At 37.7% G+C, this 247,172-nt stretch overlaps 1 pseudogene; it reads right to left on the bottom strand.

Annotated features, from left to right (window-relative positions):
• Positions 1–36,721: 36,721 nt before the first annotated feature.
• LOC113898899 lies at positions 36,722–186,170 on the bottom strand (annotated as a pseudogene).
• Positions 186,171–247,172: the final 61,002 nt, after the last annotated feature.

The raw sequence follows: 247,172 nt of genomic DNA, 5'->3' as shown, positions 1-247,172 counted from the left end.
GCAGAGACATTACTTGACCAACAAAGGTCCATCTAGTCAAACCTATGGTTTTTCCAGTGGTCATGTATGGATGTGAGGGTTAGACTATAAAGAAAGCTGAGTGCTGAAGAATCGGTCCTTTTGAACTGTGGTGTTGGAGAAGACTCTTGAGAGTCCCTTGGACTGCAAGGAAATCCAACCAGTCCATCCTAAAGGAAATTCCTGAATATTCACTGGAAGGACTGATCTGAAGCTGAAACTCCAATACTTAGGCCACCTGGTGAGAAGAACCAACTCATTTGAAAAGATCCTTATGCTGTGAAAGATTGAAAGCAGGAGGAAAAGGGATGACAGAGGATGAGATGGTTGGATGGTATCACCAATGCGATTGACATGAATTTGAGTAGGCTCTGGGAGTTGGTGATGGACAGGAAATCTTGTTGTGCTGAAGTCCATGGGGTCGCAAAGAGTCAGACATGACTGAGCGACAGAACTGAACTGAGGAACATTTTTTAATTTTTATTTTTTTTACTAAAATAGTCTTCCTAACATGGTAGCATTGGCAGAGTTGTTTTTTTTTTTTTTTTTTTTTTAACTCCCTACAACCACAATCCTTAGCTATAAACCCTTGCTTTATCTTATATGCCAAATTAGTTCAGTTCTACACTGAGGTCTCTTCCTCTACAGTAATGTTCCTGAATCAAATCGACTTTTGTCACCTTATCTATCATTAATCTCTGGTTTTTCTTTGACACTCACCTGTCGTGATATTGTATTCTAGTCACAATGAAAGATTTTCCACTTCTCAAAGTAGTTGCTGCTTCTGCACACTTCCCTGCTTCTACACTGCGTAGGAAAGTCCTTTCACATCTCTGCCTTGTGGACTCCTAGTTAGTCTAGCAAATAGTATTACAGTATTTTCCTCAACAACAGCATCACACACACAGACACACACACCTATATACACATACTATATATAAATGTAGTATCCATTTGTTACCAAAAAGATTTTATACAGGAAAAAAAAAGTGTTTTTAATAACTGCTTTCACTTTTAATTCAAACTGAAAAAAGTAATATAGGTGAGTGCAACAAGGAATGGAACTAATAAACATGTTTTCCAATATTGTGATACTAACATGGCTTTATTCAGAGAAAATAGAAGCTAGTCAACAATATGATTTGGAACTTTAATTAAATATGAAATAGTAAATACTAGCAGTATAATCAGACTGTGGTCACCAAGGATACACGTTGCCTTGTACAATACAGACAAATGGCAGCAAGCACAGAGTTTACTACCTCTGAGTGTACAGCACAAGCTGTCAAGGGAAAAATACTTGCATGAGCTTTCAAAATAAGGAATAGACTTTAAAATATTTATGTATGACCTCAATGTCAAGAAAAATAGTTTATAAAATTTTAAGTTACTTTTTTCTAAGTAATATGTCAGGATCTCAAAAAGTATGAAAGAAAATTATGATTTTTGAAGTTGAGAATAGAAAAAGAGTATCTTTAAAGACCCAATTATAGTGCAAATTGCTGAGACATCAAGTTTTCTCCCCTATATTTGGTGATATTTTCACTGTCAGAGACATTAATGAATGATATACTACTCTTCAGAATATTCAACACCACATACAAGTGATACACTAGAAAGAAATGTTTACACAGCTAAATGAATCGAGACCTCACTGACTCGTCTCACCTAAGTCAAATATGAAAACTTACAGTTTTTACCTTTGAGATTCTTATCCACTTAGTTTCCACAGGTTTTCCACGTTAAAAATCTCTTCTTGGTTTCTGAGTTTATTGTCAATCTCAATACATAGAACTATCTGACAGACCTATGAAACACCCATCATCATTAGTATCAGCTAGTGATTATGTGCCATAAGTTTCTAATTTTCTTATTTTAGAAAAATAACCTTGACTGGACAGGACATGTGAGCTACATTTCAAGCTGGATATCATTAAACTTAGTACAGATAACTTTACTGTAAGGTTCTAAATAATATCTCACCTCTGTGTGTGTGTGTGTGTGTGTGTTGAGTCACTTCACTCATGTCTGACTCTTTGAGACCCTATGGACTGTGGCCCACCAGACTCCTCTGTCCATGGGATTCTCTAGGGATGAATACTAGAGTGGGTTTCCATTTCTGTCTCCAGGGGATCTTCCCAACCCAGGGATCAAACCAGGGTCTCTTACACCTCCTGCATTGACAGGCAGGTTCTTTACCACTAGAGCCACCAGGGAAGTTTCTCAGTACTCTGATTGATATTAAATAATCATTACTCTTACTATCATTTAACTTTAAGTATGTTTCTAATGTTCAAGATTATAAGGATTTTTATTTACCAAAGAAGTTTGAGAAATTCTAATTTAAATGGGAAAATATAGGCATAAAATAATAAAATGTAAAATAGGACATGCCAAAATGTTACAAATGAGAATGTGCAAAAAGTTTTACATCTAATTGTCAGAGTCCCCCAAGCTAATGAGATAATCCGAGTTACAGAAAAACAGAATAAACATTTCAATCTTAAATTGTTTATATATATACATATGTGTGTGTGTGTGTGTGTGTGTGTGTGTGTGTATGTATCAATCATTGAGTAAAAGAAAAGCATCAGGGATCTATCAGATGGAAAATTAATTTGCCTCATTAAAATCTATTTCTACAGAGTGATCATGGGAAATCTTCCGTGTTCTTCTATACTCAGACTTGATTTTCCCCCTGTTAAGTCTATAGTCAGTGCAGTGTCTTGAAAACAGTTAAAATAACTGTCAGCTCTGCTTCAATCAAACCAAATTTGTTCCTGCTTTCTAGAACTGTTTTTTTCCCTCAGATATCTTGGAATGTTATCACTTCAAGTCCTGATTTCTTGAAATACAGCAATTGCTAGTCTTGTAGAAGCCCCTTCAGAAGTAAAATTCTAGCCTCCATCATCAATTTAAACATTATGTCACATCCAGTTTCTTTCTATTTTCCTAAGACCTTGTAAGTTTCAGAGGCACTTTTCTGTTTCTGTATTTTCCATTGAGGTTGCTCCTGTATATGGAAATCTGACTTTTACCCTTTAATCCGTAGTTCAGTTCAGTTCAGTTGTTCAGTCATATCCGACTCTTTGCAACCCCATGAATCACAGCATGCCAGGCCTCCCTGTCCATCACCAACTCCCAGAGTTCACCCAAACTCATGTCCATCGAGTCTGTGATGCCATCCAGCCATCTCATCCTGTGTCGTCCCCTTCTCCTCCTGCCCCCAATCCCTCCCAGCATCAGGGTCTTTTCCAATGAGTCAACTCTTCGCATGAGGTGGCCAAAGTATTGGAGTTTCAGCTTCAGCCTCAGTCCTTCCAATGAACACCCAGGACTGATCTCCTTCAGGATGGACAGGTTGGATCTCCTTGCAGTCCAAGGGACTCTCAAGAGTCTTCTCCAACACCACAGTTCAAAAGCATCAATTCTTCGGCGCTCAGCCTTCTTCACAGTCCAACTCTCACATCCATACATGACCACTGAAAAAACCATAGCCTTGACTAGACGGACCTTTGTAGGCAATGTAATGTCTCTGCTTTTCAATATGCTATCTAGGTTGGTCATAAGTTTTCTTCCAAGGAGTAAGTGTCTTTTAATTTCATGGCTGCAGTCACCATCTGCAGTGATTTTGGAGCCCCCAAAAATAAAGTCTGAAGTAGAATATTGTAGAATATTATTATTTTCATAAAATTATATTGAACATAATTGAGTTTCATTGATTAAATTTTGGTGCCTTAGCACGTGCATTCAAATCTCAAACATATTGTGGGTTTTTTTCCATTCCATATTTTCTTGATATATTTCTTTCAATTTAATGAGAACAAGAAAATAAAACTTAAAGTTATTGTCATAGATTATGAGAAATTAGGAAGTCTTTTAAAAATAACTTGGAGGGATATAAATTCTAATCGGTCAAAGAAAAAAAGTAAGAGTGGGAGAAATAAACATTTCAGGTTGATGAAGAACAATACAAAAGATTATTGAGTAATATGGGAAAGTAATTATATAGGGATGAAGACTGGCCTGTTGTGATCAGGGCCTCTTTTGTCATTCAGCTGCAAAAAAAAGTATGATCTATATCTAAGTCTTTGATTTAACCTTGTCAGGCTGAGTTCTTAAGGCTTATCTTGATATGGCAACTTTGAAATAGATGTTCAATATATGGAAACTATGTTGTGGCACCAACATATGAAACTAAAATGTGAGAAGAAATGATCCAAAATGAGTACTATCACAAGAAAAAGAATGAAGATTTTACTTTTTTTTTTGTCTATATTCATGAGAGAGATTAGTCTGCAGTTATCCTTTCTCGTTAATGTCTTTATCTGATTCTTTATCTGGTTTTGGTATTAGGGTAATGCTGGCTTCTTGGAATGTCCTAGAAGTGTTTCCTATCTTATTTCCTGGGGCAGTTTGTATAGAATTAGTATTATTTCTTCCCTTGCAAATTGATAGATTACACCAGTTAAACCATCTGGTAATGATGCTTTCTTACTGGAATGTTATTAATTATTGGTGAAATTTCTTTAACAGATATAGGCTTGTTTAGATTAACTGTTTCTCCCTGTGTGAGTTTGGGTATATTGTATCAGTCAAGGAATTAGTCAACTTCATCTATTATTTTTATTACAGTGTATTTTGTTATTTATATGCCTATTTATACATTTATGTTTTTCTTCTTTTGTTCAGTGTTATATGAGGAGGGTTTTAATATTTTGTTATTATTTATTTTTACCTATAAAAGGTCTGTGACTGGCCACTAATAAATCATTGAATGACAGAGGATGTTCTGTTCATATTGATAACATGATTTTGCCTCATCAAGAAATACACATGAATATTTGCAAAATGATTATTTACTTTGTGGAACTTGGTGTTAGAAGTAGAACAGTGAAGAAAAAAGTAGTTTTCTAAAATTTAGCATCAGGCACACAATTTCTTCTAGAAAAGGACTTTTCTGTGTACTTGCTGATATTTTTTCTGATGCTTCAAATTAATTTAGTATTTACAAATCTATCATTTGCCAAAAGATATTTCTTTCTTACAGATCAGTGTGAACTTATCCATGTAGAAAAATGAAATGTATTAATATTAGACTGACAGTGGAACAAAACTGAGTGACCATGTGTCACAACACAGTACAGGAATCTAGCCTTATTTACTATCACTATCCTACTTTTACAGTGCAATATGTGCCCATCCTTTTCTCTTTAATGTCATCAGATATAGAATCATGTATTCATTTGCTATCATAGTTTTTAAATTATGCATAAATGCATTAATCTGAATTAATAGAGGTATCATCACCTCCAGATATGAGACAGTTGACTAATGCCATTAACATCACTAAGTAACCAGAAATATGTGCTATTCTATGTTTCTAAAATGTTTTTTTATACTTCCTTTTTACTCAAAGTATAAATGATAGATTTTCTAATTAATACTTCCTACTTTTTACTTCATTTCTGTTGCCAACATCATCACATACTATGTTACTTACATTCAATATCAAAGTCAGAATTGAACTTTTATATCTTGACTGCTCTCAATTATTAACTTAATTTTTAAATTTTGTATACAATTTTCAAAGGTTACATTAAGTTATTACAAAATATTGGTTATATTCTTTGTACTGTACAATACATCTTTGAGCCAAATTTTTTTTATTGGAGGATAATTGCTCTATAATGTTGTGGTGGTCTCAGCCGTACATCAATATGAACCAGTCATAATTATATATATCAGTCATCATTATGCTTCCCTGGTGGTTTAGACAGTAAAGAATTTGCCTGCAATGTGGAAAACCTGGGTTTGATTCCCGGGTTGGGAAGATCCCCTGGAGAAGGGAATGGAAACTTACTACAATATTTTTGTCTGGAAAATCCCATGGTCAGAGGAGCCTGGCAGGCTGCAGTCCATGGAGTTACAAAGAGACAGACAGGACTGAGCAACTAACACTTTCACTTTCTGTCGATGCTCACAGTATTCTATTCTCTACTACTGTGGATCAATTATATATATATGTATGTATGTATAATTATGGGGATATATATATATATATATATGTATATGTATATGTGTGTGTGTGTGTGTGTGTGTGTGTGTGTGTGTATCTTCCATCCATCTAGAGCCTCCCTGTTCCACCCCTGATCCTACTTCTCTAGGTCATTAAAGAGTAACAGGCTGGGCTCCCTGTATTATATAGCAGCTTCCCACTAGTTATCTACTTTACACATGATAGCGTATATATGTCAATGTTCCTTTCCCTTGAGCCTTATACACAACATTTTGTGCATTCCACCCACCCAACCCCTATATTTCCTCACCTTCCCTCATTCCACTAGTAACCACTAGTTTGCTCTCTATTTCTATGAGTCTTCTGTTTTTTGTTATGTTCTCTCAGTTCAGTTCAGTTCAGTCACTCAGTTGTATACAACTCTTTGCAACCCCACGGACTGCAGCACACCAGGCCTCCCTGTCCATCGCCAACTCCCAGAGCTTGCTCGATTACGTCCATCGAGTCACGTCCATCCAACCATCTCATCCTCTGTCGTCCCCTTCTCCTCCCGCCTTCAATCTTTCCCAGTAGCAGGGTCTTTTCAAATGAGGCCGTTCTTCACATCAGGTGGCCAAAGTATTGGAGTCTCAGCTTTAGCATCAGTCCTTCCAATGAACACTCAGGATTGATCTCCTTTAGGATGGACTGGTTGGATCTCCTTGCAGTCCAAGGGACTCTCAAGAGTCTTCTCCAACACCACAGTTCAAAAGCATCAATTCTTTGACACTCAACTTTCTTTATAGTCCAACTCTCACATCCATACATGACCACTGGAAAAACCATAGGTTTGACTAGATGGACCTTTGTTGGCAAAGTAATGTCTCTGCTTTTTAATATGCTGTTTAGGTTGGTCATAACCTTTCTTCCAAGGGGCAAGTGTCTTTTAATTTCATGGCTGCAATCACCATCTGCAGTGATTTTGGAGCCCAAGAAAATTAAGTCTGCCACTGTTTCCACTGTTTCCCCATCTATTTCCCATGAAGTGATGAGACCAAATGCCATGATCTTCGTTTTCTGAATGTTGAGCTTTTTTTTTTTTTTTTTAAGAAATATTTATTTATTTATTTATTTTATTCCTTTATTTCTCATGTGTTCCCCATCCTGAACCCTCCTCCCTCCTCCCTCCCCATACCATCCCTCTGGGTCGTCCCAGTGCACCAAGCCAACTTTTTCACTCTCCTCTTTCACTTTCATCAGGAGGCTCTTTAGTTCCTCTTCACTTTCTGCCATAAGGGTGGTGTCATCTACATACCTGAGGTTCTTGATATTTCTCCCAGCAATCTTGATTCCAGCTTGTGCTTCATCCAGTCCAGCATTTCACATGATGTACTCTGCATATATATTAAATAAGCAGGTTGACAATATACATCCTTGACCTACCCCTTTCCCTGTTTGGAACCAGTCTGTTGTTCCATGTCCACTTCTAACTGTTGCTTCCTGACCTGCATACAGACTTCTCAAGAGGCAGGTCAGGGTCTGGTATTCCCATCTCTGTAAGAGTTTGTTGTGGTCCACACACCGGTTATGTTCACTAGTTTGTTGCATTCTTCAGATTCTAATTATAAGTTGTACCATACAGTATTTGTCTTTATCTGACTTATTCCACTTAGCATAATGTCCTCCAAGTTTATCCATGTTGCTGCAAATAACAAAATTTCATTCATTTTATGACTGTTATTCCATCGTGTGTGTGTGCACTATAATTTATATATCACATCTTCTTTACACATTCATCTGTCAGTGTACACTTACATTGTTTCTATTTCTTGGCAATTGTAAATAATGCTGCTAGGAACGTTGGAATGCTTGTATATTTTAAATTAGTCTGTCTTTTTTTCAGATCTATACCAGGAATGGAATTGCAAGGTCATATGGTTGTTCCATTTTTAGTTCTTTGAAAATTCCCCATACTGTTTTCTGCAGTGGAAAATGCACCAATTTGCATTCCTATCAACAGTGTAGAGGATTCCCTTTCCTCCACATCCTCTCCAACATGTCATTAATATTTGTGTTATTTTTGACGATGCCCATTCTGACAGGTGTGAGGCTCATTGTGGCCTAATTTGCATTTTCCTGATGATTAGCAATGTTGAGCATTTTTTCAAGTGCCTCAAGTCTTTTTATAACAAAATTCTTCCCATTTTTGATTCACAGTATGGATGTAATTTACTTATTTTTATATTTTACACTCCAATTTATGGTGCCACTACCCTAATAAAGATCTTTATTTATGTCTGTACTACAGTTACTGCTACAACTTTGATAACCTGTAGTCTTTCCCAATTAAATCATCCTTCACATTATTTTGTTAGTGTCCTTAAAACAGCTTTTAGTGCCATTTCACTATTTTGATTAACAATGACTCCAAGAAAAGTCACTTGTCTTAGTTTAGGTGAAAACTAACTTTTTTAGATGATTTCACACTGCTGCTGCTGCTGCTAATTCGCTTCAGTCATGTCCAACTCTGTACAACCCCATAGACTGCAGCCCACCAGGCTCCCCCGTCCCTGGGATTCTCCAGGCAAGAACACTGGACTGGGTTGCCATTTCCTCCTCCAATGCATGAAAGTGAAAAGTGAAAGGGAAGTTGCTCAGTCGTGTCCAACTCTTAGCGACCCCATGGACTACAGCCCACCAGGCTCCTCCATCCATGGGATCTTCCAGGCAAGAGTACTGGAGTGGGGTGCCATTGCCTTCTCTGGATTTCACACTAACTTATTTCAAATCTCCTTTCCATCAATTCCTGTCAGCATTACTCTCTGTTTTCTGAGTTACTGAGCAAAAAGACACAGAATGGCTTCACCAGTGAAGTTGCTCAGTCGTGTCCAACTCTTTGCCATCCCATGGACTATAGCCTACCAGGCTCCTCCATCCATGGAATTTTCCAGGCAAGAGTACTGGAGTAGGTTGCCATTTCCTTCTCCAGGGGATCTTCCCCACCCAGAGATCAAACCCAGGTCTCCCGTATGCAGGCAGACACTTTACCATCTGAGCTACCAGGGAAGCCTACAGAATGGCTTAGCATATAGGTATTTCTATGTTGAACACTCCAAATTTGCCAAAGATCTATTCCTGGGCAGTTTTTTTTGTAAACAAGTTTTTCTCTTGAAAATTGGCTATTGGTTGAATTTTGAAAGATGTATTTGTACTTACAAATACATAATATTTGTATTTATGTATTTGCAATAGCTGCAAACATTTTAACATATGTGACAGAAAGACCAGCAAAAATATTTCACACGTACCCACCATGGAGTGTTAATAAAATGGATTACCATTGTTATCTGTGACCCTCCCTCCTCAATCTAACTCCTTAATTTGCCACCCTTGAAAGTAATATAAGGAATACTGTGTTAATCATATTCTGCTTTTCTTTATAGATTCAATTCTTACGTGTGTATTTCTTGTATTTACATTGTTTGAAATGTAGGTTTTGGAACTTATAAAAATGAAATTGTACTCAGAGTACAATTTTACTATCATTTGCTTTTTTTTGTTCAATATTATTTTTCTTCTTATTCATCCTGACTGATGCCATATTTCCCTAATTTTATCTCAAATTGACTTCAATAGTTTTGCAAAACATATAGATGGCATCACTCAATAAAAACAGAATTTTCTCATTCAAATGATCCTCAGAGGCTGTCTAATCAAGCACCTTCATTTCACACACGAGCAGCTAGACATCCAAAAGCATGAACTAACTTGCCCACTTCCAAAGTTATTGCTCAAACCACTTTTCCTAGCTTTCATATTACTGCTTTTTTCTCTGTACCACTGGTCATTTGATTGAAAGCCTGAGAAAGCTGCTTTGAAAGTCAGGGCAATAAATCTAGCTCATCTCTACACATTTGAAGGTCAACTTTTAATTTATTGCCAAATTCATGAGCTTAGTTTTTCCCAATGTAAGATATAGATTAGTATGGATCTGCTATCCTAGGATATCTGAACAATTATATTGGATTAAAACCTTGAGCAGATTTGAAATTATTCTAAAAATATAACATTGACTCCATGCATTTTTGTGCTAAAAATTTCTTGGCATAAAATACATTTCATTCTAGCAACAGTTAATGTAGAAAGAGATACTGAAAAATTGTGGGCTAGTAAAAGCTTTATAGATAATTGAATTTTTAAAAATTGATCCATAACACTGACTTGAAGCTATAGAACTATTTGAGATTTATGTGGCATTTTAAAAATTCTTCCTGATCACATTTAAATTTTTTAGCACACAAGATTGCACTGTTCTCCCCTGTTTCAGGAAGCCTCCTCATTCCAAACACTTCTAGAGATTTATTAATCTGATGCCTTGTTTTCAGACATAATGAAAATTAAACACACACACACACACACTGCAAAGCTCAGGCTACCGTTATTGATCTCAGGCTTTGGGAGATAACAACCAAAGCTCAGAAGTAGATAATATTGCAGACAATTCTCTCCATGACAGCAAACCAAAATTCAGACCAGAGTTTTCATCAGTAAGGAATGCTGACCTGGGAAGTATATGGAGGGAGACATGGAACGTTTAAAATATCAAGGGTCCACTTACCCTTTATTCTAGCAGTGGCTGAACTAATAAAAGCCAAGGGTTATTGAAAATATATCTTTCCATCACTAGTATTTTTCTGTTGCAGTTATCACCACTGGGCCTATGGGCTTTGACAAAGGAGCTTTTTAACATGAAAGTAGCAAGAAGCAAGCCCCAGAACTGAGCTGGTTGGAGGCCCAAATGGTGCTTTTTAAAAATAAGCTTGGAGAGCATTAAACATCTCTGGGCAGGCACCTCCTTCCCCTCAGGATCAGAAATACCACTTTTACAATTTTTCCTCCTTATTAAGGCCTGTAGGAAATAGAACCAAGTAAGATGGCTCAGCAAACAGCCATTATGTATCCCTCAGATCACCAGTTCCTAGTGGGTATGGCTCCCAGAAGAAATGAGGGGGAGAAGTAAATAGACTCATAAGAGGAAATGAATACTATAATAATCAGTAAAGTTGCAGTAGTAAATGAAAAATGGAGATTAAATTTGCCATTTAAAATCTCACTATTGTCAATGTATTTCTCACACATTTTATTTGCAGCTATGAATGAAGAACAATCAAGTTATCAATATTTTCGTTTGTTTTTACATTTCCTCATGACATAGACTGCAAATCAGTGGGGTCAAAATAGTACAAAGAACAATAGGCCTGGCCAGTAAGTAATCAAAGTCAGAAAAAAACCTTGTGTTTTGAATGAGTTTGTGGCATTCTCACACAGTGATGGCTTCTGCATTTTCATTTTTAATTAATAGATCAAAGTTTCATGAGAAAGGTTCTCACGCTTTGCACTTATCTTGTGAGCAGGTAATTGATTCATGGACCACTTCAGCCCTCATAGAATGCTAAAGTCATAATAATTTATTTTCTATTTCATCATCTTTAGCTATTCGATATTGTTCTGAACAATTTTTATTAAATGTTTATCAACTGCCAGGATTAGATTCAGATGTCCTGAAATCTGGAACTCACAGAAAAGGAACAATAATTGTATGTAACATTTAGGAGGGCAGGTTTACTTATCACATAAATCTTTGGCACTAAATAGAATCAACTTTAGTTTTTCATGAAATTACCTTTTCTAAAAACAAATACTATCTATTCCATAATCTATTTAAACACCCCACATGTTAATGAGTATAAGCAGTTCGTAGTGCTGAATTAAAGCATCTCAACAGGAGGGACATATGGAATTCCCTTTCTGAGAGAACCCATTGGTTAGTTGCTAGAAAGGAATTTCTATTATTGCCTCCCTATGCATTATAGCCACATCAACCTCCCACTGTTATCAATGCAGAATTAGAGATAAAGATGCTTAGAAGTAGAGATAAAGATGCTTCTAATTTCAGAGACAAATCTTTGATTGTTTAAATAACACCAGAGGCTGCTATTAAGCATTTAACAAAACAGAATTATTACATAAAATCAAAGAGTAACAAATATCTAACATACAAACAATTTCATCCACATGTTTCTGTGAAAGAGTAGCATATGGAAAAGCCTTGAGCTCTCACTTCCATGCATTATATATCATATATACTTAGATGGGGATTCTCAGGTAGTGCTAGTAGTAGAGAACCTGCCTGCCAGTGTAAGAGATATAACAGACATGGGTTCAATTCCTGGATTGGAAAGATCCCCTGGAGCAGGAAACGGCACCCACTCCAGTGTTCTTCCCGGGAGAATCCCATGAACTGAGGAGCCTGGCAGGTTGCAGTCCATGGGGTCAAAAGAGCTGGAAACGACTGAACGTCTGAGCACACACACATACACATACTTAGTATATATATTTGAAGCCAGAGTTAATATGTATTGATTATATATTATTTGCTAGGCCTTGTGTGAATACATACATTATCTCATTTAATCCTAGCATTTACTCAGCAAAGCTGATATTATTATCTTTATTTGTGGATGAAGGTAATTAAAACCTGGAAAATACGTATAACTTGCCCAAGTTCACAAAGATAGTAAGGCCTGAAGCAGTTTTGAAGCCTAGGACTGTCCCAGTAAAAAGCCTCATGATCTTTTCTTCATATCATGCTGTTAGGGGAAGCACACTGACTGAACCGCCCACCCTGGACAGGCACCATAGCAACTATTTGCATGAGTAGTTTTATGACAGGAGGTCCTGGTAAGGAACACGGAACTAATAAGCCACCACCAACTGGAAGAGTTCGGGAAAGGTCAAAAGGAGACACCACATGTCCAACCACCTCCCAGAATCCTTCTTGCTGGCATCCATCTTGGCTGAACAAGGCATGCGCCACCAGGAAGGACTCTGAGTCAGAAAATTGGCTAAAGACAATCCAGAATCTAATGCCATCACCATAAAACCCGAGACTGCGTTCCCTTACCCTACTGCCCTCCACCCGGGTGCCCTTTCCCAATAAAATCTTTTGCTTTGTCAGCACATGTGTCTCCTCAGAGAATTCATTTCTGAGTGTTAGACAAGAGCCCAGTTTTGGGCCCTGGAAGGGGTTCCCCTTCCTTCAACAATGCCAATGATACTATTTCTTAATCTCAGATTAACACAGGATGTGATATAATGGTTAAATCTAATTATTCCTAGTTTTTATAAATATGAACTCTTTTGTTTGTATAAAATAAATACATATTTGATATGCAAGAATCAGTGACAGTTTATCTCTGAATATTTTCAGTGTTTTTCAATAAATATTTTCTACACGCAATTATCAGATTTTAAATGACATATTTTATTCCAATTATTGTATATTTAAGTGTTAATTATTTGCTTTAGTAATTTTCAAATGAAACTTTAGAATATCTGAGAATCAAACAATCGTTACATGGAACTATTTATCAGCATGTGAGTAGTTTTAGTAAATATATTTCATACGGTAATGCATTTTTCTTACACACATTATTATTAGCTGCACCTTCATATGTACAAGTGAGGAAATAAAAATTCATTTGTGAACAATAGATAAATTCCACAATGATTATTAACTTTATAAATTACTTGTTTAATAAATCAAATATTATTCACTTAAAATTTATAGTTAAAGTATTTCCTGGATTTCCTTTGTTTATAAGCTTAACTAATGTATTTAAATATTCATTTATATTAAAGATTTCCAAATTTATTATTTCCAAAAAGTTTTCCCTACACAGACAAGGTGAGTATAACTTCTAGAGAGGGTGTTTTGTGTAGACCTCAATAAGAAATGGAGAAGGCAATGGCACCCCACTCCAGTACTCTTGCCTGGAAAATCCCATGGATGGAGGAGCCTGGTAGGCTGCAGTCCATGGGGTCGCTAAGAGTCGGACACAACTGAGCGACTTCCCTTTCACTTTTCACTTTCATGCATTGGAGAAGGAAATGGCAACCCACTCCAGTGTTCTTGCCTGGAGAATCCCAGGGATGGGGGAGCCTGGTGGGCTGCCGTCTGTGGGGTTGCACAGAGTCGGACACGACTGAAGTGACTTAGCAGCAGCAGCAGCAGTAAGAAATAATATTTTGGGGGAAACTTCAAGGCAAGCACACTAACTTCAAGGGACTCAAGCTGAAGTTGGGCAGTGAATGGGTTATCATGCTTATTTAGATAGAAAAAAATTATTGTGAATATTAATGGAAAATAATCTCAACAGATTCTGGGTTGCTATATGAATTCTTTTTGTATGTCTGTAATGCAAAGCTGTTAATTCTGGATCCTCAGTGGAACTAGAAAAAAAATGCATATGTTTATATGTAGGAACTATGATTTGATACATTTTCATATTTTTTACATTGCTCCCTCTGGGCCATGAATTGGAGAAGCTTGTAGAAAACATAGAGGAAGAAGGCAATGGCAACCCACTCCAGTACTCTTGCCTGGAAAATCCCATGGACAGAGGGGCCTGGTGGGCTGCAGTCCATGGGGTCGCACAGAGTCGGACACGACTGAAGTGATGCAGTAGCAGCAGCAGCAGCAGCAGTAGAAAACATAGAGAGTTCAGAGAACTCACTTTAAAGATTTGAGAACAACATTCTTATTGAGATGTTCAAGGAATTGCAAATCATTTGTAATACTTATGTGTGTCTGTGTGTATGTGTGCATGTGTGTGTGTGCTCAGTCCTGTCTGACTCTTTGTGACCCCATGGAATTTTCCATGCAAGAATACTGGAGCAAGTTGCCATTTCCTACTCCAGGGGATCATTCTGACCTAGGGATTGAACCCATGTCTCTTGTGTCTCCTGCACTGGCAGGCAGATTCTTTACCACTGTACCACCTGCATACAATACATATGTATAGACCATTCATATACAGACAGTTATTCATGCATCTACACATTACTGAATGTTTTAATTCCATTTGCCAAGTAATTTCTTGGCCATATACAAGAAATAATCACATTACAGTTGACTGAGTTGACTCATTGGAAAAAACTCTGATGCTGGGAGGGATTGGGGGCAGGAGGAGAAGGGGACAACAGAGGATGAGATGGCTGGATGGCATCACGGACTTGATGGACGTGAGTCTGAGTGAACTCTGGGAGCTGGTGATGGACAGGGAGGCCTGGAGTGCTGCGATTCATGGGGTCGCAAAGAGTTGGACACGAATGAGCGACTGATCTGATCTGATCTGATCTGATGTCTATAGTTAACTTAAATTTCCACCTATTATTTTTGGACTCAAACTACATCACTATCAATTCTCTGATGAAAAACTAATTGCAGTAGCCTGGTTCACTCTATGGATATTCCAGCGAAATGTCTTAAGAGTTCCATGAACCATTTATTCCTCCAGATTCACTAGCTCTGTATTAAGTTAAAACCACACACCGACCTATGAAAACCCCAGGCAAATGCTTTCCTAGAAATATTACCTAAGAATCTACCCTTGGCATAAGTATCTTTGTATATTGAAAGAGTAGTGAAATAACTTTACAGTTTTGCAATCACAAATGAATTCCAACTCATCAGTAATGCAAATACTAGTTCATGAACTTGAGTTGCTGAACATCTTCCTTTATTAGTAAAGAGTCAGAAAATATGAAGTGAAGGGGTAAAAATAGAAGTACAACACTCGGACCATGCTTTCCCTCATTCATATAAATTCAGGTAGTAGCTATTTCAATGCAGGTGTCAGGGCCAGCCCCAAATTAGATTTACATCCATCTAACTCAGATAAGGGAGAAGGCAATAGCACCCCACTCCAGTACTCTTGCCTGGAAAACCCCATGGACAGAGGAGCCTGGAAGGCTGCAGTCCATGGGGTCGCTAGGTTGGACACGACTGAGCAATTTCACTTTCACTTTTCACTTTCATGCATTGGAGAAGGAAATGGCAACCCACTCCAGTGTTCTTGCCTGGAGAATCCCAGGGATGGGGGAGCCTGGTGGGCTGCAGTCCATGCACAGAGTTGGACACGACTGAAGCAACTTAGCAGCAGCAGCAGCAACTCAGATAAGAGATCAACCAAGCGGATTCAATAAAATTCTATTTATTTTGTATTGCACTCTGTTGATGAATGCCTACTCTCAGGGACTAAACACTAGGGTTCACAACACCTAACATGTTGGTTAATATTGCCAAAATACTGGAAATTCAAGCAAAATTATATTTTGACTGTAAACTATGGACACCATTGTACCTCTTTGAGTAATTCTGTTACACTTGTTTTTCCTTTCAAATCTATTCCTGTGGATAAACTAGAAACAGTAGTGTGAAGGGGAAAGAACCATGGAACTGAGGCTCTGTCCTTGGCTCTTCATTGTTCAACTGGGAGAAAACAGCTACCAGAGAGGTCTGCAACCTTACTCTGCCATATCGCTCTGAATGTCAGCCATAGATCACCTGTGACAAGTATTTAATTCTTTGTCTCACCAGGGACAATGTACAACCTTCTGCTGGAAGTGAGGTGTTTCATTTCATTTTAAAGCTGCCAACAATAGTTGTCTTTTTGGCCTTGCAGTAAGCTTTCTTTCGATTTAGTATTCCCAACTTCTTCCACTAAAAGCTGTAAAAATAATTCCCTTTCTACACATTTCCATGCTAAACCCTTTCAAAATCTCTAGCATACACGATTCTTCCCTCCATAACAGTGCCTTTTCTCGTTTTCCTGCAGAAAGCCACATAGAGCATTTTTGTCTTTGTTTTTGCCAGCTGAATGGAATAAAATATTAGGATGCAATGATTACAGGGGCAGATCAAATGTGCTTTAGTTACTGGACTTCCGCTCAGAAGGAAATATAGATTAGAGCAAATGTAGGTAAGAAAAATTTTTATAGGTGATTGATATACTGAAAACACAAATTATACCCTAGTAATAGCTGATACGTACAGTAATTAGAAGATTCTTTCTACCACTAAACAAAGAATATTTGCAGACTCAAATATTGCCTCATGCCATTCTCCAGATCATTGACAACTCTATGCCTCTGTACCTGGGCCATGACATAGTCATACAGCAGTATGGATTAAACCTCCAGTCCCTCTGAATGGTATCTATCTTGATTGAATTTGAAACACATAATAATTTTATTAAAAACTAGAAATATCTAAAGTATTCTCAGCTCTATTTCATTTTTTTCTTGAATTAAAAGTGAAGTATATGGTACATACTCTCTTATTCAAATGGATTACAAGCATTATTTTTTTAAGTATGAATATACAATATTCAATATCTACATATTTTATGTTATGAATTTTACCTATTGAGACTTAGAAAAAATGTGTTATTCCATTTCTCTCCTAAACAGGTCCTTACTGTTGCAGACTCAGTGAATAGTGAAAAAACTAAAAAAATGTTATTTTTAAATAGAAAATAAGGTACATATGTAGGAATAAGATAAATTAAAAAATAATTTGATCTTAAAAATTGTAAAATCTGTGTGGACAATAAAAAGTGGACTAGGGAAAGATTTTTTTTAATGCTATGAATGTAAATAAACTATCTACAAAGGAACAAATAACAATGCATATAAAACAATAAATAGTTTTCATGTGATTGCAGCAATTCATATTTAGATATTTTCCAAGATGGACGAGGTCAAATTTATTCAAACTTGTTTAAACATTTAAGTTAAGTTACTGCCATCAGTTTAAGGCAGCTTTACTCAGATATAAACTCATTTGTATATGAATGTATATACATGATGCAATATGATTTTAAAAATTATAGATTTTAGAAAATACATTTAGAAAATAAATATGGAAAACAGTGGGGTTTTTACTTTAATTTTTATACTTACAGGTTCAGGAGTATTGTTTCTATAAATTAAAGTGCACTTTATTTCTCCATGTATCCTGTTTATTCCTTACATACTGACTTGCCTGCAGGCATATGGAAAGCTTCAGTAAACTGCATATAACGAGTTAGCTTGAAATCTGCCATAATTCCAGGACAGTCATTTTTGAATTTGCTTTCTCTGTTAAAAATTCTGCAAGAAGTGTGAAGAGACATTATTTTCTATCTGTTAGGCTCTGACTGCATCCCTGACCCAACCATGCCAGGAAGATATATGCCGGAAAACATTATGGCATTTGTAATAATGTTTTCAAGTGGAACATATCCCTATGGGACATATTTTATGTGTGCTGTAGATACTGGGAAGAAAAGCATTCAGGGGGCATATTACTCAAAGTGAAGCTGTTGCCAGGTAATAGAGTACTACAGTACCTGAGTGAAATGACACAGATAGACTTTATTTCATTTTCCAGTGGAACCTTTTAAACTGGCTTGCTCTTAAGTGAAGGTAAATTGTCTAAGCAGGGAAAAAAAGCGGAAAGTCTGATAAAATCATAAATAGCTTTTCCACTATTGCTGAAACTCTAATTTTCTTGCTTATTGCTTGAGTTGATAAAACAAATAAAAGAAGGAATCTCGGAGAGAGATTTCTTTAATATGCAAAATGAATTTCAATGTACTCTCCTGCTGGTATTTTTATGGAAACCCTGACTACATGGTACACATGGAATGTAGAAATCTGCATTTAGATAGAAATATTATAAAATGCATGGCATGGTACAAAGTCAGTCTTTTAATGGAGATGGCAAAATGTTGCATTATCCGGTTGAGTGGAAAGACAGCATGCATACAGGTTTTCATGTCTTTGGTAACCAAGTGCCTGGTTTGCACAAGAGAGTACTACATTATTTTGAATTTCTGACAAATATTGATGAGGAAAAAAAAATACACCAGATGGGTAGGCCCTTCTCCAACTGAAAATTCCTGTGATATCTATAAAATATGCTTGCAATGTAAGATTTTTCTTAACTTTTCTTCAAATATTTCTGGGGAACAGTGAAGATTGATTTTTGTAGGAAGGTATTTCATTATACTTAGGTGAATTTGACTAGGAAGAACTGAGTAACGTTTCATGGCTGCATAAAAACAATTGAAGTCAAAAATTCTTGATTCTCTTATCACAGCTAATTTTTTTAGGGTGATCTCAGGAATTTCCCAGTCTCTAAGTGACTCAGCCATTCTATCTGTAAATGTAAAGATAAGATTGCTTCTTGGCAACTAACCACAGGGCTAGAGGAAAGGACTAATGAGTTGACATTTGTATAGACATTTGAAAACATCAAACAAGCATTTCTTTGTGCTGTTAGTAGAATTCAGTGTTATTACTGAGCTCATGTAAGAACAGTTATTAAATGAATGAGAAATGAACTAGTGGTATAGAGATGTATAAATTGTTAAAATAAAGATGACTGATTAAAAACCAAAAGGCAGAAGAGATCATAAGTATTTATATAAAGTCATTTTTGTAATATTACCACATTTGAATTAAGCACATGTAATGAGTTCATAAAAGACAGGAAAAAAAATCAGTGAGACAAACATGGAAGGATGAAAACTCATGCACCTGTTCTCTTTCAAAAACCTCACACGCATAAAGAAAAGGATAAAAGATCGTATAATTCCACACGAACAAGTATAACAGTATGAGCTGACTGGCAAAATTTGAGAAGCTGGAAAGCACATCTACAAGTGATAGCTGATTAAGCAAACTGAAGAAAGCTGAAACTTAGGTGCGTAGAGGCTGAATCAGACAGTCAAGCTGACTGCCACCAGAAAACCCCAGAAGGCTCAAGAATTACTCCACTGCAGTCAAACTAGTCAATCCTAAAGGAAATCAACCCTGAATATTCACTGGGAAGACTGATGCTGAAGCTTCAATACTGACCACTTGAAGCCAAGAGCCGACTCATTGGAAAAGACCCTGGTGCTAGGAAAGATTGATGGCAGAAGGGGATGACAGAGGATTATATGGTTAGATGGCATCATCGACTCAATAGACATGAGTTTGAGCAAACTCCAGGAGATAGTGAAGGACAGGGAGGCCTGGCGTGCTGTGTTCATGGGTTCGCAGAGTCAAACATGACTTAGTGATTGAATAGCAGCAACAACAGTGATGGTCCAGGTGGCACTAGAAGTAAGACTGGCTGGAAAGCTGTGTATTAAGCATTTAGATGCTCAGAGCCCCCTCCTCACAAGACAGTTGTGAGTGGGTGGTCTCTGTAGAGGTGGGAGGCGAGGAGCTGAAACACAAAGTTTGCTGGACATGGGATGGTTTACTGAAAACTCATTGAGTAAGCTCAGGCCTACAAATGTTAGGATCTTCAAAGAACTACATTTTTCATAGTAAAAACCTAATAACTCTGATACTGAAAAATTAAAAAACCTATTATAAGCTTGTTATTTGGAAATACAGAGATGACTACCAGAAAAAAAAAGAAATAAAAACCAAAACGGCTAAAGACGTAAGAGCCTATCGTGTATAGGACTTGTAGGGAGGAAGAAATTGGTCTATTCCCTATTTAAGCTCATAGAATTATTTGGTTTTTAAAACGATCTGCATCCTAATTTTAAAAAGTAATAATTAAGTTAAAATGAAGAGCTGATGGCAAGATCATAAAAAGCAAAGCACACACACTAAGCCAAGTATGAATAAAAAGAATGTCATGTTGATATATTCATCAATGAGCTTTTTTTTTTTAATAATAGAATCTAAATGACGTGGCAAAATATTTTAATAATCAAAGCATAAATGAATCTCTTCATGGTTAGAAAGTATATTTTTCCTGCTCACCATTCTTTTCTCTCACTTTTCTCTTAAGAGTTTATTCATTTATTTTTTAAATGCTTCTTTCTAGTCTATTTTTATTTATAATGGGGTATACGCTGAGTGATTTGACTTAACACTGAGTTTTCCCTTTTACTCAGCTTCGAAACAAAAGAGACCATAACAAGAAAGGCAATTTTAGGGCAAGTACAACACATGATTAGGTTCACGGTTCTCATACAAATAAAAACATTCCTTTAACAACACAGTTCCCTGAAGTTAAACACTGAGAAGCAAAAAGTAACAAAAGATTACAGAATTAAATTTAAGGAATAGAGTTTGATTGTACTGTTTCAATAAAGCTTAAAATAAATACAATAAGGTAATAAGGTATCTTAAACACATTCATTTACAAACTTACAGTCTCTTTGGAAATATAGAGTTGTTTGGATCAATCATTTTGATCAAAGAGGGAAGTATTACAGACTTACCCCAGTCTTTTCACAATCAAATATCATAGATATGTTTTGCACAAGTAGACAAATGCAGTTTTTTTATCATCTCTTTTTGGTACACTCTAATTCATATTAACTCTCATAAGTCTTGAATACTATTCCAAATGTGTCTCCCTACAAAAACCACCAGAAGTACTTTAACACATATTCATATTCACCATGATACAGAATCTGACCATTGAAAGTAAAATGGAGACGTTGTGAGAGGCACATTCTGGGCTTGCCACAGAGCCCTGATTCTCTAGAAGTTAATGGATGGCTATACTCTAGTTAAATTATCAAATATAATCTCCTACCATATGTGCCATAGACTAAGAAGGCTCATCTAGGCATTAGAGGCTAATGGCCATTACTTTACTCTGCTTTCAACTTTGAATATTACTTCCAAGTATAGCTTGCTTTATTGATGTTGACTATTATTGACTTTAGTAACAGCATTTTTTCCTGCTGCTTTCATTCCCTATCAGGAAAACAAAGTGGAGTCCTTTTCTCTTTTATGAAAATGCTCTCATTGTTAAAATCACAGCAATTAAATTGTGTGTGTCTAAAACAATCTGATTTTGTAAAAGGAAATTTGAAAGAGTTAATAATATTAAAGACAATATAAAAAACTATCTTCATTAGCTGGTTAATTTTTTAGTTAATAATCTAATGTGTTAAAAATATAAAATGTCTGCATGAATTTCATAGTTATTTAAACCAAAATAGGATAAAGATTGTTAAAGACTTATGAAGCATATTATAAAATTAAATGATGAAGCATTTTCATGAATCTTCGACAGCACAACTTCCATAGGCATATTTCAGAGAGTAAGCATGCCATCATTTCTATATTTACCCACAGAAATGGAAAGGATAAAAATAACAGATGGACCAGGTTTAATATTATAGGCATTTGCCACTGAACAGCCTGGCTTCCTGTTTAAACTACTCAAGCTTCAACTCTCAGAGTCCATTATTTCATCCTGCTCTTCAACTAAACCACTGATCATGTTAATGCCAAACACTATCTCAGTCTATTATGAGAATTTTGTTCCCCATAATTGTCATTGGGTCTTACTTGATTAAGGGAAGCAGAAAGATCACCCATTCCTCCACTGTTCATATTTAACAACATAAAAACCTTTGAACTTCCTATATCACCTTAAGTATGAACAAATATTAGAATAACGAGACTTCTGCTTTACGGGACTGAGTAGGTCTTAGAACATTTGACTTCTACAACAAAACTTCTTTCATAACTTGCTACAGGATTCTTTTTAAATGTCTAGGTTCATTAGTATCAGGATGCATCTTGAGATTTAATATAATAAGATGGTTTCTTTAAACCAAAGCTCTTTAACCTATTTCATTAAATTTCCTTTCCTGTTAATGCAGAAGTTCAGTAATAATTAGGACTATGATGACTATGATGATTGATAATTTTTCAAGTTAATATTGGCAAGCTGCAGTCAGAGATGTGCACTGCTGCTATTCATCCCCATTCTCTGGCGTATTGAACATAAGCAAACTTGCTTTCCTTCCCTCTGTTTAATGGGCTGGAAGGTATTGACCTGGACCTGCAGCCTGCACATTTCAGTGATTGATGTATTTCCACTTAAATTGTGTGGATTCCTTTTGTAGTTTGTGTTGCTGTTGAGAATAGATTTGAAGGAGACCTGACATATTGATATCAGTAATCCTTCGGCTCATATTTTAGATTATGTGAACATAGCAAAAATCGCTATAATGGAAGGAAATCACATTTGTTTAATCAGTACAACTCTACACTCAAGATGAATTCTAAATCGGCTAAGATATTTTTAAAAATAAATATGTAGTATTTTACTTTAAAAATAAAAGTCAGTTAACATGTTTCAGGTATCTATGAGTAATCCATGAAAATTCAGGATTTTAAAAATAAATCCTTTCTTAAAAACCAATTTTTTTTTTTAATGTCCATTTTTTCACAGTTGGGATTTTGTCTTGTAAGCAAGAAGAAACCATAAATATTTTGTTTTTGTTTTAAGCATGGCAGGTATACTATTAAATCTATTTTTTTAAATTATGATGCTGCTTGCTCTGTGTATGATGGATTGGAATATAAGAGACTCTAAAGGCAGAAAGGCTAGAAGGCCATTACCGTGTTCCAGGTGAGAGATGGAGAGTGGTGTTGAAAAATGGTGAGATGTTGAACTACAATGGCAGCTATGGAGAAGCAGAGAAGGAATTGGATGAAAGGGAGTTTGAAGTCATAGAAATAGTACTTAGAAACCCAGTGATTATTCACCCATTAATTTATGTCAATGGATCAGGAACAAGGGTTGGTAGAAACATAAGGAGGGAAAGCAAGGTGTTAAGGGTGGCTCTGATCAAACTATTAATAAAACACAATGGCAATCACACCAAATGTGAACAATGTCTACCTGTTCTTTTAAGAAAAGAGACACTTGAGTTTTCTTGTTTGTGTGTTTTCTACATGGAAACACAAGTACATAAACTAAACCAACATTTATAGATCACAACTCTGTGCCAGAAATTGTGCAGAATTGGTAATACAAAGCTATTTACAGCACATTTTATTCCCTAAAAAAAGATAGGTTCTACAATCAAGGACATAGATACCTTAATGTGAAAAGTGAAATTGAAAGTCGCTCCGTCGTGTCCAACTCTTTGCGACCCCATGGACTCATCCATGGAATTCTCCAGGCCAGAATACTGGAGTGAGTAGCCTTTCCCTTCTCCAGGGGATCTTCCAAACCCAGAGATCAAACCCAGATCTCCTGCATTGCAGGCAGATTCTTTACTAGCTGAGCCACAAGGGAAGCCACAGATACCTTAATAAGATCATTTAGAAATAACTGCATATATATATATGTTTGTATATATAGATAGATAGATACACTAAGTTTTTAGATACAAATAGAAAAAGAAGGCCACTTAACCTAAATGTACATCAGAAAAATTGGAAGATACAAAGTAAAAGTGTCTCCACATTTTTTCTCTCCACTCCTCACTACTATCATTAATATTTGGCTTACATATTTCCAGGACTTTCCTTGCCTAAGTTGATTCTTAAAAAGATAAGATAAATCTTGAGCTAAGCAGTAATGTGACACCCAGAAATTTTCTTAACTCAATCAACCACAATTCCACCTAAATTTTAAAGCAGTCATTTTGTTTGGGATGTTTGCATAGGACTATGTTGCTGACCTCTAATAGTGAGTATAAAACCTAAATTTTATTTCCTAAAATTACTGAACTAGAATAATCTCTATGCTCTCTAACCATGTTTTAGGCACTAGACATATATTACATTTTATTACAGGTACATTCTGCTCAACCAAAACCCAAGTGTAAGCACTGATCAAACGTGTGTGCTCAGTCACACCCAACTCTTTGCGAGCCCATGGGCTGTTGTAGCCCATCAGATTCCTCTGTCCATGGAATTCCCCAGGCAAGAACATTAGTTGGGTTTTCATTTCTTACTCCAGGGGATCTTCCCAACCTAGAGATCAAACCCATGTCTCTTTCATCTCCTTCACTGGCAGGCGGATTCTCTACCACTGCACCAACCTGGAAGGTCATGAGCACTGAAGCATTTAGGATATCTGTTTGTGGACTTCTATCCTGTTGATTGGCTTCCCTGGTAGTTCAGTTGGTAAACATTCTGCCTGAAATTCAGGAGACCAGGGTCCAATCAGGAAAGACCGCTGGAGAAGGAAATGGAAACACACTCCAGTATTCTTGCTTGGAAAATCTCATGGACAGAGGAGCCTGGTGGGCTACAGTCCATGGGGTTGCAAGGGTGGGACACGACTTAGTGACTAAACCCACATCATGCTGATTAATGCGTCAGTGTATTGTAATAGTAGGTAGCACCAAATCTTACACCTTCAGCAATATAAAATTTTTGTGTGCAATTTATTCTTTAGGAATGCTTGCCCTCCCCAGGAGGAATGTTTGCACTTTTTAGCGGGAAAACACCACCTGTTTGTAGCTGAACAAGTTTCAGTAATTTGAAACAACTGAAACAGTGCATATGAGTTTCACAAAAAAGTTAATAATATGTTTTAACTTGAAGAAAAAAGGATGCCTTGGATTCTAATATTTTATGTATTTTACAGAAACTTTTAATTTTATGTAAGTGCAAACATCATCAAAAGTGACTCACAAAACAGATTCTAGTTTTGTGGAAGCTTCTAAGTACTTATATGGACAGTATAGGCATAAGGTTAACCTTTTTAAAGACTGATTTCCAAACACTGCTAGTTATTTGCAATCTTCAATTCTAATACTTAATTTCCAGAAATCCATGAGCTCTGAAGCAGAAATATCAGGCTTATTGATCTGCATTTGTCCTTCTGTATTGCCAGTGCCCTGTTAACAATTTGGAAAATAACTGTTTCCAATAAGAGTTCTGACTCTTTGCGACCCCATGGACTGTAGCCTACCAGGCTCCTTTGTCCATGGGATTTTCCAGGCAATAGTACTGGAGTGGATTGCCATTTCCTTCTCCAGGGGATCTTCCCAACCCAGGGATTGAACCCAGGTCTCCTGCATTGTAGACAGACGCCTTACCGTCTGAACCACCAGGGAAGTCCACGAAAGAAAAATAGGAGTTTCCAAATAAAGTTTGAGACAAATATCGTAAATAACTATAAACAGAAAGATTCTAAATTATTACAACTTATTAAATATCTTACCCACTAAAAAGTATTAAATAATATTCATATATAAACTATTCTATTCTTTTGTGTAATGTCTTAACTTCATTAAGCTTTATTTCTTTATCTCTTAGCTAAGAGTATTAATGAGGAGGAAAAATATTTTACCTTGTTAGAACCTTTATATCTAACTACACACCTGAAATAAATGCCATAAGAAGACAGATGACTAATGATATAAAATCTCTAAGTTTTGATGAGAAGGGACTTTAGACAGAATGCATTTTACAGTCTTAACAGTCTAATATTCTGATAGGTTTTGTTGTTCTACTATATTTTTTTAAGCATTTTGTGTATTAGGTTCAGCCTTTATGTATTTTTACAACCTAGCAGAATTAGAGTATGGAAATTATTTTTTAAAGTAAAAAGAAAGAAAAATAGATTGCATTTATCTCTAATTCAGTAGCTTTTTAAAAAATTTCAATAATATTTTCAACATTATCTCATGATTACAGCTAATTGTACTACTCTTTTCTCTTATTCATTAAGTCTGCCACCTTAATAATGTGCTATTGATGTTTTTATTAAAAGAAACTGTTTTTCTCTTGTTTCTAGCACACTTTCTTTCACTTTTCTTTCTGACATTTCTATAATTGTACTAGCTTTTCTTTCAGAAATATTCTGGTTTAATAATTTTATTAGGCAAAAAGATACATTTTTTACTGATGAGAAGAGCTTTACTAAGAGACCTATGCAAGCAGCTATTAAAGAAAATAATAGTTTAAAAAACTATGTTATAGAAGAGCAGACATGGATGTAAGATTTTAAACCTAAGCAGAAGCATGCTTTCCTCTAAGCTAAAAGAGTCACTGCTCCATATAAAGCCTCCAGAAACATAGTTTGTATTCGTCAGCCCAATAGTCACCATGTGTCTCCTGATGTGTCAAGAATTAAGGGACTTCTGGCCAATCAAAACCTCTATCACTCATAATGACTCTTCTAAATGCAAAAATCTACATATAAAAATGCATGTATATTTGAAATACAGCTCTATCATTTTGAAAACTGTGTATTTCATGTAACCTATATCTCTATCAAGACATAGACTATTTCCATCATACCAGCAAGACCCCTCAGGATAGCTTTAAACAGCATTAACTAAAATATATGTAAAAATTGTCAAAGTTGGCTTATAGAAGAGGCGGCCTTATGCTACATGCAAAGGATGGTTCTATGTGATCTAAAAGTATGAAATAAGCAAATTGGCAAAGATGTATCAGCTTAATAAAACAAAACAAAGCAGGACATCCAATATTAACCTTAGTCAAATTTAAATATCAGGTACTGACAACTAGAGGGTAGAAACCAGAGATGCTTCTAAACATCCTACATTGCTGTGGACAGTTTCTACTGTCCCCAGTAAACAATTATCTGGCCCAAAACATCAATAGTACCAAAGCTGAGAAGACAGTATACATCAAACTCAATACCAATAATAGGAAAAGAATACTGTATTGCAGAAACAAGTATAATTGATATTTAGAAAATATAAATATTGTTAGTAGTATCCTAATAAACAAAGAAAATTTCAATGACATTCTAAACTTTAGGATATATACCATATTCTCTAAACAAACAGCAATTTCAAACCCTCTAAAAATTTCACATCTTTCCTTTAAACAATTATTCTGCTATGAAGAATCAAGACGGAAACTGTAGAACAATTAGAAAACAATATTTTAAGAAAACACAATATATCCGCAGAAGAAATCAATACTCCAACATTCAGATGATAATGAACAAAAAATAGCTAATTAAGTGCCAAATAAGAAACTCAAAAAGAAAACAAAACTAATATACCTAAGACATTTGGAATTCACTAAAAGTAGAAATTAATGATTTTTAAAAAACAGGAAAAAAAAAACCCTAAACCCACAAACCCAAGAACAGATTCTTCAAAAAGGAAAACCAAATAAAAGTTAGTACTATTATCTGATATAGCTTTTTAAAAAATAAGAAATGCATAAACACACAAAATTAGAATAATGCATTTGCAGATTATCCTAGTCAGTTTGGAGCACCATAACAAAATGCCTTAAACAGAGTGGATTAAAATCAACAGAAATTTATTTACACAGTTCTGAAGGCTGGAAGCATGGTCAGGTTCTGGTAAGAGCCCTCTTCCAGGTTGCAGACTGTTGAATTTTCATTGTATCCTCACCTGGCAGAGAGGAGGGAGAAAGCAAGTTCTTTTGTGATACTTAGAAGAGCATCTGTTCCATTCATGAGGGCTCCAAAATCATGACCTCATCTAATTCTAATTAACCTCCCAATGGTCTCACCTCCTAACAACATCACGTTAAGGAATATGGTTTCAGTGTATGAATTTGGAAGGGACACAATCAGTCCATAACAGAAAAAAATACAGAGTCCAAGGAAAGACTGTGTGTGTCCTCAGTCACTCAGTCAAGAGCAACATGAGAATCATTTTCTTATCTCTATGTAAATAGATGTGGAAATTACATGAATTGATTTGTTCCATATGTATATAAGCAAACTCAACATTTATTCTTGATTTTTTAAAATGTATTTGTAAAACGGCACTATCATTAATTAAAAAAACAGATAACATTCCCATTAAAATCATGAAAAAGACAAGGATGTTCATGCTATATGACATAAAAGTTCTGGGAAAAAGTCTTATGATTTTTAGAATTTGCAGATGATAACAAATACTTGGAAATGCTTTAAAAAATGCTATTAAATATAATCAGATAATTCAGTAAAATGTGACAGTACTAAAATATTAACATTTCTATATTTAAATATAATTATAGAAATTTATCTGCATATTAGAAATTGTTCAGATGTATACAGATGATAAACAATAAATGAAAAAAGGAAAAAACTATGTTCTAAGGGCCAATGTTGTAAAGATGTCATTTTTCCCAAATATAATCTATAAATTAAACTTGATTACTGTAAAACTACAGTGAAAAGTTTCATTTGCAATGTGAAAAGCTGATTTAGATACATGTTGAAAAATCAATATGCAAAAATAGCCCATAAAATTTTCAGAAAGAGGAATAATCTGAGGGTAATGACCTGACAGATATTACAACATAGTGAAAGGCTAGAGTAATTAAAACAATTTGGTAAAACCATATGAATAGAAAGACAAATCAATACAATTGAATATAGTCACAAGCATCTTTATCATTTGGTAAATGACAAAAGGGACATTTAAAACAGTGTGGAAATGAAGAATTATTTAATACATGTTATTAGGGTAATGGACTAGTCAAGGGTATAAAAAGGAAAAAAATTAATGCCATGCCTCATTGTACACAAAAGTAATTGCTAAACTGACAAGCATTTAAATACAAAAAAACAGATGGTTATTATATGAGAGAGATAATACTCAGAACCAAAGAAGGAAATATTTTAAAAATATTTGTATTGGGGGGAAATCACCTAAATTCAAATTATAAAAGCCAAGGAATTTTTAAAGACAAACAGAAGACAAAGGGCTGATTTCCTAATACTCAAAGAAAAATCAGTAAATAAACAACCCACAAGTACAAAAGCAAATGGCAAATCTATTAAAGTAGTTTGAGGAGGAGAGATACCAATAACACAAGGAAATAATGCATAAGTTTGGGTAGAAGATTAAACTTGGGACCTGAACAGACCTAGAACTGCCTGGAAGGGTGACCTGATCTGCCTCCACACCATATCATTACTTTTGAATCTTCTGATTTAAGATAAATGTGGACTGTGAAGTCGTAGGAAACAGATTTTATTAGAAAGCCCCTGTTTGAATCATAGCTGAGAAAGCTATGATTCCTATGGAAGTCTTGGGACTGTGGGATTATAACATAAAGACCTGGTGGAAACAAAGGTAACAGCTTCTCTGGGGCAAGAGGAAGTACCTTGATCTTATCCTCCATGAGACGAGTGTTCTATGTGTGGATGAGGAGTCAGGGGAGGGGGACAGGAAGCTCCATACAGGGGCTATGCTATGGCAGCTTCACTATGGAGGCAGTGTATGAAAGCCGCAGTGAAATTAAGACACAGCAGAGTTCAGTTGAGTTGCTCAGTCCTGTCGGACTATTGCAACACCATGGACTGCAGCACACAAGGTTCCCCTGTCCATCACCAGCTCACAGAGCTTGCTCAAACTCACGTCATTGAGTCGGTGGTTCCATCCAACCATCTTATGCTCTGCCCTCGCCTTCTCTGCCTGCCTTCAATCTTTCCCAGCATCAGGGTCTTTTCCAATAAATTAGTTCTTCTCATCATGTGACCAAAGTATTGGAGCTTCAACTTTAGCATCAGTCCTTCCAATGAATATTCACGACTGATTTCCTTTAGGATGGACTGGTTGGATCTCCTTGCAGTCCAAGACACTCTCAAAAGTCTTCTCCAAAACCACAGTTCAAAAGCATCAAGTCTTCAGCACTCAGCCTTCTTCACAGTCCAACTCTCACATCCATACATGACCATAGGAAAAACCACAGCCTTGACTAGACACACCTTTCTTGGCAAAGTAATGTCTCTGCCTTTTTTTTTTTTTTTTTTTAGTGTGACACTTTTATTTTTTTTTTTTTTTTGACTTCACTTTCACTTTTCTTTTTTTTTTTCCCCATCCTGAACCCTCCTCCCTCCTCCCTCCCCATACCATCCCTCTGGGTCATCCCAGTGCACCAGCCCCAAGCATCCAGTATCGTGCATTGAACCTGGACTGGCATCTGCTATCTAGATTGGTCATAACTTTCCTTCCAAGGAGTAAGCATCTTTTAATTTCATGGCTGCAGTCACCATCTGCAGTGATTTTGGAGCCCCAAAAATAAAGTCTGACACTGTTTCCACTGTTTCCCCATTTACTTCCCATGAAGTGATGGGACCAGATGCCATGACCTTAGTTTTCTGAATGTTGAGATTTAAGCCAACTTTTTTTTTCAATTTCATCAAGAGGCTTTTTAGTTCCTCTTCACTTTCTGTCGTAAGGGTGGTATCATCTGCGTATCTGAGGTTATTGATATTTCTCCTGGCAATCTTGATTCCAACTTATGCTTCTTCCAGCCCAGCATTTCCCATGATGTACTCTGCATATAAGTTAAATAAGCAGGGTGACAATATATCAAAGTCTCACAAAATGCAAATGAAGAGTGTAGAAACTTTGCATATTTATCAGTAGTTCAACATGACATACACACAGAATAACTGAGAGTGGGAAAGAGGATAATTTTAAAAAAGAGATGAAAGAGAAGAATTAATATCAACTAGCTGGATGTAACAGAAGGAAAGTTATGACCAACCTAGATAGCATATTCAAAAGCAGAGATATTACTTTGCCCACAAATGTCCATCTAGTCAAGACTATGGTTTTTCTAGTGGTCATGTATGGATGTGAGAGTTGGACTGTGAAGAAAGCTGAGTGCCAAAGAATTGATGCTTTTGAACTGTGGTGTTGGAGAAGACTCTTGAGAGTCCCTTGGACTGCAAGGAGATCCAACCAGTCCATTCTAAAGGAGATCAGTCCTGGGTGTTCTTTGGAAGGACTGATGCTAAAGCTGAAACTTCAGTACTTTGGCCACCTCATGCGAAGAGTTGACTCACTGGAAAAGACCCTGATGGTGGGAGGGATTGGGGGCAGGAGGAAAGGGGACAACAGAGGATAAGATGGGTGGATGTCATCACCGACTTGATGGACATGAGTTTGGGTGAACTCCGGAAATTGGTGATGGACAGGGAGGCCTGGTATGCTGCAATTCATGGGGTCTCAAAGAGTTGGACACGACTGAGCAACTGAACTGAACTGAAATGAACTGGATGTAACACTAGAAAATAAGCACACAGTGTAATTTAGTAAATATTTTCTCTTGACTAAGTATTATGAACAAGATACATTAATTATCCATTTGATCAAGGCAATGGCACTCCACTCCAGTACTCTTGCCTGGAAAATCCCATGGGCGGAGGAGCCTGGTAGGCTGCGGTCCATGGGGTCGCTAAGAGTTGGACACGACTGAACGACTTCACTTTCACTTTTCACTTTCATGCATTGGAGAAGGAAATGGCAACCCGTTCCAGTGTTCTTGCCTGGAGAATCCCAGGGATGGGGGAGCCTGGTAGGCTGCTGTCTATGGAGTCTCATAGAGTCAGACACGACTGAAGCGACTTAGCAGCAGCAGCAGCAGCAGAGACTGTCTAAGAGAAAAATATATACATATGCTGCATGTGGACAAATCCATAATAACATTTACATCTGAAATATTCTCTGGGTTTTCTCAAATTTAAATGTAATTCCTGTTTGTTAAAAAAAAATCAGTGAATCTGTAAAATGGCAAAGTGAACATTTCCTCCCCAAATGAATACATCTTTCTCTTAATTCACACAAATATACACAAGATTGAAGGCACAAATATGGGGTTATATAATAATTATTTGACTTGATTTTTTTCTTTCATATATCAGCACATATAGATCTATTTTGGTCCTTTATGCTTATAAAATATGTTCTATGATTTTAATGAAGAATTTTTATTCCCTTTTTCTTTATCTCATAACTCCAATTCCTACTCTTTACCCATACTCTCATCCCTGAAATTCAAATAATATTGTGATTTGTGTGTTTGTGCATGTGTGAATGAATAGTTTCATCTAAGGGGTTGAATTATATAAGCAGATGAATGAATTTTTATTTTTTAATATTATTTCCTTGTAAAGAGGTATAATATTAGTGTTTATATATGTTTCATTTTTCTAGCAACTGTCAAATAGAATATTCAAAATGAATTTATATGTCAATTTTACTTTATCAACCTTAAAGTGTACATATATTTCCTGGATATATACACAGTATACATATGTACATAGTATATAAGTACATACATATATATATATATATATATATATATGCTTTATAAAGTTGACATTCATTGTAAGTATTACATTTGAAAATTGTTGGACAAATAAAATATTTGAAACACTCAGATCAGATCAGATCAGATCAGTCACTCAGTCGTGTCCGACTCTTTGAGACCCCATGAATCGCAGCACTCCAGGCCTCCCTGTCCATCCCCAACTTCCGGAGTTCACTCAAACTCATGTCCATCGAGTCAGTGATGCCATCCAGCCATCTCATCCTCTGTCATCCCCTTCTTCTCCTGCCCCCAATCCCTCCCAGCATCATAGGCTTTTCCAATGAGTCAACTCTTCGCATGAGGTGGCCAAAGTACTGGAGTTTCAGCTTTAGCATCATTCCTTCCAAAGAACACCCAGGACTGATCTCCTTCAGAATGGACTGGTTGGATCTCCTTGCAGTCCAAGGGACTCTCAAGAGTCTTATCCAACATCACAGTTCAAAAGCATCAATTCTTCGGCGCTCAGCCTTCTTCACAGTCCAACTCTCACATCCATACATGACCACAGGAAAAACCATAGCCTTGACTAGACAAAACTTTGTTGGCAAAGTAACGTCTTTGCTTTTGCATACGCTATCTAGGTTGGTCATAACTTTTCTTCCAAGGAGTAAGCGTCTTTTAATTTCATGGCTGCAGTCACCATCTGCAGTGATTTTGGAGCCCAGAAAAATAAAGTCTGATACTGTTTCCACTGTTTCCCCATCTATTTCCCATGAAGTGATGGGACCGGATGCCATGATCTTTGTTTTCTGAATGTTGAGCTTTAAGCCAACTTTTTCACTCTCCTCTTTCACTTTCATCAAGAGGCTTTTTAGTTCCTCTTCACTTTCTGCCATAAGAGTGGTGTTATCTGCATATCTGAGGTTATTGATATTTCTCCCGGCAATCTTGATTCCAGCTTGTACTTCATCCAGCCCAGTGGTTCTCATGATGTACTCTGCATTGAAGTTAAATAAACAGGATGACAATATACAGCCTTGACGAACTCCTTTTCCTATTTGGAACCAGTCTGTTGTTCCATGTCCAGTTCTAACTGTTGCTTTCTGACCTGCATACAAATTTCTCAAGAGGCAGATCAGGGGGTCTGGTATTCCCATCTCTTTCAGAATTTTCCACAGTTTATTGGGATCCACACAGTCAAAGGCTTTGACATAGTCAATAAAGCAGAAAGAGATGTTTTTCTGGAACTCTCTTGCTTTTTCCACGATCTAGCGGATGTTGGCAATTTGATCTCTGGTTCCTCTGCCTTTTCTAAAACCAGCTTGAACATCAGAAAGTTCACGGTTCACGTATTGCTGAAGCCTGGCTTGGAGAATTTTGAGCATTATTTTACTAGCGTGTGAGATGAGTGCAATTGTGTGGTAGTTTGAGCATTCTTTGGCATTGCCTTTCTTTGGGATTGGAATGAAAACTGATTTTTTCCAGTCCTGTGGCCACTGCTGAGTTTTCCAAATTTGCTGGCTTATTGAGTGCAGCACTTTCATAGCATCATCTTTCAGGATTTGGAATAGCTCAACTGGAATTCCATCACCTCCGCTAGCTTTGTTCGTAGTGATGCTTTCTAAGGCCCACTTGACTTCACATTCCAGGATGTCTGGCTCTAAGTCAGTGATCACACAATTGTGATTATCTGGGTCATGAAGATCTTTTTTGTACAGTTCTGTGTATTCTTGCCATCTCTTCTTAATATCTCCACTAATGTGACATAATTTTACATATATAATTATACTCATTTTTAATTTTATAAATAAATAATAGAAAAAATAATATAAATAATAGTGTCTACTCTCAGATGACTAAGCTATATTAATGCATATTTGTATACGCATTTACCTTAGCATCATTTTCTTGGGTATACTGATTTTCTTAAGACTCACATGCTGTGGTAGAGTTTTAGTATTTACCTCACAGCTCTTAATCCCCTGATGAAAGTTTTCTGAAGAATTAATCAATTCTAAAAGCAGGCATAATACACTTGCTGTGTATTCACATTAACATCTCCTTCACCCTTTGACTTTTGGGCTAATTACACTCATGATCCTTCTCTCTATGGACACCTTGAACTCAATGATTTTGAGTGAGTATGTTTGCTTCACTTTTCTTTTTTGAATTTTTCTGTTTAAATTTTTCTTTTTCCATTTTTCTGACAATTTTAAAAAGCGTATCTATAAATTGTTAATATCACCTTTCTTTTAAAGCATTTATTGTTATTGAGGATACTATATAAGAAGCTTAAAAATCATGGGGTTTAATTAAATTCAAATGTATTTCTATATCTGGTGTAGAAACTGACTCATTTTTAAGGGCAATGTTACATTCATTGGCACTGTTATTTTTAACTAAGAATTTATTCTTTTTTTCCATTTGTCCTCTTCATCTAATATTTATACTTCCATTTTCCAAATTTAGGAAGTTTTTAAAAAGCTTCAGTGATTAAGAAAAATTTCCACTGCAAAGGAAATATATTATCATTATAAACCTTGTAACATTAATATCTGTAATAAAATAACAACACCAACAAATATTTGCATAACTTTCTGTATCATGCAAAGTACCAATGTATTATGTCAGCAGATCAAAATAATAACCTAGTAATATGTAAATCAAGGACATTTGCAGATATTAAAATCAGGAGCCACAGACATTAAAGTCCTCCAAATAACTATTTGACAAGAGAAAAAATTTTACAAAATAATATCCAATACCCCAAAAATGGTTCCAGATAATTTCAAAATTCTCCAAACTCTTTGCCTATCATAGCTTTCTCTGAGGAAAACTTACATTTCCCTAATGAAACTCTTAACTTTACTACCAATCAACGGTCCGTCTAGTCAAAGCTATGGTTTTTCCAGTGGTCATGTATGGACTGTGAAGAAGGCTGAGCACCGAAGAACTGATGCTTTTGAATTGTGGTGTTGGAGAAGACTCTTGAGAGTCCCTTGGACTGCAAGGAGATCCAACCAGTCCATTCTAAAGGATATCAGCCCTGGGTGTTCTTTGGAAGGAATGATGCTAAAGCTGAAACTCCAGTACTTTGGCCACCTCATGCGAAGAGTTGACTTATTGGAAAAGACTCTGATGATGAGAGGGATTGGGGGCAGGAGGAGAAGGGGATGACAGAGGATGAGATGGCTAGATGGCATCACTGACTCCATGGATGTGAATTTGAGTGAACTCTGGGAGTTGGTGATGGACAGGGAGGCCTGGCGCGCTGCGATTCATGGGGTCACAAAGAGTTGGACACGACTGAGCAACTGAACTGAACTGATGAAATCACAATACCTATATATAGGACCAATCAATGTACACTTAAGATGTACAAAGTACACATACACACTCATATATATATATATATATATATACACACATATATATACACACTGAGCAACTGAACTGAAATGATGAAATCACAATACCTATATATAGGACCAATGTACACTTAAGACGTACAAAGTACACATACACACTCATATATACATATATGTGTACATATATACACACACACACACACACACATACAGCACTTACTGTGTGGCAGGCATGATTCAGCCAGAGAAGTTTATAAAAATCCAGTTCTTATACTTAGGGGTTCTGTGGTAGCTCAGCTGACAAAGAATCCGCCCGCAATGCAGGAGACCCAGGTTCAATTCCTGGGTGGGGAAGATTCCCTGGAGAACTGGGAATGGTTACCCACTCCAGTATTCTGGCCTCTCTTCTTTAACTAAAGAACATTTATTTGTTTTTCACAAAGGCTTTATCTTGAGGATATAACTAAACTGTGCCACTGCCCCCCATCCCAATCTGAAGAAGGATTAGTTCAGTGGATGTTATCAAGCAGGAATGAACAGTTTGAGGGACTGGAACCAACATTAACTGACAAAAACCAACTTCCATCTAAATCATCATAAAAATGTATAAGTGAAAAATGGAGGCGGGGTGGTCAAAGGGGGTTTCAGATTGAACAAGATCATCACACTTTATCTAATACATTCATTTCTGGCTAGGGTATACCAAAATGGAAACAGGATAACTATAATACAAAACTTGCGCAACAGCACACTGTACACACCTGTGTTCCAAGCTCACTCCCGTTCCTCTAATGCTTCCAAATGTGCCAGCCTGTTGGGCCTGTCGATTAAACAGCACACAGATTTTCTGTTTTATCCAGTCTTTGTCATAAGGCTGGTATGTCTGGGTATCAGCTCAGTAAACAAGGCAGATGCCAGGTCATCAATAAAATCAAACAACTGATTGATATCATATGTGATAGGCTTTTGGGATTCATTCTCTTTAGATGTTCTTCATAATTTTATAAACACCTTCCATACACTCATTCACAGATTCATAGTCAGCCTAAGTTCTGCCTTCTGGCCTATCGGTAGGCTGTACCAGCAAGATGGTGTGAGACTTCGCGCCAAAGTCTCCCCCTGCAGCCAATGCCGACTCTGCCGCCCCAACGAGCTTATCCGCAAGGCCACCGACAGCCAATACTCCGGTATTCTGGCCTCGAGAATTCCATGGACTGTATAGTTCAGGGGTCGCAAAGAGTCAGACAGGACTGAGCAACTTTCACTTTCAAGTGTCAATGTACTGAAGAAGGTGGAACCATAGGAAAATAATTTTATATATGTTATCATAATGTAGGAGTCTGATAGAGGAACATGGACTTTTTGAAGTGCAAGTGAATTCAAAAGGAAGATCTTCCCAAGGGATAAAAGACAGAAAAAAAATCTTTCTTTTAGTTTGGCAATCTATCATAGCCAACGTGATTATATACCTTGTCAGTTACTAATTAGTATCTAGAAAAACAGGCATAAACTGGGACTTTCCTGTGTAAACCCAAGCTTGTGGGGCCCTAACTTCCTCCAGAAAAAAAGACTGTAGTATAAACAAGACTTACAAACAGCAATACCATTCTATTTATTCTCAGAAGTCACTCTGACATCGCTATCCCATGTATCATGTAGTGCTATCACACTGCTCATTTATTCACGACAAAATCTCAGGATCATTCTAGACCTTCCCTATCTGCTCCATAGATCCTATTATAATATAAAGCATGTAAAACATATCTGTTCTTTTGTTCCATCACAATTGTCATGACTCTGAATGGGATCTTGTCATCTTATCCCTAGACTTTTTCAGTACTCGCTAATAAGTCTCCTTTCCTTCTGCCTGTTACTCTCCATGAGGACCCAGATTAAATTACTTACAATCTGTATGTAATCATGGCATTCACTGGGACTCTGGGTTCAGTACATATACATTGACTGGTACATAGGCTTCTCCTGATTTGCCCCACCCATCAGTTTGCTTTCTAACTTGCTGCTTCTTTCTCACTCTTTATATTTCAGACTTAATATATCCCCAAATATAGATAATTTTCTTCTACCTCTGATTTTTCTATATGCTGCTTCCTCTGCATATGCATTAAACATAAAAGTTCTCATTTATAATAGTAATCCAAGATGACACAGAGATGGATGACAAAGGGGATAATGCAGAGAGGAGGAAGTATTTTAAAATCAGTTAGGCAAACTTACATCAGATTTAGTTCAAAATTAGAATCAGGTGGACAATTAATCTGTTACATATTTATTATTTGTTTAGGATAGAAGAAAATCCTACATTAGATGAATTATATAATGTCTAGAATGTACCTTGAAATATTTAGAGACTGGCCTAGTATATATGCAAGTCATTGTGTTTTAACTGTTAAAAAAAAAAATGAAACTGCTCTACAAAACACAAATTTAACTACCCCATGAAGCTAACAGGTTTCAAACCTATTATGAAAAATTCTATAATTTTTTTACTAGAGACTAGAGGAGAACTGTTAGTTTCACAGGTAAGGCTGAGAAGTCTAATAAGTTTGTATCCTACTGTTTGCCAAACCTACAAGCTGACTCCACAGGCTACATGACTGCAAATGTGTTTCTGGCATAAGCTCCCTTGTGAAAACTCTGAAAGCCAAATTTACCATCCTTAGCTGAGATGAGAAGCCACCAAGGGCATCAATAGCACCTCTGACCTTGGAGGAAAAATCTCACTGTTCAAAGTCAGAGAGTCACCTTTGGACCTTGAAAGGCTTGAAAGAAATACTGGAAATCAGGAGCTCTATTATTCTCTAACAAAAACAAACCAAAACCACCAAACTATACTTAGTACATATCTACAGCAAACTTTTAGTAAATTAATGAAAACCCAAACTTTACATTGAATCACATCGCTTTGTTGTTCAGTTGATAAGTCGTGTCTGACTCTGCAACCCCAGGTACTGCAGCACGCCAGGCTTCCCTGTCCATCACTATCTTCACATCACTTTAGAATATTGATTATAAGTTGAAGAAACAAATTGGATAGTGTGCCCTTGACTGTGAATCTCTAATACACCAGGATGAAATATGCTCAAAGCCATAAATGCAAGAAGTCAGCCTAATTTTCATATCAAAGTATTTTGATGTTGAGTGATATGGAATTTTGGTGATTACATACTCTATGAGCCAATGATTTATTTTTGCCATTCTTTTCAATTACAAGATACACTGCAGTTGTCCTCCCATAGTACTGGTTTATTTATATTAGTCAAAACTTGAAAAACAACCAAGTGGTGCATCAAGTAATGAATGAATATACTAGTTGTGATACATCCTTAGAATGGAGAATTTACTCGGCTATAAAAATGAAAGAACTACTGATTGATATATGCAACAGCATAAGTTCAAGAAAGAACACAAAGAAAAATGGATTTGAAAAAATAGTGAATGAATACTTCTCAAATTTGGTGAAAGTTTAAACTTACATATTGTTAATAAGTTCAGTTTATCTAAAGTAGGAAAATGTGAAGAAAACAAGACCTTGACATATCCTGAACAAATCATTAAATATAAAGGTAAAGAAAAAATGTTAAAGGTATCCAAATAAAACGGACACACTGCATACCTGGTTGCTTATATAGAAGACAAAAATAAATCCTCATCATAGTCAATGCAGATATGAATACAACTTTAAAGTGCTAAAAGAAATAAAATAGCTTTTCAATCAAGAATTTATACCCAAACATATTATCCTTCAAAATACAAAGATATTTTAGATTTTAAAAAAATGGTAGAATTTACTACCAGCAGATCTGCAGTAAAAGAACTGTCAAAGGAAGCTTTTCAGGCCAAAGTAAAATGATACCAAATAAAAACTCAGGTCTATAGAAAGGAATGGCATTATCCAAAATTATATATGGATAAATATTGAGATTATCTACAGTTGTAAATTGTTTAATAAGGCAAGGAAGAAGTAACAAATATATCTACCTAGCACCCTCTTAACTGGTCTTTGCATCTTTTCCAGAGTGTATTTTTCTTCAGCCTAATACATTCACTTGGAAATAAACTTCAAAACTTAACTAAGCCTTTATCAATTTCTTCAAATAACCATTTGTTTTACAATTATTAACTTCCTTAACTAAATGGTAAAAGATAAGACAGGTATTTTCTTTTGAAAAAAAAAATACTTAAATATTGAAACATTATAATAATAGAACATAGCATGTTATATTATTGATATAATAATATATTATATATTAACATAAAATCAGGAAATTACCAAAAAATGTTGTTATTAACTTTTTAAAATAGCCTGTATGCATTTAAGACAAAGGTATTGAAAAAGCCCAAATTATATTTAGGAAAGTCTTTAGGAATGGCAAATCTCTGTAAGAAAACATTCAATGTCAAGATTTAGGCTATCCTACATAAAATTTAGAAAGTACATAAAATGCAAGGTACATAAGAATATACAGTCAGGCCTTCTATATCCATAGGTTCAGCCAACCTAGGATTTCAATCCGCAATTGGTTGAACCCCCAGAAGCATCACCCGCAGATAAGAATAAATGGAAGGGCAACTGTACTCTGCCATGTTATATAAGGGACTTGAACATCTGAGGAATTTGATACATGTGAGGATCAAGAATCCACCTGCCAATGCAGGAGACTCAGGAGACATGGGTTCAATCTCTGGGTCAAGAAGATACCCTGGAGGAGAAAGTGAAAATCTACCCCCAGCATTCTTGCCTGGACAATCCCACTGACAAAGGAGCCTGTCAGGTTGAGATTTATGGGATTGCAAAGAGTCAGACACAACTGAGTAAGTATGCAAGCACGAGGATCCTAGAATGAATGCCCCATGGATATCAAGAGGATTGTGCTCTTCATAGTCATATTTTATTAATTATATTATGTATATAATATATAATATATTATTGTGTAATTATAATAATCATTCTATCTAGTCAGAAAATTTGTGAAAATATTAGACACACATTTCTGAAGAGGCAACTAACTTAGAGACTGTTTAGCATCTAATCTCACTTTAAAGAGAAAATAGTAACTTTTGAATGTGAATCATAGAATAAATATGATTGTAAAGGATGAGGCAAAATTTTAATATAAAACATCAAATGGTACTATAGACTAAAAGTAATCATTTTCTCCACTACTATCATTCTTCCTTACTTTCTGTGTCTCTTTTAAAAATGTTCAAATAAGTTCCTTAATTTCTTTATAGAGACATGATGATATTAACAGTAATTTTTATAATCCAATTCTTCTCTAAGTGCATTAAAGTTTAATGTAGTCTGGCAATGGCAATTCTAGCAAAAACATAATTTGCATAAAACATGAGGCAGCATGAAGCAGAGTTATTCAGAAGGGATTCAGGCTTCCGATGTTAACACTCACAATTTAATTCTATGCCATGAAAACACACACACAAGTTTACAATTCAGAATTAATAAAAGTTTCAATGTTTCAGAGATGGATCTGTCATACATCCTCTTTCCATCTAGATACTTCCAACTGTTCAGATCTCAGATATGAAAGTATACATCCCTGTAGATTACCTGTAGAATAACTGTAAATTAAAGGTAATTTAACATTAAAATAACTCATATTATTAAACACAGCTCTAATGAATTTAGCAATATCACATATATACAGAGAATTTGAAATGCTTGGTATTAAAATAATTATGTTCAGCTATAAACTGCATCCTGATTTACCATAACAAATTATATGTAGAAGAGAGCATGCTGTCCTTGAGGAATTTAAAATTTATTATCAGACATAAGATCTGAAAAACAAAAGGAGTAAAATTCAGGATGGGACAAGCTGCTACTTAGGAATGAGAGACCTTTCATTTCCTGCTAGGATCTGATGAATCATGCAATCACATAAACAGAACAGACACCAAATTAATTTATTCATGTACTGATAACACCAGAATAGTAAGGAATGAGCTGCTTCTCCTCTCACAGATTAAGGATAACAAATGTAAACTTTAAACAGTTTAAACCTGCTCAGCCATTATTTTATTTTATGTATTTGTTTATTGTTTGGTTGGTTTTTTAGTTGGAAAGATAATTTTGTTGGTATTTATTAGTTTGCTTTTAAACAAAACTATAATCCACGTGGGAAATCAGTCACTTTCACAAATGCACTTTTGCTTTCTTCTCATACAAGTAATTATGTTTATCATAAACCTAATTCTTCAATACAATAGAGTGAAATGAGTCAACAAAAGTTTGCTTACACCTCTCATTTTACTCCCAAGGGTTAAATCCCCAAATTCAGAAATAACATTGGTGACAAATAAAAGCAATGCTGTATCATCTGTGTGGTTCTCCCAACTCACTCCTACCATAGAAACAAGCCTCACTGTGCTGTTCAAAAGTTAATCAGTACACCAGGCAGGCAGTGATCATATTTATGCATCAGAATAAAACTCAGTGGAGAAGGAAGGAACTCAGCCATAAACATACATGTATCCATTCTTCCCCAAACTCCTCTCCCATCCAGGCTGCCACAAAACATTGAGCAGAGTTCCATGTGCTAATCAGTAGGTCATTGTTGATTATACATTTTAAATATAGCAATGTGTTCATCCTGAAACTATCACAACATTGTTAATCAGCTATGCATACATGCTCAGTCGCTTCAGTCGTGTCCTACTCTTTGCAACCTCATGGACTATAGCCCACCAGACTCCTCTGTCCATGGGATTCTCCAGGTAAGAATACTGGAGTGGGTTGCCATGCCCTCCTCCTAGGGATCTTCCCAACCCAGGGATCGAACCAGCATCTCCTGCATTTCCTGCATTGCAAGTGGATTCTTTACCCACTGAGCCACTGGGGAATCCCTAATTGGCTATACATCAATGCAAAATTATAAGTTTAAAAAAGAAGAAGAAACCAGTCTTCTCTCTCTCCACTATGTGAGGATACAGCCAGAAATGAGTTATTTAAAAACCAGGAAGAGGGCTCTCACCAGACACTGTATCTATGAAACCTGGATCTTGAACACCCCAGCCTTAGAACTGTGAGAAATATTAATAAATATTTGTTGTTTCAAAACAACAACAACAACTCAATGAAACTCCTTGCAGATACACAACATTTTGGATAAATTACTCAATAGAGAGAGCAACTAATTGAAACTCCTCTCCTCATTTTTCCATATTTGATTGTGCTTTATCTTTTCCTGATGCTTCATCTTGATTGTTCCTGAGCAAGACCGGAGGGAAAGATTTATACTTGCCCAAATAGAAAGTTTAGGAAGTTTCACCCAAGCCTGTATTTCTATAAAACATACTGCCATTACCTGTAGAGGAATAGATCATTACAATACAAAGCTAATGGTAATTGCAATCTGTGTGAGAAAACAGTAATATCAAAGAAAAGTTAAAGCATAAAATTTTAAAAAGACACATTGAGCTTGACAGAAATGATCCTTTCTTTCACAGGTCTCAAGAGGATAGCCCTTGGTGAGAAACCATGCTGACATCCTGTATCAGCTCACCTTGTACAAGTGGATATAAACTTCACACAAAGCAGAAGCCAATTTTATTGTAAATTTTTTCATTGCTGCGATTGACTCACAAGAGACTCATTTTCTTGTGGGTCCCAAAGGAGGGCAGTCACACAGCATTGTTTAAGCAAATGCATTACCGTGCAAGACATGCCACATAAACCTTCCATCTTAAACAACAGATTCAGTTGTATAAACAGTATAAACATGGTTCTTTAAACAAGCACTTTAAACCAAAGAAAAGCTGTAGTTACAACAGGAATCAAGACATTGCTTATAAAGACTGTTAACATAGGCACCAAGGCAGACTTCATGTACATATTTTTGAGTGCTTGCTCTGTGCTAAGTGATTTAAAGGAATAATCACACTTGATATAAGAACGTAACTGACACACAGAGTCTGACTCTAAATTCTGGGTTCTTGGTACTTCAATCTCTTTAGCGTTGATAGTTTTCAGCCCCAAATCTGGACTTCCTGAACTCCTATTTTTTATGTTATCTGAAAGTTTCGCCCCATTCCAAACTCCAAGGTTCTTGCTTCTAGTTATTGGAAATTTAGTAACAATTAATATTGTGAGTTTTAGAAGATTATTAGGCCTTGATGGGCTTCACAGGGAGGACATTGATGAGGTCTGTTATTTCCAAAAATGGGAACCTCTACTATCCTCTATAAGCTCAGGCTTGGGACTCAGGTAACTTGTGGTTGTTGAAAGGTTTAGGACTGATAATGCCTACTAACCTATAATCATCGTGGCTGACACAAAGTATTAAAAATAAAAAGGTGATTATGTATCAGGTGTTTTTTTCACAACACACCTAAGCCAAATGAAATACCTGATGGTTCTATTTAGTAAGGAATTTGATCCAAACAACTTAGTAAGGTTTAGATTCTAACAATTTAGTACCATTAGAAAAACTGATAAAAATAAATTTAAAATATTTTATTTCATTTTTAAATAAGCACAATCACTTGCTAAGGAGATATATGTATCTGGGCTCTGTGAAATTTCTCCAACCCTGGAGTCAAACTGTGCAATTACACCTTTATTTCTTGTCCTATAGATATTGTTGCATTTCTCTCAAAAATTTAAATTATTGTGTAATATCCGGTAAATCCACCATGGCATCCCAGAGCACCTCATTACTTATTCTTAAAACTGCACATGTAGGCATGCCAAAGGTAATTTCCTCCCAAACCTTTCACAGCAAATCAATAATCAAGATTTACCCATTCCACCATTTCAATACCATTTATTTATCCTTCCTTCTCTATATCTACAGCTATTCCACTACTTCATTCACTTTGCACTTGGATTTCTGGATAAGCTTTATAACTTCTACCCCAAGTTCCCTGACTCCAATCTATTTTCCATCTATATCTCAGGCTTTCTATTTAAAAACCCAAGTCTGATTGTGTCTTTATTAGACAGTGAAATCCTTCAAGGGCTCCTTTGTTTTTATAATCTGCACCCTGTGAACTCTAATCACTCCTTATGTTTTCACTCTCTCTCCCAGCTGTATTCAGAAGTTTACAAAGCCACATACTCTTGCTTACTTCGCTGATACTTATTACTGCTTTGTCCTAATAGAAAAATCTCTATAGTCCTTTATTTAACTGGTCAGTGTCTACAGAGGCTTCAAACATTAGCCCTACCATCATTTTCTTGATGTTGCAATCCTTATTGTGTCTCACTTGTCTGTACCAATATCATTCTGTGAATATCTTTATAGGAACACTTTTAAAACATGTAATGTTCAGCCCAATTATAAGCTAGCACTTATAATTGGCCCAATAAATATTTGCTGAAATGATGAAATGCAAATGAATGAATACATGTCAATTTAGTCAATGGAGAAATGTTATACAAATCTTGTCAGAAACCTAAAGTAGAAAGAAGCTGTCTTCTAGAATGAGTTTCCAGAGGTGTTGACCAATTCTTTGGGGGAAAGCTGCCATAATACATTTAGCATAAAACTGATCAAGCTTGATAACATGGTGCAAAACTCAATCACATGCAGATGTTCACAATTTAAGCTTTAACTCCCCTTTTCATTTCATCATGCTCTGACTATGTCATTGGGAAGCCAATCCAGTCTATTGCTACTGCAATAGTATATCCCAGTACTCTAATTTTTTCAACAAAGCCTGATATTCTGTAAAGTGCTACCATGCTAAAGATACATTTTTCTCGAAAGACTCCAAACCAACAGGATGACAGTCTTAGAGTTATCTGAGAACCATTGTTTCTATGCTATGGCCTCTAAATGACAAGCAAAATGTAGAAATCATAAATCTGACAAAGTCAGAAACCCAAGGAAACTTCAGAGACTGAGTTTTCAGAAACTGCAAGAGCAAAAATTAACCCTAACCAAGCATGCCTTCAGTAAGGTAGGTAAGTATCACTGGGTATTATCAAGGAAATTCTGCCCTTTGAGCCTAGGTAAAAGACCATAACAATGAACTGCGACTACACAATCCACCCAACCAGGAAATTACTAAAACTTCTTACTTCCTTGTTTATGGAAATTGAGTATGTGCTGTGACATCATCATATAGATCATATATCTGATGGTCTCAAACTCCTACTACCATCATCTTGGCAAATCAGTGAAATTCTAAAATATCAATCATTTAAAATACTTCAATTATTCTCCTACCACATTACTCAGAGCCTTGATACTCTTTCCATGGGAAAAAGAAAGATGAGCTTTGTGGAACTCCTATAGAATCACCATTGGAATTTTTCTGGTACCTCTACATCTCAATCCTTTGAACCATTTGTGTAATGTTCAGATTGTCCTCAAGTTGGAGTCCTGAGGAATAAATCAGAAAATTTAAATAAAAAATCTCACCTTCCAATTATAATTAGGTACATCAGAAGTCTGATTAGGAAAGTTAACTTTATATGTATGTTCCTATTTCAAATTGATGGATCTGCCACATGGCTGTGAATGAGATTTTTCATAATTCATTAATAAAGGGGGCAACTAATGAACTAGCCATAAAATCTGAGAATGCTCATAGCAACATTTTGTATTACTACTTTAGAAAACATTCAGAGTGAGTAAATCAGTACAGCTATGAGACAACTGCCACTCAAAAAACAAACAAACAAAAAAAAACAAAAAAAAAAAAGGAAAGGAAGAGAGGGAGGAAAAGAAGAGAAAGAAGATGGGAGAGAGTGAGAAGAGAAAGGAGAAAGGAAGGAAGGTAGAAAAAAGAAATGAAAGAAAGGGCATTAGTATTTTTTAATATATATTTTTGAACAACTATTAGTCTAGTCAAAGCTGTGGATTTTCCAGTAGTGATGTTTGGATGTGAGAGTTGGACTATAAAGAAAGCTGAGTGCTGAAGAATTCATGCTTTGGAACTGTGGTGTGGGAGAAGACTCTTGAGAGTCCCTTGGACTGCAAGGAGATCCAACCAGTCCATTTTAAAAGAGATCAATCCTGAGTATTCATTAAAAGGACTGATGCTGAAGCTGAAATTCCAATACTCTGGCCACCTGATGCGAAGAACTGACTAATTTGAAAAGACCCTGATGCTGGGAAAGATTGAAGGTGGGAGGAGAGGGGGACAACAGGGGATAAGATGGTTAGATGGCATCACTGACTCAATGGATATAAGTTTGAGTAAACTCCAGGAGTTGGTAATAGACAGGGAGGCCTGGCGTGCTGCAGTCCATAGGGTTGCAAAGAGTCGGACGTGACTGAGCGACTGAACTGAACTGATTCAGTGTCTTTTCTTAGATGCTTCCTTCAAGGAATATCCAGCAAAATTAAAGTACTTTATTCGAATTGCCAGCCACTGAAGAGGTGTCCAAGAAAATTGAATGATGCTTCTCTCCCAGGTACACTGCCACACAGTCAGCCAAATGGAGCACTTGGTCATGTAAGCCTGGTAAGAAGTACTATGTCTCATAAAAAGGGTTAAAATATCCAGTCCTAAGTTTTTCAGATCACTGTGTGTATTAGTCATTCAGCTCTGTCTGACTCCCTGTGACTCCATGGACTGTAGCCCACCAGGCTCCTCTGTCCATGGAATTCTCTAGGCAAGAATACTGGAAAGAGTAGCCATTCTTTTCTCCAGGGAGTCTTTCGGATCCAGGGATCAAACCCAGGTCTCCTGCATTGCAGGCAGATTCTTTACCATCTGAGCCACCAAGGAAGCCCCTTTCAGATCATTACCTTATTCATTCAACTATTTGTTCACATATTTAGTCAATGTTGGAGAATCTTTTCTGTGCAAGGTACTAAACTAAGTACTGGTAATATAAGAGAGCTAAGGTCTCACATCTCAAGAGAATTACATTAAAATGAGAGTTTGATCGGTACTGCTTTTAGATCTGAGCCCTAAATGATGGCTTGATCCACATATGCTGCTGCTGCTTCTGCTGCTGCTGCTGCTAAGTCACTTCAGTCGTGTCCGACTCTGTGTGACCCCATAGACGGCAGCCCACCAGGCTCCGCCGTCCCTGGGACTCTCCAAGCAAGAACACTGGAGTGGGTTGCCATTTCCTTCTCCAATGCATGAAAGGGAAAAGTGAAAGTGACACCACTCAATCGAGACTACAACAAGCAAGCACAAAAAATGCAATTCATTCACTAAAAGGCACCTGGGTTCCCCTTACTCTCAGGTTCTGGTTTTTAGCATTGACTCAGGAGCAACCACCAACTTTAAAAGTCATTCAGACCCCAGGGAAACATTTCACATCTTATGCTCTGTTTTCAAAACCAAAGTATACTAAGCTTGAAAGCTGTGAAGATTTGTCTATTACGCTGCCAGCAGTGTTAGAGGAGAGCTTTGGAGTGTGGAAGGCAGTTAAACAACACATTAACATAGGTAAGGGAAGTGAAAATCTAATTGAATTGATTCATATTTCAATATTACTCCAAACTGTGAAACTTGATCTTCCAACATGGAATAAGGGGAAAAAATACCCAGCCTTCCTTCCTATGGGGAACAGACATTGAAATTAGATTCTACCCATCAGATACTCAACATTCAAAAAACTAAGATCGTGGGATCCAGTCCCATCACTTCATGGCAAATAGATGGGGAAACAATGGAAACAGTGGCAGACTTTATTTTCTTGGGCTCCAAAATTACTGCAGATAGTGACTACGGCCATGAAATTAAAAGACGCTTGCTCCTTGGAAGAAAAGTTATGACCAAACTAGATAGCATATTAAAAAGCATAGGCATTACTTTGCTGAAAAAGGCCCCTCTAGTCAAAGTTATGGTTTTTCCAGTTGTGATGTATGGATGTGAGAGTTGGACTATAAAGAAAGCTGAGTGCTGAAGAATTGATTCTTTTGAACTGTGGTGTTGGAGAAGACTCTTGAGAGTCCCTTGGACTGCAAGGAGATCCAACCAGTCCATCCTAAAGGAGATCAGTCCTGAATATTCATTGGAAGGACTGATGCTGACGCTGAAACTCCAATACTTTGGCCATCTGATTCTAAGAACTGACTCACTGGAAAAGACCCCGATGCTGGGAAAGATTGAACGCAGGAGGAAAAGGGGACAACAGAGGATGAGATGGTTGGATGGCATCACTGAGTTGATGGACATGAATTTGAGAAAGCTCCAGGAGTTGGTGATGGACAGGGAAGCCTGGTGTGCTGCAGTCCATGGGGTTGCAAATTGAGTCGGACATGACTGAGCAACTGAACTGACTGACATCAGATACTTCCTGGAACCCAGAAAACAACTATTTAAGAAAACAGGACAAGCAAAGGGCATGCATGTTCTTTGTGAACATTTATTCTCCTATATTTATTTTAGAATCTGTTTGTCAAAGTTCTTGGGAAAAAAAAAAAAAAAAAACCTAATAGGGTTTTTATTAGAAATACATTAAATGTAGAAATTAATTTGGAGAGAATTTATAATTTTAAAATGATGGATGTTACATCCATTAATATAGGATACCTATATATTTATTTAGATTTTCCTCTACAATCTTTTAAAATGTGTTGTCAGCCATCTTAATTAGTGAGTTTGATATATTACACTTAATCTTCATTTTTTTCATATTTTTACCATCTGTTATATTCATCTTTCATCTTATTTTTTTTCATTCTTTTTGAAGTTTAATTTATCTTATTTTCACTTTTGCATTACTATGCTCATATTAATTTGCATATTAAATTTTCTCAGTTTCTGGCACAAGTGCACCCAAACTGTGCTCAAAAAAATAAATAAAAAATTATCATTAAATTTAACTGAACAAAGATTTATGATGCCTAACATGTGTATATTACTTTCATATAGGTCTAAAAACTGATTGTGATAACAAATGTAAATACGATCCCTTTTCATGGCTCAGACAGTAAAGAATCTGCCTGCAATGCAGGAGACCTGGGTTCAGGCCCTGAGCTGGAAAGATCCCCTGGAGAATGGAATGGCTTCCCACTTGCGTATTCTTGTCTGGAAAATTCCACAGACAGAGGAGCCTGATGGGTTACAGTTTGTGGGGTCACAAAGAGTCAGACACAACTGAGTGACTAACACATTCACTTTTTCACTTTCATGAGAATATAAATACTCTGTCACATCTCTCTTTCCATTGTTACAGAATTTGTAGTCATGGTGCGTGTAAATCACTATGAATATATACTATGGAACTTTTCTCATCTTTATCTTTGCCATAGGATAATGAACTACTCTTTTCCAATGAAATGCTGAAAAAGGGAAAAAATTAAAAGCAAAATAATTTTAAAAATCCTGATACCTTTTAAGTACAATAAACTTTAACAGTAATAAATGTAAAATTATTTAGGGCATGAAATAAGCTCATCAACTTTTTAAGCTAATATTCATTTTTCCTGGGGCATCAGCTTCCACTCAGATATTTATAAATACTATGGTGATTAGAAGAACATATAAGGCTAAGCCTTTGGTTGCTTTATGTAATCTGAACCTAGTTCTTTGGGAGAAAAGGACAGAAATACTCCCAATAACTAATTTGAGGTAAACATAGCTTTACAGTCAATCAACAGAAGGGGAAGAGGAAAGAAAACAGACTCAGGAGCTGTAGTAAAATAAATTTCTAATTGCTCGAAGAAATTACAAGTGTCTAAGACTCAGGCCCAGAAAGTATATTTCTGAAGACTAATTGGCATAGGAACATTTTAATGACATTGTCAAAATTCTATTGTTACACCTGCTAATGTAATCAGATTTTTGTTTCCTATTCATCAAATATAATGTGTTTAACCCTGATGAGAAGTAAAATTTTATAAGAGAATTTGAAGACCTTCAGTTCAGTTCAGTTCAGTTGCTCAGCTGTGTCCAACTATTTGCAACCCCATGAACTGCAGCACATCAGGCCTCCCTGTCCATCACCAACTCCCAGAGTCCACCCAACCCATGTCCTTTGAGTTAGTGATGCCATCCAACCATCTCATCCTTTGTCGTCCCCTTCTCCTCCTGCCCTTAATCTTTCCCAGCATCAGGGTCTTTTCAAATGAGTCAGCTCTTTGCATCACGTGGCCAAAGTATTGGAGTTTCAGCTTCAACATTAGTCCTTCCAATGAACACTCGGGACTGATATCCTTTAGGATGGACTGGTTGGATCTCCTTGCAGTCCAAGGGACCTTCAAGAGTCTTCTCCAACATCATAGTTCAAAAGCATCAATTCTTCGGCACTCAGCTTTCTTCACAGTCCAACTCTCACATCCATACATGACCACTGGAAAAACCATAGCCTTGGCTAGACAGACATTTGTTGGCAAAGTAATGTCTCTGCTTTTGAATATGCCATCTAGGTTGTTCACAATTTTCCTTCCAAGGAGTAAGCGTCTTTTAATTTCATGGCTGCAATCAGCATCTGCAGTGATCTTGGAGCCCAGAAAAACAAAGTCAGCCACTGTTTCCACTGTTTCCCCATCTATCTCCCATGAAGTGATGGGACCGGATGCCATGATCTTAGTTTTCTGAATGTTGAGCTTTAAGCCAACTTTTTCACTCTCCTCTTTCACTTTCATCAAGAGGCTCTTTAGTTCTTCTTCACTTTCTGCCATAAGGGTGGTATTGTTTGCATATCTGAGGTTATTGATATTTTTACTAGCAATCTTGATTACAGCTTGTACTTCCTCCAGCCCAGCATTTCTCATGACGTACTCTGCATATTGGCTTATTCCCTGGTGGCTCAGAGGTTAAAGCGTCTGCCTGCAATGCAGGAGATGTGGGTTTGATCCCTGGGTTGGGAAGATCCTCTGGAGAAGGAAATGGCAACCCACTCCAGTATTCTTGCCTGGAGAAGTACTCTGCATATAAGTTAAATAAGCAGGGTGACAATATACAAGCTTGAAATACTCTTTTTTCCTATTTGGAACCAGTCTGTTCCATGTCCAGTTCTAACTGTTGCTTCTGGACCTGCATACATATTTCTCAAGAAGCAAGTCAGGTGGTATGGTACTCCCTTCTCTTTCAGAATTTTCCACAGTTTACTGTGATCCACACTGTCAAAGGCTTTGGCATAGTCAATAAAGCAGAAATAGCCATTCTTCTGGAACTCTCTTGCATTTTCAATGATCCAGCAGATGTTGGCAATTTGATCTCTGGTTCCTCTGCCTATTCTAAACCCAGCTTGAACATCTGGAAGTTCATGGTTCATGTATTGCTGAAGCCTGGCTTGGAGAATTTTGAGCATTACTTTACTAGCGTGTGAGATGAGTGCAATTGTGTGGTAGTTTGGGCATTCTTTGGCATTGCTTTTCTTTGGTATCAGAATGAAAACTGACCTTTTCCAGTCCTGTGGCCACTGCTAAATTTTCCAAATTTGCTGGCATATTGAGTGCAGCACTTTCACAGCATCATCTTTCAGGATTTGAAATAGCTCAACTGGAATTCTATCACCTCAACTAGCTTTGTTTGTAGTGATGCTTCCTAATGCCCACTTGACTTCACATTCCAGGATGTTTGGCTCTAGGTAAGTGATCACACCATCATGGTTATCTGGGTCGTGAAGATCTTTTTTATATATTCTTCTGTGTATTCTTGCCACCTCTTCTTAATATCTTCTGCTTCTGTTAGGTCCATACCATTTCTGTCCTTTATTGAGCCCATCTTTGCATGAAATGTTCCCTTGGTACCTCTAATTTTCTTGAAGAGATCTCTAGTCTTTCCCATTCTGTTGTTTTCCTCTATTTCTTTGCATTGATCTCTGAGGAGGCTTTCTTACCTCTCCTTGCTATTTTTTGGAACTCTGCATTCAAATGGGTATATCTTTCCTCTTCTCCTTTGCTTTTCTCTTCCCTTCTTTTCACAGCTATTTGTAAGGCCTCCTCAGACAGCCATTTTGCTTTTTTGCATTTATTTTTCTTGGGGATGTTCTTGATCCCTGTCTCCTGTACAATGTCATGAACCTCTGTCCATAGTTCATCAGGAACTCTATCAGATCTAGTCCCTTAAATCTATTTCTCACTTTCACTGTATATTCATAAGGGATTTGATTTAGGTCATTACTGAATGGTCTAGTGGTTTTCTCCACTTTCTTCTATTTCAGTCTGAATTTGGCAATAAGGAATTCATGATCTGAGCCATAGTCAGCTCACGGACTTGTTTTTGCTGACTGTATAGAGCTTCTCCATCTTTGGCTGCAAAGAATATAATCAATCTGATTTCACTGTTGACCATCTGGTGATATCCATGTGTAGAGTCTTCTCTTGTGTTGTTGGAAGAGGGTGTTTGCTATGACCAGTGTGTTCTCTTGGCAAAACTCTATTAGGCTTTGCCCTGCTCCATTCCATACTCCAAGGCCAAATTTGCCTGTTACTCCAGGTGTTTCTTGATTTCCTACTTTTGCATCCCAGTCCCCTAGAATGAAAAGGCCATCTTTTTTGGGTGTTAGTTCTAGAAGGTCTTGTAGGTCTTCATAGAACTATTCAACTTCAGCTTCTTCAGCATTTCTGGTCAGGGCATAGACTTGGATTACTGTGATATTGAATGGTTTGCCTTGGAAACAAACAGAGATCGTTCTGTCATTTTTGAGATTGCATCCACGTACTGCATTTCAGACTCTTTTGTTGACCATGATGGCTACTCCATTTCTTCTAAGGGATTCCTGCCCACAGTAGTAGATATAATGGTCATCTGAGTTAAATTCACCCAATCCAGTCCATCTTAGTTCACTGATTCCTAGAATGTCGATGTTCACTCTTGTCATCTCCTGTTTGACCACTTCCAATTTGCTTTAATTCATGGACCTAACATTCCAGGTTCCTATGCAATATTGCCCTTTACAGCATTGAACCTTGCTACTCTCACCAATCACATCCACAACTGGGTGTTGTTTTTGCTTTGGCTCCATCCTTTCATTCTTTCTGGAGTTATTTCTCCACTGATCTCCAGTAGCATATTGGACACCACTGACCTGGGGAGTTCATCTTTCAGTGTCCTGTCTTTTTGCCTTTTCATACTATTTCTGGGGTTCAAGGCAAGAATATTGAAGTGGTTTGCCATTCTCTTCTCCAGTGGACCACATTATTCCTGCATATAGTTTAATATTATTAAAGTAAAAGGAATATCAATTTTATTTTTGTCATCCATAAATATCTCTTCCATAATATCCTGGGCAAATGGTGTCAGTCATTCAAGGATCAAAACTTATTTCCTTCAAAACAATCTAATCAGTTGTTGAGCATTTTTAAACTGTTAAAATGTTTTTCCTTTTTATTAAGTCAAAACTCACCTTCTTATAAACTCTATCCATTGGCCACTACTCTAGGAACTTCTGAGTCTATTCTTACTTCTACAATAAAGCCTCTAATTAAAAAATAAATAAATAAAAAGCTCTCATATCCTTTTCTGTCCTCTTTTCAGACCCGTACTTCATGAAATATGGCTTCTAAACACTTGATCTGATCACCCTCATATATTTTGAACACACACACACACTCAAAACAATTTATCAGTGGCTTGGATGAAATGTGAACTTGTTTAAAGCTGTAATTTTTAAATAAATAGGGAACAAAATATCCCTTATTTATCTAAGCTCATGATAATTAGATTTTTCACCATAATTTATAATCATTCATAAAAATGATTTCACAACTTTTCAATTTGTAACTTTAGTAGGTTGATTCTTTAATATATGGCAAATTAAAATAGCTAACCTTGGCTGCAACCCAGGACTTACAAGGTGTCACTTTTGTAGAATCTTAAAGTATAAATGATAAATTATTTATTCCTCCCCTCCTTTTTTCTCTCTCTCTTTTGATAACTCAAAAAGTTCAAGATAGAATTGTGATTATTTTTAAGCTAGGCCATGTGTGAAATATGATGAGAATAAACCTAAGGTTTCTAAAATCACCTATGACACTCTTCTATCTTTTCTATAACAGTTTTTTTTTTTTAATTTTTCATTGTGAAGAGTTAAAGTCCTTTCCTTGCAGTTGTTTCCTCATTATTCTGCCCCTTAACAGTCAACCCACTTTTTACATGCTCTCTGTTCTTTCTCTCTCAACAAAAGCTAGTCTAACAATATCATGCTCTTTATATAGAGATCCATATTGCTGATTAGGTTTCACTGTGATCTTTCTGATCAATAGGTGATTTATATGCACATTAAATACTGAAAAACACTACTCTAGGCTCATTTTTGTAATCTCTGGTCTCTTTCTTGACAGTGTTTTTGAATTAAAATGCTCATGTCTCTTTCATTTATGGAAAAAACCCTTCTCATTACTCTAAACTTTCTTCCTGAATATATGATTACCCTTTCCCACCCTAAGTTTCAATAGAATCACTCTATACAGGATATTTTCATATAGGTTCTAACTTTGACCTCTGTCATCCTACTGCCTCCAATAACAAAATTAATTACAAAATGTCATGTAATTTTGTATGTCCTGGCCTGCCTGTCTTACTCTACTCAACTGACTGAGCAGACACAGCTGGCATTGCTTTTCTTATTCTTCTTTCAGAATAGAAATCTGATTTCAGAGAGACATCCAGCCCTATTTTAATGAAAGGTGACCCCATGCCCATATCTGGCAAGAGAACATAAGTTCATACAGTAGTTTTCTTCTGCCTCTTCTAGAGCAATGGGTACATGACCCAGAATTGGGCCAAAGAAAAGTGTGTGGACTTAAGAATCATTTCCCTCACTTATTATAACATCGGAGAAGGCAATGGCACCCCACTCCAGTACTCTTGCCTGGAAAATCCCATGGACGGAGGAGCCTGGTAGGCTGCAGTCCATGGGGTCACGAAGAGTCGGACACGACTGAGTGACTTAACTTTCACTTTTCACTTTCATGCATTGGAGAAGGAAATGGCAACCAACTCCAGTGTTCTTGCCTGAAGAATCCCGGGGATGGGGGAGCCTGGTGAGCTGCCGTCTATGGGGTCGCACAGAGTCGGACACGACTGAAGCGACTTCATTCCTTTTGACCCTGGATATTAATATTTTTGTAGTGTTAAACATGAAACTAATATAATCATCCTAAATCACAAGTGAAGTCAGTAGAGTGAATATATTAATAGAAGAAAAGAAACTGGAGTCTTGATGCCAAAACTGATACAATTTTTCTTGCTGTCAACCATTTTAGAAAGTTTTATGTTAATCTTATAGGGCCTTATCAGACCTTAATTTGCATCACAGTTCTGTATAATTCTCTCCTGTCCTTTAATAAACTGTAAGTTATTTGAGGACAGTTGTATACCTTTCGTACACACACAGCATAGTGTCTTTCAGGAAGTAGACTTTCAGTACATGGTTGTTGGTTAAATAAATGAGTATTCCTCTACTACTCGGCTTATCTTCTTAGCTCATAGTACCTCTTCTGGGTTTTCCTTAGTTTTAAGATTAAGTGTTTTAATAACAAGTAGCATGATGACATTCATTTGACTATAGCTTTTACTTTTAATGAACTAGATAAAGCACCCAGTTCCATGCTGAAGGCAAAATAGCTTAGGTACAATCTTTTAACTATGAAAAATAACTAAAAAGACATGAAAATGTTATATTGGGGGGGGGTGAAGAAGAGCTGTCTAAATAGTACACATGGTATTTCCCACGGTGAAAAAATTTTAAATTGCAAGTGATTCACATTTGACACATGCAAAACATGTGACATTGCATAGTGTTTCCATATTTTCTCCTCTATCACTAGCCCATGGTTATGGACACAATACCAAATCATGAAATTATGCATCTAAGAAAGGACAATGAGAAATGTTTCCCTATTACCACTGGCTAATTTCATTAATCTACTCAGAGGCATGTGCAAATTTGAGATAACATACTCTGCAAGTCCCAGTGCTTCAGAAGCATTCATTTTTATAATTCAGATCTAATTATATAATTATTAAATTTAATGCTGGATTTAGAAACACTGATAAGTAACAATACCTTCATTTTTCTAAAGCATTATTTTGTTCCTCGGGAATGAAAAGTCACTGATTAAAATATCTTCAAGTACATTTCCCAGTAAGCCATACTAGCATTTGGTTTGATATGAGGAAAGCTGTTTGTTTGTTTGTTTAAGTCTCTCAATGTTTGGGGCCACCTGTCAGCCAGTCCCAATTAGAGGCAGTGCCTGATTAAACTGCTCTCTCTAGAACCATTCGGACAACTTCATTATTGCTTCAGTTTATGATAGCAAAGCAGCCATGTGGCAGTGCAGAAAGTCTTTGACAGCTTAGAGAGAGCCCATTTGGGTGCATAGGACATAGGTTTCGAAATTGTGCACAGTTGCAAAGTTTTGATTGCATGAATTATACATGAGGGGTGACCAGCCATTTATGCTCAATGATTTTAGCCAATCAGTACAGGTGCAGGAAAGAAAGTAGACTGGGAGAGAGCAAAATCATATAACTCAGGAAAGCACTTTCTTTTGGCTCTACCAACCCAATGCATGACATTGCAAACCTTGGTAGAACACATTTACGCCACTTAATAAAATTTCTCAGGTAGTCTAGGAATTTGAAATAAATAGAGGAGAGTAGAAAGGAGAACAAAATTTAGATGATCTACTTGCAAATCACTCATACATCAGTAAGTTCTATAGGTGATCATAGGCAGGGTCTCTGAAAGCTCACTTTGTTACCTTATCAAACATAACTCTCCTCCTTGCACCAAATGTTTCTCTATTCTGTTATCCATTCATTATATTAAAGCATGGAGGTTTGCTGTCTTCTTTTGATTTTCACTTTAGTTGGCTTTAAAGAATTTCAAATGTTTACAAAAGAAAGAAGCAACAATATTTATACATAATTCAGAGAGATGATTATACATTACTTTTGTGGATAAAAAGAGAATTTTGAGTTAGTATTGTAAATAAGATACTACTTGTATCAAGATTTTTAAAATATAAATTGAATAGGGATAAGAAATTAATTTTGATAAAATACACAGTATAAATTGTAAAGAAAAAGAATCACAACAAAAAGGAGTGCTTTTCTTCTTTTTCCTCTCTTATCCTTCATTTACATGAGAATAGAAAATGCTGCTTTTTTTCTACCCTTTTATTATTTAACAGAGGCTTTCATATCAATTGCTATTATTCCTGGGTTAAGAAGCACATTTCCTGAGAGTGTAAAATAATTGAGATCTACTGTAAAAAAACAAACCACTTTCTTACCAACAGGACAGCAGTGAGGCTGTTCATAGAGAAGAATGTTTCAGGGTCACCATTAAATAAATTTGCAAGGCTGCTGGCTTCAGGACAGAAGGAAGCAGAGGAAGTCAGCAGGGGAAGATTGTGTATGTGTCAGCACTGACAGTTTGCTTTATGGTGGACCCTCCTCCTCTTTAAAGTAATTCCCATTCAGTTTATGGTAGATTGGTATACAATGAGGTCAGGCACAGCAAATCAATTCTGATATGATTGCATTTTAGCCATAGTCATATTTCTCCTGGAAATCGTGCCAGAATCAGCTATTCATTTCACAGGAACATTGATTTCCCTACCCTTACGCTGTTACTCTAGTCCATCTTCCATTCAGCAGGGTTCCTCCTTTGAGGAAAATCATGGAGGTCCCAACGTTCTCTCCAAGGGTGACTGTGTGCACAGACACATAGACAGGTGCCTTTATTCAACGGTTTTGACCACTGCATAGTATTATTTGGTGCCTCCCTGCCTAAGGTTGTATAGGTAATTTTGCCTTCATACCATCTTTATATTGGCCCACGGGACTGCTGCTGCTAAGTTGCTTCAGTCATGTCCGACTCTCTGCGACCCCATAGACGGCAGCCCAACAGGATCCCCCGTCCCTGGGATTCTCCAGGCAAGAATACTGGAGTGGGTTGCCATTTCCTTCTCCAGGCCCATGGGACTACTGCTATGATTAATGCTGTGTTTTCCCCTTTCACATAAAGAAATGGGCAAGTAGGAAAGAGAAAAAAACACACCTAAAACCTTTCCCTGCTTAGTCTTCCTCTTCTAGCATTCAGCTCCCTTTTACTCTGAGCTGCTAGTTATTACTATCTATCCTTCCAGTCATACACCCAAATCCATACAACTTCTATTATTCTTAGAAGGTCTCATGGTCTGTTTTTAGGTTGAAAAAAAATTTCCCCAGATATCTGTGAGGTCTCAAGGTTAGGTTATACAGAGAAAGCCAGAAGTCCATGCTTATTCATCATCATGGCAAGACTTGCAATCAGCGCATTCTTACATTTTCCCTTGTTTTGGTAGATTCAATTATTGTTTTAGTGAACATTCCCTTTTTTCCTCCAAACCTTGGTCTCCATGGAAAGGAAATTCTCCTTGTCCCACTGATATTTAGGGTGTAGCCATGTGATTTTCTTTGTGCAATGGTATGATAGTGTACATGAAAAGACAACATATGCATATGCCTTTAGGCAAACATTGTTGGGCTCTGGTTTTTTCCCCATAAGAGTTTCCCCCAGGTTGCTTCTAGCTCTTATAGTTCTACCTCCAGAATGAATTTACTTGAACAAACATGAATTCAAGCACAGGCTCTGAAACCAAGGTTCATTTCAGTTCAGTTGCTCAGTCGTGTCCGACTCTTTGCGACCCCATAAATTGCAGCACGCCAGGCCTCCCTGTCCATCACAAACTCTTGGAGTTCACTCAGACTCATGTCCATTGAGTCGGTGATGCCATCCAGCCATCTCATCCTCTGTCATCCCCTTTTCCTCCTGCCCCCAGTCCCTCCCAGCATCAGAGTCTTTTCCAATGAGTCAACACTTCGCATGAGGTGGCCAAAGTTTTGGAGTTTCAGCTTTAGCATCATTCCTTCCAAAGAACACCCAGGACTGATCTCCTTTGGGATGGACTGGTTGGATCTCCTTGCAGTCCAAGGGACTCTCAAGAGTCTTCTCCAACGTCACAGTTCAAAAGCATCAATTCTTCAGCACTCAGCTTTCTTCACAGTCCAACTCTCACATCCATACATGACCACTGGAAAAACCATAGCTTTGACTAGACAGACCTTTGTTGGCAAAGTAATGTCTCAGCTTTTGAATATGCTATCTAGGTCGGTCATAACTTTCCTTCCAAGGAGTAAGCGTCTTTTAATTTCATGGCTGCAGTCACCATCTGCAGTGATTTTGGAGCCCCAAAATAAAGTCTGACACTGTTTCCACTGTTTCCCCATCTATTTCCCATGAAGTGATGGAACCAGATGCCATGATCTTAGTTTTCTGAACTAGATAGTCTCACCCAAATCTGAAGTAGAGACATTCTAGGCAAATCACAGATCTTTAGGGGCTTCCCAGGTGGCCTGAGTGGTAAAGAACCCCTGCCTGCCAATGCAAGAGACATAAGAGATGTGCGTTTGATCCCTGGGTTGGGAAGATCCCCTGGAGGAGGCCATGGCAACCCACTCCAGTATTCTTGCCTAGAGAATCCATGACAGAGGAGTCTGGAGGGCTACAGTACACGGGGTCGCAGTCGGACATGACTACAGCAACTCAGCATGCACATGTACAGATATATAACAAAGAAGTAAGTACTTGTTTTTGTGTGCCACAAAGATTGTATGGTCACTTGTTATGCAAAAAACAAACAAACAAACAAACTGGTCAAAACACAGTTGGTTCTAGAATCATGGTTCCGCAAAAATTAAAACCTAAACTATGTGGCGGTGATTTGGGGAACTGGCAGGCTGGTAAAGAAGTTGCTAAATGCAGTTGAGAAAAAAGACCTGCACCATGTGGTGGCAAAATATTTGGTCACTCTAGTGGTAATGAGGTAAAAAGAGAGTACACACTGAGCTGGCAGTGTTGAGCTTGGCAGTTTGGGGAAAATATTTTCAAAGTGTAAGCTAATTGTTAAGTATATTAGTGTGATGGTTAATGTTATGTGTCAGCTTGACTGGGCTAACGGATGCCCAGAGAGCTGGTAAAACATTACTTCTGGATGTGCCTGTGAGGGTTTCTGAAAGAGATTAGCATTTGATTCAGTTGACTGAGTAAGGATAGCCACTTTCATCAATGCGAGAAGTATCATCTAATCAGTTGGGAGCTTTGAAGAGTAAAAAAACGTGAAAAAAGGGAGAATTCTTTCTCTCTTCTTGGGAGGGTGCATCCATTTTTTCTTGCCTTTAGATATCAGAGCTCCAGGTTCTCAGACCTTCAGAATTGAGGATTTACACCATGTGCACTCCCGGTTCTCTGGTTTTTCAACACAGACTGAATTGTGCCACCAATTTTCCTCATTGTGCCACCAATTTTCCTCATTGTGCAGCTTGCAGATTGCAGGTAGTGGGACTTCTCAGCCTTTACAACTGTATGACTGAATTCCTATAAGAAATCTCCTTTTTTATATATGCATGTATCTTGCTATCCTAGTGGTTATGTTACTTGAGAGAGTCCCTATTAATACAATTAGTTATGATGTTAAAAGTAGAAGATAAGTTGAGAAAGGAGTTTGACCCATTAGCAAGCAAAGTTATGAGGAAAGAGAAACAGCCCTGAATCTACAGAATTAAAGAATTAAATTGGTGTGAGGGAAATGGTGAAATCAAAAGTGTACTTGCAAAATTTTTTTAGACCTCTAAAAAAGTAAGGTGACTATAGCAGATTCTTTCAACTGGCTCAACAGGCACTTAGAAAGTTTGATGGCAGCAAAATCAAATATACCCAAATTACTGATAATTAAGTCAAAAAGAAAGACAGGTCTGAAAGTAAATTGTGGGTATAGCTTTGAGCAAATAAAACTAGCTAGAAACAAAGGCATAAAACACATACAACATTTTTGAAAGAGCTATATTGGTAAAAGTACAAGCAGCCCAGATTAAATGAAACTGAGATTAAATCAAGTATAAGAAGAAGACTGGCTTTCAAATTTCTAGATGCAGAAAGAGGCTGAAAAGCTACACCTTCACCAATGAATGACATGTTTCCCAATACTTTCTTTAGAAAGGGAAATGAAAAAACTGAAGCACTCTCCCAAGGTGAATCTAAGAACTGCGGAAAACTACGGACTGGAAAGCCACTTTGAGGAAGTTAATTGGGAACTGGTGAAGTAAACTTCCCTAACAGGAAAAAGCCCTGGTAGCATTTGCTTGGCCAAACTTGAGAATTTTTATGTATCAGTGAATGCTATATTCTTGTCTTTTTGGATGGGGTTGTTAATGTAATTATACTGCCCCCGTTCCATTTTATTATGTTGGGTATATAGCGAGTAAATAACTCTTCCTTTTAGTTCCTTGGTTTCTGGTTTTCAGAGGGGCAAATTCTTGGCATAATGGAAACCACCAGATCCTAGGCAATGAACTTGATGCCATGAATGAATGAAACTTTTCAGTAAGATTTCTGTCATATTCTATTTAAGGAGACATTAACTTCATGAAGAAAAGAAGTGAATATCTGTGAACAAGAGGGCACATTGTGAAAATTAAGATTACTTTTCAGCATTTATTCATTCCTGCCCTTGCCTCACCAGGAATGCCGTGTGGTACTTATTTACCTAACTGAACTTGGCTTAGATATACACCATTGCTTTGGTCAGTGGGATACTAATGGATGTGATGCCAGCGAGGCTTATTATGTGCATCAATTAATGCACTCTAGAGATCACTACAAGATGAGATTCCCCTGGACATCTGTTGTTCCTTTATCTTGGTCCCTGAATGAGACACCCGGAGGTAACTGAACCCTATTTGTAACCAAGCTAAGTTGAATCCACAGTCTGAAACAGCTGCTCTGGCTGAACCTTATATTCACAGCTGAAGCAAATCTACTGAAAGGAGTAACTGATACATGAAGAAGAAATAAACACTTACTTGGGTATGTCGCTGCAATTTTGTGATTATTTCTTACATGGAGAAACTTGGCTGATATGCCTTGCCTATGCAGAGTCTAGACTTGTCTAGGTTTCCTCATGTATTTATTTGATGATTCCTGTGCTAATAACACAGAGTATTCATTTGGCAATGAAAATATATAGTCTCTGTCAGTTTGTTATTTCCTGTCTACTCAGATATTGTTACTTTCCCTGTACAAGAGAACTTAAAATTATTCATTTACTTATGGAGTCCTTTATATACACATTGGCTTATTAACACAATTATCCTTCAATTCTCTAAACTTCTCTGTCTCAAAAAAAAAGTCCCCAGAATAATCATTCATTTCCATACAAAATATATTTAGATCAAACAGTATGTACAATATACATGAAGAAATACTTTATTGAAGGCTTACTATATACAAAATATTAAAAATAGCTTTTTAAATAAATTACAAGTGACATATGAATTAATATGCTTATGTTACATAACTGTAAACAAATTTAAAAGGATATGGCTTATTTTTTAGTGAATGTGCACTTCAGATATTCACAATATATTTTCTCTATTTTTATTGAAAATTTATCAGTGTCATAAGTCTCTAACACACACATATATAAAACTCTGAGTCAGTGATCTAGAAAATGCCTTTTATAAAAAAAGAATCATAATTTTGAAAATTGTGAGTATATTATCTGCATGAATAAAAGCTCTTAGCTCTCAATAAGGAATATGACCCTTTCCTGCAAATGTATTCTGTCTCTGTGCACACCACTAAACAATAAAGAGTAGAGTTAACCATCTATACATTCTCAAATCCCTGAATGCCTGACTAAATTTTTTACTTTGTCAGTTGCATGGATTAGATTCACATACAGACTTCATTGGTGGTTCAGATGGTAAAGGATCTGCTTGCAATGCAGGAGACCTGGGTTCAATCCCTGGGTCAGGAAGATCCCCTGGAGAAGGGAATGACTACCCACCCCAGTATTCTTGCCTGAAAAATTCCATGGACAGAGGAGCCTGGTGGGCAACAGTCCCTGGGGTCGCTGAGTCAAACATGACTGAGTGACTAACACACACATGTATAGCCACAGATAATTCATCAGGTACAGACCTTTCCTCTTGACGGTATGATTAATAAATGGTAAATTTGTGTCAGTTTGTGCTTTCACACACACACACACAGAGCAAAACCCGGAGCTCTAGGGCGACTTCCTTTTAGACATCAATATCTATTTTATTCAATTATCTATATGTTTTGAACTGAATTGTATCCTCCCCTCAGATGCGTAAGTCAAAGTCCTAATCCTCAATGAGACTATACTTGGACATAGGGCTTTTAGGAGGTATTTAAGGTTAAATGAAGTCATGAGAGTAGAATCCTAATCTGATAGAATGAATGACCTTTTAAAGAGAAAGAGAGAGGCGCCAGGGGGTTTGTCCATGTATACACACCAAGGAAAGACCATAGGAATATACAGTGAGAAAGAGGCTGACTACAACCTATGGAGAGAGCCCTTACCAGACGCCAAATCTGCTGGTACCTTGATCGTGGATTTTCCGGGCTTCAAAAGTGTGAGAAACCAAGTTTTGTCCTATAGCCACCCAGTCTGTGTTCATTGTTGTTGTTGTTGTTGTTATGGGAGTGCAAACAAAAAAATGTTGCCTGCCACTCCAGTAGGCTATGAATGTTGCCCATCATCACCATCAAGGCATCACCCCCCCCCCCCGCCTCCGCACCCCCACACAGTGCACCCAGAGGAGGATTCAGGATGGGAATAAACAACCAGGATACTAGCCCTAGATAGTTAAGATGCATATCTAAGGAGTAATTTCAATGAGCCCAGACTTTTGCATCTTCCCAAACACAGAAAAGCACTAAAATCATTAACTGGAGATGTCTGTGTTGTGTGATGTGCAGGAATCTCTTGATGTTTGACTACAGGTTTTTGTTGTTTTCCCTGCAAACATTCCTATACATCCTGGCTCCTCCCTAACCTTTCTGGAGCAGTTCCTCTGAGTTGAAAGCCTATCTCCCAGGCTCTCCTCCTCAGTAAGGTCCCTGACTAAAACTTAACTCACAATTTTTAAGTTGTCTTTTCTCTTCAGTAAACAGCAGCCTGAGGTGACTAAAACATGATACAAGTAAAATGCCCCATGAAAAGTTGTTTAAAGTTTAAAATAGATTTATTTAATACTAATAGTTGAGGAAAATGTAAAAGGAATCCCCTGTAAAAGATATCACTTAAAATAAGTTAAAAACGTAAGCTTCTAAGAGATGACAGTTGTAATGGAATATTATATAGAATTATTTTTAAACATTTGGGAAAGTAAAAAAAAATCTAAGAAAACAAGGTGGATAATGTTTGCCTTATAGAAAAGCACCATATCTAAAGATTAAAAGTTTTGTAACCCAGTACTTTGCATTCATATTAGAGGAAGGCAGAAACACATTTCCCTAAAATTTCAAGTTTTTTGATATATGACAAAATATATATTTGAATTAGGAAATTGGATGACTAACATTTTCTTGCCTTTGAATATAGTTAACATAATCAGTGAAGAAGTACTTATTAAGTGTTTACTATATTACTCCAAGCACTAAAATTCAGCAGTGGATAATATAGACAAGGTCTCCATCTCATGATATTTATTCCTAGTGTGTTAGAGATAAAAATAATTACTGAGAGTCAGAGTAGACCAAGTTGGCAACACAGGAGTCTTCCTTCTTCTCAGAAACACACCAAATGTATAGCTACGCATGCAGCAAGCCTCTCAGAAAGAGATCCAGAAGCTAGCTGACTGATGCCTACACATCAAATAAATGAGAAAATACCCACATCAAAACACATAGGACAGGCTGAGATACACTTTTCTTCAAGAAGAGATTATTGACATTAAGTATGTTCTTATAAATCAAAAAATAATAAAAGATCTTTACAAATCTCTGACTCCAACATACATTAGCTCTGCTTTTTTCCCAGGTGGTTGAATTGAGTATTTCAATTTATATAGGGAAAAATATGCCAATCAGATGGAATTGCTTGGATACATTGCTTCAGTGAGTTAACTGAATTTTTTTGCTGTTTTACAGTAAGTCTGATAGATGACATTTCATAAGAAAACACTTCAATAACTTTATTTCCCCTAGATTTTTGGGTGAAAGGAAGAGAAAACTTGTGTATATATATGTGTGTTTCTTTTCAAATGCTAAATGATTGTTGTTAACTATGCTGGAAACTATGTTAACTATGTTAAACATATGTTAACTATGTGTTAACATATGTTAACTATCATATGTTAACTATGATAGAATAAATTCCACAACACAAATTTTTAATTTGGTGATTTCAATTTATCTTTTCTGCATCTTTACACATTTCCAATTGGAATATGTTTACTTTGACTCAGCATATTTTACCTTAAACTAAAGTTTTTCTGACTTAAATGTTAGCTGATGATACTAGAGGTATGTCATTAAATTCTTCAAAGATCAAAATAAAATGGTACATTTAGTGTTCAATATGATTATGATTGAAGAAGACATATTTAAAGATATTGGAATTATCCATGTGGCCTAATAAGCTTTTATATTAGAGACTATAGCTTACATTTTTAAAAATTATAATTGGTTATTATCCCCAAAATATAATAATTGTTGAGAAACTCCACTATCTAAATGATTTACTGATTATTTTATTTCTGTCCTGTTCTTAAATATTCTTTCAATTACTAATTGCTTTGTTATTAGTATTTTTTTTAATTTTATTTTATTTTTAAACTTTACATAATTGTATTAGTTTTGCCAAATATCAAAATGAATCCATCACAGGTATACAGTTATTAGTATTTTTAAAGGTTTCTTGAGTTACGGTTTCATACACAATTGTTAAAATGATTATAAACTCCAAAAAGGATTTAAAAACATGAAATTATACTTGATATACAAAATATTACCATGTAAACAATGTATTTTGTTAAATTATGAGTCAATATTGATTTTTCAGCCAGTAAATTAAGTATGTTACTCTTTTAAGTCCTATCATTTTAGATACATTAAGTAGATGAAGTCTATAAAAAATAGCAATTGATTATAACTTCTCTTGTATATCCTCAAATTTTTAATGATGTTAAACAAAAACTAAGGATACTATGCTTACGGAAGTAAAAGGGTTCATGGTACTCTAGAGAAAAAATTTCAATGAAATTTTGGGATTACAGTGGAATAAGGAAATTTCTCTCTTCCTTAGATCTTTAAAAAAATAAATTCCACAACACAAATTTTTAGTGAAATGTAAGCAGAGGAAAAACTAGATATCAGGAATCAAAAACTATATAAGGAAAGATATGTTATCTTTAAATATGAAAATGTCATCATAAAACACAAGAATAGATATATTACTTCAATGGATAAAAGTTTCCAAGAATAAAGGTCTCTAAACACTCTAACAGAGAACATTCTCATAAGACAACAATGTAATTTCACTGCCTCTAGAGGATATATTTGCTGAATTAAAGCCTTATTAAGCTTAAACCCAAAGCAGATTTGTGCTGCATGTTTCCAATAAAGGTTCTACGGTTCTCGACATCCTTGAACCATTGTTTTGTTTTGTTTTTAAATTTTATTTTTAAACTTTACAATGTTGTATTAGTTTTGCCCAATTTGCCATGATTTCACACATGATTATAAAATTTACAGGTAATATTTACATAATATGTATGCTCAATATTTACAAAAACACCCAATTTTTGCTAACAAGTCTAAATAGAGATCCAGAAGGGAAGTATTCTAGACTGAGGGTTGGCAAATTAGGGTCTGAATGCCAAATCCAGATAATTGCCTGTTTTTAAAATAATCCAGTGACTAGTAATGGCTTATATGTTTTAATTGGTGGACAAAATCAAAATAAGAATAATATTTCATGATGTAAAAGTTATACAAAATTCAAGGTCCAGTATTCAAAAATAAAATTGTATTGTAAACATCATCAGATTCAGGCATTTCTATATTGTCTACAGATGCTTTTTTGCTACAATGACAGAGCTGAGTAATTGGAACAGAGACTTTGTGGCCCATGAGGCCTAAAATATTTACCATTTGGACTTGTACAAAAAGATCACTCACTTCTGTTCTAAACTACTAGAGGACACGAGTCTGTACACTCTGGAGAAGTAATTACCAATGTAAATAATGATAATAATAATACATATACTGTTATGTGGATTCAAGGAAGGAGAAAGAATTCTCAAATATTTTGCCAATCAAAAGAAGTCATCACACTCTGAAAATTTATAATCACTATTGTAGATTCAAATGATATCTGAAATAGTAATATCCAACCCAGTCCTCCACATTGAGGTCTTTTCTGGTATTTCCTGTTACAGAGAACCTCCCAACAAGTAGTACAGGCCAGGGAGGTAAAAATTTTGCTTGTCATCTCCCTCTCCCTCACATACTATATCCATTTCATTAACAGAGCCTGTTGATTTTTACCTCCTTCTTTTCATATCTCTCCATCCCCATTATTATGTTCCTAGCCTGAGCACTCATCTAGCTGAACTATGACAACTAATTACCTTTTAACTAATTTCCCAATATTAATATTTTAAAATACATGCTTTAGAGAAAAAATGGTATAACTCACTATAAAACACAGAAAAGTACAAAGAAATTAAAACAAAGACCAAGGATGGGGAACACGTGTACACCCGTGGCAGATTCATGTTGATGTATGGCAAAACCAATACAATATTGTAAAGTAATTAACCTCCAATTAAAATAAATAAATTTATATTAAAAAAAACAAAGGTCAGTGAGTCAAATATTTATTTAAACCTATTATTTCAACCAAATTTCAACCTATTTTTCTGTCATGCCATAATCCTTCCTGATCTCTTTAATTTCATCACACTCATCCATTGGTTGGCTTTATTTTGTTATCAAGTAATGTATCTTTCAATAATAACTCAAGGGAAGACATCTTTTTTGAGTTTTATGAATTTCAGTATCATGCCTTGAGAGAAAACTAAACTGAGCATGATCATCTTAAACTGTCCAATGTTGTCTCTTGGCATCCTACAAAGTATGAAAAAAAAAATCTTTGGCTTTCTGTACATGTGTTTTATTATTATTATTATTATCATCATCATTAACCTTTAAGTTCTAAACCTCACAATGTATGTTTCAGTATTGCCTTTTTTTTAAAATCAGATTTTGTGGGATATGTAACACCTTTATGATAGGAAAGGCAATTTTATCATCCACTTATTTTTTTCCACATGCCATATTTTCTTCCTGATAACACAAATTAAACATCTGCTGATTTCCTTTGTATGTCTTCCAGAAATACTATTCCTGCTAATATTATTTGTGCCATTTACATTTTTTATAATTTTCTCAGTTTTCTAATTTATGTTTATTGAGATGCTTTAAGATAAATTCATTCTACTTGTATCTCTAAACTTTTCTTTAAATCAACAATGCTTTTGTTTTTCTCTTTCATTTTTTCCTCAGGTATGTCAGTTCCCTTTGATTCTTTTTTGCTGACCCAGAATTGCTTCTTTAAGCTCTTCTTTGAATCCCCACAAAACAGGTATAAACATACACATTTTCACAATTGCCACATTCCAGACCTCTTCTGATTATAAAGATAATACTTGCTAGATGTTACTTTCATCTTCCTTTCTTTCCAATTTTTTGTTGTTGTTGTAACTGTCATGTGTTTATAAGTTTCTGCGATTGTTTGCTTATCGTGTTTGTTTTAGTTTTATTTACAGCACTCTGCACAAGTCGGGCATCTGTTCCCCTCTGAAGTGTGACTGGTGGCATTCAGCACAGTCTGAAATACAGTGATAGTCAGGAGACTCTCCTGGGGCTATCCATTAATATAATTTCAAGTCCTGAGTGAACCACTCACCCAAAATCCACTGTATTAATTTGGTGGTGGTTGTTGTTTAGTTGCTCAGTCATGTCCCCCTCTATGTAACCCCATAAACTGTAATCCACCAGGCTCTTCTGTCCATAGGATTTCCCAGGCAAGAACACTGGAATGGGCTGCCACTTCCTTCTCCAGGGGACCTTTCCGACCCAGGGACTGAACCCACATCTCCTTCCTGCATTACAGGCGGGTTCTTTACTGCTGAGCCATCAGGGAAGCCTGCTCTTTTGGTTAGGTGCAATTTTATGCTCTGATTTTGGAAGTAGCAATTTGAAGTTATTCATACTCTCTGGATTTTCATTTCCTAATCCCATGTCCCTTCCCCTCTCATCTTTCAAACACTTTGCCTCCAACAGGCTCTCTCACCAGGAGGAGGAGGTTACTGTTGCTGCTCAGTCACCCAGTTGTGTCTGACTCCTTGCGACCTCGTGGACTGCAGTGTGCCAGGTCTCCCTGTCCCTCACCATCTCCTGGAGTTTGCCCAAATTCACATCCATTGCATCGGTGATGCCATCCAACCATCTCATCCTCTGACATCCTCTTCTCCTTCTGCCCTTAATCTTTCCCAGCCTCAGAGGCTTTTCAATGAGTCAACTCTTCACATCAGATGACCAATATACCAGAGTTTCAGCATCACCATCAGTCCTTCCAATGAGTATTCAGGGTTATTTCCCTTAATATTGACTGGTTTGACCTCCTTGTTGTCCAAGGGACTTTCAGGAGTCTTCTCCAGCACCACAGTTCAAAAGCATCAATTGGTTGGTGGTCTGCCTTCTTTATGGTCCAGCTCTCACAACCATGTGTGATCACTGGGAAGACCATAGCCTTGACTATATGGACCTTGGTCAGCAGAGTAATGGTTCTGCTTTTCAACACACTGTCTAGGTTTTTCATAGTTTTCCCGCCAAAAAGCAAACATCTTCTGATTTCATGGCTGCAGTCACCATCCACAGTGATTTTACAGCCCAAGAAGAGGAAATCTGTCACTGCTTCCAACTTTTCCCCTTCTATTTGCCATGCAGTAATGGGGCTGGATGCCATCATCTTAGTGTTTTTAATATTTAGTTTTAAGCCAGCTCTTTCACTCACCTCCTTTACCCTTATCAAGAGGCTATTTAATTCCTCTTCGCTTTCTGCCATTAGATTGGTATCATCTGCATATGTGAGGTTGTTGATGTTTTTTTCACCTATCTTGATTCCAGTTCCTAATTCATCCAGCCTGGAATTTCTCATGATGTGCTCAGCTTATAGATTAAACAAACAGCATGACAGCAGACAGCCCTGTCGTACTCCTTTCTCAATCTTGAGCCAAAAATTTGTTCTATACAGGGTTCTAACTGTTGCTTCTTGACCTGCACACAGATTTCTCAGGAGACAGGTAAGATGGTCTGTATTCTCATCTCTTTAAGAGCTTTCCACAGTTTATTATGAGCCACATAGTGAAAGGCTTTGGCATAGTCAATGAAACAGAGGTAGCTGTTTTTCTGGAATTTCCTGGCTTTCTCTGTGATCTAGAGAGGAGGAGGTTAATAGATGATAAAGTTGTCCTCCCACTTTCCCATCTCATGCAACACTCTACTCTGAGGCCTGTGACTAGCAGTCTGGGACTCTCCTTACTTTGCCTTTGATCCATCCAAATTCTTTGATCTTTTTCTATTAATCAAGGGAAAATAGAGTTTTTTATACTTTCAGAGATATGGCACTTTCTATACAAGCTATCTCTGAAAGAACCATACCTCTGAAAGTAGGGGAAAAAACTCAATTTTTCCTTGATTAATAGAAAAAGATCAAAGCATTTAGATGGATATGGGACTTTCTATACAAGATATTGGAGAAGGCAATGGCAACCCACTCTTGCCTGAAAAATCCCATGGATGGAGGAGCCTGGTAGGCTGCAGTCCATGGGGTCGCTAAGAGTCGGACACGACTGAGCGACTTCACTTTCACTTTTCACTTTCCTGCATTGGAGAAAGAAATGGCAACCCACTCCAGTGTTCTTGCCTGGAGAATCCCAGGGACGGGGAAGCCTGGTGGGCTGCCGTCTATGGGGTCGCACAGAGTCGGACACGACTGAAGTGACTTAGCAGTAGCAGTAGTATACAAGATATAGTCAACCTGAGGTTTTTATTTGTGTTAGCTTTTATTTTTTTTTTAATTTTATTTTATTTTTAAACTTTACATAATTGTATTAGTTTTGCCAAATATCAAAATGAATCCGCCACAGGTATACATGTGTTCCCCATCTAACATGCTGTCCTAATTTGGACCATTTTTAAAGTATTATTTGACAAATATTATTTAAAATGTGTTGACACCATAAGTATTTGATATTTGAAAGTGAAAGTGTTAGTCGCTCAGTCATGTCCAACTCTTTGTGACCCCATAGACTGTAGCCTGCCAGGCTCCTCTGCCCATGGAATTCTCCAAGTAAGAATATTGTGCGGGCAGCTCTTCCCTTCTCCAGGGCATCTTCCTGACCCTGGGATTGAACCCAAGTTTCCTGTATTACATGCAAATTCTCTCCCATTTGAGACACCAGGGAAGCCATTTGACACTTTATGCACACACACACACAATTTTTCTTTCTATATGTTTCAATAAATAAAAGTACTTTATTTCACCAACTTTAATCCTATGTCTACATATTTTAACTTTCTTCTCTAGTCAATTATCTCTATGGGCAAAAGCATTCTTTGAAAAATACAAATGTTACTACTCATCCCTCTTTGTGAAACCCTTCAAAGTATTACATTTCTCTTAAACAAACACTAACACTGGTTGTAAAGTCTAGATGTCCCTGCATGATTATGTCCTCACTCCACATCCTCACCTTGCAGGTTAGCATCTTTCTATAGTTCAAATGTATTGACTTTCTCTGCTGTTCTCATTTGCCTCAAAGCCTTGTGCATATGGATGGTGAACACAATGTTCTTTTCATTACCAACCCACAACTTTGCCAAATTAATAGGTCTTATGACTCAGAGGTCAGAGTTTCTTTCTTAAGAAAATGTCTGACCTCCCTACACTATCCTTTTTGGCTTTCCTTATAGCTCAGTTGGTAAAGAATCTGCCTGCAATGCAGAAGACCCCAGTTGGATTGGTCTACTCAAAATCTGCAGCACTTTTTCAAAACAATCAGAGTTAGGACATTACACACTTACTAAATGAATCATTGAATGAGAAAAATGAATGACAGAAATACCTTGAAAATCATATTTAACCATTTTAAATGGTTGACAGAAGAATTTTAAATAAATAATATAAAACAATATTCATTTAATAATTATCAATTATTACATTTTGATGTGATTCTTCATTCACTAAGACCTATATTATGTGATATTTTAGCAGTTTTGCTTGATTTCTTCTGAAAATGATTCTCATAAGCTTTTTGCTCCTGTGCTCACATACTTTCTGTCACCTCCTCACTGTCCCTCTCTATGTATATTACATACATATATACACACACAATTACATGTGTATATGTGTATGCATATGTATGTTAAATTAACTTATAATGAATTATATAAAACCTTATCATACAAACACTTATAAGGGCATTAAGAGCACAGGAAACTTACAATAAGTTTCTGTCCCTGATTCTTAGGACCCCAAACAAGGTCATATATCTGAATTCACATGCCTTATAAATTATGTAAGTATCAGACTAACTTGTTCAGTTTTCAATACAATGAAGGATTTTCTCAAGGTTAATACTTCAATTTATTGCAAAACATACATTGTCCATTTCAGACAACATGCATCTAGCAATTATAACTTCTTTCAGCTCAAAACCTAACATCGACAATATTTTCAAAAGAGCTTAAAACTCTATATAGAAAATTTTCAAATGTCAATCTATCTTTCGATCCAATTTATGAAAAAATCAGCTTTAGTTTGAATGCTAGGGTCATAATACTACCCCTATGCTTACAGTGCTTTCTCCCTATGTTACAAAGTTATGAACAATACACATTAAAAAATAGTGAATAATCAATTGGAATATTAGGGCCAAACTGCATTAGCTACATCTATTTTCTTGCTCACCCATCAACAAAGCCCTTGAGAATGACATTTAAGTTTAAGTAAACATCACAGGCTATCTTAGCCTTCTACATGTCCCATCATTTGCTGTTCACCTTTTCTTTCCTTTGATTATTTTGATCTTTAACTATGTCACCTCTTTGATGCAGTTCTGAGTTTAAATCCTATGTGAAGAAATTCTCAAAAACAAAAAAGTTTTAAAAGTTTTAGCCTTAATGTAATTAAAATTAAATTTTCTTATTGAAAACATTTATACCCAATCATTTATTATATGAATAGCTGTCTTCTTTCTACCCATATGGTTGGTTCACTGCACACTAGCCATGCTCTCTAATGTAAAAGGGGAACCTGCCTAGAAAAAGCTAGAAAGCATCCCATGGGTCTTTTGCCAATTTCTCATCTCTCTAATGCTCCTGCCATTTAACCCAGCACTTCCTCTCTTTGCTATTTAATAAAAAACTGCTTTCAGCTCCTGCCAGATTTCTAACAAAAATCTCACAATAAGCAATCATATCAACTCACTGAAAGACATCTGACTTACAAATCAATTGTTGGGAGGACAAGCCGTAATTGTATCTACTGCAGTGCATTCCCTGAACAATGAACGCAAAGTTATTATTGGATGTGGATCATATACAATTCCTTCCATCCATGCTCAAGGCCATCCTGCAGTTTTCAGAGCATCTCAGCCTGTTAGCTCATCCCTTCCTTGTGAGGCAAGAGTCATCTCTTCCTGACCCCACCTTTGAATCCAATCCCAATCATGAAAAGGACTCATTTACCATTCTGGGTCCTTTCCATTGTTTTCCTTTTTAAGACATTTCTCAGAACCCCTTTGATACTCTAATTTCTCTCCTTTCTCTTTCTAAGTTTCTGTTCCAGACTGATAGATCTCACACCCCACCTTCCCACCTGCCCTAAACTTATTCTTCAACATATAATCATTAAGTGTTTTCTTTCATCAAGGTAGCTGGCATCTATGAGCAGTAGTCAAAGTTAGTCTTGTAGAAAGTCTTGAGACAATTAGGAGAGGGGAGGGAAGGGAATTAAAGTTCCCTGTTAATACTGGTAATTGATGTTTCTACAAGAGAAACTGCTTTATTTGAAAGTCAAAGGGACTTAAAAAAAAGTTATGATTTGACCTAATGGATATCAAGGTTAACTAAATAGAAACTCCCTTTCTTTTTTAAAATTTAAAAAGGCTATTTTAGACCAGTTCTAGGTTTATAGAAAAATTGAGCAGAAAATATAGAGAATTCCCATATACTCACATACGCACAACTTTCAGGAGAACAAGATGGCAGAGGAGTAGGTGGATGTGGAGTACATCTCTCTCCGTGGATACATCAAGAATACACCTTCAGACACAGAAGTGCATGCAGAACACCAGCTGAGAGAGGACAGGATTACCTGACCAGCAGAAAAGAATATATAAAACCATGCAAATCTCAGTAGGTTGAAGGAACTAGGGGAAAAAACAGGAGTGTTAGTAGGACCGGACCTGCCCTCAGCAGGTGGGGGAACTGAAGCGGGGGTCTGAGCCCCACCTTGGTGCAATTGTCTGAGTCAGAGGAGAAACGTTTAAGGCTGAGAGTGAAACAGCTGATCTGTGGCAGCCTACATGGGATGAGAATCAGACAGTCCTTGCTGCAGACATACATACCCCAGAAAGGGACACAGGTCCCCTGGAAGGCACAGCATCTGGGAGCTAGAATTTAGAGATTGTGGAGCAATCCCAGGGCAAAGGCTGCTGTTGACTGTGGAGAGAGAGACCAAGGAGATGTGAAGGAGGAGATTCTGGTAGGAAATGTCAGTGGAGGAAAGCCAGGCAGCCATGGAAGCAAGGCGATACTGCTGAGTCACACATAGGGTGGAGCCATCACCATGGCCTCTCTGTCCCCAAAGGCCAGCATTGGTAGCTAAACAATAGAGAGGCTGGCCCATCAAATGCCTGATGCACTAAACTACAGAGTAGGACCCCACCCAGGTTGCCCCTTTAAGTGCCTGATGCCCCAATCTACAGAGTAGGACCCCAGCCAGGGGGACCCCTCCATGTGCCTGACACACGGAACAACAGAGAAGGACTCCAAGCAAGGGAGCCCTCTAAGTGCCTGAATGGTCAGAGCTCTGAAGACTGACCAAAGAGGCCTTCTGATTGCCAACTCAGACAAGAGGCTCAAAAGAGAACTCTGATAGGGCCATAACTCCTGTGGAAGAGGCAGTCCATGTTCCTGAACACCTTGCCCTGCCAGAGTCCCCACAAGCCAAGCAGCTACTCCACCTTCACCCTCAACACTTACTGGGGCAGAGCTGCCACATGCAAAAAAATCTTGTGTCTATGTGCACAGGGTCGCTTTGGTCATGTCCAACTTTTTGCAACTCTGTAGACTGTGGCCTGCCAGGCTTCTCTGCCAGGGGGGTTCTCCAGGCAAGAATACTGGAGTGTATTGCCATACCCTTCTAGAGCACTGTATTTCCTGCTGCCAGAGCCACCAACTCCCCTGAGTACCAGGTTCTTCCAGAACCCCTATGACCCAAGCAGCTGCACCACCTCCACACCTGGCCTTCACAAGGGCAAACCCAAGTCCTCCAGGGCAGCATCAGGAGTAAACCTGATGGTTTACTCAGGTTGGATGACCCACATGCAGAGGTAGAAATAAAACCACAATTGAAACCCAGGGGCAGTGTGGCTAAAGAAGACCCAAAACCTTCCCACCAGCTATACAAGCTGCAGATTAAATCCACATGCTCAACTAGGCAGACCCTGTGTCTATGGACTATATAAAAGGACACTGAGAGCTCCCACACAAGAAAACACACTAGTTCTGACAGCAGTGGACATTTGAGGCAAGAACTCACAGGAGTAGGAAGAGATTAGAATCTGAGTTCCTCCCACAAAGCATCCAGAGATCAGCACAGTGTTGGAGGGCATTCTAGGGAGGTGAGGTGGACTGTGACTCTCAGCAAGTGAAAGGACTCTGACAGCAGTGACTCAAGAAAAACATTTATTATTCTTATGTTTTGAGTTGTTCTGTAGATTTTTTTGGATTTTTTCCCCCTCTGTTGCACTTGTCAATTACATTGGCACTATGAAATCTAATTCAGCTTTTGAGCTTTTTTTTCCCCCCTCAGTAATATTTTTTATTGTGTTATAAACCTCTGCCTCTATGTTGGGCTTTTGCAGTTCTGTGGAGTTTTCCTTATTTTTTTCCTTAAAAAATTTTTTAAAACTATTATTATTTTTTTCTACATTTATTCCTTTGTTTGCTTTTCCTACTGTTCTTTTCCCCTTGCAGTTAATCTTTAATGTATATAAATCTTTTTTTCTATCTCTATTTAACTTTGCATATGTATTCTTTCTTTCTTTCCTTTCCTCTCAACATATTTGTTAGTTTAATTTTCATTGCTTTATTCCCCAATTGGCACTTTGCTTTAGTTTTATTTTCCAGTTTGTGCTTTACTTAGTTTTGTCCTTAACTGATAAATATAATTTTTGATTTCCTTTGATTACCACATCAATCAACTGTATTTTAGTTGTACTGTTTTGACTTTGCTTATGGATGTGTATGTGTAGATTCCATTATTTTAATTATTATTTTCCTGTCTTTGTAACTGCCATTTGTCTGGGGTTCATCTTTGGTTTCTCGTTTTTGGGTATTTATTTTAATCTCACTTAATGCCATAACAAACCACTTGTGGAGGCTTCGTTCCTGACCAGAGATCAAGCCCTGAGCCTTTGAAATAGGAGCACTGACTCCAAGACCCTACACTACCAGAGAACGAATCCTAGGGAGTATCAAATAGTGAGAACTCACACAAAGGAAACCACCTGAATACAAGACCTGGCATGACCCAACCACCAGTAGCACCCTGTGCAGGACACCTCATCTAAACAACAAAGAAACAAAAATACAAACCCAATCATCAGACAGGAGTACCACCTCACTCAGCCTTGCCCATCAGAGGAAAAACAAACAAACAAATAAACAAAAACCTTAGGAGGGCAGAAACCAAAAGGAAGAAAGAATTCAACCTTGAAGCCTGGGAAAAGAAGACCTCAAACAGAATAAGTTAAAAAAAAAATAATGAAAAGGCAGAGAAATACTACACAATTGAAGGAACACATTAGAAACACAGAAGTCCAAATAAATGAAGAGGAAATAGGCAAACTACCTGAAAAAGAATTCAGAATAATGATAGGGGTCCCAAAAGAAGAAGAGAAAAAGAAAGGGTATGAGAAAATTTTTGAGGTGACTATAGTTGAAAATTTACCCAACATGGAAAAGGAAATAGTCAATCAAGTCCAAAGATAAACCCAAGGAGAAACATGCCAAGACACATACTAATCAATCTAACAAAGACTAAACACAAAGAAAGAATATTAAAAGCAACAAGGGAAAAGCAACAAGTAACAGCTAGTCTTTCAGTAGAAACTCTGCAGGCCAGAAGGGAATGGCAGGATATATTTAAAGTACTGAAATGGAAAAATCTACAACCAAGATTACTGTACCTGGCAAGGATCTCATTCAAAATTGATAGAGAAATAAAGAGCTTTTCAGACAAGCAAAAGTTAAGAGAATTCAGTACTGCCAAACCAGATTTACAACAAATGTTAAAGGGACTTATATAGTCAAGAAATACAAGTGAAGGAAAAAGATCTACAAAATCAATGCCGATTAAGAAAATGGCAATGGGAACACATATATCAATAATTACTTTAAATGTAAATGCATTAAATGCTCCAACCAAAAGTCACAGACTAGCTGAATGGATATAAAAACAAAGACCCATATATATCCTGTCTACAAGAAACCCAATTCAGACCTAAAGACACATATAGACTGAGTGTGAGAGGATGGAAAAATATATTCCATGCAAATGGGAAGCAAAAGAAAGCTGGAGTAGCAATCCATATCAGACAAAATAGACCTTAAAATCAAGATTACAAGAGATAAGGAAAGACACTACATAAGGATCAAGGCATCAATCCAAGAGGAAGACATAACAATTGTAAATATGTATGCACCCAACATATGAACACCTCGATACATAAGACAAACACTAACAAACATAAAAAGAGAAACTGACAGTAACACAATAACAGTAGGAGACATTAACACCCCACTCACACCAATGGAAAGATCATCAAAACAGGAAATTAATAAGGAGACGCAAGTCTTAAATGATACATTAGATGAGATGGATCTCATTGATATCTTCAGGACATTCCATCCAAAGGAAGAAGAATACACCTTCTTCGCAAGTGCCCATGGAACATTCTCCAGGAAAGACTACATTTTGGGTCCCAAATCAAACCTCAGTAAATTTAAAAAAATTGAAATCAAATAAAGCATCTTCTCCAATCACAATGCTATGAGTTCAGTTCAGTTCAGTTGCTCAGTCATGTCCAACTCTTTGGAACCCCATGAACCGCAGCACACCAGGCCTTCCTGACCATCACCAACTCCCAGAGTCCACCCAAACCCATGTCCATTGAGTCGGTGAAGCCATCCTACCATCTCATCCTCTGTCGTCCCCCTCCCCTACTGCCCTCAATCTTTCCCAGCATAAGGGTCTTTCAATGAGTCACCACTTCACATCAGGTGGCCAAAGAACTGGAGTTTCAGCTTCAACATCATTCCTTCCAATGAACACCCAGGACTGATCTCCTTTAGGATGGACTGGTTGGATCTTCCTACAGTCCAAGGGACTCTCAAGAGTCTTCTCCAACATCACAGTTAAAAACCATCAATTCTTTGGTGCTCAGCTTTCTTCACAGTCCAACTCTCATATCCATACATGAGCACTGGAAAAATTATAGCCTTGACTAGATGGACCTATGTTGGCAAAGTAATGTCTCAGTGTTTTAATATGCTGTCTAGATTGGTCATAACTTTCCTTCCAAGGAGTAAGCATCTTTTAATTTCATGGCTGCAATCACCATCTGCAGTGATTTCAGAGCCCCAAAAAATAAAATCTGACACTGTTTCCACTATTTCCCCATCTATTTCCCATGAAGTGATGGGACCAGATGCCATGATCTTAGTTTTCTGAATGTTGAGCTTTAAGCCAATGTTTTCACTCCCCTATTTCACTTTCATCAAGAGGTTCTTAAGTTCTTCACTTTCTGCCATAAGGGTGGTGTCATCTACATATCTGAGGTTATTGATATTTCTCCCGGCAATCTTGATTCCAGCTTGTGCTTCTTCTAGCCCAACGTTTCTCATGATGTACTCTGCATATAAGTTAAATAAGCAGGGTGACCATATACATCCTTGACGTACTCCTTTTCCTATTTGGAACCAGTCTGTTGTTCCATGTCCAGTTCTAACTGTTGCTTCCTGACCTGCATATAGGTTTCTCAAGAGGCAGGTCAAGTGGTCTGGTATTCCTATCTCTTTCAGAATTTTCCACAGTTTATTGTGAGCCACACAGTCAAAGGCTTTGGCATAGCCAATAAAGCAGAAATAGATGTTTTTCTGGAACTCTCTTGCTTTTCTGATGATCCAGCAGATGTTGGCAATTTGATCTCTGGTTCCTCTGCCTTTTCTAAAACCAGCTTGAACATCTGGAAATTCACAGTTCATGTATTGCTGAAGCCTGGCTTGGAGAATTTTAAGCATCACGTTACTAGTGTGTGAGATGTGTGCAATTGTGTGGCAGTTTAAGCATTGTTTGGTATTGCCTTTGAGATTGGAATGAAAACTGACCTTTTCCAGTCCTGTGGCCACTGCTGAGTTTTCCAAATTTGCTGGCATATTGAGTGCAGCACTTTTACAGCATCATCTTTCAGGATTTGAAATAGCTCAACTGGATTTCCATCACATCCACTAGCTTTGTTCGTAGTGATGCTTCCTAAGGCCCACTTGACTTCACATTCCAGGATGTCTGGCTGTAGGTCAGTGATCACACCTTTGTGATTATCTGGGTCCTGAAGATCTTTTTTGTACAGTTCTGTGTATTCTTGCCACCTCTTCTTAATATCTTCTGCTTCTGTTAGGTCCATACCATTTCTGTCCTTTATCAAGCCCATCTTGGCATGAAATGTTCCCTTGATATCTCTAATTTTCTTGAAGAGATCTCTAGTCTTTCCCATTCTATTGTTTTCCTCTATTTCTTTGCATTGATCTCTGAGGAAGGCTTTCTTATCTCTCCTTGCTATTCTTTGGAACTCTGCATTCAAATGGGTATATCTTTCCTCTTCTCCTTTGCTTTTCACTTTTCTTCTTTTCACAGCTATTTGTAAGGCCTCCTCAGACAGCCATTTTGCTTTTTTGCATTTATTTTTCTTGGGGATGGTCTTGATTCCTGTCTCCTGTACAATGTCACAAACCTCCACCAATAGTTCATCAGGCACTCTATCTATCAGATCTAGTCTCTTAAATCTAATTCTCACTTTCACTGTATAGTCATAAGGGATTTGATTTAGGTCATATCTGAATAGTCTAGTGGTTTTCTCCACTTTCTTCAATTTCAGTCTGAATTTGGCAATAAGGAGTTCATGATCTGAGCCACAGTCAGCTTCCAGTCTTGTTTTTGCTGACTATATAGAGCTTCTCCATCTTTGGCTACAAAGAATATAATCAATTTGATTTCGGTGTCAACCATCTGGTGATGTCCATGTGTAGAGTCTTCTCTTGTGTTGTTGGAAGAGGGTGTTTGCTATGACCAGTGCATTCTCTTGGCAAAACTCTATTAGCCTTTGCTCTGCTTCATTCTGTACTCCAAGGCCAAACCTGTCTGTTACTCCAGGTGTTTCCTGACTTCCAACTTTTGTATTCCAGTCCCCTAGAATGAAAAGGCCATCTTTTTTGGGTGTTAGTTCTAGAAGGTCTTGTAGGTCTTCATAGAACTGTTCAACTTCAGCTCCTTCAGCATTACTGGTCGGGGCATAGACTTGGATTACCGTGATATTGAATGGTTTGCCTTGGAAACGAACAGAGATCATTCTGTCGCTTTCGAGATTGCATCCAAGTACTGCATTTCGGACTCTTTTGCTGACCATGATGGCTACTCCATTTCTTCTAAGGGATTCCTGCCCACAGTAGTAGATATATGGTCATATGAGTTAAATTCACCCATTCCAGTCCATCTTAGTTCACTGATTCCTAGAATGTCGATGTTCACTCTTGTCATCTCCTGCTTGACCACTTCCAATTTGCATTGATTCATAGACCTAACTTGACTAGATATCAATTACAAGAAAAAAAAAACTGTAAGAAACACAAATACATGGAGATTAAACAATACATTTCTAAATACCCAACAGGTTACTGAAGAAATCAAAAGGGAAATCAAAAAATTTCTAGAAACAAATGACAATGAAAACACAATAACTCAAAACCTATGGGATACAGCAAAAGCAGTTCTAAGGGGGAAGTTTATAGCAATACAATCCTACCTCCAGAAACAAGAAAAACATCAAACAGACAATCTAAATTTACACCTAAAATAACTGGAAAAAGAACAACAACAACATAATTAGTAGAAAAAAAGAAATCATAAAGACCTTAGCAGAAATAAATAAAAAGAAATGAAAGAAAGAATAGTAAAGATTAATGATTAATAAAGCTAAAAGCTGGTTCTTTAAGAAAGACAAATAAAATTGAGAAACCTTTGGCTAGTCTCATCAAGAAAAAAAGAGAGAAGAAGCAAATCAACAAAATTAGAAATGAAAAAGGAGAGGTTATAATAGACAATGCAGAAATACAAAGGATTATAGGAGACTATTATGAACAAGTATATGGCAATAAAATGGATAACCTGGAAGAAATGGACAGATTCTTAGAAAAGTTCAATCTTCTAAGACTGAACCAGTAAAAAACAGAAATTATGAACAACCCAATTATAACCACTGAAATTGAAGCTGTGATAAAAAAATCTCCCAAAAAAACACAAAAGCCCAGGACCAGATGGCTTTACAGGAGAATTCTATCAAATATTCAGAGAAGAGCTAATGTCTATCCTTCTAAAAGTCTTTCAAAAACTCTCAGAGGAAGGGAGACTTCCAAACTCATCCTACGAGGCCAAAACCAGACAAAGACAACACAAAAAACGAAAACTACACACCAATATCACTGATGAACATAGATGCAAAAATCCTTAACAAAATTTTAGTGAACAGAATCCATCAACACATCAAAAAGCTCATACACCATGATCCTGCTGCTGCTAAGTCACTTCAGTCGTGTCCGACTCTGTGTGACCCCATAGATGTCAGCCCACCAGGCTCTCCTGCCCCTGGGATTCTCCAGGCAAGAACACTGGAGTGGGTTGCCATTTCCCTCTCCAATGCATGAAAGTGAAAAAGCGAAAGTGAAGTCGCTCAGTCGTGTCCGACTCTTTGCGACCCCATGGACTGCAGTCTACCAGGCTCCTCCATCCATGGGATTTCCCAGGCAAGAGTGCTGGAGTGGGATGCCATTGCCTTCTCCACACCATGATCCAGTTGGGTTTATTCCAGGAAATCAATCAGTATGATACACCATATTAACCAATTGAAAGATAAAAATCATATGATCATTTCAATAGATGCAGAAAAAGCCTTTGACAAAATTCAGCACCAATTTATGATTAAAACTCTTCAAAAAATGGGCATGGAAGGAACCTAGCTCAACATAGTAAATGCCATATATGATAAGCCTACAGCAAACATTATCCTCAATGGTGAAAAACTGAAAGCATTCCCCCTAAGATCAGGAACAAGACAAGAGTGTCCACTTTCACCACTATTATTCAACATAGTTCTGGAAGTCCTAGCTACAGCAATCAGAGAAGAAAAACAAATAAAAGGAATCTAGATCAGAAAAGAAGAAGTAAATCTCTACTCTTTGAAGATGACAGGATACTGCACATAGAAAACTCTAAAGATAGTATCAGAAAATTACTAGAGCTAATCAGTGGATTTAGCAAAGTTGCAGAATACAAAATCAATACACAGAAATCACTTGCATTTCTATATACTAACAGTGAAAAATTAGAGACATTAAGGAGTCAATCCCATTCACCATTGCAACAGAAAGAATTAAATATCTAGGAATAAACTTACCTAAGGAGACAAAACAACTGTACACAGAAAATTATAAGACACTAATGAACAAAATCAAAGACAACATAACCAGATGGAGAGATATTCCATGTTCCTGGGAAGGAAGAATCAATATTGTGAAAATGACTATACTACCAAATGCAGTCTACAGATTCAATGTGATACCTGTAAAATTACCAATGACATTTTTCACAGAACTAGAACAAAAAAATTCACAGTTTGTATGGAAACACAAAAGACCCTGAATAGCCAAAGCAGTCTTGAGAAAGAAGAATAGAGCTGGAGAATCAACTTTCCTGACTTCAGATTATACTATAGTCATCAAGACAGTATGGTACTGGCAAAAAAACAGAAATACAGATCAATGGAACAAGATAGAAAGCCCAGAAATAAACCCATCCACCTATGGGTACCTTATTTTTTACAAAGGAGGAAAGAATATACAATGGGGAAAAGACACGTCTCTTCAAAAAATGGTGCTGGGAAAACTGGACAGCTACATGTAAACAAATGAAATTAGAACACTTCCTAACACCATATACAAAGATAAACTCAAAATGGATTAAAGACATAAATGTAAGACCAGAACCCATAAAACTCTTAGAGGAAAACATAGGCAGAACACTAGATGACATAAATCAGAGCAAGATCTCCTATGACCCACCTCCTAGAGTAACAGAAATAAAAACAAAAGTAAACAAGTGGGACCTGATTAAACTTAAAAGCTTTTGCACAGCAAAGGAAACTGTAAGCAAGGTAAAAAGACAACCCTCAGAATGGGAGAAAGTAGTAGCAAGTGAAACAACTGACAAAGGATTAATTTCCAGAATATACGAGCAGCTCATATAACTCAATACCAGAAAAACACACAACCCAATACCCAATCAAAAAGTGAGAAAAAGACCTGAACAGACATTTCTCCAAAGAAGACATACAGATGGCTAACAAACACATGAAAAGATGCTGAACATCACTCATTATTAGAGAAATGCAAATCAAAACTACAATGAGATATCACCTCACACGAGTCAGAATGGCCATCATCAAAAAGTCTACAAACAATAAATGCTGGAGAGGGTGTGGAGAAAAGTGAATGCTCTTGCACTGTTGATGGGAATGTAAATTGATACAGCCACTATGGAAGATGGTATGGAGATTCCTTTAAAAACCGGAATAAAACCACCATATGATCCAGCAATCCCACTCCTAGGCATATACCCTGAGGAAACCAAAATTGAAAAAGACACACGTATCCCATTGTTTATTGCAGCACTATTCACAACAGCTAGAACATGGAAGCAACCTAGGTGTCCATCAACAGATGAATGGATAAAGAAGTTGTGGTCGATATACATAATGGAGTATTACTTGACCATGAAAAGGAACACCTTGAGTCAGTTATAGTGAGGTGGATGACCCAGAGCCTATTATACAGAGTGAAGTAAGTCAGAAAGAGAAAGATAAATATTGTATTTACTTACAGGGCAGCAATGGAGAAACAGACATAGAGAATAGACTTATGGACATGGGCAGAGGGGAGGTAGGGTGAGATGTATGGAAAGAGTAACATGAAAACTTACATTACCATATGTAAAATAGATAGCCAATGGGAATTTGCTGTATGGCTAAGGAAACTCAAACAGGGGCTCTGTATCAACCCAGAGGGGTGGGATGGAGAGGGAGATGGGAGGGAAGTTCAAAAGGGAGGGGATATATGTATACCTATGGCTGATTCATTGTTGAGGTTTGACAGAAAACAAAATTCTGTAAAGCAATTATCCTTCAATAAGAAATTAATTTAAAAAAATGCACAACTTCCCCTATTAACAACACCATTCACCACAGTGGTATATTTGTTACTATCCATGAATCTACATAAATGCAGTATCACCACCCAAAGTCCACAGTTTATATTTGGGTTAACCCTTGGTATTTGCAGTCTATGGACTGGGACAAATGTTTAGTGACATGTGTCTATCAATGTAATGTCATACCAAGAAGTTTCACTGCCCTGCCAATTCTCTATGCTCTGCCTATTCATAGCTCCCTCTTGTTCTATTCCTTGGCAACAACTACTGACCTTTTCCCATTATTTTAGTTTTGCCTTTTCCAAGTTTATCATTGGAGTCATAGAACGTGTTCATAGCCATTTTCAGTTTTACTTCTTTCACTTAGTGACATAGATTTAAGGTTGTTCCATATCTTTTAATGGTTTAATAGCTTATTTCTCTTTAGTGCTGAATAGTGTTTTATTGACTAGGTATATCACAGTTTATGTATCTATTCACCTATTGAAGGATATCTTGGTTGCTTCCAAGTTTGGGCAATTATGAATAAAGCTTCTATAAATATCTGTGTGGAAGCTTTTATGTAGACATAAATCGAAGAAACTGAACTCCTTTAAGTAAACACCAAGGAGCCTGATTGCTGGATAATAAGGTAAGGGGGTTTTTAGTTTTATAAAAAACTGCTAATAAGTCTTCTAAATTGCTGGAATATTTGGCATTCACACCAGCAATGAATCAGAGTTCCTGTTGCTCCACATCCTAACCAGCATTTGGTGGTGTTAGGGTTCTGGAATCAGGCCAGTCTGGTAGGTTTGCAGTGGTATCTCTTTGTTTTTTAATTTACATTTCCCTGATGACATATGATATGGGACATCTTATTTCCTATAACTACATATTTAATTCATAAGTTTAACCTAGGAAAGGAAAACAGGAAAATAATTCCAGGAAAAGACTGACACAAAGAAAACATCAAAACTCTTCTCCTGTTCTTGGAACCCCCTCTATAATTTTAAAAACAACCTGAATCACAAAGAAGTTTGCTATATTACACAAAGATTACTGCAGCAGTGTATTTAAATGACTGTGGATTTCACTCACAATTTGAAAGACACTAAAATATAGACACATGAGCAATAAACAGTGTATGTACCAAGGTACCCTAATGAGGACCAAGAGGAACATTATGGAAATCTGTAGACAGAATTCTAGAATGGATGAATATTAATGTGAAATTTGAATAATAATGGCCTAATAATGGAACGAACATATAACAGTCATATTTGTACCCATGCTAATTTAAATACGTCAAAGGATTATAATTTTTATTGCAATGAGGTGTAGCATTTTAGGCTTAGAAATTTTTTAAACAATTAATCAGCCATCAAGAGGGGCTCTGTTAAACAAAAGGTGATACATAGAAGACATGATTTTATTCTTATCCTTTTGTTTCCATTATTAACATGTAACTCTGCTTTGGCATAAATATGTTCTTGAATTCTCTTTAAGATTTATCTCTAAATATCACACATCACAGACCAAAGAAATCAGCATCTTTTCTTTGTTTAGCACAGTGACTATATTTCATAACAGCCAAGCAGCATGCAATTCAAATGTAAAGAAGACAAACACAGTCATGTTTTAGAATTTAAAAAGCTTATACCAAAGTTACCTCTTTCCACTCTAACAAAGAATAATCCTGAAGTAACAGAGGAAAATGACTTTCAATTAAGCCTAAAGCATATACAAATCAAGTCTAATTAGTCCAGTCCTCTAAATATGATCTGCAATTATGAGATAAATCTACCCACAGAGATTTATTAAGCCTTATCATTTTTGAACTGAAACTTCAATGAGCCTGCCTTTAGCTGCCCCCTGCGTGACTGGCAAGGTTTGCCTAATCCTTCTGGTTCCGCAGGTACACTTTCCAAACAAAATTCTGTAAGAAAATGATTTTGTGTCATTATTGCTGCTAGAACTAGATTTTTGTCAGTTAGCTCCCTTTTTGTTTTCCTGTCCTTTATGTATGCTCTTATGTTTTCCTACCAATGACAACTGGAAATAAACGATGGTGGCTCTATTGTATTGAACAGAGGCAGGAGTTTTCTGCTTCTGACACCCATTTAATGCAATCAACAAAAGTTAAGGTTGTGCATAAGCACAAAATGGTCACACAGGGATGGGCAGAGGTAGCAGAGGTGTGGTTCTGAGTGTACCCACTATGCTGCAACTCGTGATTACACTGGTCCCAGGATGGCACAGATCATGAAAAGAAGCATCAACCTGAAGTAATATGCTGCCCTGAGAAACAATCTTGAGAAAGACCGTCACATGCACGTGACAGAAACTATTGTTGGCAGTTTACCTTGTCCCCAAAGTACAATGTTCCTAAAACACTAGCAAACGCTTTGTTTATATTTGCTCTCATTGGCCAGGGAATGGTTTCCTTGACTTTTAACAATGTTACCAAGACACGAGGTTGAGCCAACTGTAGGAGAAGATGAAGGACAAGGAAGTCTGGCATGCTGCAGTCCATGGGGTCCCAAAGAGTCGGATATGACTGAGTGAAAGAACAACAGCAACCAAGACAAAGGATCTTTCTTTACTACATACTGGGATTTTTCTATTAATAAAGTCATTGAGTTGTATCTTGCTAATATTGCAAATAACGCTTTTTCCTCCTAGCAGATAAAAATTATCTTCCCGGTTCATTTTTAACAAGACACATTCTTTCAGTTGTTTTGTTGGCTGCCATGATGAGACTGTTCAGATACATTGCTGTGTCATTCTTTTTCTTGTGAAATGCTTGCCAGCTAACCAGAAGAAGTTAACAGTCAAAGCCAATTTAGGTAGTCCATGTGCTGATTATGTGGTAACCTTGATTTCATTCATAACATAAAAGTAAAACTGACCACTCTTAAGTAAATAAGTTGTCAGGCTTAGAACGTGTCGTCAACAACAGCACTACTAATTAGCTGAGATGTCACTGGATAAGGATGTTTCCTACCTTCAGCAAAGGCTCACACATTTACGTTTGTATGTGCTAGCATTTCTGTTAACACCACTCGAGTGGACTTATCATCTCCTCTGGTACATTATAAGTTTTATCTGGGTAAGAATCTGGCATTTGATTTTTAGGCAAGTAATATAACTTTAGTGCATAATACACACAGAGTGGCCCGTTCAGTAATCTAGTTGTAGGTAGTGATGATGACTTTGACAAAGATAATACTAAAGGCTTGCAGGCTAGCATTTAATATTTCTCTGTCATTATCTGGCTAAATGATTTATTAAAAATTTCTGCATTTCTTATACACTTAGATGATTATAACCTAGGAAAATAGGTATAAATTCTGTTCATATTTTCTCCTCCTCTGCCAAAGTTGTATCAGTTTAAAAATGTTCCCATTTTTATAACTATGTTTTGCCCTAACATAATTTTTCCAAAGACTCAAAATTAGGTCACATAAGGGAGTATAGCCTGAAAAATTACCTCAAAGAGATAATAGCAGGTGATGTTGACTGAAATACGATCAAATAGAAAATCAAAGAAATGTGGTGTTTGTGGAGATGGTTGAATGGCATCACTGATTCAATGGACATGAGTTTGGGCAAACTTCAGAAGATGGTGAGGGACAGGGAGGCCTGGCATGCTTCAGTCCATGGGGTTACAAAGAGCCAGACATGATTTAGGGACTGAAGAACAACAACTGGGTCAGTGTCCCCCTAATATTCACAGCTACCCAGAACCTTAAATGTGACTTCATTTGGAAGTAGGAGTCTTTGCAGATATAATTACTTGAGAGGCAGTCATATTTGATTAGAAAAGGCCCTAATTGAATGACTCATGTCTTTATAAGGAAACAGAGACACACAGGGAGAACACCAAGTGATGATGCAGATGAAAACAGGAGCAATGTGCCTCCCAGCCAGGGAATGCTAAGGACTGCTGGTGATTACCGGAAACTGGGAAGAGACAAGGGAGGATCCTCATAAAACTTCAGGGAGTGCATGGCCCTGCCAACATCCTGATTTCAAATTTCTAGCTTCCGTGGTTTGAGAGAATAAATTTCTGGTTTTAGCCATCCCATGTGTTACAATTGGTTACAGCAGCCTTAGGAAACTAATACAATTTCTATAATATATACATATATTTGTCCCATGAAATTCCAAAATAGGTTTGAAGGAACTGGTAATAAAATCACATATCAAATAGAATTATTGAACAACAAGTCAATTAGGTGTTAGAATTGCAATTTTGTAGTTGGATGGAAGACTGGAGAGCATTACATTCAGGTAAAGTTATTTTCTGAATACAAATACACTGGCTAGCAACACTGGACTGTAAGCTTTTTTCCTACTCTTTTCAGTAACAAGAAACAAAAAACCAACCAAACAAAAAAACCCCACTGAAGTACAAAGTAAAAGAGAGAAAGTATGTTTGCATAAAACATGGACAACATAGATATGTTTCATTGTCAGATGACAAGACATATCTACCTTTGTCTGGAAAGGCTGGATTTTTCTTGACAATTAATTTTAAAAGAAATCCATTTAGCATAAAGACAAGCAACCAATATACTTCGATGGTTCCTATAACTGTATAGGACAGAATAATCATTGGTGTTCATGGACATGACCCTGAGTCATCAAGAAAAGCTTCTATTCAATGTATTCTGTTTCATAAAGCAGGGTTGTCTAATACATTTATAAAGTGAATATAAGTGAGCCTGAAAGAGATGACTGACAGTTTTAGTCATGCCTCATGTCAGTGGGAAAAGAATTGGCAATATGACAGAGGGTGTTCAATGGGGTAAGGAGGGGCAATTTGACAGCTGGGAGGAGAGAGGTGGTAGGGGCTTCAGATTGACGGAGAAAGGAGAGTGGCAAAGAGGACAGAGACTGGAAGTGACTCTTTTTGCCAGAAAAAAAAAAAATGTTGTAGAGGAGAGAAAGATGGAGCAGAGGGAATGGAGCAGAGGAAGGGTGAAGGACTAACAAGACAGAGAAGTTTTATTCCTTTCCCAGTTGTCAGCACCAAGTGTGTAAGCCGTATCTGCCACTCGCTGATACGAGTGTGTCTGCCACTTGCTGAGCGTTTTCTATGTGCCAGTCATGAGCCAGGCCTTATAGATACGTTACCTCTTAAATCTTCAAAACAAGCCAGAGAAGTGAACACCATTATGCCCGTTTTATACAGGTCAGGAAACTTTCCAAAACCACATAACTAATAGTAAATGGTGGGGACAATATTGGAGGCCAGGCTTCACTGAGCATGAAGGTCATATCTTAACCATTTCCTTCTAAAGTCAGTGAATTTCAGAGTAACTCAGGGAGTCAAGCAAACAGCTGTGAATGCCAGAGAGATGATATACTTACCTATATCTTGAAAGATTATATTTGTAACTGAATCTTTACGGAAAACTACAGAAGTAGAAAGGTAGAAGAAAGCCGTTAGAAAGTTGAATCATATAAACATCTTGCTAATTCATCCTTGGAAGAAGTGACAGGTACATTAATGAATAAGATTTTAGTGACATGGGGTAATTACTATTTCCAAGTGCTATTTATTGAATTATTCTAATATTACATCATTTTGATGTTACTTTCTATTAACTGTTTTCCCCCAAATTCTGGTGGTTAGTACTTTTTTTTTAAGAGTAGGCCACATCTGTTATTTATTTATTTATTTGGCCAATGTCTGACTAAAGATCTGAGGTAAGAGAATTATCTTACACTAAGCACCAGCTAAGAGTTCTGAGAAGTTGGAGCCTGTATCTCATACTAGGAACTTTTAAATATGCCTACAGTAACATTTAACCATCCTAGATCACTTTCATGTGCCACTAGGGCTATGTCCCAGGAAATTTGGACACAGGTGCCCTGACAGCTGTATTAAACATTTTAGAGAGGTTTTTTAATTTAAAATGTCTTAAATATGGCTTAATAGGAATAGGTGCCACTTTCTCTCAGAATATTTACTCCCAGATGATAGCAAGTAAGTAGGCATCACTAAGTAAACTGAGTGAAATTACACTTTTATTGAAATATTTATGAATATATAGTTATACATTTACATCCACTTCAGTTCAAAGAATAAAGGTGATGTATTGTTTAAAAGGAAAAACATGCTAAAATAATAAAATGCAAATGATTCTAGTAGATACATTTAAGAAATAAAAAGATCAGTTACATATGATTCAGGTTCTAAAACACTTTGACTAAAATGTTACCTCTTTCCATGAAACATATGAAGTTGCTTGATGTATTAAATTTCATGTGGTGTGGGAAGTTTAACATGATAGAAATCAGGGGGCAAATTTTGAGGTACCCTCGATTTACCTGTTCAGAAAACAAACACACTTGTAAATTCACACACTCTTAATAGAGAATTATAGGGCTCAAACTATTTAGTTTTCATGTTTATATTGAATGACTTACCCAGGGAATCACTAAACCCTGACCACACAGCTGAAGAAAACAGAGTCAGAAAGTTACATGTGCAGTGATCTTCACACATCGCTTAGTGTTGGGCTCACACGGCATGAAGGACGGTCATTATTTGGCTGGGGGGGAGGGGTTGGATGAGTGGTCCTCCTTGACAGAATGACCTTGTTTAATACCCTCAGTGCCATTCACTCCTCCATTCTTGATCAGCCAGTTCCATTTATCATTCTAATTAGGCAGCATCTTGCCAGCTCAATCAGCCTCAATTACTTTAGGCCTCATTAGTGACTGACATTCTGTAACAAGTGCATCTTTTAAGGAGCAAGGTCAGATAAAGAAGTTGAATACGTACAGAACAAGTACGAACATTTCCCTCTACGTGAAGGTTTTAGTTTTGGTATGACGCTCATAAGATACTTTAACTTTTTAAAACACAGATTATAGCCCTACAGTCAAAATATTTTGTTTATATTTAACACCATCTCAATGTTCTCAAAAGCTGACATCGAATTCTCTGGCCAGAGAACTTAAAACAATATTTAAGTTTGCAGATAACAGTTATCCATCATCAAAATGAATTCTCCTATGGTAAATTTTGTGTTATATAAGGTGATTGGGCAAAATAAAACAGAAAGAAGAAAAAGCTCCTTCAGAATCAGTGAACAATGGGTGAGATTTTCACCATTTCCATTTACTCAAACCTAGAAAAATATATGTAATATTATGAAATCATTGCATTTGATGAATTTTAGATAACATCAATACTTGGAAGAGTATTTATGATATGCTATTAAGTAAAAATTACAGAGTTTAACAACAATTATAGGTATATAATGGAGAAGGCAATGGCACCCCACTCCAGTACTCTTGCCTGGAAAATCCCATGGGCGGAAGAGCCTGGTAGGCTGAAGTCCATGGGGTCGCAAAGAGTCAGACACGACTGAGCAACTTCACTTTCACTTTTCACTTTCATGCACTGGAGAAGGAAATGGCAACCCACTCCAGTGTTCTTGCCTGGAGAATCCCAGGGACTGGGGAGCCTGGTGGGCTGCCGTCTCTGGGGTCGCACAGAGTCGGACACGACTGAAGCGACTTAGCAGCAGCAGCAGCAGCATAGGTATATAAAATATGGATACATATGGCCAAGTTCTAGAAGTAATATGAAAAAAGGGTTCAACTGGTATAATTACTATCATTTTACTTTGTTTTGGTTGTATAAGTTTAATGCTAAGATTTTTTAAGTTTTCTTATTATTTTTTAGGTGCAGATCAGGGACACAATACCAAGGGAAGAAATTTCTTGATTTTCTTTTTAGTTTCAAAATCCTGTAAATAATCTGCAATTTGTTTCCTAAACTAAGGGAAAGTTAATGGAACAGAATATGATTTCATTTGATAATCTATAAACAAATCTCTGCTGTGTGTCAGACACCAGTGATTTGAGTTTATATAAAAAAATTCTCTATCTAGGGGTACACCAATGAAAAGGGAAGACATATTCGTAAACAAGTAATTATCATGAAAAATGATAGATACAACAATATTGAATTTCCTGAGGAAGAGACACCTAAATCTGTCCAAGGTGATCACAAAGAAATGAGATTTATGGAAACTTTCAGATACAGAGGTATTTAAAAGATAGAGAGAGAATGGAAAAAACAGGGGAGAGTGGCAGTCCCAGCATGAGAAGGAGATGAGGAGAAAGGGAATGGGGGAGTTGGTAGGGTACAGGCCCAGGTGCAGTGAGGGGTGGGGGAGACCAGGGTGGCTAGCCAGAAACTTGGAACAGCAGCCCGGGCAGGAAGGACTTGAGTGGAGACAGGAAAGCCCTTATGTCCTGGGCTTTGCCCTTGAGAGTAGACAACCTCATTAATCAGCTACAGGAATCGAGTACTGAGGTTCTAACCTTTCTTCTTCAAGCTTTCACTGGTCTTCCTTGCTTCATCTAGCATTGCTTGCTAACCCCTTAGCTGTAGTCTAGGTCTCTGGTACTGAATTTGGGTCCAGATATTTTATTTGTTCCACATACTTTGAACAAAATACCTGGACTTCAGCTCTGATCTTGAGGCCCCTGATTCTGCTCCCAGATGGCTGCATACCCACAGTAGAGGCCCCCCCACTTCTTCTATTTCCCTAGATCAGCCAGAACCTGTTTTTTCAGTCCACAGATATTAGTATATCCTTATAGAAAATTATATCATTCAACAAGGCTATATATTGTTTTACCAGGTTCAACATCAGTAAGTAAAATCTAAAATATGTTCCAACAACGAGGTTAAATAACGTTTAAAAGTGTTGTTATAAATCCACTGTTGCATTCCATAAGAGATACCATTCAATATATTTTTTTCAATCGTTGTAATTGATGCTTTTTAAGAAAAGAGTCATCAGGAAAATTGTTATAATTATAGGACAGAAATGATGTATATTGGCAAGTTGATAAATGCAAAGATTTTTTTTCTGAGAATGAAATTCAACTATGAGAATTTGTATAAAGTTTCAGATTTTCTATCAAAATAATTAAACATGCTTTCAGGTTTCTTCCAATAAATGAGTCACAATAGGCAATGTGCACTCATGATTAGTGGAAAATTATCTTACAGTAAAAATCATTTCACAAGTCTGAACAAATTCCCAGTGAGAAGCTAGACACATCTCAAAGATATGTTATCCTTTTCAACTATCAAACACAGGACATTCAATGTAAGAAAAAATGACTTCAAAGTATTGTTTAGTGACCTGAATAATATTAGCTCAGTCTAATATTTAACCTCTTGTACTTGGAAAATTAAGCAAGAAAATGTGTTTCTAGGTATTCCCCATTTGTTGTCAAACAGATAAGCAGGCTACTTGGCTATATCACAATACTGCAGAAACTAGAGTGTTCTTACAGGTAATGTACACTTTGTTGTTTTTTTTTTTTCTATTTGTCCCTAGCAATCCATGAGTAAGACTGGGTGCCAGCAAAAGAGAGGAGGTTTTATTGGCAACCACACTCTTCTACGCTCCCCTCTGCGCTCCTCATTTCCCTAAATTCTGAATCCGCTCTGGGAATGTATGGCTTTAATTGCAGGCATTGTTTTTCATCTTCAGCAGGACCTATGCAGCTTGGCTACATTTCTAAGTTTTTGCTCACCATTACTCAATCTCCACCCTTTATAATGTGACAGTCATTTTTTCCCTTCTGCCATGAATTGATTAATATGATATCCACTCTTAAACTGTGCTTCTAAGACCACTCGGTGTGTATAACCTAGTAAACATCAGATAAAAGCCTACCGTATTGTTCATTTGCAACACTACGTTTGGTCCTGGCTGAGTAAATACACTGGAACAGATCCAGTGGTGTGTATAAATCAATTCTGTTCACACCCCTGAAAAGCTGCCTACTCCTGCCAGCTTGAGCTGTTGGCAGATGGAAGGCTGTGTGTGAAAACTTCTGCAGTTGTTTGCACCATTCCTAAAAGATATAAAGAGAATTATAGCAAAGGATAGTGGAAAACATTTCAGTGTCACGCATTACTGCTCCCGCTAAAACCTTTGTTTTTAACAGGGATACATAACAATTTGCCGAACACATTAAGTTTGGATCTACCGCAGGAGTTTCATTTTTCTACTTAGACTATTTTCATGTTTAATAGGTTTTAATTTGTTTTAATCTATAGAAAATTTCATAACCCTTTCTGAATATCTTAAAGATTGAGGTGCAGAGAATATGAAGAATTTATGAAGCATACACAAGCTTAAATACTTAACAGTGTGTTACCACTTCACGTGTGTTACCTCTAGCAATAGAGAAGAATAGCAGATACCAAATTTTCCCTGAGTTGATTCGGAACATTTGTATTTTTGGAAAATCTTTTTTGCTCATATATCTACCAACACATACTCACATACTTCTCAACAAAGAATTAAAAAAAAAAAGGTACTACTATAAATTCATAGATATCAAGAGCCAATTAGCCAAAAACTATTTTTGATGCACACCAAGGTCCATAATCTTCATGAGTATCTTTAGAGCTTTGAAAGAAGCCTCTAGGTATTACCACTGTTGCTTATATATAGTACTTTTTTCCTCTGATGCAATTTAAGCAGTATTTTACATATGTTTATTCTTGGAAGAACAAGTAAATCACTATCAACAAAACTAAAATAAATATTTAATGTATATTTGTTCCATAGTTCAGAAATCTACTAAAAATGATCATTCAGAGTGTTGAAGGCAAATTACCCCAAATGCAGAGTTGGCACACAAATTTTACCTCCCAGGCCAATTCTCATCAACTTGTTGTAGCTCCCTGGAGGAGCAAATGGAGCAGGAATCTCAGGTCTTACCAAGGTTCAGCTGAAAATAGCCTGACTTGTTACTGATTTCTGACAGTAGCATGGGTAGGACTGCTGTTGGTCTCTCATTTACACATTTTTAAAAGGATACATCTTCACAGACCGAAGTGCAATAAAAGTACAATGGGAATCAAAGACTAAGAAGGAGAGCAAACACAAATTTGAAAATGACATCATGTGCATTTTTTAGTTTTTAAAAATCCATTAATGACAGCAACAACACAGAAATTAAAGAAAAGTTGGAAAGTAGCCAGAAGATATATAAACATATTGGTTGGTAACCTCAGAGTTTACAATAACCTGATTAAGCTACAGAAATAAAAAGCCTTTGCTCAGTTATAAACACTGTTATGATTAATCAGCTGATACTAAAATCAAATACTTAAATAATCATCTGCTGATTGAAGGCCATGGGAGCTGCCCAAGAATATTTGATTGACTTGCTCTTTGGAGGGGAGCAATATTAAAGGTTACTTTGTAATAATGGCCTATTATAAAATCAACCAGACAGGAAATATTACCACTATTATCTAGAGGTACAAGATCACATTTCTGGATTCTTGAAGCAGAAAGTGACGCAGCAAAGTTTACTTTTAATTTAGATCAAACACTACTCCAATTTTGGAAGCAGTAACAAGAAGAATATTTATCATGGGAAAATTTAGAGTCTTGAGTCACAGACACCAGGGACGTCCCTAGTCCATTCCAAGTGCTATTCTGTTTTTTCAGCTCAGGGAACACCGCTGTATTAGTCAGGGTTCTCCGGAGAAACAGAACCCATAGGAAAGATATACAGATAGATAAACAGATAGATAGATAATTTTTTAAAAAAAGGAATTGGCCTATGTCATTATAAAGTCTGGAAAGTACAAAATCTGTAGGGTGGGTTGTCAGGCTAAAGATTCAGGAAGTGTCCATGTTGCAGTTAAAGTATAAACGCTTTCTACTGCAGAATTTTCTTCTAGCTTGGGGGAGATCAGTCTTTTTTCTATTCATCTGATTGGATAAGCCCACTACATTATGAAGCGCAATCTGCTTTACTCAAAGTCCACCTGTTTAATTGTTGGTTTCATCCAATAATGCTCTCACAAAAGCATCCAAAGTAATATTTGACCACATGTCTGGGCACAATGACTCAGACAAGTTGACACACAAAATGAACCATCACAACCACTAACCGAACAGAGATAAGATAAAACAAAATTCCAAAACCAATTATTCCTATTACATGAAGGCAGCAATGAAAGCTTGGAATGTATCCTCTCCTTTGCTTAAGCTAAGTCGCTTCAGTCATGTCCGACTCTGTGTGACCCCACAGACGGCAGCCCACCAGGCTCCCCTGTCCCTGGGATTCTCCAGGCAAGAACACTGGAGTGGGTTGCCATTTCCTTCTCCAATGCATGGAAGTGAAAAGTGAAAGTGAAGTCGCTCAGTCGTGTCCGACTCTTCGTGACCCCATGGACTGCAGCCTACCAGGCTCCTCTGTCCATGGGAGTTTCCAGGCAAGAGTACTGGAGTGGGGTGCCATTGCCTTCTCCTCCTTTGCTTAAGGAGTCAATTTAATGAATTTCATCAGCTATTTATTGAATTATGAAAGATTGTTTGTCATAAAAGTGATCAAAATAGTATTTCCATTGCTCATGCTCTTCTGCATAACTTTGCTATTTCCCCACAAAGGCAGGGGGTCTAATTTCCTTCTCTTTGGTCTGAGTGGTTTTGGGTGATTCAGTTATAACCCATAGAGTCCAGTGACGGTGACAGTGCAGGCTTTCTGAAGGCAAGTCAGACAAATGACTAAACTTCTACCTTGGTCATTTAAACAGTTACTCTCAGGACTCCTCCTCTTACAGGCGCCATGCTTTGAGAAGCCAAAGGCACAAGGAGACGTCAAGCAGAGTCTCAGATCTGAAGTCATAACTAAGCCCGTTCTTTGAGTCATCCTATCTCAGATGCAAGAGGCATGAGTGCAGTAGCCTCTGATGATTTCAGCCTCCAGCCACTTCCATCAGCCATGTGTCACCAGTCAAGTCCCTGGACAACATGCAGGAAGGAGAGCCCATCCTCATTACAATCTATCCAAATTCCCAGCCACAGTGTATGTGAGCATAATAAAATGATTGTTGATATTTGCTACTCAGTTTGGAGGAGTAGTTTGTTATATCACAGAGATAACCAGACTAAAAGTGACTTACTATGTATAAGCAAATATATACACAGCACCATGAGGGATAAAAAGTAAAATAAAATGAAAAGTTGTTGATGTTCTTCTTTATATATAAAGAAGAAAACAGAAGATATAAAAAGAAGATATCTTTTTTTATTTCAAAAAAAGACCAGTTTACAAGCCTCAGAGTATATTACTCATTATTAAGTGACACGCACAACATCAGTGAAACAGTATATTTTTAAACATAATACTTTATTTTAAAAATAAACAGAACCACAGTTTGATTTTTAAGACTCTAATCACTGGTTGTGTGCCCTGTCTCTTTGAAGTTCTCTTTTGACACTTTTCTACATTGTATAAAAGTAAACCTAAAAGTGTCAGAGGCGATGGCTACCCACAGCCACTATTACAGAGGAGCAAGTGGGAGGAAAATCAAGGGGGGTTCTTCTTCTTTCCCAATGCCAAGGGAAGTGGGGGAGCAGGAGGCAATCAAGCAGAAGATTTCAATAATTCATTTTTCTATTTCATGTCCTTCATCTTCTAATAGAATGGAATCTTTAAAAAAATCTGTACAGAGAGCACCTTATATTATAAATCTTGTTTCACTAGGCTGTAAACTCCTATACGTCAGGAAGTCTGTCTTTTTTCTCCCCATGTTTTGAATAGTATCTTGTATCCTGACCTCTCAAATATTAAATCAGTCAAGTCTTGGAACAAAGAGTATTCAAAAAATCGTTTTCTTTTTTTTTTTCCATAACATACAGGGTCTTTCTGTTTCCCGGTGAAGATAATGAAAGGTCTTAATCATACCACAGGTGCCAACTTTTCATTTTCCTGGCGAGTGCCCTGGTACTAAATCCAAATCAAGCCCTTATTGCAGCAAAGTTAGTTGCTAGGATGACCAGAGTAGCAGGTCATCTCAGCCATCTTCTCCCATCTCCCACAGAGTGGAAGATTGCTCCATAAACCATGTTCCTTGATGCTTATCCAATCCTAGATTAAGTGATGAAAATCACAGCCTAACAGTCTTTTCTTCAGAAATATCTCAAGATTTTCAGTCTAGACTTTCACAGTCTAAAGGACAGCACTCAGAGAACTCTAACTAAAATCTGAGGAGTCAGTAAATTTCAAGTGCAGAGTTGAGAACATATCAAGGAGAATGAAAGTTTGATCACTCTTAGTTATAGAGACAAACAAGAGAGGGACAACCCTGCCTCTAAGAGAAATACCTAGATGATTATCAGACCTTTCTCTAAGATTTTAGAGCAACTTTTCTCGCAGGCACATAGAAAGGTATCTAATTAGAAGTCTCCTGACCACAAATGAAAAAGAGGGAGACAGTGTGTGTGTGTGCATGTATGTGTTGTGTATATACACTTCTATTTACCATGTTTAAGAAATACAGAAGAAATGGGAATACAAATATGTATATAATATTCGGAAGAAAAAAATAGCGAAAAATAAGATAGTTTACTTAAATTGTATCACCAAGTAACACAGAAAAGTTTAGACAAATGAATTGCATGTACATATTTAAAAAAATAAATAAATTCTAAATCTGTAAACCAAGACTGAATGTGTGTGGTATAAGATTGCATCTGAAAATTTTCAGAATTGTAATTTAAATGTTAATTAATATTTGCTTTTACATAAGGGGCTTCCCTTGTGGCTCAGCTGGTAAAGAATCTGCCTGCAATGTGGGAGACCTGGGTTCAATCCTTGGGTTGGGAAAATCCCCCAGAGAAGGGAAAAGCTACCCACTCCAGTATTCTGGCCTGGAGAATTCCATGGACTATATACTCCATGGGGTCTCAAAGAGTTGGACATGACTGAGTGACTTTCACTTAGGGCTTCCCTGGTGGCTCAGACGGTAAAGTTCTGCCTGCAATGTGGAAGACCCAGGTTCGGTTGCTGGGTCAGGAAGATCCCCTGGAGAAGGGAATGGCACCCCACTCCAGTACTCTTACTTGGAAAATTCCATGGACAGAGGAGCCTGGTAGGCTACAGTCCATGTGGTCACAGAGTCAGACACGACTGAGTGACTTCACTTTCTCTTTCTTTCAACAGAAAAGTATCCACATAATGAGTATCTAAATAGGCAATGTTGTCTAAATAGTTTTCAGAGTTCATTTATAAATGAAAATAAGGGCCTTTCATTCAAAAATTATAGGAAAAACTCTTTCCTTTTACCACAGTTTCTCTCCAATATATATGATATCTCTTATTTATTCATCTTTAAATAAATAAATTAAATATGCATATATATGAGTTATAGAATATTTATTTATTTATATATATGTTAATGTCAAATACCCTAGGTCATGGGGATACTTGCTGGTTGATTGCACACCCTACACCAAGTACCTTGCACTATGATTATATCCTTCCCCATGCCCAGGTCCTGGTCCCTCCCTTGGATGGAAGGTGGCAAAGAATCCATCCTGGTGAGATCTAGGACTCTGCACATGCTCCTTTTTCATATTCACTTATAATAAATGCAAAGATATAATTACTTAAAATGTCAAAATAGCGATTGTAGAGCAGCAAACTCTAAGTACACATTCCTTCTGAGTGTGGGGCCTTATATGACTATTGGTTACATGCTCAAGAAGGTATTATCAGGCAACATCTAGAAAACATATCCTTTAAATTTATGTTTTTTTTTAATGTAGTTTAATACTATATCTTATTAGTTTCAGGATTTAGAACCTTAGAATCTTTTCTCTTTCTTGTAATTTAGAGTATTTTTTTTTCTATGATTTTGTTTTTTGTTTCATTTGTATTTGGGAAGATTTTCTCTTCTACAATACAATTCTGTAACATAAAAGTCTATGATGCCTTTTGTAATGGGTCAGCTTGACTAGGATGAATCCGTCTTCTCAGCCATGTATACTTCTGGTTAAGTGGGCTGCTGGAGAACTATATGGGAGATCTGGGTGGCACATGTAAGCCAGCAGTCATGTTGGAGCTTATACATGCTGTTACTTTCCACTGGTTCATGCTTATCACACAAGCCAATGACCAGCCTACAAGTCACTTAAAGCTACAGCACCAGGCCTGAGACAACAGTTGCACAGAAACTGTTTAATCAGCCCCTTCAATTACGTAAGGTCAAATCCCTACAATAAATCATATGTATTATAAGATAATTGTCGGTTCAGTTCAGTCACTCAGTCGTGTCTGACTCTTTGAGACCCCATGAACCATAGCATGCCAGGCCTCCCTGTCCATCACCAACTCCCGGAGTCTACCCAAACCCATGTCCATCGAGTCGGTAATGTCATCCAACCATCTCATCCTCTGTCATCCTCTTCTCCTCCTGCCCTCAATCTTTCCCAGCATCAGGATCTTTTCAAATGAGTCAGCTCTTTGCATCAGGCGGCCAAAGTGTTGGAGTTTCAGCTTCAGCATCAGTCCTTCCAATGAAAACCCAGGACTGATCTGCTTTAGGATGGACTGTTTGGATCTCCTTGCAGTCCAAGGGACTCTCAAGAGTCTTCTCCAACACCACAGCTCAAAATCATCAATTCTTAGGTGCTCAGCTTTCTTCACAGTCCAACTCTCACATCCATACATGACTACTGGAAAAACCATAGCCTTGACTAGACGGACCTTTGTTGGCAAAGTAATGTCTCTGCTTTTTAATATGCTGTCTAGGTTGGTCATAAGAAATATATGTAATTTTTGTCCACAAAACCACTTTTGCATATAATTGCATATAATTATAATTGTCTGTATATAAATACACACTGCTGCTGCTGCCAAGTCACTTCAGTCGTGTCCAACTCTGTGCGACCCCATGGACTGCAGCCTACCAGGCTTCTCCGTCCCTGGGATTCTCCAGGCAAGAACACTGGAGTGGGTTGCCATTTCCTTCTCCAATGCATGAAAGTGGAAAGTGAAAGTGAAGTCACTCAGTCGTGTCTGACTCTTAGCGACCCCATGGACTGCAACCTACCAGGCTCCTCCATCCATGGGATTTTCTGGGCTACAGTACTAGAGTGGGGTGCCATTGCCTTCTCCCATAAATACACACACATATGTATAATTGTAATTTTGTGTGTGTGTATTCTGCTTCTCTCACAGAATCCCAACTAATATAAGGAGTTATAACAGAAAACATTTTGTGATTTACAAACAAACCAAATACATTTCCTAGGATATGTACGCTTTCTTTATAAATGTTGAGAGGACTTTATATAAAATTTGAAAAGTGTCCTATTTCTGGGAGACATTCTTTATTTCTCCAATCTTTAAGACCAGATGGCTCTAACTATCTTACCTGTGTTGGCCTTCTCTAGCCCAGCTTTGCATCTCCACCTCCAAAAATGAAGAACACATATTTAAAAAGTAGTTGATGCATTTGCATTTTTGTTTTTCTTTCACTTTAACAAAGTTACAGACTTCCTTTCAAATTCAAATTTATTTTCAAATGAGAATATACTTTGTGATTTACAGTGTCATTCTCCAAAATGTCTAGTCCCTAAGCCCTTCTTTGCAGGAAGCCCAGAGGTATCATACTCTTCAGAAGAGTCCCTAGAACTTTATGGGACTCCCCGCTTCTTTTTCTCTTGATTAATGTGTATAATTTAAGCATGCATGTTTTTAGTGCTATATGGCTTCATCTCTGTATGTAAAACAAAAAACCTTCATTTTCTATATCCTTTCAGTCCTGCCTCAACTTTCAAGAATTTCTGCCCCTGAGCTTACTATGATCAAATTGTATGTTGGGTTGCCAGTTTATTTGTGTCCTGAAATGATCCACAAAGGCCCTGACATAAAAGTAAGCTAAACATACATGATAAAAAAAAATAAGTAGGAACAAATGTCAGTGACTAAAAAATATATAACTGTAAAGGTCCATGACAAGAGGAGGGAACAACACAAACATTCAAACAATAAAACTCTCCATATTGCTTTACTTAAATACAAAATTTTACTTTTAGCTTCTTACAAAACAAAGTGTAAAGTGAAAACAAAGTAGACAATGCAATAATTCTAACTTGAAACGGACATATGGAGAGATATATATGCATATATACATATACAAATTATGAGTGAAATCAAAGCATTCCATAAACAATTGCTCTTGAACCCCCTGAAGTACTAATTTAGGTGACTGATGCATTGAATGCATTTTCAAAAATATAATATATTTAGACGCTATTTCTAGTAGCTTTTTTCAAAGAGAGTTTATAGTATCCAAACACACCCCACTGAAAACAAGGTTTCAAGACATCAAAAGAAGGCTATAATTTCCAAGCACTAAATCACTGAGTTTATTGACAAATGTAATATTTGTCCACCAAATAGCAAGTGTGGAAGTATTTTATTCATGAAATTGGTGGAAAAGATATCTTTCATGATCTGTCAATGCAAGATGGAGATTGCATGCATTTGAAGTTCAACATTTATGACATTTCCAACTGTGTTCTAAACCCAAACTTGTTCCTAACGTCTACCTTCAAGCAATTCCATCAAATGAACTAATACATGGAGGGCTCTGTTAGTCACCCAACCTGACGGTGAAGTACACTAAAGCGGGTTCATCAGACAAAAATCACAATGAAAGCATGATATATCCAAAATTCTTAGAGCCTCAGATTCCTTGAGTTCTACTTCTGTTTAAAAATTGAAGTTTAAGTATGTGCATTTTAAAAAAATTTTATTTTAGATCTCTGAAGAAGAATTATGATCACATTGAGGTGGCCTTTTACCACTATAATCAGATCCATTTCAAATACATTTTTTTCTGAACATACAAATTAAAATATTTGAAACCTGCAATTATTCCTGAAGATTTCAATTATAAATGTCTGCTTAAGACATACTTGATAGGTGGGAACATTTTCAATATTACACTAAGGCATACCTTTACTTGTGCACTCTCATCACATTTTTAGATCACTGGACTTTTCTGATTTGATGTGTGAATTCTGTGCCCCTGCAATGAATACTATGCAAGAAAGCACTTGCAAATTTTGTGTTCAATCCCTAAAGTGAGTTCTATGGAAGGCACATTTCTGATCATTTGGATCTTGCTCATTCATTTGTTAATGATAATACATGTTTCACACATGATATACAAGGTTGCTTCCTCTGACATTGGTATGTCAGACAAAAGCTGAAAATAGAATGTTCTTTGGGAATACCTAAAGAATCCTGACTCATCCTCTGGCACCATTTATAAGAAAAAGACAAATGTGCATTAATGCAGGAAAAGAATTTGCTAAAAATAATTTTAGTCATTCTTAAACTATACTGTCTTAAGCTATACCATCACATTGAAAGAAATTATAAGTTTCTTATTTTATTATTTATTCAATATTTATTAATACTAAGCTCAAATAATATTTTGAGTGACATATTTAAGCATCTGATAACAGATATATAATGTGTAAAATAAAGTTCTAGACAAAGAGGACAAAAGCAGGTAGAACATATGAGTTTTACCTCTTAAGAGTTTAAATTCTAGTGGCAGAGACAAGAAAATCACACATAACAGGTTATTGAGTATTACAGAGCAATTAACACATATCACCAGATAATGGATACAAAATCAAGGTTCCAAGGATTATTTCAGTCTAAGTTGGTCAATCCTGAGTCAGAAGCTAAGCTAAGACCCTTGTTCACTCTGGAAAGTTGCTGATATTTCAAGTAGTCAGCTACACGGAGGATAATTTGAGGGTCTAGATCAAGTAACTATTTTTGTGACTAAACACATCATCCTTCATCACCTTAGTTTTCCCTGAGATTATGTGTGAAGAGGGGGTGGAGAAAGGAGGAAAGCACTAGATTCTATTTCTTGTTCATTAAATGTAACAGGACAAGATGTTTTAAAAGACTTAAAACTTCTTTCCACAGTGAGACATAACACCGTGACACATAGACAGACAAAAGGAAGAACTCTGTTCCTCACAACTCCAAAGGAAAGAAGGCTACTACCTAAGACCACAGAGTTTTGTACGTGGGATGAGAGCTGGATCTGTAAGGGACAGCTGATATATGGCAAACAAAAAGAGGGAGCTAGGTTTGGTGGGTATGGATCAGCAAATCTAAATAATTTCTCAGCTCCAGGGCATAGAGGCTGTCCACAGCTGTCTTATACCAGGGCATGGGGTGACGAGGGTGGTTTACAGAGCCTCTGAGACAAGGGAAGTGGTTGAGGTATAAATGATCCCCTACTCAAGAAAGAAAACTGACCAGCCTCCAGTCACAGATTTAAAATTGGGTCAAGACTGCATTTTAAGAAAAAATTATATTACCATGTATTGATGATATAATTCAACCTTTGTGGAATAAAGGCTCTATTTCTCCCCTGGTCCTCCTGATTCACAAGGTGCCTTCTGCAGCTTGGCCTCTGTATGTTGGTCTCTGTTCTCGCTGCATCCACAGCTGGAACAGCCCTGCTCTATTTTGGGCACTGTCAAAGCTGGACATCTCAAACCTCTGATGGAGACACCTGCTTGACTGCACTCTCCCCCTTCTCACCACCAAATCCCATTGTGATCCTTACATTGTTGGAAGAGCTACACTGTAGCTGCTGTTGGGCAGTTGCTCTCAAACTTAGCTTCATATTATTACTACCTGGGGCATATCTAAAAATGGTGCTTTGATCTTCACCCCAGAAAACAAAATCAGAATATCTTTGTGAAAAAGAGGCCTGGGATTTAATGTGCATACCGGATTGGGATCAGAGTACTTAGGTGGCTCTGACATAAAGTGTGGCATTTACTTCTTAGTCATTGTCGATGCCCTTCCTAGGGTCCATAAGTGCATTTTCAGATTGTCTCTCTAGCTTGCTAGTCAGTACAGACCAAGAAAGGATTAAGGTGGAAGGAGATATCATATACATCATTTCTTCATTTAATCCTTCATGCTACATTTCTGGCTCAGCAGTAAAGAATTTGCCTGCAATGCAGGAGACCTGGGTTTAATCCCTGGGTCAGGAAGATCTCCTGGAGGAGGGCATGGCAACCCACTCCACTATTCTTGCTGGGAAAATCCCATGGACAGAGGAGCTGGCTGGCTACGGTCTATGTGGTTGCAGAGTCAGACACAACTAAGCAACCAAGTACTCAACATATGCTACAATTTCTACATGTCTGTGTGAGGGGTGGAGGGTGGTCAAGAAGATGGTATCAAAAAATGAGAGAACAAGCCACAGACTAAGAAAAAGGCAACTGAAAGGCACCATTCAGTTGCTCTGTGGCTTTGCCTGGGCCATGAGTTCATATGTTCCCTATCTTCTAGAGTATATGCTGTAAAGATAGGAAACCTAAGATACATGTTTTCACTTATCTCTTTATGTTAAAGATTTTAGGCTCCCATTGTCACTCATACACATCACTTTGGTAATTTAATAATTATCTTTTTTTGTGTAATCTCCATGCTAAGTATATTTCCTCTTTTAATATTATTTCACCATATAACATGAATTTTTAAAAAATTCCAAGATAGCCACACCACCACAGCATGTTAAAGAACAGGTGCTTCCAGAACCCAACATGTGGCATAACTGTATATGTAAGCAATGGTGAATTGAATCCATTAAATATTTTGATCCAGACTCATTTGGCAATGCTCCTATAAACTCAGCCCAAATATCCTGGAGAGTAATGCATGCTAATGAAACCAAAGAGGTGGAGGCTGAATTAAAATAAGTGCTACAAATACTAGATGCTTGTGATTAAACATGCTGAGGTGTGCCAGGAAAATTTAAGTCCCACTAATTATCAGATACCAAATGAGGTATCTGTTCAGGTATAGCTTGACTCAGTAAATCCCTTTTTTTAGTACTATACAGAGTTCAATAGCTTTGAAAATAGATATGTTTGGCCTCTAATAATTAATTCAGTATTTTGTTGAATAAACTTCCATTTGTTTCTATATTCAGTTAAAAAAAAAGAAAAAAGAAAACATCTGGAATTAATTTGGTGTTTAATAAAGTTGTACTATATGTGGTTTTTCTTTTTTTAAGTTTGCCTCTATGATAGTCTTTCTTTCTAAACTAATCATAGAAGTGGCAACTTGCAAATAAATTATCTGAGAAAAAAGGTTCTTTAAAATGGCTCTATCAAGAGGAAGACTATGTCACTGTAAAACTTTCTGAAAGATCTCCTTATATGGAAGGTGAAATGATTTTTTAAGGATCACAGAGGGGATCAAGGGACTTTGGAACTAAGGGCACCATATGACAGGAAGAGAGAATGACCAGAGTTAGAAGATCTTATTTCCTGGACAGATCCATTAAGTGAGGTTGTGAACTTTCCAAATGCATTACAACCTGGGTGTTGGAAGAGCACCAAAGGTTTTCCATGCTACAGTCCTGCCTCAGAACCCTTACAAAGCTGGAATCCAGAGTATGCATCCCATCACTGTTTTCTCTCTAATCAAGCCACTGTTATTTCACTTACAGCAGGAATAGTTTCATGGAAATGTACACATTTCAAAGGTCACACTGATAAATGATACTAACCAAATCAGTACATCTAACCAACAGGTAGATATTCATCACCTATGGTACAGAAATCACCATGCTAAGGACAAAGGATTATTTTTTATAACTGACCTAGTCCTTGACCTCAAGGAGCTTATAACTAGTAAGAGCAAAGCAACTATAGAAAAATAATGCATTATAAACTTTTTAATAAGGAATATGTATGTATACTCATATACATACATATATATACACATAATTGTACTTTCACATATGTGTATATAGAATAGGATTTCAGAAGGAAAGGAAAATTGCATCCTCCCAATAGTGAATGAATTAACTAGTGACCCAGATATCATTTTTATTTAATCATTAAAATAAAATGATAAACTATCTTCTATCCTCCAGGTTTTATTTTACTGGAAAACAAACCAAAACCAGAGTTTCCAATAACCTGTAGCACAAGCAGTGTGTTGGTTATCACTAATGTCCTCAACAAAAACCACCTTCTAATAAGTAGTTACAGCTGTCAATCATTGAGTCAGTGACTGTGGATTGCTAGAACCAAAGCAGGTTCCACAACCAGAGCAACCATCTGAGATGCGAATTTCAGGGCAAAGCCTTTTTCCATATAGCTTCAGATGCCATTATCCCAGTTCATCAGGTGGTTAGCTATCAGATGCAAATTCTAGGTTCTGCAAAACATTAAATTCTTCAGGTCTAAGAAATGCTTCCTAAGTGAAGTTCTCCACGTATCTGTAGTATTCCACGACAGAATAAATGCAATATTATCTTCTTGTGCCCAGATCACTCTTTGTACTTTGGAAAACAGAAGTGCTATGTCTCCCTACATTCCCAAAACGTTATTATAAGTGAAAAATATTGTGGATGGATGGTTAGTAAAGTTAATGACCTTGATCAAAAAGTCCATCATGAAATAAACCCTCTCAGTCTTTTAAATGGTCACATTTTAAATAAAAAATTATATGATCACCCCCAACTATAAGTGACTCATATCTCAAACTACCAAAAAAAATATTGTATAATATTTGTACTTTCTGGTGCTTAATCCTATCTAATAGCATGCTCTACTGAACATATTCCTAAAGAATTACCTAGGTTTGTTGATTACTTCTCCTGTGTTTATCATGGTGGAAAAGCATAAACAAGAAACCTAATTAATCAGCAGCTTTCTATGAAGCATTGTTTTAATAACATATTGAGATATAACAGGGTTTCCCTACTTCAGTTTATTGTACAATTATAGACTTCTTCCCACTGAGTTGTTAAAATATGTTTCATGGCATATTCTTGTCTTTTAAATATGTAATTTAGGTATGCATGCATGCTCATTCATTCAGTCATGTCTAACTCTTTGGGATCTCACGGACTGTAGCCTGCCAGGCTCCTCTGTCCATGGAATTTTCCAGGCAAGAGTACTGGAGAGGATTGCCATTTTATTACTCCGGGGGATCTTTTTGACCCAGGGATTGAATCTGCATCTCTTGCATCTCCTTCACTGGCAGGCAGATTGTTTACTATTGTGCCATCTGGGAAACTCCAGTTTAGGTATATTTTCAATATAGTGAGTAAGCACTCACTATATTGAAGTGATGAACAATTTACTAAACATTTTATATGTACTAGTTTATTTAATCTTAGTCACAAATTTATGAAGTAGGTATCAGAATTCTGTCCCTTTCCCCTGGGAGAAAACTAAGACAGAGGATTTTACTAAACTATCCCAAGCCAAAGAGTGGTAAAGGTATAAAATAGATAGCTAGTGGGAAGCTGCTGTATAATACAGGGAGCCCAGTCTGGATGGATCTCTGTGATGACCTAGAGGGCTGGGATGGTAGGGAGGGAGGCTATGAGGGAGTGATATATATAGATATATAGTTATGACCCATTTGTGTTGTTGTACAGCAGAAACCAATACAACGTTGTAAAGCAATTATCCTCCAGTTAAAAAAAAAAAAAACAACACATTTTTAAAGAGCTGATAAATAGCAAACCTGGGTTTGAAAAAGTTTGACAGTGTGCTTAATCACTCAGTCATGTCCTAACTCTTTGCTATCCCATAGACTGTAGCCTGCCAGGGTCCTCTGTCCATGGGGATTCTCCAGATGAGAATGCTGGAGTGGGTTTCCATGCCCTTCTTCAGAGGATCTTCCCAACCCAGGGATCAAACCCAGGTCACCCACATTGTGGGAGGATTCTTTACTGTCTGAGCCACCAGAGAAGCTCAAGTGAATACTGGAGTATGTAGCCTATCCCTTCTCCAGGGGATCGTCCCAATCCAGGAATCGAACCGGGGTCTCCCACATTGCAGGTGGATTCTTTACCAGCTGAGCTACCAGGGAAGCCTTAGTATCGTCCCCACCATATACATGGCCTATAGATTTATTACAAAAGAGACTGAACTATTAAAAATATTTCTGAAAACTTTCTCATTGATTGTGAAATATCATTGCTATTACCTGGGGGTTTTGAATTCCTCTGTAACTGTCAGATATGACAAAGGGATCAGAATGCACACAATGATTTTAGCTGGTCGGGTTCTGGTGGCAAGTGTTAGAGGAGGAATAAGGCTAAGAACTCTGAAATATTAAGTGACTAATGTTTTATCGCTCTTAGCTAATACATTTTCAGAAAAACAAGAAGCAAAGAAATAGTTACAATATTGACCTGTCCAGGTTATACTGCAGAAAGAAAAAAACTTTAAGGCTTCTTAAAAATTCTAGTACTTTTCCAGTATTTAAATATATGGTTCTATGCAGTAGTGTTATCATAATTTTAAAGCTTGGGTAACAGATAGTGACTGAGAAAAGAAACTATGCAATTAAATGAAAGTAAAATTGTTGATGTGAATAAAGCAATATGGCCCTTTAGAAGTCATTAAATTGTAAATCAATTAACTAAAGATGACTCTCTGGGCATATTTTGTTTGAAAAATTTTTCCAGACCATTAGAAACGAAAAAAAAAAACAAAAAACCTTGAAACATTAAAACTTCAAAGAGCTTTTGATTGATCTGGATGATAGTTTCCTGCACTTTGAGATTCTCTGCACTATAGTTAGATGTTTTCAATTATGCTGACTAAATATCCTCGTCCATAGAGGCTCAAGAGTAATACAAACTCATGGAATAGTTTACGTTTCCAGATGTTGACATATTACACTGAATGGTATTTACCAAGAAGCAACATCTATTTGCTCACTGTGTTGCCCTTGATTCTCACCTTTCATTTTCACTAACATCATTTTCTTTTTAGAGTTTGATAGCTGTATGCAGTACACAGAGGTGACAGGAAGATATCCACCCAAAACTTGGATGGGATATTCCTCTCTGAAAGTAAGCTGGAAAGCATCGCTTATCATGGAACCATGAAGTTACCTTAAAACCAGTCCTTCAAGATCTGGCATTACAACAAATGGATATTTTTAAACTGTTATTTCAAAATGCAATGTCTTTATCTGAACGATTACTGTAAATGAAGATAATCTTTTCTCTTTCAGTTACATGAGAGGCTGGGCAGTGCAAGTTTGGGGAAATGGGTACAGCTTATATTCTCCTCGTGACAGAGAACAATTTAAAGTCTGGAGGGCAGTTTAGAAAGAAAGAGGTGAAGAGCAGGAAGAGGAGAAGCAGGAGGAAGCGGGAGGTCAGCTCTGCCTAGAGAGAAAGTTCCAAGGAAGAAAATCATGGTAATAGCATGACTGAAAGTAATTCTGGGAGAACTGTGTCTGCTCAGTTGTGTGCGACTCTTTGACACTTCATGGACTGTAGCTCCTCTGTCCATGGGATTCTCCAGGCAAGAATACTGAAATGGGTTGCCATTTTCTTTTCCAGGGGATCTTCCCAATCCAGGGATCAAATCCATGTCTCATGCATTGGCAGATGGATTCTTTACCACTGCGACACCCAGGGCAAAGGGAATGCCTAATAGTGATTTCCTCACAGAGTTCTTTATGACATGAAGCAAACATACCACTGTGAAGCCTCCCATAGATCTTCAATGCTTTAGCAAAAATCTAGCATAATTATTGATGTTCTGTGTAAGTAAGAATGTGCACATGTATCTCAAATTATGAAGGACAGATTATCACATCCAAATAAATGAATGAAGAAGAAGAAAACACTCAGGAAGCAGAAGTTCAATGGTAGATTCCTCTGGGAATGTACAAAAGTCATAGGGAAGGCTATAGACTCCAACACACTCCAGAAATAGAAGTTTAAAAAGCAGTTTTAATCTAGATCTCAAGGGGTATGGATGTTTACCTTACCTCTTCTTTATATTACGTTTAAATAAAAATTCTTTTGATAGGACAGAGAAAGTTGGGAGCAACAGAAAAAAAGTGTAAGGACAGAAAATTCACAAAGGAAAATATAGATAGTGTTCATCTAGACACTTTACAGAGAAGAGAGTATCTTGTTAGAACCAAAGCATTCTATTCCCAATGCCCTTAATGGAGACAGATGGGGTCCACTGCTGTAAACAGATGTTACTAAATAAATCTCTTCCATAAATATCCTATTTTGCTTTGTTTCATGTTTAGCAAGTAATATTCTGATTAAAATTTGACTTCTTCACTTATTGGTAATAATACAAGTTAGTAAAAATTAATAAACTGACTAAATTTTATATAACATTTCTATGAGCTTAGTTTATGGGATTCTATCACTGAAAATGGTATACTTTCAAGTCTTAAAGATCATACCTATTGACATGCCGTTTGAAAATCAGCCCCTGGATCTTAGCAAAAAATCTCTTTTGGTATGTAGATTATAAAACCTCTCAGAAAAAATCAAGTTAGCATCTCATAATGATAACCAATGGTTCTCAACATAGTACTTTTACTTGAATATCTTTGCAACCCACTGCAACTAGCTCAATGCATTACAAGTAGATTGTGGTTTAGATAAACTAATATAATATAGAGACAGACAGCTACATATTCATATAACAAATATATGGGAACATATTTTTAACAGTAAAACTTCCATATTTTATAATATCTGTTGAGTCAGTTGAAATAGTGACAATTTTTATTTCACTGTATTTGTAACTAATAATATAAGAACTATTCAGAATATGTTCATTTTCTTTCCTTCCTTCATTGTCTTGAATAAATTAAGAATTACTGTTCGCCGGAGTGTTTTATTCTTGATACATCGTGTTGTTTCATGACACCCCCTTTTACTTAGTCTTGATGAGATCAAAGTGTTGTGTTAGTCGCTCAATTATATCTGACTTTGCAACCCCATGGCTGTAGCCCCTCAGGCCCCTCTGTCCATGGGTCCAGGCCAGAATACTGGAGTGGGTTGCCATTTCCTTCTCCAGGGAGTCTTCCTGACCCAGAGACTGAACCTATGTCTCCTCTGTCTCCTGCACTGCAGGCAGATTCTTTACCCACTGAGCCATCGGGGAAGCCAAAGGGAGAGATATATAAGGAATAAAAAATGATAAAATTAAAAATATCGATAGCTGTAATTAATGTTTAGAGTTTATGAGGACAGAGAAAATGCAATTAAGTGAGGTAAAAATGTACTGTCTGTTATCTCAGCCAAGGTGGTAGTTGGTAGATGATACTATAAATTAGAGGGATGAATCTCAGAGAAGGCAGGACCTTTCCCAGATATCAGATCACAATGCTGATCCCTCCTGCACACCCCACAATTAAGGAGTGCTGCAGAACTTGAAAAGCGCAGTGAAGATTTCAGACAATGCTGGCTTTGAATCAGGGATCATTTGCATCAACTGCTACTTTTCCAGCCAAGGGACTTTAAATGATCTTACCCATTTATTAAAGTTGGATATATTAATGGTCTTACTGGATTGTTTAAGGATTAATAACATAAAATATGCCAAATAAGTAGCATAGTGCCTGGCACGGGACAATGGTCAGTATGTACTAATATGTAACTAGCAGTACTATATATTAGAAATCTTAACCTTAATTAAAAGGTTCTGATGTCCAGCATTTGGAATTTTTGCATTAAGTAAGGACGTGAGAAGGAGCATTTTATAAACAGTATGAGATACACTGCTGATTTAATCAACAGTAGTGCTTCTAGGGCTTCCCAGGTGGCACCAGTGATAACCCACCCGCCAGTGCAGAAATACAGGAAATGTGGGTTCAATCCCTGGGTCAGGAAGATCCCCGGGAAGAGGGCATGGGAACTCACTCCAATATCTGCCTGAAGAATCCCATGGACAGAGGAGCCTGCCAGGCTACAGTCCTTAGCGTGCAGTCCTGAAGTCCTACGTCCTGAAGTGACTTAGCACACACACAGTAGTTCTAGAGAGCCCACCTGAAATAACTGTGTCAGTAGGGAAGAACTAGGAGTCACTCTTAGGAAAAGAAGATTCTGGGAATAGATACCTTTGGGGTTTTTTTTTTTTTTTTTTTTTTGATTACTGGACAAAGGTAACTGGAATGAGAGACACAGTGGAACTACCAAGGCAAGAACCTGGATGTAGTTCTATATTTCTATCTTAAAGAATGCCAGGGCTAAAGACTTTCCTCTTAGGTTTAGGCCTTTTCCATCCTCCATAGGACACTCCTCTAAGGATTATCCTTCAAGTTGTTCAGGTTGATCGATTTTTTTTTTTTTTTCCTACACTCTCTACACCAAAATGACTTCATCTACCCACTGTTTTAGTCAGGGTCGTCTGAGAAGCAATACCAAAAAGCATTAAACAAGCAAAGATTTTATTAGGGGAAGTGATAGAGGGTGGGGGGGCAGGACTTCAGAGAGGGAGTATAGGGAGGAGTTATGGAGATCTGGGAGAAAGGATTTAGTGGAAGCTTCCTGGACTGACATGTCATCTAACAGTTTTGACAAAGTCCATAGGAAGTCCTTCAGCCAAAGTTGATCAGCAAAGGAATCTGGCTTCTCCAAGGAGTGGGTCCACCATCTTGTTCTCCCTGCAGTCAGTCTTTAGCAAGGAGCCTATGTGCTGAATATGGCCTCAATCTGGGTGATAAACGTCCAAGTTCAGATACTGGAGTTCTGCAAGATTCATTCAAGGCCTCCACACCAACCTAGCACAATTAATTCCCAATGGAAATTCCCAACAATAACCTCAATTCGAGTTCCAGATTAATTTAACTACCTGATTCATACTCCTCCTCGATTCTGCCACAGATCCTCTGACTCCAAGCATCTCAACTTTCCCTGCCTCCTTTCTCAGTGCTCCTACCTCAATCTGTTCTGTATCCCCCATGTTTAAAAGTACCAAAATGTATCCAGTTAGTTAGAAGCTGAGTCAAGTCCTAAATCGCATGTCCTCAAAGATTTTTCTCCCTCCATCCTCATCAATTTCTTTTATTTTTTATTTTTTAAATTTTGTTTTATTTTTAAACTTTACATAATTGTATTAGTTTTGCCAAATATCAAAATTAATCCGCCACAGGTATACATGTGTTCCCCATCCTGAACCCTCCTCCCTCCTCCCTCCCCATACCATCCCTCTGGGTCGTCCCAGTGCACTAGCCCCAGGCATCCAGTATCGTGCATCGAACCTGGACTGGCGACTCGTTTCATACATGATATTTTACATGTTTCAATGCCATTCTCCCAAATCTTTCCACCCTCTCCCTCTCCCACAGAGTCCATAAGACTGTTCTATACATCAGTGTCTCTTTTGCTGTCTCGTACACAGGGTTATTGTTACCATCTTTCTAAATTCCATATATATGCATTAGTATACTGTATTGGTGTTTTTCTTTCTAGAATCATCTCTTATCCTAAGTCTGTTCCTCTTCATCATCACAACCTTAAATTATTGTAGGACATTAGTATCTCTAACTCTTGCAATAGGCTTTCAAACTTGCACACTTGGCTCCAGATATGCCCCTGGCAAATATATTTTCCATGCTGTCTCAACTATGTCCCTGGTAAAATTCTGATTTTATTAGCTTATTTCCTTCTTAAAGCCCCTCAGATAGGCTGTTTTATTCCTTTGGAAAGGACCAGCACTTGCATACATGATGTATCAGTTGGGGCTCTGCTTTCTTTTTATAGCTTTTCCTCTGTAAATACCTATCAGCACCCCTGGGCTCCAGCAACAGTGAAATCGCTGAACTTAATCTACTGGAAATGTGCTTTATATGCTTCTGTTTCTTTTTTAATATTATTTCTAATGGAATACCCATCCCCTCCTGCTGGAGTGGCTACTTCCTATTATTTTCTTTGAGAACAAAATACAATTATGTATCTCAAAGAAAACTGAAATATCTGAAATAATTAGGAATATAAGTTTTAGTTAATAATGGTCAAAACAGAAGAAACTAAGGTAAAAAGAGAATGGTTATATTTTAAGGACAGCAGAATGAGAGCAGAAACATTTTTTGTTTAATGATGCCTAGTAGTAGGGTGTTAGTTGCTCAGTTGTGTCTATCTCTGTGACCCCATGGAATATAGCCCACCAGACTCCTCTGTCCATAGAATTCTAATTCTAATTCTACTGGATTTGACAGCCATTCCCTTCTCCAGGGGATCTTCCTGATCCAGGCATCGAACTGTGGCCTTCAGCATTGCAGGTGGATTCTTTACCATCTGAGCCACTGGGGAAGCCCTTTATGATGCCTACAGGAATATAAAGATGTGAATTTAATCTAATTGTTTAAAAGTACAATGAGAAATTAATGACATAGTTTGATATATGAGATAATTACCCACTGAAGAAGGGCATGGCAACCCACTCCAGTACTCTTGCCTGGAGAATCCCATGGACAGAGGAGCCTGGTGGGCTATAGTCCATAGGGTGGCAAAGAGTCAGACATGACTGAAGCAACTAAGCACACATGCACACATGAGATAATTGCATCCTGACTATATTTTAAAATAATGACACTTTTATTTTCAAGGTAGATGCTACAGTATTTATGAGTGAAGTGATAAGAATCCTAGGGTTTATACCAAAATAATCCAGAACAAGAGTGGAAGTAGTCATAGGGAAGGAAGGAAATGAATAAAGGATAGTTTAAACAGAGAGATAAGCACATGGAAGTATATTATACTGTTCTCTGTTTTGTGTTTTCTATTTTTCATGAAAAAAAGTTTTTTTTTTTTTGTAAGACACCTGGAAATAGTACTAATAGCATGGTAGAAAAGTAAAAGAGGAAGAAGAACTTAGTATTCAGAAGTTGACGGGTGTCTAGTGTGTAGAGAATTGTAGAGTATTGGAGAAGGAAACGGCAACCCACTCCAGTGTTCTTGCCTGGAGAATCCCAGGGACGGAGGAGCCTGCTGGGCTGCCGTCTCTGGGGTTGCACAGAGTCGGACACGACTGAAGTGACTTAGCAGCTTAGCAGTGTGTAGAGATGGTAAGATATATGTATAAGGTTTGCAAGGCAAAATTAAAAGCCACAAGATACCTCTAAAAGAAGAAGTTACAAAAAAATGAAAGTACAGTTGGTGAAAGTCTTTATAAAGTATTCTAAGTAAGCACTTAACAGACCAAAATAAACAACACAGATACAGACTTCCTTGGTAGTCCAGTGGTTGTAAGACTTCATGCTTCCACTGCAGGAGGCATGTCTGTTCAATCCCTGGGCAGGGAATTTCCACATGCCGTGTGGTGTGGCCAAGAAAAAACACCACTCAGATAGCCGTGTATGCGCATGTGTGTGCATGGCTGTGTAACAGTGAAGGGAAGGAGGTGGAAAAGAAACTATGTCACAATGAAATTAATACTTAATGCAAGCCATCCATTTTGGAGACCTACAGGACAGTTTTTCGTGTGTGTGTGTGCCCTACTCTTTGCAATCCCATGGACTGTAGCCCGCCAGGATCCTCTGTTCATGGGATTCTCCAGACAAGAGTACTGGAGTGGGTTGCCATTTCCTTCTTCAGGAAGTTTCTCATGTAGAGGAAAGAAATGCTCAACTCCCTGGAGTTGAAGACCAAAGGTGTGCTCCCTGCCTTAGATTCCACTGCCTCATCTCACAAGGAGAGGTCATGCGGCTCATTACTCTAAAAATATGATAAATTTCAGAAGTGAGTTTTCCCTCTGAAAGGCTTGTATATGTCAATTTTCAAAATTGGCACCCTATGTTCTTCTATACATTCCTTTAGCACTCAAGGATCCTTAAGATTTTGGAGCATTTATACAGTGTATATAATTAAAGGTAGGATTTACTGATTGATCTTTGCTGAGACTCTAGAGAGACTGACAAAGGTATCATCTCTACCCATCCCCCAGACTCCTGCTCCAAACTGCCCTTCTTGGAGAACACAAATATTAAAGGAGCTATTCTTTACTACTGCTTATTGATTTCATCTAATTTTCATACTGTCACTCATGATAGATACAGTTAATTTTTGCAGTTCTGTATGTATATTGGATATTGTCATTTATACCATTAATCACATCCATAATTGTCATAAGAACAGAAATGCCTTTTCTTAGACATTTCATTCTAAAATATAATTATCCAGACATCCTGCTGTTAATGGCAGTGAATCCTAATTACTTCAAAATGAAGCCATTATTCATAAACTTAGAGCCTGTACTACACGTGTTTACAGTAAGTAGATGGGACAATACTATAAAATTTATTATCTACAGTACAGCTCATTTTCTAGAAGCTGATTTAAGTGCTCAGCTCCTTAGTATTTCTTTTTCCAACCTCATTAACATATGATAAAGTTTACCAGCTCCAGCAGTCTAAAGAATAATAGAATAAATTGTCCCTCCCTGAAAGCTGACATTCAAAGCTCCTTAACAAACTACACGGTTAATGACAAATGCCCTCACAACACAAACTGTGTCACTAGTAAAATGACATCTTCCATTATAATTTTTTTCTGGATTTAATACAAGATAAATTATGTCAGAGAAGTGTACCAACAGATTATTTCTCAAATAATTTGTGATCTAATAGTAAGTAATAACCTAATAATTGCACATTACATTCCCACAGTGCTTTACACTTTTCAGAGTATTTTCACATCCATTATCGTATTTTATCTTAAAAATTTTACTTATCTGGTATTTATCTACTTAAATTCCTTTTAAGTCACTCCTGCTGACCAATACCAGAAAAATCTCTACACATTCCTTATTAATTTTCAATGAACCTAATACTCACAAATGTCTATTTCTTTTTGTATATTCCCTTCAGTTTCTTTTCTCAAAGATTAAGACATAAACATGTGTAGATTGCCCAAAAACAAAGTATATTTAACTGAAAATAATAAGAATAAATCCTTTTGGGTTTTTTCCCTATCTTTTTTACATTTATCAACATCTGTCTTTATGCCAACTCAATGAAAGTCCCATCAGGAAGGTATTCATTTTTTCATTTCAAAGTCTTAAAGTTATCCATAAATTGGAATTTCTGTTGATTTTAAAGAGCATTTCTTGAGTAAATATTCTAAGCAATTTAAGTACTTTCTTTTCTTTCTGTTGTCAAATCCATCAATACCCCCAATTCAAGTCTATCAACCCGTGTAAAACTCCTCTGACAGTTATCTATGAAATATTTTATTAGTTTCCACATTAATGTTTAATCTCCATTCCACTATTATTTACATGTGATTTAACTGTGTTGCACTTTTCTATTTTCAAACTTCTCTCTTTGGAGCATGAAAAAATAGGCACTTTCCTAATTTGGTAGCAAAGTGAAAATTGGTATAAACACTCTGGAACATCATTTGGCAACATATGCTAAGAAATTTTGGCTTATTCATCTCAAAGAGATAGTCCATAATGCACAAAGATTTAAGCAGGAGAAGATTCATCACATCATTATTATTTTTGAACACAAATCACTTTACAATCTGAAAAGAGCTATGTGACACAGGCTATTGCCAATATATAGTGATACAGAGGTGGCAGGTAGGAGGCGTGGGCCACTCTGAAGTTTGAGTGCCTGGGTTCAGAGCTCCACTCTGCTACAGGCCAGCAGCATGATAGGCATGGTAATCAGTTCAGTTAGTCGCTCAGTCGTGTCTGACTCTGTTACCCCATGAATTGCAGCATGCCAGGCCTTCCTGTCCATCACCAACTCCCGGAGTTCACCCAAACTCATGTCCATCGAGTCGGTGATGCCATCCAGCCATCTCATCCTCTGTTGTCCCCTTCTCCTCCTGCCCCCAATTCCTCCCAGCATCAGAGTCTTTCCCAATGAGTCAACTCTTTGCATGAGGTGGCCCAAGTACTGGAGTTCCAGCTTTAGCATCAGTCCTTCCAAAGAACACCCAGGACTGATCTCCTTTAGAATGGACTGGTTGGATCTCCTTGCAGTCCAAGGGACTCTCAAGAGTCTTCTCCAACACCACAGTTCAAAAGCATCAATTCTTTGGTGCTCAGCCTTCTTCACAGTCCAACTCTCCCATCCATACATGACTACTGGAAAAATCATAGACTTGATTAGATGGACCTTTTTTGGCAAAGTACTGTCTCTGCTTTTGAATATGCTATCTAGTTGGTCATAACTTTCCTTCCAAGGAGTAAGCGTCTTTTAATTTCATGGCTGCGGTCACCACCTGCAGTGATTTTGGAGCCCAAAAAACTAAAGTCTGACACTGTTTCCACTGTTTCCCCATCTATTTCCCATGAAGTGATCGGACCAGATGCCATGATCTTCATTTTCTGAATGTTGACCTTTAAAGCAACTTTTTCACTCTTCTCTTTCACTTTCATCAAGAGGCTTTTTAGTTCCTCTTCACTTTCTGCCATAAAGGTGGTGTCATCTGCATATCTGAGGTTACTGATATTTCTCCCTGCAATCTTGATTCCAGCTTGTGCTTCTTCCAGCCCAGCGTTTCTCATGATGTTCTCTGCATAGAAGTTAAATAAGCAGGGTGACAATATACAGCCTTGATGTACTCCTTTTCCTATTTGGAACCAGTCTGTTGTTCCATGTCCAGTTCTAACTGTTGCTTCCTGACCCGCCTACAGGTTTCTCAAGAGGCAGGTCAGGTGGTCTGGTATTCCCATCTCTTTCAGAATTTTCCAGTTTATTGTGATCCACACAGTCAAAGGCTTGGCATGGTAATAACATTCTTTAAATATTCATTTATCATGGAGATGATATAGCAACTACTTCACAGAGTTGTTGACAGAATAATAATAATAAAAAAAAAAACACAAAGATCTTAACACATTGCCTGGTACATAAGTGTTCAGCAAGTGCTAGCTACTAAAATTAAATTTTTGTTTTTGGTTTGTTTTTTATTAACAAATAATTGACATATGTCACTATAAAAATGTAAGGTGTACAGCATAACAGTTGACATATTGTGTAACGATTAACATAATAAGTTTAGTTAGCATTCATCATCTCACATAGATACAAGAAAAAAAGAAAAAAAATGCCCTTGTAATGATAACTCTTAGGCTTTATTCTCTTAACTTCTCTATATAATCATCATGCTGTACACGATATTCCTAGTAATTATCCTACAGGTATGCTGTGCTTAGTCGCTCAGTCATGTCTGACTCTATGCGACCCCATGGACTGTACCCCTCAGTCACATCCGACTCTTTGTGACCCCATGGACTGTAATCTGCCAGGATCCTATGTCGATAGGGATTCTCCAGGCAAGAATACTGGAGTGGGTTGCCATGCCCTCCTCCAGGGGACCTTCAAAACCCAGGGATCGAAGCCAGGTCTCCCACATTGCAGGCAGATTTTTTACTGTCTGAGTCACCAGGGAAGCCCAATTATCTTATAACTAGAAGTTTATACCTTTGACCACCGTCCTCTAATGCTCCTTCCTCCCACCCCACCTTTGGTAACCACATATCTGATCTCCTTTTCTATAAATTTGGATGTTTTTGTTTTATAGATTTTCTGTATATGTGAGATTATGCAATATTTGCCTTTCTCTGCCTAAGTTACTTTATTTAGCATAATGCCCTCAAGAACCTCAACTGTCAGGAACCATTGCTGCAAATGACAGGATTTCCTCATTTTCTTATGGGTGAATAATACTCATATATATATGTAATTTATATAGGGTTTAGTCCCGAAGTCATGTCTGATTCTTTGAGACTCCACAGACTGCTCACCAGCCTTCTCTGTCTATGGGATTTCCCAGGCAACAATATTGGAGTGGGTAGCCATTTCCTTCTCCAGGGGATCTTCGTAAGGCAGGGATCAAACCCATGTCTCCTGCACTGGCAGATGGATTCGTTACCACTGAGCCACCAGGGAAGCTACACACACACACACACACACACACACACACACGTAAAACAACTTCTTTATCCATTCATAATGTTTGATGGACATGTGGGTTGTTTTCATGTCTTGGTTGTTGTAAATAATGTTGCTTTGAACATGGGGTGCAGATATCTTTTTTAGTTAATGGTTTCATTTGTTTTGGACATATTCCCAGAAGTGAAATTGCTGGATTATATGGTAATTCTTTTTAATCTTTTGAGGATCCACCATACTGTTTTTCATAGGGGTTGTACCACTATTTACAATTTACAATCCCACTAACAGTGCACAAGGGTTTCCTTTTCTTCTCATTGTCATTAGCATTTCTTATATCCTATTTTTTTTGGTGATAACCATTCTAATAAGCATAAGGTAACATCTTATTGTGGTTATGACTTGCATTTTCCTAACTACTAGTGATCGCAGCATCTTTGCAAGTATCTTCATCATTATTTTTAATACAGAATATGCAAAAACCACCCACAAATCCTATACTATTTAAAAACTTGAACAAGTTAATTTATGCTTTGGCTATAAAATGAATATTAAGGATCTCTTCAAAGCAATGTGACTTTGTTTATTATTGTTCTTATGGTTTCTTATTGTTATCAACGCTTCTTCCACTGTCATCCCCAACCTTCAGGGCTTCCGTGTGATCTATTCAATTTTCCCAACTTCAGAATTCCTAATTCTTTATGAGAATAACTGAGAGAGATGAGTAAAAGTAGCCTTCAGCTTTCCCACTACCATATTTAATGAAGTAGTTATCCCCTTTCTTCCATGTCTGTCCTACTAAGTCAGAAAGTTTGATAAAAGATCATCACCTCAGTTGTTCTCCATTATAAATATTTCAAGTCACATGCATTTGTTGAGACTTTGATATAGAAAAAAGTGTTATAAAATTAATCTTTTTCATCCATTTTCTTATATTTGGTGGCCCTAAAATGGATATCATCAAATTCATTTTTATTACCTCTCTGCTGGTATCTCACCACTGGGGGAGTAGGAGGTTCTCTAGGGACTAATACACACAGACATATGGGATTTTGTGGGGCTGAGCCCATCATTTTAGTTTATGGGCTTTAGAATCATATAGCCTATATGTTCAATTTCCCAGCCCAGCATGGTGTTTAATGAAGCTGTTTAAAGTTATGGTCATAAAAAGTCTTATTTTTATTGAAAGGAAAGAAATGCTTTTGAGGAAATGCTATAGTAGAAAAGAGGGATAGAAAATTAAAATGCAGTTTGATCCTATCTATATAAGATAATATGCCCATATGGAAGATGTATACTAATATAGATTCCCTCTCATGAAGGAGAATCTTGCTCTGAGGATTAAAATATTTGGGGACATTTTTAAACTATATAAGCCACCACTGCTTACAAATGTAAGATTTATAGCAATTACTATTAAAGACTCCATTTCTCCCAGCCTCTTCTTCCACACATACACACACACACACACACATGCACAAGCATATGCTTTGAAACCCACTAGATAACTGAAATTATTGATGGAAGTGTCTTTAAACATGTAAACTGTTAGAAGCAAACAGCATAATAGAGAATAATTGCTCAGAAATCTTGAGTGGTTAATGTTGGGTAGTGAGATATGAGTAATTTTGTAACTGTTATTGTTCATGTTTTCTGTAATAAGTGTGTAATTTTAGAATCAGAAAAAAACAAATATTTATGTATTATTTTTTTCTAAATTTAAGCAGAGCACTTGTGTGTCAAAACAAACTGCAGAATCTGATATCTGCTCTCAATTTCTCCCTTTTTAAAATCTCATCAATATTGAAATACAAAAGAACTAATCTTTGTAATATTCTGCATTGACAATATCTAACCTTTCTGTCCTCCTGGAAGTCATGAAAGCTGGTCACTGAGTTAGTCATGACCTGTCACAGAGCATGAACACACATCACCAGGAAAAACATAGTGGCAGTAGGGTCACAAAGAGTCAGAAACGCCTGAAGTGACTTAGCATCACAGTAGACGTAGCAGTAACCTGTGTGCATGCTAAATCAATTCAGTCATGTCTGACTCTTTGTCACTCTATGAAATGCAGCCCGTCAGGTTCCTCTGTCCATGAAATTTTCTAGGCAAGAAAATGGAGTGGCTGCCATGCTCTCCTCCAGGGGATCCTTCCCACTCAGGGATCAAACCCACATCTTTTGTCTGGCAGGCAGGTTCTTTACCAGCAGGTACACCTGGGAAGCCCAGCAGTAACTTACTGACTTACCTCTTTGAGGCACTGTTCTCATTGTTTTATGTACATTAATGCATGGAATCCTCACATCCCTATGAGGTATCTAGTCCTTTTGTTTCTTGGTGAGGAAACAAACTGAGACACAGAGAAATTTAAAAATCTGCTCAAGGTCACCTATTAAAAGGGTAGAACTCAGAGTTAAGGCCATATGGACCAATTCCAGAATTCACTCTTAATTCAGTGCTTAAGTAAATAATAAGTAATTCAATTGGCATCAAAACTCTATGATCCATTTTCATTTGATTTCTAATTATATCTAAAACTTCTTTCTAAGCATGATTTCTGGCATATCACAAGCTCTCATTAAAGAAATACAGACTATTTTAAATATTATTATGTTACTACTATTATTATGTCTCTTTTCATTATTTCACTTCCCAATATTATTTATTTATTTCATCTGTAAAGAATTATCAGATGTCAGTCTTTCACTCTACACACCTGTTGAGTTTCTTTTTTAATTTTTCGGAGTTTGATAATTGATTGAATTTATTAATGCTTTTATTACATAGAATAAGATTTCTTATCTTCCTTTTTCCCATAATTTCTAGGGTTGGCTTTAGCATGAATGACCATGTACTTAAGAGGCACCATCATTGCAGCCATCCAAAACCTATAAGGAAAATACTTATGTGATCCTACCATTTACAATGTTGCAGATTAGTAATGTTGGTTAGAATCTACAATTAAATTATTCAACAGATGGCTTGTGTGTCACTGGATAAATAATGTGAATTTCAACTTCTTAATAAATACCTTAGTTATCACTCATCTTTTGACATTATAGTTGGTTTTTAGCAGCCTCATACTATATGTCAGTCATTCTGTTGTATTTCCTTAGTAGGTTACTCATTTATTCATTCATCAGCATTTATTCAGCTCTAGCTTTCAAATAGTATAATTGTTAGAGGTAATAAGCCTCCCAAAGTCAATTGCAACATAAGACAGTCTTCTACAGAAATAAAGAAAGGACATATGATGAGCCTTGAGAGTGGGAAAAAGGGTGGTAAGAAGATGATATCAGAAACCATCTTCTTAAAAACCAGATAAATAAGAGACTGCTTGAAAGTGCTGGAATTAGTTAAGAACAAGTGTGGGTGTGGATGTGAGTGTATATGCTGTGTGTGCATGTGTGTGTACATGTGTGAGTATGGGTGTATACGAGTTCACAATGTGGGGAGGGAAGGAGTGAAAGAGAAGAAAAACTTAATAAGATAGGAAGACGAATCCCCCCAAAGAAAGAAAGCAGTCTGTTACGTGGTGTCACAGCCTGTCCCTGCAATCACCACCCAGCATGAATACAGGAAAGGACAATGTCAAACGGTTTGTAGAGACTAGATACCTTCAGTCCCTCACTTACACATAAATCCATTTAACAAATATGTAGTTGACCCCTGGAGTATTCCAAGCCTATTTCAGGTTTAGAGAATACAATAATCAACACACCAGGTTAAGTTGATGCCTAAAAATACCTGTAATCTAGTCCAATAAACAAAAAGCAAAAACTATATATAAGATGAAGAAAGATTCCATGTTACACAAATGCATTTTAATCTTGTACTGAAGATGCAGGAAGGCACTGGAGAGTTTCCAGCAAGGAGCTTTGGAAGCCGATCTTACATTAAGCAAGGCCATTCTGGCATTACCCTGGACGGGCCTGTATACAGGGCCAGTTAGTAGGTAACTATATTATTAGAGTTATGACAAGCATCTGAATTGAAGCCTAAAGACAGAAATGGGCAAGGAAGGAGCGTGCCAGGCTTCTGGTATGACATTTTAGGTGAATGGTGGTGGCTCTAAGGCAGTAAATATGGAAAGATCTGATTGGGAGAGCTGAATGGAGATGAGAAATTTAATTTAGAATATGTGGAGTATGGGGTGCCGACGGGATTTGTAAGCAGAGCTGTCCAGTTAACCTGAGAACTAGGTCTGAGATGAAAATATAAATGTATTCTTTGGTATTATGGGACAACAGATAAAAACATGGGATGACATGTAATTATCATATCTTAGAAATCATGTCATACCATAGACTATGCACAGTTAAAAAAAAAAAGAGACACAGACAGATATCAGAATCAATACTGTTCTATCTAGGTTGGCATATCTGCAACAAATCAAAATATACAGGTTATTAGGGAAACTTCAGACTGTCTAAGAATTTCTAGAGCTTGCACTTAGACTTTCTTTTAATTTTTTAAAACTATGTATTATCTACCTGAGTTGATAACTTCTATTTTTAAACAATTAAGAGATAAACATCAGTATGTTGTTGTTGTTTAGTCACTAAGTTGTGTCCAACTCTTTGCGACCCCAAGGACTGTAGCCTGCCAGGCTCCTCTATCCATGGGGTTTCCCAGACAAGAATACTGGAGTGAGTTGTCATTTCCCTCTCTGGGGGCTCTTTCCAACCCAGGGATTGAACTTGTGTCTCCTGCACAGGCAGGCAGATTCTTTACTCCTGTGTGCTTAGTCACTCAGTCATTTCCGACTCTGCAACCCCATGGACTGCAGCCCTCCAGGCCCCCATGTCCATGGGGATTCTCCAGGTAAGAATGCTGGAATGGCTTGCCATCTCCTTCTCCAGAACATCTTCCCAACCCAAGGATCAAACCCAGGTCTCCCACATTGCAGGCATATTCTTTAATGACTGAGCCACCAGGGAGGATCTCACAAAAGATGAGAGAAAAGAAGGAAAACAAGAGAAACTGATATATATTATTGAAATACAGTTAATTGTATATGTGTCTTCCTCCCTATATTGCTTTTCAAGTACAAAATATGCATCTCTAATAAGCATTCAGGAACATATGATAAAGTGTTTAGTAAATACATCTAAGTATATCCATTTGGCACATTTGGCCCACAAACTCTCCCTTATTGGATACCTGACTAAATATAATTAATTTATTTTATTGACAAAGTATAACTCCATCCTACCTATCAACCAGCCTCAAGATAAAAAATCTAGGACCTCACAAATGCATTTGTTAAACCTATAGATAGAACTCAAAATATTTTTAAAAGAATCCTTTATTTGCTTTTTCCAATTATATGTCTAAGATCACAAATACATCTTGGAAATTAAGCTCTTTCTATATAACTAACATAACATCCTGTGTATTTCCAGCATCTAAACAAAGTAAATTGGTTCAATTATACTTTGTTTTATAAATTAACATTTTAACCTAGTATATGTATCTTATTATGAATGTTTTTCATTAAAACCATACTTTTATTGCCTTGAAGAAATAGGCAATACATGATCATCTGTGGAACTATCTGCACAGAGTCCCTTTCTGATCCCCTAATCCATCTTCAGAGCTGTGTGCGAGCGGCCACCTTACCAGGAGCCCTCCTCTCTCCTGGCTGCAATTGCTTGGACCAAGGGCAGACATTTGCGCTAAGCAGAGCCAATGACTCTCTGCTGTAAATTCTTAGATATAGAACTAAGAGAAAACACAATCTCTTTCTGTTGTGTAGGGCTGAGATATAAATTTCCAGGAATTATAGTGGTCATATTTTCTATAGGAAGGAAACCAGTCTTCAGCAAGAGAGAGCAGGGAAGAAAACAAAAAGAAGTAGAGTCTAGACATAAATGAATGTCATCGATCTTCAAACCCTGGTTCTATCAGTTACAAAGGTACAGATGCAGCTCTGCCCTTTCCCATATCTTGATTGATCCAACTTTTCTCCAAGATTATTTAAGATAATAGCATCCTTTCGATAATCTCATCCTTCTGCTTAAGCTAGTTCAAACTGGGTATCTGTGATTTACAGGCTAAATAGTCCCACTCGATCCATTTATTAAAAATTTACCATCATATCTGAGGCCTCAGAGACCCAGAGCAGGCAGGTGGCTCTCAGCCTCCTATAGAAAGTTAAGACTTTGCAAGGACTGCCTCTTTGAAACAATCACCAAGTCACAATGGAGCAAATCAAGGATGTTTGTCTGCTTCTCCCTGGATGCTGATAGGAAAAAAAAACCTTTCTCCTTCCTCATAGAAAAACTGCAAGCTTACCATAACAAAAGAGATGATGCTATATGCAGAGATTCTGAAAAGGACATCACAGTGGTGCTGCTAAGAACACTGTTGGAAATAAATATGAACCACTCTGGAGAGACACACCCTCCACCAGGAGACACAGGATCCTCTAAGTAGAACTTCACAAGAGATGAGTTGACAATAGAGAATTATAAAATAAAGCAACCTACCATCAGTGAGAATCTATCAAACACCCGAACAATAGGATTGTATCCTAAACACAGCAGATAATAAGGCAATCTGATAAATTTTTTAAAGCTGTGTATAAAATTAGAGGCATAAAAAGACAAATCAGAAATATAAGAATAAAATAATACAATTATAAAAAATATAGAATCCTAGATATGAGGAATAGAGGCATGGAAATTAAAAACTCAGTTGTTTAGGAGGGGTAGTTATTATGGTTAAAGCTGTTTCTCAGTATTCAGATCTCCTCCTGGGCATACTTCTCCATCCCCTTGAAGTTGAGGGGAGGAAGTTGATGAAGTTAAGGTGAGGCAATGTGATTTGGCATTAAATGTCAGTGGAAGGATATGTGTCACATTTGAGCTGAGGTCCTAAGTGTGCAAAGAGGGTCGAATGCAAGAAGAGATGGTGATCACAGACATTTGTAAACATATAGGTAAATCTAAACAAATATTCACTGTGTAAAAACTACAGTCATAATAATTTGGGATTACAAAAACAAAGTGATAATAAAAATACTGAAAAAACAAAAACAAAAAAGTTTACCATCATATCTAATTATGCAAATTTGTTCTCATAAATTTATATCCTGTGTTTATTGCATGCCTTACATTGTATGTTAGAGTATATGGCATTTGAAACTTATTTTTCCAGAATGTTATATTTTTCTTTCATAATGGCCACTACACTCAGTTTGTCGGTGGTTAGCCCCTTGGGTCGGAGAAGGCGATGGCACCCCACTCCTGTAGTCTTGCCTGGAAAACCCCATGGATGGAGGAGTCTGGTAGGCTGCAGTCCATGGGGTCGCTAAGAATCGGACACGACTGAGCGACTTCACTTTCACTTTTCACTTTCCTGCATTGGAGAAGGAAATGGCAACCCACTCCAGTGTTCTTGCCTGGAGAATCCCAGAGACGGGGGAGCCTGGTGGGCTGCCGTCTATGGGGTCGCACAGAGTCGGACATGACTGAAGCGACTTAGCATCAGCAGCCCCTTGGATAACATACAAAAATTCATCAGAAAGCCCTTGGATGATATGCCTATTACATAAGTGTGACATTGCAGCCATTTTAAAGTATTATTATTTAGTATTTCTTTTAACAACTGTTGTTTCACTTATTTATTGATTGCACCAGCTGTAGATTAAAGTCTAGGTTCCTGGCTTCTTGCTCTCCACACATCTCAGTTAATTTCTGTTTATAGCATCATTTAATGGGTGTTCTTATGTGGCATTTTTGGCTATGGCTTTTAATTAAAAGAATATCTTTATGATACTGAAATTTGAAATTAGGAAGATTTAACTGTACTACTTTTATTATATAACATTTTATTTTATAATATATTACATTGATGGTCTAATCAATCTGAATTTCTACTTAAACAGCCTGTAAATAGGAACACAGAAGTAACTAGATGTTTTTGAAAGAAAATAAATTTAACAGATAAACATCTTAAAAACTCAAAGAGATGGATACATTATTCCCAGTTGTCGATATTATCTTATGAAGCCAAGAAAATAGGAAAGTGTGAAGATACTGAAAATTAAATAATCAGCTTGATTTTAGCATATATTTTGCTATTTAAAGCCCTGAAATAACATTCTTTTTTTCATGCACTTCACAAATTTCAAGTATTTTTCAAAGTCAACTTGATATTCTATCAAGTTTATAATTTATCAACAGTTGATAGATAATATTTCTATTATGATCTTTAAATTTTAAATATTTAATAAAATCCATGGTATTTACTCAATTCCTTGATTTGTTTTGTACATTATTTTCTAAGTGGAAAGATTTATTATGTCAAGACTCAGCATAGAGTGGAATAGAAACTGCAAAGAGAAGGAAAACTGGAATTGACACTGCAACTAATGCTAGATCTTTAAAAGTGTCCCAATTTGAATGTTAGATTCTGGCTTGAAAATTCTGCCAGAAGTCTTTGGCCAATAGAACAATCCATTTTCAACAGAAGACTTTCTTCTTACTTCACCAATGGAATTAAGGCTATACATCATGATGCTGTCATGTTTTCATACCTAACGCCACAAACAGAAACAATGATATTACCTCTTAACATCCTTTCTATCTCAGAATGTGAAATATTCTATTTATCATGTAGCACTTGCCTTCTATCTTTGCCCTTGATATCATTTTCTCTTACTTTCCCAGATACCACATCTCTCCAGTTAATTGAGCTTCTCTACATCTTCAACTTTTTTTTTTCGTACTTTGATAGCAGCTTTTAAACATTCATGGCTCAAATGGTAAAGAATCTGCCTGCAATGCCTGAGACCTGGGTTCAATCCCTCAGCGTGAAGATCCCCTGGAGAAGTGCATGGCAACCCACTCCAGTATTCTTGTCTGGAGAATCCCATGGACAGAGGAGCCTGGGGGCTACTCCATGGGGTCACAAAGAATGGCATATAGCTAAGCAACTAACACTTTTAAACATGTCATGCCTCCCTTATCTCTTCATTATCAATATATATATATTTTATTTTTCTAATTGATGCTATTAAGGTACAATGAAATGCACTCATTTTGAGTGTGTACTTTGATGTATTTTGACAATCAACATATAGAACATTTCCATCACAACAGAAAGTATTATTATGCCCTTTTGTAGTCAATAATCCATTCAACTCCCTCTATTCAAAACAGCCACTAATTTGTTTTGCCACAACAAATTAGTTTTGCTGTTCTAAAATTCCATACTACCTATATGAAACCATATTCTATACATGGCTTTTTTTGCTCAGTATATTATATTTGAGATATATTTATGTTGTGTGTATCAATAGTTGATTCCTTTTAAATTAATGAATAGCATTCCATTATATAGATATACCATAGTTTGTAATATAGTTTTAGTTTTTATATTGAGGCCTATGATTGATTTTATGTTAATTTTTATACATAGCATAAGGTCATTTACAATTCATTCTTTTTTCAAAAAAGATGACAAATTATCACAGGAGCATTGGTTAAACACATTTTCTGTTCTCCTCTGAATTATCCTGTTACCTCTGTCAAAAATAAATAAATTTTATATACATGGATCTACTTAATTCTCAATTCTTTTTTGTTTACTATGTGGATTGTTTAGCACCACTTTGATTAGTATAGTTATATAATATCTTAAAATCTAGTAAGGTGAGTCCTCCAACTTATTCTTCTTCCTTTTTCAAAAGTGTTTTACTTATTCTTGATTTTTTAATTTTACATAAATTTTAGAATATGTATGAATTATTTTTCAAAACTCTTACTGAATATTTTAATGGGACTGCATGAAATCTACAGATAATTTGGGGGGAAATAACATCTACTAGTATTGAATTTTCCAGCTCAAAAACAAAGTGTCTTCTATTTCTTTAGATCTTTTAAAAATTCCCTTTAACTCTGTTTAATATTTTTGATTTATAGACATTGCACAAACTTTGTTAAGCTTACCTCCAAATATTTAATGGATTTGGGTGCTTTTGTAAATGAAACTATTTAAATTTACAATTTTTCATTTCTTTATGTAAAAAATATAATGGATTTTTATATAATGATCTTGTATACTGACATACTGTTAAACTCACTTATTAGTTCTAGTAATTTTTTGGTATACATCTTATGAGTTTTTACACATATAATCATAAGTACTCATATCATCTGCAAATAAAGATAGTTTCATTCTTTTCTTCTTAATCTGTATAATGTTCTTTTCCTTATCTTATTGCACTGGTTTGAACTTCCTGTACAATGTTAAATAGAAGTGGTGAGAGTGGACATCCTTGCTTTGTACTTGATCTTACAAGAGAAGTATTTCAGTCTTTCAAAATTAAGTTTGGTAAATAAAGGTTTTTCATAGCTGTCCTCTAATATTCTGGGGAAGTTCTTGCCCATCCCTAGTTTGCTGATAGCTTTTATCATCAATTGTTAATTCATTAAATATTCTTCATTTACTGAAAAGGTCATAGGATTGTTTTATTTTATACTGTTAATATAATGAATCACATTCATTGATTTTCAAAGCTAGAAACAAATTTTCCTTTCTGGGTTGAATACCAAATGTTCATCATATGCTATCCTTTCTATTTCTGCTCAAAACACACTGCTAATACTTTCCTTTGGCTTCCATAGTATTATTATTTTCCTATTATCATCATGGTTTCCTATTCTTTTTTCTCCTGGTTTTTTTGTGCCACTCACGCTCCTTATTCTATGCTCTTCCTGGATTATCTCATTTATATTCATGATTTGAATTATCATCTCCATGACAGTGTTTCTTCAAATTATATCTTCCACAAGCTGTGTATTCATACCCTACCTCCAGCTACTCTTTACCTAGTTGTCCTATATGTATCACAGTCTGAATACTGTGCCCAGAACCTTAAGTTTTCTTCATATACTTTAACAAAGCTCCTTACCCACATGATTTTTTAATCTTACTTGATACCACTACTACAACACAATGTCACAAATTAAAATCTGAAATTCAGCCTCAATTGTTTCCATTATTTTACACTTAATATTCAAATAAGTTTTCTTCAGTTCAGTTCAGTCGCTCAGTCGTGTCTGACTCTTTGCGACCCCATGAATCGCAGCATGCCAGGCCTCCCTGTCCATCACCAACTCCCGGAGTTCACCCAGACTCACGTCCATCCAGTCAGTGATGCCATCCAGCCATCTCATCCTCTGTCGTCCCCTTCTCCTCCTGCCCCCAATCCCTCCCAGCATCAGAGTCTTTTCCAATGAGTCAACTCTTCACATGAGGTGGCCAAAGTACTGAGTTTCAGCTTTAGCATCATTCCTTCCAAAGAAATTTCAGGACTGATCCCCTTTAGAATGGACTGGCTGGATCTCCTTGCAGTCCATGGGACTCTCAAGACTCTTCTCCAACACCACAGTTTAAAAGCATCAATTCTTCGACGCTCAGCTTTCTTCACAGTCCAATTCTCACATCCATACATGACCACTGGAAAAACTATAGCCTTGACTAGATGGACCTTTGTTGCCAAAGTAATGTCTCTGCTTTTTAATATGCTGTCTAGGTTGGTCATAACTTTCCTTCCAAGGAGTAAGCGTCTTTTAATTTCATGGCTGTAACTTCTTTAATTATAACCTTTAATGGCTCCCCATTTTTTATTCATTAAAATCTAAATTTTTTAGCTCAGATGGTAAAGAATCTGCCTGCAATGCAGGAGACCTGAGTTTGATCCCTGGGTTGGGAAGATCCCCTGGAGAAGGGAATGGCAACCCACTCCAATATTCTTGCCTGGAGAATCCCATGGATAGACGATGGGGTCGCAAAGAGTTGGATACAACTGAATGACTAACACACTCAAGCCTCTTTGTTACCTGACATTTTGCATCTTATGTTATACTAAACCACACAGAATTACTTGAAATTTCCTGAATATACTCGATTTTTTAATATTTCTACCTCCAGCTCATTACTTGACCCTCTGAAAGGCAGTCAGAATACATAACATCCAGAAAGTTTTCTTTTGTTCTGCCCCTGAAGTCCATTCTGGGTGAGTTTTTTCTACTCTGAGCCCTCAAAGCACCTTGGAGACCTGCATTATTGTACCTATCACCTTGTACTGAAAGTCTATTTTATGTGCCTATATTGTCCAAGTGAATATACTCTCTCAAGAGAAAGAATCTTCTCATTATTCTTTCTATATTTAATTCAAATTTCTACCTCCATTCCTGGTACAAAATATGTGCTGAATTAAAACTCAGAGACCAAATAAAAGTTAAATTTCTTCCTAAAACAATGAAATGTAATGCAAGAAAAAGAGTGCAACACTGTTATTCAGACCACCTTACATTCAGAGTTAAACTTTAAATCAAGGAAAAATAAGAGGGAAGCTGATATTTGCCATGTTTATGGGAGAGAATCGGGACTCCTTTTGATACAATGAAAAAGATTATTTACTCTGAATTTTGAAAAACGACACAAGCAATAAACTAGTACAAAATTAATATAAGGAAGCAAAACCTCTGCATCGGGTGGAATGGCATAAAACTACTCTGGTCACTGAAGGTTAGCTGGTTCCTGAAGAGAATGCAGGAAGATTGAAAGAGATCAGAAACACATTGGATCCAGTCTTAACTAAATGTTTTCACCAATTTTATAACTGACAGCTTTAGTACATGTTATTTGCTAAGTTTTGTAAATGATTCACACTTAATTTAACAATAGATGGTTTATGATTCTCATCCTAGAATGTGCATATAGTTGTTCCAAATGTACCCTGTTTTTTCTTGAAAATCAATGGATCCATCATCCCTAAACAAAGTGTTAACAAAGCTTATTTCTTCCTGACTGGGAACTACGTCTGGTTCCCAAGTCTGTTCCTTATTCTTGGGTGTCTTTTGGTATACAGTATGAGGTTTGATAAAGAGATACTGGAAGTAATCCAACATCCCTTTTCTTCCTCTCCTCTTTAGCTTTGGTTATTGTTCAAAATTCTTTCTGTAAAGAATTTTGACACCAGAAGGTTATAAAATTTCAGAGATAGGAAGAGAAAGAGAGAATCTAAACTTTGGCTGCACAGTTAGCCTATGGGCTGAATCCAGGTAGCAGAGAATGTGTGTGTGTTTGCTTGCCCGTTTATTTTGGGTCACATATTTTAATGCTTTTATACTGGATATACAGTTTTCATTTGTCTGCAGGATTTGCTATCATCTTATACAGGGTTATTTCTGTTATTTTATTCATGAAAATTACCTGCATTATTTATTAACTCATTTCCATTTAGGATTTCAGGTGTAAACTCATTCACTGTCTCTTTTTAAGGAAGAAGTGAAAAGTGAAAGTGTTCATCGCTCAGTCCTATCTGAATCTTTGTGACCCCATGGGCTGTAACCCACCAGGCTCCTCTGTCCATGGAATTCTCCAGGCAAGAATACTGGAGTGAGTTGCCATGCCCTTCACCAGGAGATCTTCCCTGATCCGGGAATCAAAACTGGGTCTCCTGCACTGCAGGCAGATTCTTTACCTTCTTAGCCACAGAAACTGAGTAACAAAGATAATGCAAATGGCCTGATTTTACAAACCTAATCAATGGCAGATTCAATCTGATACTGCAGTTCTTCTGGACTTCAGACCCAGACCAGTTTCCAATGCAGTTTGCTGTCTCTGAGCTCATGGTCTCTTAGTTCTATGAGATGGAAAGGGGAGAGGGTGATATGAAAACAAAAGGAAGCTGAGAGAGAAGTATAAACTTTGGAAATGATTTGAATGTGTATGCCTGAATACGTGGTGTGGATGGAGTAAATCTGTGTTTGAGAGTGGAAATGGTGTGTGTGTGATTTCTGGAAATGATTTTCAAAGCTGTGCCAATAAACACTATGAATTTAAGGAGACTGATCAAGGACTGCACTCAGTGAAGGTGATTTAGGCTGCCGGTCAAGTAATGAAATTTGGATCATATAAGAAATCCACAAACACTGACAATTTATCATCTCAGGCACATAATAAGAGTAAGGGCAAGAGTAGAGAGAATGAAAACAGAAGGAAACAAAGAGAGATCATCAATTTAACTGCCGTGTTTGAAGGTGAGAAATACAAGGTTTTTTCTGGATTTCAAAAAATATGGCCTTTGGCCAAGTCTCAGCTGCAGTGTTATTGTCAGCCGAGTTTTTTGATTATGGATTTGTTTGGAAACTTGCTACTGTGGCACTTCGCTATAATTTGCTCTGCTTTCAACAAAAGAATTACATTTAGCTCTCACTAGCTAACTTTTCATGCAGATTTGTGATTCTTTGTTTCTTGCCTCTGGAGAATTCTGTGACATTAAAACCGTGTCCTGTTCAGATGCTTCTGAAGAGCAGTCAAAACCAGAGACTCTGAAGCTCATATTAGTTACCACATTTGATATGGAGTCCTATTCTCAGCATACCCTTGAAATACCTGTTACAGTTAGTAAGAGCCATGAGTAGAAACACCAGGGATGATGCACACCAATGTTACTGCTGCTATTGCTGCTGCTAAGTCGCTTCAGTCGTGTCCGACTCTGTGTGACCCCATGGACTGCAGCCCACCAGGCTTCTCCGTCCATGGGATTCTCCAGGCAAGAACACTGGAGTGGGTTGCCATTTCCTTCTCCAATGCATGAAAGTGGAAAGTGAAAGTGAAGTCATTCAGTCGTGCCCGACTCTTAGCGACCCCATGGACTGCAGCCTACCAGGCTCCTCCATCCATGGGGTTTTCCAGGCAAGAGAACTGGAGTGGGGTGCCACTGCCTTCTCCCAATGTCACTGCAGTTATCCACAAAGGACCGGAAGTGAGGTGTGGATAGGAATGGAAGATTTAGCAAGCACAGATTGCCAAGTTTAATTGTGCTGTCGTCTGCCTGCAACACACAGGAAAGAAAACTGGTGTGATTCTTGGACCAACAATAAGGACAGAGTTGTATTCCTTCACCGTATTTCCATTCTACAGTTTCTTCATCTCGATCCAAGTCACTTGGGATATGGCTGTATGTATAAACGCTAACAGTTTCAGAATCATTACAATAAGCTTTTTCAGTCAAAACAATCCTTGGCAGTTCAACCTTGTGAATATATTGTCAAAATAAAAAACAGTTTCAGAGCACTGCCTGACTAGTCTGGCCAAGATTACGTGTAGGAGACCTGGAAGTTACACAGACTCTAATTAGAAACCTAAATCTGCCTCCTAACTTCTTTGTGTTTTGAGTTTATGTATGTGCATGTGGGGGGGTGGTGGTGGTGGTGGTGTTTATTTCAATTATTTTTTATTTCAGTGTTATTCAATTCTCTGAATATTTGTTTTACCATCTGCAGTGATGTGGTATCTTTTACCTGTCTGATGCTTAAGTAAGATAACACATTAGAAATACACTGGCTTATAGAATGTACTCAAAAAAAGAAGCTTAATGTTAATGATAATAAAGAGTTTTGTCTCAACACAATGATGTGGAGCTCTTTAACCTATATTTTAGGGTTATCTGTGGAAGAAAAATTTTAATGAAGAATCTTATGCCTTACTCCCTCCCACAGTTAAAGTTAGAAGGCCTAGAGTAGGGCCCAGGAATCTGAAATTTAATAAGATTCATGTTGATATATGGCAAAACCAACACAGTATTGTAAAGTTAAAAAATAAAATTAAATTAAAAAAAAATAATAATAAGTTTTTTAAGGATGATTCAAACAAATTTTGAAACACAAACATGGCAGAAAAGGATTTGTAGAGAAAATGACAGAAGATAAATATAAGACTAATCACTCTTTTTGGAGAAGGCAATGGCAACCCACTCCAGTACTCTTGCCTGAAAAATCCCATGGATGGAGGGACCTGGTAGGCTGCAGTCCATGGGGTCACTAGGAGTCGGATAGGACTGAGCGACTTCACTTTCACTTTTCACTTTCATGCATTGGAGAAGGAAATGGCAACCCACTCCAGTCTTCTTGCCTGGAGAATCCCAGGGACGGGGAGCCTGGTGGGCTGCCGTCTATGGGGTCGCACAGAGTCGGATACAACTGAAGCGACTTAGCAGTAGCAGCAATCACTCTTTAAAAATACTTGTCTGAAACAATCATCTATTCATGCAGTTAGCAATTTATTTTCCAAGTAACCTGTACATTTAGCCAATTTAGTAGTGAGGCATATAGGGCAGGCTGTGTCAAGGGCTTCTGTTTCTCTTAATGGAGACTTCAATGGAATTCTCCATTTATTTTTTGCAGGGGGATAAAAATGGGATCTCTCTTATCAAATATCAAATCAACAGCCCCACAGTCATGCATTTCTCATTTTTTCTTACCTCTTGTAAATGCTTTGAGTTATTGTGTTTATTCTTCAAGTTACAATGTGGCATAATGCAAACAGTAAGAGCTTAAGAAACTAAAACTATTATTTAAAAGTCTGGATCCCACAACTCTTGTGTGACTTTTGGCAAGTTACTGCACGCCTTTTCTACAGCGTTGTTATACTTCTGGATCAACACTTCTACCAGAGTCCTGTGAACTAAATGCTACTGGACAGCTCAGTGCCCATTATTGTATACTGTGAATCCCATGAAAATAAAGAATGTATAATTTAAAAAACAAAAGCAACAAACATATATTTGGTAAAACAGAATTTTAAATTCAAGAACAAGGTCTCATCTGCAAATTTCCCATCAAGTAACTACAGGTTATTATGGAACATCCACATAATGGGACATTCTATAGCTATTCAAAATCATGTTTAAAATTGTGAAAATACTAAAATAGCATTAAAAAGAGGCAAACTAAACATAACATGTTCTCATTTTTTTTTTTTTACTATATAAAGATCTTTCAAAATATTAATAGTTATCGGGTGGCAGCAGAATGGTAGTTTTATATTCCTAATATCCTCTTGTATTTTTCAAATGTTCAATAATGCTAATGTAGTTAGTTTTGTTTTTCACTGTCAGATTTAAGTTTGATTCATCAGCATGCTGGAAGCCCTGCAGGAAACCCCTGAATCAGTTCCCTGCTCCCCAGAGTTTACAAATCAAAACTTTCTTTGTGGTAACCTACTAGAGAAATCACAAATCATAATTGATCCTGTTCAACTCTTAATTGTTTTCTATTGTAAATGAAAGGAGAAGGAACTGAAAGTTGTAACCATGGTGTGGGACACTTAGAACTTAAAATTCAAAGGCAGCATCTACCAAAACCGGCTTTTAGCAAGCATTAGTCATGCAGGCAAGCAATGAAAAGCTTTTTTAAGAGTTGTAAAGACAGACTTACTAAGGTTTAGAAAACAGGCTTATGGAACAATCAAAAGAATATGCCAAGCCCCTCACCCTCCCCTTAAAAAAATGAATCACTAAGAAAACTAAAAACTAATTGAAACATACACATTACCATATTTAAAATTAGACAGCCAGAGGAAACTTGCTGTATGTCACACAAAGCTCAAATCCAGTGCTCTGTGACAACCTAGAGGGGCGGGATGGGGTGAGAGGTGGGTGGGAGGTTCAAGAGGGAGGGGACATATGCATACCTATGGTTGATTCATGGTGCTATATGGCATAAACCAACACAATATTGTAAAGCAATTATACTCCAATTATATAAATTTAATTAAATAAAACTAAGAGCAAGCAGAAATTATTCCACTGTAAGTAATTTTAAATGCTGGAAGTGCAGGTTCTTGAAAATCTTTACATCATTGCACAAGGATGTTCACATGGATGGGGCTTAAAAATAAGTTATGCAAAAAGAAAAGGATGAGAGAATATCTGAACAAATTCATATTGAAAATCAATTGGGTTGAACTAGAAATAACCTCTACGTCCTTTTAAAATGCTCAGCCCAGTGTGTACTATATCTGGATAAAAAGCTTTTATCAGTAGATACAAAGAAGTTTCTGTGTGGATGACCTAATAGGAACATACAGAAGAAAATGCAGGATTTTTTTAAAAAAATATGTCGTATTTCTTTAAAGCTGGCCAGCAATAAACTGGCTAGTCATTTAAGTAGAATAGTGGAATGAACATATTCTTATGATATGATGGAGTTTTGTGAAAGAAAAACTGTATGAATAATATACAGAATCAAAACCAGTTTTTAAATTAAAATGCAGTGCCATTTTACTCTATATTTTCTTACTTATATATATTTTTTAAATAATTAATTTCACAATTTTACAATGTCCTTTAAAATGCTATGTTACTTAAATTTTCATCTGAGTTAGGAGAACCACATATACATGTATGTACAATACTCCCTAGAAATGACAATTTTTCACTTCTATACTCTAGACTGCCAAATTATGCCTAATAAATAATTCTCTTTGTTTTTAATCTCTCTTTTTTGCACACTTTTGTGATGCTAGATGATGAGAAGTCCTGAGACTGGTGTGACTCAAGATTGACAGAGTACTCTAAACAGACAAGGACAATGGACAAGGCAACGAAGTGTGCCAGATGTCCCATGAAAGTGCCATTTGCAGCTTGGTGTGACACTGTTGCAGGAAGGGGGACCTGAAACTGGGCTCTTGTCAAAGACTCAGAAATGAATTGTCCGAGGAGACACATGTGCTGACAAAGCAAGAGATTTATTGGGAAAGGGAACCCAGGTGGAGGGCAGTAGAGTAAGGGAATCCAGAAAAACAGCTCTGCAGTCTCGGGTTTTATGGTGATGGGATTAGCTTCTGGGTTGTCTTTGGCCAATCATTCTGACTCAGAGTCCTTCCTGGTGGCGCACACCTTGCTCAGCCAAGATGGATGCCAGCAAGAAGGATTCTGGGAGGTGATCTGACATGTGGTGTCTCGTTTTGACCTTTCCTGAACTCTTCTGGTTGGTGGTAGCTTATTAGTTCCATGTTCATTTATGTGTGTAAAGAAACTATCACATTTAAATATACGTATGTATATATACACATGAAGTATACATTTTCAGGAGAAAAATCCTCCAATATCCATTCACTTACTTAGCAACTAATTTTGAACATTTAGAATGGGTCAATTGAAATATAATTTAGCCCCAAGAAAAAAGAAGATATAACAGATAAAGAGGAAGATGATAGATGCTAATTTTGTCAATTTTCCCAGCAGATAGTATCACATTTTCACATGCAAGCGGGGTGAAGAAGAGCCTGGAAGATCAGAGAATAGTGACTAGCCCAGTATGAGCCAATAGTGCATAGATGTAATGGTGAATAGTAGTGAATCGGACAAAAAAGCAAGTGGGACCTGATTATGGGAATGATCCATAAACACAGATTTTTTTCTAGCTGCCACATCTCATATCCTGAGTCTTGATTAAATGACTTAACTAAGAACAGAAGAAATGATACCCTGAGTGATATGCATGACCTGCTGAGCAGAAAGTTATTTCTCTATCAGAGTATCTATGGAGACATGATGGAGAGGTGTATCAACTTTTTTGATATGAAACTCAGAATCATCGCAGCACTGTTTATAATAACCAGGACATGGAAGCAACCTAGATGTCCATCAGCAGATGAATGGATAAGAAAGCTATGGTACATATACACAATGGAGTATTACTCAGCCATTAAAAAGAATACATTTGAATCAGTTCTAATGAGGTGGATGAAACTGGAGCCTATTATACAGAGTGAAGTAAGCCAGAAAGAAAAACACCAATACAGTATACTAATGCATATATATGGAATTTAGAAAGATAGTAACAATAACCCTATGTACGAGACAGCAAAAGAGACACTGATGTATAGAAGAGTCTTATGGACTCTGTGGGAGAGGGAGAGGAGGGGAAGATTTGGGAGAATGGTATTGAAACATGTATAATATCATGTATGAAACGAGTTGCCAGTCCAGGTTCGATGCACGATACTGGATGCTTGGGGCTGGTGCACTGGGATGACCCAGAGGGATGGTATGGGGAAGGAGGAGGGAGGAGGGTTCAGGATGGGGAACACATGTATACCTGTGGTGGATTCATTTCAATATTTGGCAAAACTAATACCATATTGTAAAGTTTAAAAATAAAATAAAATTTAAAAAATAATAAAATAAAATAAAAAAAGAATATCTGTAAACAATTCCTGTTGCTGCTGCTAAGTTGCTTCAGTCATGTCCGACTCTGTGCGACCCCATAGATGGCAGCCCACCAGGCTCCCCCGTCCCTGGGATTCTCCAGGCAAGAACACTGGAGTGGGTTGCCATTTCCTTCTCCAATGCATGAAGGTGAAAAGTGAAATTGAAGTTTTCAGTCGTGTCTGACTCTTCGAGACTCCATGAACTGCAGCCCACCAGGCTCCTCCGTCCATGGGATTTTCCAGGCAAGAACACTGGAGTGGGGTGCCATTGCCTTCTCCATTGCATGAAAGTGAACAATGCCTACCTCCCTATAATTCCATCAAGGTTAGGTTAACATGAGTTACTAAAACCTATTTGAAGTCATTGGTACAGTCCCTTCAAACCTTCTCAAAGAAAATTAAGTCCCATGGGTTTATAACCTGAATTATAAACTAATACTTCATTTACTCTAAATCAGCATTCAGACATCAAAAATTATCTCCTAGTTTTAATATGCTGAGAGTTACTCTCCAATTATTAATATTTTCATTATTGTATGGCCATTGATCCATTCTAAACTCCATTCTAAACTCACCTTCTTACTATGAAAATACTAGACAGTAACCTCCAATAACTATTTGTGGTGTGTGGTTAGGTTTAACCTGTAGCTTGACAGCCAGACTCGGGTAGCTCTATGCTTATCTCTGGGAATGGCCAAGATAAAGATGAAACGTCCTAGGTATACTGTGCTATTTAACGTTCAGAACTTCCCCTGAAGCACCCTACACTAGCTTGTTTGCAACGTTCAGGCTCTACAGCTTGATGACTGGTATGTAGTTCCACTGGTTACACAGCCCACTTTTAGTTGTGTCATTAGCAAAGTAAAAAGAAGTCCTTTCAGTAAACTAGTGTTTGAGCTCTCTCAAAAGTAAAACATCTTTCATACATCTTAGATGATTCATCACCCAAAGATGAAGCAGATCCACACTGTGAGACTGAGAAGTCCCGGTGGAGCTTCCTCTGGCAGTCTTAGACTATTCAAAAACTACCACCGCTTTCTTTTTCCTGTTGTATCATATTGTTGTTTAGTCACTAAGTCGTGTCTGACTCTCTGCGACCCCATGAACTGCAGCATGCTGGGCTTTCCCATTCTACCATATATTTTATCTTTATTAATGTCTCATGTGAGTATGCCATATTTGGTCACACCAGACTTTCCAACTATACAGACTTTTGTAGTCATTGCATTCACCTATACTCTTTCAGCCGAACCAAGGTATCAGATTTTCTCATACTTGGCCACTCAAGAAATTTTTACATAACAAAGAACATCAGAAATTTTAAAACAGATGGTGAATGTTTCTATGATATCTTGTGTTTATTTATAAAAATATACATGATATTATTATCCCTAAATGAGGTTGGTATGTTGAGGAAATATGTACACTTTTGGTTTTGTATAGCCTCAGAAACCATCCCCCAGTTCTATTTTGCTCCTGCAAATTTGAATAGGATGATAATCATCCTGATTTGACCTGGACTGATGAGGTTCCTGGGACATGGGACTTCCAGTGCTGAAACTGGGAAAGTATCAGCCAAACTGATACTAGTCAGCCACCCTAGATCTTAGACCTGTATTACCAGCCCTAAATGGTGACTTTTTATTTTCCCATAAATTTTCCTGCAAAAATTAGCTTTACTGCAACAAGAGTTCATCTTTTCTGGGAAAACATTTATTCCACTGAAAATGAAGTGACCATTGCTCAATTTGGCTATCTTCAAGTTGCTAAGAATTAGCTTGTAAATTTTTTAAAAGCACCAGAGTCATGGAAGAGCATCATTTCAGATGTCAGAAGACTACAGAAGGATTACATGTGATTCTTGAATCCACTGTAAAACTGATGTTCAGTTGCTAAGTCATGTCCAACTCTTTGTGACTCCATGAACTGCAGCATGCCTAGCTTCCCTATCATTCACTATCTCCCAGACTCAAACTCATGTCCGTTGAGTTGATGATGCCATCCACCCATCTCATCCTCTGCCACCCTCTCCTCCTTTGGCCTTCAGTCTTTCTTAGCATCAGGGTCTTTTCCAATGAGTTGACTCTTCACATCAGGTGGCCAAGTCCTTCCAAAGAATATTCAGGGCTGATTTCCTTTACAACTGATTGATTTGATCTCCTTGCTGACCAAGGGACTCTCAACAGTCTTCTCCAGCACCACAATTTGAAAGCATCAGTTCTTTGGTGCTCAGCCTTGTGTATGGTCTGTCACATCTGTACGTGACTATTAGAAAAACCATAGCTTTGACTATACAGACCTTTGTTGGCAACATGATGTCTCTGCTTTTTAATATGCTGTCTAGGTTTGTCATAGCTTTTCTTCCAAGGAGCAAACATCTTTTAATTTCATGGCTGCAGTCACCGTCCACCATGATTTTAGAGCTCAAGAAAATAAGATATGTCACTGTTTCCACATTTTACTCATCTATTTGCCATGAAGTGATGGGACCGGATGCCATGATCTTAGTTTTCTGAATGTTGAATTTTAAGACATCTTTTCACTCTCCTCTTTCACCTCTGGTAAAACTGTAACATTGTTTTAACTTGGAAAAGCCATTTGCCTCTTGGGATTCATTTATTTATTCAACAAATGTTTATCAATCTCCTATTTCATTCCAACATTGTGTGAGTTACTTGTGGGCAGCAGGGAGAACAATAAGTAAAGTAGTCATAGCCTTCTACTTCTGAGCTTATATTCAAGCGCACAGTGGTCTTTAGAGCCCCAGTCAGCTTTTAAGTTCAATGGCCTTCCATTTGTTAACTATCCTCTTTTTATAGCCTCATACTCTCTTATGGAAACATGGCCTTAAGTATTAGCCTTTCTCATTCTGAAACAATTGATTAAAGGATTCTTTAGCTTTCCCTTGATATTTGGCAAAACTAATACAATTTGTAAAGTTTAAAAATAAAATTTAAAAATAAATAAATATTTTATCCATGAACTTGGAAATAGTTTAAAAAATATTTTTTCTTGACATGTGAATTGAGATGATAATTTCGAGGTGATCATCTTGGGAGGAGTACTGGGTTAAAATGTTCAAAGCTATTGCTGAAAACATTATGTTTAATACAACTAAGGAAATCTATATGCCAACATAATTTTTCTGAAGGGAAATCAGGATTTAAGTTTCAGTTCAGTTCATTTCAGTTGCTCAGTCGTGTCTGACTCTGTGACCCCATGAATCGCAGCACGCCAGGCCTCCCTGTCCATCACCAACTCCCGGAGTTTACCCAAACTCATGTCCATTGAGTCGGTGATGCCATCCACCCATCTCATCCTCTATCGTCCCCTTCTTCTCCTGCCCTCAATCCCTCCCAGCATCAGAATCTTTTCCAATGAGTCAACTCTTCACATGAGGTGGCCAAAGTACTGGAGTTTCAGCTTTAGCATCATTCCTTCCAAAGAAATCCCAGGGCTGATCTCCTTCAGAATGGACTGGTTGGATCCCCTTGCAGTCCAGGGGACTCTCAAGAGTCTTCTCCAACAGCACAGTTCAAAAGCATCAATTCTTTGGCACTCAGCTTTCTTCACAGTCCAACTCTCACATCCATACATGACCACTGGAAAAACCATAGCCTTGACTAGATGGACCTTTGTTGGCAAAGTAATGTCTCTGCTTTTGAATATGCTATCTAAGTTGGTCATAACTTTCCTTCCAAGAGTAAATCAGGATTTAAGTTTACATATCCTCTAATAAAGGGTCAAATATTTGAAGTTAATTCTCTTGCCCTCTAAATCAGAAATTCTTCTTATTCTTTCTAAAACAAAATTTCAGAAAGCCACAGCAATCATTATATTCTCATTGGTAACCCTATTTAGACATTACGTTTTAAGGAGACAATACTGAGTTGGTGGAGAAGGCGATGGCACCCCACTCCAGTACTCTTGCCTGGAAACTCCCATGGACGGAGAAGCCTGGTAGGCTGCAGTCCATGGGGTCACTAAGAGTCGGGCACGACTGAGCGACTTCACTTTCACTTTTCATTTTCATGCATTGGAGAAGGAAATGGCAACCCACTCCAGTGTTCTTGCCTGGAGAATCCAGGAATGGGGGAGCCTGGTGGGTTGCCATCCATGGGGTCGCACAGAGTCGGACACGACTGAGGCAACTTAGCAGCAGCAGCAGGGGCATCCCAAGTAGTGTCTGTGGTAAAGAACCTGCCTGTTAGTTCAGGAGACATAAGAGATGTGGATTTGATCCCTGGGTCAGTAAGATCCCTTGGAGTAGGGCATAGCAACCCACTCCAATATTCTTACTTGGAAAATCCCCGGAACAGAGGAGTTCATAGGTCGCAAAGAGTAGGACATGACTTAGCATGCATACACTGAGCTTGTGAGCTAAACTTCAAGGCACTACAATCTACAGGAAACAACAAGCTGAATTCAATGAAAGCTGATAAAAGTCCTTTCTCAATTTCCTAGGATGGTTTGGATCGGATATGACAACAATGTAACTTAATACCAAGCAGAGCAATGACACACCTGTGTTCAAATGCTCTAAATTATTGTATCCAGAACTGCAACTTTTCAGCTATGTATGTACTTCCGTGTCTCTAAATAACATCTATTATGTAGCAAGAATAGAAATTTGTTCTGGGTTGCCTATTCAAGAGACAAATCTTATCTTACCTACAGTAATATGATGCAGAATGGGAAAACAAATATGCTGATTGAACTTTTTTTCATGCAATTGTGAATTTGTGTATCTTTCTCTATCAGCATAACTTTTCCCTTTTGTGCTATTTTCTCTGCACCTTGGATTGCAATTTGCACATCCCTTCTTTGGGAACATGAACAAGCGGGCAGGTGACCAAATATCAACTCTGAATATGTAAATAAGGACAACCATAGTTACCCATGTGGAAACATCATTCCAAAGTGTCAGACTCAGGTCTCTTGGACAATAAATAACCCAGGAGTAGCTGTATGGTTTTGTATTCATCTTTATATATATGAACATAATCTTAAAAAGGCATTTTCAGTTTTACTGCAAGCATAGAAAGTTTTAATATTCTGTTGCAGTGACAGGACAAACTAACTCCCAGATTGTCTAGACCCAAGACTGAAAGGTATTGAAAGATTTTGTGAAGGAGTCCAACTTGAACAAACCGAAGAGCCCAGAAGCAAAATGATGAAATGTGTCTTCTATCTTACTCATTCAAATGTAGCCTACTATTATAGCCTGTGGAATTGTTGAAGCAAATTTCACAAACTCGTGCAATTTTTCATTTAACCTGCATTAATTGTTTCAAATACTTTAGAGAATGGCAATGCTCTGTACTTGGGCACAAATCCAGATTTTTACTAAAAAAATGAAGGGGAAAAAAGATGCAAGGATGCATCAACACCAACATGAATATGGAGTCAGGATATTAAAATTCATGAAGTCCTGTCAACTGAACTGATGCAAACTCTATTTGCCTGAAATACATGATGACATTGCAAGCCAGCAAAGATGAAAACAGCTCGTGAAAGCTTTTTCTGATGCTATTTCATTCCTCTGAATATCAAGTGAACTGTTTTTCTCCAGGTAGGAGCCACATGCAGATTCTCCACTCTGTAAAGCTAGGCCAGAACTGGTTTTTCAAAAACAAGGATTTTCCAAACCTCTGCTGTCCCTCTCGTTCGCTTCTCAGCATGCTCCCTGTATATAGAACAGAAAAATTTTCTGAACCATGATCGCGTTTTCTCAGACAAGCAATGTCCTCTCTTGTCGCTTGAGTTGAATTGAAACCAAATAAGCCCCATGGATACATTTGTATTCAGACTCAGTAAAACACTTCTTTAAAATATTGTCTTGGGGACTATTCCAAAGAGCTCTGACTGGTTGCCGTACAAGGGAGGCAGCCTTAATGCAAACTGGGAATGAGCTAGAAGATAGCCTGGTAGAAGAATTCTGACAAGCCCTTAGGTAAAGATCTAATAAAACACGGGCACGATTGTTAGTAGTTTAAACTGGAGAGTTTCTGAAGTTCTGTAAATTAAATAGGACAAGTCAATTTCTTCTCATTTATAAATTAAACAGGACAAGGAAATGCTTTGAAATTGTGGGCTCTGTCACCCACATTTTCTCAGAGTCATCAATCATCATGAATCTTTTCATTAAAGCTCTTGCAAAATGTGCTCTATTCTTAAATACAGTTTGGAAAGAGACTTGAAAAATTCCTTGCAGTCAAAGACCATGTCTTCTGCAGATTCAATGAAAGATTTAGTACTTGGCAGGCACAATTCAAGTTTAATTATGATCACAAGAATATTATGGCAAATCCAGGAGGGACACTGGGAGGTCAAAAGTCCAAAGACCCACCTTCAGGATATGTGGCTGCTAAGCCTTCACCAGAGCTGAGAATTTACTTTATTTAAAAGAGTTCTTTAAAAGAAAATCTCATGGCTTTTCACTTACTCCTTAAATTATATAACCTGTCTAGGTTAGAAATTTTCTTAACACTTATTCATTTATCATGATTTAAATACTTCATTCTCTAGAATAGAGTACTGTCCAATAGAACTTTCTGCAAAGATGATGTGTCCTATTTCTGTGTGTTTAACATAATAATCACTAGCTACATGTGCCTATTGAACACTTGAGACACGGTTAATGCAACCAAGGAACTAAATTTAGAATTTTAAGTTTAATAATTTTAAATTGAAATTGAATAGCCACATAGGGCTGATGGCCTGTTCACTGGTAATTCTAGAGACTGTGCTCATCATAGTTTTAGTTGAAAATGTTCCCTTTATTTTTTTCATATGTCCAATAGTTATTTACAGAGATACCCTTAGCGTATTCTGGGCCAGGCACAGTTCCAGCTGGAAGGAATATAGTAGTGAATAAAAGTAAAAAGGAATCCTGTCACAGAGGACTTAATTCTAGTGGGGAAAAAACACAAATCAATAAAAGGATAACTAGAAACACCAATAAATAAAATAAAGGGAAACCCCAGGGCAATGTTATGAATTGTAATTAGCCAGTTGTTAGAATTACTATTTTAGATAGAGCAATAAGGTGAGTCCTTTCTGGGGGAGGTGACATGAGCTGAGACCTGAATGATAAGAAAGAGTCATTCATACTCTGAGCCAGGGAAAATCATCCCAAGAAGAAGGAAACAACAAGGGCAAACACCTGAGGCAGGACCTAACTGGGCATGTTAGAGCAACAGAAAGGTCACTGTGACTTGAACCCAGTGAAGGATGGAAAGCAGGAGTAACATCATCACAGAGGTAAACTGAAGTTAGATCTATCAGGGCTTTGAGACCATGGTGAGTAGTTTGCTTTTATTCTAAGTAGATATACAAAGTTTTAAGACTGGAGAGAGGGCTCTATTTCACATGTCACAAAGGTTAACTTCTAATGGAGAAAAAGAGACTATCAACAAGTGACTCTTAATGATGGCTATGAAGTGAAGTGAAGTCGCTCAGTCGTGTCTGACTCTTTGCAACCCCGTGGACTGTAGCCCACCAGGCTCCTCCGTCCATGGGACTCTCCAGGCAAGAATACTGGAGTGGGTTGTCATTTCCTTCTCCAGGGGATCTTCCCAACCCAGGGATCGAACCCAGGTCTCCCACATTGCAGGCAGATGCTTTAACCTCTGAGCCACCAGGGAAGCCCTAATGATGGCTCTGATAGATAGCAAAAGTGATCAAAAGAGGTAGACTATTCTGGAACTTTTTTTTTTTTTTAGATAAAAACTGATGAATGAATATAAGAGATGATAGAAAAAGAGAAATTAAGAAGAACTCTTTGGACTTCAGCTTCAACAACTGTTTGGATGAGAAGAAGAAAGCTGAGCCAAGTGTAGGTTTATGAGGACAAAATCAAGAGTTTCATCTTGAATATGTTATCATTTAGATGCCAGATGGAGAGGTGACATGGGAAATGAGATAGCAATATGGCTCTAGTTCTGCAGATATCCATCAGAAATCCTCAGCAGAGTTGTTATTTAAAGCCGTAGAGCAGGAAAGAATCATTTAAGAAAAAAGTGCCGATAAAGAGGTCAAAATAGTCACTGACAGCAAAGGAGAGGATCACCTTGGAGCTTTCTCTTGGGTTTACCCACTTTAGATTATCCTCACAGCAGCTATTCTGAATTATAAGCCTTGTACAGCTAGGATCTGAAGTCTATCAAATGCACAGTTCTAGACATTTCAGCCACATCAAATTGTCTACAGCTCAGCAGATACATCATGTTGTTTCAGATGTCAATGTCTTTACACATATTGTCCCTTGGCCTAAAATTCAATCTTATTGCCTACATTCTTCCATTAGCAATCACCTGGATAACTCAACTCATCCTTTAAGAATTGATTTAACGGATCCTTCCCTGATCCTTCCCTCCTTTGTGCTGTCTTATGCCTGATTTGTTCCTGACATTATTTGTTTTCATGTCCTTAAGGATAGCCATGTTGTCTTATTCATCTTTATATATCTAGTAACTAGCACAGCTGTGTTTATTCTAGGACAATAAAATGATTACTACTCCCAAAACATGAGATTTTTCTTCTAAGTTCTGCCTTGCAATAAGAGAATTCTCTTCCAGCCCAGTATAGTCAATATCACCTGTATTTTCTCCTCTGAGAAAAGAGGAGACCTCCTGGAGTCACCTTTCCCATTGGTAGGCTTCCTAAGAGCATAATTAAGATTCCCAATCTGCTCTTTTCAAAGTGATCCATTATTTTTCAGCTTAAGAAGATTGTCTTCCTGTTCTGTACATATCAGCAGAAGTTAAGATCCTAGGCAACTATTTGAGATTTCCTTAAACAAATGGTTTTCAAACATTACAAAAGTCGTACTCATAATACATCTGTTTTAAATGTTTATTTCCCAGACGTACCTCCCAAAATTCTGACTCTGTCATGTCTGAGGTAAATTTTAGGAACCAATATTTTTAATCAACATCTCAAGAGATGCTGATATAGTAGAACTTTTGTGATACACCACGGAAAATTTAAGGGTTTTCCAAAAGCAGTCCCACTCCCCATTTGACCCTAAAGATACCCCTAACACAGACAGAGAAAAAGTTGTATTAAATTGCAGATTATTCTAGAAGCAGGTTATTTAGAAAACAATTTTAGAAAGTGTTTAATTACCAGAAAGTTTTTGCTTAATTCTATTTTAGAAAGAGCTAGGTAAAAATATCCTTTTGGGCCCAATTATTGCTGTCCTGTAGCTACCATACCTATATTTAGAATAATGACGTTATGAAGAAATAAGAAGGAAAGCGGCTTGTTCTAGTTTTCATACTATTCTACAGGCAACTTTCTGAAGTCTGTGTAACACACATCACTTCATTTTCTTCTCAAGATGTTTCTTTCTACATATAGTTTATTTATAGTATGTCTACATCTAGGCAATCAAGAAAATAAGTTTATTTAGCTCTGTCAAACAGCCAAATAAACCTGGAAAAAAAAATCACCTAGCAAATGCTAATCATACTGGGGCACACAAGTGAGCAAAAGCAGCTGAAACTTCTGCCATTCGGTCAGTCAGTAAGGCTGAGTCAGTGGGCCTTGGCTAGTGCTACAGGAATCCCTTCCTCAAATCTCCGTTGTGTTCCTCCCAAAGTTGCATATTTACAGAGACCTCTCCAACTCAGGATGACTTGTCTATGTCAAAAAAGATATAATTAAATATCTTCTGTGAGAACCACTCCATGACAATAACCAACATTTTATTTTTTTATTGGAATATAATTGCTTTACAATGTTGGGTTAGTTTCTGCTGTACAATATCATGAATCAGCCGTATGTATACATATACCCACTCCATCCTGAGACTACCCCCACCATCCCATTCCACCCCTCTAGGTCATCACACAGCACCCAGCTGAGCCCTATGTGCTACATGATAGCTTTCTGCTATAATCAACAACTTTTAAAATGAGCTCTTTTTATAAGCAACTCATCCTCTCTAAAGCAAAATTCAGATATCAAGAGATATCTATGGGAGACTGAGTGTTACCTGAATAACAGTGACTGAGGTTGTTGTCAACAGTGTAGTTTCAAGAAGATAAATTCAAAGCCTCCATCTTTATCAGCAACCGAACCACTAATTCTCATATTTGTATGCATTTTTCAGACTGTAGGATTTCCCCATCTATAGTCCAACTACAACATTAAAACATTTGATCAACAGCCCAAAACTAAATAGGGCCCCGCTAGGGAATCTCTTTTTGCTAGAAATGTTTGAATGTTTTCCTAAGTGGTGAGCTCCAACCACTGCCAAAGTTTTTACCTTAATTAACTCAAGTATAGTTCCCTCAGGATGAATTCAAATATTCTACCCAATCTTCTAAAATGGAAATCCTCTAACATCCCCAAATTACTATCCCATTAGTCAGCTGGCCAGTCCTTGTAAACTTTGTGTTAGGATTCTTTCCAGTAAATTTACAATTGAGGTGTTAAGTCTAATATCCCTTCTAAGAAGTGAACAGATGTTTCAGGCACAACTGTTTTTCTAAAGATCAGTCTTGCTTTGGTCTATCTAGCTGTAAAAACAATTAAGAAAACATGGGACTCTGCAGTGATGTTTCAGTAACTCAAAATATGTTAACTCTAGAGAAATGACTCTACAAATAATAAATGCTGGAGAGGGTGTGGAGAAAAGGGAACCCTCTTACACTGTTGGTGGGAATGCAAACTAGTACAGCCACTATGGAGAGCAGTGTGGAGATTCCTTAAAAAACTGGAAATAGAACTGCCTTATGATCCAGCAATCCCACTGCTGGGCATACACACTGAGGAAACCAGAAGGGAAAGAGACACGTGTACCCCAATGTTCATCGCAGCACTGTTTATAATAGCCAGGACATGGAAGCAACCTAGATGTCCATCAGCAGATGAATGGATAAGAAAGCTGTGGTACATATACACAATGGAGTATTACTCAGCCATTAAAAAGAATACATTTGAATCAGTTCTAATGAGGTGGATGAAACTGGAGCCTATTATACAGAGTGAAGTAAGCCAGAAGGACAAACACCAATACAGTATACTAATGCATATATATGGAATTTAGAAAGATGGTAACGATAACCCTCTATACGAGACAGCAAAAGAGACACTGATGTATAGAACAGGCTTATGGACTCTGTGGGAGAGGGAGAGGGTGGCAAGATTTGGGAGAATGGCATTGAAACATGTGAAATGTCATGTATGAAACGAGATGCCAGTCCAGGTTCAATGCACGATGCTGGATGCTTGGGACTGGTGCACTGGGACGACCCAGAGGGATGATATGGGGAGGGAGGAGGGAGGAGGGTTCAGGATGGATTTTCTTTTAAAAATTTAGAAAAAAAAAAAAAAAGCTACAAGGATATACTGCATGACACAGAATATACAGCCAATATTTTATAATAACCATAAATGGAATATAACCTTTCAAAATTGTGAATCAGTATATTGTACAGCTGTAACATATAATGTTATACATCAACTATATTTCTATCACAATTAATTTTTAAATAAATTTTTAGAAAAATTTTAAAAATAAAAAAAATAAAAAAATAAAAGAGAAATGACTCTGGGATCAATGTGTAATCTTGATTCTTTCATAACTAAAACCATTCATATTAAATGCTGCAAAATTTTGCTATTGATAAACAGTAAAAGTTTGAGGAATTCTTCATGGAGAGTGACATTTTATCAGGGCCATAAGTTGGTGAAGAATTTTCACTGGGAGTGAGGGGGCATTCCCAGCAGAGCTAAGCTACAAAATTAAGAAGCTGAAAAAATGTGCTTGTTGAACTAAAAGTAGCGGAGATTTTTCTATCATATTCTATGATTATTTAAAAGAAAAAAGAAGATAAAGCCAAATAGGTAAACTGAAACCAAATTACAAAAAACTTGCACTTAAATAAGTACTATGGACTTTATTCTTCAGGCAATGGGAAACAAAGATTTATGAGAATGTGAGTTGCTGATTCCCTCATGAAGACTCACTCAGTTCTGGAGATGCAAAATAACTGTGTACTTCAGATAGGAAAGGCATGCTGTTGTTACCATTAGCAGGAAGGTAAGAGTAAAAACTCGTAGGCTCTTGAGTGTGACTCAAAAAAAGGAACCACTTTCAATTCTGATCCTGTCACGTATTTGCTATATGACTTTGGGCAAGGTATTTAACATCCCTGCTCTTTATTTTCCTCATGTGTAAAAAAAGAAATGATAATGGTACATTATGTAAAATAGCATCTTATCAAGATTAAATAGCGTTTTAAGTACTGCTCATCGGTAGTGGTTAGAACAGCACCTAATACACAGCAATCACTCAATGTCATTTATTAGTACTATTACTCTGTAAGCACTGTCTCTATGTTATATACAGATTATCTGCTATCATGCACACTATAAGCTACATAATAAATTGACAGAGTAATCTAATATGAACTATTCAATAAATAACTCCACACAAAAATCGCCACTTTACAGCAGAGGTCATTGAAACTCAAAGATGAGGAAATAACTTTATAAAGTGGCACACTTGTTAAGTTAGAGATCTGGGATCCAATGTGGTCATCTGACTTTGAAATCTGAGCTCTTCATCACCACTTTCTTCTGCTTTGTGCACTTGTATTAGTTAAAGTAGATTAGCAAAACAAGAGAGAAATGCATTTCACCAATCTTGTCCTCAAGATAAAGAATTACATGGTCTTATCTGGGTCCATGAAAGCATCATTTTAGATGTTCCATTAGCCAAACATTTGCCTTTCCATCCACCCATACACACACAGCAAGCCCAAATTCTCAATAATAAGTATATTTGACTTGAGCTCCTTGTATCTCCAAAGATTGAATTTCAAAAAGTCTACATCTGATCATCCATCAACTTGACACCTCCCTCTAGCCTTCATTTCCTTCTCTCTAATCAATAGAAGTGGCATGATGAGGGCTGAATTTTACACAGACTGTTCTGGCATCAGTAGGCTGGCTGTATTGAAGCAGGAAAAGAATACAAAAAAGAGTCCTGTTTAGAAGAATAAAAGGGGCCTGAACTTAGTGAGTAGCAAAAGGAATTTTTAAAGAAAAGAAAAAGCAACAAGGTATTACAGAGTTAAAGCTGAAAGAATCTGACAGCTAATTCTATGGGGAAGGTGAATGGAAGGGAGAGTGCTTTGATCCATGATGACTAAGACAATTACGAGCCCTGTGAATTACCAGGTGCTATTGTTGCTGTTAAGCTTCTCTGGTGGCTGAGAGGGTAGAGTGTCTGCCTGCAATGTGGGAGATCCGGGTTCGATCCCTGGGTTGGGAAGATCCCCTGGAGAAGGAAATGGCAACCCACTCCAGTATCCTTGCCTGGAGAATCCCATGGACAGAGGAGCCTGGTGGGCTACAGTCCATGGGGTCACAGAGTTGGACACGACTGAGCGACTTCTCTTCACTTCATGTTGCTGTTTAGTCAGTTGCTAAGCTGGGTTCAACTCTTTTGCCACCCCGTGGACAGTAGCCCGCCAGGCTCCTCCGTCCATGGGATTTCCAAGGCAAGAATACCGGAGTGGGTTGCCATTTCCTTCTCCAGGGGATCTTCCCAACCCAGGGATAGAAACCATGTCTCCTGCATTGCAGGTGAATTCTTTACTACTGAGCTACCTGGGAAGCCCAAATTATGGGTTATGTGGTACCTTAAGGAACAACAGGGTATAAGACGGTTCATATAAAAGCAGCCTGGAAAACCTAAACCCAAACAGAAAACATAATTAAATACAACGTTTTCTTGAGCTTTGTGTCACACTTCCTTGAATATATGCTATAAAATTTCAACTCTGAACCAAAGTTTCTATCCTCTTTTTCTCTAGTTTCTCAAATTCTAATAACCTACATCTAGTATCAGCTGGCTGTTTTTTCACGTTCCTGCCTCTGAGAATATGGATCAAAATTTCAAACTTCTAGCAATTTTCTGTTCCTTCCTATTATTCTGAGTAAAGAAAAAGATAAGTATAAAATAATGAAAATGTAATAAATTTGATTTTAAATATATCCAGTTGAACTATTGAGTTGCTGTTGCTGTTGCTGCTGTTAAGTTGCTTCAGTCATGTCCGACTCTGTGTGACCCCATAGACGGCAGCCCACCAGGCCCTGCTGTCCCTGGGATTCTCCAGACAAGAACACTGGAGTGGGTTGCCATTTCCTTCTCCAATGCATGAAAGTGAAAAGTGAAAGTGAAGTCACTCAGTCGTGTCTGACTCTTAGTGACCCCATGGACTGCGGCCTTCCAGGCTCCTCCATCCATGGGACTTTCCAGGCAAGAGTACTATTGAGGGTATAGTCCAAATACAAGTCTATGAGATTTAGTAAAAACAATTCATTAGAGATATATATTTAGTGGTCATCTAAACAGGGAGAATTGCTTAGCTACCAAAAAAAAAAAAAAAAAATGAATAGATACAAAGAGAGAAGTATTTAGGAGAGAGGAGAACTGGCTCAAGAATAGATCATAAAGGAATGTTTAAACTTAGAGGGAATTGATGCTTTTGAACTGTGGTGTTGGAGAAGACACTTGAGAGTCCCTTGGACTGCAAGGAGATCCAACCAATCCATTCTGAAGGAGATCAGCCCTGGGATTTCTTTGGAAGGAATGATGCTAAAGCTGAAACTTCAGTACTTTGGCCACCTCATACAAAGAGTTGACTCATTGGAAAAGACTCTGATGCTGGGAGGGATTGGAGGCAGGAGGAGAAGGGAACGACAGAGGATGAGATGGCTGGATGGCATCACTGACTGGATGGACGTGAGTCTGGGTGAACTCCGGGAGTTGGTGATGGACAGAGAGGCCTCGAGTGCTGCAATTCATGGGGTCACAAAGAGTCGGACATGACTGAGTGACTGAACTGAACTGAACTGAACTGAACCCAGAAAGAACACTGGAGAGGGAGAGAACAACCAGGAGAACTGTGGTCTCACAGAAGCAGTGAGAGAAGTGGAGACGGCCTTACGTGTCTTATTCAGAGAATCATAGGAGATTATGTATTGTTTTGACTTGTTCTTGTTCCCACCTTCAGATAACAGTATTTCCTCCCTCGCTTCTTTCAATTAGAAAGAACTTTCTATTAGTGTAGAGAAGAACTTATATTTCTGATACTAACTGTGGTTCCAATTAGAGTCATTGATTCTAGTACCATGTCTCCTCTCTCATGAAATACAAGGGTTCTAGAGTCCCAAACTGGGTCAGACATAGTACTGCAGCCCATGACCACAATGGTGTGTGTGTGTGTGTGTGTGTGCGCACGTGCACACTCAGTCATGTCCAACTCTTTGAGACCCATGGACTGTAGGCCACCAAGTTACTCTGTCTCTAGGATTCTCCAGGCAAGAATACTGCAGTGAGTTGCCATTTCCTACTCCAAGGGATCTTCCCAACCCAGGAATTGAACCCACATATTTTGCATCTTCTGCACTGGCAGGTGGGTTCTTTACCACCATACCACTTGGGAAGCCCATGATCACAATTATTAGGACTCAGATTTGGAACCAGAGTCCAATCAATTAGAATCCCTCCTCTATGGCAGGGACAAAAAGATGAGTAAGAACTGTCCTTAAGGTTCACAAATCTATGAAAATATGAGCTTGGAACTTTAAACTAATGGTTTTGTCTCCCAGATTGGAGGATTTAGTCCATGGTAGGATATTTGGAGAAGGCAATGGCACCCCACTCCAGTACTCTTGCCTGGAAAATCCCATGGACAGAGGAGCCTAGTAGGCTGCAGTCCATGGGGTCGCTAAGAGTCGGATACAACTGAGCGACTTGACTTTCACTTTTCACTTTCATGCATTGGAGAAAGAAATGGCAACCCACTCCAGTATTCTTGCCTGGAGAATCCCAGGGACAGGGGAGCCTGGTGGGTTGCCGTCTATGGGGTCACACAGAGTCAGACACGACTGAAGTGACTTAGCAGTAGCAGCAGCAGGATATTTAGAGAGAGACTTAAGAGGTATGGGAGGAAAGAGTCCTGCGTGTGTGTAAGTGACTTCAGTCATGTCCAACTCTTTGCAACCCTATGGACTGCTAGCCCACCAGGTTTCTCTGTCCATGGGATTCCCTAGGCAAGAACACTGGAGTGGGTTGCTATTTCCTTCTCCAGGGAATCTTCCTGACCCAGGGATCGAACCCGCATATCTCACATCTCCTGCATTGGCAGGCAAGTTCCTTACCACTAGCGCCACCATGGTATGCACAGAGAGAGTAAAGAGGTATGGGAGGAGAGAGTGCTGACAGAGCACAAATCTCAAAGAGCTTTAATAGGACACTCACTCCTGCTCTTTCAAGACTGACTTTTTACCACTTTATTTTAATTTGCATATTCCCTAGAATCACCCTAATAAATGATTCTGTTTACTTTGTTCAATCTCTTTATAATAGAGTTTCTGGTACTAACAACCAAGAATCCTGACTAAAGGACAGAGCATGAAGCATAAGGACTGAGAAGAATGGATTAGACTTTGTAACGTATAGTTCATAGGTAGCCTGAAAGAAGCCGGCATCAGTGTACTGCTGGCAACAGAAAATAGATGTTTAAAGGTTAAAGACCAAATGATGGGGAAGAAATGAAGTCAGTGAAAATGGGCTAGATTTCTGACAAGTGTAAAAAGAAGGAAATAAGCAGTATCTTTAAGGACTAGCAGGGTTTATGAGTATAATAGAATGTATCCTCTCTTACTATAAATATGAGTAATTCTTACTGTATAAATCAATGGATGTGTTATTACAAAGTAGCTTTTATTAATATATTGTGATTCAAAAGGGTACACAGCTTCTCTTCAGGAACTGTCCTTGGCATTTTCCAGTATATGGAAACAAGATCAACCAACCTCGTAGAGTTATAAATTTTTAAAAGCTTTGGTTTTACTGCCATTTTTTAATGAGTTCATTTCTGTTTTGAAAATCTATTTATTAAAACTGCTTTTGAAAATGTCAGTCATTTTCAGTTATGCCCAGGGAAGCCAAACAAAAGGATTTCAGTTGATTTGGAGACTATTTAAAAGGTGCAATAGGGATTCCTGTGGGGAACTAATGGCCACGGAAACAAATAAAAGGCAGAACTTGCTGATACAGACTTGGTTATCTACCTCCTCATCTGGAAAATTCTCCTCTCAAAGCTATTCTTTCTCAAACTTGTAAACAGGTGGGAGGATGGGAGGAAGAAAAGGTTGTCTCAGTACAGGAACTTTGTCCTCTGAGAGTGAACTAGAGTAGAGAAGAGGGGAAAGAGGAGGAAAGCTATGAACAGCATGTGTTTCCACTGCAGTTTACAAACATAACATGACCACAACTACACAGATATATAATATCCGACTTTATTTTTACAACATTCCTGTGAGAAGGTCAAAGAAGATGTCCTCATCCCCTTTTAAGAGTTAAGGTAAAGGCAGTTCAGAAAGGTTTATGTGATTTGCCAAAGATCACTTAGCAGCTAAGCGAGACAAGCAAGAACCCAGCCCAGACATATGGACACAAATTCCAGAATGCATGCTCTCTCTTGCCTCTTCTGTATCCAACTCTTTGAGCTGCTTCTCTACTGTGACAGAGGCTACATTTTCTGTGAAATATTTAGTGAACCTTTTGATTTCTTATGAAATTTTACAAAAACCTTAGGAGTGGATCTTTCTCATTTTGGAGTCCCGTCTAACTCCAGGTATATGAGTTATTCATTCCAATGCATACAATATGTTGTTGATAAATCTTTCCAGCTTAATGAAATCATAATAGTCACCAGAAGCAACAGGTAACATTTATCATGCAAATCACTGCATGGCATTTGTAAACAGGATCTAATGTTTAATCATGGCAGCCCTGAGACATGGGCATTTGCTTTTCAATAGAGGCCACTGAGTGGGGGACAAGGATATAAGTCTATGTCTAGATTAATCCATCAAACTATAGTAAAAAATGATGTATTTGCAAAAATAATGGTCTGTAGATCAGACCTCAGCATTTCCTCCTTAGAGGAAATTTCTTAACTTGCTATAAATTTCTCCAGATGTAGATGATGCTGGATTTGTATTCAAAACATTATAGATCTTTAAACGGTGAATGTGAGCCTTAGAAGAGAAGACTCGATTGTGCTAGCCAGATCTATTAACAGTATCAAAGTCTCTCTGGAACCAGTTTCCAAAATCATCTTTGTGAAAAATGAGGCAAATTATAGCATGTGCCCTGGTGATGGAGGCCGAAGTTTCTGCCTCAAAAGTTCCAATCCAAGCTTTATGCTTTCAGAATATCATAAACTATGATTGTAGTACTCTAGCAAACAGGAAATAATTGTCAGCAGTGCTAGATGGTTTGAAGGAGGCCGTGGTTTAAAAAGTTCAAAGCGCTTTCTTCCTTCTGTGAAGAATGCTTGTTTTCCCTCCAGTAGTTATTTCTCACAAAATCAAGCGGATGGACATCTTGAAAACAGGCTTTCTCAAAGACAGCTGCACCATTGCCTCAGTCATGAAGCTGAAATGACTACTGTACTCTTTAATGGGATTTTCAGGCAGTGGGACGATTACCTGAAAGCCCAAAATAATAAACACCTATCTTCTGCTTGTGACCTAAAAGGACTTCCCTTTCGTAAGCAAGGAGAGTCTGTGGCTGCTGTGTCAATGAAATTTCTTTGGAGGGATGTCTTGATTACGATTTTGTGTGTGGAAGTGTGAACTCAATCTGCTGAGCAGCCCTCCGCAACTGCCTTTGGTACAATCAGTAAAGAAGTTTTAAATTCCAAAGCAGCACTTAACGATTCTCTGTTAAAATAAGATTAGAGTACATTTTACTAAAAGGAAGTCCTTTTTATGGAAGAGGAATGATATATTTCATATTACTTAAAAGAACAAACACTTGACTTCTCCATCTTATTGCTGCTGTTTTTAACTGTCATCGTATTGAGTTCTCACCCCTGACAATATAAAAACTAGAATGAAATCACAGAGCAGAAAACTTTAAAAGAAAGTACCTTCTAGCACACAGTTCTTTGAATAAAGATGTCTATATGTGCTGGTATTACAAGAACTTTTTTTTTTAATGGCAGCTGGAGTATTACCAGTGGTAACCGCACAAATTTACACAACCTGATTTTGCTGATCAGTACTCACATCTCAGAAACTGGGACACCTCCTGAGACTCAATTAGTAATCTCCTGGCTCAGAAATCAACACTGAATTCACAAATACACAGTTATGTAAATATTGCTCTAGAATTATCCTAAATAACTTGAAATTTCTATCAGGATAAGCACCTTTTAATAACAAATCCTCTGTCCCTAAAAGTGGTTTCTACTATATTATTCATTGAAAATACTGAATAATTTCACATCACTAGGAATACTGATCTACCTTATATATCCCTCTAATTGCCATGATATTTGTTTATAAAATGTTTAATCAGTTAGAAAAATAGCTTTCAATTTCTATGTCTATTGGGGTAAATTTTGGTAAATTATATTTTCCTAGGAAATTATTTATTTCACCTAAAGTTTTATATCTATTTGCATTCTTCTGTGTAAATAAATCTCTCATGATTTAAAAAAAAATTAGGAAAGATAACATTATTTTAAGCCATACCTACCTTCATTAACCAGTTTAAATAGGTCCATAGATTTGATAAGACAAAGTCAATAACAAAAGTTGAATTAATGAAAAACCTTTAACTGTCAAAACACTGTATTATCAAAATAGGAAAAATTAAAACAGTCTATAAGATCAAAATGCAAACACCTGTTGGATCATCGAAAAAGCAAGAAAATTCAAGAAAAAACATCTACTTACGCTTCATTGACTACACTAAGCCTTTGATTGTGTGATCACAACTAACTGTGAAAAATTCTTTGAGAGATGGGAATACCAGAATGTCTTACCTGCCTCCTGAGAAACCTGTGTGCAGGTCAGGAAGCAACAGTTAGAACCGGACAGGGAAGAGACTGGTTCAAAATTGGGAAAGAAGTACATCAAGGCTGTATGTTGTCACCCTGCTTATTTAACTTATATGCAGAGTACATCATGTGAAATGCTGGCTGGATGAAGCACAAGCTGGAATCAGGATTGGCAGGAGAAATATCAATAACTTCAGATATGCAGATGGTGCCACCTTTATGGCAGAAAGTGAAGAGGAACTAAACAGCCTCTTGATAAAGGTGAAAGAGGAAAGTGAAAAAGCTCGCTTAAAATTCAGCATTCAAAAAACTAAAATCATAGCATCCAGTCCCATCACTTCATGGCAAATAGATGGGGAAACAATGGAAACAGTGACAGACTTTTTTTTCTTGGGCTCCAAAATCATGGTGGATGGTGGCTGCAGCCATGAAATTAAAAGACGTTTGCTCTTTGGAAGAAAAGCTATGACAAATATGGACAGTGTATTAAAAAGCAGAGATACTGCTTTGCCAACAAAGTTCCATATAGTCAAAGCTAGTTTTTCCAATAGCCATATATGGATGTGAGAGTTGGACTATGAAGAAGGCTGAGCGCTGAAGAATTGATGCTTTATTTTTTTTTTATTTAAATTTTATTTTATTTTTAAACTTTACATAATTGTATTAGTTTTGCCAAATATCAAAATGAATCCGCCACAGGTATACATGTGTTCCCCATCCTGAACCCTCCTCCCTCCTCCCTCCCCATACCATCCCTCTGGGTCGTCCCAGTGCACTAGCCCCAAGCATCCAGTATCGTGCATCGAACCTGGACTGGCAAGAACTGTGGTGTTGGAGAAGACTCTTGAGAGTCCCTTGGACTGCAAGATCAAACCAGTTATTCCTAAAGGAAATCAACACTGAATATTCACTGAAGGAATGATGCTGAAGCTGAAGATCCAATACTTTGGCCACTTAATGGGAAGAGCCAGCTCATTGGAAAGGACCCTGATAATGGGAAAGAATAGAAGACAGGAGGAAAAGGGGCTGACAGAGGACTAGAGAGTTGGATGCCATCACAGACTCATCACAGAACATGAGTTTGAGCAGGCTCTGGGAGATGGTGAAGGACAGAGAAGCCTGGTGTGCTGCAGTCCACGGGATCGCAAAGAGTCAGACATGACTGAGTGACTGAACAACAATGGGCCGCCATTTTAAAAAGTTATATTTTTCTGTACAGTAACATTTATAGATGAAAATACACAAATTGTAATGTAGAACTCAATAAATTATCACAAAATGACACACCTTTGTAACCACATCCTATGAAAAAAATGGAACATTACAACACCATAAATGACCCATAACTGCCAATAACATTTTGAAAGTCATAGATTAGTAATATATGTTTGGGGACTTTATATAAATGGAATCATCTAGAAGTATCTGATTTCTTTGCTTGATATTATATTTTGGATATTATCTCCTGTGACACTTTTTGTTGCAGCAAATCATTAATTTTCTTACAGTATAATGTTACATTGTATGACTATAGTACTGTCTATATATACATTTTATTCTTGGTGAATATCTACTTTATTCCTCAGTTCAGTTCAGTCACTCAGTCGTGTCTGACTCTTTGTGACCCCATGAATTGCAGCACACCAGGCCTCCCTGTCCATCACCAACCCCCAGAGTTCACTCAAACTCACGTCCATCCAGTTGGTGATGCCATCCAGCCATCTCATCCTCTGTCATCCCCTTCTCCTCCTGCTCCCAATCCCTCCCAGCATCAGGGTCCTTTCCAATGAGTTAACTCTTCGCATGAGGTGGCCAAAGTATTGGAGTTTCAGCTTCAGCATCAGTCCCTCCAGTGAACACCCAGGACTGATCTCCTTTATAATGGACTGGTTGGATCTCCTTGCAGTCCAAGGGACTCTCAAGAGTCTTCTCCAACACCACAGTTCAAAAGCAATTCTTCGGCGCTCAGCCTTCTTCACAGTCCAACTCTCACATCCATACATGACTACTGGAAAAACCATAGCCTTGACTAGACGGACTTTTGTTGGCTAGTGTTTGGCTATTAAAATTGACTCTACCGTGATTATTTTTCTTTCCATTATTTTATTAATATGGTCACTTACATTGATTGATTTCTCAATGTTATCCTAACCTTGCATTACTAAAATAGACAAAACTCTGCTGTATTTTCCCTTTTATATATTGCTCTATTTGGTTTGCTTATATTTTGTATAGAATTTTTATAATTCATGGAAGATACTGATATTTGATTCTCCTCCTACAAATGCACTGTCAGTTCTGTTGTTACATCTTCCCTCATAAATTAAGTTTGGAAGTAATCTCTCCGTAGTATCTGTAAGATCTCTACTATTTTAATTACCCATTTAAGTTATTTGTATCTTCCCTCATTTTTTTATGAACAATATCTTCAGGGTTTATCAATTTTAATCTATCTTTCTGAAGAATCAACTTTTGTCTTGGTTCCCTTTTGTAATTCTTTTCTGTTTTTAGTTGGTCTCCCACGATAATTGTGCATTTGTCTGTCAATTTTGCCTTATGTTTGCCTATGTTTTTTCAGGTTCACATGAATTTAGAATGATAATATCTTCCTGGTCAATTAAACATTTTATCATTATGCAACGTGCCCTTCTATTAATGTTATTTTTAACTTAAGATTTTTTTATTTGATATTAGTGTAGTTACAGAAACTTTCTCTTGCATCTTTTTACTTTGGAACTTTCTGTATCCTTCTGATTACAGTATATCTTTTATTTGCACCTTATGGTTTGAAGTTCTTTGGAGTTTAAGTCTGTCTTTTAATTGGAATATACAGCTTATTTACATTTAATCAAAATGCCAATAAGTTTTGCTTTTAATTTACCATATTATTTTTCCCACAAGTGATTTTAAAAGTATAAGAATCCAGACTTACTTGACAATATAAAATATCTATACTCAAAGTTCCAAATATTTCGCTGTCATTTCTGGTTTGGGGTTATGGGATCAGCCCATTACAAGAAAAGCAAATAAAACTGAAATATATCGTGCCCATGCTGATCTTGGCACTTCAAATTCAAGAGAGAAGCCTGTCGTGTAGAAAAGGGTCTGTTTGAGATGTTTTACAAGTGAATATAGATCTTTCTTAGGTTGGCAAAGGAATTCAGCCCCCACCATCATTTCCTCATCATTCCAGTGAGCCATTTCCCTACCTGCCGGGGTCCAGCCCCGGCTGATCCAGGGTATTCGAAGGAGAGACGGCATAGGCGAGGATCAGGATACGATAGCTTCAATTAGGTATTAATTAAAGATATAAAGAGTAATAGAATAAGGATAGCTCAGTAGGAAAATTCAGTGGAGAAAAGAGGCTGAGTAGCTTGGTTTACGCGGGAGACCAATAAAACTTCAAGACAAGAAGTTTGCACCACTTACGTAGGCCGCAGGCGTCCTTCCATTCTCCCGAAGGAGAGGAGACACTGAGGCCTCCCCGGTCGGATCTTAGAAGCCCAGGCATAATTAGTAAGCATGGTGGGTTCCGCGCTCCAGATGGAGACTCAACCAGAGTGAGAGAGAGAGCGACATGGGGAGACCAGTATTTCGAGAAACTGATCCCAATTCTTTATTTTCCATGGTCTACTTTTATACACTGAGATGTTATGCAAAAGTCACGTGGGGTCAGCAGTCCTGACTTTTATCAAAGTCAGGTGCTTCATACAAATGTATACAGAGGTCTTAGGGGTGTTACATCATCTTCTGGCCAGGGGGGCCTGCTGACAATTTACGACCCTCTCCTTGTGACAGCGGTCAGTCAATCAGGACACTTATTTCTCCAGGGCTGATTATTCTCAAAACAGACGCCACCCAAGTAAAGTTACATTCCTACAGGGTGAGGGTGTAGTGGGTTTTAGTTAAGGAAAGAATTTACTTAGCCTAAGGTCTAACGTGATTAATATCAAAGGTTAATACTTATTTCTTCTATATATTCATTAATGTGTGTAAGGGCAGGGGATGTGGAGACTTAGCAACAAACATTGGCTCAACAAATGAAAAACCCTTCACCAATACAATTTCTAATCAGCCCGTTATACTTATACTAATAGTTTTCTAACTTCTCTAAAGAACCCGTTTTTAGAGGGTTTAAAGCATCTTGTGCCTCTCACGGTTGGGAGGCTGTGAGCAATCACATGTGGCCGGACGAGCCTGTCAGGCAGGCTAGAGAACCTTCAGAGGAGTTTGTAGGTTAAAACACTCTTATCACGCCCAGGAATTATTATAAACTGGAGCTCTAAGTTAACTTCTTCTCCAAAAGAGGTGGTGGGGGACAGCCCCCCGTAAAGTCAGAGGTGTAGGTGAGCACAAAGTAGTAAAGTAGGCAGGCTCTGGTTATGGGGGTAGATGCTCGAGGAGTTCCAGGGGGACTCCTGAGGCTCGATCCCGCCTTTGCGTATGTCGAGCCTCCTTCCTCATGACCTTTGCCATGGGCGGAGTACCTCACTCTGGCCCCCAACACCTACCCATGTTCAGTAAAGCTGAAGGGTATCCCTGAAGGACTGGAAAAGTCTTGAAGTCCATGTCACCCCTGTGATTTTTATTCAGCAGGAGAATGGTTCCAAAACAACTTTACCCTCCATTTTCCAACGCTGAATTCCAGCACTGCTACTTTAGGAGAAGCAGAGACTCAAAGTACTTAGAACAACTGGAAGCCCCTTTCCTAACTTTCTTGCTGGCACAACAATATCCTCAATATCAGTGATGTGTTGATAACTTCAATAACAAGCCAGCCACCCCCTGCCCCATCCCTGGTGGCTCAGATGGTAAAGAATCTTCCTGCAATGCAGGAGACCTGAGTTCAATCCCTTGGTCAGGAAGATCCCCTGGAGAAGGGAATGGCAACCCACTCCAGTATTCTTGCCTGGAGAATTCCAGGGACTAGAGGAGCCTGGCAGGCTACAGTCCATGGGGTCACAAAGAGTCAGACACGCCTAGACAACTAACACTTGAGCACTTTTCACTTCCCCACCCCAGAAAAAAAAAAATCCCTGATTTATAGTCTTTGCTTATTTCTGTAATATAAATACTCCCAACATAACCATTTTCAAGCTACCTTCCCGACAAAACTTGATTTGAAGTTTGAAAAAGATTTATATAGTTAGCAGTCATGAGCCAGTATCAGCTGGTTTCATTTTACCTCGGCAGTTTAATGAAAAAGGTCATAATGACTATGGAAGTGCCCTTATACGAAGCATGTTATTTTATGAAGAACTTACTTTAAACACATTGCTTATGTTACTCATTTATTAACTGAACACATATTTAGCAAACCCACACTAAGTGCCAGATCCTAAGCTGCTGCTGCTGCTGCTGCTAAGTCGCTTCAGTCGTGTCCAACTCTGTGCGACCCCATAGACGGCAGCCCACCAGGCTTCCCCATCCCTGGGGTTCTCCAGGAAAGAACACTGGAGTGGGTTGCCATTTCCTTCTCCAATGCATGAAAGTGAAAAGTGAAAGTGAAGTCGCTCAGTCGTGTCCGACTCTTAGCGACCCCATGGACTGCAGCCTACCAGGCTCCTTTGTCCATGGATTTTCCGGGCAAGAGTACTGGAGTGGGGTGCCATTGCCTTCTCCGATCCTAAGCTAACTTGCTGATTTTGCAGAGGCACACAAATGACACAGGGCCTCTGCCTTCTTAGGACTCGCATTCAAGTGATTCAACAAGTGTCAAAAAATCAACTAAATAAATATTCAATTCCACATTATGATCAGCCCTATGATGTAAAAGATATGGAGCCATGAGAGGTAATAATGGAACATTTAATTTACATAGGGAAGCCAAAGGAAAACATTTTTTAAAAATGACATTGAAACTGAGACCTACAGATAAAGACTTAGGTTAAATGGGATACATTGTCCTCCATCATAGAAATACCACCTATCAAAACATCTACTTTCTGGAGAAAAAATTAGTGTAGATAACTCATTCATCCACATGAAAGTTTCAGATTATTAACAGAAATTATTATATTCTATTTTTCCATCTATTTTTATCTAAATAACTATCCCATGGGCCATCTCCCTCTGTAGTATGATGTCTTAGATATATTTTAAATTTTTTCTTTAACTTAGAGCCCCTTCCCTGACATCTCTCTATTCCTTCCAAAGTGCACTACATTTGATTGATCTGCCAGACCCCTGCACAACAGTCTATATGTCTTCTAACCAGTGCAGAAGAAAAGGAAATTACTACCTTTATTTCAGGGCACATAATTTTACAATTATATTTAATACATCCCTGTGTATCTACAGAATGGTGATCATATTACTAATAGTGTGTCCAAAGTCTACAAACCTAAAGTGGCTCTCCAATAACAGAAATTAGTTTTAATTATGTTCTTGTTAGGTTTAATGTTAGGTTAGAGTTTGTTGTACTCTCATTCTTGAAATTACTAACATACCTCAGGTAGCAGTTATTTTTTACAAATATGAACAGTTGATTAATCATTACACTCCATTCACAATTCCACCTCTCTTGTATGCTTGCTACAGTAACATGTGAATACTAATAAAGGATTAAAAAGGTTTAATTAACTCAGTGGTTTTCAACCCAGGGTAATATTTCCCCCCTGAAGATATGTGACAACATCTGCGGACACTTGGAGTTGTCACCCCCAGGGCAGTTCTACTGGCATCCAGGTGGTAGAGACCAGGGATACTGCTAAACCTCTTGCAATACACAGGATAGTCCCTCACACAGCAAAAATTACTAATATGTGGCCCAACATATCAAAAGTGCTAGGATTGAGAAACATTGAGTTAACTAGACCGATTTACAGACCAATATTTTTAGCGGGATTATTTAACTTGTGTTAGTTGCTAAGTTGTGTCTGACTCTCTTGTGACCCTGTGGACTTTAACCTGCCAGGGTCCTCTCTCCCCAGGATTACCCAGGTAGGAATACTGGCATGGGTTGCCATTTTCTTCTCTAGGGCATCTTCCCTACCCAGGGATTGAACCCACATCTCCTGTATTGACAGGCAGATTCTTTACAACTGAGCCACCAGGGAAGGCTGGATTATTTAACTACTGTATTTAAATTTTAAGTAGTAAACCATGACTAAACATTACATTCTGATTAATAATACTTTTGCACATTTTCATGTGCTAACATGAGTCCAGAAAGACTTTCATTTATTACTCAGCAACACAAGCCATATATAGCCTATTCACATAAAAATAAAAGTCTCTGCTAAATATTCTAAAAGTTTTAAAAGCAAGTTCTAACAATGAAGAGTTAACTTCATGCCTTTTTATAATTATTCATTCCATTATTTGTATTCAATACATCCTTTGGGGTTTTTTCCTCCCTTTCCATTACAGAGATTATCTCATGGGAAGGAATTTGATAGTGTATTCAATCATACTGTTATGACTCTAAAATTTTCATTACAATCTTTATTTTAAACCTATATTATTTCCATGTTACCAGAGCAGATTTTAAGACAAAATGCTGCATCTATGGAGATTCTAGGCAACATCTACAACCAACTGAATGGCACTGTAGGAAGTGAAGATACAGGCAGGACAGGGCTAACATTTAAGAGGAAGAGTTCACGCTGACTCTAGGTATCTCAAAAGATCTCATGGGCTGACTCTGAAGGCATTTAGACCTGCCTGAATTTCCTCAGCAAGTACAACAATATTCGAGTATCATATCTTCCATACTTTCAAGCATGTTTGCTTGGCTGGCAGAAAATATAAGACTGAGCTTTTTTGTCTATGACCCTGAATTCTGGAGAGACCACTGAATCGACACACAGTTCTGAATTGACACTCTCTATCTGCATCGTGTATTAACTCTGCAATGCCTGTCTGCCAGCCATACATCTGACCTATAAAGTGACAGCAATGGAAGATCAGAGGAATGAACGATGCAGGACTGACCTCCTGATATGTTCAAAGATTCTGACACAAAATTGATTCTTTAAGTTCTAATACTTCCAAGGTTCAAGATCGGTGTTCTAGAGCCTTATTTTAGGGTGATCCAGCAGCTAGTGAAAATATTTGGACTGCAATATCTGATTCAAATTTGTTCCTCATCATTTTTTCCTGAAGATAAAGAAACAGCACATTAAATTTTTAAAGAGCATGTTTTTTTTGCCAGCCTACAAAGAATTTTTAGATGCTAGAAAATATGCTGGCTAGATTCTCAAGGGACACATGGAAGACCCCTGGGACAAGTTAAATATTAGTTCCATGACAACAGGAGCACTGCTCTGTGCATAGCTGTAGCTCTGGGACTATTAGGACCCCATGAATAGCAAGTACTTGGTAAAAATATGAAGGGCTGCATAGCGTAGTAACTTCAGCAAACACAGCATTATCTTTTATTTAATATATGTGTACTCTAGCTCCTAAAAGAACGTTGTTTGCTGGCTTCTTTTCTGTTGCAACTTCTCCCAATATCTAGAACTATTTATACACTCAACTGATAGCTAATAAATATCAGAGATTATATGACAAGATGACAAGCTGTCCACTCAAAACAAATATTTTCGGCCTAAATTTTTCTCTGTTAAAAACTAATGTGGTTTCAGTTGTGCCTGTTATCTACTTATAAGCTCAATCACAATAAAAAAAAATTAGATAAAAGATCTTCTCCGAAACGTCTTCTGCTGTCACTATACCTTTTATGACTGAAGACATATTCTGCAAACAGATGAGCTGAATTTTATTAAGAGAGATTTGTGGTTAGACTCAAGAAGATGTGTGCAATATTTTCTCCTGTACTAAGGAAAGATCTTCCCATTCATCATCAATGGTTGATAAGAAGTGTGGCTTTAACAACATTTCTGATGATGAATGAGCATATCCTTCTTTCATATTAAAATAAATATTAAAAAACAATCTTCTTGAATCATGGAAGAAGTCTTTCAATACAGTTTAATCATGAAGAGTAGAAGTGAGATTAACAGAAGAAAGCTGTGTATGAAGGAGGTGTCCCATGGTTCTAACAAGAGCGCACCCTTTCACAATTTTATAAGAGAGGAAAGGATAAGTTAAGTCCTCATTCAGTAGAATGCATGTGTGCTCATGCATGCTCAGTCACTAAGTCGTGTCTGACTCTTTTTGTGATCCCATGGACTGTGGCCTGCCAGGCCTCTCTCTCCATGGGATTTCCCAGGTAAGAATACCAGAGCAGGTGGACATTCCCTTCTCCAGGGGATCTTTCTGACCCAGGGATCGAACCCAAATCTCCTATGTTGCAGGTGGATTATTTACCACCGAGCCACCTGGGAAGCCCTCAGCAGTTTTACTAACACATTAATATTGTTCATCTTAAACATATATTTCTGTCCTGTATATATTAGGGAAAAAAGAGGGGGATGTTAAGTCTTAGCACCTCAAGGAACATTGCAAACTCATTCCCTTTACAATTCTTCAGTTCATATAGAGAGAAATTGGCATTAAGTACTTTAAAAAGAGAATTTGCACCAATCTGGCTTATTTGAGCTTCAGGGAAGTCTGCTAAAAAGACTTGATCTTGATTATTTCCTTTGTTACATGAATGAGGGAGGATAAATGAGTGGCCACAGGATGCTATTTAATGACTGTGAACGTTTTACATAGTCTGCATAAATGTCATCTTGAAATAGCTGTAACAATAGTGTTTCACTCAGTAGCTGGGTCCTTAAAGTGTTTCCATTAAACATCTCATATGGAAAGGAAAAGTCAAGTTATTTTATTTTATTTTTTTTTTCTTTTTTTTTTTAATTTTATTTTATTTTTAAACTTTACATAATTGTATTAGTTTTGCCAAATATCAAAATGAATCCACCACAGGTATACATGTGTTCCCCATCCTGACCCCTCCTCCCTCCTCCCTCCCCATACCCTCCCTCTGGGTCGTCCCAGTGCACTAGCCCCAAGCATCCAGTATCGTGCATCGAACCTGGACTGGCAACTCGTTTCTTACATGATATTTTACATGTTACAATGTCATTCTCCCAAATCTTCCCACCCTCTCCCTCTCCCACAGAGTCCATAAGACTGTTCTATACATCAGTGTCTCTTTTGCTGTCTCGTACACAGGGTTATTGTTACCATCTTTCTAAATTCCATATATATGCGTTAGAATACTATATTTATGTTTTTCCTTCTGGCTTACTTCACTCTGTATAATAGGCTCCAGTTTCATCCACCTCATTAGAACTGATTCAAATGTACTCTTTTTAATGGCTGAGTAATACTCCATTGTGTATATGTACCACAGCTTTCTTATCCATTCATCTGCTGATGGACATCTAGGTTGCTTCCATGTCTTGGCTATTATAAACAGTGCTGCGATGAACATTGGGGTACACGTGTCTCTTTCCCTTCTGGTTTCCTCAGTGTGTATGCCCAGCAGTGGGATTGCTGGGTCATAAGGCAGTTCTATTTCCAGTTTTTTAAGGAATCTCCACACTGTTCTCCATAGTGGCTGTACTAGTTTGCATTCCCACCAACAGTGTAAGAGGGTTCCCTTTTCTCCACACCCTCTCCAGCATTTATTATTTGTAGACTTTTGGATCGCAGCCATTCTGACTGGTGTGAAATGGTACCTCATAGTGGTTTTGATTTGCATTTCTCTGATAATGAGTGATGTTGAGCATCTTTTCATGTGTTTGTTAGCCATCTGTATGTCTTTTTTGGAGAAATGTCTATTTAGTTCTTTGGCCCATTTTTTGATTGGGTCGTTTATTTTTCTGGAGTTGAGCTGTAGGAGTTGCTTGTATATTTTTGAGATTAGTTGTTTGTCGGTTGCTTCATTTGCTATTATTTTCTCCCATTCTGAAGGCTGTCTTTTCACCTTGCTAATAGTTTCCTTTGATGTGCAGAAGCTTTTAAGGTTAATTAGGTCCCATTTGTTTATTTTTGCTTTTATTTCCAATATTCTGGGAGGTGGGTCATAGAGGATCCTGCTGTGATGTATGTCGGAGAGTGTTTTGCCTATGTTCTCCTCTAGGAGTTTTATAGTTTCTGGTCTTACGTTTAGATCTTTAATCCATTTTGAGTTTATTTTTGTGTATGGTGTTAGAAAGTGGTCCAGTTTCATTCTTTTACAAGTGGCTGACCAGTTTTCCCAGCACCACTTGTTAAAGAGATTGTCTTTAATCCATTGTATATTCTTGCCTCCTTTGTCGAAGATAAGGTGTCCATATGTGCGTGGATTTATCTCTGGGCTTTCTATTTTATTCCATTGATCAATATTTCTGTCTTTGTGCCAGTACCATACTGTCTTGATAACTGTGGCTTTGTAGTAGAGCCTGAAGTCAGGTAGGTTGATTCCTCCAGTTCCATTCTTCTTTCTCAAGATCGCTTTGGCTATTCGAGGTTTTTTGTATTTCCATACAAATTGTGAAATTATTTGTTCTAGCTCTGTGAAGAATACTGTTGGTAGCTTGATAGGGATTGCGTTGAATCTATAAATTGCTTTGGGTAGTATACTCATTTTCACTATATTGATTCTTCCAATCCATGAACATGGTATATTTCTCCATCTATTAGTGTCCTCTTTGATTTCTTTCACCAGTGTTTTATAGTTTTCTATATATAGGTCTTTAGTTTCTTTAGGTAGATATATTCCTAAGTATTTTATTCTTTCTGTTGCAATGGTGAATGGAATTGTTTCCTTAATTTCTCTTTCTGTTTTCTCATTATTAGTGTATAGGAATGCAAGGGATTTCTGTGTGTTGATTTTATATCCTGCAACTTTACTGTAGTCATTGATTAGTTCTAGTAATTTTCTGGTGGACTCTTTAGGGTTTTCTATGTAGAGGATCATGTCATCTGCAAATAGTGAGAGTTTTACTTCTTCTTTTCCAATTTGGATTCCTTTTATTTCTTTTTCTGCTCTGATTGCTGTGGCCAAAACTTCCAAAACTATGTTGAATAGTAATGGTGAAAGTGGGCACCCTTGTCTTGTTCCTGACTTGAGAGGAAATGCTTTCAATTTTTCACCATTGAGGATAATGTTTGCAGTGGGTTTGTCATATATAGCTTTTATTATGTTGAGGTATGTTCCTTCTATTCCTGCTTTCTGGAGAGTTTTTATCATAAATGGATGTTGAATTTTGTCAAAGGCTTTCTCTGCATCTATTGAGATAATCATATGGTTTTTATTTTTCAATTTGTTAATGTGGTGTATTACATTGATTGATTTGCGGATATTGAAGAATCCTTGCATCCCTGGGATAAAGCCCACTTGATCATGGTGTATGATCTTTTTAATGTGTCAAGTTATTTTAAATCCTCAGTTCAGTTCAGTCGATCAGTCATGTCCAATTCTATGCGACCCCATGAATCGCAGCACACCAGGCCTCCCTGTCCATCACCAACTCCCGGAGTTCACTCAAACTCACGTCCATCGAGTTGGTGATGCCATCATGCCATCCAGCCATTTCATCCTCTGCCGTCCCCTTTTCCTCCTGAACTCAATCCCTCCCAGAATAAGAGTCTTTTCCAATGAGTCAACTCTTCGCATGAGGTGGCCAAAGTATTGGCGTTTCAGCTTCATCATCAGTCATTCCAATAAACACCCAGGACTGATCTTCTTTAGGATGGACTGGTTGGACCTCCTTGCAGTCCAAGGGACTCCCAAGAGTCTTCTCCAACACCACAGTTCAAAAGCATCAATTCTTCGGCGCTCAGCCTTCTTCACAGTCCAACTCTCACATCCATACATGACCACAGGAAAAACCATAGCCTAGACAGACCTTTGTTGGCAAAGTAATGTCTCTGCTTTTGAATATGCTATCTAAGTTGGTCATAACTTTCCTTCCAAGGAGTAAGCTTTTTTAATTTCATGGCTGCAGTCACCATCTGCAGTGATTTTGGAACCCCCAAAAAATAAAGTCTGACACTGTTTTCACTGTTTCCCCATCTATTTCCCATGAAGTGATGGGACCGGATGCCATGATCTTCGTTTTCTGAATGTTGAGCTTTAAGCCAACTTTTTCCACTCTCTTTTTTTACTTTCATCAAGAGGCTTTTTAGTTCCTCTTCTCTTTCTGCCATAAGGGTGGTGTCATCTGCATATCTGAGGTTATTGATATTTCTCCTGGCAATCTTGATTCCAGCTAGTGCTTCTTCCAGCCCAGCGTTTCTCATGATGTACTCTGCATATAAGTTAAATAAGCAGGGTGACAATATACAGCCTTGACGTACTCCTTTTCCTATTTGGAACCAGTCTGCTGTTCCATGTCCAGTTCTAACTGTTGCTTCCTGACCTGCATATAGATTTCTCAAGAGGCAGGTCAGGTGGTCTTGTATTCCCATCTCTTTCAGAATTTTCCACAGTTTACTGTGATCCACACAGTCAAAGGTTTTGGCATAGTCAATAAGACAGAGATAGATGTTTTTCTGGAACTTTCCTGCTTTTTTGATGATCCAGTGGATGTCGGCAATTTGATCTCTGGTTCCTCTGCTCCTTCTAAAACCAGCTTGAACATCCGGAAGTTCACGGTTCACACATTGCTGAAGCCTGGCTTGGAGAATTTTGAGCATTACTTTACTAGTGTGTGAGATGAGTGCAATTGTGCGGTAGTTTGAGCATTCTTTGGCATTGCCTTTCTTTGGGATTGGAATGAAAACTGACCTTTTCCAGTCTGCTGGCCACTGCTGAGTTTTCCAAATTTGCTGGCATATTGAATGCAGCACTTTCACAGCATCATCTTTCAGGATTTGAAATAACTCAACTGGAATTCCATCACTTCCCCTAGCTTTGTTCATAGTCATGCTTTCTAAGGCCCACTTGACTTCACGTTCCAGGATATCTAGCTCTAGGTGAGTGATCACACCATCATGATTATCTGGGTCATGTAGATCTTTTTTGTACAGTTCTTCTGTGTATTCTTGCCATCTCTTCTTAATATCTTCTGTTTCTCTTAGGTCCATACCATTTTTGTCCTTTATCGAGCCCATCTTTGCATGAAATGTTCCCTTGGTATTTCTAATTTTCTTGACAAGATCTCTAGTCTTTCCCATTCTGTTGTTTTCCTCTATTTCTTTGCATTGATTGCTGAGGAAGGCTTTCTTATCTCTTCTTGCTAATTTTTGGAAATCTGCATTCAGATGCTTATATCTTTCCTTTTTTCCTTTGCTTTTCACTTCTCTTCTTTTCACAGCTATTTGTAAGGCCTCCCCAGACAGCCATTTTGCTTTTTTGCAGTTCTTTTCCATGGGGATGGTCTTGATCCCTGTCTCCTGTACAATGTCATGAACCTCCATCCATAGCTCATCAGGCACTCTGCTATCACATCTAGTCCCTTAAATCTATTTTCACTTCCACTGTATAATCATAAGGGATTTGATTTAGGTCATACCTGATGGTCTAGTGGTTTTCCCTACTTTCTTCAATTTCTTCAATTTACTTTCTTCAATAAGGAGTTCATGATCTGAGCCACAGTCAGCTCCCAGTCTTGTTTTTGCTGACTGTATAGAGCTTCTCCATCTTTGGCTGCAAAGAATATAATCAATCTGATTTCACTGTTGACCATCTGGTGATGTCCATGTGTAGAGTCTTCTCTTGTGTTGTTGGAAGAGGGTGTTTGCTATGACCAGTGCATTCTCTTGGCAAAACTCTATTAGCCTTTGCCCTGCTTCATTACGTATTCCAATGCCAAATTTCCCTGTTACCCCAAGTGTTTCTTGACTTCCTACTTTTGCATTCCAGTCCCCTATAATGAAAAGGACATCTTTTTTGTGGTCTTAGTTATAAAAGATCATGTAAGTCTTCATAGAACTGTTCAATTCAGCTTCTTCAGCATTACTGTTTGGGGCATAGGCTTGGATTATTGTGATATTGAATGGTTTGCCTCGGAAACAAACAGATCATTCTGTCATTTTTGAGACTGCATCCAAGTACTGCATTTTAAATCCTGCTGCTAAGTCACTTCAGTCATGTCCGACTCTGTGTGACCCCATAGACGGCAGCCACCAGGCTCCCCCGTCCCTGGGATTTTCCAGGCAAGAACACTGGAGTGGGTTGCCATTTCTCTCTCCAATGTATGAAAGTGAAAACTGAAAGTGAAGTCTCTCAGTCATGTCCGACTCTTAGTGACCCCATGGACTGCAGCCCACCAGGCTCTTCCATCCATGGGATTTTCCAGGCAAAGTACTGGAGTGGGATGCCATTGCCTTCTCCATAATAAATCCTACTAGTCTACAATTAAAATGATGATTTCATCTTAGTGCAAAATTCTGGCTGGGGTGGGGATGAATTAAATAAAACATAGACAAAAGCTCAAAAATACTTTATCTTTCCTTTGTATAATCTGCTTTTCATTTAGAAAATAATTTGTCTAGGCTTAATGTGGTGGTTCATCCAACAAATGTAAATGTTTAAAGTTGGAATTTTATTATTTTAGATCCATTGATATAACAACAATAGAAAATTATACTAATGCTGGCTTTATGAAGGGATTGGCATACTTTTTTATGTAATGGAGCTGATAGTTAATATATTAAACTTTGCAATCCATGTAGTCTCTTCAACAACCACCCAACTCTGCTGCTGCAGTAGAAGGAGCCCTAGACAATGTGGTAACCATGTCCCAGTAAAACTTTATTTATAAAAATAGGTGGTAGACTGGATTTGACCTGCAGGTTGTTTTTGCCAACCCATGACTTAATCTGTAAGGAAATCTTCTGCTGGTTGAGAATGAAATTAGAGGAGCGGGTAGTTCAAGAGTTTATTCAGCAGCTTCAGAAATGTGAGCATGGGTTTGATTACCACTGCTGCTCTAGACCTATCCCACATAATCCCAAACACTTGACTCTAAAATGTCCACTTCTAAGTACAGTAAACATGAATGTTGTCAGAACCGTGAGAGTGGGCTTTCTTCATATGCTTTCCCTGTTTCAGTTAGGAAGGAAAGAAACTTCCTAGAAGACCCTTTTACATCCTTTGTCAGACTGAGTCACATGCCTATCCTTAGGCCAATCATTGCCAAAAGGGGATGGAGTAGGCATGATTACCTGAGAGCAATTTATTCTTTGGGGCTTATCTTATTACCACTGAAAAAGATGAAGTTTCTGATACATGGATGAAGATAAAATGGCTGTTATATAGGCAATCAATACTTTATCACACAAACAGTAGTAAGATTTGTCCTGTCTTGCTTTGTTTCACCAGTTAGAACATAAGATTGTACATGGCTTTCAGATGTTATTTTGATTCATGGATGGAAGAAATAAAAATTACTCCTTTGGGTCTTTTATCTTCCCTATTGAAGTTCTACACCCAGTCTTGGGCTGCATACATTTTAGGAAGATGATTTTATTTTACTGGTCATCAGTCTACCTGAAAATTTGCAGCAAAGAATAAGAAAATATGTCTATTGATCTTGATATTATGGGGGAAAGAAGTCTCTCTTTTAAAGCCACACTCTCACAAATTCTCTATGTTTAACCATGGACAAATTAGAAAATCTAAGTACAGAGACATAATTCTGGTCCCAAGGAAACACATTTGAAGCTGTGCATCAACCCAGCTGGATGGCAAGTTCTGCCCAGCAGAGATGTGGTTGTGTCTGATAGTCAACAGAGTAGCTGCTGAGGGTGGAGGTGGTGGCAGGGGCTGTTTATGACATGTGGTCTCCAGAGAGAGAGTATATTCTAAAGGAAGGGAAATCAGGTACATAAGGCAGTCAAAATAAACCCTTTGTTGTTAAAAGGATTTTTTTATTCTAAACAAGATATAATGTATCACATCACTTGACTTTATTCTGCAATCTATGCTTAAGAGGGTCTAAAATTAAAATTGAGAGAAGTATTTAATCAAAACCTCTATGAAACATTAAAGTGTAAGACAGCAAAAAATTAGCAAAATTTATCTACCTGTCCCTGCTGAGAACGTAAACCATTCCTGAGGTTCCAAGGACTCCAAAGAGCATGTTAACACTGCAGAACTTCCAAAGTCCCAATTCATGAACAAAGGTATGAGCAGTGCCTGTCAGATACTGTGCCCAGCTGAGGCATTGATAGGGCTTAAAGGTGACCATGGTACCCAATTAAGCTGTTTAGTGCACAACAGAGGAAATGGTTCCCGGTGGGATGCTGACCAGCAGGAGACCCAGCTTCACAGCTGTCTTAGGCCCCCACAGCAGAGAAAGAGCTGGAGCAAAAGAGAAGAGAAATATGTATGCCATATAGGGCTAATTTGTGGGCATACATGGCATCTCCAAAAACTTTGAAAAATCTTGGGAGACTCTATAGGAGAGAGAAGATATACAATTGAAAATAATACCAAAATATTGCTTGTTAAAGCTAATATCTTCATATAAGATTATACTGAATGGTCAGAGAAAACACAATGTACTAGCATAAAATGAAGCACATGAAAGAGGGATTCTGTCATTAACCCTTCTTTATTTTTCTTTTTTTATGGGGGGGGGGGTCTTCTCATGATCTGCCTATGTTATTACAACACAACTGGTTAAACATATTTTCAAATATGTCAAATTATCAATTACTTTTGATATAATACATACAATCTAAAATAGAGTTCTAACTAGTAAAACCCTACCCATAACTAGATTTGAAGGGTACCAAAATGTCTTTTATCTCAAAAACGTTTGAGTCCTGGCCTTGCCAGGCCTGAAATTCTCAAGTTATCCATAAACATTGACTGTTGTGTCCTGTCGGGTGCAAAGCCCTGTGTCTGGTCATTCTAATCTTATTACACACTCCACTGGGCTAAAGCACAGGAGGCCTCTGCTAAATGCAAAAGGTACCTGGAAAAGACAAGACAGTAAGCGATTACATGCCATTAGGACCTTCACTCATCAGATTAGTCTCAGAAAGACCCTTGAGGGAACTTAACATGAACAAATAGCAAATGCATTTCCACGGGGTAGTAGAACAGGGCACTTCATGTCTGAGGTAGGAGGTTTACAGAATTAGCAGAAAATATTCTTTATGCATTTTCTTTCTGCTTTTGCCCCTAGATATTCCATCTTAATCTAGCCATGAATTCTACTAACTCTTTCCTTAATTTATTTGCTAATGTATGTGTAAACACATCTATGCCCACATTCAGGTCAGAGTATACAGTTAGACATTTTAAGAACTTGAGCAATGCAAAAGCTGGAGCTCAATTCAACTTATAAGCTCCTCTGGTTTTACCATTAATGACTAGTGTGCTCATTTAACTGTTCACAGCTATTATTTATTGAATGTTTAGGCTCTGATGGCCTTTGAGATCAATTCTTTAAGCAAGTAGCAAAGTCAGGATTTGCATATTGATCTATTTTATGATAAGGTATAAGGATTTTTTTTTTTAAATTAAGAACCACTTTTAAACTGAAAGTAAAAAAAAAAAAACAGGAACAGAAAGCCTGAAGGTCTTTACAACCTGCATTCCTGCAGAAGTATAGTAGCTTTATTTAAAAAGGCAAGAATTCTCTTGTTTGCCACATCTAGCAGACTGCCTTCATGTATAGTACCTGCCTTAACTAGATCTATCAGTTCAGTTCAGTTCAGTCACTCAGTCATGTCCAACTCTTTGTGACCCCATGAGCTAAAGCACACCAGGCCTCCCATTCTAACACCAACTCCCGGAGCCTACCGAAACTCATGTCCATTGAGTCGGTGATGCCATCCAACCATCTCATCCTCTGTCAACCCATTCTCCTCCTACCCTCAATCTTTCACAGTATCAGGGACTTTTCAAATGAGTCAGCTCTTCGCATCAGGTGGCCAAAGTACTGGAGTTTGAGCTTCCGCACCAGTCCTTCCAATGAACACCCAGGACTGATCTCCTTTAGGATGGACTGGTTGGATCTCCTTGCAGTCCAAGGGACTCTCAAGAGTCTTGAAGATCACAGTTCAAAGGCATCAATTCTTTGGCACTGGACTTTTTTTTATAGTCCAACTCTCACATCCATGCATGACTACTGGAGAAACCATAGCCTTGACTAGATGGACTTTTGTTGACAAAATAATGTCTCTGCTTTATAATATGCTGTATAGGTTAGTCATAACTTTCCTTCCAAGGAGTAAGTGTTTTTTAATTTCATGGCTGCAATCACCATCTGCAGTGGTTTTGGAGCCCCCCCAAAATTAAAGTCTGACACTGTTTCCACTGTTTCCCCATCTATTACCCATGAAGTGATGGGACCAAATGCTACAATCTTCATTTTCTGAATGTTGAGCTTTAAGCCAACTTTTTCACTCTCCTCTTTCACTTTCATCAAGAGGGTCTTTAGTTCCTCTTCACTTTCTGCCATAAGGGTGGTGTCATCTGCATATCTGAGGTTATTGATATTTCTCCTGACAATCTTGATTCCAGCTTGTGTTTCTTCCAGTCCAGAGTTTCTCATGATGTACTCTGCATATACGTTAAATAATCAGGGTGACAATATACAGCCTTGATGTACTCCTTTTCCTATCTGGAACCAGTCTGTTGTCCCATGTCCAGTTTTAACTGTTGCTTCCTGAGCTGCATACAGGTTTCTCAAGAGGCAGGTCAGGTGGTCTTGTATTTCCATCTCTTTCAGAATTTTCCACAGTTTCTTGTGATCCACACAGTCAAAGGCTTTGGCATAGTCAATAAAGCAGAAATAGATGTCTTTCTGGAACTCTTGCTTTTTTGATGATCCAGCGGATGTTGGCAATTTGATCTCTGGTTTCTGCCTTTTCTAAAACCAGCTTGGACATCTGGAAGTTTGTGGTTCACGTATTGCTGAAGCCTGCCTTGGAGAATTTTGAGCATTACTTTACTACCGTGTGAGATGAGTGCAATTGTGCGGTAGTTTGAGCATTCTTTGGCATTGCCTTTCTTTGGGATTGGAATGAAAACTGACCTTTTTCCAGTCCTGTGGCCACTGCTGAGTTTTCCAAATTTGCTGGCATATTGAGTGCAGCACTTACACAGCATAATCTTTGAGGATTTGAAATAGCTCCACTGGAATTCTATCACCTCCTTGTTTTTATGTTTGTTTGTAGTGATGCTTCCTAAGGCCCACTTGACTTCACATTCCAGGATGTCTGGCTCTAAATGAGTGATCACACCATCATGATTAATTGGGTCATGAAGATCTTTTTTGTACAGTTCTTCTGTGTATTCTTGCCACCTCTTCTTAATATCTTCTGCTTCTGTTAGGTCCATACCATTTCTGTCCTTTATTGAGCCCAACTTTGTATGAAATGTTCCCTTGGTATCTCTAATATTCTTGAAGAGATCTCTAGACTTTCCCATTCTATCGTTTTCCTCTATTTCTTTACATTGATCACTGAGGAAGGCTTTCCTATCTATCCTCGCTATTTTTGGATCTCTGCATTCAGAGGTTTATATCTTTCCTTTTCTCCTTTGTTTTTCACTTCTTTTCTTTTCACAGCTATTTGTAAGGCCTCCTCAGACAGCCATTTTGCCTTTTTGCATTTCTTTTTCCTGGGGATGATCTTGATCCCTGTCTCCTGTACAATGTCATAAACCTCTGTCCATAGTTCATCAGGAACTCTGTCTATCAGATCTAGTCCCTTAAATCTATTTGTCACTTCCACTGTATAATCATAAGGGATTTGATTTAGGTCATATCTGAATGGTTTAGTGGTTTTCCCTACTTTCTTCAATTTAAAGTGAAATTTGGCAATAAGGAGTTCATGATCTGAGCCACAGTCAGCTCCCAGTCCTGTTTTTGCTGACTGCATAGAGCTTCTCCATCTTTGGCTGCAAAGAATATAATCAATCTGATTTCCATGTTGGCCATCTGGTGATGTCTATGTGTAGAGTCATCTCTTGTGTTGTTGGAAGAGGGTGTTTGCTATGACCAGTGAATTGTCTTGGCAAAACTCGATTAGCCTTTGCTCTGCTTCATTCTGTACTCCAAGGCCAAACTAGATCCATAAACATGTCAATTCACAGAATTTTAAAACAAGTTATTTTAAAGAATTTTAAAATAGGTGATTTCTATTTATAGAAACTAAGTGGCTTGATACCTCAGGAAAGAACCACAAACTTATAAATCAGTAGAACTAAATACTACTCAAAAGTATCATCAGAGGATGAATAAAATGATCTTGGTCTATTCATCTATCGTTACAAAAACTTCTTGTGTAGTAAGAGTCATAATATGTTTCTGAAATTATTCTCAGATATTATAACAAAAAATGAAAAAAGATGAAGGACCAAAAAGCATGAAAATATAATCAAAATAATTGTATCACACAATGTAATTTCATAGACATGAGTAGCTTGTTGCATACAGTTTTACAAGAAACTAAAAGAATTAATTCTTTGCAACTTATTATCTATTTATACATTTTTCCAATATTTAGAATTAAGTTAAAAACCATATATATGTGTTGAAAGTTAGAAACAAAGTGTTCTACATTAAATGTGTATTTAAACTGATAAAATTTTAGTATATACCAACAAGAACAAATCATTAAATTGTGCCATATTAAAAAAAATGTAGAAACTATAATCAGAGTAATAGAGTAGTCAAAATCTGGTTCTCAGGGGAGATCTTTGCTTACTGTGAATGAGAATCTTATGTGTCAATAGGCATAAAGACAGCTACACAGTCAGAAAACAAACTGTCAATTATAAGTCAATTCAGTGAGGGGTAAAAATCAAACCAACTGGCTATCTGACATCAATTATTCAAATTAACCTGTTGATTGAATTTTTCATTGTTTCTACCAGTTACCTTGGTATACTGTACTCAGATTATAATTTCCTCAGTAGGGGCTGGATGAAGCCTCTCTCCAGTATGTCTATGGGTCCAGAAACCAATCTATTGGAGCATAAATGCTCAGAGAAGTTTCTAATAGTTTTCCCAAAAGCTAGCTAATAGTCAGTAAAGAAGTAATGAAATTTACATGGAATTGCTCAAGCAAAAGTCATTCATTTATCTACTTGCTCACTGGTTTATGTAACAAAAAGTAAGCATTTCACATGCTCCAAGATTCTAGCCTTTCCTTCTTGGTACTTAAAATCTAACAGAGAGTCCTTTTTTCAACCCTTCAGAGAACTGAAGACCAGAGAAACTAAGTGGCTTGATACCTCAGGAAAGAACAGCAGGATGTGAGCACTGGCTCACTTGTGGCAGAGTGCAGGAGTACAAGACACAAGGCATCACAGAAGTAGATCACACAAAGAATCATTTAAAATGTTAACAGGCTTATAAAAGCCAAATTATGTAAAAATATAGAACCCACGGGAGCTCAGATATGAGAGGAGTTTGCATCCACTCTCTGACTCCTATCCACAAACCTCTAATGAGTACTCAACAAAGGGATTAGGAATAGAGCAGGAGATTTTCCATATACTATAGAACTGGAAAAAAATGAAGACTGGTACATGTAACAATATAGATGTATATCAAAAGCATTATGCTAACTGAAAGAAGCCAAATTCATAAACTACATATTTTATGATTTCAGAATATGATATTTCAGAGTAAGGCAAAACCAAAAGAAATCAGTGGATGCCATGGGTTATGTATTGGGAACTGGGAGGAATGACTGTAATGGAACATTTAGAAGCTTTTCAGGATCATGGAAGTGTTTTTTACTTGATTGTTGTGGGCACATGTCCAGAAAAAAAATTCATAGAACTCTCTGCCTTCATCAAAACTCCTAGAACTATACATTAAAAATGGTGAATTGTATACAATATTTTTTTCAATAAACCTGTGAAGGAGGATTCCGGAATAAATTTCTTAAGCCAGGTAATAATCACAGCTAATATTTTGGTTTACTTACTTTTATTTCTGTGTGTGTGTGTGTTTTATCATCTATGTATAGTTTTGTATTCTGTACTTAACAATACTGAGAGCATTTTCTCATCTTTAGATCATCTTCCAAAATCAAATTTCACATTATAGAAAAAGGTGTACTGAAATAATTTGTTAATTATTACTAAAATATATAATATATGAAAAGTTTAAGAATCTAATTGGTGTACACACTTTAGCTGATCATGTGTTCATTTTTCATTTAATTCATTTTTAATTCACTCAATCATTCAATAAACATGTACTGAGCATCACTGATAGAAAATAAAATTAAATGAGATTCATGTTCTCAAAGATATAACTGAGTACTGAGGACACAACCAATTCAAAAGCTAATTATAAACCTGGTGACATATGTTACAACAGAGGTATAAAAAAGTACAATTATTCATAATATTATTCATAAATTACCATGAGACTTTCATAGGGAATCATTTTGTACATTTAATCACCACTAAATTTAATTGTTTTTTAAATTTGCATTTATATGCCTATATTAATGAGATTTTCTTTGGTCATAGTGATTCCGGTCACTCTTTCCTTGAAAACATTCTGCACAAACCTGTGGTGTGCAACTTTAACATTTTGTCATTCATTAACTTTGTCATGTGTCAGATTTGAGTCGCACTCTTTCTAACAAAAATTCTTGCTCGTGAGGAGGTTTTTCCCTGGTTTAGAGCCAAAGTGATCATGAGCTTGAGGGACCAAACCCCTGGTGAAACCCTTCCATTTTTCTTTTCCCCAGTAATCTATTTTTAACCCTTAACTAGCAATACAGAAACACCATCTTATTTCATGCCTTATGAAGTTTAAGTGCTCTCTCCAGCAACATGATTGATCAAAAGCAGAAACCCACAAACTCACGTAGAGTTCATCCATTACTCTGAATAGTCCAGGTTTCATTTCCAAATAAAGATGTCCCAGAGGCAGCACTGTGCTTGAACTACATTCTTGGGAGGTCCTCGACTAACTTGCACTGTTTTCTCAACTGGCATGAAAAGAATACTTCAAGAACCAGAACAACGCTATAATACCAATTACTATAAAGTATTTTGAGGAACTGCTTATATGAGTCAGCTAGGGCTGCCATTACAAAATACCACAGACTGTGTGGCTTAAGAAACAGAAATCTATTTTTTCACAGTTCTGGAAGCTAGAAGTCCAAGATCAAAGTGTCTGCAAGATTAGTTTCTTCTGCGACTTCTCACCTCGGCTTGTAGGTGACCAGCTTCCCACTGTGTCCTTACATGATTGCGCCTCTGTGCATGGAATGTCTGTGCCCCAAATTCCTCTTCTTGTAAGGACATCAGTTACACTGGATTAGAGCCCACCCAAATGGTGGCCCTTATAAGGAGACCAATTATATTGGTTAGGGCTTCCCTGGTGGCTCCGATGGTAAAGAATCTGCCTGCAATGCAGGAGACCCAGGTTCAATCCCTGGGTCAGGAAGATCCCTTGGAGAAGGAAATGGCAATCCACTCCACTGTTCTTGCCCAGAGAATTCCACAGATTATGAGCCTTGCAGGCTACAGTCCATGAGATCACAAAGAGCTGGACACAACTGAATGCCACAGTTTCACTTTCCACCCATATTTAACCTATTTAACTTAATTACTGCTTTGAAGGCCCTAAATCCAAGTATAGTCACATTCTCAGATACTGGGAGCTAGAAATTTAACCTGTGAAATTTGAGGAAACATAAGTCAGTCTACTACCGCAGTTGTTACATTTATTAAAGAGATAAAAATACTGAAAAAAGTATTCAATATAGATTTTTATGAACATTTATTACTGACTTCCAACAAAGTAATCTATTATTCCCTCTGAGGAAGTGATAGGTTTTCTTAGGAACATTGTGAATCATGTAACTGATCATGTTTTGAATTTTTCTTTGATCATCAGGATTCCTAAGCTCAACTTGAGTAAATGTACTTTGCTTATTCTATGGACTCTATTTAAAATTTTAACACTTTTTTCCCAGATTTTGATCAACTCATTTTACCTGCTTTGTCAAAATCTTGATTTATTTTTATCATTTTTTATCCATTTTATTGTAGGCAATATGAAATATGACATCCTAGGTGGCCAGATTGAACAAACTGTGGGGACAATCATCAGCAAACCTTAAAAATGCACAACATCTATGTAAGCCACAGGTGACTACACCTGATTTTCCTTAGCCATGGCAACCTCCCGCACTGGAAGCAATAGCACGTCTAATGAACGCAGCCTGTCTGTGGTCTAGATGTCTCGTCTACTCCAGGAGTTATTTATGTCTTTTGATCACAAACTCCTCTTGAAAACACGAAAAGAAAAGTTAACAAAATCTATTCCCTATCAAAAGACAGCATATTGTGTGGGCTGATCAAGAGTTCAGACCCTGCAGCCAGACTTCTGGGTTCTAACGCTAGCCTGACCCCTTATTAGCTGTGATGCCCTGAGCAAGTCACACGAAATGTCTGTATACCATATTTTTTCATCTGTAATGGGAAGATAGCGGGAACACATATCCTAAGAGGGTCATGAGGGCCAGGAGAATGAAAACTTACAAAAAGATCAGAACAGCTCCAAACAAATAGAAACTGCTCCATCACTGTTAAGCAATATCATCTCAGAAAAATACACTCCAAAATTTGCATGTGGTTTCCGAGTCCTCACAGATGCCCTGAAGCTCTTCACTACTATGTGAGGAGCTCCTTTTTTTTTTCTTTTTTTTGAAGGGAAGAGAGAGAAAATAATGTTTAATGATGGCGGTGTTCTTCCTAGCGTCATGGGGGGTCCCCGAGAGTCCCCAGCCCCCAACACCCACTTTACAACAGCGGGTCTGTTTGGTCCCAGAGCTGGGTTGGGACACCCAGAGGCTCCCTCTGAGTCCTTCCAGTTAGGCGGCGACTACTCAGAGGAACAGGAACCCAGAGGGTGGTCGACGCGCCAGCCACTGGCAGGGAGAAGGCAGGGGCCAGCTGTGGGCGGGGGACCAGTCGGCAGCTTCTGCTTCACGGAGGAGTGAGGAGGTGGCTGGAATCGTTATTTTGCATCCACGTTTGAGACAAAATCAACCTCTTAATTGGTATATAAACTACTTTTCTTTGAAGAGAGCCCTTGTGCTCTGATTGGATTTTGTGCACACTGTATACAAAATCTATGGCTACTGAGTGAGAGTTACACTACCTGTCGAGATAGCTTCTGGGTCCCAGGAAGCCCAGCTAACAATGTCTTCTCTACCAATTTTGTCTTAAACAAGAAATTCAGTTAAATTTAACTCAAACATACATTATTTCTGCTTTTGCTTTTGTATTTGTTGAGCCTCCACAGAACATTTGACAGGGAAGTACTAAAGCATCATTATATTATTTTGTACTTTATTCCATTAAAAAAAAAGATGTCAAAATAATAAAAAGTACAAATTGCATTGGACTGTAAAGTACAATTTGGCCATGTTTTCTTCTGGGAAATGACATCAAGGCCATCTTTTATCTTGTTCCTTCACAAACATTTAGGGAGCATCTCCTTTTCACAAGGTAATCAGCTAGAGAAGAGAGAGAAAGAAAGAGATAGTGTTTGGTGTTTCCAAGCTAAGATTCAGTGTGAATTGTGACCAGATCAAAGAAACCACAGAAATAAGTACCGATTATGAAGATAGTCAAAGTGAAGTGAAGTCGCTCAGTCATGTCCGACTCTTTGTGAACCCATGGACTATAGCCCACCGGGCTCCTCCATCCATGGAATTTTCCAGGCAAGAGTACTGGAGTAGGTTGCCATTTCCTTCTCCAGGGGGTCTTCCCGACCCAGGGATTGAACCCAGGTCTCCCACATTGCAGGCAAACACTACCATCTGAGCCACCAGGGAAGTACCCCCATGGACTAACTGCTCTTTGTGCTTTTTCCCTAACACATATAGGTAATCCCAGACATCAGATTTCCAACCACAATTTAGAGTGGTATAAACCCTCCTTCCTTTCCTTACTTTATTCATCCCAAATACTGTTTGAAGATACTACTTGCATGCATTTTCACGCACGTTATTATGTAAAATAAGTGAAAGTAAAAGATGTGTCAAACCAAATTCAGCCAGTTACTGAAACATAGAATTGTTTTTAATATCACTTTTTTCACAAACCAATATATCTACCAGCCTTAAGACCTGTGGACTGAATAAAAAATGTACTGGGTGTACTTGATACAAACAGTAAAGAGGGAAAATCTTTTACAAGGGAGCTTATATTTTGTTATATAAAAGCTCTGTATTCCTCTATTATTGTGTGTTAAAAGGACTCTAGTTTTCAAATAATTTTGCATTAGCTTTGGTTCAGCAGTGATGTTCTTTTCTTTGAAGCAGCTTGCCCATAGCTCTTTAAGCCTTCATGTGTAAATTAAAGAGAATGAAAAATAGTTAGCATGAGGCATCTTAGAAACCTTGACACTCTATCATTATTGCCACAAATGTCCTTATTAAACTTAATTCACTGATGTGCTTGGTCTAAACTATTTTTTCTTGAGAATAAAATATATGAAACACTTATTTTCTAAATCCAATTCACTAATAGCTGATCAGTAAAAGAAATCTTTAAATTTAGCTAGGCAACAAGGCTTTATAGAAACTTCAACAACTATGGAAGAGTTTTCTACATAGGCACAGCCTTAGTTATTCCTGCAATTTGAACCTGCTAAACACATCATATTTAGAATAATCTTTAAAAATATAAAAATATACTTATCATCATTAGCAATAAGTTTTTATTTTATAGCAATAAGTAATTATTCCAAACATTGCTGCTAATATTTCATTAAATTATAAAAATATCGTACATTCCTTATATTATTTGTGAGGAAAATGGTAATAGATCAATGAGTTGATGGAAATAAAATTCACAGCCATATTTTCACTGCAACTAATTCCAGAAGAAATTTAACTTAAAGGAATCTTAATCATGGCTTTGATATATTCTTATCATTTAACAATCTGGGTACCTATGTAAACACACTGGAACAATGAAATTATACCCTCTAAAAAACAGTCATACATTTGCTAACACAATCATTAGCAGAAAGAGACAATAAGAATGAAAGGAGGCAATGAAAACGCTAACTTGGAATAGAAAAAATGTAAAGACAAACTTGGAGGAAGAATGGCTTCGCTGTGGCATTAGCACTACAAAGAGATAAAAACATTGGGACACCAAGTCAATCTTTGTTTACAAGAACTGCAAGCTTAACAAAATCAGAGGAGAATCCGTCAACAGATGAATGGATTAAAAAAAATGTAATACATGCATACAATGAAATATTCAAACATAAAAAAGAATCAAGTTCTGATACTGCTACAACATTAATGAACCTTAAGGACATTATGTTAATTGAAATATGCCAGATACTGAAAGCAAATGTTTCATGATTCCACTTATCTGAAATATCTAGAATAGGCAAAAGCACAGAGACAGAAAGTAGATTAGAGATTCCCAATATCTTGGGTGAGAGAAAAATAAGGAGTAATTATTTAATGAGTATGGAGTTTCCATTTTGGTTGATTAAAAGGCTGGGCTGATAGTAGTGATAATCTTATAACACTGTGAGTGTAATTAATTCCACTGAATTGTACACTTAGAAAGGTTTAAAATAGTAAAAACTATATCTATTTTACCAAAATCTTTAAATATAAACATACTATACACACACACACACACACTTGCAAGTCAACAACATCATAGAGAAAATGCATATTAAGAACTTAACATGGCAATTATGCATGTACCTGGCAGGTCACATGTATTCAATAAATGCCAATTATTTGTAAAGTGAAAAAGGAATCCTGACCTTTAAAAAGATATAGACCACAGAACTGGAATTCAAGTTTCTTGACAATGTGAACTGTTTGCTTTCCAAACCCTCCACAGAATGGAGCAAAGGGCTCCCACAGGTAGATATTTCATCTTGGATGAGTAACTAATTGAGCAAATTTGAGCCTGGTTACCTTGAAGGGGTCGATGTCACCTCTCCTTTCATAAGGAAGAAGTGATCTGGTAGTATAAGATAAAGAATAACAAAGTCTTTGGTAACAAATATTTTAAAATTAAAAAGGGGATAGAGAGAAAGAATTGGAATTTCAATTTATGGGATTAGAATGTTTCAGCTAGAAGCTAGGACTCTAGTGTAAATTCAGTCTTTCACAGATGAGAAAATTGCAGGTGGGGAGGAAAAGGAAATGAAAACAAGGTAGCCAAGGCCAAGGAGATTCATGCAAATGTTGTCTGGTTTGAGGAATACCATAAATTCAGAGAACACTGTTTATGCTTCTCCTAAGTCTAGTACATTGCCTCAGCACTGCATGAAGGAACCAGTAAGATTTATTAATATCAGTCAGTCAATTCTGGTATCTATTTATGTGCTGAAGTGATTAACTATAACCACAGTACAAATAAAAGGAAAAGCAGAAGTGCAAAATTTTAATCCCTGTGCCTAGTGTTCAACTCATATTGTGTGTGTTAGTAACTCAGTCATGTCCGACTCTCTGAGACCCCATGGACTGCAGCCCACCAGGCTCCTCTGTCCATGAGATTAGCCCAACAAGAATACTGGAGTGGGTAGCCATTTTCTTCTCCAAATCAGAAACCATTAAAAATAGGAAACTCTATAAAATAATCTGAAAAAAGTTCATTAATCCTTCTAGTTTACAGATATGCCTTTTAAAAGGCAAAGTCACTAAGTGAAAATTCACACTTTAACAAATATATACTGCAGTAACCATTCTTTTCTAATGATACCTGTAACCTATGTTGGATTAGTTACTTAAAAGTATGCTAAACAAACAAATCAAATACCCCTAACAGGCCTTACTAGAGCTACTAAATAAACCATGAAGAACTATCATACAAGATAAACAAACCCAATTAGAAAATGGACCAAATAACCTAAGTGCTGTGGATAAAAGTTAGAGACACAAGGTAGAATCAGGCAATATTTAGACCACATTTCATTCTTCTAAGGACTCAGAACCAAGAGAATATAGCTTTTGTCTATAGTACTATAATTTCAATAGAATATTTGAACTTTGTGACAATGATTATATATACTGCATTATAAAATTATTAATTTTATTCTTAAATGTTTAAATGAGTTTTTCTTTTCTATACCTATAAATGTTATTATATTCAGAAGCTAAATTTATAACATCAGATAGATTTTAAATTTTAATTTGCAATTACTCTAAAATACCATTTGAAAAAAAGAAGTTTGTTTTACATCAGATTTTGGGGGGAGATAATTAAGTTTAAAATTTGTTACATTTTATCAAAACTTATAAGTGTTATTTATAAAAACTGACTATTAAAGTATACTCAGTCTTTAAAGGAAACTACAAACATTTTAACTTTGTTAAAATGGATGAAATGAATAAAATAATTTTTCAATTAACTTATTAACCCCATGACTAAATAAGATGATAGTGTATTTTCTTCAGATATTATCAATTATATGTCCCATTTTCCCACAATGATTCTATTAATGTGATTATTTCAAATACTTATAAATTAAATCAATGTTGAGAAAAAGCATATTGTAAATTCCACTAATTACTTATTTATTTCATTGATATTTATCATGTAGTTGTTTTGTATCATGCATCAAAACCACAATTCAATTGCAACAAGATCACTAATTACTACAAACACAATATAAAACTTGTTTTAAGCACTACAAGTCATACAGTATCCTAAGACTCATAGGATATGAGCAGTATCCCTGACTCATAAGCAATATTTCGATCTTTATATCATATATATATGCATATATTTCTCTCATTTCACTAATTTGTAAACCAACCCCCCAAAAAATTGTTTTCAGAATAACTAACTTGTGACCTACTTCTATGGCTCTGATTTATTCATCTGAATCCTTCAATTTAATACTTTTTAATGTTTGTTAGGTATATAATGAATATCAAGCACTGGGGTAGATGCCAGGGAGGCAAAGATGATATACATGGTCCATGGTCTAATCAGCATTACAAGGAAACTCACAGAATTGAAACTCACAGAAGAAAATATTCATCTTCCTCTTCCTTAACTGCAAGTTTTCATTATCTGGCTGGAGTTATGTAAACTTCAAGTATGGAGTTGTGTCTGGCATTTTCTAGTCACCATAGTCTGGTACACATCATGTTATCAGTTCCAGCCCTTGATATTTACTGCCACTTCCCTGATACTGACCATGAGTCACTGCATTACAGATGTGCACTGATCTTAAGATTCCAGATGCTTCTCTCTGCCTTATGAAACCACGTGCTGCCATCAATTAGCTAAGTTAAACATCCTTGATAGCCACTGCTTGCCCACACATCCTCATGGCCCTGCCACTTACGTTTCAAGATACCAAGCTCCACGCCAGTATGCATTTCCTGGATCATATACCCTCCTGTTTATGACATCTTCTGCCAATCAGTCCTTTTCATGACAGTTTGAGGAGGAGAAAGAAATGTTTCTCATTTAGTCATATCCTCCATAGGAAGAAATTCTACCCTGAATTAAATTTCTACCTTGGGTCTGAACACAAAGGTTTGAAAAATTTTTCCTTTCCTGAATCTTTTATTATTATTTAAAATAATAGTTAATGCTACTTTTTAAAATAATATCTTTAACCTTTCCAAATGCAACATTTTATATTAATAGATGTGGGAAATAAAATTCAAAGAGGTTAAATGACTTTTCCAAGGTCACATGGCAAATTAATGCCAGAGGTAAAATTTTTTGTCTTACCTCTAAGACTGATTTTATATGATCAAATATCAGACCTGGAAGAAAGGTACCAGTTAATGTATTTGCCAAAGTATGTGAGTTCTACTACTCAGTGGGCAGAAGTGTGGCTTTTAACAAAGAAAAACCGTAAAAGAAAGGCTGTAAAAAAAATTATCCTCAGTGTATCTAACCAATTATAACTGATTCTATATCTCTGATTTTTTTCTAGGCTGTGCCCAAGACAATATGTTTAACAGAGGCATTTGCTACATAAACGTGTGTACACACACACAACCCAAGTATACAAAAGAATGGCAAGTAAAAAGTCTTGGATTCTAAGATGTTAAAATAATGGATATTCCCTAGCCACACTATCATTATTTATTTGCTATAAAATAATTTATATTAGCCTTTTCCAAAAATTTACCAATTATAGGGCCTACCGAACATGTTTTAATAACAAATCTTAAAGAATCGATATAACCAAGTGGAAAAAAATCTTTCTAAAATAAAAGATCTGAATTCTGAACATGTAGCACTGGCTGGAGTATCTGACATCCATATGAAAGAGGTTTCCCCCAAAATATGCAGCTCAAGCTGTGACAGTGAGAGCGATGTGCACTGTGTAATGTCAGTTCAAGAGGAGAGGCCACAGCAGAGTGAAAAGGACCCCTCTCAAACGTGCATTTCGTGGCACTAAGGAATCACTTAAGAACCCTGGCTGGAAAGTGACTGAACAATAGGCCAAATGTGACGCTTACTTTTTGGACATTTAATGAAAAGAATCTAATAGGATGTCCTCCCGTTTGGTTAAAATGCTATTTTTCTCCATTTAACCATTTTGTATACCCCTAATATTGTCCATGCTTTCTGTATATTTGGCATAAGATAACATATCCATCTAGAAACATTTGTTACCATGTTGGAAAATATTACCCTATACATTTCTGTTCCTCTCCAAGAGGGTGCCATTATTAGAGAGTCTGGTAGATACTGAACCAAATAATTAATGAAACATAGTTAATGCTACTTTTCAAAATAATATCTTTAACCTTTCCAAATGCAACATTTTATATTAATAGATGTGGGAAATAAAATTCAAAGAGGTTAAATGACTTTTCCAAGGTCACATGGCAAATTAATGCCAGAGGTAAAATTTTTTGTCTTACCTCTAAGACTGATTTTATATGATCAAATATCAGACCTGGAAGAAAGGTACCAGTTAATGTATTTGCCAAAGTATGTGAGTTCTACTACTCAGTGGGCAGAAGTGTGGCTTTTAACAAAGAAAAACCGTAAAAGAAAGGCTGTAAAAAAAATTTGTTAATGGGATAAAGATGTCAAAGATAATAAGGTGATAAATAAGTCCTTCCCATCATGAAAGCCATCAGGATTTTAGACTCGTGTGAGTTCCCTTTAATTCATGTGATGGTAAAATTAGGGCTGTAAGACCATGTTATTGAGGAAACAGTGATGTTGGTAAGATGAAATATATTCTCATACATATAGACACACAAAGTAGAATTTTGTAGCTCATAATGACAAAATATTTTTTTTGATTTAGTTTTCAGAAAACTTTTTCTTAAGTCCAGTTAAGAATACAGTTCTTTGGCTTTACCAGTATTTGTATATTTATTCATATAATAAATATTGATAAAACAGAATTTCATCCAAATAGTTAATAGCATTAACTATTATTTTAAATAATAATAAAAGATTCAGGAAAGGAAAAATTTTTCAAACCTCTGTGTTCAGACCCAAGGTAGAAATTTAATTCAGGGTAGAATTTCATAGATTTGAAACACGAATGTGTGTGGCAGAGTGGTCATTTTTTGATCATCTAATTCCTCAACAGATGCATATTAGATGAAAATGTTGATACCACGTCACCTTTAGTTCAGGTTTATAAACAATAAAGCTCTGTGTGTGGGAATTTACAAACTGGCAGGTGGAATAAGCTTCCATACCAGTCTATCTGGAAGGCTTACCTGGTAGAGCTCCCCAGGTCCTGTGGCTGAAAGACAGTCTCCTAGAAAACATCCCCAGCAAGCCCTCATTAGCTTGCATTTACATTGTACTTTTCTCTTTTCACTCCCCTGCAGTGATTGGGAAATAACTGGAAAAAAGAGATAGCTTCTTGTCAGAAATGGTTTAGGGCCTTCTGTTGGAGAAGCAATCATCCACAGAGCTTACAGTTTGCTTTTCCACAAGTGAGAAAATTAGCAGGTGTGTTTTGGAATTAAAGAGGAAACAAAACTTTGGGCTGAAATCAAGGCTTTACTAGTTTACCTAAATCAAAGATTATAGTTGAATCAAAATTATGTATTCTCCTTTTCACCCTGGTCAAGAGATAAGAACAAAGACTAATTCAATTCACATCCTCTCTTTCTTAGCCATTTACAATGTATTTAATTTAAGATAATTAGCTTTAAATTTGGAGTTAGAACATCACAAAAAGCCATCTCTCAGTAATTTATGGGTCTTGTGCAATTATTGACTTCAGCTGTGTGCTGCACATAGAAGACAAGACATTTATGGGTGGGGTTACTTTAAAACAGGAGGTTTGGTACTGAAAATAATTTTCACATAATTTGCTTTCCCACAAATTACTTCATGTATAAAATTTGAAGATGACCATTTTGATGTAAGTCACTATTGTTCACTGTGACATAGGAGAAAAGAATCCCATGATCCCTCCCTCCTTTCTACCCTGAAGAAAACAAGAATGCCTTGATTTGCAATTACAACTGTGGTTGGCATGTTCTGGTGTTTTACAAATTACATCTTACAATTCTGGTTGACCTCTACTATTTCCACTCCTGAAAGCTGCAATTATGGTTGTGTTCTTAGCAGCTTTCCTACTTTGGAAGTATAATTCAATTTGTCCCTACAAAATTTTTTCTCTATTGAGACAGAATGAATACAAGCAACAGGGGCAGAAGGGTGTTCTATCTTCTGGTACTGCTAAGTCGCTTCAGTCTTGTCCAACTCTGTGTGACACCATAAAGCCCACCAGGCTTTTCCATCCCTGGGTTTCTCCAGGCAAGAATACTGGAGTGGGTTGCCATTTCCTTCTCCAAAGCATGCATGCATGCTAAGTCACTTCAGTCGTGTCCAACTCCATGCGACCCTATGGACAGCAGCCCACCAGGCTCCCCTGTCCACAGGACTCTTCAGGCAAGAGTACTGGAGTGGGTTGCCATTTCCTTCTCCTTTTCTGGAACTAGATGAAATAATTTGGAAGAAGGATTCCTGAGGTGGCTTTAATTACTCATAAAATTCTGAAGGATTCTCTTTTAAAGCCTAGAATGCCTAACTTCTCTGTACAAAACTATACTCTGATTATTTTATTACAATGATATGTAAATTTCAAAATATCAAGAACTTGCCCAGTCAGCTGTAGACTCCCTTTGTTGTTGTTCAATCACTAAGTTGTGTCTGACTCTTTGCGAATCCCGTGGACTGCAGCATGCCAGGCTCCCGTCCTCTGCTGACTCCTGGAATTTGCTCAAATTCATGTCCATTGACTTAGTGGTGCTATCTAACCATCTCATCCTCTGCCACCCCTTCTCCTTTTGCCTTCAATCTTTCCCAGCATCAGGGTCTTTACCAATGAGTCAGCTCCTTGCATCAGGTGGCCAAAGTATTGGAGCTTCAGCTTTAGCATCAGTCCTTCCAGTGAATATTCAGGGTTGATTTCTTTTAGGACTGACTAGTTTGATTACCTGGCTGTCAAAGGGACTCTCAAGAGTCTTCACCAGTACCACAAATTGAAAACATCCATTCTTTGGCACTCAGCATTCTTTATAGTCCAACTCTCACATCCACACATGACTACTGGAAAAACCATACCTCTGAGTATATGGACCTTTGTGGGCAAAGTGATATCTCTGCTTTTTAATATGCTGTCTAGGTTTGTTATAGCTTTCCTTCCAAGGAGCAAGATTATTTTAATTTCCTGGCTACAGTCACCATCCACAGTGATTTTGGAGCCCAAGAAAATAAAAAGAGTTTGGAGTTTGACAATAGGAGCTGAGCTTCGTTCACAGATGATGGACAGGACCTGTCCTCCTGTGCCCTGGTTCTAGGCACAGGGTCAGGTAGGAAAGTAGCAGTGACTGAGGCAATGGGAAGAAATGCAGCTGTTGAGCTTTATGCCTAGCTCCACAAGCCAGGCAGGCAACATACCCACTCCTGTGCCCTGGCTGGAAGCCTCAGACATCATTCACTCCCCGCAGCCTACAGTTGCCCTCTCTGTACCCCAGGGTACTTGCCTTGATATCCTGCCCAACATCTCTTCATCCTTGTTGAAGAGCAACATTCTCTGCTGATGACATGCATAAGCAATCATTTCCACCCACTCAGAGCCAGGTCAGTTCACATGGAGCTGAGAATTTGAAGTGGAGTGACTCACCTTTTAGCCTAAGTCATCCCCTAGGAAACGCCATCTGCTGGGAGTTATTACAATTCCAATCAATACTATGTTTATAAAATTGACTCAGACCTTCTGTCAAAAAACAAAACTAAAAATAAAAATGATAAAGGTAACTGAGCCTACATACTAATTTATGAGGAAACAGTATTGTGTCATCCCTTTCTTGCTCTATTTTTTTGAAATGATTTCTCAAAATGCTTTTTCCTAAAGTAGATATTCTTCAGAAATACATATACCAGAGGGCATCATACCAGTTCACTTTTTCTTTGTACGGCTTTACAGATTTATACCCCCAAAAGCACAGTGCTCAAAGCTGCCATGGTGGTGTGCTAGGGCTACAGTCAGATCAAGAGTTTGGTGAAATTTCAGATTATTTATCATGAACTCCAAGTGTTCACTCACATGAAAAAATGAGTCACTCAGAGGCTTCTAATATGAGCAAGAAGGAGGAAGGTAAATTATAGTATTTTTCTCTAAATATATCAGTGCTTTCTTTCTGAAGGTATTTTTAAAGATCTATATATTGTTCTATGGGCTTCCCTTGTGGCTCAGCTGGTAAAGAATCCACCTGCAATACAGGAGACCTGGGTTTGATCCCTGGGTTGGGAAGATCCCCTGGAGAAGGGAAAGGCTACCCACTCCAGTATTCTGGCCTGGAGAATTCCATAGACCATACAGTGCATGGGGTCACAAAGAGTTGGACACGACTGAGTGACTTTCACTTTCATATTATTCTATAAATAGTATGCTACAATTCTCCAATTCCTTTAGCTCTTAAAAGTTTTAAGTATAAGTAAAGGAATTTTTTGCCTTCTAGAGTAAAAAGACGGAGAAGGCAATGGCAACCCACTCCAGTACTCTTGCCTGGAAAATCCCATGGATGGAGGAGCCTGGTAGGCTGCAATCCATGGGGTCACTAAGAGTTGGACATGACTGAGCGACTTCACTTTCACTTTTCACTTTCATGCATTGGAGAAGGAAATGACAACCCACTCCAGTGTTCTTGCCTGGAGAATCCCAGGGAAGGAGGAGCCTGGCGGGCTGCCACCTATGAGGTCGCACAGAGTCAGACATGACTGAAGCGACTTAGCAGCAGCAGCAGCAGCAGAGTAAAAAGAAGAGCATGTATAGAATTGAGGAAGATGATGGATACCTGAGAAAGATATGTTACAGATGCTGTCGGAGACGCTGGGTGGTGGTGTTCTTCCCCAGACTTTGGTTCCCTCTAGCTTTACCCTACCAGGTGTTCTGGGTGGTATGTATTCACTGTTATCCACCTCAGCTCTCTATTTTTAAGCCCCTGCTTTATGCCTGGCTGGTCGGCTAGTGAGAGTGTTGTGTTTCTCCCTTTAGCAATCGAGTCTTTGACAATTTGTTATGGTGGACTTTCCTTAGTTGAAGAGTGGTACAGTATTAGAAACCACTCAAGTCAATATGAACAAAAACTGACATTACCAAACTGCAGAATCTACAGTTCTTCACCACTGCCCCAGGCTGACTCCGAGCACTGTGCAACTTAGAGATATGAAACAAGACTAGAACATGCCTTACGATCAAGCTAGCTTCGGGATGATATTTTTTCTTTACTATTTATTATTAGCATTATTTCTATTGTATTACTTCTATTATACCTAATTCCAAAGATGACTGAAAACATTTACTTTGAAATACAAACATAATCAGATCATTAAAATACGGGAGGAAGAGAGTCTTAGAACATGCAAAATAATGGTTCTTAAGCTTTTATGAAAGTTTGATGAAAGCTGTAAATCTCCCCCTTAGAAAAATATAGATATGCACATTTTTACATCCAAGGTTAAAAACAAAAACAAAAAATGCTCATTCATGGAAAAACTCCTCAAAACCCCTGCTTGAAGGGTACAAATAACCATGTGCCAAGACTGGAGGTTACAAACTCAACTGCTGAGGAGATTAGCATACAACAGAGCGAAGTGGGCTGACAGGACTATGGTGTGAGACCATGAGGCTTGGGGAGAACCAGACCAGAGGCTCAGCTCCTCAGCACCTGCCAGGTGGCAAGGCTGCTTCATTGCTACTGCCAGAGCTTCCAACTTTTCAAGACAAAAACCAAGTTTAAATTTCTGTGTAAAATTTCTCAATGCCTAAGTTTCAGCAACTAATTCATATTTGTTTAAAATTCTGTGCAGATTTAAAAAAAAGGAAGAAAACAAGCAAACAAAAATTAAAAGGACATCACAGCTGTGGCGGAAAAGCAAATGCCTGAAGCATATACATTCTGTATCATTTAAAATGAGACATGTATTGTTCAGATAAGTTCTCAGTAGAAAAACAGGCATTTTCTCACAGAAAGTTAACTACTTCACATGTTCTTGCCACTTCACCTTTCCAGAGTGAAAACTACAGGAATAGCAGAAGATAAGGACCAGATTTCCCTAAGGAAGCAGCTTTAGATCTGCTTAAACCTATGAAAACCTACATCATGAAAGCCACAGTTTTCCAGAAGGCAGAAATTTTTGTCCTAAAAATTCCTGAGGGTAGGAGCTACAAATCAGTGGTTTCAATCTTTAAAGGCCTTAGTATGGCCACCGCAGCACATTCAGTCTTGAACAGACTTTATGCTGATTGGTCAACCAAGATCAGCTAGCTGCTAAATGTCCTCCCAGATGACTCTGTGAATTGATCCATGAAATGGAGTTATTTGGAATTGTCCATGCAAGTGATCAACAGCATCTGCATGGAACAGTCATCTTGGCTCTATCACTAAAGACAATACTAAAGATTTCAGTCTGCTTAATTTGAGGCAAATTACTAAGTAAATCTAATGTGACTATATTTCTCAGAGCTTTGTATTCCTTTCCCAAGTAGGTAAGGACCCCTGATGTCACAAATCAAACCATCTTCTGAGAGTGCCTAGAAACTCAGGAAAAGAGGTTGGATTCTGCTCGAAGTTCATTGATACAAATAGACACAATGTAAACGAGCTCTTGAAAAGCTTCACCAGTATAAACCAATGTATGTCTGCGCCCCGAATGTTACCGTGCCACCAGAGGACAGTAAAACAAGAGAGAAACTTCTCCAGCCTCACAGTGTCTCCTGTCCTGTTAATATGGTCCCACTATGTGGCTGGGCATTTATCTGGCAAAGCCTCCTAACTTTTTTTTTTTTTCTTGTCCCCTCTGAAAATTCTATAAGCTTTTAATTTTCATATAATATACCCATTTGCTTAAACCTGCTAAAGTCAGTTCTGTTCCAGCAAATCTGAACTCTAACTGATACAATACTAAGTAGAGAGGATTTTTCTTACCTTTCACAAGATGAGAATGTAGCATTCTAGGCACATGAGCTCCCAGCCTCATCAGTGTCCTCTGCCTCAAGAATGGCAAGCAAGCAGCAAAACAATCAGACAGAAAGGAATCTGCAGTTGCATCAGTAACCACTGTTAGTTTGACTAATCACCAGTGGCCAGTGGGCCCAGCTCAGTGCTTTGACTCGGGAAAAGATCTGAGAACATGTACAGAATTCTGGCTGAGAGAAGGGGTGAGCAACAGTGTCAAGACTGAATTTCTTGTTAGCTAAGCAAGAACAGAGAGCTTCCCACGTGGCGCTAGTGGTAAAAAATCCTCCTGCCAACGTAGGAGATGCAGGAGATGTGGGTTCGACTCCTGGGTCGAGAAGATCCCCTGGAGGAGGAAATGGCAACCCCCTCCAGTATTCTTGCCTGGAAAATCCCATGGACAGAGGAGTCTGGCAGGCTACAGTCCATGGGGTTGTAAAGAGTCAGACACAGTTGTTTGTGTGCACGCATGCGCACACACACACAAGCTAGAGGAGACCTCTGAAATAAGTTTCAAGTGATATGTTTTAAAATACTGGGAGGGAAGAGGGAGGAGGATTCAGGATGGGGAACACGTGTATACCTGTGGCGGATTCATGTTGATATATGACAAAACCAATACAATATTGTAAAGTTAAATAATAAAATTTAAAAAAAATAAATAAAATAAGAACTATTACTATTTCTTACACTCCTGAGGCTATCAAGCAAAGTTCATAGCTATAATAACAATGATAGTGATTGTAATCATAACAAACTTGACAACATTGATATATAACACATTTGACTTCTGCAGCACTTTCATTTATATGATCCAGATTGCAATCAGCTGCGATAGTATCAGTATTCCTACAAAATGCATCATACTTCTTATCTATATTTACTAGATCAGTGGTGACCATGAAAGAGAACGAGCAAAGAAAAACTTAAAGAAATGCAAGAAATAGCTCTTGAGCATTCAGTCAAAGCATAAAAAATGAGCTAAGAGATTTGATTGACAAGAAATACAGAAAATCAAATATATTTCCAATAAACAAGATTTCTGCAATACTTGATCTTTCCCTGGTGGCTCAGACAATGAATAATCTGCCTACAATGCAGGAGATCTGGGTTCAATTCCTGGGTCAGGAAGATCCCCTAGAGAAGGGCATGACAACCCACCCCAGTATTCTTGCCTGGAGAATCCCATGGACAGAGGAACCTGGCCAGCTACAGTCCATGGGATTGCAAGGAGTCAGACACAAGTAAGTGACTAACACTTATACATTTTCAAGAGTTCTGCAATACTGAGAACTAAGGAATATTTTCCACTTGTTTTCTCAGATGCAAAATTGACAGTCTTCTAGTAGGAATATTATTCTCTCAGGGGAAGCTACTGTTTTGAAAATCTTGTCAGTACTAATGGAGTGAGCTCCATAATACTCTGAGGTATTCTGATTTAAGTAGTAAGATTAGCTCTCTCAGATAGAGACCCATATTTTCCCATTAACCTAAAGTGGTATCTGCATGTGTGAGAAAACTGTTTTAAAGAAACAAATACAGTTTTGTATCAGACCTCAGTGATCTTTCTGAGTCCAGCTCAAATAAAATGAGCCTAACACATAGAACACCATGCTGAGACTGGCCAATGTATCTTTTCTAGTGATAATATTTTAAAATTTAATAAAAATGTATATGTTTTTCAATAAAGCAATTTTACTTATTCAACAAATATTTACTAATATCTTCCACACACTGTTCTTGTATGTGCACACACAAGCACACACACACACAGACACACCCCTACCAAGTGGTGATAAGTTCTAGAAAGAAAAGTAAAACAGGTCAAGGACTTTAATAGAAATAGTTGTGATAAGTTTCATATGAGGTAGGGTTTAGATAGCTATGAGGTCTCTCCAGCCTTGCAGATGAGAGATTTGACCATAAAAATGTCTTCGAGAAAAGCATGGCAAGATAAGAACACATCAAATGCAAAGGCTCTGAGGTCAAGCGTACCTAGTGTTATTGACGGACAGCACAGAGGCCAGTGACTAGAGCTCAGTGATCTAGTTGAAGACAGAAGGTGACATCAGAGTGACAGCAAGAGCCAAACCATGTAGGTTGTGTGATTGTCTTTTGAATGAAGGAATTGTATAGTATGATGTATATACTAAAACATCAACCAGGCTGCTGAGGCGATAACAGATAAGAGGAGCTAAAAGGGAAGCAGGCAGGTCAAAGGCCACTGCAACAATTAAACGCAGAGATGATAATTGTGTGGAAAAGTGCAGTAGTGGTGAAAGTAAACATATGTGTGTGTATATATGTGTGTGTGTGTACTTCAAAGATAGAACAAACAGAATTTGCCAATTGACTGAATGTGAGAGTAGAAGAGAAAAAAAGATTCAATGACAACTCAAGTTTTTTGACCTGAACACCTCCATGCAGGCTGGAGATGTTTACTTTCTGAGGCAAGACTAAAGTAGGAAATAAAACATTTCATCTTGGATATTTTACATTTGAAATGTTTTTTAAATCTCCAAGAGAGATGTAAGAAGGGAACTAGAATTTGGGTGAGAGGTCAAGGCTGGAGCTACATCTCTTAGAGTTAAAGCATCTATTAACATGTGGCATGTGAAACCATGAGATGGGATGCAAACTCCTAGACATCCCCAAAGTAGAAAATACAATTTCTTTTCAAGTGGACCTGGAGCATACACAACTGATCATACATTAAGTTACAAAGAAAATTCCAGTAAGTTTCATAAGGCAGAAATAATCCAAAATATATTCTCTAATTGCTGTGCAGTACAATTATAAAAGCCAAAAAGTCTTATCAAGGGACATTTAAAATGAATTTTTAAACAACTCTCAGATAAATAAAATGAAAAAGTCACCCCTGAATAAATGGCTGCTGCTGCTGCTAAGTCACTTCAGTCGTGTCCGACTCTGTGTGACCCCATAGACATCAGCCCACCAGGCTCCCCCGTCCCTGGGATTCTCCAGGCAAGAACACTAGAGTGGGCTGCCATTTCCTTCTCCAATGCGTGAAAGTGAAAAGTGAAAGGGAAGTCGCTCAGTCGTGTCCGACTCTTAGCGACCCCATGGACTGCAGCCCACCAGGCTCCTCCATCCATGGGATTTTCCAGGCAAGAGTAGTGGAGTGGGGTGCCATTGCCTGCTCCGAAGAAATGGCACGCTCCATGTTAAAACCAAGAAAGCAAAAGGATATCTTATGCCAAGAAAAAAGAAAGGAATGTCAGAAAAACACCAAGGCGACTTAAAGAAATCCCCACTGACAAACCTAAAGAATTTCAACATTAGAAAGAATAACAATGGTAAAGAGTTACAACTTACTGAATATAAAAATGCAAAAAATTACAATGATATTCAAAGAGGGAGAGGGGAGACTACCTAATCAGAACAATGTCATCTAATCAATATAAAAGAAATAACGAATTGGAAAAATCCCAATTTTATATCCATCTGATGTAATAACTGATGGAGGAAAAGTTCATCAATGGGTGCTAAACTCATCAACTGAACAATATTGGTAATCAAGACACTTATACATTCTCAGAGTAGCACTCCACCAAATACATATTAATTATAAAGAAGAAAAGCTGCCTCTATAATAGAACCATCTGGGTGACTCACCTTGACCCAAAGATGATCAAGCAAACTGGAATTTTGTATCTCTTGATTCAAGGCAACCAGATTCCGTATCACCTATAATATTTCTGTTTACCCTGAATCTAATTATTAGGAAGCAATCAGACAAATCCAGACAGAGGAACATTCTCCAAAACAATGCATTTGGAAATTGTAATGTCTTGAGAAACAAGCAAAGGTGCAGGACTCCTGTACAATAAAGGAAACTAAAACAATTTGAAAGCCAAAACCAATAAAGGATTTCTAACTGGAGCCTAGATTTAAAAACAAGAACAGCTATAAAGGACATTTTGGAGATAATTGGAGCAATTTGAAACTGGACTATATAACAGATAATATGGTATAACTGTCTAAGTTCTGTATGTGATAGGGTTATTATGTTTATGTTGGAGAATACTCTTGTTCTGATGAAGTTCTTCATGACAAATGAAAAGAAGGTAAGCACTTTGGGGAAAAAAGGCTGAAATTCTTTCATTCCAAATGGCTGAAACAAAACATAGTTTCGTAGTAAAAATTAAAATTATCTAGCGGATTGAGATGGAGAAGGCAATGGCACCCCACTCCAGTACTTTTGCCTGGAGAATCCCATGGACGGAGGAGCCTGGTTGGCTGCAGTCCATGGGGTCGATAGAGTCGGACACAACTGAGCGACTTCACTTTCACTTTTCACTTTCATGCATTAGAGAAGGAAATGGCAACCCAGTCCGGTGTTCTTGCCTGGAGAATCCCAGGGACGGGGGAGCCTGGTGGGCTGCCGTCTACGGGGTCACACAGAGTCGGACACGACTGAAGCGACTTAGCAGCAGCAGCAGCAGCAGCAGCAGCAGCAGATTGAGAAAGTGGGAGAGACAATGGAATGGAGAAATGTAGCAGGAGTGCTGAACCACACCAAGCAGCCTCGATGTGAGCTGTCAGTCCGTCATGAACTTAAGTGGGCTAGACTAAATGGTTCTGTGTTTTTCTCCAGCCACATTCAGAGCTAAAGTGCAAGCAAAGAGTAAATGGTTAAGTAAGTTTTACCTAACCAGGGCTGCAGTTTGATCTGGTGAGTTTTGTCATGAAGACATCCACAAGTGGGTTAAAAGTTTCTGAAAGGAAAGACATAATATGGGCCACTGGACTGATGGGATAAAGGGCTATGTTTCTAGAGCATGTTCATCAGTATACTTTCATTGGCTCTTTCTTTTAGACCAGAGAGCCTGCCTCTGAACCTCCGTAGGTAATTTCTAAATGTCTCTTCACTCTGGGTGTGTCTTCTCCACCAATATTATTTATCTCCTATCTATTTATTGCTCATTTAATTCTGCATTTTACCCACAGAATTATTTCTCAAGAGCCACAAATATGATCACATTACTCTGTAATGTCATGGGTCAAGGGGGTCAAGGTCCTCTGCATAGACCACAGAGGCTTGATTTAGCATCCCCAAACACAACTGCTTCTCAGTTGAACAAAGTTGCTTAGACTCTAGCACCACCATGTCTCTCTACCCTTGCACACGTTGCCCCTATACATAGTGCTGGGCTTCCCTGGTGGTTCAGACGGTAAAGAATCTGCCTGCAATGCAGGAGACCTGTGTTCAGTCTCTGGGTTGGGAAGATTCCCCGGAGGAGGGCATGGCCACCCACTCCAGTATTCTTTCCTGGAGAATCCCACAGACAGAGGAGCCTGGCAGGCTCCATAGGGTCACAAAGAGTCTGACACAACTGAGCAACTAAGCTCAGCACACAGCATACATAACACTGTAGCCAGCATCATTTCCCTCTATTTCCAGCCTACTGAATACCTCCTCATCATTCCAGACTCAGCTCAGATGCTAGCCCCTCCATGAGCTTCAAATGTGACTCCTCTGTGACTTACCATGATCATCACCCCAGCAATCTACACAGGTAAGCCATGCTGTCCTCTGACCTTCCATAGAACCTGTGAGTATTTCTAGGTTTTTTTGTCTTGTTCTGTTTTTATTTTGTTGTATCTTTCTCGAGGGTTTTAACATCTTCCAAAGCCGAATTTAAATTCTCTCTATTATCTCTATAACAGTGAACATATTCCCTTAGTTTCTTAGTTCCTCAGTTACTATATCAATTAAAACAGAGATAGTAATATATATTGTCTCAGCCCTTATCTTCAGGACTACCATTTCTGTAATTCTTTCCATCAGACAGCAGAATTGAAGAGCACAAAAAGAAAAGATATCCGCACACCAATTCCATGATGGGGCAGACTTTGTCTACAGAGAATTCTGAAGCAATAACTAATACTATCATTACCGCCACTATAAAATCATTAACTAATAGACAAAAAACTCTAGAAAAAAAGAAGAAATAACAGCAAAAACGATAATTGTATCCCTCTGAGGAGAATGGAATTTTTTGGAAAGTATACTATGTATAAAATAAGAACATGTAGAAGAGGTTGGGTTAAGTGCTGAACACAAAGAAAAATCTTGCCATCACTCCATGAGTTTTTGTGTGTTGTATTGAGCCATATTGGAAAGGGAAGATGGTGGGTAAAAAAAAAATAGTACCAAATCTGCATTGCATTACATACTGCCATTAATGACAACAAATGGATCTCCGATCCCAATTTGCAGTCATGGGCTCAGAGTGGTTAGCCCCAGTGATTATCTAGGATAATATTGTGTGCTGCATTTTCCTTGCTGTTAGTGGCAAAGCCTTTGATTTCACTCCAGTAGCTCTAATTAATTATGTATTACAATTGCCAAGTAAGAGAAAGATTTTACCCTAAATTTACAGAGACATAAAAAAGGTTAAATAACCTTATCAAGGTCACACAGCAGGTTATCCACAAAACCAAGCATAAGCTATTTGAATATTCACTGGTGAAATATTTAAGATTAAAAACAAGTTTTCCCAAAGAACCATCAAATGTAATGATCACTGCATTTTGTGTGTAGAATGAAAAATAAGAATGCTCTGAGGGAAAACAGTGAAATGATTCACTGTTGGTTCTAGTTGAAACGAAAACATTCATTACAAATGTTCCTGTGTTTCAATCCACTTTCTAAAGAAATCTGAAAACCTTTTGTAATTTGTAAGGTTAAGACATCCCACTCTAGTGTAAAATGGTCTATTGTCAAAGAACCCTCAGCTGTACTCAGAGCCAAAAGACCTGGGTTTGAGTTCTGACTTCAATTACCACCTATCTGACCTTGGACAATCACTTATGCTCTCAGAGCATCAACTCCATTATCCATAAAAGTGAGAACAATAAGATGATAACTACTGGAGTTATTGCGAGGGTTAAAAGGGATAACAGAAGTGAAAACTGTGCAGATTGCAAATTGCTGTATGTAAAAAGGTATTATTATGGGGAAAGAGCACAAAAGCATTCTTTCAGTTTGAAATGATAAATGTATAAGCACAACGTGGAATTTCACTTAGGTCTGAATCAGAAAAAGCTCTGCCAAATGGAAATGGAGACGTGAAGTCAGGAGTATTTGGCTACTTATAACTTCGTTGGAACAGTGTGCCCTTTCTGGTCTGAACAAATCTGTCCCTTACGCACTGTCAGCCAGCCTAATATAATAAATCCTGAGGGATGTGCAAAACTCATTTGGCCAAGGTTTTCAGCTTGGGGCTAAAAATCTTGTGGAGCAAGCACTCTGGCCTTGCAAAATCATCATGGAGTCATTAGTGTCCATATTGAGCAGATCAGACTCTGATTCAGGTTTTATCACAAGCAATACCTTTGATATATTTTTCATGTTCCCTGTATTAAACATTAATATTTGAATGTCACAATAAAGGGTGCAGTTTTTCATTAAATAAATAAATAGGCACCATACTCAAGCAAAAAAAAAGAACCATTTTAAGTCAGATTTCATATAGCCAGGAAAATAAACCAATGCTGTTATTACACTTAAGAACTGTAGATATAACTTATAGGGATAAGGTTAAAAGGTCAGAAGAAGGAGATAAAATTCTCCACATGCCAAATAAAGAAAATCATGTCTTTTTTCCCTCTAAAGCCTATAATGCAATCAACATAATTCTTTTAATGCATGTTTCATATTAATATAAAGAGATGATTCCACTGAAAACTGCAGCTAGATAGCTTAATTAATGCAAGAACCTCCAAGATTTCCCAGTGAAAACTGCATTGTTGTTTTTGCCTTCCAATATTTTAAAAATTATACTAAAATTAAAAGCAGAGATATAAATGTAGCACATCACAATATAGCTTCAGAAAAATAAAAATTTACATGTATTTCACTTAGGAATAACCCGTCATTCCCATATGGCAGCACTAAAATGTATTAGATGAATAACTCCATTTTTAATGCTATTAAGCCTGAGTAACTTTTAATAACATATTCTCTCCCTAAAGGGGGACACAAAAATGCTTGAGGTATTTCTTGATTCTTATTTTGGTCAGAAAACATAATCTATTTTACTAAACTCCAAGTTGAGAAGTGAACAGAGCTTATTTCTATTAATACGATGGCACAAGCACAACTGAAGCATTCTAATTATTTTAGAGCTAAAGAGACAATTTTGCAATTTTCAATGTAACTGGGTAACTGATTGGGTAAGTGCTTTCCCACTATAACTTGGATCTTAAATTGTTGAAAAGTTTTATATAATATATTGCATTAGATATAGACACAGATATAGATATATATAGATATCTGTATATATCTGTATATATCTATATATAGATACATATATATATATATATATATACACACACACACATATATACCTACATAGAAAAATAGAGCTAGAGATGGTGAGGTGATAGGGTGGTGGAGAGTACATATGTGTGTGTCTTTCTAGCAAAAAAAAAAAACAAACAGATGTTGACTATCACAAAATATCTACAGCAGTTTTAGCTGAATGGAAATATTTCTCAAAGGAAATTTAATGGGTTGGAAGTTGTAGGCATGAGATTCAAGGGGGAAAAGTGAGACCTTGAAAAAGCCTTTGTTCCTGGGAAAACATCCTTCCAGAATTGAAGGAACAGAGGTGGGGAGACGTCTTGGCAGGTAAGAGAGGCATTTCTGTGATAGAACTGGTTGCATTTGGTTCACTGGATATGGAAGGTATATATATATATAAATAAAAACATAGAGCTGAAAATGACCCTGGTGTTTGGAGTTTAGAACTAAGTAGGGAAGTCACACCATCAACTAAGTTCAAAATATAGGAAGGGCCATTTGGGGAGAATGATCATAAATTCCATTTGTGGTGGGGATAAAAGCTGCCTCTGATTCAACCAGATGGAGACATAAAGTCAGTATTGGGAACCACAAATCTGGAGTTAGAAAGGAATCTAAGGCAGAACTTCTGAAATTTTAATGTGCGTAGAAATCATTAAGGAAGGGACCTTGTTAACAGATAATTCTGACTCAGTAGGTCTGTAAGAGCATAGAGAAGAGATTCTGTGTTTCCAGTAGCCCTCAGGCAATGCTGCAGATCCAGGGAAGACCTTTTGAACAGTAAGGCTCCCACTAAAAATGAAGAATAAACTGTTCAAATAGGGTTCCTCACATTTGAGGGAATGAGTCTCAGATATGGACAAGCCAAGGCTGTCCTTAAACTAAAGAGAAATAAGATCGCATCGCAAAGCACAACTTCCTTTGGTTTTGTTTCATGTTTTACCTTCCAGATCGCGACTCAATAAGGAATATGTGAATTTAATCACAAACAAAAAACGTGTGTTTAAAATGACTGCATTCAATACAAACTTAAGATATAATTTGGTTAACACTATAATCTCAAAAAAGGCAGCTCTGCAGCAGAGGACCCAGTGATGGCGTGCTCACAGTTCTCCCTGAAGGAAACTTGGTTTCCAGTCCCACTTTTGCCACCAGCTCACTAGGTGACTGTTCAGACCTCCCACTCCTCATCCATTAAATGAAGAATTGGGCTGCTGCTGCTGCTGCTAAGTCGCTTCAGTCGTGTCCGACTCTGTGCAACCCCACAGACGGCAGCCCACTAGTCTCCCCTGTCCCTGGGATTCTCCAGGCAAGAACACTGGAGTGGGTTGCCATTTCCTCCTCCAATGCATGGAAGTGAAAAGTGAAAGTGAAGTCACTCAGTCGTGTCTGACTATTAGCGACCCCATGGACTGCAGCCCACCAGGCTCCTCCGTCCATGGGATTTTCCAGGCAAGAGTACTGGAGTGGGATGCCATTGCCTTCTCCAAGAATTGGGCTAGAAGACTTTTATTTCTCTCATTTCCCCACTGGATTTTGCACACTTAATACATCATTCATTGATGCGGCTTCTATCCACCATTTAGATGGGCACCTCTGCCCTTCCCTTGGAGTCTCATCCAGGAAAGGAGGGACCAGATTTGACTCTTTTATGCTCAATCCCAAACCCTCACATACAATTCTTTGTTCACTAATAGCTGTTCACCCCTGGGTCTAACATCCTATTATACCTTAATTTCAAAGCTGGCATCACTATAAACACTGTTGTCTCTTAGTTAAAAGTATCTCACAGTGACCCGGATCACTTTGCTGGGCAGCCATATGCTCAGTGTGCACCTCTCTGCTGCAGGGTAGGGAGGGGAGTGGGGATTGTCTCAGAACCAGGGCTGAGAGATGACCTGAAGTCTTGAGAAGTATAAGCACTGATTCTGATTCTTCCAACATTTGCCTGCCTCTCTCTGGTTTATAACCTCAATAAGACCCAGGTTCTGGCCTCTTGGAGCTCATTTTATCCACGTGTGTACACATTCTGTTCTGATCTCTAGGCCTCAGACATCAGCAGAGCTGTGATATACATGGTATATCAGCTTGCTACAACAGCAGCTGTGAGCTGCTCCTTGTGAGCAATATACACTTGTGTACCATGAACCTGCTACATAGCCCCTTCCTTTCATGCTATACAGACCACACCTAGGTATCCCCACTAGCTGGAAGCTAGGTATTTGCTGCTATAGAAAGGACTTCCTATACAGATATAGCTACATTCCTTCTTGCCCCTAACTAAAGTCATTTTTAAGCAATATGTATCATTTTCAATGAGTTTCTGACTTTTTCATAAACCCCAAGAACAGAATATATCTTCTGCTGTCTTTACCTTGCCTTTGTATCCAAGTTCACTTCTTTGTCTTTCCACTACCTAAGCCTGCCACTGCTGTGCATCCCTGGTCTCCTGTCACAGTCTTCTGATAACTTAAGCTGTCCTAATGGCCTTCCTAAACACCCTCTGCAGTGCAATCTGTTCCTCTTGGCACTCACAAGTGCCACCAGCTTCTTTGGGTACATTCTGCCCCTAATCCTTCTTGGCACTGTCATCACACCCCAGAAACAGAGCTCATGGCCTCAGTGTTCAGGGGCTGCCACCATGAGAGAGGAGCTGTGTGAGGTTCAGAGGCTGCTCCTGCAGACTCCAGTCCTATGATCACCACACCCTCATTAGAATCCGAACAGCCTGTGAAAGTGCCATCGGAACACACTGGCATGATTACACACTTCTGATTTGAGAACCCAGCAAAGAGGCCTGGAGTGAGGCACAGCCAAATGGCTTTGCTCCTGGTAATATGATGACAAATCTAGATAGCAGGTGCCAGGCTACAGCTAATTCTGTTCTTGGATGGAGGAGGTTTGAAAACAATACCAACAATAACTTCTATTTTATGATCAGTCAAGAGTAACGTGTACTTGAGCACCCAGCCAACACAGATGCCCAGCTAACACCAGAGGGCTTACAAATAAGGAGGACATAATACCTTTCCCAGAGGAGTTTCCCACCACAAATGTCTTCCAATACTTCCAAAGAACAAACACAGATTTTGTAAAGCCATTCTTAATCATCACGATGAAGTTAAATGACCTTTATTCTCCCTCTAATCTCCCCCATTGATCTTTGCCCCTCTATTAAATCATTCATCTGAGTTGGCATTGTGTCAGCCATTTGTCTGGTTTCCTCTGCCCCTCCATGCTGGGCCAGTCTAGGAAAGGAGGGAACCATAACTGGCTTTTTTTTTTTTTTTAATGATGCTCAACCACCAAGCATCACACAGTCCTTAGAGTAGGTGTTCACTAGGTATGTAACTGACCAAATTCTAGCTCTAACATTCTATGACCAGTTTAAACTGGTAAAGAGGACCTGTTTCATCCAGTATCTCCCCTTATGTTTATCAGTAGATAAATATTCACCAGTAAATCTTGAAAAATGAAAGTGTTAGTCTCCAAGTCATGTTCACCTCTTTGCAACCCCATATACTATAACCTGTTAGGCTCTTCTGTCCATGGAATTCTCCAGGCAAGAATACTGGAGTGGGTAGCCATTCTCTTCTCCAAGGTATTTTCCCAACCCAGGGATGGAACCTGGGTCTCCTGCATTGCAGGCAGATTCTTTACTGTCTGAGCCACTAGGGAAGCCCAATATCTTGAAGGATTATATAATATGAAAGCTATAAAAGGTCTTAGCTATTATTATCCAATCCCATCCTAGGCCATTTTGATGAAGGAAAAGAAAATATCAAAAGTCAAAGGAACCTCCCAAGTTTTTTTGTGGCAGAACCATAACTAGAAACTAGGTCTCATCTTTCTGTACTATTCTCCAAATTCATCATGCTATGATTCCTCCAAGCCAGTTACCACTATTATGTACATCATGCTTCATTAAACTTAGTTTTCTGGACTCCTAACTCAGAGAGGTGCCTTAAAAATGGACATATTTCTTGTCTGTTAACATCCTATTACCATCCAAGGCTTCAGTTCAGTTCAGTCGCTCAGTCGTGTCCGATTCTTTGTGACCCCATGGACTGCAGCACACCTGGCTTCCCTGTCCATCACCAACTCCTGGAGCTTGTAAGACACAAGTAATACACAGTTCTACTCCCACATACCAAGCATCTAAAGGCTGTGACAAGAGTAAATTAATTTTTCTTCAATAAAGAAAGGTCCTTGACTTCTTGGGTGGTCCAGCGGTTAAGAATCTGCCTACCAATGCAGGGGTCATGGGTTCAATCCCTGGTCTAGAAAGATTTCACATGCTGTGGGGCAACTAAACCCATACACCACAACTACTGAGCCCACACTATAGAGCCCAAGAGCTGCAACTGCTGAAGCCCACATCCCTTAGAGCCTGTGCTCTGCAACAAGAGGAGTCACAGCCATGAGAAACCAGCTCGCTGCAGCTAGAGAGTAACCCTCACTCACCGCAACTAGACAGAGTCTACCCACAACAACCAAAAACAAATACATAATAAATAACTTTAAAAAAGAAAGGTAGTTGATAGGGACTGGCCATTCAGAGAAGAGCCCAGGGCGGGGTCACTCTGCTTGGCATTACTCACCAAGCAGCACTTTCAGTGCATGGCGTCAATAGTGTCTTAGCTGGTGACTTGTTCAGCCTCATAGCAATTACAGCTCCAGTCATTTAAGTCAGAATTTCTGGGAGGGCATTACCAGGTTTCAGAGTTCCCCAGGTGATCCCAGGGATATGCAGCCAGAGCCGAGATGGCTGAGTTATACATTTCTGATTCTTCTATGTTGATGCCCTCATCCAGGTGTCCTTTGCCTTTTTTTCCCACCATCCAACAAGCCTGAAGTCTGAGAAAACTACCTTTTGGTAACAGAGACCCACAAAGCATTGGTACGACAAGCGGCTTGTGAGGATGACAAAGTGGACGTCCTCTAGGTAATCATATCAGAAGTTCATCAGAGAGGAAGAAGCAAAGAAAGCTTGTGTTGAGTGAAAAACTCCTCCCAATGTTTCACATGTCCAGTCTCCTTGATAATAACAGACCTTTTCCAAGATTTTTCTCTGCCTCCTTGGTAATAGGGAAGTGACATCAAATTCCATCTCCCCTCACTCCAGGCTGTGGTACAGAAAAATATTAAATAAGGCTCCTTGATTTCTTGATGCCCATCTTCAGATCAAATCTGGACTTATTGCTTTTGGCCAAAGGCTTTCTCAGAGTTTACAGAGCAGAAGTCTGCTGTGGTCTGATCTTCCAAGTGATTCACAGTTTGGAATTGAGCACCTAAGTAAGACAAAGAAAAGAAAAAGGAACATTTTAGAGGTGATTTTTTAAATAAATCATAAATTTACATGTCTTATAGTGTCATATCTAAAACAGTTTTACCTTTGATTTTTAAACTACCCTTTCAAAAGGACAGCCACTTTAACTTATTTATCTGTCTATGTGAGATGAGCAATAGCTTACTTTTTTTAAAGTATTCATCTTAAGTAAATATTAGTTGAATTTTACTGGAAAACATCTGAATGGGTCCAAGCACCGAAGTGAGGAAAAACTATATATGACTTGTTCCATCAAGCTTCCAAGTGCAGGCCCGTTGTCTGAGGGAAGATATTAACTGTTCATAAAATTGTGCTTTTAGAAACACTAACTGTTTCCAGGTAGACTAAGCTACAGTGATCATTTTGGTTCTCCAGTCCCACCTTTCTTTGTTTCTTTTTTTTTTTAATTGAAGTATAGCTGATTTAGGTCATATTAGTTTCAGGTATACAGCAGTGACTCAGATATATATGTGGGTTTTATATATATATATGAGTTATTCAGAGATATATATATACACATATATATATTCTTTTTCAGACTCTTTTCCCTTATATGTTATTATAGAATATCGAGTACAGTTTTCTGTGCTATATAGTAGAATTATCTACTTCTATTTTATTGGTTATCTATTTTATATATAGTAGTATGTTTACGTTAATCTCAAACTCCTAATTTTTCCCTCCCCACCCTTCTCTTTTGGTAATTATTAGTTTGTTTTCAATGTCTGTGAGTTCACCTTTCCTGAGCTCTAGGGGAAAATGCATTATATTAAGAAAATATCAAACAAATGAATACCAATGACTAAAAGATAGTAAGAAGTAATGTAAGAGAGATAAGGTCAGTCCTGAAAAAAATTAAAATTGATCAGTGCAACCATGGAAAGAAAACATGCAATTTAGGCACTCCCCTTAATAAAGATAGCTTCCCTGGTGGCTCAGAGGGTAAAGCATCTGCCTGCAATGCGGGAGACCTGGCTTCAATCCCTGGGTCGAGAAGATACCCTGGAGAAGGAAATGGCAACCCACTCCAGTATTCTTGCCTGCAAAATCCCATGGATGGAGAAGCCTGGTGCAGGCTACAGTCCACGGGTCACAAAGAGTTGGACACCACTGAGCAACTTCACTTTCACTTTCACTTTCTTAGTAAAGAAAATCCCTAAACATTACCCCCTCAATTATCTATCTTCATTTAATACAATTTTGTCTTGCGTTTATGATAAACTTTTCAAAAGACAGGATATATAATCTTCATTTTTAAAAAAAGACATAAAAGGTAAATATAAATGCAATTTTAATCTGATTAAATTCAGTTCAGTCGCTCAGTCATGTCCAACTCTTTGTAACCCCATGAACCACAGCATGCCAGGCCTCCCTGTCCATCACCAACTCCCGGAGTTCACTCAAACTCATGTCCATTGAGTTGGTGATGCCATCTAACCATCTCATATCTCCAGTAGCAAATTGGGTACCTACCAACCTAGGGAGTTCATCTTAAATTCATTTAATTTGCTAAATTGTTTGTTTTTGTTTTTTAGTTGCTATGTCATATCCAACTCTTTGTTTCCCACCAGGCTCTTCTGTCCGTGGGATTTCCTAGGCAAGAATACTGGAGGGGTTGCCATTTCCTCCTCCAGGGGATCTTTCTGACCCAGGGATTGAACCTGAGTCTCCTGTATTCTTTACCACCAGGTAGAAGAATTTTTTAAATAATGATTAAGTAATAAGTTGGGCTTCACTGGTGGCTCAGCAGTAAAGAATCTACCTGCAATGTAGCAGACACAGGAGATACGAGTTTGATCCCTGGGTCAGGAAGATCCCCTGGAGGAGGGCATGGCAACCCATTCCAGCATTCATGCCTGGAGAATCCCATTGACAGAGGAGCCTGGTGGGTTACAGTCCATAGGGTCACAAAGAGTTGGACATGACTAAAGAGACAGAGCACGCACACACATTAATAGGTTACTTTGAACAAAAAAGGAAAACTATTTAAAAAGTAATTATCTTAATTATGAATAGTACAAGGAAACATTCCATTCTATTTAAAAACATAGGGCATCTGTGTGCAGGCATGCTAAGTTGCTTCAGTTGAGTCTGACTCTTTGCAACCCCAGGAGCTGTAGCCCACCAAGTTCCTGTGTCTATGGGGTTCTCCAGGCAAGAGTACTGGAGTGAGTTGCCATTCCCTTCTCCAGGAGAGCTTCCTGATCCAGGGATTGAGCCTGTGCCTCTTACTTCACCTATACTGGCAGGTAGGTTCTTTACCACTAGCATCACTTGGGAAGCCATATAGAGCATCTACCTGGAGACAGTTCTACCTGTAGACAGAATGGAGCCTATGCCTTAAGGAATTTACATCATGTCATTTCCTCAAGCAAGACTTTAAGCACCCGGCAGACCAGATCAGGTCTCTGTGACACTCCCTCATAAAATCATCCACTTCCCTTCTGTAGCACTTTCTGTGACAATCTCTTATTAACTTGTTTTGAAATGATGTCAATGTCTGTCTTCCTCAAGAACATCAGCTTCATCAGGATTTCACTGTTCTTTGTTCTCTAATACAGTCCCAAAATCTGGAATGGTACCTGGTACAGAGAACATCCTCAATAAATGTTTTCAAATGACTAAACAAATGAACACCAATGACTAAAATATAGTAAGAAGCAATGAAGAGAGATAAAATAAGAAGACAGAAAGATGGTTATGCATCTAGTTGGTAAGATAAAGGGAAAATTCACTAAGTGGAAGACTTATTTTTTCAAAATCATGCTGTTGAATTGTGTTGTTGTATTGTTTCTTCAAGGAGGGGCATGATTATTTTGAAAAGCTTTTTATTGTTTGTATTAATAATAAATAGCCTTATTGAGGTATTATAGAAACACATAGAACATTCTAGAAAAGAGCAACAAGTTATTGTTGTTTAGTCACTAAGTTGTATCTGACTCTTTGCAACCCTATGAACTGTAGCCTGCCAGCCTCCTCTGTCCACAGGATTTCCCAGGTAAGAATACTGGAGTGGGTTGCCAGCTCCTTCTCCAGGCAATCTTTCTGACCCAGAGATCAAACCCACGTCTCCTGCATAGGCAGGCAGATTCTTTACCATTGAGCCACCAGAGAAGCCTTTCAATATTTTACTTATATTTTATTATTTTTATTTCTTACTGTTGAGTTTTGCTATATATCTCTTATATTCTGGATATAAGTCCTTCATCAGATATGTGAGTTGCAAAAATATCCTATCAGTCTGTTATATGCCTTACATTCTCATAAAAGCATTTTTTGAATAGCAATAGTTTTTCATTTGATGAAGCCAGAGTCATGGCTTAAATATTGCAGAAGAGGTAGACAATCCTGCCTGGCTAGATAACTGTTTGTTTTGTGATTTAACAAAAGAAAGTGGAGTCATTGCTGAAATCATGTTCAAAAAACAGTAATTTGAATATGCATCACTAATCATCACGGTACCCCCGCAGATCTAATTTTCAAACTAGGAAAGTAGAGCAATGCTATCTCGAAGGAGGCATACACTTCCTGTCTCTGTACAACACCCTAGTATTAGGCTCTCACCAAGTAGATAAGCAATCTCAGAAGACTTCTATCCACCCAAGCGTACTACTGATTTTCAGCTCCATCTTTCTACAAGTTTAATGGTGATAATCCAATAAGGGATATGGTTTAGAAAGAAGTCGCTACCTTTGTAGTTTCTGCAGACTTAATGTGGACTATAGAAAACCTATTCCCTAGGCGTTTGGCTAATTGCACACTGTCATTGAGTTTCTGGTTTCCCTTTGTTCTTGCAAAATCAGTTGGAATAAGCCATTAACTTTCTATTAGACCAGCATTAGTGGATTCAGTGCGTTGATCCTCTTCTGATAGAAAATTTATATGCAATAAATAATTTAACACTGAAATTTACATTACACAGACATTTCCTGGTGTGATATCAGGGATTATTATCTGGAACAAATTACAGGCAAAAAAAAAAAATCATTTGTACAATAGCCATACAACAAAAATAGGGTTCAGAAAATCACCATTAAATTAACAGACCATAAAATGACAATAGGCAATGTTAATTCAAAGGGAAAAAGCATCAACTGTCTTATTTAAACACTGACACAAAATTGTAAGCTACATTTGAAAAATCAGTATGTTTTTAAAATTAAAGAAAAGCCAACAAGGAAAATACTCACAAGGACTTTTAAAAAATTATTTATTTAAAACTATGCCCTTTTAGCACAGTTTCAGTTCTTACTTGTAAATGTGAGAACTGTTCTAGATAAAACAGGAGATTCAGCACTAAATATACCTCCAAAAATACGTAATATTCTATATCAGAAGAATAAGAACTTTGATGTTATCAGAAGAATAAAATACACACACCTTTTTAGGTTTAGAAATATTATAGCTATCTACTCTTTTCATCAATATATTTTCTTTCCTAGTAGAAATCTTACTAACAATATCAACTATAATCAAAGACAATATATGATAATGTAGGTAGATTCCCAGAAATGTTTTCTAATCAATGGCTGCCACTTAAATAAGAAAATGAGGGAAGGAAATGCATGCATTACTGCAACATTAAACAATTAAGAAATATTACCAAATTAGAGTGTCCAAAGGATATTAAAAGTTAGCGTAATAAAATCTGCCTCCCTGTCTTGGGTCAAGCATGACTATTTAATTCACAATACACTAAAAATAACATCAATGTGATTTTTCCTCTTGGCTTTCAAAGAGACCGTAAACAATACTTTCTCTTAGGCATACAGAGTAGGAGAAAAAGATCTTTCTACTCTTACCAGAATCTAGGCTAAGTTTGCCCTGAACCAGCAAAGAATTTCTTTTTGAGTCTCAGAAGTCACCCACAAAACAAATTCAAAAAAAAGTAACGCATTAGGTATGTCAGAACAGAAGTGGTGCTGTGGCAGCCGTGAGACAGGAGTATGTCACCAGCACAGAATTGAAGGAATCTAGATGCTAGTCACCTATTACAGCAGTTAGCCACCCACAGCATAAACAAGCCTTGGAGGAAGACAGTGGTATAATATTTATCTTCCCTTCCCCACCTCCAAACACACTAGAACTAAAATAGAGTTGTGGGTGAAATTTACTGGTGAGTGTTGATCCGTTGCACTGGAATAATAAAAATGTCACAAAATCTCCTTTAATTCACACTCCTTTCTCTATACCCATTTTGAGTAAGACTTGGCAAGGGAGAATTGAGGTCTATGTGATTTTTGTCAGAAAGGTCCTTTCGCATCTGAACAATCATTTTGGGCCAAGGCAGCAAAGAGTTGGTTCTCATCCTTATATCTGGAAGGAAGTCAACAGTGGGAAATGGATGGCAGTCTCTCTGCTTCCATTAAATAATAAGCATGTGCATTTTTCAGTGGATATTAGGTCTAGTATAAATATTTTTGTGGCTTCCCTGGGGGCTCAGCAGTAAAGAATCATCTGCCGGGGTTCACTCCCTGAGTTGGGAAGATCCCCTGGAGAAGGAAAAGCCAATCCACTCCAGTACTCTTGCCTGGGAAATCCCATGGACAGAGGAGCCTGGCAAGCTACAAGCCATGGGGTGGCAAAAGAGTTGGACCCCACCACCATCAAGAGACATCAAATATCATCTAAGAATGTCATGGGACATCACATAAAGCCAAAAAGATAGTGTGCAGAGAAGACTGAAATATGTAACTAGTAATAGCTGCAATATTTTGGTGGGACTTATAGTTTACAATGCATTTTAACCCTCTTCTGCAAAACAGTGATTATAATATTACCCACATCATAGAACTTTGTTAAAGTTAAAACCTGCAAAGAATCTGAAATAGTACCCAGTATATACAATATTATGTATGTATTAAGCCTATTAACGTTATTGTTGCCATGACTATTAGTTGTTATACTCCCTTAGAATTATTATCACAATATTACATATGAGGAAACTAAACTTCTCTAACTGTAGATTTTGCGTTCTTTCTGATACACCATACTGTTTCAATAATAGCAAAAATTACTGTTATTGTTAATATGGTTAGCACTTATGTAGTGTTTAAATGTGCTGAGCCTTTCATATATGTTAGCCCATTTAATCCTAGCTGCTGACATATGACAGTAGTCTTACTTGCATTTTAGTAATGAAGTGACTGAATCCCAGGAAACCTAAATAGGTTTACCAAAGTCATGTAATTTAGCTGGGAAATGAACACAAATCATATTGTCTAAAAAGCTTAAACCTTCACTATTGTCAGGACTGTCTCCTATTTTATTACAATCACTCCAGTATTTGACAGTTTTTTAAGTGAATCGTCAACTGACACATGCATCAAATGCACGGCCCTTAGAATACTTCATATTCTTTTTCTTGCCCCAGCCGGATCTAGCAAGGAAGCAGCCATGGATCTCATGTTGCCATGCTATCAAGTCATTTACCATCCTCAAAATATCAGTCCAACTCTTTGATGTGCAGCTCAGTTTTGCGGCAGGCAGAGGGTGGGGAGGTAGTTCTATGCATTGTAGGACATTAAGCAGCACCCCTAAACTGTACCCCATAGATCAATCATGCCATCACCCCAAGAATGACAGCCAAAAGTTTCTCCAGACAGTGACAAATGTCTGTGGGGAGACAAAACGGATCCTAGGTGAGGATCACTGATCCAGAGTTCCTTTTTAAAATGTTCACATCTCACAGGACATGGTAAGTTTTATCCAATGATAAGGATTTAAACCCAGACTGGAGGGAAGAATTTGATCCAGGTTAATCTGGAAAAGATGAGAAATGTCAGCTGGGACAGGACTGGCTGGAGGCCACAGAGATAAACTTCAGCTTAAATTAGATTGACAAACATTTTCCAAGGACCAACCAGCTCTGGGCTACGCACTGAGGTTAGAAGAAAGCAGAACAACCCCAACCCCAGAACCACCATCAGGCATCATCTCCTGCAATTTTGCTGGAAGCCCTGTCACATCGTGGTCTTCCTCAGATGGATAATTCCTGTGATTTCTAGTTTGCCAACTCATCACTTGTTCTCCCTGTCTGAAATTGTCTGGCAGATGGGAAGTGGATTTCAACTTTTAGTAAAAAGGCATAGAGTAAAAATCCATGTTCCCTGAGGTCACAGCGCTGGTTAGCTAACTTCAAAACCACAGAACTCTACTTGGATAGAAGCGAAAACATCCTCTGAGACTGAAATCTTGGCAATCTAAAGGCGTTAGACTTCCAAGGTTTACTTCAGCTATTTCAGGATTTCTTTAGTTTTTTTGTTGCTTTCATTTCTGTTATTTTTTTTTCTGTATAAGTTTTAATAAGTTTAGTTTTTCATTGCTTTAGAGACAAACTATATGAGTTTAAATCCTGACGCTGCTGCATACCATTTGTGTGTCCTTGGGCAGATTCCTCAAACCCTCTGTGGTTCACTTTAATTTGAAAATTAAGAGAAACAGCATCATTACCAATATCACTAAGGTAATTGTGAAAATTTAAAAATCAATTGATATTTATTAAGCACATAGAAAAGTTTCTAGCACATAGAAAACATTTAAAAAATGTTAGCAATTGTTATTATTGTTGTAGTATTGATAGCTAGCATTCGGGATCCTTGTGTGCATACCTCTGTGTTAGACACTTTTCATTCATTATCTCTTTTCCATCTCCACAAAAATTCTATTATGTGTTACTGTCTTCATGCTGTAGATATAAAATCTTAGATTCAAAAACTAACTAACTAACCCCAAATCATGCAATTAGTGAATAATGAATCCAGGAGCCCTCAGTCCCAAGTTCAAAATAAGTAAATCAATAAGAATTAACAATAGAGGAAAAGGTAGAAATCAGACATTGACCACAGGATGAGAAGGGCATTAAACTTAATGTTTTAGAACAAAGTCTTCAGAGATAAGCAAACCTGAGTATGTAGTGCCATTTGGACAGGCTTCTTTCATAAAAGGTTAATTTTTTTCTAAATTTTTGACATCTGAAAAGACATATTTCTATTCTTTAGAAATTTTAGTTATGATGGAGAAAATAAGGTATAAAAAAGCAAAGAGTTAGAGATACTTAAAAAAAAGAAAACCTTTATCTAGTCATCTACTCAGTGTGTGTATATAATCATCTCTGTTGTGGCTTGAATTGTATCTCCCAAAATTCAAATGTTGAAGTCCTAACCACTTTAGAATGTGACCTTATTGGAAAATAGGATTATTGTGGATGTATTAATAATTAGTTAAATGAAGTAAGATCATACTGGAGTAGGCTGGGCGTCTAATCCAATATGACTGGTGTCCTTATAAAAATGATTTGGAGACAGACAAGCATAGAAGGAGAAATGATATGAAGAGACAGGCGCATAAGACGACAGCCATGCACAAGCCAAGGAGAGAGGTCTAGAAGAAATCCTTCCCTCATAACCCTCAAAAGGAACCAAGCCTGCTGACATCTTCATTCCAGACTTTCAGCCTCCAGAAGTGTGAAATAACAAATGCTTCTTGTTTAAGCCCCACCTCCGCCCCAGTTTTTGGTCCTCTGTTACACCAGCTCTAGCAAACTAATACGATCACCACCTGTATGAGCGACATAGACTAGGTTATGTTGCAATAACCGATAAAGCCCATGTCATCACAGAATTTTATTACAACAAGAGGTATTTCTCTCACATATAATCTCTCTTGCACTCTCCAGGGAGGCTGTGTTCTGTGCAGTGGCTTGGCCTTTCAGGCTGTTTCCATCTTATGGCACCTTCAGCCCAACACACTACTTTTAAGATTTTCCACCCTGGAGGGTCTCACATAGCAATTAAGATGTCATTGCTGTCATTGTCTGGAAGATTGCTTTTTCCCAGTTTAAGAGAACTAATAAAGATAAACATCTTGTGTCTAAGAAGAACAAGAAAACAGCCCCATACCAACTACATGTTCTGTACTGGACTCACCCAAGTTGAAAAAAAAAAAAGACATAACTCTCACTCTAAAAAAATTACAATATAAAGGCAGAAGCGCAAGTGATACATTAAAAAAAAAAACAAATGCAGAAATAATTCAAATGGTGATAAGTAACTTGAAGGAAATAGTACTTGTAGGAAACAGGATGATAAATAACAAGGAGAAGAGCAGACTATACAAGGTTATCAGGGGTGACCCCTCTGAGATAACATTCAAGATGAGATTTGATGGGTGAGAAAGAACTATCAATGCAAAGATCAGAAAGAACAGTGCTCCAAGCATAGGCTTTTTCTACATATTATAATGTCAAAGTGCTTACTGTGTGCCAGGGGCAGCTCCACATGCTGTAAATACAAAAATGTATATTCAATTCAGTTTAACAGATGAGAGAAGAGAAAGAGAGATAAAGTGACTCTGCTTTGGTTACACCACTAGTAAGCAAGAGAACAAGGATTCAAACTTAAGCACTTTGGTTCTAGGATCCGTGTGCTTAACCACTACGCCTATCATCTATGCTTACAAAAAGCTTGGCTTGTTTAAGAAACTTAAGTATTATAAGATGAGGGAAGACAGTGAAGAGAAAAATGGCTTGAAGAGTAGGGAAAGTATATTATTAGGTACTAGTCCATGCAGGGCCTTATAGGTTCTTGCAAAAGTTTAAATTTTATGCTCAAGAGCAATTTGAAGGCACTTGAATTTTTTTTAATTTTTAATATATTATTTCTGACTTTACTTTTTGTTACTTTTTAAAATTTATTTTTCATTGGAGGATAATTGCTTTATAATGTTGTGTTTCAAGAATAACTATAAAGTGAAGAAGTTAACACTTTAAAAGAATATTCTGAGAACTGGATTGGTTCTAGACTGAAATCTGGAAAGCCTCTAGAGAGATATAACTAGACCTTGCATTCATTTTCTATTGCGCTGTGACAACTTAGCAAAACTTTGGTGCTTAAATAATACGAATTTATAATTTTATAGTTCTATAGGTCACCATCTGACAAGCACCTCACTGGGCCAAGATCTAGTTGGGGTCCCTTTTGGAGACTGCAGAAGAGAATCAGTTTCTTGCCTTTCTCATTTTTTAGAGGCTGCCTGCTTTCCTTGGCTCATGGACCCCTCCCTCCATCCTAAAAGCCAACAACTACAGACTATCTGGCCAAGCACTTTTCATATTGCCACCTTTCTAACACTGTCTACATTTCCCCTTCCACTTTTAACTACCTGTGTGATTTCATTGAGACCATTCTAAAATTCCAGCATAATCTCCCTTTTTTAACGTAGCTTATAAACAACATTGATTTTATCTGCAACTGTAATTCCCTTTGCCATGTAAACTAATAACATTCATAGGTTCCCAGGATAAGGATGTAGACGTAATTGGAGCACCATTAATCTGCCTGCTGCTGCTGCTGCTGCTAAGTCGCTTCAGTCGTGTCTGACTCTGTGCGACCCCATAGACGGCAGCCCACCAGGCTCCCCCGTCCCTGGGATTCTCCAGGCAAGAACACTGGAGTGGGTTGCCATTTCCTTCTCCAATGCATGAAAGTGAAAAGTGAAAGTGAAGTTGCTCAGTCGCGTCCGACTCTTAGTGACCCCATGGACTGTGGCCCACCAGGCTCCTCCATCCATGGGATTTTCCAGGCAAGAGTGCTGGAGTGGGATGCCATTGCCTTCTCCGATTATTCTGCCTACCACACTCCTAAAACTATCAAGAATGGTTTTACTTAATAAACTACAGTATAATTTTATAATGATTTCTTGGCAATCATTAAAAACAACATCAAAAAAGTTAATGACATAGAAAGATTTATGTGATGAATTGCTAGGTAACATGAACTCCATCGTCCCCTGCTCCTGGATTTCCTCCAGAGAGTTAGGCTAACAAGGACAGGGAAAGAAGTGTTTGTTCAATTTACATCATTTGTGAACAGCAGGTGTGTCACTGCTCAGAATGCCACCAGCTCTGGTACCCTTGACCTAAATCATTTCCCACAGAACCTCAGTGTTTGTCCTCTGCACATTCCACATTCCATTCTAGTTCCTCTCTCTCTGACAATCTCAAGAATTTCACATCTTCCTATTCATATGATTCCAAATAGCTAATTGACCAAAATACACTTCTTTTAAGATGCTCAGCATTGCTAGTTATTAGAAAAATGCAAATCAAAACGACAATGAGGTATCACCTCACATTGGTCAGAATGGCCATCATTAAAACATCTACAAATAACAAATGCTGGAGAGGGTGTGGAGAAAAGGGAACCTTCCGATGCTGTTGGTGGAAATGTAAATTGGTTTAGCCTCTATGGAAAACAGCATGGGGGTTCCTCAAAATACTAAAAATAGAACTACCATATGACCCAGCAATCCCCTCCTGGGCATATATCCAGACAAAACTATAATTCAAAAAGATACACATATTCCTATGTTCATAGTAGCACTATTCACAACAGCTGAGACAAGGAAGCAACCTAAATGTCCACTGAAAGATGAATGGACAAAGAAGACGTGGTATAGATACACAGTGGAATACTGCTCAGCCACATCAAAGAAGAAATAATGCCATCTGCAGCAACATGGATGAACCTAGAGACTATCACACTAAATGAAGTAAGTCAGAAAGAGAAAGACAGATACCACATCTGTTATAGATACCACTTATATGTGGACTCTAAAATATGATATAAATTAATTTCCACAAAACAGAAACAAACTCACAGACATAGAGAACAGGCTTGTGGCTGCCAAGGGGGAGGTGGTGGGGAAAGATGGATTGGCAGTTTGAGATTAGCAGATGCAAACTATTATAAATAGAATAGATAAACAACAAGGTCCTACTGTGTAGCAAAGGGAAGTATGTTCAATACCCTGTAATAAACCATAATGAAAGAATAGGAAAAAGAATTTTGCTGTTCAGTCACTAAGCCGTGTCTGACTTTTTGCAACTTAATGGACTGCAGCATGCCAGGCTCCTCTGTCCTCCACTGTCTCCCAGAGTTTGCTCAAATTCATGTCCATTGAGTCAGTGAAGCTATCTAACCATCTAATCCTCTGTTGCCCTCTTCTCCTTTTGCCTTTAATCTTTCCCAACATCAAGGTCTTTTCCAATGAGTCAACTCTTCACCTCCAATGGCCAAAGTATTGGAGCTTCGGCTTCAACACCAGCCCTTCCAATGAATATTCAAGGTTAATTTCCTTTAGGATTGGCTGGTTTGACCTCTTTGCAATCCAAGAGACTCTCAAGAGTCTTCTCTAGCACCAAAATTTGAAATCATTAATTCTTGGGTGCTCAGTCTTCTTAATGGCCCAATTCTCATATCGATACATGACTACTGGAAAAACCATAGCTTGGACTATATGGACCTTTGTCAGCAAAGTGATGTCACTGCTTTTTAATATGCTGTCTAGGTTTGTCAATGAAAAATAATATATATATAAAACTGAACATATATATTAATATATAAGTGAATCACTTTTCTATACAGCAGAAACTATACAACATTGTAAATCAACTATACTTGTATAAAATAAGTTTTAAGAAAAAGAAAAAAAAATACTTTTCTTAATGACCAAGTCATGTTCTTTTATTCTACTGGTTTAAGCATTTCTATTTTTCACAATAAAATATAAGATTTAAATAATATGTTCCCAAACATGAATGACCACCTACAGAACCACCTAAAAAGTACACTAGCCAAAATATTAATCAATCTATCAGTAACTCCCAATTGTAAACCAATCTTTCCCTCTGATTAGATCATCCACTAGAATCACCTACTGCACATCCTCCTAAATTTTAGCCCCCAATAAAAAGAGCTAGATGTCCATCAGCAGATGAATGGATAAGAAAGCTGTGGTACATATACACAATGGAGTATTACTCAGCCATTAAAAAGAATACATTTGTATCAGTTCTAATGAGGTGGATGAAACTGGAGCCTATTATACAGAGTGAAGTAAGCCAGAAAGAAAAACACCAATACAGTATACTAACGCATATATATGGAATTTAGAAAGATGGTAATGACAACCATGTACGTGAGATAGCAGAAGAGGCACAGATGTATAGAACAGTCTTTTGGACTCTGTGGGAGAGGGCGAGAGTGGGATGATTTGGGAGAATGGCATTAAAACATGTATAATATCATATAAGAAATGAATCACCAGTCCAGGTTGGATGCAGGATACAGGAAGCTTGGGGCTGGTGCACTGGGATGACCCAGAGGGATGGGATGGGGAGGGTGGTGGGAAGGGGGTTCAGGATGGGGAATACGTGTACACCCGTGGCGGATGCATGTTGATGTATGGCAAAACCAATACAATACTGTAAAGTAAAAAAAAAAAAAAGAGCTATCTTATTTATTTCAGTTCAACAACAAAGTAAAAAGGGAGTTTATATCCCAGCACTTTTAGCATGAAGAAGTTTACACGTCCTTGAGTGTATGTGGGTATATACACATGTGTGTGAATGCACTGAAGAGTCCACAAAAGTATGCACCCAGTCCTGATCAAGTTACCTCTAGGTGGGAAATATAAATGAGAATCAATTATCATACCTTCCCTTTTTTTTTTTTCCAAAATAAATATGTATTTAAAAGAGAGAAAAAGTCATTTCCATTTATAAATAACTGTTCATTTTAAGATCAGAGGTAATTGGTACACTCACCTACCTTCTTTGGGTGACTCACCATATTTCACAGACCTCTAACAGACCCACACTCTGTTATCCTCAGGTCCCTAGTCACTCTGGGCTCTATGCTCAGGTATGTGAGAAACACTGATCCTAATTAAATAACTAAAGAAATCGATATTGAAAGCTAATAAAATTAGCATCAACAAATCAACAAGATCCCAGCAGCACCCAAATTCAATAAAAGGAAGAGAGTCAATTTTCGCCTCATTCACTTTCTGAGGAAGAGTATTTCTACCTCATTGATTTTTCTTTCATTGTATACTGTTCACCTCCTCATTTAATGTGAAGTTGTGGAGCCAGGGATTATACACCACTTCTTTTTTTTCTTCTTCTGTACCCATTTTCTCCTTTCAATTTCTTAACTCTTTATTTTACAATAACTGTAACTTTCATTTAGCACCTGAAGCTGAAATGAAGTTTACCAATGCTTAACTGAGTTTTTGATGCATGGTCTGCACAAATAATTTGAAAACATATGTATGTATGTATGTATGTATGTATGAGCTTCTTGACACAGCCTCTCCCTTTCTTCCGGCTATTCAGCATTCCTAGCAAATTTAATTTGTTAGATAAAAATTAGGCACGTGGACTTTTGCATTTTAAGGAATTTAGGGGAAGAATCTGGAATGGAATACACAATGAAGCAACAAAATAAGCCAAGTTATGCAGACTACAAAAAAGGTGACATTTATTGTCACTGCCATATGGTTATAAGAATCTTCTTAGCAAATTGCCCTTCATTTGTTCTAATCAGAAGAATCAGGCTTAGCTCAATAAATCTTATATCCACATTTTGACCCAGCTATTTATATCTAGAAAAACCTGATATACCTTAGTTCTTTTTAACATATTTTATATTTCTAAAGGAAGTAAAAATGCTAGACTATCATGAGTGTTCAGTTCAGTTCAGGTCAGTTCAGTCACTCAGTCATGTACAACTCTTTGCCACCCAATGGCTTTCCTGTCCATCACCAACTCCTGGAGCTTGCTCAAACTCAGGTCCATTGAATTGGTGAGTCCATGCAACCACTCATCCTCTGTTGTCCCCTTCTCTTCTCACCTTCAATCTTTCCCAGCATCAGGGTCTTTTCCAAGGAGTCAGTTCTTCACATCAGGTGGCCAAAGTATTGGAGTCTCAGCTTCAGCATCAGTCCTTCCAATGAATATTCAGAACTGATTGCCTTTAGGATGAACTGGTTGGATCTCCTTGCAGTACAAAGGACTCTCAAGAGTCTTCTCCAACACCACAGCTCAAAAGCATCAATTCTTTGGTGCTCAGCTTTCTTTATAGTCCAACTCTCACATCCATACATGACTGCTGGAAAAACCATAGCTTTGACTAGACGGACCTTGTTGGCAAAGTAATGTCTCTGCTTTTTAGTATGCTGTCTAGGTTGGTCATAGCTTTTCTTCCAAGGAGTAAGCGTCTTTTAACTTCATGGCTGCAGTCACCATCTGCAGTAATTTTGGAGCCCCCCAAAAAAACAAAGTCTCTCACTGTTTCCCCATCTATTTGCCATGAAGTGATGGGACTGGGATGGATGCCATGATCCTAGTTTTCTGAATGTTGAGTTTAAAACTTTTTCACTCTCTTTCACTTTCATCAAGAGGCATTTTAGTTCTTCGCTTTCTGCCATAAGAGTGCTGTCATCTGCATATCTGATGTTATTGATATTTCTCCCAGCAATCTTGATTCCAGGTTGTGCTTCATCCAGCCTGGCATTTCACATGATGTACTCTGCATATAAGTTAAATAATCAGGGTGACAATATACAGCCTTAATGTACTCTTTTCCCTATTTGGAATCAGTCTGTTGTTCCACATCCGGTTCTAGTTGTTGCTTCTTGACCTGCATACAGATTTCTCAGGAGGCAGGTCAGTTGGTCTGGTATTCTCATCTCTTTCAGAATTTTCCACCATTTGTTGTGATCCACCCAGTCAAAGGCTTTGGTGTAGTCAATAAAGCAGAAATAGTTGTTTTTCTGGAACTCTCTTGCTTTTTCAATGATCCAATGGATATTGGCAATTGGATCTGGAATTTGAACATCTGGAATTTCACCGTTCACGTACTGTTGAAGCCTGGCTTGGAGAATTTTGAGCATTACTTTGCTAGCGTGTGAGATGACTGCAATTGTGCATTAGTCTGAACATATTTTGGCATCTCCTTTCTTTGGGATTGGAATGAAAACTGCCCTTTCCAGTCCTGTGGCCACTGCTTATTCCACAAAAATAATACTGTATTCCTCCTCCTATGGGCCAGAAACTCTTCTATGTATTGAGAATAAACAAACGAACAAAAAGAGTAAGCCAAAAACCCTGCCCCTAGAGAGATTGTGTTTGAGTGGAGAGAGACAAGAAATAAAAATATATAACTGCAAAAATATAGTTTATATCTAGAAAAATAAAATGGGGGGAAAAAAACTGGGTTAAGGTGACAGAAAATGCCAAAGTTCAAGGGTAAGGTTAGAAGGGATGTCACTTTTATGTAGGATGGTAACTGGTAGATTAAACATGGTTAGATGACTTCCCTAATAGTGTTGCTACTTATAACACATACAACTCCAAACTGAAATGTGTCTCTAAAACTCCATTTCCTTGAACTTACCACCCACTGTCTCTGCTTGCCTTCAAAGCCAGCTTTCATGGAGACAAGTCCACATGCAGCTCATGTCCGTTTCCTTACCTCCCTTCAATCTTAAATCCTCTGCAGTGTGACACCTCCACCTCACCAAGGAACCTACTCCAGCAAGAGCATCATGGCCTCCCAACTATTCAGCTACATAAGCCTCCTTTAGTCTCTCTATGGCATTCCCATCACTTCCTCATTGAAATTCTCTCTACTGCTCCCATCTGTATTCCACTACTTTTCCTCCCATCTTGCTAACCTTTATTCTCAGATCTTTTCAGGTCTTCTTTCTTCATCCACCTGTATCTTAATCTGGTTTTCCAGGAAAGGAAGTTAAGGCAAGGTTTAAAGTGCTATTTCTATTTGAGTGGTACCAGTCCAGTTAGAGAGAGTTGCTTTTTGTTTTGTTTTTTAAGGCTTCCAAGCAATGAAAACAAAGAGCAGTAGGTGCATTGACTTGGCAAGTGAGACTCTTCGGGAAGGCTGACAGAAGAAATTGCCCTCCGAGTAGTACACAGGAGAGAAGAAGGAAGAGGATTTGATCCCCTTGACTCCTCACACTTCTATTGATCAAAGTTCCAGGGCTATGGACTCCCTTGAACTGATCGGTGACGTCATCCAAACTCTTCAGTACCCCAGTTTAGTCCATCTTCTCATTCATCTTTGGTGCTGCAATGAGTGTTCTTTCTCAAAGAGAACTATGACACAGCTATGCCCCAGGATAAAATCCTTCTGTTGCTCTGGATTTCCGGCATCAGTACTGACAATCCTGTGATCCAGTTCAAGGCATTTCCTTGACATATTATATTCTGCTCCAGCCAAGTTTTCTAAGGATAGAGAAGCCATACTGACTCAAGAGTCTAGAACAGGGGCCAGCAAATCTGGCCCACTGCCTGTTTATGGGTAGCCTTTGAACTAAAAGATGATTTTTACATTTTTAATGATTGAAAAACATTATATGCAGCAGAAACCTAAGTGGCCTACAAAGCCTAGGTAACTACTCTCAGGCTTTTTGCAGGGGAAATTTGCCAACCTCTGGTTTACACAACTTCTTCCTGTGCTGTTCAGACAGTTAAGGACCAACATCCCAAAAGACAAAGTGTGGCTAAGGGCAGCCAACCCAAAGTGCAGCACTCTTTAGCACCATCTGTTCCCCTCTACCTCCTTGCCTGTGCTCTCACCTTGAACTTGCGCTATCCTTTTGCAGTCCATGTCTTTGACCATATTTTCTACCCTACTTGGATGGAAAGAACATTTCACAACCCCATTTTGCCTGAAAAACTGCTACTCACAATTTAAGATCATCTATCATCTTCTCATATGACAGTGAATTAAAAAGCAGAGACACTTTACCAATGAAGTCAAAGTAAGGTCCATATAGTCAAAGCTATGATTTTCCAGTGGTCATGTAAGGATGTGAGAGTTGGACCATACAGAAGGCTGAGCACCAAAGAATGGATGCTTTCAAAATGTTGTGCTGGAGAAGACTCTTGAGAGTCCCTTGGACAGAGAGGAGATCAAACTAGTCAATCTTAAGGGAAATCAACCTTAAATATTCATTGGAAGGACTGTTGCTAAAGATGTAGCTCAATACTTCGGCCACCTGATGCAAAGAGCCAACTCATTGGAAAAGACCTTGATACTGGGAAAGATTGAGGGCAAAAGGAGAAGGGGGCTCAATTGGATGAGTTGCTTAGATAGCATAACTGACTCAATGGACATAAATTTGAGCAAACTCCAAGAGATAGTGGAGGACTGGGGAACCTGGCATGCTATAGTCCATGAAGTCACAAATAGTCAGACATGACTTAGTGACTGAACAATAATGATAACAAATCATCTTCTGCATAAACTAACTCTGGCCTCCCACATCACACCCAAAACAGAGTACAGCTATTTAATTTCTATCTATAACTGTTTTTCCAATTCAAATTTGAATTTTTGAGTCTAAAATATTAATAATAGCTAACATTTAGCATGTGACAGGCTGATTCACTGTGATTTACATAAATTTAGTCATTTTATACTCACAAAACCCATAAGTACCTCTATTATTCCCTATTTATAGGTGAAAAGAACAAAAAGGAAAATAAAAACAGAAGTACAAAGATGTTAAGAAACTTGCCTGAGGTAACAGGAGTTTAAACCAGCTATTTCTATTCCAAAACTGACACTGAACCACAGTACTATTCTCCCAGTCAGTAGAATCTTAATAATACAAGAACAAGGCCCTTATTAGTAAAGTAGAATTGAAAAATAGCTTGATACTGGAGTCTGAAGTAAGATGTCTATTCTCCTAGATTAAGCTAGCCCAGACACAGAGATGCTAGCAGTAAGGCATGCTCCAAGAGCTTTACAGACTCAGCCTTAGATGAGAGAAGAGCATGAATGCAGAGAGCCTGCAGGCAGGCAAATCAGAGACAGCAAGAGCATGAAGCAGGAAGTTTCTATTTTACAGCCAAGATAAATATAAAATGATGGAAAGTAATCTGATAAATATTGGTCTGATTAATAAATTAAAATTTTGAGACTATTACAATAACCACATTTCATGGCTGAAAAGGATCTGAGTCCATGGATGAAGGTCTTGTATAATATCCCAAGCACCTGTGCTTCCATCACTCTAATTCCTGGGCTGGTATCTATTTCTCAGTTATTCTTACTCATTTGCCATGGTTCTGTTGTATGGAGACAAAGATAAGACATCGAATCAACTCTTCCATATGAGAGGTCAAAATATTTTACCACTCCTAAATTAGTTCTGGCCTAGACTAAATGTCTCCAGGTTCTGCATTGTAGGCTATGGTTCCCTGTCTTCTCACTATCCAGTTATTTTCCTCTGGACCTCCATTTATTTGTCAATATCTCTTCTCCTCTGTGGTATCCAAAACTGGACACAGGAGTTTTAAGGTCTCTTAAAACTTAAAAACTAGATTTAAAACTAGAGTTTTAAGGTCTCTCCAGAGCGGAGATTGAAACTATTACTTCTGCATTGAGGAAGATAGTAATCTTCTGTTAAGATATCTCATCATTTTACTTTGAAGAGGCAGCCATATAATAATGTTGCTTCAATTTGGGGGCTTTTTAAAAAATTACAGTAAAAAGGAATTTCTTCCTTCCAGTAGAAAGGAAGCTACAGACTTATTCTTAAAGAATTTTATTTTACTGTACTTACTCAATATTTCAACCTATCGAAAGTCACTTATATTTTTAATTCTGTCATATTGGTCTTTCCCCTAGCATCATTTCTCCATTTGTTTATGAATATGCTGATAAATCACTCATCAACACTGATACTTCCTGAAAGATAAAGTTAGTCACTCAGCCATGTCCAACTCTTTGCGACCCTATGGACTATAGCCCATCAACTCCTCTGTCCATGGAATTCTCCAGACAAGAATACTGGAGTGGATTGCCATTCCCTTTTCCAGGGGATCTTTCTGACCCAGGGATCAAACCCAGGTATCCTGCAATCTCCAGGCAGATTCTTCACCATCTGAGCCACCAGGGAAGCCTTGTTACTCCCTAAAATCCCTATTTAGCCAAGCTCATGTGGTTCACTAAACCTAAAAGTTAAGAAACTGCATTTTTAGGGGACTTCCCTGGTTGCCCAGTGCCTACCAATGCAGGGGACACAGTTTGATCCCTGGTCCAGGAACTAGGACCCCCCCTGCTGCAGGGCAACTAAGCCTCTGCGTCACAACTACCTAGCCCACACTCTAGAGCCTGTGAGCTGCCATTACTGAAGCCAGCACACCCTAGAATCCATGCTCTGCAATGAGTTAGCCCTCACTCGCTGCAACTAGAGAGAGCCCACACACAGCACTGAAGACCCAGTGCAGCCAAAAATAAACAAATGTTTATTTTAAAAAAGAAATTTCATTTCTTATAAAGATTCCCTAAGTAACTCAGATATTTCACTGACTGGCCCACTTCTAATTAGTGTAAATTATGGAGGCTCTTCAGAAATCATATCAGTGCAATTTGTCAGCAATCTGTAAAGTGATTTGCCATTGCATCTGGCACTGACAGTTGGCAGCAAGTGTACTTCACTTTTGAATGGTCTGGTGGCAGTTGATAACTGTCATTCAGTCATATCCTGAGTGCAGCTCTGGTCTTAAAGTGAGGCATACTCAAAGATGAGGCAATGGAATTGGCCAACAGACTCCTGCATGTATCCAGAGGGGACCCTAACACATCATTTATTCTGGTGTTACTCCTGATATCACTGAGTACATATTAGTCTAATATATCAAACCTTAAAGTATGATAGATACTTTAAAAATCCAGTACTCCATTAATATATAATTCCTATGTTTATTATCATGACACCTTTCTGCTTCCCAAACACATTCCTGCTCATTTTGGAGGGAAATAGGCATTTTTTTTTTTTTAATCCTATCCTGGACTTCCCAGGTGGTGCTAGAGGTAAAGAACCTACTTGCCAATGCAGGAGACATAAGAGACATGGGTTCGGTCCCTGAGTTGGGAAGATCCCCTGGAGAAGGACATGGCAACTCAGGATTCTTGCCCAGATAATCTCATGGGCAGAGGAGCCTGGTGGGCTATCGTCCATAGGGTCACAAAGGGTCAGACACAACTGAAACCACTTAGCACCAGCACCTTAACACTAGTAATATTAAACTTACTCCCACAAAGTTTGGAAGAAAAGACAATTAGAATGGGGCTGGCAGAGGTAAACGTGGTCAGGATTTATGAAGATGTTAGTGGAAATTTTATAGATCAGCTACTGTCATTTGTTTTTAGAAATAATAGATGTTTTCTGAGCACCACTTATGGCATATGAGAGGAATTGAGGAAAGCATTGTAAGATTTATTCTCTGCAATCAAAGCATTCCCAATCTAATGAAAAAGAGGAGATAAACACTTGTTAATAACAGATAAAGAAAAATACAAGAAATATGGCAATACATGGTCTTTGGAAAAACTAAGAGGAGATTGGTAGAGGGTTAATATTACAAGTTGAGGTGGCTGGGATTGACCGGTATTTTTAAGATGCAGATGAGAACATTTTTATGGGGGAGGAATTATCTGAGCAAGGCTTGGTAGGGATAGTTTAACTGCATAAAATGACAAATTATATGCGTGAGGAACAATAGAAACTGATAATTTACATTCTCTAACATTTCTTCTTCAATCAATACATTATTGATTAGAACTGGACAGACATTAACTCAGCTGTGACGACAACAAAAGGCCTAGAAGAAGATATACTCTGACTGCTAAACAGATTAAAACCCAGCAGAAGAAACCAAATATATGAGAAAAAACAAATGAGAAGATAATTAGATAAAATCTGTGCATTTGTATGGAGCCTATGATATCAGTGCTGGAGGGAATGGTATGATTAATCCACATGGGGTTGAATTTTTTATATATAAAATATACATAATTATCACATAATTATATATTTTAATTTATATTAAGATTTTACTTAAATATTTACATTAAAATTATTCCCAAGATTGGATTATGAGATATTTAATTTTAAATTCCTTGGAATGAGGTTCCTGCAACATGGTTGTTGCTTCTTTTTCTTAGAATGAAGAATTTATCCTCACTTTTATTTTGCATATGAGTTTCTATAAAGCCTTTGTTTATGGGCTGAGACCCTTTATCTTCTGTGTTTCAAGAATTCTAATTGTTATTCAAAGGTCTCTTTAACATTCTGTATAATGAAGAAAAGTATTACTGTTTAATCATTGCTTGATGGATTACAATCAGCATGTCTAGACAAAGTGAGTTCATGTTTTTCTCCCAAGGAAATTAGCAAGCAACAATTATGCATCTTGTCCACTTTTTTCAAGGGATGATTCAAGAGTTTCAGTAACTCAAGCTCTTGGAAGATGACAAACCAATTGATAATAATCTTCTGTGTTTAAATGATTTCAAGGTATCCTCTGTGTGTACACAGTACTCCCAATGAGGCTGCTACCTTAGGTTTCCTTCAGTCTTTAACATTTTTCTACTGATAGAATATTCAGTGTTGAAGACTCTGAAGAAAAACCTACCGAGTAAACTGCTCCTTTAATATACTGTTGTTTTATTGTTAGCACTTAGTTTTAGTAATATGCTTCAAACAAATCAATGAGATCATAGAGAAAAGTGGTACATGAATTTTATCTACACTGAACTTAGAAATCTCCTTGGATAGTATCTAAAAGACAAATCAGTTAGTCCTTCTCATTTATGAATATTAAATTAAGATGCATATCTTTATGCAAGGACAGTGTAGAAGGTAATTATTTGTTCTACCTAATATCTGAAGTTCTTCAAGAATGCATAATCTGAGGGAAGAAACAACCATATAGACAAAAAAAATCACAATCCATGCAGTGGAGCCTTGTCAAAGCAACAGATATCTCCAACCAGGAAACTTAGAAGGGACTTCATAGAAGAGATAACATTTCAAATGAGCTTTGAAGAGTAAGTTGTTCATCAGGTGAAGAAGAGGGAGGAGGGTATTTCCATACGAAGCCAAGAAGGGATGACACATCTGGCAAATTCAGAAAGGAACGGGGCTCCTCGTGCTTTATATGTCCTGATGTCTTAGTTCAGGCTGCTGTAAGACAGTACAGTAGATTGGGTAGCTTAGAAACAACAGAAAGGTTTTTTTCACACATTTCTAGAAGCTGGAAATCCAAAAACGTGGTGCTAGCATGGTTAGGGTTTTGGCGAGTTATCTTCCAGATTGCACATGGTATCCTCATTGTAGCCTCACACGTCTGAGAGCAGAGAAGGAAAGCAAGCTCTCTTGTGACTCTTGGTGGTTTAGTCGCTAAGTCATGTCTGACTCTTGCGACCGCATGGACTGTAGCCTGCTAGGCTCTTCTGCCCATGGGATTCTCCAGGTAAGAATACTGGAGTGGGTTGCCATTTCCTTCTCCAGGGGATCTTCCTGACCCAGGATTTGAACCCAGGTCTCCTGCGTTGTAGGTAGATTCTTTACCAACTTAGCAATGAGGGACTAGAGCATTTATCCCTTTCATGAGAGCTCCACCCTCATGATCTCATCTAATCCTAATTACCTCCCTAAGGTCCGATACCATCCTGATACCATCACACTGGGGAGATGGGTTTCGACATATCAATTTTGGGGAAGAATGTAAATATTCACTTGCTTTGTAATATATATATATATCAAATCATTATGTTGTACACCTTAAACTTATACTATGTCATATGTCAATTATATAACAGTAAAACTGCAAGAAAAAAATTCACCTGCTAAAGAGCTTAGAATTAACGCTACAACAAGAGGGAAATCAGTAAAGGCTTTTAGAAAATAGGTATATACAGAGAGAGGTATAAACAAAGAAAGAATCAAGATAAAATGTAGATTAAACAGATAATAGTATGTATATGCATTTAGATATTTTAATTTCTTACAAAGATGTTATGAACTTTTTACATCACACCTGCAGTCTTAATCTTTAATAAGAGTCTTTTCAGCTTGGTTCACATGATCCACAAAAGACAAATCTTGAAACAAACTAAAAGACCATTTGATTCAATAGTTTGTCATCCGCATAAGAAAACTGAATAATAAACGTTCCTAAAACTTCATAGGCTACAACAAGCATCATTTATTTAACTCACTATTCTGTGGGTTGACAGGTCTTCTGCACTGACTACTCATCTAGGCTGGGTCACTCATAACTCTAGACTGAGCTGCCAAGATGAAGTGGGGGCTGGCTGGGCTAAGATCATTCAGCTAGCACTGTGCTTATCTCAGAGCCACCTGGTCCCCCACCAGGGAAGCCAGGTTGGTGGCTGGGCTACAAGGAAACAGGAGGAAGTGTTCAAGGCCTCTTAAGGCTTAAACAAGTTCAAGGCTTAAAACCAGTTCAACTTTGCTTCTCCCATTCTGTTGATCAAGTGACAAGGTCAATTCAGTCTCACGGGGTAGAGAAATGGGCTCCACCTCCCATCCCTGCATGGAAGGAGATGTAAAGAACTGTACACTTCTTTTCTCAACTTAACTTCCAAACAGAAGTTTTATGACCAGCAGTGTTATTTTCACTTTGAAGCAATTTACATGTTAGTCTACCCGTTGGAAAAAACAGAAATTAACCTTCTCCGTTAAACTGAGGAATATCCCTCCCTTTTCTTCTAGCGCTCATCTCAGTAACACATATCGCTTTTAGCACACAATTTTTTAAATAACACATAAATTAGTAAGAATATATTAGTTTTCATGAATCATTATGCACTGCTACTAGTCATTATGCAGTTTTCACAAAGGGTTTTCAGAAAGAAATGCAACATTACTAAGCATTTTCTATGTTTCATCCAAGCCTGGACAATTAACTTGTATCCACCGGAAATGTTATTGCAACACAGGGGAAGAACAACTTTTCTACAGCCACCCAAATACAGCCCTCCTAATTCTAAGGGTACTCGTTTGCAAACACAAGTAAGAGCATGAAAATATGAATGTAAATGTATTCTCCTTTTTAAAAAAACAGATTTGGATCACTTTAGCATATTTTTGGAAAACTTTGTTCACTTCATCTTCTTGGCATTTCATTAGACTTTACGATCACAAAGTCAACTCTCCTGCAACAAAGCGAAACATGGCTCTTTGAAATAAATGTTGTCATTAACAAGCCATGCCAGGCACGGTGACAGATTTGCAGCTGTAATGAATAACATTTCCCGCAAAGTTCTTCTGTCTGACAGAAAAGCTGTGACATTACTGCAGGCAACAGTGTCGAAAACAAAAAGATTGATTGATGCAAGTGGATAATTGAAACCTCAGGACTGTCACATGTGTGTCAGCCTAACAACCAAACTACTACTCTAAGATAATATTTTTCATAATACAGCCTCTCTATGAATAAAAAAACCACATGTTGAAAAACGTAGACTATATCCCATTAAATATGATTTAGAGGATGCCATTGTAGATGAGTCCATTAACAGCAATAGATTACACAGTGCTCAAACTGACTCTAAAACTCACATTGTAGGTGAAAATTCGCTTCTGCAATGATATCCAGTCAAAGTAGGCATTTAACTCTCTTTTAATAGCAAAGTGAAGGCTATATTTTGTAGTTCATCTGTAATTAACTTTGCAGTAAACCAGTATTAAAGTAGTTGGCACTGAAAAAGTAAATAGGATAAAACCTTGTTAAAACTTTCTTTACAAACCATATTTCTGTCTATTCACTTATACTTTTAAATATTTGTACTTCTAAATCTAAATAGATAATTACTGAACATATACATTCTTATAGAGAGAAATTACATAGAGAAATTTAGAATATATAGTTTTGCCTGTGGTAAGCTTTTCACGGGCTTCTCTGGTGGCTCAGTGCAGGAGATGCAAGAGACCTGGGTTCCATCCCTGGGCTAGAAGATTCCCTAGAGGAGGAAATGGCAACCCACTTCAGTATTCTTCCCTGGGAAATCCCACGGACAGAAGAGCCTAGCTAGCTACAGTCCATGGGATCACAAAAGAATTGGATGTGACTTAGCAACTAAGCAATATTTTCACATTCAACAGTTTAAAGGAGAAAATGGCATTACTGTATAGAGGTAAAGATGCGAACTACCTAGTCACATGGAAAAGACAGGAACACTCAGGCTCCAGATTTCCCAGCAAATTTGGAAATCAGTGCCATTCTTCTGGGTTTAAGTTTCCATATACATATATGCATATATGTTTCCATATATACAAATATGTTTATATGTATATGGATTATACACATATATGTTTATAGATAGATAGATTCTAGTAGTTATTAATATTAGGGTGACCAACTTGTCCCAGGTTGCCTGGGATGTTTCCTAGTTTTAAAACTGAAAGTTCTGCATCCAGGCAAACAGAGATAGTTGGTCAGATTCTAATAATCATGGGCATCTTGGGTACCCTAGATTCTTTCAAAACTGTAATGAAAAGAGTAGACCCCTTCATTCAGAATAATGTCCATACTTACAAATGTTCCATAAAATTTCAGGTCATTGACCTGTTTATGAATTTCAGGTTAATAATCAATCTACTAGATTATCATTCTAATTCTTTCCAAATGACACTGTGTCTGTGATTAGTTCTGTGCTTCTCACCAGTGTATAGTTTGTATTGCAGTGAACAAATAAGACGAGGGGAAGGGTTTTTGTCACCCAAGGCTTTATAATTCAATAACATACAGAACAAGGAAAGTGACATTTTTCCAGTGAACACAGTGGGGAAAGGGGACAAAACAGAAAATGGCCTTCAAAATACTTTTAATCAAATTTGCCTCATAGGTTTTGTTGTACTGTTAATGTCAAACATCTTCCAACCTTTTCATTAAATTTCTCATTTCCTGTTACACTATCAAAGTCTACATTTCCTAAACCTTTTCTTTGTTCAATTACGTTATTTTTATTTGTTTCTGTTTAATTTTTCTCCAAGATGATGTTTTGTGTCTAAACATTCTTTCCTTTTTCCTAAATATTTTGTTTCTGTAGCACCATACATTTTCACTTTATTTACATCTCTTTCCTTTTGACCTAACACTGCCAGGTGATAGTCTATTTAGAATTCTGAAAGGGTCTCACCATTAGCATTGATATCTGAGAGCTCAGATTAAACATACAGTTCTGTAATTTCTTAACAAATTGTGATTCTAAATTTTTATTTAGACTCTTTCTCAAACATAATGATGTGGATGTAAGTGAAATCCAAATTTCTTATCAGGCAGTCAGAGCCCTTAGAGTGCCTTCAGTTTCCCATTGCTCTTATAAATCTTCCTGGTCAACCATCAGCCCAAATTCGATGTATGTTCACTTACCTACTTCTCTGGTGGCTCAGACAGTAAAGCCTCTGCCTGCAATGTGGGAGACCTGGGTTCAATCCCTGGGTCGGGAAGATCCCCTGGAGAAGGAAATGGCAACCCACTCCAGTACCCTTGCCTGGAAAATCCCATGGACAGAGGAGCCTGGTAGGCTACAGTCCATGGGGTCGCAAAGAGTCGGACATGACTGAGCAACTTCACTTCACTTACCTACACTGCACCACCCCCAATGTTCCTCTATATTTATTTTTTATTTATTTTTTTTTATTTTTTAACTTTACAATATTGTATTGGTTTTGCCATATATCGAAATGAATCTGCCACAGGTTTACATGTGTTCCCCATCCTGAACCCTCCTCCCTCCTCCCTCCCCATACCATCCCTCTGGGTCGTCCCAGTGCACCAGCCCCAAGCATCCAGTATCGTGCATTGAACCTGGACTGGCTACTCATTTCATATATGATATTATACATATTTCAATGTCATTCTCCCAAATCATCCCACCCTCTCCCTCTCCCACAGAGTCCAAAGACTGTTCTATACATCAGTGTCTCTTTTGCTGTCTCGTATACAGGGTTATTGTTACCATCTTTCTAAATTCCATATATATGCATTAGTATACTATACTGAATATCCTTTAAGTTTGAACTCATCTGTGGATCATTCTTTCAATTGAGCATCTACTATGTGCCCGGTACTGCTATAGAGAAAATCACCAAAACAGAAATAAAAAGAAATCCTTAACTTTATAAAGCTTGTCATTCTGGGAGGAGAGATACTAAATAAATAGCAAACATGATAAATAAGTAAATTATACATTTATAGAATATGATAGGTATTTAAAAAAAATAGAGCAGAATAAGTCAATAATGTCAGGAAAACAAGATGGCAGTTTTAATTTTAAATTAAAGAAATTTAATTCAATAAATAGATAGTGGAGGGGTCCATGAAGAGTCAGCTTTTGAACAAGACTGAAAGGAGCTGAGTCTGTGGATGTACCTGCCCATTGATTTGCAGATTCTGGTGCCTTCCAGAGGTTAGACATTGAGAACACTTGTGCTGGGTATTTTCAGAGAGAAAGATGATAAGTTGAGCAGCTTTTCCAGCTTGTCTAGGTGGGATGGCATCACTGACTCAATGGACATGAGTTTGAGCAAGCTCCAGGAGATGGTGAAGGACAGGGAAGTCTGGTGTGCTATAGTCCATGGGGTGCAAAGAGTTGGACATGACTAAGCACCTGAAAAACAGCAACACCTAGATTCTCACAGTTAGGCTGCAACTGTGCAGAAGCATTGACACTTCCCAGCCAGCACCAGGTCCTCATTGATCCCCCTTACCATCTTTCCAATATGAGGCCCCCTTTGCCTGATTTACTCCTAAATCGATGGACTCAGATACAATGCCACACCTACTGAAGACCTCTGGGGACAGCCTCTCTTTCCCCGTCCTTCTCATTCCTCAGTTCTACCTCCAATACCTCCTTAGCTCCATTTTCCTCCCTTTATGTAGAAATTAATCACACTTTTAAAAATTAAATTGTTACTTGTATGCCTCACAGAGGTAGGGATGTGTTTGCCATCTTTGCATCCCTAGCTATGATGCTTGATAAATACTTATTGAGTGAATGAAGGATGGAGGCCACCTAATATTTGTTTATGTTTACACATGTGAAAGTGAAATCCAAAAAAAAGCTAAAAGATCTACCCCAGGCCAAGCAAGTAGTCAGTAGCAGATCTAGAATAGACTACAGGTAAAACAAGATGGCGTCAACAATTAGAAAAAGGTGTATCTATGGCGTAGCATTTCAATGAGTCTAGAATGAGTTGTTCTAACATCAAAAATTATGTGTCCAAAAAGTACAACAAAATAAACCAAGCACTAACAGACACCATTCTCATCAACTACTGTGATTAAAAAAAAAAAAAAAAAAAAACACCTACCACAGTGCTAGGGGAATGTGAGATCTTGAGAAAGTTAGATTTGGTTTGCTCTCTAAATTCCATCATTTATCTTTAATTTATTCCTAGGAGACTGGTTATTTGCAGGCCACTTACCCAATACTTTTCTTGGAGTACTTGAGAAAATATCAGGTCAATATAAAAACAATCCTCACCTCAGATATCAGCATGCTTGGAAATGATATCTAAATTTTCAGCTGAAATGTGAAGCCTCATATTTTAGGTATAGCCTCACTTTTGTGCATATGTAGCGAGTAGCCAGATATTCTACCCATCATTTCTTTGCAATCCCCTCCTGGTGTTGTCAAAGCCCAGAACATTGTCAACCTCTATCCCGTGTATCTGAAGTCTGTTTCTCATTTGCTTTCTGTTAACACTTTTTCCCTAGAGGTTTTGCTCTGGTCCCTTGGATTTTAATCTCTAGAACAATCTTATTTTGCTTTAAGTAAATCTATAACCTCCATTTTTACACAAAGCCACCATGGGGCCTGCTATTCTGAGAGATGCTTCTTGATTCTCAATTCCCCACATGGACCAAATTGAATACTCTTCACCCCTGCTTTGTTCCAATTTCTGCTCATTGCCCCCCACCCCAAGGGCATGAAGTCAAACAGAGTAGCTCCGACTTGTGTTTAATTCAGCCTCCCTATGTTTACTGCACGTCACGCATCCAGAGTGACTCACAGCTCCACATCTGTTCTTCCCTACGCTATAAACTTCACCAACTTGTCTTAATGGAAAGTTTTTTGTTTGTTTTTTTTTCTTCAAGCCCAATATCCCTTCCCAACTAGTGACATAAATTTCTTAGGTGGGCCAAAAAAAAAACAAAACTAAGTCTAATTAATTAAAGAAAAAAAAGGAATTTATTGGATGGTGGATGAGTATTCACAAAACTGAGGGAATGACAGAACAATAGCTTTCAGAATAAACAGGAACAAGGCAGCTCCTGGTATCTGACCTCTGGATCTATGGCATTATTTCTTCAAGGCACCACTATCAGGATTAATCACCTTGGTAGGCAAAATAATGTCCCCTCCCCTAAAGATTGTCTACACTCTAATCCCTGGAACTTGTGAATGTGTAATTTTACATGACAAAGGGACATTGTAGATGTGATTGAAAATATGAACCTCCAGATGGAGAGATTATCCCAGACATCCTTCCAGGTCCAGTGTAATCAAAAAAGTCTTTAAAAGCAAAGGACTTTTTCTGGCTGAGTTAGAAAGAGAGAGTTGTAATGATGGAAGAAGGGTTAAAGGGATGTGATCTTGCTGACTCTGAACATAGAGAAGAGGAGTCTAAAGTCACTGAATGCAGGCAGCCTCCAGAAGCTAGAAAAAGTAAGGAAGCAGATTCTCCCCTGCAGCCAGAAACGAACACAGCTTTGCCAGCACCCTGGTTATAGCCCAGTGAGACCTGTATGGGACTTCTGATCTACAGAGCTAGTAGATAATACACTTGTGTTATTTTAAGCCACTACATTTGTGGAATGCATTACAGCACCAGTAGAAAACTAACATGATCTGATTTAGGAGATCTTCCTCCAAATTCCAAAATAAAAGAAGAAAACATCTGTTACCTCCAACCCCTGTGGAGGGTGATGGTGGGGGTAGAAGACCAGGCTTGCTCATCAGGAATTTTGGAGAAACTATAATTCATGTTTGGATGGTCTGCTATGACCCATTTACAGCATGTGGTAAAACACTGCCTGCTTATCCCTACCGCTACCTCTTTTTTTTTTTTTAATAGAAGTACATTTTTTATATTTATTTTTTTCATTTGACTGCCTCAGGTCTTAGTTGTGTCATGTGGAATCATTTTGTTGTGGTGTGCGTGCTTAGTTGATCCGTGGTATGTGGGATCTTAGTTCACTGACCAGGGATCAAACCCACGTCCCCTGCATTGCAAGGCGAATTCTTAACCACTGGACCCCAAGGGAAGTCCCTGAAGTACAATTTTAAGTACCACATTGATTTACCATATTGTGTTAGTGTCAGGTATACGGCAACTCACTCCGGTACACTTGCCTGGAAAATTCCATGGATGGAGGAGTCTGGTAGACTCCAGTCTATGGGCTCACAAAGAGTTGGACACGATTGAGTGACTTCACTTCATACAGTCTGAGGGGCTATTCAAAAGTGGTATATTTCTTATAAAGCACCTTATGACAGAAAGTGAAGAACTAAAGAGCCTCTTGACGAAAGTGAAAGAGGAGAGTGAACAAGTTGGCTTAAAGCTCAACATTCAGAAAATGAAGATCATGGCATCCATTACCAACACTTCTTGGCAAATAGATGGGGAAACAGTGGCAAACTTTATTTTGGGGGGCTCCAAAATCACTGCAGATGGTGACTGCAGCCATGAAATTAAAAGACGCTTACTCCTTGGAAGGAAAGTTATGACCAACCTAGACAGCATATTAAAAAGCAGAGACATTACTTTACCAACAAAGGTCCGGCTAGTCAAGGCTATGGTTTTTCCAGTAGTCATGTATGGGTGTGAGAATTGGACTATAAAGAAAGCTGAGTGCCAAAGAATTGATGCTTTTGAACTGTGATGTTGGAGAGGACTCTTTAGAGTCCTTTGGACTGCAAGGAGAACCAACCAGTCCATCCTAAAGGAAATCAGTCCTAAATATTCATTGGAAGGACTGATGTCGAAGCTGAAACCCCAACACTTTGGCCACCTAATGTGAAGAACTGACTCATTGGAAAAGACCCTGATGCTGGGAAAGATTGAAGACAGGAGGAAAAGGGGACAACAGAGGATGAGATGGTTGGATGGCATCACCGACTCGATGGACATGAGTCTGAGTAAGCTCCGGGAGTTGGTGATGCACGGGGGGGCCTGGCATGCTGCAGTCCATGGGGTCGCAAAGAGTCAGACATGACTGAGCGACTGAACCAAACTTACCACTCCTATAGTGAGAAACATAGCAATTGGTCTGCTTTGGAACATACATATCCTATGATGCAAGTTGTTCTCTTGCCCTCTACACCTCTGCCAACCCAGCATTTTAGGGCTTCCTGAACACCTAATAGATCTTCATAGTACCTTCAACATCATAACCTTTAACCAAGAAAATTACTTATAATAAAAATTAATGTGTGGAATTCCCTAGTGGTCCAGTGGTTTGGACTCTTCACTTC

The sequence above is a fragment of the Bos indicus x Bos taurus genome, chromosome 9, assembly GCF_003369695.1.
Source record: "Bos indicus x Bos taurus breed Angus x Brahman F1 hybrid chromosome 9, Bos_hybrid_MaternalHap_v2.0, whole genome shotgun sequence".
In the NCBI taxonomy this organism is placed as follows: domain Eukaryota; kingdom Metazoa; phylum Chordata; class Mammalia; order Artiodactyla; family Bovidae; genus Bos; species Bos indicus x Bos taurus.
The sequence above is the reverse complement of the archived record's forward strand: the minus strand, read 5'-3'. Positions and strand labels throughout refer to the sequence as shown.